Source organism: Jaculus jaculus, chromosome 2 (assembly GCF_020740685.1).
Source record: "Jaculus jaculus isolate mJacJac1 chromosome 2, mJacJac1.mat.Y.cur, whole genome shotgun sequence".
NCBI classification, from domain to species: domain Eukaryota; kingdom Metazoa; phylum Chordata; class Mammalia; order Rodentia; family Dipodidae; genus Jaculus; species Jaculus jaculus.
Genome location: NC_059103.1, coordinates 93,262,952 through 93,498,723, shown reverse-complemented (window position 1 = coordinate 93,498,723; position 235,772 = coordinate 93,262,952). Strand labels below are relative to the sequence as shown.

The 235,772-nt window shown below is 42.1% G+C and overlaps 4 protein-coding genes across 7 annotated transcripts; all 4 read left to right on the top strand.

Annotated features, from left to right (window-relative positions):
* The first annotated feature begins 20,428 nt into the window (after positions 1–20,428).
* Positions 20,429–31,536, top strand: Gar1 (GAR1 ribonucleoprotein). The gene is made up of 7 exons (XM_045143923.1): positions 20,429–20,667; positions 20,870–21,102; positions 23,181–23,335; positions 23,795–23,854; positions 26,187–26,334; positions 30,171–30,233; positions 31,232–31,536. Exons 2-7 carry the CDS (start codon positions 20,889–20,891, stop codon positions 31,243–31,245), a joined length of 654 nt encoding a protein of 217 aa, XP_044999858.1. The 5' UTR covers positions 20,429–20,667; positions 20,870–20,888; the 3' UTR covers positions 31,246–31,536.
* Positions 31,537–33,304: 1,768 nt separating this feature from the next.
* Positions 33,305–51,871, top strand: Rrh (retinal pigment epithelium-derived rhodopsin homolog). The gene is made up of 7 exons (XM_045144742.1): positions 33,305–33,481; positions 39,148–39,338; positions 41,801–41,900; positions 42,860–43,013; positions 43,681–43,849; positions 49,999–50,177; positions 51,757–51,871. Exons 1-7 carry the CDS (start codon positions 33,346–33,348, stop codon positions 51,869–51,871), a joined length of 1,044 nt encoding a protein of 347 aa, XP_045000677.1. The 5' UTR covers positions 33,305–33,345.
* A 7,585-nt stretch (positions 51,872–59,456) lies between these two features.
* Lrit3 (leucine rich repeat, Ig-like and transmembrane domains 3) lies at positions 59,457–84,805 on the top strand. Its single transcript, XM_004658514.2, has 4 exons — positions 59,457–59,572; positions 63,405–63,877; positions 81,320–81,625; positions 83,661–84,805. Exons 1-4 carry the CDS (start codon positions 59,457–59,459, stop codon positions 84,803–84,805), a joined length of 2,040 nt encoding a protein of 679 aa, XP_004658571.2.
* A 47,756-nt stretch (positions 84,806–132,561) lies between these two features.
* On the top strand, positions 132,562–235,062 carry Egf (epidermal growth factor). Of its 4 annotated transcripts, none has more exons than XM_045143574.1 (24): positions 132,562–133,123; positions 153,383–153,582; positions 156,505–156,686; positions 157,056–157,283; positions 157,905–158,107; positions 178,681–178,806; positions 179,863–179,985; positions 181,944–182,066; positions 183,147–183,272; positions 185,083–185,219; positions 188,195–188,343; positions 195,744–195,848; positions 197,861–198,084; positions 202,239–202,406; positions 203,102–203,188; positions 206,406–206,522; positions 210,352–210,468; positions 211,869–212,003; positions 215,784–215,906; positions 217,492–217,636; positions 223,354–223,521; positions 226,727–226,844; positions 230,565–230,670; positions 234,348–235,062. In XM_045143574.1, the coding sequence occupies exons 1-24, from the start codon at positions 132,997–132,999 to the stop codon at positions 234,599–234,601; spliced, it is 3,591 nt and encodes a 1,196-aa protein (XP_044999509.1). In that variant the 5' UTR covers positions 132,562–132,996; the 3' UTR covers positions 234,602–235,062. The 4 variants fall into 4 exon arrangements, with proteins under 4 accessions (XP_044999509.1, XP_044999508.1, XP_044999507.1 ...); XM_045143573.1 differs by having other exon boundaries at positions 203,102–203,251; positions 211,869–211,994; XM_045143572.1 differs by having other exon boundaries at positions 203,102–203,251.
* Positions 235,063–235,772: the final 710 nt, after the last annotated feature.

The following is a 235,772-nucleotide window of genomic DNA, read 5'->3' as shown; positions in this document are numbered from 1 at the left end:
GAGTATGAACATTAAGAGAAGTGCTTACTGGACAGTTTGATAAACATAGTATATACATTTATCCAGACAGGAGCAGACATTATACCCCTAGGGCTCACGACTGCCTCTGTTGTAGGTTTTCAGTATCAGGGATGTATTCCCTCCCATGGAATGGGCCTCTAGTCCAATTAGAGGGCAGTTAGTTTCCACCATGATAGACGTGCCACTATTGTACCCATTGGCTCATTTGGCCTGGCTGGACAATTATAAGGCTTGCAGTTGTCCACTGTTGAGTATCTTCACTGGTGTTTTCTCTTTTTCCCATTGAACTACATGCAGAATGGCTTCTTCCAGCTTTCTGTCAGCTGGTCTACATGGAGGAGGTTCTCAGCTCAGTTCCAGCAGTATTTCTCAATGGCCTTGCAGCCCAAGTATGTGGAGTCTTCAGCAATAGGGTCTTACCATCTATTCCTGGTGGGAAACCAAGGGCCTCAGCAATGGCCTATAATGTTTTGGGGGCATCAGGGACCTCCCTGGCCGACAACTCACTGGAATGTATCCCATCCTTGCCACTGAAAATTTCCCACCTCTTCTTTTGGAAATTAAGGTCTTGCTATGTAGCCTTGGCTGGCCTTGTACATGCTATGTAGTCCAGATTGGCCCCAAACCTGCACTGATCTTTCTGCCTCTGTCTCTACAGTGCTAAAATTACAGGCCTATATCAATAACTGTGTCCAGCCATGCTTAGCCCCTTTGAATATCCTTGTTAAGCTTAGTTTCTCAGTGTTAGGTCAGGACAAAATGGAGTCACTGAGGAGAGGAGGGAGACAGAGGTATAAGGAGGTGCGTCATCCACATTTCCTAGGGAACCGCCCAGCCTTCCTTCCTTGCCTAACAATGCCTCAGGTCTAGGTTTCCTGCCTCTTTATCTCCCACTTGGTCTCACAGCCTAGCTATTTCCCTTCCCCTTCCCCCAACTGAAGAGCTCTATATAGTGCACTATCTGCAGTCTCAAAGTTGACTGCTCTGCTCTTGCTTTTGAGAGTCAGCCCTGGCAACCCATATCCCCCCAATAAAAGTTCCCATCTTTGTCTCAGAGTGGTCTCCATGGTCTAAGTCACTCCTGAACCTTACACTTGTTATGTGCAGTTCTCGGCACCCCCAGTGACCACCAAGGAGAACCAAACACGTATGCAAGGGCAAGGAGCTTTTAATTCAGGCTTAAGCTCAGTCTCTTGACTTCACCAATGCAGTGGATCTATACAAGAGCCCCAAGTAGTGGGAGGGTAGGGTTTTTATAGGGATTTGAACATAGATTAAGGGGATGGGTACATGATTGGTTGATTTGAACAGTGTACTCTTCTGGTTGGCTTAGGATTTTGGCGGCCAAAGATGGCGGGCTGGAGCTAGGGGAATTGAGCTCATCTATGACTACGGGAATGACTCATGACTTCAGGAATGTATGGGATAATCAGTTTAACTGTTAAGCCTACCCTTACGGCAAGGTCGGCGGGCTGGAGCTAGGGGAATTAAAGTTATCTTATGGCATAATCAGTTTCCAGTAACTGTTAAACCCACCCTTAGATCTTGCCAGGAAACAGAAACTTAGGCCTACTGAGGACTTTGAAGCCTGTCATGGCGTCCATGTGAGAAAGTTAGGCCTATTGAGGACTCTGAAACCTGTCATGGCGTCCATCTGTTTCCTGAGTCCTTCATTCCCCCCTCTCTTTGTACCATGAGGAGCCAATCTTGGATCCCAATTGAATTACTGAGTGGAGTCTAGTGGTATATACTGTGATCTTAAAACCATAAGCTGTACTGTATTAATGCATTCCCTAACAAAAGCAACTGATCTATTAATAATGTAAGCTCCTATTGTGACTAGTAACAAAAATAAAAGTAATGGCCCTGCTAAAACAGATAGCAGAGTTGTTAACCATGGGGAATGACTGAACCATAACGCAAACCATCCTCTATAGCTTTTTTTTTCCTTTTGTTTTTCCAAATTCTCTCGTACTTTCACCATTGAGTCTCTAATTATACCTGAATGGTTGACATAAAAACAACATTCTTCCCTTAAGGCCACACATAGTCCCCCTTGCTGGAGGAATAATAAGTCCAACCCCCATCTATTCTGTAATACAACCTCAGCTAGGGAAGCTACATTTTTCTCTAAGTGAGTAATGGACATTTCCAGCCTCTGAATGTCTAAGTCTGTACTTGACGTTCTCCTGGAAGGGTGAGTGCTGCCATGCCTGTTCTTGCCCCTACCAGGCCTGCACTGGGAAACGTTGTCACCAACTGGACAGTAAGTAAGGCGCCGGGATCATACCCAGTATTGCCCAGGTCTTTCCACTATCCCAGGACACCTGTCTCCCTTTTTTCTGTAAACTCGAGAGAAACGAAATTACAGGTCTCATTTCCTTTCAAGGGAGGGAGGTAACATGGTCCATTTTGGTCCCTGGTCTGGTTCCATGTCATGGTGATAAGGTTCCCCTTAGTAGGCGGATTCCAATATACCCTTCTGGTAGACACACACTGCCAGCCAGCACAGTAGAAGGCTTCAGATCCCCCACAGCCCCCTTTGATTCTTGCTTTCCCTAAGTGCCCAGGGCAGACATAGAAATAAGAAATTTCCTGATTCACCACAGAGTCCCATGAGTCACCCACTAGTTGATGGAGGTTGAAGATCAAATTAGGAAACCAGGTTCCCTGTGGGGCAAGAATTTCCCCCGTGGAAGTGTTGATTATTAGCCAGGTCAGATTATAAACTTGGTGGGGAGTAGCTGCCATAATACATACAGTTAGGAGCACAGTCAGGATCAGGAGCATTTGAGTTGAAGCTTGAGTGGGGTGCTGCGTTTCCATTGTGGCTGATAGTCCTCAGGTTCAGCCAGTGGACTGCTGGTCGGATGTAAGTGTGATGAATCCAAGTGGCAGTTCCGTCCATCTTCACAGTGGTAGGTATGGTCAGGATGAAGACGTAGGGTCCCTTCCAGCGGGGTTCCAGTGTCTTGCAGTGATGGCGACACCCAGTCTCCCGGATTATTTATATATTTTACATATTTACATATTTTAGATTTGAAAATAACCCTTTGAACATCTCTATTTGTTTTTCTTTATTATAGAATTAAAACTATGGGAAAAAGATGTCTTAATGTTTGTTTCCCCTTTGGAAAGCTCTTGTGTTACTTAATAGGCCATTTATATATATAAGGTATTTTTTTTTTTTAATCTTTGGTTATACATTTCTCTCTGAGTGTTTAAGACCATGTAGATATCCACATTTAATTAAGGATTAGTTTTGGAGGTCACTAATGGCTCTCCAAAGAGACTTTAGGGACACAGAAGTAGCCCCATAGCTTACTGGTGTCTTTTGTCTGTTAGGACAAGTCAGGGCCATGTTGGCCAAGTAGCTTTCCCTTCTTTGGGAAGTCAGGAGGACTGATTGCTCCTCAATTGTGACTCTCCTGTTTCAGACTGTACACCAGTTTTGTTTGGGTCTCCATATCCTCCCTGCTCAGGAAGACAGGTGACTTACCAGGGGGCCAGTGTAGAAGTGTCCCATCATCTCCACTGGCCTTATGACCTGGGAGCACAGGCCAAAATATTGGCGCCTCTTGCTCTGATGATTCCAATTGGCTTTGGCTTCTACATAGGTAAGTAACACACTTAGAAAGGAAGTTACACCAGCCTGGATGTATGTGCATATAAATCACATTTGATTACTGAAATAGACTTAGTTAAAGAATGGCATAAGGGCTTCTAAAATCATTTTGTCCTATCTTTAAAATTTTAGTTGTACTGTGGCAGCATAAGCCTTATTATGAGGCATAGAAAGTAGGCACATCTCACATTTTAAATATCTGACATTTATAAATATCTCACATTTTAAATATCTAACATTTATAAATATAGGCAGAACCTGCTACCAGTCTTGAAAACAGTACCAATTGATTTACAGACTAACTAATTTAACCTAGAAATTTCCAGAAAAGGACAAGTAAGACAGTATAAAGTCTTAGCACCTGTGTTTGAAAACATCTTTGATTAGTTCAGATACCTGTGTGGGTACAAACTACCCAGAGAACATTGGAAACAGAACCACGGAGCTTGAATTTTTTTTTAAACTAAAACAGCTAGCTTAATTTTAATATAACCCTTAATAAATCTTTTTGAAGGAAAAAAACATTATTTGACAACCAATGATTTTGGCTTAAACTTGATAGCTATTGATTTTATGTACCACAGAAATTTTTATTAACATAAAACAATTTTATGTTTTACCCATGACTTAAATTTGATAAAGCTTAAGCAAGCTATCCCAACATATCCCAGGAAGATGAAAGGTATTATTACTGAAATTAAATCACTTAAACCTAAGTGATTAAACCTAGTTATGACCATTCAATAGAATTAGCATAAATAAAACAGAAGCTATCTTTAAAGTCACAATGTCTTTAGGTATGAGTACTTCACCTTTGGAAATTAACCACTTCTGTGTGAGCCTTTATCTTAAGAATAGTTAAAACCTTGATGAAAAGTGTAACCTAATGTACTTTACTGAGAGAGTCTTAAAGCCAGTTTTATAACCCTTGAATCATAACAAATTAGCATCAGTATCCTGTTAATGAGTGAAGCCTTATCATAAGACTCAGTTTCTCCACTTGGCATCAGGTAAACATTAGATTTAATCCAATTAAATGTTTCAATGAAGGGGCTCTTCCCCTGATATACACATTAGGTAAGTCTGATGCTTATCTTATGTAAGGAGTTTGTAACATGGCCAAATACCTTGACTCAGTTGACCTATTTAACATTTTGTCTAGTGAGAAATTTTACCTAACAGATGTTCAAAAGAGGTGTTCAAAAGAGAAGAACTAAAGAGAACCACAGTTATATGTTGTATCCCTTTTTTCTTGTCAGAGACAATTGGCCATTTGTCTCTAGTCAGAGTCTGGGGGACACATGGCTTAAACTTGCATGGGGTTTGAGATAAAGGGGGTTCCATCTGTTTTTTTTTAGAGTCCAGCTTTCCATGAATTTAAGTAGCATATATTGGAAAGAAAGAGCAAAATGAAATTACAGAGCAGAGAGATAAGCATCCTGACATTTTTTTCCTGTTCCGAAGTTGTTTGTTTTTACATAGCAAATTTACCCATTTGCAAAACACAAGGTGATAGACTCTTGTCTATGTTTAACCTGGTTAAACCTCTAATTACATCTGTACTTATGACTTTGTGACCCACCTAGCATAGGCATCACCTGTGTCTAATGTAAGATGAATTTAGATTAAGACTGTGTTCCTATATAAAACTTTTAGAATATTCTTAAGAGTCTGTAAACAGTTGAAAAATCTCTAACTTTAGGCATGGCATTTAGGTTTAGCCTGAAAATTCTTTCCTACATATGCACATCTTTATCCACATACTTTAACATTCTCATTTAAGTACCATTTAAAAAACATTTTTAATGAGCATTCTATGTCCCAACATTGAAAAATTCCTTCCCAGTTCCTTCAATCAATTCATCTCATCCCATTATTAAATACCACCTTTTAATAAGGCTATTATGAAAAACTACACCAAATTAATTAATCCTATTACTCACTAACAAGTGAGTAGTCTAAAGACAATTTTATGTCATTAGTACCAATAAGATACTAAGCTAAGGCAAATAGTGTTGCTATCTTGAGGCAGGCTGCCCTAGAAGTCAGGTCAGTTGCCTCCTTCTTTTAAGTATATTACAATTTTTTTTTAAATACCTGGCAAATTATAAGTTACCACTTTAGAGAGAATTCTGTTGTTTTTAATAATCCTCTATGAAAGTTGAAGTTGACCTGGAACATGCATTCAGTAATTATATTAATGATATCATGTAACAAAGTTGACACATTTTTTACGTAAAACTTTAGTTCTTTATAGGTTGTAGTTAAATGTGACCTTTTTTTCTTTCTTTCTTGCTGCTTTTTGGTGTGCTGTTGCGGCAGGGCGGGGCTTGTATACACCTTACATCAGCCCTGCCTTACGCCCGGCACTCCCCAGTCTGGTCTAGTACACGTGGAGGTAATGGCCAAGAAGACTGCAGGGAGGCCAAGGACTCTGACTACCTGAAGGGGAAATGGGGGGCTCTACTGCCAGGAAGCCTCCGAAGAAGGTGGCCCACTGGGAGGCTGCTGAAGAAGGAGTGGGCCTGCTCGGAGGCCACCAGGAGAGGAGGCGGAGACATGGCACCTGCATGGGCAGAGGCACCATTGTCTGTCTGCCACCTGACTCTGATCCAAGCCACTTTGGAACGCTTGCAAAGCTGGCTTGTAGTTTTGCTGCTTAAAGGGAGTGAGGGGAAATTTCCTTCCTGAACTTTTCATTTCCTAGCCAGATGAGCTATGCGGGTCCACGTGGATGCCCAGAAATCCAGAAATGACCTGGAGGACTTCTTCCCAAAAGGAGCCTGCCTCCCTGTGGGAGAGCTAATTCCCTTAACTTTCAGAAGAGCTCTTATTCCATGGATCTGAGATATATATCTCTCTATATATATTGGCGGGAGGCAATGTTACCCATGACAGAGAAAGATTAGAAATGCCAAGACCAGAGAGAAACATTCCCGAGGGCTGATTAGCACACGGGGGATCCCCCAAAGCTCTGGGCGTGAGGCTGTCCACAAGTTTAAGAGGCCGGCGACCTGCCCTACAGGCTTTTTGGAGGTCGTTGTATTACCAGGGCTTTTTTGTGTGTGTGTCAGAGAGAAATAGTTACAGGGTTTTTGCCAACACCCAATGGGCTGTTGGGGTCCAGGCAGAGGACAGCTGGCCTTCAGTCAATGTCAAAGAGTGGCCTCAGCCAAGAGACGTCAGTTGCCAGTTTGTCGTGTCTGGTCCCGCATGATGGCGCGAACCAAAAATAAAGGAGGAAAAAGAGAAACCCGCCAGCCCTCAAAACATGGAGGCAAGGCCACATCGGCCGATGTCTTCCAGTCCCCCTGGGAGAGCACTCTCCCACCCTGTCCAACTCATAAAGTCCCTGTTCAGGCACCAGCTGTGGATTTTTGGATTTTAGCTCGGGGGGCTCCGTGGTTCACCCTGAAGGCATCCAGGCAACGGGGGAGGGTGAGTGTGTGAAGAGAGAAAAGCACTCCTGGGAGAAGGTGGAGCAGCTCCCTCCTTACCTGCTGCTGTGCTGAGATCTTAGTCTGGTCTAGTTAAAGGGAAGAAGGTATCAATGACAGCCTGATTATTGGTGGGATTCCCATCAGTGCCCAGAACCAATTTCCCGGCTTCAGTCTGGCTTCTCTCTCTTTCCTCTGTAGTAAAGAGAATCTGTAGCAATTGTTGACAATCATCCCAAGTTGATTACCATCTTGGTCTGGGGGCCCTATAACCCGAGGAGGGAATCCGAGGAGCCCTAATTTTAACATCCTGAAAGTGGTCCATCAGTAAAGAAAGCGGGGTAGTCTGCATCTGTCCCATCTGTCCAAGCACACAAATAGTAATTCCAACAAAGAAAAGGAAGGAGAGACAATAAAAAGCACACAAATAGTAAAGTACTTCCAAGGAAGAAAAGGAAAAAAGAGACAGCAAAAAAAGTTCAGCTGGCCAGCGACTACAAAACTGAAACAACAGCCTCTCCCATTGTCTCTACAGATGGGGGGATGGAATCCCCTCCTGGCAGGCCTGGGGCACGCAGGATCCGCTGTCTGAACAGAGTGGTCTCTAGGGGCGCGTCCACCCCAACCACAATTTTCTAATGAACAGAAGAACGAAGGACAGGTTTTCAGGAAAGACAAAACACAGAAGTGCACTTATCAGCTGGCAACCTGAGCTTCATGTGTTGGTGGTCCTCAGCAGTCATTGAGGAGATCCCGGAGAGCCCCCAAATGTTATGCCCAGTTCTCGGCACCCCCAGTGACCACCAAGGAGAGCCAAACATGTATGCAAGGACAAGGAGCTTTTTTTTTTTTTTTTTTTTTTTCTGCCGAAGTAGGGTCTCACTCTAGCCCAGGCTGACCTGGAATTCACTATGGAGTCTCAGGGTGGCCTCGAACTCATGGCAATCCTCCTACCTCTGCCTCCCAAATGCTGGGATTAAAGGCGTGTGCCACCACACCTGGCGCAAGGAGTTTTTAATTCGGGCTTAAGCTCAGTCTCTTGACTTCACCAATGCAGTGGATCCGTACAAGAGCCCCAAGTAGTGGGAGGGTAGGGTTTTTATAGGGATTTGAACATAGATTAAGGGGATGGGTACATGATTGGTTGATTTGAACAGTGTACTCTTCTGGTTGGTTTAGGATTTTGGCGGCCAAAGATGGCGGGCTGGAGCTAGGGGAATTGAGCTCATCTATGACTACGGGAATGACTCATGACTTCAGGAATGTATGGGATAATCAGTTTAACTGTTAAGCCTACCCTTATGGCAAAGTCGGCGGGCTGGAGCTAGGGGAATTAAACTTATCTTATGGCATAATCAGTTTCCAGTAACTGTTAAACCCACCTTTAGATCTTTCCAGGAAACAGAAACTTAGGCCTACTAAGGACTTTGAAGCCTGTCATGGCGTCCATCTGGTTCCTAAGTCAACACTCAGCCCCTGTCAATGCTGTCAATATCCTATATCCATTCAAATGAATTTTATATTAGTTAATAAAATAAGTCAGAGCTGCTATAAAATTTTAAGTGACAAAACCATGAACAATTAATGAAATCAGTCTGAAGCTCAGGTCTACATTTCAAAGAAAATAAAATGATCTGAATTTACTCATGAAGAGGTAGAAAACTCAAGTAAATGAATAGCCAAGAAGAAATATAAAAGATAAAGATTTGAATAACCTCAATGACACCAACTAAGTTTTACCAAAAATCCTTTTTTTTTTTTTTTTTTTTGAGGCAAGGTTTCACTCTAGTCCATGCTGACCTAGAATTCACTATGTAGTCTTAGCGTGGCCTTGAACTCATGGTGATCCTCCTACCTTTGCCTTCCGAGTGCTGGGATTAAAGTGGTGTGCCACCATGCCTGGCTGTTACCAAGTTTTATTTGACCATTGCTTTGTATCATTTCTTTTTTTGGACTCTCAGTCATGGTTTGGTAATGTAAGAACTCTGTACCAGTGGCAAGTTCAATAAAAAAGAAAATATATGGAAAAAAAACAAGAAACTTTCCTCTCATCAGCTGCTTTTGTGTTATTCTAGCAGCCAGAGGGTGACAGGCACACAAAACATTCTCACTTAGGGCCTGGCATGAATGTACACGCCTTTAATCCCAGCACTCTGGAGGCAGAGGTAGAAGGATCACTGTGAGTTCAAGGCCATCCAGAGACTGCATGGTGAATTCCGGGTCAGCCTGGGCTAGAGTGAGACCCTACCTTGAGAAAAGAAAAAAGAAAAAAAAAATGTCACGTATTAATATATAAGCAGTTGTCCTAAATGAAGAATTAGTAAACTAGATACATCTTTACATTAAGAAGATTAAAGTCAGGTGTGGTGGTGCATGCTTTTAATCCAGCACTTGGGAAGCAGAGGTAGGTGGATTGCCATGAATTCAAGGCCGCCCCGAGACTACATAATGAATTTCAGGTCAGCCTGGGCTAGAGAGTAAGACCCTACCTTAACCACCCTAAAAAAAATGATTGCACATGACTAGGTAGAAATCACCTAAGCAATATAGGAATGTTTGATATTAGGATCGACATTAATAATCTATTAGGATATTAATATAGTTCAGCATGTTGAAAACTTTAATGAAAATAATAATTAGGGAAAAAATTTGGTATTGTCATATCATTAGATATGGAAAATGTTACGGTCAATTCCAATTTGCTGGGATGAACATTGTTGCAGTCCGGTTCGCATTGCTGGTAGAAATCACCCAACCAAGAGCAGCTTCTGGGAAAAAGAGATTTATTTTGGCTTACAGGCTTAAGGGGACGCTCCACAATGGCAGGGGCAAACGATGGCATGAGCAGAGGGTGGACATCACCCCCTGGCCAACGTAAGGTGGAACACAGCAACAGGAGAGTGTGCCAAACACTGGCAAGGGGAAACTGGCTTTAATACCCATAAGCCAGGCTCCAACAATACACTTCCTCCAGGAGGCATTAATTCCCAAATCTCCATCAGCTGGGAACCTAGCATTCAGAACACCTAAGTTTATGGGGGACACCTGAACCAAACCACCACAAACATCCAAACCAGGAACAGTTTATGGGAGGAAGGAGTTTACTTCAAGCTCACAGATGCAGGGGATGTTCCATCAACAACGAAAGAAGCTGCTTCCATATGTGCAGGCAGAGGGAAGCCATCACTACCCAGCAAACACCAAAAGTAACAAGTACAAATTAGGGGGCAGCAAGTAGCAGGAACTCCACCTTTGGGCTGAAAATCAGATCCACCTACAAACACACCTTAGGGCTGGATCCCAGGGTCCATCCCCAGTGACACCTCCTCCAGCCAGACAGCAGGAGACCAGGGTGACAAATTTTAATAAAACACGTGAGTCCATGGGGACCATACATTCAAACTACCATGAGAATTTTTTTTTTTTTTTTTTTTGGTTTTTCAAGGTAGGGTCTCACTCTAGCCCAGGCTGGCCTAGAATTCACTATGGAGTCTCAGGGTGGCCTTGCACTCATGGCAATCCTCCTACCTCTGCCTACCGAGTGCTGGCATTAAAAGCATGTGCCACCATGCCCAGTATACCATGGGGATTTATTTATTTTATTTTTTAATTTTGGGGGGGGGATTTAATATGTTTAATACAGTCTTAATTTAATTATTCTTACTTTTTATTGGCATATGCTTTTTAAAAGATTTATAAATTTTATTTATTTATTTATTAGAGACAGGGAGAGAGAGAGAGAATTGGTGCTCCAGGACCTCTAGGCATTGCAAACAAACTCCAGATGCATGTGCCACCATGTGCATCTGGCTTATGTAGGTCCTGGAGAATCAAACCAGGGTCTTTAGGCTTCGAAGGCAGTGCCTTAACCACTAAGCCATCTGTCAGCACACAATTATTATTTAAAAAAATTTTTTTTTATTTGTATTTATTTATTTGAGAGCAACAGAGAGAGAGAAAGGCAGAGAATGGGCACGTCAGGGCTTCCAGCCACTGCAAATGAACTCCAGATGCATGTGCCCCCTTGTGCATCTGGCTAGCATGGGTCCTGGTGAACTGAGCCTTGAACCAGGGTCCTTAGGCTTCACAGGCAAGTGCTTAACCACTAAGCCATCTCTCCAGCCCATAATTCTTCTTCTTCTTTTTTTTTAAGTCTTACACATGCTTTTTATAATTATTCTTAATTAAGAAAAAAATTCTTATTGACAGGGTTCATAAAAGTAGATAATGTTTTTTGATCATAATCTCCATCCATTACCTTCCTTTGTACCCCTTCCCTCTTCTCCCTTCCACTGAACTCCTTCTTTCCAGCTAGTCTCTATTCCACTTTGATGTCTTTTTTGTGCCCTCCTCCATCATCTGTGGTGAAATGGTGATTGATCAAATATAGGTCCTTGCAGGTAACAACAGTTGCTATGCCCCATAAATGCAATGGCCACTTCATATCTAGAAAATACTGTTTCAAGGCACTCCTGCTCATCCCCTGGCTCTTAACATTCTTTCGTGATTTGTTTTTTTAAATGATTGATGATGATGATTTAGGGTTTTTTTGAGGTAGGGTCTGGCTGTAGCTCAGGCTGACCCAGAATTCACTATGGAGTCTCAGGGTGGCCTCAAACTCATGGCGATCCTCCTACCTCTGCCTCCTGAGTGCTGGGATTAAAGGCATGCGTCACCACGCCCGGCTTAACATTCTATCCCCCTTCCACAGTGTTCCCTGACCCCTTGGAGCAACTATCAGGATGTCTCATTTAGTGCTGAGCACTTGAGTCACTTATTCTTTGCTCTTTGAGTTTGCTGTGGCAAGAGGCCCTGGTGTGCCAGCCTCCTCCCCCTCCCCCACTTCTTGCAAATAAATAATAAATATTTTAGAATAGATGAATAAATTCAAGAGGAGGAAATGGCTCAGTAATTAAAGGCACTTGCTTATAAAGTGTGACAGCCCAGTTTTGATTCCGCAGTACCCACGTACAGCCAGATGCACAAAGTGGCACATGTGTCTGGAATTCACTTGCAGTGGTAAGATGTTCTGGTATGCCAATTCTCTCTCTCTCTCTCTCTCTCTCTCTCTCTCCTTGGAAATAAATAATAAATAAAATATTTAAAAATAAATAAGTAGGGGCTGGGGAGATGGCTCAGTTGATAAAGTGCTTGCTATGAAAGCAAGAGGACCTGAGTTCAAATGCTCCAAATCCACATGAAAACTGTGGAGATGGGGCTTGCTGGCCAGTCAGGGTAGCTTAATAGATAAGTAACCTCCAGGCCAATAAGATATCCTGCTCCTTCCACCATCCTCTCCCCTCCACCCCCCCCCCCCCGCCACACACAAGGTGGACAGTGCCTGAGAAATACCACCTAGAGTTGTCCTGGTCTTCACAAGCATGTATGTGTACTTGTACCCACATACACACACTTGTACCCACATACATACACAAAATAAATAAACAGTAAGTAGAGAAAAAAGATTGGTTGAGAATGAGTAATGCACAGAGAAGTTCGTTAAATTGTTTTTTTCAACTTTTATTTACCAATATTTTTGTACTAAAGAAAAAAGAAAAAGTCCTGTGTAAACGTTAATATTTCCAATTTAATGGCACTTTGGTTGTCTAAAATTTTGTTCTACTATAAAAAAAAAAGTTCAGTCTTTTCTTCTGGCTATCAGCTATTCAGTTATTCACAGAATCTCCTTGTCAAGAATTTTAGGTTTAGCTGGGTGTGGTGGCACATGCCTTTAATCCCAGCACTCGGGAGGCAGAGGTTGGAGGATCTCCATGAGTTCGAGGCCACCCTGAGACTACATAGTGAATTCTAGGTCAGCCTGGACTATAGTGAAACCCTACCTTAAGAAAACAAACAAAGAATTTCAGGTTTCCTTTTTAGTTACATAACTGAATTGCAAGTCTTCTTAGATCTCAGATCTCATAATTAGACCTGTTTTCATTCCTGCCCATCCCTTTCAAAATCTTTATATTATAGACACCTGTTGACAAGCAGGATCTTAAGGGATAGGCAGAAAGTCAAAGCACAGGGAAGAATTCTGTTTTGTTCATCAAATAGTGGATGTCAATTTTGGTTCTCAGTTTCAGTGCTCAGAACTTGGGATGACAAAATAAGGAAGACATGGTGCCCATCTCCTAGGAGTTCGTAGTTTAGTAGGGTTTCTGCACATGAAAGTGGGTCTGTGGCATGTTACTGAGGAAGTTCAGAAGAGATCGGGATCTTTTATCTTAAACAGTTTTGTTTTATTTTATTTTTATTATTTATTTACAAGCAGAGGGGGTGGGGAGAGAGGGAGGGAGAGAGAATGTATGTGCTGGGGCCTTTAGCACTGCAAATAAACTCCAGATGCATGCACCACTTTGTGTATCTGCCTTTATGTGGGTCAAGGGGAATCGAACCCAGGTCTTGTTCGGCTTTGCAGGCAAGCACCTTAACAGCTGAGTCATCTCTCCAGCCCTCTTCAACGGTTGTGATTGTCCCTCTTAATGCATGCAACATCAGCATTCACAACAATGATGTGTGACTACTCAGCTCTGTTAGTGGTTTTTGTGAAAGGTGATTTCATCTGTGATCCTCGGGTCTCTATTAATAGCTAATATAAAGCAGGAGAGGCTGCTATTGATTGGTGTCAGAGAAAGGGATGTTAGGTTGGGTAACCTCAGGGAGGCTTGAATTGCATCTTGTAACAGCCTTTCTTACCTACAACAGCCCGAGGGTAAATGAGCTCCCTTGATGTAATGGGAAATCCAGGGGCATATGCTTCCAGGTTAGCAATTTTCTGTGCTATGGCTTGGATAACTCCCTCTTGCTTTGATGATGCAAATACTGGTGAGTATGGAGGTTGCAGATTAAAAGTGATTTTTGTTTTGAATATTCGATTTCTTTTTTGTGATTGCCTTTAATTTGCTTTTCGTGTGTTGAAGGATTTACAACATCACAGACAAAATTGAAATGACATCAGAGGATTCTTTAGCCTGGAGAAACATGAGGCGCTGAGACCATCAGTCACTTGGGTCACTATGATCTAGCAAGCCAGGTTTCTGTCAAGTTCTGTTGCCATAAACACAGTAGCTCTAGGAGAGACCTTTCCCTTCTCTTAGTCCTTCCATGGAATATATGAGTGACTGGCCACCAGCCAACCTCCTGTGCTGTCCTTATATATGAAAAGTCAGACCCTTTACATGGCATTTGGAGAAGGACTAGATGGTTAGACTTCATCCTAATTACCCTTTTATATAAAAAAATCTTTTATTTATTTGCAAGCAGAGAGAGAAAGAGAGAGAGAGAGAGAGAGAGAGAGAGACAGTGACAGAGAGAATGAGGATGTATGCACCAGGACCTCCAGCCACTGCAAATGAACTCTAGAGGCATGTGCCACCTTGTATGTCTGGCTTACATGGGTACTGGGGAATCGAACCTGGGTCCTTAGGCTTCAAGGCAAGTGCTATAACCACTAAGCAATCTCTCCAGCCCCCAATTACCCTCCTATTTGCTGGTAAACATCTCATATTTGCAGTGCATCTACTTAGCTTCTAGGCCAATGACAGCTTATTAGCTCCTGTGTTTCCCAGCAAGACTTACAGTCCAATGTGGTGATTTTTGGAAGGGAATCCTAAGCTGCATTAATTCTGATAAAGGATGAGAAATAGTAATGAAGAATCCCAACTTGTAAATGCAACAATGGCTCCAGTTAAAAAAAATTAAAAATTGCCTATTTAAATTATAGTAAAGGAGAAATTACTTTTAAATGACTTTTGGAAACCCAGAGTAAAGAACTTCTTTTTAAATCACTGTTAGTGTGATAGTTGAATCAGATGTCCCCCAGAAACTCACGTGTTCTGAATGCTAGGCCCTGGTTGGTAATAATTTTGGAGGTGGTGCCTTGTTGGAGGAGGTACATTTTGGGGGCATGGTTAGGGGTATTAGAGCCAGCTCCCCCTTGCCAGTGTTCAACTCACTCTTCTGCTGCTGTTTTCCACCTGCTGTGGCAGAGGTGATGTCCAGTCTCTGCTCATGCCATGCTTTCCCCTGCCACCATGAAACTCCCCCTCTAGACTATCAGGTAAAATAAATGTTCCACCCATCAGGTGGTTTTGGTTAGTTGCTTTGTCCCAGTAACAAGAAGGTAGCTATGACAGTCAGTAAGAAAGGTCTAGAGCCGGACATAGTGGTACATGCCTTTAATCCCAGCATTTGGGAGGCAGAGGTAGGAGTACTGCTATGTGTTCGAGTCTAGCCTGAGACTATGTAGTAAATTCCAGGTCAGCCTGGGCTAGAGCGAGACCCTACCTCAAAAAATTGAGAGAGAGAGAGAAAGAGAAACAGAGAGAGAGAACTCTGGTGTCATAAACTTTGGGTGCTAAAATGGAAAACAAAAACAAAAACACAAGTTCTGGATGATGCTTCAGAAATGTTTGTTATGGTATTAGTCCACCTCATCACTGAGACTCAATACCTGACATGCTTAAAATGGCAAGAGGTTTATTTTGACTCATAGTTTCTGAGTTTTCAGCTCATCATGGTGGGGAGAGTGTGGCTTCACAGTGGCTAGGAGTCAGGGGGAAAGGACAAGACCAGAGACCAGGAATGATCTCCAAAGGAGATTCCACTTCCTTCAGTTAGGCGCCATCTCCCAAAATTTCCACACTTCCCCAAACTGTGCCATCAGCTGGGGACCGAATGTTCACCACATGAGCCTGTGGGGAACATTACATATTCAAACCATAGAACTGATCAAACACAGGCCTGTTAACTCAAGAATGCTTTAAACATGCACTGAAAATGTAGAGAGCATCCCCTTGCACAAGCATAAGTATTGTGACTTGACAGATTATTTGTGCTGGAGGAAGCCAACTGCTATGTATGAGAATATTCAGGAATACTGTAAAGAGGCTTATGTAGCAAGGGCCTGCAGTGTCTTACCATTGGACACTATCAGGTTCCCAGGCATGTCAGTGAGCACCCTGAGAAAGGCTCCTTCTACCCTAGTCAAGATTTCAAAGGACTGCAGCCCTTGTCCATAGCTTTACTTCATGAGCGACTCTACATTACAGCCATCCAGCTAAACACTCATGAATTCCTGACCTAGAGAAATTATTCACGACAATGATTGTTGGTTTAATTCACTAAGCGTCAGCGTAATCTATTGCATACTAAGAGAAACAAATGCAGGTTTTGGTTCTTTTTAAAAATTATATTTTATTTACTTATGTGTGAGAGAGAAGGGGAGGAAGAAAAAAGAGGAGAGGAGAGGAGAGGGAGAGGGAGAGGGAGAGGGAGAGGGAGAGGGAGAGGGAGAGGGAGAGGGAGAGGGAGAGGGAGAGAGAGGGAGAGAGAGAGAGAGAGAGAGAGAGAGAGAGAGACAGACAGACAGACAGACAGACAGACAGACAGACACTGGGAATTCCAGGGCCTCTTGACACTGGAAATGTATTCCAGATGCATGTGCCACTTTGTGCATCTGCCTTTACATGGGTACTGGAAAATAAACTCTTTCCATCCATAAGGGCCACCAGGCTTTGCAAGCAAGTACTTTAACCACTAAACCATCATCTCAGCACAATGTTTCAGTTCTTAAGAGCAGGTTCAAGTTGAGAAGTGAGTTGTAGGAATATTTCCCAGAAAATAGTAGGCCACACTCTGCCAAATATATTAAGCTGAAGGGTGTCTATAGCAACAAGCCTACTCAGCAGGCAGTTTTCTTCCTTTTAAAAATATCTCTAAAGCTGGGCATGGTGGCACATGCCTTTAATCCCAGCACTCGGGAGGCAGAGGTAGGTGGATCGCCATGAGTTCAAGGCCACCCTGAGACTACATAGTGAATTCCAGGTCAGCCTGGGCTACAGTGAGACCCTGCCTCAAAAAACAAAAAAAAAAAAAAAAAAAAAAAAAAAAACCTTATAAAATTTTTAAAAAATATTAAAAATTTACAAATCTGGGCATGGAGATATGGCACTGTTAAGGCACTTGCTTGCAAAGCCTAATGACCTGGGTTTGATTCCCCAGTACCCAAGTAGAGCGAGATGCACAGGTGGTACATGCATCTAGAGTTCATTTGCAGCAGCTGGAGGCTCTAGCACACCCATTTTCTCCATTTCCCTTTTGTCTGTCTCTGCTTATAAATAAAAATTTACAAATCCCGCCCCCCCCCACTTAACCCTCACTTTTCTCCTAACACTCCCTTCTATATTCATGCCTTTTTTTCCTTTCTCCATCATCCACAATAGCCTGTTGGTGGGCCCAATATTATGCAGGTTTTGCATGTATAATGATACCAGCTGTGAGGTCATGAATACAATGGCCACTTCATGTCTGGGAGACAGCTGTTCCAAAGCACTCCTCCCCATTCCTTGGCTCTTATTCTTTCTGCCACCTCTTCCACTACAGTCCCTAAGCCACTGGATGGCTTAATAGAGCTGTCTCTTTAAGTGGTGAACACTCAATTGTTACTTCTCAGCACAAAGAGGAGTTTTTAGTCTCCCCAGTAGTCACAACAATCTCAAAAGGGAGACTTCTCTAACCAAACATCAGAGCAGCACTAATATATGTGCACGAAAAAAGTATTTAGAGGACAATTTGGTGGACAGAACACATCCATGTAGTCAAACAACAATAATATCTTTTCCTCCCAGCCATAAGCTTTTGACTAGGTTTTCAGTGTCAGGCATGAATTCCCTCCACAGAGTGGGCCTCAGATGAGATTAGAAGCACTTACCACATATTTTTCATCACAGGAACTCTTTGGACAGGTATCCTCAAGACCCTAGAGAGAATATTTTTTCTCAGTGATAAATTTCTTGGGTATAAATGGAAATGTTGGATCTTTGGAAAAGTCATATTGTAAAAAGATATACTGCAATGCTTCTGCTTGGGCTTGAGAACAAAGCAGCATCATGTTTTATTGAAAGCCACTGGAAAAAATCACAGAACAAAACCCGAAGAGCATTTTCTTTGACACAGCTCTATGAGTGGAGGAGGGTCCCTTTCCCTGAACATTCTCAGCTGGAGCCTTTGAAAGAAGTGAAGTGCCCATGGACACAAGATGATCTGTACTAATTTCTTATCAAGTTCTGGATTTCTGTGAAAGAAAACCATTCTGCTCTTCATAGGAAAGGGATTAACATTTTACTATGCTTTTCAAATTCTTGTGTAAGCTTCTTTGTTATTGAGCAAGTATTATGAGCAATGAGAAATGCCATCTTAATGCAATTGAAAACGAAATCTGTGTGTGACAATTTCCAGGACAGCTGAAAATTGAGCATGTATATAGCAAACAATATGTGAAATTTTCATCTTAAATAGGTAAATTTCATTGTTTTACAATGGGAATTTTATGCATATTAGGCCTATAAAACAAAATTAGCATTCATTCAAAATCAAACTGCAATAATTTTCACAATAGAAGTTTATTTTCCCATTTTCGCATTAAATTTTTATTCTTTGTGTGTTAATATTTTTGGGTGCATATGTATGTGGTGTGTATGAGTGTATGCTTGTTCACATGTGTTTGGTATGTGCAGGTGTGCATGCACAGGGAAGCCAGAGGTTGACTGTGGGTGTCTTCCTCAATTGCCCTGCACCTTACTTTTGAGACAGTATGGTGGTTTGATCCCCGTGTCCCCCATAAACATGTGCTCTGAATGCTTTGTCCTCAGTTGATGGCAATTTGGGAACTACAGCCATGTTGGAGGAGGTGTATTATTGGGGACAGGCTTATGGGTATTATAGCCAGCTTCCCTTTGCCAGTGTTTGACACATTATCCTGCTGCTGTTGTCCACCTTATGTTGGTCAGGAGGTGATGTCCACCTTCTACTCACGCCATTGTTTTCCCCTGCCATCATGGAGCTTCCCCTTGAGTCTGTAAGCCAAAGCAAACCTTTTCTTCCCATAACCTGTTTTTGGTGGGATGCTTTGTGTCAGTTACACAAAGGTAATGTAACAGACTGGGTCTGTCACTGCACCAAGAGCTCACTAGACTATAACTAGCCAGCATGCTCTAGGCTGTCTCCGCTTCCCAGCACTGGGGTGACAGGAGTGCCACCATTCCCTGCTTTGATGTGGGTGCTGGGGATTAAAATTCAGGCCCATTATCAACTGAGGCAAATTCCCTCTGTATGTGGAGCTGCTGTCGTGTGCTCCTTCAGGAAGCTTGTGCTTTAGAGTAGAAAACATACTGGAGTTCCTAATATTTCCATATTAAGGCTTACTAAAGTCTGAAAACCTCGTTTACAATAACACTATCAAATGGGGGTAAACCTAAAAATTTATTATCTGGGGGTCACTTTATTATGAGAGAAGTTTTGCTGGATTTGGGGGAAGCCAATGTCAGTTATCAGAGGCTTAAGGGAATCTAGTATATTCTTTTTTAATTTTTTTTCTATATATTGATTTTTGAGAGAGAGAGACAGAGACAGAGACAGAGACAGAGAGAGAGAAGGAACGAACGGCAGAGGGAAAGAATGGGCACACCAGGGCCTCCAACCACTGTGAACAAACTCCAGTCACATGCACCATCTTGTACATTTTACTTCTATGGGTCCTGGAGAATTGAACCTGGATCCTTTGACTTTGCAGGCAAAGCATCTTAAAGTGCTAAGCCATCTCCCCAGCTCGGGGATTCTAGTATTAGTTGATGTACAGTCCATGGGTGTGTTCAAAATATATTTGGCAAATGAATCAACTCCCTGGGACCAAACTTTAAAATATTTGGTCTTTGTTGTTTTCTTCTCCTTTCTTTTTTTCTTTCCTTCTCCTTTCCTTTTCTCTTCCTTCACTCGAGGGTCTCCATGTAGCCCAGGCTAGCCTCAAATTCATTACGTAGCTGAGGATAGCCTTGAAATTGTGATCTCCCCGACTCCCACCTTCCCCGTGCTGGGATTACAGGCCTGCACCACAGCACATGGTTTAAGCGGTGTGGGGGATTGAACCAAGGACTTCATGCATCGGGTTTAGTCATGACCATTAACACAGCTTTTCTCTCCATAACTGATAACAAGTAACAGTAATGAAAGAAAATAAAAATAAACAGGTCAGCACACGAAGGGTCATAACTGAAACATCAGAAAGAACCCTTCTGCTCTTGTGGGCAGCGCTCGCTCCGGCTCGTCACAGACGCGGCGGGGAAGGCGGCATGGCTCGGTCTACAGACCGTTAAGTAGCCGCAGAGCACCTAGGATGGACACGCCCACACTCCAACACGCCAGCACTCAGCGGGGGAAGGGAACCCCGGCGCCAGCATCTCCCAGGGCAACGCGGCAAGCACTTCCGGGGGGAGTCTGGAGACGGAGACGCCGTTATTTTACGTCACTTCCGCTGTCGCTCTAGAAGTTGAGTAAACTAGTGATAGGAATTGGGAGCGACAGTTTCTCTTCCCGCGCCGAGGGCTCGTTTACGAAGACATTAGACTCGCCGAGTCCGCTCGTGACAGATTCTTTTCGCAAAACACTTCTTCGAGTGCCTGGTCTTTTAAAACCAAACTAAACTAAGCCGTGCCGTTAGGGTGGCGTCAGAGGCTTGAGCGCGACGGCAGGATCCCTCGGGTGGGTGTGCGCGCCGGGACCGGGCCGGACGTGCACGTGGCGCCGGTGAGTGTCGGCAGAAGCCTGGGATCCGAGGCCGTGCGCGCGGCCGGGCACGGGGGATGGAGGGGTCGGAGGAGGGATGGAGGGACGGAGGGAGGCCTCGCCGCGTGCGTGCCGGCGCAGGTGCGGGTCCTCACCGGGGCGTGGGCTCGGGAGGACTCGGATGTGCCCGTCCACGCCGCCAGATCGCTGTCTTTCCCCCCAGGCAGGAGGGCGCATAGAGCATGTCTTTCCGAGGCGGAGGTCGCGGAGGAGGCTTTAACCGCGGTGGCGGAGGAGGCGGCTTCCACCGCGGCGGCAGTAACAACCACTTCCGAGGTGGCGGCGGCGGCGGCAATTTCCGAGGCGGCGGCGGCGGCAGAGGAGGATTTGGGCGAGGGGGTGGCCGCGGAGGCTTTAACAAAGGCCAAGACCAAGGACCTCCGGAACGTGTAGTCTGTATGTCGTCTGCAGAGGAGGAGATGAGGGGCTGGGGAGTGGGTTTGTGTGACCAGCAGGCTTGATGGATGGCAGGTCTGAAGGACGGCGCCAGCCAGCTTGTCATGGGCACTTTGGGAGGCAGGTCTGTGTGCGGCGTGCAGTACACTGACATCATCGTACTGTAGCATGTAAGAAAACCAGGAGAGCTGGAGGATACTGAAATCCATCATAGAGATGGAACTTGAGTTTGGGCCCAAAGGATGGCGATAATTGGCAATGTTGAGTGCTCATAACACATGAGAAAATGATTCCAAACTGTTTCTTTACTAGAGTCATAGAGTGGTAAGTCATCCCATGTGATATAGCCAAGTTTTCAGACTCTCTAGCTCATGTCTTTAGTTACTACAAAGTAAGAAATGAGGTGTGGGAGTACAAGCCTGTAATTCCAGCATTTGACAGACTGAGTAGGAGGATCTCAGAATTCAAGGCCACATTGGGCTACAGAATGAGTTCCAGGTCAGCCTGGGTTGGAATGAGACCCTGCCTTAAAAAGAGAGAGATTGATTGGATGTAATAAACAGTGAAAAATAATTGCTTGGGAAAAAGCAAGAAAAAGTTCTAACTAATTTGGGAGTAATTATATTCATGAGATGGGATGGAAAGTAAGAGGAGAGGGCCTGGTAAAGTGCTTGCTGGGTAAGCTGAGGGCTTGAATGCAGACCCCAAGCACCAGTGGTCCTCTAGGTGGTGAGTGGTGGTCTGTCTGTAATCTCAGTACTAGGGAGGTGGAGAGTGATGGAGGAAGACACCCTATGTCAACTGGCTTCCACATGTATCCTCACACGTACGAACATGCATATACATAGCATGCACAGCACAATCGTACAAGAGGGGACAGGAAGAACAGTGTTTAATTCAGAGTGGGTGGGTCTATATGCAGGGTACTTGCAGGGACAGTGGTTCAAGCCAAAGGGACCACCCTACAAGCTGTTGTTGTAATTCATATGTGATTATTAAGAGCCTGCTTAAGGTGACAGTGAGAAAAAGTGGAAGGGAAGCAGGGGCGTCCACACTTTGTTGTTGTTTATTTTTATTCACTTATTTGAGAGTGACGGGGGGGGGGGGGAGGGAGGAATGGCTGTGCCAGGGCCTCCAGCCACTGCAAATGAATTCCATATGCATGTGTCCCCTTGTGCATCTGGCTTACGTGGATCCTGGGGAATTGAGCCTCGAACCGGGGTCCTTAGGCTTCATTGGCAAGTGCTTAACCGCTAAGCCATCTCTAGTCAGGGTGTCCACACTTTAGACCTAGCAACAGGATGCTATCTATAAAGTTTACTCTGGAGAACCACACTACTGAGTTACAAGAAAAATTGTAAAACAAATCATGTTTAAATGAATTTAGAATTTTGTGGAAGCATTTATAGCTATTTTAGGGTAAATGTGTCTGCCAGACAAAGGTTTGATACCCTTTGGAAAGTATGTCAAAGGAAACAAGCTAAGTAGAACTTGGCTAATACTGAGAAGGTTCTACTCGTTGAACATGTGTGATATGGATGGAGAGTTAGCTTTGCAGACATATAGTAAGTATTTAGTTTGGTGAGAGAAGGAAAGGTTGTTATGTTGAAATTCCAACTTCTCTGTAAAGATAAGAATCATTGGCATAGACGTGGTAGTGGCATTGGGATCTAAAGGAGAAGGAAAACAAGGTTAGGGAAAAAGATGAATGAGAATGAAGCATGGTACTTAATGAGATTGCAAATGGCATGATGTAACTCTCATGGGTTGAATGATCTCAACATGCTGGGCATGTTCTAAGCACTTGAAATTTGCTGTTCCATGTAACCATGTATTGGGGTACAGTTGTGTGTTACAGAGGCACTGAAGCAGAGTGGGGGCAAATACCTTCTTCTAGGACCCATAGCTCAGGTGATGTGGAGTGCCACTCAGGAAGTCCACAGTGTTAATGACTGCTCTTCTGCCTGAGAGGGGATCAGATATGGGGAAATCCCAAGTGGTCAGGAAGAATGTTTTCAGAGAGGTTGCTTAGTATTTGAACTAACTATAGATCTTCATGTTCTCCTGTGTTGTTTCAGTATTGGGAGAGTTCCTGCATCCCTGTGAAGATGATATAGTTTGTAAATGTACCACAGAAGAAAACAAGGTGCCTTATTTCAATGCTCCTGTTTATTTAGAAAACAAAGAACAAATTGGAAAAATTGATGAAATCTTCGGACAACTTAGAGATTTTGTATCCTTTTTCATTGGATGGTCTAGTAATCTTATTGAAGAACTCACTGGTGTTCCCCCACCTCCTGTGGCTGTTAAGTATAGATTAAATGAATGGCTTCATTTAATTAAATAGCATTGCTGCTGATTCGATTGTAAGGATGCACTTATTCATATATAGAAATGATGAGCCCAAGAGAACCTTGCTTTCTGGAAAGTTGAGAAATTATGGCTATTTGGATAAATGCCACCTGATTGTGTTGGATAGGAGGGTGTTATGAAAATAGTATTTATTGTAGGATCAGAAGGTCTTGGTTTTGTTTTTTAAAGAAAAATTTAATTTCTTGGAAACTCATTTCTTTTTTTTTTCATTTCTTATTTTTCTTATATATACCTGTATATTATTTATCAAATTGCATATGAATTCATGAAGTTTAATCTCTTTCACATTAATGTCTTTGTTTCTTAATAAAATAAATAGTATTTTTCAGTCAAGTTGTCAGAAAACATGAAGGCAACTTCCTTTAAAAAACTACAGAAGGTGAGTCAAGTTTGTGCTACTTATGATCCTTGGAGTCAGAAGGGAATGGCACGCCTTAGGATAACTACTTGAGACTCCTTGAGTATAGCACTAATCAAGCTCTTAAGCTGACATGTTGAGTATAACATTGACTCCACAAACCCTTTGTGTGTGTATGCATGTTTGTATATATGTGAACTCATGTGCAGAGGCCATAGAACAGCTACAGGTGTCCACATTCCTCAGGTATGTCATCCACCTCTTTTTGAAACAGGGTCTCATTGGCCTGGAGCTCCCAATTTAAGCTAGATTGGCTGGCCAGTGAGCCCCAGAGATCCACTTGTCTCCACATCCACAATACCAGAATTAGAAGCACATGCTGCCATGTTTTACTGATTCTGGGGATTGACTGAAAGCAGGTCTCATACTTGCATGGCAAAGGCTGGCTTTACTGGCTGAGCAAGGAGCTCTTTTCCCAGCTACATCCTTCCTCCCTGTTTAAAGATAGTCTCAATGTCACTATTTATTGTTATGTAATGTACCTGGCTGGCCTGGAATTCTTCTGTGTAAATCAGGCTGTTCTCAAATTATTGTAGTCCCCTTGCTTCTGCCTCCTGAGTACAGATATTACCAATCTTTAAAAAGTTAGTGTTTAGACAGGTAAGCTGTTGTTGCACTATAAGACCTTGTCTCAACAAACAAATTGTGCTGGGGAGATGGCTCAGTGGTTAAAGGTGCCTGCTTACGGAGCCTGGTGGTAGGGAGTTGATTCCCAAGGATCCATGTGGAGCTAGATGTACACATTTGCAGTGGCATAAGGCGCTGGCTCATCCATTCGTGCTCTCTCCCTCTTTGCTTGCAAATAATTACATATTTTTAAAAATTTATTTTGGGGGAACTAGGTGTTAAAGGTTTCCACAGGTGCTTCAATAACATTATATATACTGTGAAGAAGAAAAAAGTTTGCCATGAGACAGTAGTGGCCCACAATTAGTCTATAGACTTCTTTGCAAACAGATTTTGAAGCTGAGGCCTGAAAGTTGATTAGGGAAGATTCATATACCTGGATGCATTTCAGAGTTACCTAGGTGCAGCTTTCAAGATGATGTCCTTTGAGGACATATCCTTAGAAATTTGACCTAGTTGCTTTCCAGTAGGGCCCAAGATTCAATCTAAAACAGGAATAGTTCTAGAAAATTTGATGAAGGTGGGCAAGCATTTGCCAACCAGTAGGCAACACGCAGAGGAAGAAGTGCATTTCACAAAGAGAAAACATTTGTGCAGCATCTCTGAGACATCAGATAACTTAAAGGACCCCAAAAAGTAAAAATATACCTTGGGCATAGACCATTGGGGGAGGGGGAATTTGTGAGCTTTATAACTTTAGGCTTTGTGTTACAAAAAAGCTAAGATTTTAGTTTTAATATTGTTTTTGAATAATGGGGTGGTGCCATTAAATTCATGCTTTGAAAGAACACTGGAGCCAGGTGTAGTGGCGCATGCCTTTAATTTCAGCACTGGGGAGGCAGAGGTAGGTGGATTGCTGAGAGTTTGAGGCCACCCTGAGACTACAGAAAATTCCAGGTCAGCCTGAGCCAGAGTGAGACCCTATCTCAGGAAAAACAAAAACAAAACAAAACAACAACAAAACAAAAAAACACTGGAAAGCACATTGGCAAGGGGTTGGTACTGTATTCAAGGACTAGTCACATAGAAGAAGTCATGTATATTCTGGATCAGTAGAAGCCATGGGGATGGGGAAGAGTAGGTCCGTATCAGAAATGTTGGAAACAAAATCAGTAGGATTGGTAATTAACCATTGAAGTTGTGGAAGCAAACAACATCATAAAAAGTTCTTACCGGGCTGGAGAGATGGCTTAGCGGTTAAGTGCTTGCCTGTGAAGCCTAAGGACCCCGGTTCGAGGCTCGGTTCCCCAGGTCCCACGTTAGCCAGATGCACAAGGGGGCGCACGCGTCTGGAGTTCGTTTGCAGAGGCTGGAAGCCCTGGCGCGCCCATTCTCTCTCTCTCCCTCTACCTGTCTTTCTCTCTGTGTCTGTCGCTCTCAAATAAATAAATAAAAAATTAAAAAAATAAATAAAAAAAAAAAGTTCTTACCATCTTTCAGAGTGATTTCAACATTTGTGGATGCTGATAGCACTTTCTGGTATGGGTAAAACAGTGGAGAACAAGGACACAGTGGGAGATAGTTTGGTTTGGATATCACGAGCTTACGGTACTTGAGAGACAGTGATCCGTAGTTCAAAGGAGGTGTCTTTTTTACTCTCAGCACAGTTTGTTACAGTGCACTATCCCTCAAGTTGTCATACTAATGACATCTATTAAACTTCCAGTTCTACATAGACCCATACAAGCTGCTACCACTGCAGAGGTTTCTACCTCGTCCTCCAGGTGAGAAAGGACCTCCTCGAGGTGGTGGCAGGGGAGGTCGAGGAGGAGGAAGAGGAGCTGGAGGAGGTGGCAGAGGTGGTGGAAGAGGAGGTAAGTTTTTGTGATTTTTGTATTGAGATTTTGAGGCTACAGTTAATTAGTGCAGTACAGTTAAATTTTGTAAATCTCCTTATATTTATTTTTCTTCAGATTGCCCAGAGTAGTAATCTTTTGTTTCAACAATTTTCTTAAATGAAAAAAAAGAAGACACATCCTAATGGTGTCCTCTTGGGGGATTTCAAACTCTCGGATTCTTCATGTTTCCTTGGGGATTTTAATGGTGTATAGTCATTTAAGCTTAATGACAGATACCTTTTGAGAGATGTGTTGCTATTAGGCTGTTTCATTGTGCGTGGATATACAAATCTTCCTGTGTGGGTCAGTGTTGCAGTCCGGTTCGCATTGCTGGTAGAAATCACCCAACCAAGAGTAGCTTCTGGGAAAAAGAGGTTTATTTGGCTTACAGGCTCGAGGGGAAGCTCCACGATGGCAGGGGAAAACGATGGCATGAGCAGAGGGTGGACATCACCCCCTGGCCAACTTAAGGTGGACCACAGCAACAGGAGGGTGTGCCAAACACTGGCATGAGGAACCTGGCTATAAAGCCCTTAAGCCCACCCCCAACAATACACTCCCTCCAGGAGGCATTAATTCCCAAATCTCCATCAGCTGGGAACCTAGCATTCAGAACACCTAAGTTTATGGGGGACACCTGAATCAAACCACCACAGTCAGTTACTCAGTGTGGCTTCTTGATGTGATTGAGAGACTGGATATGTGAGGTTAATACTGCTTTTGCCAACAGACTGTTTCATAGTTAATTTTGTGCAAGTAGCAGTATACTGTAAAATAATAGTCCAGAGCGTAGTAAGCACACACCCCAGTAACAGTTGTTTGCAGTCAGTATTATGTACTATATTTAATCATATGTGTTGTATGTTGCTATTATTGTTTATGCCAAAATTACCGTGGCCATGTGAGTAATGCGTTGCTCTACGGTGCTAGTAGACGATAGGAACTTTTCCACATCCATTATGATTTTATGAAACCAATGTCCTCTACATGGTCTTTGCTGACTGAAATGTACTGTGTGAATGTATAAGATGATCTTAACTGAACTTTAGTTTTATAGCTGTCATTGAATAATTGAAAAAAATATTGTGTGTGTGTTTGTGTGAGTGTGGAGATGCACGTGCCAGGTTGGTTCTTCTTTGTCTACCTCATGTGAGGCAGGATTTCTTTGTGGATTTTCTGTCCTTTGCTGTATTGGCTACAAGCTTCCAGGCAATTCTCTTCCCTCTGTCTCTTAATTCATAGTCAGCATGCTAAGATTACAGAAGCACACTATGGCTTCTGGCTTTTTATGCAGGGTCTGAGAATTGAACTTGGATACTCCAGTTTGAGCAGCAAGTTCTTTCTCCACTGAACCATTTCCCCATACCTTCAATGAATATTGTGGTTGTTTACTAAGAGCTGATCATAACCACGTATATTCTTTAATTTACAAAACTTTTTGAGATTAGGCAGTGTCCTCATTTTATGTATGAGGAAATGGAATCTGACAGAAATAAATTTGATACTATCAAACAACTAGCAGACCCAGAATTTAAACCCATGTCTTCTGATGTCAGTCAGGAACTTTTACCAATGCTGATGGCCCTTGACTTGTGATGGAGCTGTGGTTGACAGACCCAGTCTAAATTAAAAACTGTCATCAGTCAGAAAGAAATCCATTTAGTACAGCTGATGTACTGAACATTTTGCCTCAGCAGCACTGAACACAGTGTCTGAAGCTCAGCTGGTATCTATATTCAGTTCATTTAACAGTAAACATGATATGCCAAACATTTCCCAAGCAAACCAGCGCCTCTGCTACCATTGTTCTTAGATTAAAAAACGAAGAGCCTGGGAGATAATTTGAATTGCCCAAGCATAAGAACCTGAGTTTAATCATTTAAAAGCTATGTGTGGCCACACGTGCTTGTGACTCCAGCCTGAGGGGGGCTGAGGCAGAAGCAGCACTGGGACTCTCTGGCCAGCCAGTCTGACCGTAACATGTTAGCTCCAGGGTAAGTGAGAGACCCTGTCTCAGTAGGAAAGTGGAAGAACGATAGACAGGGCGCCAGTGCTCTACTCTGGCCTCTGTGCACTTGCGCATGTACGCACCTGCAAACACTACACACACACAGACATCCACCAAAGAAGTTAAAAAGCAAAAATTTGAGCACATGGTGGCTCATGCATTTAATTCTAGACCTTGGGAGGCTGAGATAGAGCACCACAGAATTCTTGAGTTCCAGGTCAGTCTGGGCTACAGTGAGACCCTGTCTGTTTCAAAAAACAAAACAAAACAAAACAAAAAGCAAGAGCTGGAAAGATGGCTCAGCAGTTAAGGCATTTACCTGCAAAGCCTAAGGACCCAGGTTCAGGTCCCCAGTATCCATGTAAATCCAGATGCACAAGGTGGCACATGCATCTGGAGTTTGTTTGTAGTAGTTAGAGGCCCTGACATGCACATTTTCATTCTCTATCTCTCAAATAAATTACAAACAAACAAAAAAGCCAAACCTTATTCTAACCGAACTACTAGTTCATTTAAAATTATTTCCTATGGTGCTGGAGAGATGGCTGAGCAAATAAGGCATTTGCCTGCAAAGCCAAAGGACCTTGGTTCAATTCCTCAGGACCCACATAAGCAATATATACAAGGTGGTGCATGTGTCTGGAGTTTGTTTGCAGTGGCTGGAGGCCCTGGCGAACCCAGTCTCTCTCTCTCTCTGCCTCTTGCTCTCTCTGCCTCTTTCTTTCTCGCTCTCAATTAAAGAAATAAAATAAAAAAATAAAATTATTTACTATAAGCAAAAGTTGAAGTATTTTCTGTTTTTAACAATAAGGCTGAATCGTACTTTAACAAATGATTCAAATTCATCAAAATGAGATACTGTTTAAAAAGTACTCTGGGGTTTATCCTGTGTGTACTTGGACAACTACTATTTCTCCATTTTTATCTTTTTTTTTTTTTCTTCTTTGTATCTGGGGACAGGGCAGTAGCCACTGCTACCTCTGCTTTGCATGGCCCTGCTGGCCCCTGTTTGCTCTTCCAAGGCCTGTATTTCTTTTAAAATATTTTTATTTATTTATTTATTTGCAAGCAGATAGAGTGAGTGGGCATGGGCATGCCAGGGCCTCTAGCTACTGCACATGAATTCCAGATGCTTGCACCACTTTGTGCATCTACCTTATGTGGGTACAGGGTCTTAGATGAGTGGGCTGGAGGGATGATTCACTAGGTACATGTGCTTCCTGCACAAGCATGAGGCCTAAGTTGAATTCCTTAATACCCAGGAAAACAGTTAGTCATGGCCACACACATCTATGACCCTGTCCTGTTGGGAGCAGAGACCAGAAAATTGCTGGGACTCATGGAAAAGAAATGATGGCAAACTCCAGAATCACTAAGAGTCTTCATGGGCAACCTGACTTTTGCCTGGAGCCTCCACAGGTGAAAATGGGGCATGCACATCTGCACACGCGTGTATATACTACATACATACTTCATACCACACATACTACACATAGGCAAAAAGTTAAATAGATGAATTTATGTTCTGTATGACTATAGGAATCATATAATCTATAGGCTTATGAAAATGCAAGAGACTGCGGGCTGGGGAGATGGTTCAGCAGTTAAAGGCATTTGCTTGCAAAGCCTGGAGGCCTGGGTGTGATTCTCCAACATCCATGTAAAGGCAGATGCACAAAGTGGTGCCTGTTTCTGAGTTTGTTTGCAGTAGCAAGAGACCCTGACATGGCTATTCTCTCTCTTAACTAAAAGATGAACATTTATTTTTTAAACTTGACTACTCAATAAATACTTCCTTTTTAAGGTGGTTTTAGAGGTGGAAGAGGTGGTGGCTTCAGAGGAGGAAGAGGAGGTGGTGGCTTTAGAGGTAAGTGTGAGAAAAATGTCTTAACTGATTGATCTGCTCTGTTAGTTTCTCTTTCTGAGTAAGCTTTATTTTTTCCTTTGCAAGCATGTGTGTGTGTATGTATGTGTGTGTATGTCACTGATCTTTGCTTTAGCTTAATTTATGATTTCATTTTTACATTCTTCTACTTAAAATTAAATACTTATTTTTTATTTATTTGAAAGAGAGAGAGAGAGAGAAATGGGCATGCCAGGACCTCCAGCCACTGCAAACCAACTTCAAATGCATGTGCCCCCTTGTGCATCTGGCTTACGTGGGTCCTAGAGAATTGAACCAAAGTCCTTTGGCTTTGCAGACAAGCACCTTAACTGCTAAGCCATCTCTCCAGTCCCTACTTAATTTTTTTTTTTAATCTACTTGAGGCTTTAGTAATTAGAATTTCTTTTCAACAACTACATTTTATTTGTTCAGTAAATCAGAAAATGGTTAAATAAAGTAAATGTAGCCATAAAATATATATACTTAAAATCCAAATAGCTGGGTATGGTAATGCATGCCTTTGAGCCCAGCACTTGGGATGCTGAGGTAGTGAGTTCTGAGGCCAGCCTGGAGCTACAGATGAGTTCCAGGTCAGTTTGGGCTAGAATGAGACCCTACCTCAAAACAAACAAACAAACAAACAAAACCCAAATAAACCCTGGTAAGTGATGAATAGTATAACATGTCCAATTAAAATTTAGTAGATGAGGTTAATGTCAACTTAAATGTTGGAAAGGAAAAAAAATTGTGGAGCTGGTAAGTAAATGTTCATCACTGAACTGTGGGACAAGTTAAACTAAATATGGAGTTCCTGAAGCAGAGGGGGAAAAACAATTAAGTTGTATGATTGGCAGTTGAATGTGGTAAGGTAAAGTACTAAACATAGGACGTGCTGCTGATTTTAAACTTGAGATTTGAGTAATGGTACTGTTAAACACCCTTATTTTATATGCTTACCATCTCAATTTTCTTTTTACCAGGGAGAGGACATTAGATGTGGCAGTTAACAAACTTGACCAGTTAACTTCTGCCTTAACTGCATGGTCTGCTCCATTGTGGACTGGAATTTGTGTCTGACAGTCTTGGAAGATGTCATTCTACATTGGCTCTGAAATGTCAGTGTCATGTGAAAACAAATGGAGCAGAATAGTCAGTTTGCTCTAAAAGAGCACAAACGAGCCTGTGATATTTTGTACAGTGCTGGGCACTCTGTGGGTGCTTAATAAATGGACAAGAAAATTTGAAGCGTATTTGAATTTTTAAAATAAAATGTTTTATTCCTTTATTTGACTGTATTTATTGAACCACACCTATTGAAAGTCTGAGGAACAAGGAAAGCTTAAACTCACTGGGTTACAGATAGGAAAACAAGATTTGTTTACATTATTATGATATTAAAAAATAGCAACAGAAAAACCAGATCACATATACTTAGGTCACATACATATAAGTGACACTCCCTTTCAAGGAGCTTCCTGCTATATAGCTGCAGGGCAGCAACCTTCACTGTACTTCCCTGTGGCACTTTAGTAAAGGATAGCAGTTTCTTGAATTGCAAAAGTTTTGATCTTATTTGATTGCCTACTATATGTTTAGGTTTCCAGTGTAGAGATACTACAACTGAACTTGGCAAATTTTGTGGCATCAGTGATTAGCTCTTTAGCACTCACTTGAGTAACATAATACTATGTCTCAGTGTTGGTTTTACTGCCTTTGTTGGTTCATTGCATTGCAACGGGATACATAGGATACACACACACACACACACACACACACACACACACACACACACACACGGTGAATAATTATGTTGAAAACTGGTTTTCTCATGGGAAGAGATGGCTTTGATTTAGAATCCTTGAGATGAGTCGCAGGGCTAGAGACTTTACTCTTGGTTTATCAAGGACATTGGTAGCAGAGGGGTAATGATACTGTCAAAGGACCTTATCTCCCCTCCTTGCTAGCTAGGTGAGTTAATTCTCCTACAGTTTATATTCAGCTGAGAATGGTGTCATTTGGAGTGATGAAGTAAATGAGCAAAAGTGCCCTCTAGTGGATGTGTTGCATGACTGCATTTAGTTTTGATGACATCTGTTTTTAAAGGTCTGCTAACATTGAGAATTGAGATCTTAATGACTTTACACGATGAATAAATGATTGAATCCAGATACTTTTCTGATATTACCACAGAATATTAAATCATGTACACATCAAAGTGTAGCGCACATCAACTGAAGTAAGCAGGGGAGATCAGTCTTATACATGCTGTGAACCCCACCTGAGTATTAATTTGTTAGGCTTGGCATCATTTACCTGAAATTTATTGTAAGGGGAAAAACAAGTGGGAGAAACCTCAAACTTCTGTGAATACACTTTTGTGTAGATAGATGTATAATAAAAACAAATACAGAATATACACCAAATAAAATTGGTGTCTGTATGGAAAGATTCAGAAGGATGGAAGGAGATACTCTTATTTAGATTAAGAAAGGGCTGAGGGGATGGCTCAATGGTTAAAACCACTTGTAAGGCCTGGCAGCCCTGGTTCAATTTCCCAGTATCCATGTAAAGCCAGATGTACAAACTCACGTGTGTCTGGAGTCCATTTGAAGCGACAAGCCCTGGCATGCCCATTCTCTCCCCCTCTTGCAAATAAAATATTTACTAAAAAATTTTAAAAAGGAAAAATTGTTATGAGTTAAAGGGAACAAAAATAGAGAAACTCATAGCCTATTGCTATTCAGCCCCCAGCACTTCCAGAGGATGAAGGCCTGTTCTTAATTTCAGGCAGAAACCAGTAGTCAGTTCCTGAACTGATTTTCTGAGTCATGTAGTAGGATGTGTTTGCTTGGCTTCAATATGACTGTGCCTGAATTGGTTAAAATGTGTGGCGCTTGGTATTTTGCTCTTTGTTTTACTAATAAGCTTTTCCCTTATTCTAGGAATTAAAATTGTTTGCCTCGTTAGCCCAATTGTTTGCTATGGGAAGGCCTCTATGAAAAGGCCTTTCTTTGAGATCTAGAAGCAGAAATGATTGGACCTGAAAGGGTTTTCTTCCCAGGTTATTAAAGCAGTTCACCATTATTGAAGGCTTATGAAGGTGGTGTCTGCACTTCCCCTGAAAATGCTAAGGAATGGTTTAGCTAACAGTTCAGGCTCGAGGAATGACGGCACCTCTGTCTTTTCACAGACCGAACACACCGTTGTTGCCGCGTACTTGATTGTAGCAGGTATGCTTTTTCATTCCATTGACAGTTACCTCATTTTCAAATAGCCAATGTAGAGTTGAGTGCTCATGGGACATGAAGATTGGACTGTATTTCAGGGCTGTAGAAATCAAAGAAGAAAATGTAAGTGAAAATGATAAATGCAACTGGATATTTTGACAATGTGTACAATGACGGGCTGAGAAAAGCTTTTGCAAAATGAAGTTTTTAAATAAAAATCATCCGTATATTTGGTTATTACATTTATCTGGGGAGTGTGCCCCATAGTACGATCCTATTTTTGTATCATTTAGTATTGTCACCTAATTTTCATAGTTTTCATGATGGTTGACTGTAGCTAAAGATTGAAAGATACTGGAAGGAAAACTAAAATCCTAACGAGGCAGAGTGCAGTTTTGTCTCTGAAGATAAAGAGTATGGAAATTCAGTACTATAATGAGAAACCCTGGAGCTGTAGGATTGTCTTCTGGTAACTGAATCTGGCATCAAGTTCTTTTATCATTTTGTCCTTTAATGGTCTTATCTGCAAACCAAAGATAATCTACCTGATTGTGAGAAGTAAAATGAAGTGACCCAGGCGGTCAGTGTTGGACAAATGCTGTCTCATACATGCACTCATTGATACAAATACTTGATTAAAGTAAATGCTCACTTGCGGAACAAAGGGCACGGGAATGACTGTAAAGACTTAATCTTTGTGTTGGCTTCATGTGTGATTTACACTTAATCATTTCCAGCTTTGTAGTCATCCGTGGGCTGTATAAGTAACTGCCGTGTCAAATTCATTACTGTTTGAATTGACTCGTGAGAAACCTCAAATGTTCCAAAAAGTGGGAAGTAAATCTAGTTTGCTTATAATTTCTAAAATTTTCCCTCATAGTTGACACTTTGGGTACTACTTGTTATAGAAACCATGAGTTCCTTAGCTAATTTTAGTGTTATGCCAACCCACTCATTTGAATACTTCTGTATAGTAATTAATGAAGAAAAAAATGAGACCGTCACCTCTTCAGAGTTACATGGAATTACTGTGTATACAGCTTTTGGTTCAGTTGTTGGTAAATGATCAAGGAACCTTGTTTATAGTGATCTGGCACTTTGGAGGTTGAGGCAAGAGAATTTCTGTAAGTTTGAGGATAGCCTGGTTATACAGGTAGACCATCTTGAAAAATATATCAATCTGGTCACAGGAGAAGCATGTAAATTACTATGAAAAAAATCTATCTGGTTCTTATCTCTGCAACAGACATGATAATACCAAACGTGACATCCAAACCTTCCATGTACAGAATAATTTGTCCTTATACTTATTTAGCAAACTACTTTTTAGTTTTATTTCCCCAGTTTATACAGATCAAGAGCTTAAGAAAAAAATTTAACACACATCTACTAAGTGGCTTTTGTCTTAGAGCTTTCTTTTAAAGACAAAGCTCAGTTTTATTAAGAAATATCAAGGAATATTCTTTATGTTTTTGGTAGATAAGTTGAAGGAACATATCTAAGCTCATTATACTTTTGTCCCTGTGTCAAGCATCTATTTTTCTTTCAATCCTTTCATTTTCCTTCTTTAGTAAAAACCGTATGTGTCTAAGTGAAAAATCAAAATGAAGAAAAAGGTGTACTCAAAGCATGTGATGTTAACCAAGAGCCTATTTAGATCTTGTAGATTTATTTATTTGTTTATCTAATTAAATTTTTATGAGTCCTGGTCTTGCAGTGTAAACTGTGCTACCCCTTGTACTAGCTATGTAGCCATGGCTGGCCTTGAACTCATGGTCCCCTTGCCTGTGCCTCCCATATGCTTAGATTACAGGTGTATTGACACCATGCCTGGCCTTAAAGTTGTTTTTTTTTTTTTTTTCTCGAGGTAGGGTTTTACTCTAGTCCAGTCTAGCCTGGAACTCACTATGCAGTCTCAGGGTGGCCTTCGAATTCACAGCCATCCTCCTACCTCTGCCTCCCAAGTGTTGTGATTAAAGACATGTATCACCACACCTGGCTTCTGGCCTTAATTTTTTTTTTCAATAGAAACAGGTACTTTATTATATAATAAAACTGTATATTGGTTAATATTTATCACTCTTCTAGGTCTTCCCAAATATGCATACTACATTTTTTGTACTGAAGCATAAACAAGAAATAAATTTCTGGCCTTAATTTTTAATTTAATCTTTTATTTAGGTTTTAACTTCTATAAACTTACCTAAGCTTACATTGGTAATATTGTTAATACGTTTGAGCACTCTGTCTTTCTTCGCTTATAGCTGAGAAATAAGAGACCATGATAAATTTAAGGATCTGAAACAATTTGTTATGGGTGAATTGAGAACTGAGTGAATTGTAGAATGAAAGGTGAGAGGTTGAAGATGCCTGCATCAGATGAGAACCACTTCACTAAGGAGACAGGAAGTCACTACAGGGTTTCATAGCCATGTGAGCTGACACACATTTCAGAAATATGTTGAGGTGGCAGCTAAACGAGGGAGACCATTGCAGTGACCCTGAGGGTAAAGCCAAGGAGAAGCAGAGGGATAGGGGCAGGAGGATGTGGACTCATGCCAGGACTAGTAGGCAGAATTAATAATTCCATGTGGGACTGGGCAAAAGAGAAGGAGCATCAAATATGGTGTCTAGGGGAAGTTTTTAGTGGGGGTCACTGAGAAGAAGGTACTACTCACCAAGACAGGAGCATTCCTGCTTAGCCAAGAATGAGTTTGGTATGGGTGGGGGCGCCTCTGAATTCACCTTAACGTCCCATTAGTGTGCCACCCACATGGGCGTGAGCTTGTTCTCGGGTATAATAAAACTACTTAGAATGTGTTTGACCAGGAAAGAAAGGGGTCTAGGCCAGAAAGCTGACAAATACACATTTAATGTGCTAGTGCTGAAGAAGAGAAAAAGTAAGTTAAGGCTTTGCCAAGGGGATCAAAGGGAAGCATGCAAGCTAAGGGGAAGTGCTTTCAAGAGTGGCTGCTGAGAATTTCTACTGAAGAGGAAGGAGAGCGCAGGGGAGATGCCCCAGCTGGTCAAACACTGGCCTTGCAAGCATGAGAACCTGGGCTTGGTGGCACATGCCTTTTATCCTAGCAATGGGACATAGAGACACCGATGCCTGGGGCTTGCTGGCCAGCCAGCCTAGTTCGATAGACCTAGACTGATAGACCCTGTCTTAAAAGCAAGGGTAGACAGCAGAGTGGGGCATGGTGGTGCCCGCCTATAATTCCAGCACAAGGGAGGCTGAGGTAGTAGGATAAATGTGAGTTTGAGGCCAGCCTGGGGATACAGAATAGTTTCAGATCAGCCTGGACTCGAGTGAGATCCTGCCTGGAAAAATAAATACATAAAATGGTTGTGGGAGGGGGAGGTGAACAGTGCCTAGTGGTCAGTACCCAGGGTTGTCCTGTGGCCTCCACACACATAAGTACACATATGCACCCCCTTCCCTACACACCGAGACAAACACCCACAATACCCAGAGCTGTCCTGTGGCCTCCAAGTACACATGCACCCCACACCTCACACACACACAGGCAAGCACACACAATACCCAGGGTTGTCCTGTGGCCTCCACACATGTCGCACCCTGCTCCCCATTAGGTCGGGACAAGCTCCCAAAAATAGAGTCAGTGAGGACAGCAGGATGGGACCAAGACTTATCCACATTCCTCAAGAAACTGCCCAGCCATTATCCCTTTAACAATGCCCCCCAGGTCATGATTTCCTGGCGCCTAATCTTGTAATCATCTGGTCACTGTTCTGGTGTCATACTCTGGCTATCTTAGATCTCCCCTCAAGAAACCTTTTTTAATTCAAGTTTTCCCTTCCTCACCTTCCCTCAACTGAAGAGTCCTGTAAAGCCCACTATCTAGAATCTCAGGTTGGCTGTGCGCCACTCTTGAGAGTCAGTCCTGGCAGCTCGTGTTTTTCCCAAATAAAAGCTTTCGTCTTTGCCTCATAGTGGTTTGCGTGGTCTTGGTCACTCCCGAACCTTACATTCTCCACACACAGAGACAAGCACACACATACAAGAAGTAGGAGGAGAGTACTGTGGGTAGAAGAAGGCTTTGGGACTGAATCATGCTTGTAAACTTTGAAGGATGGCTAGCATTTGAATATGTGCAGGGAAGGAACAAGGTGTTTCAAGTGGTTAAAATGTGAGTCAGAGTTTGCAACAAACTGCATTTGATAGACAGCTGGAATGGTGGATTTGTCTGACATGTGTGGAACTTAGGATAATAACAGATTTAGGCAAAGGACCTGGAATCAGGTTGGGACATTTGGCTTTTAATCCTATAGGCAGTGAGGAGAACTGGAAGTTTTGAGTAAAAGAACCATTGTTAATTCTGTATTATAGCAAGCCTGGTCTACCAGCCGGTCACAGGGGAAATAACAGGAATCTGGACGATTAGTGGAAAAGGATACTAACTCAGAAATTTTTATGGAAGTGCCAAGACACAAATGAGGGTCTTAGCTCATCCATTTGTATGTTGGCGTTTAGAATTATTTCCACTCTGTTTGACAATAGCTGGGGACGGCTAATTTCTGTTCTCGGGGAAACAATTCCCTTCCTGTATTTGCATAACCCTCCTCCTAGAAAGGGGTTCAGAAATGGTTTTAGCCTCTCCACTGAAATCTGTTTCCACTGCATCCCCACCATTGGGACTTAGGCATGGTCTACATGTGGCTTATGGAAAACATATGTTCTTTCCAGAGACCTAGGGATGGTCCACATCTGGCTTATGGAAAACTTACGTGTTTTTTTTCCAGGCTATAAGGAGTGTTGATCCAGCTAACACACACATCTAGTACACTCAATATTTCTCATTGTAAATTGTTATACTGGCTTTCTGATTAATATTGTTAGTGCTCAATGTATCTGAGCTGGTCAGCTAGGCCCACTGGAAACACTGAGTTCCTGACTGCGGGGCAAGTACTATGAGTGAGATGCTTGTGGTGATAGCACCTGTGATGTCCCAGTGGGCCAGATAGCTGGCTTGATTTGCTATCTGGATAGTCGAATCTCCTGCAGTGTGTGTTCTTCTATACGTAGGGGTGTGTATGTGTGTGTGTGTGTGTGTGTGTGTGTGTGTGTGTGTGTTTTGAATGAGGAACTTCAGCTTTGACTTGTTGAATTCCAAGGACATATTAAAATAGTTGCATAATTTTATATACAAGCAATATGCTTAACATATTTAGCAGCAATGAGTTGAACAAAAATACGTTGGATTAGAAATAGTGAAGAAATGCTTTTAGGAGAATGATAGTTGAGGCTTGAGAAAGGAAACTACAGAGAAAGAAGAGCAGAGGCGTCAGAAAAGGGGAGGAGAGGGTGAGGATGCCAAAGACAGGGTGTGGTTGGTTAGAAACACACCTTAGAAATCAGCGGTGATGGGAATCACGAAAGCCATGAATTTCAAGGACGGAATGGCCAACAGTGAGGACATCTATACCAATCTTCAGTGCTGGCTTTGCCAACGACAGATTCTTTGTTAATTCTCTTATTTCTAGTTTACAGAAGGCTGTGAAGCAGTTACAGTTTTAAGGACAGCAAGAATTCTTAAACATGCACTAAAGTGGATTTGGCTGCTTTGAAGGGACTTAAGTATTTAACTTTGATTCTACTATACACATTCAAATTTAAAAGTATATGCTTTTGTATGTGTCCTCAGGTGGGATAAGTATTCTCAGCAACCTAATAGTTCTGGGCATCTTCATTAAGTACAAGGAACTTCGGACGCCCACGAATGCAATTATTATTAACCTGGCTTTCACTGACATAGGAGTCAGTAGCATTGGCTATCCCATGTCTGCGGCTTCAGATCTGCATGGAAGTTGGAAATTCGGATATGCAGGCTGTCAGGTACTAGAAATCTGTGGAATATAGACAGAATGAAGTAGATCAAACAGATGTACACTCAAATGTCTTTAAAACGTCCCAGGAATTTAAATCAAAGAAGCTATTAAGTGATAATAGACATATTGTTTTGATAGAAAACAGCTTAAAAAATGACTGAGGATACATTCTTTTTATTTTACTTTTTTATTTTTTGGGGGGATACATTCTTTAAGAAGATCACTAATCACCACTGTATTTTTATAATTTCCCTAACCAACAGTCAAAATTAAGCTATCCAAACAGCTAGCATTCAACTACAGAAAAATATGCTGTATATTTAAAATTTTTAAAAATGTTCAAGTTTCATTTCAAACAAAATTTAGTGATAATCATAATATCTAAGGAATGTAGTTATGTTGTTATATTAATTTTCTCCTATAGAATAATTAATAACTTATTTTTACTATTTGATATTAATTGATATTTTTATGGGAAAAATTATTAATATAGGCTGGAGAGATGGCTTAGCGGTTAAGCGCTTGCCTATGAAGCCTAAGGACCCCAGTTCAAGGCTCGGTTCCCCAGGTCCCACATTAGCCAGATGCACAAGGGGGCGCACGCATCTGGAGTTCGTTTGCAGAGGCTGGAAGCCCTGGCGCGCCCATTCTCTCTCTCTCCCTCTATCAGTCTTTCTCTCTGTGTCTGTCGCTCTCAAATAAATAAATTAAAAAATAATTTAAAAAATTATTAATATTAATATTGTTTCTTAAACTTTTTATTGGCAACTCTTTACGTACACAATATACTATGATCATAATCCTTTACCACCCACCTTCCCTTTTACTCCTCCCAAGTCCCTCCTTCATTGAATCCCTTCTTTTGAACTAATCTATTTTTTTAAAATTTTATTTGAGAGAGAGAGAATGAGGAAAAGAGAGAGAGAGAGAGGGAGGGAGGGAGGGAGAGAATGAATGCTCCAGGGCCTTCAGCTTCTGCAAACAAACTCCAGACACATGTGCCACCTTGTGCATCTGGCTTACTTGTTTCTGGGAAATCAAACTGGGGTGCTTTGGCTTGGCAAGCACTTTAACCACTAAGCAATTTCTAGTTTTGATGTCATTTTTTTCCCTCTCATATTATGCAGATCATCCACTGTGAAGTCATTACTATCATGGCCACGTTGTGTCTGGAAGACAGTATTGCAAAGCACTCCTCTCCTTTTGTCTCTTACATTCTTTCTGCCATCTCTTCCACAATGGTTCCTGAGCCTTGGGTGAAAATATGTTAATAATTTGCATTGTGATGCTATGCAAATGCAACCTTTGGCCAGCAGTATTTTAATAATTTTAATGGTTTGTTATCACAGACTATAACATTATAGAAAAATGAGAGTAACAGTGAATTTTGTCTCCATAAGCCAACAAATTTCATCAAATCTTCTCATTTTTCAATCTTGGCTTCAGGCTGCTTTTCTTCAAGACATCAAACTGCAGATAGTGTTGAAGCACCTTCACACCCATCCCCAGTTTTATTTTTTCCCCTCTTGTGAAGTGATTTTCTTATGACATCGTTTGTGTGCATGAACCGGATACTCTGTGGGTGTTTCAACTTTTGTGTGTGTTACATCATACAGCTGGCACTATGTAATTCCGTTTCATTGTTAGGTATTGTGGCTCCAGGTTTATCCATGTTCATGGATTGTGGCTGAGTCATTTATTGGACTGCTATATAATATTCCATTGTGTGAGCATGGACCAACATACCTTTGCATTTTCCTGCTAATGAGCATTTATTCCTATTTGTTTTAAATTTTAGACTCAGGCTTCAGTAAATATTTCTATTCATCTTTCCATCTGTGCTTTAGGAGAAATTCTCTAGACATATTGCCCAGGGGATGAAAATTTGATTTTACTGTTAGCTTCACTACCCTGGTTAGTGGCTCTCCATGGAGCCCATTTCCATTACGAGAACTTCTGTGACTGCATGCTCTGATCACTTGGGGTTTTCAGACTTAAAGTTTCATTTTCCTTGAGTATGAAATGATATCTTATGATTGGTGTTTCCTTGAATGCTTACTATAGTTGAACATCATATAAACATCCAGATGGAACTGGGCTCGTGTGAATAAACCATTCATCATTTCCTTTCACCTCAGCGGAACTGCTTGTCTTCCAAATACTGTACTTGTGTCGGCCATACACATTCCACCCTGTGTATGGCTTTGTTTATAGAAATATGCTGTACTAAAGTTTCATCTTAAGTTTAAAAAAAATTAAAAAAAAACTAAGCAGTGAAATCTCAAGATAGTTTCCATAATGCCTTTGTTGAACAGTTACAATTGATAATGAGGGAGGAATTCTAAAAATAGTAAAAATTAAAAACTATATGTACTATATTTGAAATATATTCTACCAATGAGGCAAAAATTTGAATGTTTCTTGAAAGGATGTTTGGAATTGTTGACTGTTTCTGATTTTGGTATTCAGATTTATGCTGGATTGAATATCTTCTTTGGAATGGCAAGCATTGGCTTACTCACAGTAGTGGCCATGGATCGATACCTGACTGTCTGCCGTCCTGACATAGGTAACAGCACAGTTCTCAGTGTTCTCAGTGAAGCCATTTATTTATTTATTTGTTAGAGAGAGAGGGGTGGGGTGGGGAGAGAGAATTGGCACCCTAGAACTTCAACCACTTCAATCAAACTCCAGACATTTGCACCACCTAGAGATCATGTGCGACCTTGAGCTTGCCTCATCTTCGTATGTCTGGCTAATGTGGGATATGGAGAGTTGAACATGGGTCCTTAGGTTTCACAGGCAAGTGCCTTAGCTGCTAAGCCACCTCTCCAGTCCTCAGTGAAGCCATTTATTGCCCAATGTCATCCAACATGCACTTACTTTAAATTAATGTTTTGTAATCAGGGTTGGGGTGAGTTTTCTGGAAAGCTTTGTTCAGAAGTGTTAGTGGGGGCTGGAGGGATGATTTAGTGGTTAAAACACTTGCCTGTGAAGCCTAAGAACCCTAAGCCTAAGGTTCTATTCCCCAGAACCCACGTAAGGCAGATGCACAAAGTGGCACATGCATCTGGAGTTTGTTTTCAGTAGCTAGAGGCGCTGGTGTGCCAATTCTCTCTATCTGCCTCTTTCTCTCTCAAATAAATAATAAAATAAAATAATATATTTTATAAGAGTGTTAAAGACTTCCTATCATAGTTAAATTACAATCCAGGTTTCATGAAGTGGCCCTGTGGGATCGGCCTGGGCTGCCCTTCCAGCTTCCTCCAGGGTCTCTCTCATGCTTTGGTACTGGGCAAGCCCTTCCACCTTGTGGGACCTTCGTGTTTGCTGTCTTCTTGGGTGCAGAGCTTTCCTCCATGCTTATCCTCTGGCTGGTCCTTTTCATCATTTAGGTTTGAGATTGCTGTTTTTGTCAGAATTTTCATTTTGTGTAGGCACACTAACTATATCGCAACAGTTTTGAATGATCAGTGAATGAGTCCTTTCATTGGCAGCAATGCTAATGTTTCGTGTACTTCCTAACAGGAAGAAGAATGACCGCTAACACGTACACAGGCATGATCCTGGCGGCCTGGGTCAATGGCCTATTTTGGGCTTTGATGCCCATCATAGGGTGGGCCAGTTATGCCCCAGATCCCACTGGGGCTACCTGTACCATAAACTGGCGGAAAAATGATGTGTAAGAGATATGTTTTACTCTATAATCACGTGCTCCTGATGTAGACACACTCAGCCTTCAGCTCAGTCACGTGTGCCTTGTGCAGAGGGAGTCAAATCTTTTTCTGTAAAGGCTCATAAAGTAGATTTAGTCTTTCTAGGCCTCATGATCTTAGTGGCAACTATCCATTTCTGTCCTCTTATACTGTGAAAGCAGGCATTGGCATGTATATGCAATGTATATGACTGTGACACAATAAAACTTTATTTATAAAGATAGTTGTCTGAGCCGGGCATGGTGGCACGCCTTTAATTCCAGCACTTGCGAGGCAGAGGTAGGAGGACTGCTATGAGTTCAAGGCCACCCTAAGACTACATAGTGAATTCCAGGTCAGCCTGGTCTAGAGAGAGACCTTACCTCAGAAAATTTAAAAAAAAAAAAAAAAATATATATATACATATATATATATATATGGTTGTCTGATAAGTTCCACAGGCCATAGTTTATTGCCTTAGGCCTACTAAACTTCAAATATACTTCTAAAACTTTTTAACAATAACATGACTGTCAGCATTTTTCTACCAATTATTAATTATTAATTAACAGTTATCAACTAACAATTAATTAATAATTAGTAATTAGCAATATTTCCCTATGGAGGACATAAGCTGCCTTTTCTTACTTCCAGATCTTTTGTGTCTTTCACAATGATGGTCATTGTGATAAATTTTATCGTGCCCTTGACAGTGATGTTTTACTGCTATTACCATGTCACTCGATCCATTAACTCTCATGCCACTGGTGACTGCACTGCACACCTCAGCAGAGACTGGGTACACCAGGTTGATGTAACGAAGGTAAGAGTTTTTGGTAATCAAGCGTTTGCACATACTTAGTTGAAAGAGTCCCTGTCCTAGCCTCTTTTTCCCCCACCCTTAGCTGGCCCTCACTATCCGTCTCTTCCAGTGCTTTCCCTATACTTAAATGAAATGTGTCTACTCTTCAGACGCGCTGCGTGCCATCCTTACTGCACACACTACTGTGGACGACGAGGGTTTATTTCTCCCCTTCCACCAATCCGCCTCTCTCCTTCCCTACACCTTTCCCACTCTGTATCCTGATAGTACATTAGCAACATTTGGTTAGACTTCAAAGCTTTCTCTTTCCTCTTAGTGCCTCTGTAATGAGGCTTGCTTGGTCTTCTGCTTGGTCCTGATACCGCTGAGAACTTTGATCTTCCCTGGACCGGCTGCTTGTAAGTCTGCATCCCAGAGGGCAGCAACGCTCCTCCCTGCATCACGCATTGTCAATGCCTTCCGCCTTCTGTCAGGCCAGGTCCTTGTCTTCTGCATTCCTTGTCTTCTTTTGACTTATTGCCTCGGATTTGGTGGGGCACATTCTCCTGTGGATGCCTGATGCTAGAAGGGAGCTCACCATTTGAAGATTTTCATGACTGAAAAGTTCTTCATTCTACATATTTGAGTAACCCTAATCCTAACCTTCTAGGAGTCTCCTTGTATTATCTCTGTTCCAATATCTGTGTTCTCTTTCCCAGGAATTCCTTTTATTTGGATATCTTGTTTTCTGCATTTATTTAAGTCTCATTCTCTCTCATTTCTGGACAATTTCCTCAGTTGTATACATGTCTGGGTCAAAGGTAATAACAAAGATTAAAGTAACCCTGGGATGGAGATATGGTTCAGCAGTTAGGGTGCTTGTCTTCAAAGCCTAATGACCCAGGATTTGATTCCTCAGTACCCACATAAAGCCAGATGCACAAAGTGATGCATGCATTTAGAGTTTGTTTGTAGTGACTGGAGACCCTGACACACCCATTCTTTCTGTCTTCTGTCTGTCTGTCTGGTCTGTCTCTCGTGTCTCTATCTCTGTCTGCATGCAAACAATAAGTAAATAAAAAATCTAAGCAAGGCGTGGTGGTGCACACATTTAATCCCAGCACTCGGGAGGCAGAGGTAGGAGGATCACTGTGAGTTCGAGGTCACCCTGAGACTCCATAGTGAATTCCAGGTCAGCCTGGGCTAGAGTGAGACCCTACCTTGAAAAAAAATTTTTTTTTAAAGTAACTTAAGAGATGAACAAGAATGCAGCTTCCGGGCTGGAGAGATGGCTTAGTGGTTAAGCGCTTGCCTGTGAAGCCTAAGGACCCCGGTTCAAGGCTCGGTTCCCCAGGTCCCACGTTAGCACAAGGGGGTGCACGCGTCTGGAGTTCGTTTGCAGAGGCTGGAAGCCCTGGCGCGCCCATTCTCTCTCTCTCCCTCTATCTGTCTTTCTCTCTGTATCTGTTGCTCTCAGATAAATAAATAAAAAATGAACAAAAAAATATTTTTAAAAAACATGAACAAAAAAAAATTAAAAAAAAAAGAATGCAGCTTCCATGGTGAGCCTGACAACCAGTGCCAGCGTGAAGGAGACAGATGCTGAGAATATTCAACACATACCAAAGCAGAAACCCAGAGACTCCTAAGAGCTCATCACTGAAGTAGACTTAAAACTCACCTATCATGGCCCAGGGAATTTTGTGTAAGAGGGGGTGGAAAGATTGTAAGAACTCCAGGTTGAGACATCATGCCCAGGGGCATTGCCTCCCCCCCAAATAATTGTCTGCTGCTCCTTCAATGCATAAACCACAACCCGATGGGGAAAACCTCACTGAGGTGGGTCCCCAGTGGAATGGGGACAGGGATGAGGAAAAGAATGGTACCAACACATGATGTATCCATACTAAGTATGTCCAGTATAAAATAAAATAAAACAAGGCTGGAGAGAAGGCTTAGCAATTAAGGTGCATACCTGCGAGGCCTAAGGACTCAGGTTTGATTCTCTAGGTCCCACGTAAGCCAGATGCATACGGTGGCAAATGCATCTGGAATTTGTTTGCAGTGGCTAGAGACCCTGGTGCTTCCATTCTCTCTATATCTTTCTTTCTCTCTCTCTCTCTCTGACTCCCTCATAAATAAATGAAAATAAAATAACCCCAACAAATAAAATAAAATAAAATAAAAAGAGACCCTGGCATGGTGGTTCATGTCTTTAATCTCAGCACTCACGAGGCAGAAGTAGGAGGAATGCCATGAGTTTGAGGCCACCTTGAGACTACATAGTGAATTCCAGGTCAGCCTGGACTAGAGTGAGACCCTACCTTGAAAAATTGAAAAAAAAAAAAAAAAGTAACCCAAGACTTGGGGACAAAATTAAAGTAAACAACAAACACCAAGCAGTATAAAACCCTCAGTGATACAAAGAATAGTTTGACTCAGTAATTTCAGACTAGGCTGCAGGCAGGACCCTGATTACTGCCCAGCCTGCTGACCTCTTGCAGTGGACTCAGTATGCTATACTTTCTATTCTGGTCTTAAACAACAAAAATAAAGGCAAGATGTGACCCTGACTTACAGACTTACTTCCCTAATTTCTTTTATTCCCAGTCTGCCACTATCATACAAGCTTCTTGTGTGTTTTTAGCATTTCTACTCTTACTCTCATAGATGAGCTAACCATTTTATCTAGACAAAAAAGATAATTTATATACTATTCTCTTTTTAATAGCCGCCTCTTAATTAATGGACATGTATCTTCCCTTATTTGTATGATGATATTATGCATATATTTATATCTCTTTGCACACTAAATTGTTTTTTATAAATTCTTTTATAAGATTTTTATTTTCACTTACTTATTAGAGACAGAGAGAGGGAGCGAGTGTGTGTGTGAGAATGGGCACACCAGGGCTCTAGCCACTGCAAAAGAACTCCAGATACATGTGCCACCATGCATGCTTATGTGGGACCTGGAGAATCAAACCTGGGTCCTTAGGCCTCACAGGCATGCACCTTATCTTCTACGCCATCTCTCCAGGCCCCTATATTGTTTCTTGCTTTTCCTGTCATTGTAAGGATTTCCTCAATACCTGGTAGTCAGTGAAGGCCTCTCATATGCAAGGTAGTTCACTCAAATGATAAATGAATGGTCAGAGGTACTCAGTAGCTAGGTTGTTTCTTTTAGAGGATTTCTGGTCAGCTTACAGGGAGATGGTGCTTTCATATGCTTGGCAGAGGTTCAAGTCTGTGACTATCTAAGGTAAGTGTGGGAATTACCCTGTGAGTATTCTCAGGCTCAGGGCAAGCAACTAGTCTGTGAGTATTCTCATGTTTAGAGCAAGATTAATTCTGTAAATGTTCTCAGATAGAGGTTGGGAGTTAGCCTGTAAATGTTCTCAGGTTCAGGGAAGGTAGTAAGTTTGTGGACATTCTCAGGTTCAGGTCAGGGAGTTGGTCTGTGAGTATTCTTAGGTAGAAGGCAGGGAGTTAGTCTGTGAGTATTCACAAATAGAGGGCAGGGGTTTCTGTGAGTATTCTCAGATAGAGGACAGGAAGAGGGTCTGTGAGTATTCTCAGACAGAGGACAGGGAGAGGGTCTGTGAGTATTCTCAGATAGAGGACAGGGATGGGTCTGTGAGTATTCTCAGACAGAGGACAGGGAGAGGGTCCGTGAGTATTCTCAGATAGAGGTCAGGGATGGGTCTGTGAGTATTCTCAGATAGAGGACAGGGATGGGTCTGTGAGTATTCTCAGATAGAGGACAGGGATGGGTCTGTGAGTATTCTCAGATAGAGGACAGGAAGAGGGTCTGTGAGTATTCTCAGATAGAGGACAGGGAGAGGGTCTGTGAGTATTCTCAGACAGAGGACAGGGAGAGGGTCTGTGAGTATTCTCAGATAGAGGACAGGGAGAGGGTCTGTGAATATTCTCAGATAGAGGACAGGGATGGGTCTGTGAGTATTCTCAGATAGAGGACAGGGAGAGGGTCTGTGAGTATTCTCAGATAGAGGACAGGGAGAGGGTCTGTGAGTATTCTCAGATAGAGGACAGGGAGAGGGTCTGTGAGTATTCTCAGATAGAGGACAGGGAGAGGGTCTGTGAGTATTCTCAGATAGAGAACAGGGATGGGTCTGTGAGTATTCTCAGATAGAGGACAGGAAGAGGGTCTGTGAGTATTCTCAGACAGAGGACAGGGAGAGGGTCTGTGAGTATTCTCAGATAGAGGACAGGGATGGGTCTGTGAGTATTCTCAGATAGAGGACAGGGAGAGGGTCTGTGAGTATTCTCAGATAGAGGACAGGGAGAGGGTCTGTGAGTATTCTCAGATGGAGGACAGGGAGAGGGTCTGTGAGTATTCTCAGATAGAGGACAGGGAGAGGGTCTGTGAGTATTCTCAGATGGAGGACAGGGAGAGGGTCTGTGAGTATTCTCAGATGGAGGACAGGGAGAGGGTCTGTGAGTATTCTCAGATGGAGGACAGGGAGAGGGTCTGTGAGTATTCTCAGATGGAGGACAGGGAGAGGGTCTGTGAGTATTCTCAGATGGAGGACAGGGAGAGGGTCTGTGAGTATTCTCAGACGGAGGACAGGGAGAGGGTCTGTGAGTATTCTCAGATAGAGGACAGGGAGAGGGTCTGTGGGTATTCTCAGATAGAGGACAGGGAGAGGGTCTGTGGGTATTCTCAGATAGAGGACAGGGAGAGGGTCTGTGGGTATTCTCAGATAGAGGACAGGGAGAGGGTCTGTGGGTATTCTCAGATAGAGGACAGGGAGAGGGTCTGTGGGTATTCTCAGATAGAGGACAGGGAGTTTGTCTGAGTAATCTAAGCTTCAGGGCAGGAATTTGGATTGTTCTCTGGCTCAGTCTGATTATTTTCTGGTTCATTAAGTACTTTTCTCTGTAGCATGTTACTGTAGTGTTTGACAGAACCTTTGCTGTCCATCCTGTCTGTCCCTCCTCAGCCTTTGGTTTACATGCTGAGCCTCTGAGATTCCTCCCAAGAAGGGAAGCGACAGTGATTTTATGGAAAGAGTGCACTGGGAGAGATTCTTGGAAGGCTAATTGCTCAGTTTTGCACATCAAAATACTTGTGTTTGGCATTTCATGTTACCCTCACCTTCAGAGCTCTGTGTAAAGTCAACCCTAAGACTTTGTAGTTCTATAAAATAGATTAGTCTCTGTCTCATTTTCCATTCATGATGGCTCTTTTAAACAGCCTCTCTTTTTATTTAATTTTAAATATTTTAATTAATTAATTTATTTGAGATAGAGAGAGAGAGGGAAGAAGGGAGGGAAAGTGGAAGAAAGAGAGAGAGAGAGAGAGTTGGATACACTTGGACTTCCTGCCACAGCAACTGAACTCCAGTAGAATGTGTCACTCTGTGCATTTGGCTTTCTGTGGGTACTGCAGAATAGAACCATTAAGCTTGACAAGCAAGCATGTTTAACCACACAGCCATCTCTCCAGCCAAGTCTCATCTATTTTTCTATCATTCTCTTGTTTGGTGGGCAGTTTGTCACTTGTCCAATGATAATTGTTTCTGTTGTTCCTAATATCAGGTTCTCCATCAATAAGTTTTTGTTGTTTTGACCTCTTTTCCATCATGTAGTATGAAATGAGGGAGCAACGAAAAAAATTCTGATTTTCCACCTTATGAAGGCTCCAAAGAGCTTCTTTATGAAATCATATGCATGGTACATAAAATCCATGCTGCTCAAATGGTTATCTCCAGAATTCACTGGGCTGAAGGCAGGGCTGTGCTTACAGAGGGACTTTGGGAAGATTTTGTTGTTTTCTTTTAGATTAGCAAAAAATGAGGGAAAGGTGGTGGGGCATCCTAACTGAAGGAGGGTTGGAGAGGGTTTTAACTGCTCTTCCTTAAAGGTAGCTTTTGTGCTCTCCCTTAGCACATCCAAAGTAAAATATGTGTGAGACAGGCTTATACATGATACTATACATCCTGTCCATTTGCCAGGCTCTTGTCACCATAGGTGACTTCAGGCACTTAAACAAAGAACAAACAGTGTAGGCAAACCTTCTGATACTTCCTTTATGGCATCAGCACATAACCTTATTCAAATGCCAATCTAGATAGCGTCATGCTACTTTAGATGATTAAGCATTTAAATGTCTTGGGTGTTGGATTTGGCATTTCTCTTTCTTGCAGATGTCTGTAATAATGATACTGATGTTTCTGCTGGCATGGTCTCCTTATTCCATTGTGTGCTTATGGGCTTGTTTTGGAGACCCGAAAAAGATTCCTCCCTCAATGGCCATCATAGCGCCACTGTTCGCAAAGTCTTCGACATTCTACAACCCCTGTATTTATGTGGTTGCTAATAGAAAGTAAGTAATGCCTAACATACTTCTGAACAAAATAGTTGATACAGAATGTTAAAGGCAGTGTGGATAGTTCCAAGACTTTCCCAGAGGTAAGCCACAGAAACCCATGAGAGCCAGGTGGAAGATTATTTGGCTCATGCAACCAGAGTAGCTTTGAAGGACTTATGTGTGGGGAGCTCTACTTTTGGATAGACTCTTCCCATATGGTGGCAGAGATGTTCTTGAGCCATCTAGACCCAAGTTCTTCCAGCTAAGCTTCCTCAGAGGTAAGCATCATCTCAGAAGCCTCCCTGGCAGAAAAGTTGCTGTTTGGTCCTGATCTGCTTGGTTCAAACAGTTACCACTCCCCAAGTACATGAAACAATGGTTTCCAGAGAAGAGAGTAGACTAGGCAGAAGGGGGCTTTGTACTGAATAGAATAGGATCTTTGCATATTTATCATCAGAAAATGTATTTAAATGTATTTTAATATATTTATTTGCAGAGAGAGAGAGAGAGAGAGAGAGAGAGAGAGAGAGAGAGAGAGAGGAAAGGGAGAGGATGGGCATCCCAGGGGCCCCCAGCTGCTGCAAAGGAAGTCCAGACACACACACTCCCTTTTTGTATCTGGCTTTATGTAGGTGCTGGGGAATTGAACACCAGTCAGGTGAGTGCCATAACTGCGGAGCCATCTCTCCAGTTCAGAAAATGTAGTTAAATGCGAGAGAAAACATGCAGTGCACAATGGGCTTCAGTTGTGGTAATCACTCTAAATAACAGAGACCCCTCGCCTTCTCTTCAGGACTCCTCAGTGAGGATTAGGTGATTTCATTACCTATTACTGCTAGAAGAGGAACCAGTTGACTGCTTCATCTCGGTAGAAATCAGGTCATTTGATCCTGGAACACTTGGTGCTCACATCACATGTGTATTTATGTATATGTTGGGGAGAACAGCTTTAGCTGTACGTATGTGGAGGAACATAAACATTTTAAGACCAAACAGACCCATAAGTAGAATAAAGAACACATTTTAAGGTCACAGTGTGCTGGAAGCTTTTTTGGTGAGTTCAGTCATGGTCAAGTGCCCTCACATTCAGCTTGCCTTTGCTCAGAAGATACATGAAACAGGCACGTGTCATCTAAACATGTACAATTACTGCTTTTGTTAAATGTCCTCCGTGATTGTTATAGAAAACTACTCTTTTATTGAACCATGTGGCCTATGCATTTATCATGATTCTCAATAGCAGAGGGTTAGGTTGGAGACAGAAATATGCTTGGAGATAGCCATTGGCAGTAGTGACATCTCAGCCTGAAGTGGAAATACCTTTGCAGTTCCAGGTCATGAAAGAATTATTCTAGGGCTGGAGAGATGGCTTAGCAGTTAAGGCACTTGCCTGTGAAGCCTAAGGACCCAGGTTTGATTCCCCAGTACGCACGTAAGCCAGATGCACAAGGTAGAGCATGTGTTTGGAGTTTATTTGCGGTGACTGGAGGCACTGAAGTGCCCATTCTCATTCTCTCTCTGCTTCTATCTCTCTTTAATAGATAAAATAAAAGAAAGAATTATTCTACAATAATTTTCCATTTTTAAATCATAGGTTTCGGAGAGCAATGTTCGCCATGTTCAAATGTCAGCCTCACCAAACAGTGCCTGTGACAAGTACTTTTCTAATGGATATGCCTCAAAGCCCTTTGGCTTCTGGAAGAATCTAAAATAAGAAAACAAAATATGCCATCATGTTTTGTCTGTTTTTCTATACTTTAATTTTATTTTCAATATGAGTGCATCTAGAGCAAGTGCAGGTATAGCTTATTACCCTGTTAGACTGTAAGTTCTCACATGCATCTCCTAGCTCCTGTTTGCGTGTCAGCTGTTGTAGGGCACATTTCTCTATGTGCATTTGTGTCCTTTTGTGCTGCTTATTTCTTTGATAAATCTTAGCATATGCAATTCAAATTCCTTTTTGTCTCCTTATAAGGTAGTATAACTATAAACTGCCTGGGTCTTCAAAGAGCCAAGAGACAGCCACTAGTTCAATATTAGAATAAATTATTAATTATACAAATAACTTATAATGATCAATACATAATTTGCTGAAATGAGATGGTGGATATTCCCAAATATATAGAAAAAAATGTGTTCTATTATTTAAGAAATTTTAAATTTATACCTAGGAGTGGCAGGGCACACTTCTAATCCCAGTACTATGGAAGCAGAGGTAGGGAAACTACAGAGTGAGTTCCAGGTCAGCTTGGGCTAAAGTAAGTCCCTCAAAAAAATTAAATTTAGAGTCAACTACTAATTTATGTTATTCAACAAAATAAACATTAAATACTGCTGCTTTTAAATTATGCCAGTCACACTTATATGTTATAGTGCTATAACATATGTACAGTTTGTTGTATATCCTGAAATTTCAATTACTATTTTTCTGCATATGTATTTACATGTTTTATATGTGTAATGTATCATATATGTCATTAAGTTCAATCAGGATGGTAATTTTTGTGTATTTGTTCTTTGGTGTAGCTTTAGCACATAGGCTCAGCCTGTCTGGCACATGGTTGGTATCTAGTGAGCATCTGGTGAATGTTGAATGAATCTGAGGACTCACAGAGTTGATAATAAGCGTGCATAACTATTCATTCAAAAGTTTACTTTCAATGAATGAACACTTGAAAAAGCTTTTGTACAACTACTGTTTGAGAGGTGGGTTTGAACCTATTTGAATCTTTCTCAAGCTTAGAGTCATTGGATATGAATATGAATAAATATAAACAGAAGTATAAAAGCAGCATGTTGTTAGCTTTCTCTGTGAAAACTCTGAATGAATTCACGTTGCACTAGCAGTGTACAAGTGCACTTTTACCTCACATTCCTGCTAATGGCGCTGAATCAAATACCAAAATTATGAGTTATATTCTGTAACACAATTCATTTATTTTCTTTTGTATTAATTGGCTTTGTATTCAGCAAATACAGTCAGTTTGGCACCATTATTAGGCTCATCCGTGACCTACCCCCTCCCCTTGGCCCCTCCTTGTTGAGGTATATAGGTCATGCATTGTGCAGTTAGCCCTCAGTTATGGGTAAGATAAATGTCTCTGCATATCATGACCCAACACATGGCTCTGACATTCTTTTTTTTTTTTTCATTTTTATTAACATTTTCCATGATTATAAAATATATCCCATGGTAATTCCCTCCCTCCCCACCCCCACACTTTCCCATTTGAAATTCCATTCTCCATCATATTAACTCCCCATTACAATCATTGTAATTACATATATACAATATCAACCTATTAATTATCCTCCTCCCTTCCTTTCTCCAGGCTCTGACATTCTTTCCGCCCCCTCTTGCGCAAAATTTCCCTGAGCCATGTTGCGTTCATTTTTGGTCTGCTTCAGTGCTGAGGTGTTGGGGGCCTCTGGGGCTCTGGCTCTCTGATTTGGTAGGAGTTGATTTTCCTTTATGTTGATCTCCTTCACCCTTGTGCTGGTATCCGGGTCAGCAGGAAAATAGCACCCTTGCTTGTTTCGCCAATTTTTCTTAGTTTCAGCCGAGCCCTTTTGAGGTATGATGGGGTGGCTCTCTCCTTAGGATCTGCATCTATCTGAAAAAGAGAAGCAGATTCTCCAATGGAGAGTGAGTTAGCACCAAGACAAATAAGATAACTCTTACTTATTTTATAAAGAATTTAATAGGTGCAGGCCCTCTTGTAGCCCACGATTGTTGCTAGCTTGATAATGGAGAGTGGGCTTATGTTTGGATATGGTTCTGACTTGTTTCCCAGCTCCAGCTATGGGTCCTGTATTACTAAGGGGATCAGTTAGCCAAATCAAGAGCAGTTGGTTCCTCACCATGGCTGTGTGCCACTATTGCACTTGTGTGGGCATCATGACAGGTTATTTGCTGCTAAGTAGGTTAGACCATGAGTTGCTTGGACAGATATTGGTCATTTTCCCCCAGTTGCCCATGTAGCACCCTCTGGCACTTGACTCGCTATCTAGGGACTGACTGTCTTCCAACTTCCAGCCATGCCATTCTATTTTATGTGTCGAGCACACACAGTGTCTTCAGCAGTAGGGTCTTACCACTAACCTTTGGTGGGTCATCAAGTACTCGGACAGAAATCTGTCTTTCTTTTAGGAAAACTTGTAGGTCTCTCTGATCAAAAGCTCATTGTAGATGATAGCCACATGCTGGTACTGGGAGTTACAGGTCAGTGCCCACTAAGAAAAGGAGGAAAAAGATAACTAATATATAAGAGTTAGAGAGAAGAGATGGCGGGGAGTGGGGGAGGAGAGGGAACCTGTAGAAGATTACAGTTAGTCTTCATCATACCCTCTCCAGTGTCTTGTGGTTCAGGTGTTCCCTCTAAGGGCCTGGTGAAGGTTCAGCCATTTGGTCTGCCTTTTAGGAAGTAGAATTTTATGGTACCATTGCCATTTGGTGTTTCTCACCCCTCCATTGCCCTCCCCTCCCTTTCCTCCTTCCCTACCCATCCTATTGTCTGGTCCATGAGATGTTTGCTCAGTATGTAAGGTATCTTGGGTAGATTCAGGTTAGGTGCTGTAGATGAGTGAGAATATGTGGTGATTTTTTTTTTTTTTTTCTGTGATTGGGTAAGTTCACTGAGAATGATCTGTTCCAGGTTCAACCATTTTTCCTCAAATTTCTTTGTGTAATTTTTCTTACTGCTGTACAGAATTCCATTGTGTAAATATACCACATCTTAGTTATCCATTCTTCTAAATGGACATCTGGGTTGATTCCAGCACTTAGCTATTACAAATTGAGCTGCTACAAATATGGTTGACAAAATCTCTCTGGCCTGTGGTTTGAAGGTTTTAGGGTAGATGTCCAGTAATGGAATAACTGGGTCTGTTGGTATCTCTATAGTCAGCTTTTTCAGGAGTCTCCATATTGCTTTCCAAAGTGGTTGTACCATCTTATATTCCCACCAACAGTGGATGAGTGATCCTACTTCTCCACATCCTTGCCAGCATTTATTTTCATTTGAGTTCTTGATGTTTGCTATCCTTATCGGGGTAAGGTGGAATCTCATAGTTGTTTTAAGTTGCATTTCCATGATGATTAGGGATGATGAACATTTTCTATTTCTATGAGTATAGTGAGGTTGTGTATTTTTACATATGATATTTTCTCTTCTTTCTCTCCTTCTTTCTTTCTCTCTCTCTTTCTTTCCTTCCTTCTTTCTTTCTCTCTCTCTCTCTTCCCTCCTTCCTTCCCTCCCTTCTTTCTTTCTTTTGAAGTAAAGTACCTCTCTAGCCTAGGCTGATCTGGAATTCACTGTAGTTCCAGGCTGGCCTCCAATTCACAGTGATCCTCCTACCTCTCCTCCTGAGCACTGGGTTTAAAGGCATGCACCACCACTCCCGGCCTCATTTCTCTTTCTCTCTCCCTATTGTTTTTTTGAGATATTGTCTTACTGTAGCCCAGGATGACCTGGAATTCATCATGTACATTATGTAGTCTCAGGGTGGCCTCAAACCCACAGTGATCCTCCTACCTAGGCCTCCTGAGTGCTGGGATTAAAGGCATGAGTCACCACACCTGGCTTCACCTTTACTTTTTAAATAAATTATTTGCCTGACACCGTTATCTGCATGTCAAGAAAAGTCTGGCTATTAGAGTATGTGTGTGTTTGCTGTTTTTTTTTTAATTTTTTTTGTTTATTTTTATTTATTTATTTGAGAGCAATAGACAGAGGGAGAAAGAGGCAGAGAGAGAGAGAGAGAGAGAGAGAATGGGCACGTCAGGGCCTCCAGCCACTGTAAATGAACTCCAGATGTGTGTGCCCCCTTGTGCATCTGGCTAACGTGGGTTCTGGGGAATTGAGCCTCGAACTGGGGTCCTTAGGCTTCACAGGCAAGTGCTTAACTGCTAAGCCATCTCTCCAGCCCATGTTTGCTGCTTTTTTGAAGCAGGGCTGATCTGGAACTTTCCATGCAGTCCAAGCTGGCTTCAAACTCATGGAAATCTTCCTACTTCAGCCTCCAGAGTACTGGAATTGTGGGCATGAGCCATAGCTGGCATTAACTTTATACAGACCTTTCTCTATGTACATAGAGTGTTAACTTGCTATAACAAATCTCCTTGTTTAGCCTTCTGCCTTTCTATTGCAAACAATACATTCACTGTATAATCAATCTTTTAGGAACACTTTTCTTGGTCTGGAGAGACAGTTTAGCAATTAAGATGTTTGTCTGAAAATCCAAAGGACCTAGGTTTAATTCCCCAGGACCCACATAAGCCAGATGCACAAGGTGGAGCATGCATCTGGAGTTCATTTGCAGTGACCACAGGCCCTGGCGTGCCCATTCTCTCTCTTATCTGCCTCCTTCTCTCTCTCAAATAAATACATAATACTTTTCTTGTTCTCCTGATCTTCACCTTGAACACTTTCAATTGCCTGCTGTCCTCATCATGTTTCTTTTTTCTCTGATCAAGTACCTGACAAAAGCAACTTAAGGAAGGAAGGGTTGATTTTGGCTTACAGTTGGAGGCGGCACAATCATCACAGCAGGGAAGGCATGGAGGCAGGAGCACCAAGCAGCTGGTCCTACTGCAGCCACAGTCAGGAGAGAGAGAGAGAGAGAGAGAGAGAGAGATGAATGCTGCTACTGCTTTTTATTTCTTCTTTTTATCCAGTCCAGTACCCCTCCCCTGGAATGGTGATGCCCACATTTAGGATAGGCCTTCCTGCTTCAGTTACCCCAATCTAGAAAGTCCCTCACAGTACTAGATACAAAAAGTTTGTATCTGGGCTGGAGAGATGGCTTAGCGGTTAAGCGCTTGCCTGTGAAGCCTAAGGACCCCGGTTCGAGGCTCGATTCCCCAGGTCCCACGTTAGCCAGATGCACAAGGGGGCACACGCGTCTGGAGTTCGTTTGCAGAGGCTGGAGGCCCTGGCGTACCCATTCTCTCTCTATATATATCTGCTTCTTTCTCTCTCTCTGTCTGTCGCTTTCAAATAAATAAAAAAATTTTAAGAAGTTTGTATCTGAGGCGATTTTCAATCCTTTCAACTTTACTATCGATATTAACCTCACACTTGCAAGTAGGACTGGACCCTTCACCTAGCCCTCTTCAACGTGGCTCCAGACTGAATTTTCAGCTGCGTGTCTTTTTCCAGTGGCCAAATTAAAATGTCTAGTATGCAGTTAACTATTTTGTGCACAACTGAATTGTGTAGAATCCGAAAGCTGCCATATGTTATTTTTATTGAGTGAAGTTTTTCAGACAGTCTTGTATTGCATATGACTTCTGTTAATTTTTATAACATTTCATGCAATATTCTTATTTCTGTAGGGTTGATTTTCTTAAAAATCTTTTGTTTTGGTTTAAAGATGGATAGCATCACATAATATAAAAATTAAATCCTTTATTGCCCCTATGAATTTCTCATATTTTTGTGTATGGATATAGTTTTCTTATAAAAGGGAGAGAGAGAGAGAGAGAGAGAGAGAGAGAGAGAGAGAGAGAGAGAGAGAATGAATTTGTGCTCCAGGGCTTCCAACCTCTGCAGGTGAACTCAGATGCTTGGACCACCTTGTGCTTGTGTCACCTTGTGTGTCTGGCTTACATGGGACCTGAGGAGTCAAATGTGTTCTTTTTTAAAATTTTTTTGTTTATTTTTATTTATTTATTTGAGAGTGACAGACAGAGAAAGAGGCAGAGAGAGAGAGAGAGAATGGGCACGCCAGGGCTTCTAGCCACTGCAGACGATTTCCAGATGCATGCACCCCTTGTGCATCTGGCTAACGTGGGTCCTGGGGAATCGAGCCTCGAACTGGGGTCCTTAGGCTTCACAGGCAAGCGCTTAACCGCTAAGCCATCTCTCCAGCCCTCAGATGTGTTCTTAAGCTTCACAGGCAAGTGCCTTAGCTGATAAGCCATTTTGCAAGCTCTGGATGCACTTTTTTTCTTTTGGTTTTTCGAGGTAGGATCTCACTCTAGCCCAGGCTGACCTGGAATTCACTATGTAGTCTCCTCTGCCTCCTGAGTGCTGGGATTAAAATTAAAGGTGTGTGCCACCATGCCCGGCTTTTTAAAAAAAAATGTTTTATTTATTTATTTGCAGGGGAGACAGAGAGGAAGAGGCAGACCAAAAGAGAGTGATTATGGAGGTTCCAGGGCCTACTGCAAATGAACTCTAGACACTTGTACCATTTTGGGCATCTGGCTTTACATGGGTACTAGAGAATTGGACCATAGGTCAGCCACTTCTCTAGTCCTGGATGTAGTTTTGATTCTTTTCTTTCTTTTTCCTTTCAAGGTAGGGTCTTTCTCTAGCCCAGGCTGACCTGGAATTCACATGTAGTCATATGCTGGTCTCAAACTCATAACAATCGTCCTACCTCAGCCTCCCAAGTGCTGGGGTTAAAGGTGTGTACCACCACACCTGGTCATAGTTCTTAAATTAAATTAAAACTGGATTGGAGAGATGGCTCAGGAGTTAAAGGTGCTTGCTTGCAAAGCCTCATGGCCCACATTCAATTCCCTACTACCTGTGAAAAGCCAGATGCACAAAATGGCATATGCATCTTTGGAGTTCATGCTGGTGTGCCCATCCCCCTCTCTCCTTCTTTCCCTCCCCCCTCTCTCTTTCCCCTTGAAAATCATTATTTAAATTTTTAATTTTCTGCAAAATATTGCTGAAAGACATGTTGATTGATCTTTACATATGGTTTAGACCCTCTAATCTTGGGAGTCTAGCTTGTAATAAAATGCAGTTTTGAACAGAGATCATTTTTGCATTGGAGATAAGTACACTGGAACAATTCTTCTGTACCCTGAGATGATCTGGAAGAGACCCAGGGCATATTCTGACTGGAGTTGTCGTCCTGACACATCATGACTGAACTGAAAAGTTTTCCTAAGCATCTGTGACCTGGTCTTAGTTTGCTTTTCTTTTGGAGATAAGCAGAATGTGGTGACATCATAGCTCTGAACTAAACTGTATCTCATGTGTTTAGGAAAGGGACCCAGTGTTTCCTTATAAATCTAGACATGGGCAACAACTGACATTAGCCTCATGGGTTTGACTTGCACTTTCCTTAGGAAGTGTGCCTCTTGGGTGAACCCATATCCCCTGGCTGGGTGGATTGATCCCCTGCAAGATACACTTGAAGGTTAAGTCACAACAGATCTCAGCTAATCCCGTGTAATCTGCTGTTGCTACCTGAAGGCTTGCCTTCCTGGCGCCCCGGTGTCTGCATGCTTATGATTTGGTGTTTACCTTCTTCACACAACCCCAGAAAGGAGCCATGCGGCTCTTTGCACGCCTGTGCATCCTGCTGGGCTTTCTGGAAGGAGTGGGGTGTTCCTGCCCCTCTCAGTGTGCCTGCGATTATCTTGACAGAAACGATGGCTCAGGATCAAGGTATGCCTTCTCCTTGTTGCTAAGTATTTTCGTTTCCCAGTAAAGGACCCAGATAAATCAGCCTTATTTTGAAAGCAGCTTGTTTGTCAGAAATCAGAAAAGACTTGCATGACTTAAGTTTTAGGTGGGTTGTATTCATTCTCATTGCCTTACTACTTTAGTTTTATTTTGAACAGTTTAATTCCCCAAAACCTCACAAGTAATTTGAAATTCCCATACACTTTCAATTATAAAAATATTCATGACACTCATGTTTACAAAATGTCCCTTTCTGAGGGTCAAGCCACTTTAAGTGTGTGTGTCCTGCCCAGACCTTAGTTGTAGAATGTAGGAGAGAGCAGAGCTGAGCGGGGGCATTGGCTGTGTCCATGCCTTTGCTATTCCCTCTAAGGATTATCCTTGCCAACAACTGAACAGTAGGAAGGAAGACCACAAGAGTGAAGTTTAAGAGGTTCATAATTAGAATTTTTCATTTGAACCAAGGGAAGTTACAATGTAAAAGTGTTTGAAAAATACCTTCTACTGCAGACAGTTTAAGACCTTACTGAAATTAATTAATCTCTATATTCCTTTAACATATATCTGTGTAGTAAGCACAGTAATTCACTTATAATATGCATTATCCCTTTTAGTCATAAGTTAAACAAAACACAGAACTCTTATTAGCCAAACATGATGAACCTTGATTTTTTTTGAGAAAGTATTTAATAACAAAATCAGTTTCTTTATGACTTTGTTAGATGAGGTAAGCAGTGAATATCTTCAACAAAGTTTAACAAAGAAATAGCATAAAAATAGCATAACTATAACCAAATAATAATCATTGGGGCTGGGGGATAACAGCTCAGTGCTAGGCACATGCCTGGCATGTAAAAGACTCTGGTGTGATCCTCAACACAACAATAATAACAATGACAACAATAAGAAAACCAACCTAAACAATAGAACCAACATAAAACTTATTTGTGAATAGGTTGTCTTATTATTATATAAAACTTATTTAGCTGGTTCTTGTTATCTTTTTGAGATATTCCCTGGATGGGCTTAAGATAATGAAAAGGGGCTGGAGAGATGACTTAGATGTTAAGGTGCTTATTTGCAAAGGCTAAGGACCCAGGTTCAATTTCCTAGTACCCATGTAAGCCAGATGTACAAGGTGGTGTATGCTCTAGAATTTGTGGCTGGAGGCCATAGTGCACCCATTCTCTCTCTTTCAAATAAATAAATAAACCAAAGATTTGGAAAAAATGTTAAAAGAAAGATAATGAAAAGAACACGAGCTTACTATTTATTTGCCCAAAGATGAGCAGCAGTTAATGACCAGGCCAGGATACTTTGGAGAAACTATCAGAAATGGCTCCTTTCTGGTGGTGACCCCATGATGGATTTTCAACCCCTGCCATGTGTGAGGAATCAAAATCGTGGACAACAACTTGTCCTCAGTCACAAGGTGAGCACGCTGATCAAGATGCTGGATGTCCTAGCTTCTAGTTCAATTTCCTAAATGATCACTTGAGTGGTGACTGTGATTATTCTAGTGTAACATAGTGCTGAAGTTTGTGATAGAGAATAGAGGTAAAGAGCAAGGTGTCCCCAGAAAGGAGACTTCTTTAAAGTTATCAAAAGGAGGTGACCCAGCCAGGGCCTCAGAGCTTTAATCATAATTGTCTTGCCTCTGGTTATATTCTTGTGCTTGCTTTTAAAACTCACCGATTTACTGTGATGCTTCTTACTGGACTGGAGGGTCATTTTCCTGTTATGTAACATAATTTGAATGTCATTTTCTCAAAACTGCTTATTTATTTCTGACAATTTGGACAACCATATTGTGGGGATAAATAGGTGGTGTTTCAAGCTAAAATGAATCTAAAATTTCAGATTCCTCATATTTTTACCCACACGTGGGACAGGCTTATTTTTTTCTACACCTGCTTTACTCATGCCAACAAACAAGTTAACAATGTTACTTGTTCAAGGGCATTTCGGTTAGTGACAGCCTAAAGGAATAAATTTGGTTTCTGATCTGTTCCTTGGGTGGAAAGCAATGCACAAGTCATGCTATGAAGGTGAAGTTCAACTTTAAACATCTAATGCAAACATCTGCTTTATTTTCAGTAAAGCAATTCTGTTTTTTTTTAATTTTTAAAAATTTTTTAATTTTTATTAACATTTTCCATGATTATAAAACGTATCCCATGGTAATTCCCTCCCTCCCCGCCCCCACACTTTCCCATTTGAAATTCCATTCAATTCTGTTTTTAAAATGGTCAATTTATTTATGATTTTTAAATTTTATTTATTTATTTATTTTGGTTTTTTGAGGTAGGCTCTCACTCTAACCCAGGCTGGAATTCACTATGGAATCTCAGGGTGGCCTCGAACTCACAGCGATCCTCCTACCTCTGCCTCCCAAGTGCTGGGATTAAAGGCATGTGCCACCATGCCTGGCTGATTTTTTTTTTTTTTTTTTAAACAGAGCCCAGGTTCCCAGGTTGGCCAAAGATGACATGGAATTCCTGTTTTATTTTATTTTTTTCAAGGTAGGGTCTCACTCTGGTCCAGGCTGACCTGGAATTCACTATGTAGTTTCAGGGTGGCTTCAAACTCACAGCGATCCTCCCACCTCTGCCTCCCCAAATTCTGGGATTAAAGGCATGTGCCACCATGCCCAGCGACATTGAATCCCTGATCCTTCTGCCTCCACCTTCCAAGGGCTAGGATTCCAGGTGTGCAACATCATATCCAGTTTATATGGTGCTAGGGATTGAACCCAGGGTTTCATGCATACTAGACAAACACTCTAACGACTGAGTACATCCCCAGTCCCATTTTGTCATTTTTCATAGGAATCATTTCCTAAAGAGATGCACTGGAGTTGGACAGAAGTGAGTCTTAAAGGTAACTCTGTATGTCATTAGCTGGAGGAGTTTGGGAAACCATCTGGCGTCAGTGGGCCCACACTATTTTAGATGTAAAATAGGCTATTGGTAACAGCAGCAAGTATAGACTGAGAATTTATGCCAGGAGAGTGTAGAATTCTAATCTATTTAATTTACTTATCCTACTAGCGCCATGTGAGAAAATGTGGCTGAGTCTGGGGCAGTGGTCTTCCATGGCTTCAGAGGAGGTGGCAGAGCTTAGATGTGAGTCAGGTTCACCCTGAGCCTAGAGCTGGTGTTTTCACCTGTTACCCAATATTTGCCTTTTAGGGCTGTTGCAATGTTTAATAAAGAAACAGATCTGTGTTGAGTTGTACAAGTCTGGCATGAAAAGACCTCCATAAGTAACATTTAAACAACAGTTATCCATTTTTTTTTTTTTAGCTACAAAATGGCCATTTTGTATGGCTCAAGATTGTAGTCACTGTTGTCATGATAATGGTGAAGATGTTAGTGATGTTTAGTTAGTGATCTTTTTTATTTATTTTATTTTAATTAATTAATTTATTTGGAGAGAGAGAGAGAGAGAGAGAGAGAGGAGATAGGCAAAGAGAGAATGGGCGCACCAGGGCCTCCAACCACTGCAAATGAACTCTAGTTGCATGGGCCCCCTTGTACAACTGGCTTATGTGGGTCCTGGGGAATTGAACCTGGTTCCTTTGGCTTTACAGACAATTGCCTTCACCACTAAGCGGTCTCTCCAGCCCAGTGATGTATTCTTAATAAGCCTCACTAATAAGCCGTATTAATTCTTAATAAATAGGTTAGTCAGATTCAGCAGATATTTTGTGGAACCTGTAGGGAATGAAAAATTGGTACCTATTTCAAATAAGGATTTGTGTTTAAGTGGATTTTGGAAAGTAGATCTTCCCACATTGCTCTTGTGACACTAGGTCGGTGCTGTGTAATGACCTCGATATGAATGAAGTCCCCATGAACTTGCCTGTGGACACTGTGAAGCTTCGAATAGAGAAGACGGTCATCCGCACGATCCCGGCCGAGGCCTTCTATTACCTGGTGCAGCTGCAGTACCTCTGGCTAACTTACAACTCCGTGGCCAGCGTAGACCTCAGCAGCTTTTACAACCTCAAGCAGCTGCATGAGCTGCGCATGGATGGCAATTCTCTGACCACCTTCCCCTGGGCATCACTGCTGGACATGCCCCAGCTGAGGACCCTGGATTTGCACAATAACAAAATAACCAATGTGCCAAACGAGGCTGCCAGGTATCTGGAGCACCTCGCCTACTTGGATTTATCAAGCAATAGACTAGCCACACTGCCGCCAGATTTCCTGGAGAGCTGGTCTCACTTAGCTACGAGACCTTTCAGAAGCCCAAACCTTTCCTCAAGAAGAATTATTCTTGGTAAGCTCACAAGCTTTGAGGCTTCCCAATGGATGGATACTGTGTTGTGCATACTTTTAATCGTGTGTGTGTGTGTGTGTGTGTGTGTGTGTGTGTGTGTGATGCTGAGGACCACAACTATCTTTGCATGTACCAAGCGTAGCTACTTTTCCACACTGCTGCATCCCTGGCCTTGTATTTACACCTCTAAAGTTTATTCATTTATTTGCAAGCAGAGAAAGATAAAGAGAGGAGAGACAGACAGGTAGATAATGGGCATACCAGAGCCTCAAGCCACTGCAAATGAACTCCGGATGCATGTGTCACTTTGTGCTTTTAGCCTTACGTGGGTACTGGGGAATAAAACCCAAATCGTTAGGCTTTGCAGGCAAATGCCTTAACCCCTAAGCCCTGAATTTATACATTTAATAGTTAACTTATATCTACTTACCTGCACTTACCTGTTTCTCCTGTTATAGAATGTAATGGCTGTGCATGCGTGTGAATGTGGTATGTGTGCACATGTGGAGGAGGTGGGGAGAATTAACCTCACAAGCAGAGAGTTACACTGCTGTCAGTGGGCCTGGGGTGAGAACTCACCAATCCACCCCGCTCGTGTCAACACACCCATCTCTACACTGCTGTGTTCAGCCAGCTGCTCTGCTGGCTTTTCGGCCCTTCGCTGGGTTCTCCAGGAGTGGTATTGGCATCTTTATGGAATGTCAGGGCCTCATTAGTTGGGATGAATAGCTTCCAAATTCTCTCAGTCAAAAAATAAAAAGAGTGGAGACCTGAGGTATTCTCCTGGAGTGGTGAATACCGGCCTAAGAACAGTGAGCTGAGGCCATTCTCAGGGAGATCTGTGGGCAAGAAGGTCTTTGATACTTTTGTATGACACCAGACCAGAGCTTTCATTAATGGGCTTGATTTGCTAATATCTCAGTATATTTCTCACCCATTAAGTTGTCAGTTCCCTTCTTATGTCCTGCCACTGAACTGGTCACTTTTCTCAGAAAATTGCAAAGAACCTCTATATATTTGGCGAGGAAGATAGCATCAGTTTTAGGGAGGAGGAGGCAGGATAAATTCTGTCCTTACTTACCAATATCACATGCTCAAGTATTTGTTGAAATAAAATGCTAATTAAATAAAAAACATAGAGGAGTTCTTATTTTTCTTGTTTTTTTTTTCTTTTTCTTTCTTTTTTTTTTTTTTTTTTTGAGGTAGAGTCTCACTGTAGCCCAGGCTGACATGGAATTCACTATGGAGTCTCAGGGTGGCCTTGAACTCATGGCAATCCTCCTACCTCTGCCTCCTGAGTGCTGGGATTAAAGGCGTGCACCACCACACTTGGCTGAGAGATTTTTGATAAACAGGAAAATTCTGTAATGGCACTTATGTGACTTTAGCGCTGATTTTAGTTAAATAGAAATGTGTTTGATGCCCATAAAACTAAAAGGATGAGGAATAAGAACCAAGCAGAAAGAAAAAAAAAAAAACATGGAAGGGTTTCTTGTGAAGATGTTTCATGTGCTACTCGTTGCTTGTCTTCAAATATATATTTTTTGTTTTTTGAGGTAGGTTCTCACTCTAGTCCAGGCTGACTAGAAAGTCACTATGGAGTCTCAGGCTGGCCTCAAACTCACAGTGATCCCCCTACCTCAGCCTCCCAAGTGCTGGGATCAAAGGTGTCTTCCACCACAGCCAGTGTCTTCCAATGTTTTGATTAGAGAATTTAGGTATTGTCTAGGAAAACAAACCTTAGTTAAACATAACATATTTATAGAGTCCCTATTAAGTACTGGTAGACACCCTTTATGGTTATTGAAATTGCAGAGCCTTCCTGTTTGATCCTTGAGGTTTCTTCCAGATTTAATGAAAAAGCTAAAGTTTTTAATAAATGGTTCTTCATGGTTATATTAGTAACTAAATTAGAACATTAGTAATAGCATTTTAAATTATTTATTTATTTATTTATTTGAGAGCGACAGACACAGAGAGAAAGACAGATAGAGGGAGAGAGAGGGAATGGGCGCGCCAGGGCTTCCAGCCTCTGCAAACGAACTCCAGATGCGTGCACCCCCTTATGCATCTGGCTAACGTGGGACCTGGGGAACCGAGCCTCGAACCGGGGTCCTTAGGCTTCACAGGCAAGCGCTTAACCGCTAAGCCATCTCTCCAGCCCAGTAATAGCATTTTAGTAATGACATTTCATCTTCTACTATTTATCACACTGGACTAATAAACCCCTGGTGATACTTCTCTAGCACGTCTCTACCTCCTCCCCTCCAAAGACACCACCAGCTGGGGATTGGGTCTGTCGCACAGTCAAAAACACATGATGCCGGGGATTGGGTTTGTTGCACAGTCACAAACACATGAGGCGACAAGGGACACTTTACATGCTAACTACTATAATATGGGAAGTATGTAACTTGTTCTCCCCTTTTCAAAACATTGTCTCACTCTAGCCCAGACTGACTTGGAACTCTGTAGCTCCAAGCTGTCCTTGAACTCTTGGAGATTCTCTTACCTTAGCCTCCAGAGTGCTGGTATTAAGGACATATGCCACCACGCCCAACTGCAACTTGTTTGGTAATAAGGACTCGCATTTAAGGATTGTCTTGAATCTCAGAAGAGGTTAGTTTTTTGACTATTGCTGGAACTGTTAAAGACTATGGAAACTTCGAGATGCACTAAATGTATTGGTATTATGAGACGAAAATGAGTCTTTGGGTCAGGGGTGAATTATTATAATATAAAGTGATGTGTTTTGTTGTCACTTTGATGAGGGCAGGTGTGATGGCTAATCTTCATTGTCCATTTGACTGCATCACCATGGAGACACACCTCTGGATAAGCCTATGAGATTGTTTCCAGAAAAATTTACTGAGGAGGGAATGCCCACCCTGAATGTGGGTGGCATCATTCTATAGTGAGAGGTCCTGGGGTGAATGAAAAAGAGAAAGTGATCTGAGCTTCCATTTCTCTCAGCTTCCAAAACATTCATCTTTCTCTGCTTCCTGACTGTGGCTGCCATGTGGCCAGCTGCCCCAAGCACCTGTTGTCATGGCTTCCCTGCTGTGATGTGTACCCTCAGACAGAGCTAAAATAAGCCCTTTCTTTCTCAAGTTATTTTTGTTAGGAATTTTGTCACAGCCATGAGAAAGAAGCTAATGCACTGTGTGTTAGGGTCCAGGAACTTAAAGAACTAAGATGAAAACATTTCTGATATAATGTTAATTATTTTATAATCATTTATTTTTCCTTTTTATTTGAAAGACACACACACAGTGAATATCAGGTACTTTAGGGCCTCCTGCCACTGCAAATGGACTCCAGACACATGTGCCACTTTGTGCATCTGGCTTTAACTGGGTTCTGGGGAACTGAATCTGGATCATCAGGCTTTGCAAGCCAGTGCCTTTAACTGCTGAGCTATCTGCCTCCTGAATGATAGGATTAATGATGTGTACCACCGTGCCCAGCTCTTGCTTTTATTTTATATTTCTTTTTTATGATTATTTATTTATTTATTTGATACAGAGGGAGAAAGAAAGAGAAAGAGAGAGAGAGAGAGAGAGAGAGAGAGAGAGAGAGAGAGAGATAGACGGAGGGAGGGAGGGAGGGAGAGAGAGGTGCATGCCAGGGCTTCTAGCCACTGCAAACGAACTCCAAATGCATGTGCCACAATGTGCATCTGGCTAATGTGGGACCTGGAGAATTGAACCTGGGTCCTTAGGCTTCGCAGGCAAGCGCCTTAACCACTAAGCCAACTCTCCAGCCCTTATTTTGTATTTCTTATCCTGTGCTTTATTTTTGTTAGTAGTTGGAACTTAAACATATGTAAATTATTTTGTCCTGCGGGTGGTGTATTGAGCTTATGGCAGGAGCCATTTGATACATGAAGTCGGAGGCATAAGTTAAACCATTTCCCTAAATCCAAACACCCACAGTGGGGATCTGGGTGGGAATGCATTTCCTCTGAGTCCAGGACCCAGGCTTGTCTCCATTCCTTCATCATGCAAGGTTTAGAATAGCATCAGAGCTGTTTTTCCTCACACATGTGCCATCGGACTAACTTATTTACGTTGTCTTCAAGGCACTTGCCTGAAAAGCCAAAGGTCTCAGGTTTGATTCCCAAGGACCAAGTAAGCCAGATGCACAAAGGGGTAAATGCACCTGGAGTTTGTTTGCAGCAGCTGGAGGCCCTGGCGCACCCATTCTCTTTCTTCCTTTTTCTCTTTCTCCCTGCCTTTCTTTCAAATGAATTTTAAAAAATTGTAAAAATAAGAAAAAAAGCTCTTAGGGACAAGTTGTTCTCTCTCATCTATGAGTAAAAATACCAACCAAGCAAAATTTCATGTATCCATGAAACCATAAACTAGTGTCCTGTGGTTAAACATTTAAATTGCCCATGAAATCAAGTTTTGAATTATAATACAGGTAGCTTTCCATGGCCTCACTTTCAAGAAACAAATATTTATACAGGCATATTTGTGAGGCTGGTCAATGTTTATTTTGGAGTGAAAAGTCTGTAGTAGGAGAGGACACAAAATGCTCTAGTAGGTTTATTTTTTCTTATATCTGAATTTGCCCAGTTGTAAACATAGGGTCTTTTATTTACAGTGGAATTTGCCTGAAGGACTCAAGCAGCCTGGGTGTTCCCACAGAATTCCCAAGGTGGCATTAATTTAATTCACCAAACACTTATCAATGTCTGTCAATATGTCCTGCCCTTTTGCTAGGACTACAGGAGATAAATCAATGCAGTCAAGGCTTCCATCTTTCTGCGTCCTCATATACCCGCTCTCAGCCATCACGATGACCCCAGGAGGCAGCTCTATACTTATCCTCACCCTCTTTTACTGGTCAGCTGGTAAGGATGAAATCAAGTTTCAAACACACAGTTAGTCTTCAGAGATATCACTTTTTTTTTTTTTAGAGCTTTTTGAGATGTATTTTGCATACTATGAAATGCAAGACCTGATGTGTACAATTTGGTAAATTTTGACAAATGTGTCCCCTCTTGTAACTCAGACCCTCAAAATGCAGACTATTCCATCACCTTGATATTCCCCTTCCTAGTTAATCATAACCGCTTACCCCATACAACCATGATTTTGATTTCGATTGCCTGTGTTATTTTCACCTGCTCTGGTCTGACACGTGAATGGAGTCCTGCAACATGCACTCCGGTGCCAAACTTCTTTGACTCAGCAGCATGCTCTGAGATTGACCCATGTGGTTTCATGTATCAGTAGTTCCTGTTGCAGAATTTAATTGTCAGAAAGAACCAGTGTTCAGCCTTTCTTCTAGCGTTGGGCACATGGGCTATTATGAGTTCAGCTCTATTCACACTTTGTCTAGAGCTTTTTTTGTGGCATGTATCTTTTTTTCTTCTTGGAAAAAATCCAGGATTGATGTTGTTGTATTATAGGATGGCTACATGTGTAAGGTTTTTTTTGTTGTTTTTGTTTGTTTTGTTTTTTGAGATAGGGTCTCACTCTAGTTCAGGCTGACCTAGAATTCACTATGTAGTTTCAGGGTGGCCTCGAACTCACGGCAATCCTCCTACCTCTGCTTCTGGAGTGCTGGGATTAAAGGCATGCTCCATCACGCCTGGCCATGTGTAACTATTGAAGAAACTACTAATATATCACACTGTTTGCTCAGTGTTTCATATTCCTACTAGCACTGTGAGAGAGCTGTTGTTCTGGGCTCTTCCTGATTCTGTGTGGCTAGGCGTCTCCATGGCAGCCCAGTTCTGGGGCATCAGCAGATCAGTTGGGGAGCAGTGGCACAATGTGATTTAGCTTTGCAGTTCCCACTGACTAATCTAATGGCATTAGCCAGGGCTGCATTTGCTTTTAGGCCATTTATATACAATACTTCATGAATTATCTATTCAAATCTTTTGCCCAATCTTAAAAATATATGTTTTTGTCTTTGCTTCTTCTTTTTTAAATAGTTGGTTATTAAGTCTTTAGCGTACTACAAGCATTATGAATATTGTCTCTAAGACTTGCTTGTGGTTTTCATTTTTCCTTGGATTATAGTAATGATTGAAATTTTGATGGTATGTGGTTTATTTAGTTGTGTATAGGTGCATGTGCATGCATAGTCATGTGTGTGGAGGCCAGAGACAACCTCAAGTGTTGTTCCTCAGGCTCCATCCACTTTTTAAAAAAATTAACAAAAAAATACCTGGAGAGGGGGGAGAGAGAGAGAGAGAGAGAGAGAGAGAGAGAGAGAGAGAGAGAGAATGGGTGATGGGTGTACCAGGGCCTCTTGCCACTGCAAATGTAGCTCCAGCTGCATGCACCACATTGTGCATTTGCTTTTTGTGGGTACTGAGGAATCGAGCATGGAAACACAGGCTCTGCCAGCTATGCCTTTAACCGCTAAACCATCTTCCCAGCCCAGTGTGTCTTTAAAAAAAAACTTTTTGTCAAGAGTTTTAACACATGAACATACTGTAATTTGATGTATTCCTGGCCTATTACCATATTCTTTAACCCCTCCCTCAGAGACAGGGTCTTTTGTTAGTCTAGAGCACCATGTAGGGTATATTGGCTGGCCAGCAAGAACCAGGGATCTGCCTATATATGTTTCTCTAGCACTGGGATTACCAGCATGTCAGTTCCAGGGATTGAACTCATGTCTTTATTCTTGCACAGTAAGTCCTGTCTGAGCTATCTTCTGAATCCCAACATCTGATTTATTATTATTATTATTTTTACATTTAGCATTATCTATGTTTAATCTAAGAAATACCTGCCTACCATACAGAAGGATTTTGCTTTTTTAATTAGGTGTGGTGGTTTGAAAGAGATGTCCCCCATAAACTCAAGTGTTCTGAATGCATGGTCCCCAGCTGGTGGAAGTTTTGTAGGTGGAGTCTTGCTGAAGGAGGTGTGTTGCTGGAGGCAGGCTTTGGGGTGTTATAGCTAGCTCCCCATTGCATAGAGTAGCTTACTCTCTTGCTGCTATTTCCCATCTGCTGTGGCAGAGGGCGTGTCCAGCCTCTACCCATGCCATGCTTTCCTCCTGCCACCATGAAGTTTCCCCTCAAGACTTTAAGCCAAAATAAAACCTTTCTTCCCATCAACTGCTTTTGTCAGATGTTTTTACCCAGCAACAAGAATGCAATAGAAAATTGGTACCAGAAGAGTGTGCCCATTGCTGCTAGAAACCTGGTTGTGCTTTGATTTTTTGGAACTAATTTGTGGGAGGAATTTGGAAAGATTTGAAACCTTGCTGTAAGAGATGCCTTACAGTGCTGTAAACAGAATTTGATGGACCATTTGGTCAGAGTGTTGAAAGACCTAGATACAGACAGACCTGAGGCTAGGAATATGAGGGGAAGAAAGAGCTTCATTTGTACTGGGCTGGAGGAAGTTTGTGTGGGAAGCTACCTGAGTTCTGCCCATATCCTAAGAACTTGAACAGGGTAGAATTTAGAAGAAATGGACTGGTGAGAGCAGATGGATGTGGTACCAAGAGAAATGAAAGTTTTGGGCTACAGACTACAGCCTGGTTCATCTGTAATTGTCTGAGAGATTACTGCCATGGAGCTTGGGTCAGCTGTTCTGCATTGGGATAGCAGGAAGAATACTAACTCTTTTGGAAGTTAGGGGGTTTAAAAAAATGGTGAAGGTGTTTTTGTTCTCTTTGACATTGGCTTTATTCTCCCCTGAATTAATAGATTTGGTAGTCCACATGGAACTATGAAAATATAACATATGCAGGGAAGAAAAGATCATTGGATTTGCATTGTGGTTTGTTTTTTAGAGATTGTCATTTGGCAATGTGAGGCAGGGTCACTGGAGTCCCTGCATGAAGAGCCAATAGAGCCATAGGATAAACCATAGGTTGTAGTAGAGATCCTAGAATTTTATTTTATTATTTTAGAGAGAGAGAGAGAGGCAGATAGAGACAGATAGGGAGAAAATGGGCATGGACTCTAGCCACTGCAAACAAATGCCAGACACATGAACTACCTTGTGCATCTGGCTTTATGTGAGGATTAGGGAATTGAACCTAGGTCCTTTGGCTTTTCAGGCAAGAGCCAACTGCTAGGCAATGTCTTTAGTCCCAAATCCCAGAATTTTTGGAGATATCAGGACTATTGGATGGCTGCCAAGGAGAACTGCTGGTTTGGGATGACATTTTCACCAGGTTTTGGGAAACCTAGCTGGATGGAAGAATTGGAATGCCAGGGACTTTGTCACTTATTACAGATGTCACACTTGGAGCTGCAGGATTTGATGTTTAGTCTCTATGTTTTAGAACTTGTGTTGGTTCAACCATTCCTTGCTATGTCAAGTGCCATCTTTTGCAGTGTGAATTTTTACTCTGTACCATTACTTGTTTTTGGTTTTACAGGTTCACAGTTAAGAGATCTTGGATGATGGGGCTGTTTGAACAGTTGAGACTGATATAAACTCAATGCATTGTATTTTACATCATGGATGGTCATCAGTTTATGGGGGCCAGGGGAATAATATAATGGTTTGAATAAGATGTCCCTCATAAACTCATGTGTTCTGAATGCTTGCTGCCCAGCTGGTGGCAATTTGGGAGGTGGAGCCTCACTGAAGGAGATGTGTTGCCAGGGCGAGCTTTGAGGTGTTACAGCCAGCTGCCCCTTGCTAGAGACCTGCTCATTCTCTTGCAGCTGTTTTCTACCTGCTGTGGCAGAGGTGATGTCCAGCCTCTGCTCATGCCATCATGAAGCTTCCCACTGAGACTATAAACTAAAATAAAAACTTTCCTTCCACCAGTTGCTTTTGGTGGTGTGCTTTGCCGCATCAACGAGAAGGTAGCTATAGCAATAGGTTTAGTTTTTAAATTTACTTTTTAGCTTTTAACATAAATACCAGAAACTGAGCAAATGGGTTTAGAATTTGCATAATAAAGTTTGTTAAGAATTTATTTCTACTTTTCAAATATGCACACATAAACTGTACATTTTAATCAACTATTTTAATGTATGAAAAATATTATATTACCTTTTCTAGAAAGAATTAGGTGGGCTGGAGAGAGTGCCTAGTGGTTAAAGTATTTGCCTGAAAAGCCAAAGGAGCCAGGTTCAATTCCCCAAGACCCATGTAAGCCAGATACACAAGGTGGCACATGTGTCTGATGTTTGTTTGCAGTGGTTGGAGACCCTGGTGCACCCGTTCACTGTATCTGCCTCTTTCTCTCTCTCAAAATAAATAAATAAAAATTAAAAAAAAATAAGCTGGGCATGGTAGTGAATGCCTTTAATCCCAGCACTTGTTGGGGGGGGGCAGCAGAAGTAGGATGATCACTGTGAGTTCAAGGCCACCCTGAGACTACACAATGAATTTCAGGTCAGCCTGGACTAGAGTGAGACCCTACCTTGAAAAACCAAAACAAAAAAACTTAAAAAAATAAAAGAAAGGATAAGGCAAGTTCACTGACCCTATTCAAGAATACACATAAAGGGCTGCAAAGATGGTTTAGCAGTTAAGGCACATGCCTGTGAAGCCTAAGAACCCATTTGATTCTCCAGGTCCCACATTAGCCAGATGCACAAGGGGGTGCATGTGTCTGGAGTTTGTTTGCAGTGGCTAGAGGCCCTGGAGCACCCATTCTCTCTCTCCTTCCCTCTCTCTGTCTCTAATTAATAAATACATAAAATAAAAAAAAAAAGAATATGTATAAAATAATGAAAATTACTGTGATTGGTATGTTTCCTTGAAAGAATGCAAAACAAGTAAGAGTTTACCTTTACAGAGTTCTTGTCCCTTTGTCCTCAGAAGAAAAACACTTGAATGAATGTGATCAGTTGTTGGATTACTATTTTTATTCAGGTTTTAACAATAATAGCTTTGACTTAGTTTCATAACTGGAACAAATAGGCTTTTTGGGAGATTTAAAGATCTTTATTCTTGCTTTATATAACTTTTATATGTAATATTTAGAGGTTTTTATTTCCTAAACAACACATTTCATGATAGTCTTAGTCAATGAAACTCTTGATGGCATAACTCTTGAATCTTTTCCTAAACAGACAATGGTACTACAGGTATTCCTGCTTTGATGTTTTTTATTTATAGATAATAGCACTTGCAGCAGCCTCCCCTGGATGTAGAAGCATTTTAGATGACAGAGATGGGTGATAGCAGAAGGGGTATTAGATTAGGAGGCTGAAGAAACCTGGAGTTAATCAGGACTCTAAGCGACTTACAAAATCAATGTCATAATCTCTTTGTACTTTTGTCCCTTCTGGTATGAAATCCGAAAAATAACATGGTCTCCCCAAGGTGATAAAGAACTTTGCATGATAGTAAAAGGCATAGCAAGGTAGCATGGTGAATGCTTTAAGATCATGACACTTGAATTCAAATGCTGCTTGTCCAGTTGTGTGGCCTTGGGCAGATTCATTAATCTTCCTGAGCCCCCTGGTTTTCTTGCTGTGAAAATAAGGAAGACCACAATATCCCTTGATGCTATTGTGAGAATTGAGTTAGACAATTCTTTGGATAAGTGCTGCCGTCAGGCAATTTTCTGTGGTCGCTAGTTTCCGCCTGTCTGTGAGCACATATGAGCACCGATGCTTCCTCGTGTTCAGTCCTATCTTTGTAAAGATTGTTGTTAAAGGAAATCTTTGGAAAGTAGAGGAAATCTCCCTTCAGAACAAAGGACAGGTCTGTATACGGCCCATGTAAGAAAGATAATGACTCTCCCCAGTGCAGCAATGATCAGTCCTTCAACTCTGACCATGGGTGTGCCAGGGCCTCTTGCTAGTGCAAAGGAACTCCGAACGTGTGCACCACTTCGTGCATCTGGCTTTACGTGGGTACTGGGGAATTGAACCCAGATCAGCCGGCTTTGTATTCAAGCACCTTTAATTACTGAGCCATCTCCCTATTTTTAATTTTTTCTTTGAGACAGCATCTCACTATGTAACCCCACTGTCCTGGAACTCATGATCTTTCTGCCTTAGGTTCCAAGTGTTGGCACACAGGCTTGTGTCACATTACTATTTTTTATTTTTTGAGGAACTGCCATATTGATTTCCGTAGTGGCTAAGCTAATTTATATTACCATCAATATATATAAGGGCTCCACTTTAATGCATCCTCTCATAATTTATCATCCATTTTCTCCTTTCCTTTCATTTCCTTTCCTTTTCTCTTTCACTTCCTTTCCTCCCCTTTCCCTCTATGCCTCCTCTTGTTCTCCTCCATCTTTCATTCTTTTTCTTCCTCCCTTTCTTCCTTCATTCCTTCCCTTCTGATACTGGGAATTTGACCTAGGGCCTCATGCATGCTAGGCAAGCTAGGCCGGCCCTCTACCACCGGGGTGTATCTTCAGCCTTTTATTTTCAGCATGCTAGTCATTCTGATTGGGGTGAGATGGAATCTAGATATAATTTTGATTCACATTTCCCTGATGGCTAAAGATATCAGGCATTTTTCATTTGTTCTTCTTCATTGAAATGTATCTGCTCAGTTCACTTGCCCATTTTATTTTTATTTTTTTAAATTTTTAAATTTTTATTAACATTTTCCATGATTATAAAAAATATATCCCATGGTAATTCCCTCCCTCCCCACCCCCACACTTTCCCCTTTGAAATTCCATTCTCCATCATATTACCTCCCAATAACAATCATTGTACTTACATATATACAATATCAACCTATTAAATATCCTCCTCCCTTCCTTTCTCTTCCCTTTATGTCTCCTTTTTGACTTACTGGCCTCTGCTACCAAGTATTTTTCCTTCTCACGCAGAAGCCCAATCATTTGTAGCTAGGATCCACATATGAGAGAGAACATGTGGCACTTGGCTTTCTGGGCCTGGGTTACCTCACTTAGTATAATCCTTTCCAGGTCCATCCACTTTTCTGCAAATTTCATAACTTCATTTTTCTTTACTGCTGAGTAGAACTCCATTGTATAAATGTGCCACATCTTCATTATCCACTCATCAGTTGAGGGACATCTAGGCTGGTTCCATTTCCCAGCTATTATAAATTGAGCAGCAATAAACATGGTTGAGCATGTACTTCTAAGGAAATGAGATGAGTCCTTTGGATATATGACTAGGAGTGCTATAGCTGGGTCATATGGTAGATCAATCTCTAGCTGCTTTAGGAACCTCCACACTGATTTCCACAATGGCTGGACGAGATTGCATTCCCACCAGCAGTGAAGAAGGGTTCCTTTTTTTCCACATCCCCGCCAACATTTATGATCATTTGTTTTCATGATGGTGGCCAATCTGACAGGAGTGAGATGGAATCGCAATGTAGTTTTAATCGGCATTTCTAAATTTCATAATGCGTGTAATACATTTTGATCTTACTTATGCCCCCCTTACCCTCTCTTATCCCCTTCCCACTTCCACTAGAACCCTTCTTTCCAACTATTCTCATTCCTATACTTTTTTTTTTTTTTTTTCGAGGTAGGGTCTCACTCTATCCCAGGCTCACCTGGAATTCACTAGAAGTCTCAGGGTGGCCTTGAACTCATGGTGATCCTCCTATCTCTGCCTCCCAAGTGCTGGGATTAAAGGCGTGCGCCACCACGCCCTGCTCGTTCCTATACTTTTTTTTTCCCCACTAAATTAAACTAGGGTTGCTTGCATGAGCAAGGGTGGGAAGTATTTTACTGGCATGTGGGCAAATGACCATGGCTATGCCACTGAACAGCATGACTCCCTCTCCCCGAGAAACTGTGAGGTGCCACCACCTATCCTAGGGAGAATGGGGTCTTGCGAGCCCTTCCTCCATCCCTGATGAAATGCTGATGATCTCAGTGTTGTGCAGGAATCCACGGCTCCTGTGACTTCATGAGTATAGTGGCCATGCTGTGTCTGGCCACTATAGCAGCACTGCCCAGCACTCCTTCCTATCCTCTGGTTCTTACATTCTTCAAGCCCCCCCTTCCTCAAGGTTCCCTGAATCTTGGAAGGGGTGGCTTGCATGTTCCTGTTAGGGCTGAGCACAGACTTCTCACTTAGCCTCAGTACTTTTGCCAGCTTTGCATTAACCTCTTCCCACTGTGGAAGGAAACTTCTGTCATTGAGGCTAATCTGTGTGTATGAACACAAATATTTCGAAGATAATCTGTCCATTTAACATAGAAACAGTAGTAAGTTCCTCACTAGGCCCTATGTCCTTTCTTTTTATTAAAATTTTTTTTTTGTTCATTATTTATTTATTTATTTGAGAGTGACAGAGAGAGAGAAAGAGACAGAGAGAGAGAGATTGAGAACGGGCACGCCAGGGCTTCCAGCCACTGCAAACGAACTCCAGATGTGTGTGCCCCCTTGTGCATCTGGCTAACGTGGGTCCTGGGGAACCGAGCCTCGAACCGGGGTCCTTAGGCTTCACAGGCAAGCGCTTAACCGCTAAGCCATCTCTCTAGCCCCCTATGTCCTTTCTAGCCACTAGCTTTTTTAAAAAAATTTTTTTTTTAAATTTTATTTGTTTGAGAGCAACAGATACAGAGAGAAAGACAGATAGAGGGAGAGAGAGAGAATGGGCGCGCCAGGGCTTCCAGCCTCTGCAAATGAACTCCAGACGCGTGCGCCCCCTTGTGCATCTGGCTAACATGGGATCTGGGGAACCGAGCCTCGAACCGGGGTCCTTAGACTTCACAGGCAAGCGCTTAACCGCTAAGCCATCTCTCCAGCTCCCTATGTCCTTTCTAGCCACTAGCTTTTGAACAGGCATTTCAGTTCTAGGCATAATCCCCTCCTGTGGGGCAGGCCTCAACTCCAACCTAAACACGGTTGGCTGCTCCATGGCAGTCATTCCACAACTGCACTGGTGGGTACATATTGCCTGGCAGGTTGGTTGTGCAGCGCACACCTCTACAGCTGGGTAAGACTGTGGATGAACTTTCTTCCGCAGCAGCTTGCATAGCAACTTTTGGCACTTGTCAGCAAGGAGGGAACTTCCAGCTCAATTCTGGCTTGATTCCTCTATGTCCTCTCTCCAAAGTCTATGACGTCTCCAGCACTAAGAACTTACTGCCTAGTGTGGGTGGCAACTAAGAGCACTGTCATTTGTCAATTTATTGATTACATTATTTATGCTTATGGTAGTTAATTTTTTTGAGTTCTTTCTAAACTGTTGATCTGTGCTGGGTGAATGGCTGGCTAAGATTTTCTTCCATTCCTTGTGTCTTCTCTTCACTGTGCTTATTATTACCTTCATTGTGCAGAGCTTTATAATTTGATGCAATCCTGTTTGTTGATTCTTGCTATTATTTTCTGGTCTATTGAAGTTCTATTCAGAAATTCATTGTTTACACCTATATTTTGGGACATTTTGTCTTGTTTTTCTTTATAATAGTTTCATAATTTCAGATCTTATATTAAGGTCTTTGACCCAGCTTTATTTTGTTTGTTTGTTTTTCAAGGTAGGGTCTTACTCTGGTCCAGGCTGACCTGGAATTCACTATGGAGTCTCAGGGTGGCCTCGAACTCATGGCAATCCTCCTACCTCTGCCTCCTGTGACCCAGTTTTAAATTTTTAAAAAATTTTTTATAATTAGCAACTTCCATGGTTGTAAACAATATCCATGGCAATTCCCTCCCTCCCCTCACTTTCCCCTTTGAAACTCCACTCTCCATCATGACTCTTTTTTTTTTTTTTTAAGGTAGGGTCCTACTCTAGCCCAGGCTGATCTGGAATTCACTAGATATTCAGTCATGGCAATTCTCCTACCTCTGCCTTCCCAAGGGCTGGGATTAAAGGTGTGCACCACAACATCTGGCCTTTGACCCATCTTAAAATAGTTTTTATAAAACTGAGACATGGAGATCTGCTGTCATTCTTGTACATGTGGATACCCGGTCTTCCCAGCATCACTAGTGAAAGAGGCTGTTTTGTTCCTACTATATGATTTTGGCACCTTTGTTGAGAATTGGGTAGTTTTAGCTGCATGGGTTTCTTTCTGGGTGCCATATTCTATTCCATTAGTATAAGGTGTTTATTTTTTATGCAGCTATCATTTGTTTTTGTTACTCAGGAGCTCTCCAGAGCCATGCCAGTCTATAACGTAAAAATAATAATTACGGGAATGGTGGCGCACGCCTTTAATCCCAGCATTCAGGAGGCAGAGGTAGGAGGATCACTGAGAGCTCAAGGCCACCCTAATACTACATGGTGAATTCTAGGTTAGCCTGAGCTAGAGTAAAACCCTACCTCAAAAAATAATAATAATAATAATAATAGCCAGGTGTGGTGGCGCACGCCTTTAATCCCAGCACTCGGAAGGCAGAGGTAGGAGGATTGCCATGAGTTCGAGGCCACCCTGAGATTACAGAGTGAATTCCAGGTCAGCCTGGACTAGAGCAAGACCCTACCTTGAAAAACTTGAAAAAAAAAAAATTTACCAACTAGAAGAAATTAAAGTTGGATTAGCAAACTACCAATAACATCAGCCATCATAAGTAGGAAGCAAAATAATGTGGCAAAATGTCTAATCACTGGGCCACACTTAGTTACTAAACATGAAAACAGACTAGAGTTTGTTTATGGCATAAAACTAAGTGAAGGAGCCAACATTTAAGAGCACAGAATTTAAATTAGCACTAAACCAAGCACTAGTCACAGATTCACAGGACTGAATGTGAGAGGAAAAAGTTCGAGGTTATTCACCCATAAGAGAAAAGCAAACATCTCAAATGGAAGATTAAAAAGTAACCAAGCCTGGCATAGAGGCGAGGCAAGTGTCCATGATCTGCTATCATAACCCAGGTAAGCACAAATATTTCTGTGAACCACAGAAATCAGCAGTGAAGTGTCCACTGTGGCTAGAGCTTTTTAAATTAAAATTCTGTCTTTTCTTCTCAGTTCACATTCCACTCTATTAGTAAAAGATAGAACCACTATTTTCTGCGCCACAGCCTTTCCACCTTGGGCATTCTGTGATTTAGGACAGCAGCTTTAAGATCCTGAGAGAGAGACACTTGTCTGATAGAAAACACTCAAGTCAGGGGTACAGCTCCGTGTCAGAGCACTGAACTGCAGAGTTCTCTGAAAAGCCATCCTGGATCCTTCTGAGATGGCCAGAATCCCTGCGTTCCTTTCTGCATTTGAGAAATCTAAGAGGCTGGAAGTGGCATGCGGTTTTGTTGTTGAGACTGGCAAGTTTCAGCCCGGCATACTTAGCGGTTCCTTAGCTGTGTCTCTTAGCAAGAAGCTCCCTGCAGCAGTTCCAACGCTCCATGTGGAGGTGTGCACAGGCTTTCCACATGCCACCCTCACCTCAGGTGACTTCTGCCACTCCCTAGCAAGGGTCTTCTTCCCTCTGGTTTCCAGCAACCTTTTCCTTACCTTCCTTTAATCTCTCACTGATAGGCTGTCATGGTTTGATTCTAGTGACCCCTATATAAACTTTTGTGTTCTGAATGCTAAGTCCTCAGCTGGTGGCAATTTGGGCAGTATGTTGTTGGAGGCAGGCTTATGGGTGTACGAGCCAGCTTCCCCTTGCCAGTGACGGGCACACTGTCCTGCCACTGTTTGTCACTTGCTGTGGCAGAGGTGATGTCCAGCCTTAGCTCATGCCATCAGTTTTCCCTGCCATCACAGAGTTTCCCCTTGAGTCTATAAGCCAAAATAAACCCTTTTCTCTGACAAGCCGCTTTTGGTCAGGTACTCTCTGCCAGCAACAGGAGCTAACTACAACGAAGGATTCTGCTCACAGTTCCCAAAGCAGAGGCGAACCCTACAGGTCAGAGCAGCTAGAAGCCACTGGCCCATTCCAGGCCTCCAGAGGACCTTCTCTTGAAGGGTAGCTTGGACAAAGTTCTTCTGTGGCTGCTACACTCATGTGAATTCACTTGCTTGTCTTTTTACCAGTTTTTCTGGTCTTTCTCCACTACTGCTGGTGTCTCAGCCATGTGGTTTTTTTGTTTTGTTTTTGTTTTTTTGCTATACAAAACTCTTTTTTTTTTTTTTTAACCTTTGTATGTCTTCAAATCGCACAAAACTGTGACACCTTTCCAAGCTGAAGTGGATGGCCATCAGTTCTCTAAAATGTGATGTTTCTGAGCATCCCAGAAACATCTCTAGCACTATATTTGTAACTTTCTGTGGCATTCTGAGGAGTCAGTCTTGGCTCTAACATTGACTGGCTGTGTGACTTCGGTGTCTTTGCATCTCAACTTTGTCTTTAAGATGGCAGTAATGGTAATAATAATGTTTTCCTTACAAGATTCTGGCATTAAATGAGATAATATAGGCTCAAGCTTTAAGTAGAGCCTAGCACAGAGAAAATGCTCAGAAAATAGTAGCTCTGATTGTTAATGGATTTTGAACAGAAATGACATACAGGTGACTGTCTTTTGTCCCCCACCGAACTTAGCTTATTGTTGAGCTGGCATGGACACCTTCTTCCACAAGTGGCTATGAAGTAAATTTAATTCATCAGAATGACCCTTGTCTCCTCTTTTCTCCCTTCACTCAGGTTTGCAGGACAACCCATGGCTTTGCGATTGTCACGTTTCCAAAGTGATTGAGTTGTCAAAGGTTGCAGATCCTGCTGTGGTGCTTCTTGATCCACTGATGGTCTGTAGTGAACCTGAGCACCTCACGGGAGTTCTGTTCCAGAAGGTAGAGTTGGAGCAGTGCCTGAAGCCATCCGTGATGACCTCGGCCACCAGAATCACGTCTGCTCTGGGCAGCAATGTCCTTCTGCGGTGCGATGCCACTGGCTACCCCACCCCACAGCTAATGTGGACAAGATCCGATGGCTCACCAGTTAATCATACAGGTATTTTCTCTATTCTGTCTATGAAACAAGGGCTTTCCAACAGCCTGAACATAATCTCACATTTCTGTGCAATTTTAAAGTGGCAAATTAATTTCAGTAAACCTACCAAGATTGTTGGATGCAAGGATTTTCATGTATTGTTTCCAGGGGTGGTGATTGAACTCAGGGCATGCTAGGCAAGTGTCCTACCACCAAGCTATACCTGAAGCCCCCCCAAATTTAAAAATACAATAAGCTTTTCAGTGCTTGGAATCAAACCCAGGGCCTCCTATATGCTAGGCAAGTAAGTGTTCTGTCTCTGAACTATATTTCTAGCCCCCTGGATGCATGGGATTTGAAGAGTACATTTTATTGGCTAACATTTGCTTCAGTTTATCTAAGTACCTAGATAAAATTAGACAATCCCATCTCCTTGTTTTAGGTACAAATTACATGACCCAATAGATAGATGATTGCTCACTCATCTTGGATACAACTCACTTCGAAGTGTAAAACCAAGTTTTAAATGGAGAGCTTCCTATGAGGCAAGGCATATTTTTAGAAATATTGATTACATAGGCTTTTCAGATCATATGATGATAAATCCAGGCTTTAGCCCATTTAAGCAGACATATGCTGATCATTAGAGGGATATATTCTTAAGGCTCTTCAAAATTAAATTAAAATTGGGGTTGAGGATATTTGATGGGTAAAGGGCTTGCTGTACAAACATGAAACTTGCATCTCTAACTCCCAAGTAAAAGCCAAGCATGTGGTGCACACCTACAATCCCAGCCAGGGTTGAGGAGCTGAGACAGGGGACCCTTGGGCCTCACTGGCTGCTTAGCCTAGCCTAATTGGTGAGCTCTAGGTTCAATGGGTGACCCTGTCCTAAATAATAAGGTGGAGAGTGGTAAAGGAAGATGTCCAGGGTCAACTTCTGTTCTCAACGTGGTCATATATACATGCACACATGCACCTGCACGTGTGCCCACATATATACAAGCACACACCCACAGACACCCACCTACCCACCCCCACACACCCCACATATACATGCAGAAAACTGAGGTTGAAAAATAAAACTTGATGGAATAAAAGAAGTAAAGTCTTAATATTTAATATCTCCGTAAGTAGCTATGTAAATAGCCCACAGTTTGAGCCATTCAATTCATTTTTGGGCAATTGATATTCTACCTTGTCTAATTCTCATCCAAAAGCTTCTGAAAGCAAGACAAAACATAAATATAATCAAATTTGACTGTTTGTAAAAGCAAAATTGAAGCTGGACAAGGTGGTAATTTCAGCACTTGGGAGGTAGAAGTAGGAAAATCGGGTGTTCAGGTCATCCTTGGCTATATAGTGAGTTTGAGGCCAACTGGGGCCACGTGAAGACCATGTTAAAAAAAAAAAAAGAAAGAAAACTTATAAACATAATTTTCCATATAGTTCTCTATAGAGAAACAAAAAATATAATTTGCAAATAAAAGAATCTATAGTTTGATAGTTTGCTAAGTTTTTAGTTTATCTGAGTTAACTATAAAATGAATGATTTAGAATGTAAGCGGTGACTTCTCCGTGCCAGAGAATGATCTTCTGCACCTTCTAGCTACTGGGTAGATGCCTTTAATTACAATAAAATATTTAAATACAGTCTTTTGTTAAGTGTTTTATAGGTCCACAGTTGAAATTGGAAGCGACATTTAAGACACATAGTTTTATCCTTTTATTTACAAATGCAGACACAGAGGTCTAAAACAATGAACTTGCCAAAAATTACATACTATCTAGGAGTCAAAACTTTACTAAGACCTGAACCCTCTGCTTTCCGTTCCCACCTCCCTTTAACATACCATTCCTCATGCCAACCACACAGCGCCTGGCAGGACCTCCATGTAAACAGCTTGCAGAACCATCACCCCCCTCCCCAGCAAAGACTTAGTGCCATTCCCCCCCCCCCCCGGGGGCCCGTGTGAGAGGGACACATACGGGACAAATTGTAGTTTCCTTTCTGGGTGGCACGGTTGTCACAGCGTTTTCATCTATTCTATTCCAGTAATTCAGGAGTCTCCAATGGAAGGGGTCAGATGGTCAATAATCAGCTTGACAGGCATCTCCTACCGGGACGCTGGGGATTACAAATGCAAGGCCAAAAACCTAGCTGGGATGTCAGAAGCTGCGGTTATGGTGACCGTGGTTGGTGTTGTTACAACCACTGTGTCGTCAGATACTCCTGAAGGAGGAGCTGGACATCAGCCTGAGCAGGAGTTCCCGCCGGGACCTGGAAGATCAATGTCCCCGTCGACTTCACTGCCACCTCGCTGGTTCTCTTCCTCCTCTGCTCCTACTTCCCTCTCTCCTCTCCTGTCGCCTCCTCCTTCCACTGCTCCCTCCTCTGTGTCTCCTTTCTCCTCTGTTCCTTCCTCGGGCACAATGGGGAGAACTATCATTTCAGCCAGCACCAGCCGGGCCGGCCGCCAGGCTCTCGATCTCCCCCCAGGAGGGAAAAGAAATGCGAAGGTGGAGATGCCTGGAAGTAAGTTTCCTCCGGTCAGTGCGAGTAAGAAAGAAGAGTTGGCACAGCTGGATCAAGCTACACTCATGGAAATGAATGTCACCATTGAAGACCTCAGGGCGGTCAGTGAAACTGACGGGAGTGTGACTTTGATGTGGAATGCCATCAACACCACACGTAAGTTCGCGGTGACTGTGTTGTATTCCAAGGATGGCGACAAGGACCTGCGGCTGGTGAATGCAGACTCGAGCAAGAACCAAATAACCATAGATGGCCTAGAGCCTGGAAGGCAGTATATGGCATGTGTCTGTCCGAAAGGAGTGGCTCCCTGCAAGGATCGGTGTATCACCTTTTCTACTAACGGAGTGCAAGAAGGTGACTCACAATGGTCCCTTCTCACTGTGGTGACTGGCACTGCCTGTGCTGTTGTCCTGCCATTAATTTGTTTTTTATTGTATAAACTTTGCAAGCTGCAATGCAGGTCAGAATCTTTCTGGGAAGAAGATTTGGCTAAAGAGACATATATCCAATTTGACACTTTGTCACCTAGGTCGCAAAGTATAGGAGAGCTCTGGACACGAAGGCACAGAGATGACTCTGAGAAAGTCTTGCTCTGTTCTAGGTCAAGTGTGGAATCTCAGGTGAATTTTAAAAGTGAAGGTTCTAGACCAGAGGGTTATTGTTAAAGTCTTGCAGTCCAGGAGCACGTGAGCTACAAGGATCTAAGGATATGGTCGAGCCTCTGCTCGGATGACTTTTGGACAGATTCTCATTCCAACATGTAAATCACAAATGGAATGCTTTTGGATGTGTTTTCAAGAAGTGTCCTGAGGGGCTGAGGAGGTAGCTCAGTCAGTAAAGGGCAAGCCTGACAACCTGAATTTGAGCCTCAAACCCAGGGAAAAAAGCTGGTGTGGCAACACACACTTGTGACCCCAGCATTGGGGAGGCAGAGGCAGGCAGATCCCTGGAACCAGCTGGCCAAGCAATCTAGCCTACTTGGCAAACTCTAGGCCAAAGAGTGGTCTTGTCAAGAAGAGGTGGATGGCACCTAAGGAGCAACACCTGAGGTGGTCCTCTGGTCTCCACAAACACATGCACACTCATGTACGTATACCTTGTGTGCATGCATGCAAATATCATGGGACTTATGAACAGAAAAGACAAATGATGTTGGTTTTTAATTATGTGGAGAATTCCCATAGAGATAATTTTAGGGTAGTGCTTAATAAGTTTATGATAATTTTGGGACAATATTTTAATTGTTAGGTTCATGGGAAAAGGGTTATGACAGGTCATCTCTGCTCTTTAGAAAAAGAAATATTAGCATAACCAGCCAAGCCGGGTTGTTCCCACATGTTCATGGTGCTTTCCAGCACTTGCTGGCACTGCCTACTGTGTGAGCACAAGATGATTAAAAATTTGTGTTCACTAACAGTTGTTTCTCTTATCCTTAGAAATTAATGTCCTTACATATTAAATAAATATAAAAAGAGAAGCTTAGTAAATAGAGCATTTCTAAAAAAATATCTGCCCGTAGGTTACATGGTTTTATAATGTGCTAATATGAAAACAATCTCTTTAACATTTTAATATCTTCTCTTCTTTCTCTTTTTATATGGACTTTAAACATTTATTTATTTATTTGAGTGAGAAAGAGACAGACATAGAGAGAGAGAGAGGGAGAGAATGGGTATGCCAGGGCTTCTAGCCACGAGAAACAAACTCCAGGCACATGAGCCACCTTGTGCATCTGTCCTATGTGGGTCCTGGGGACTTGAACCTGGGTCCTTTGGCTTTACAGGAAGGTGCTGATCACTAAGCTATCTCTCCAGCCCCTTTTCTTTCTTTTTGAAAATGTTTCCTTTGTTGGAAGATCTCTACAGAAGCCACAGAACTGTAAACTAAGCTGTTTGTCTTTTGCCTCATTGTATTTCATTCTCTGGATAAAGAGAAGGCCTTTAATGTTGCTAACCACACCTTGAAAGTCTTTTTTAGTTCCCAAAAGAACAGTTTAGGATTTTTAAGGAGAAGCATGAGTGAATTCATTTGGCTAAACTTTTTTGTAGGTTAAAAGCCTCAGAGAAATTGGAGTAAGTCCATGAATACATAAGAGCAAGGTGTCCTAAATATTATTTAGTTTTTCTTCTGAGAAAAATTTTCCCAAGTATTGTATATGTGGTAAGGTCAGGGAAGGCCACAGGGATGACAATGTGTCACTTAGCAGCGTGATGTAACTTGGCTATGGGACCACCACTTCAGCAGAGGTATAATGTTCATAAACTATAGAGAAAGCTGACCCTTGCAAGATGAGCTTAAACTCCCTTTGTGAATGAAATGCCTGGTAACTGACATGGGCTGAGTGACTATAGATGTAAGAAAGGGGTAAAGAGCCATCAAAATCTGAGAAGTTGGAGATCTTGCAGCCAGTCTGTCATATCAGATCCCATGACAGAACCTGGCCATGCCACCAGTCTGTGGTCACTATCCATCTTCAAAGAGCAGCCAGAATGAACCATGCGAGCCTCAGACTGTTCTGTTCCCAAGACTCATCTCTGATGACTGATGTGAAGGAAAGAAGTTACCTTGCAGGAAGTGGCTAATCTTAGACTTAAGAAGTGCTGAGCAGGTTGGGATTTGAGGACATAAGTGAGAATGACAGTACTTTTATGGGAGAACTGAGAGAGAGAGAGGCTGGTGGCTGGATTTGGTCACATACCTGGGCACTGCCCTGTGCAATGCTCCCCACTGGGCCTGTGGGGCTCCATTTTGCTTCCTGTCCACTTCTGCCTTCTAAAAAGCACGTGCCACTGTTTGTAGAGGTTGCCACCAGGCAAAACCCGCCAAAATTATTCATGATCCTGCCTCTCTGCGAGGAGGAGGAAGGTGAGGAAGACACACTGGCTACCATATGTCTCCAGCTGCAGATGTTCAGGAGAGGCACTTACTGAGAAGCATCTGGCACCATAATGCCACCGAGCTCTAGAAGTCTCAGATGAAGCCGATTTACATAGCTCAGCTGCAGTTGCTGTCTACCAGTGGGAAAGTTAGAGGAGCGCACCCCACAGGCCACTGGTTTAACACTACCAGCAAAGTCACCTCCCGCACTCCCAGCCCCTGGGGGACCAGTGAGGCAGCATGGTCTTTTAAGAGGTGTGTCAGCCCCTGGGATGCCTGCTTAAGTCATTCTACCTGACAGAGGGATAATGATCGGAGTTTGCTGGGCAGTCAGGCCACAGGCATTGCCAGTCATCACCTGGCCCACGGTAAGCAAGCGGGTGCCGTGTCCACATGGGCCTCAGATGAAAGAGAAGACAAACCACGTACTCCAGAAACCTGTTCCTTGTTCCTTGGTCTGGGTGACAATTCAAAGTCAAAAAGTCAGAGACCTGAAGCTGAGGGACCAGGCAGAGAGATGCTGCTGGGCTGTTCTATCCATACCCCGTTCACAATCAGTGGGTCAAGAAATAGAACAGAACAGCTAGTTAATTATCTCTGTGAGTTGTGAAGCTTGCCCAGGAAGCACCACCTGACAGGGCCCGGGGCCTAGAGAATACAGACAGAAATTGCTCCTACAGACTGCTGCTGGGGCTACTCATGGCTTGTTGAATAACATTCCCAGCATATAAGCTTCCCTACATCAAGGGCTGCAGATGGCTGCCTACAATAGAGAAAGGAAGACAGCAATTGAAACATGTAGGCAAGATGCAGTGAAATCACATAGCTGGCCCCTGTCCAGAGGACAGGGGACCATGGGAGAGCCCCAAACAAGGACTTTTGTAATACTCACATAAGCCCTTGACCCCAGCTCAGCTACTCTGTGTGTAAGAATTTATTTCATGCAGGAGAGTGTTGATGACTGCATAACAGATACCACTTAGCCATGTTATGAGGGCGCCTTGCTCTGTTATGTCCATGGTGACAAGTTTATGTCCTCACACTGACTCCTTCACCTCTTGGGAGACCCTTTCCTTATTAGCTTGTTCATTTTATGTTATTTTATTTTGAGAGAGAGAGAGAGAGAGAGAGAGAGAATTGGCACGCCAGGGCCTCAACCATTGCAATAGAATGCCAGATGCTTCTGCCACCTAGTGGGCATGTGCACTCTTGCACTTGCCTCACCTTTGTGTGTCTCGCTTATGTGGCATCTGGAGAGTTGAACATGGGTCCTTGGGATTTGCAGGCAAGCGCCTTAACCACTAAGCCATCTCTCTAGCCCATTATCATTGTTTTGATGTGCCTGGGCTGGACTCACAGCCTGTTCCACCAACCTTGGCTGCATCTCTACTTTGCAAGATCTTTACTGGTGTATTTTTCCAGCAGCCTCTTGAACCATGTCCCCCATTTCCATGGTCTGTACCTCCTGGAAACACTTGGAGCCTTAGCCATGCTTGATGGCCTAGGATGCAAAGGCTCTGAGTGGTTGGCTTTTTCAGACCACTTTCAAGAATAGGCTCTTGTGTCCACTCATATCTTTCCAATGTATGCGGTGTCTCCAGAGCTATCTACATAGTGCTGAGTCCTCCATGTCTTCCTGTCTTGTTCTGACTCAACCTTGCTCTGCAATCAAGCACCTCTGAACCTGCTACCACTGTGTCCATGCAAGTCCTTTCATATCCTCATGTAAGCACTTCTCTAAGTATCTCCAGCATTCCCTCTTCCTTTACTGTTCCAGGTGGGCTGATATTCCACATCCAGTTAGAGTTATCCATGCCGGGGTCAATTAGTGCTGAGGCAGCTGAGCACATCTACCACAAGGTCATTTGGATGACTCACTGAGTGGCAACCTTCAAGCTTGCTGGGTATGCTTTCACTGTGTGTCTACTGCTAAGAGGCAAGACCTGGCTGTTCTCTGCTGGTTCCCCTATCTACCCCACAGGTGAGGCTGGCCTAGACCTACATTGTATCTCACTCTCTTTATCTATCCTAACTGCTCTGCTGGACACCGGCTACACATTCTCTGCCCAGAGGTTCAGTTCTTACCAGTTTTTTAAGAATGCCATTGATTCTTATCTTGCCATCACAGTGTACTCTCCTCCAGGACTCAGCTTGGCTGAGTGGGACCTCTCATCTGACTTCTCCAGAAGAGTATGGAAATGGAGAGAACAAGTTCTGGGGACTCTCTATTTTGTTCCATCTGTAGCCTCAACCACCTCTTTTTTGGGTTCCCTAAAGGGTAGCCTGGGACAGCTGGAAATCCTGTCAATATTCTGAAACACTATAACAGCCATTATGCTGTTTATATACTGAAAAATATGTTTATATTTGCTTTATACTGAAGATTTCGAAGAATGGAATGATTTCTACAATCACGTCAGAGGTGCTAAAGTATTACCAGAAGCAAGTTGAGACAAAATACATTTTTTGTAAGACACATGTTGACTTAACATCTCACACTCTAGAAATTATAACACTAGTAGCTGGAGAATAACAATTGTTTCTGTTGTGCCATGACCCCTGACCAGGAGCCAGGACCCCCGGTCACCCAGGAGTCACCTAGAGGACCGCCACAGAAGCCAAGACACTCGAATGTAAAAGCAACAGGTTTCTTTTAATGTCAAGCTTAAGCAGGGACTCAATCCACACAGACCGACGCAGCGGGAGTGGGAGAGAGCCCCGACCTTCTAAAAGTAGGGGTTTATAAAGGAAAAAGAGTGGGAAGGGGGCAAAAGGGTTACATCACATAGCATCTTTTAAAATGATTGGTTCCAAGAAGGCGCGCGCGCGAACATTTCTAGTTACTCATCTCTGGTCAGCAGACTGCTTGCAGATCCTATCTTTTGCAAGGGGCCGGAGGCCCCCAGAGCTAAGTATTTCTGGAATGTCCTGTTGAGCAAGCGAGCATGAGTTTCAGAAGCAAAGGTCGGCACTTTAATCAGTTAGTTCCTTATCTGAACCGAGCCCGGGATCCTCCTTTGTTCACAATGGTTTGTCCTACAATGGCAGTGTCATTGTTTAATTAGTTACGTGTTATTTCTTTCTGGTCTCTCATTTCCCCCTCTCTATGTGTCTTGGGGAGCCTATCTAGGGTCCCTATTTTAGTGTTTAAATATTTCCTGTATCTATGTTGGTTGTCACTGGTTGGTAGGAGTAATTTCTTTGTACCATCAATTGGATGGTGCCTAGCCGTTGTTTTATAAACTGTACCAGCTTATTTAAAATACAGGGGCCAAAAGTAAGCAATAGAAGTAGGATGAGTAGGGGTCCTAGGAGGGTGGATATCAAGGTAGTGAACCAGGGGGAGCGATTGAACCATGATTCAAACCATCCTTCTTGAAGTATGCGTTCACGTTGCCGCTTCTCTAATCTTTCCCTTATTTTCGTCATTGATTTTTTAATTACTCCAGAATGATCAACATAGAAGCAACATTCTTCTCCTAAAGCTTGACATAGTCCCCCTTGTTGTAGAAGGAGTAAATCTAAACCCCTTCCTTTAAGAACACCAAATCTAGCCCTCTCCGGTTTTGAAGTACAACCTCAGAGAGCGAGGACAAAGAATCTTTGAGATCTTGTATCTCCTCATGTATGAGGTTAAGATCTCTGTCCACTAAGGCACTGAGTTGTGAAAAATGCTGTTGGGAGGTTACCAGCAAGGCAATGCCTGTTCCCGCTCCCGCAATACCAAGTCCCAGGAGCACAGTCAGGGTGAGGGCAGTTAAAGGCTCTCTATTTGGTTTAATGGCAATGCCTTGATCTATAGTAGATGTAAAACTTTTAGAATCATGAATGAAAAATCGTGGCAAAACTATAACTACAACACAATAGTCCTTAGTCTGTAAAAAGTCCTTGTTGACAATAAAGGGAGTCAGCCCCATGGAACAAGCAAGATAGGAGTTACTAGGGGCTTTAGTATATATAAAGGAGTCATTGATAATAGCAGTTTGGTTGCATACCAGTTCAAGAGTCAGAGGAGGGAGCATATCAGGGCCTAATAGACACAGTCCGAGGCCGGAAATGGATGCAAGAGTAATACCCCCCTCTGGGGCAGAGTGTCAGAATAATCCCTCTGCACTGTTAGTAGACACAGGAGATGGCAATTCCCTCATAAAAGGGAGGTCCTAGAACTTTTAATCTGTATGGCATTTCAACCAAGCTCTATAATTTTATTTGAGGAACTTTAAATAAACTTATTTTAAGTAAACTTTATCTATGACAACAGGAACGTATGGTATAGACAGTCTGTTTCCCTTTTATTTCTCCCTCTCATGAGAAGACACTCTAACTGCTTTAGGGGACTGGGTCGAAGACATCAGATCATTTACTACTTCCTGCTGAACGGGACATGAAGTGGAGACTTGTTGCAGTTAGAGAATCTCTCCTAGAGAGGGGAACTATTTTAATGTACCCCAGAGTGTAGGAAGATAATCTTGAAAGATAACTTTGGAAAGAAAGAATAAAAGTAAGGAGTTACTGAGAAGTGAACACACAGCAAACTGGTCTTTTTGTAGGTCGAGGGAATCCAGGTAGACAGGCTTGAATCATCTCAGGACCATCTGAGGATGAGCTGGCTGAGATTTTCTTTCAGAACTGTTCATTAAATGGCACAGTAGTATTTAACATGGCTTGTAAAACAGATGAGATGCTAGCAGAGTTATCAGAAACATATACATAACATTTAATCTTAATAATAAAGAGCTATTTTTTATCTTTGGTTATACATTTCTCTCTGAGTGTTTAAGACCTTGTAGATAGCCAAAAGTTAATTAAGGATTAATTTTGGAGGTCATTAATGGCTCTCCAAAGAGACTTTAGGGACACAGGAGTAGCCCCATAGCTTACTGGTGTCTTTTGCCTGTTAGGATGAGTCAGCGCCATGCTGGCCAAGTAGTTTTCCCTTCTTTGGGAAGTCAGGAGGACTGATTGCTCCTCAATTATGACTCTCCTGTTTTACATTGTACACCACTTTTGTTTGGGTCTCCATATCCTCCCTGCTCAGGAAGACAGGTGACTTACCAGGGGGCCAGTGTAGAAGTGTCCCATCATCTCCAGTGGCCTCATGACATGGGAGCATAGGCCAAAATATTGACACTTTTTACTCCGATGATTCCAATTGGCTTTGGCTTCTACATAGGTGATTAACACACTTAGAAAGGAAGTTACACCAGCTTGGATGTACATACATATAGAGCACATTTAATTACTGAAATAGACTTAACTAAAGAATGGCACAGGGCTTCTAAAATCATTTTGTCCTATCTTTAAAATTTTTGTTGTACTGTGGTAGCATAAGTCATATATATATCTGAGGTATAGAAAGTAGGCACATCTCCCATTTTAAATATCCAACATTTATAAGTATAGGCAGAACCTGTTAACAGTCTTGAAAACAGTACCAGTTGATTTACAAACTTAACTTATTTAACCTAGAAAACAAGTAAGACAGTATAAGGTCTTAGCACCTGTGTGAAAACATCTTTGATTAGTTCAGATACCTGTGTGGGTACAAATTACCCAGAGAACATTGGAAACAGAACCATGGAGCTTGATTTTTTTTTTTTTTTTTTTTCATATGAGGACCATTGTTTGAGCATGAGGCTGTGCCCTAAAGTAGGGAATATGTCTTAAGGGTTAATTTTGTTATAAGCACTGGACTTAAGATGCCAAAATTGAGACAGTTACTTTACATATAACAGAGTAGAATCTGGTCTTTTCTGAGCCCAAACAGCTAGCTAAATATTAATATAACCCTTGATAAATCTTTTTGAAAGAAAAAAAACATTATTTGACAACCAATGATTTTGACTTAAACTTGATAACTATTGATTTCATGCACCACAGAAATTTATTATTAACATAAAACAATTTTATGTTTTACCCATGACTTAAATTTGATAAAGCTCAAGCAAACTATCCCAACATACTTCAGCCTGAAAATTTTTTTTTTTATCACTGTAGCCAATATCCTATTTAAGTTCCTTTCTTGTCTCCTTTTCCTCTTTATTTTTTCTCTCTTTTGCTTCCTTTTTTTTTTTTTTCTCTCTTATGATAAACCATTTTAGCTTCCTTAATTATGTCTGTCAAAGCTAGATCTTGTAAACCCTCCAGATGTTGTAATTTCTTTTTAATGTCTGGAGCGGACTGCCTTATCTATGTCATTGTTATCGCTGCCTGTTGACCCGGAGAAGTAAGGCCAAAAGGAGTATATCTCCGGGAAGCCTCCATCAAGCATTCTAAAAAAATAGAGGGAGGTTACCTTAGCCAGATTTGCGGGGCGGCGAGCAGCCCCCCTGAGACCTGCCATCAGATCCTGGCAGTAGACTGTCAGTTGCTCCATACCTTCTGCCGTATTGTAGTCCCAGGTGGGGCGGGTAGTCGGGAAACTGCCATTTATTATGGCAGGGTCGGTGGTGGGATCTCTTGTAGGCCCTGGAACGAGTTTGCGGGCACTTTCAGTGATCCTGCCTCGCTCCTCAGTGGTGAACAAAACCTGTAGGAGCTGCTGACAATCATCCCAGGTGGGCTGGTGGGTGAAGAGCACAGTTTCTAACAGATTAGTCAGTCCCCTAGGATTCTCAGAGAAGGGAGCATTCTGAGAACGCCAGTTGTACAGGTCACTGGTGGCAAAAGGCCAATAGTGAAAGGGCTGATTCCCATCCGCATCAATGGGTCCAGCAGGGCGGAGCGGTAGAGCCACTGTCTGGTCAGGGACTTGTGGGGTAGCTGCCCTCCGGCTCCGTGTAGCCTGAGCTGGTCCCTGTGGATTTGGAGGCAGGCTGGCTGGGGCTGGGGCCTCTAATGGAGGTTGGGGAGGATTAGGGTTGGGAGGAGGTACATAGGGGGGAGGGAAGATGTTGATTTCCTCGTTTCCTCCTGTGAGGATGGGGGCCGTCACCTCTGCAGTGGGTTTGGTATCTCTTTTAGGGGAGGCGGCCAGCACCTGTGAAGAAAGGGGAAGGGGAGGAAGGAAGGGCTTTATCCAAGGAAGAGGTTTTTCTATCAAATTTCTCCAGGTCGCAATATAAGGAATTTGGTCAGGGTGTCCACTCCTAGGATGAAAAACAATTTTTTCAACTTCTAATATGGTATTCAGGTGAAAAGTTCCCTCTGGTGGCCATCCTACATTAAAGGTGGGCCACTCAGAGGTACAGAGTGTGATCCATTTGCCTTTTTTAACAGCTATTCCGTTCTCTCAGGCGACACTTTTGACATCCTTCCAGTGTGCCTGACAGAGTCCTAGAGGAGAAGAAGGTGTCTGTCCCATGTTATAAACGTCCAGGAAAAAGCGTCCGTAGGATCAGGGTGAACGTAACACACAGACATACAAGTACAACACAAACACAGAGGGCCCAATAGAGAGTTATGCGCACTTCAGAGCTAAATTCAAATCCGTGATGGCCAAACGAGTCTGTGTCCTTAAGAGACAGCTCAACAATACCAAACACGATACAAATGGGAGCTGGTCTCCCCAAATCCGTGATGGCCAAACGAGTCTGTGTCCTTAAGGGACAGCTCAACAATACCAAACACGATACAAATGGGAGCTGGTCTCCCCAAATCCGTGATGGCCAAACGAGTCTGTGTCCTTAAGGGACGGCTCAACAATACCAAACACGGTACAAATGGGAGCTGGTCTCCTCAGTAGGTTGGCTCTGTCCTCCAGGACAGGGTTCCTACTCAAATGAGGGGGCAAGACGTCTCAAGCCTCCTCCAGGTCTGCCCTTACGGTGCGTCCACCAGGGACATAAGACCTGTCCAAAATTACAGGACTACAAATGCCATGAATGCGGCTTGCCAGCAAACTGAAAGTAAAAGGGAAGAAAAAGAAAAGGAAAAGGAGCGCTCAGTTACTCACCCGGCCGGTCAGAGAAGAAACCTTCGGGGTCTTGGGTTCGTTGGGGGTCTCTAGGGATCCCGGGCGAGCCCCCAAGATGTTGTGCCATGACCCCTGACCAGGAGCCAGGACCCCCGGTCACCCAGGAGTCACCTAGAGGACCGCCACAGAAGCCAAGACACTCGAATGTAAAAGCAACAGGTTTCTTTTAATGTCAAGCTTAAGCAGGGACTCAATCCACACAGACCGACGCAGCGGGAGTGGGAGAGAGCCCCGACCTTCTAAAAGTAGGGGTTTATAAAGGAAAAAGAGTGGGAAGGGGGCAAAAGGGTTACATCACATAGCATCTTTTAAAATGATTGGTTCCAAGAAGGCGCGCGCGCGAACATTTCTAGTTACTCATCTCTGGTCAGCAGACTGCTTGCAGATCCTATCTTTTGCAAGGGGCCGGAGGCCCCCAGAGCTAAGTATTTCTGGAATGTCCTGTTGAGCAAGCGAGCATGAGTTTCAGAAGCAAAGGTCGGCACTTTAATCAGTTAGTTCCTTATCTGAACCGAGCCCGGGATCCTCCTTTGTTCACAATGGTTTGTCCTACAATGGCAGTGTCATTGTTTAATTAGTTACGTGTTATTTCTTTCTGGTCTCTCAGTTTCTTCTACATGTCTCTAAGTTAAAAAGAAAAATAATTTTAGTTTAGACAGTCTCCATGTTAAAAGAATACTACAGAGAGATAGCTTGCTCATATACCCAAATTTCCCCGGATTTCAGTTTCCCATTTCCTTTCCCTTTTCCTCTCATTTTCTTCTCCCCCCTCCCTCTCATTTCTGCTTCCCCTTCTTTTCTCTCTCTTTTTTTACTTTTAATATTTATTTATTTATTTGAGAGAAAGAGAATCAGATAAAGAGAACAGGCATGCCAGGGCCTCTAAGCCACTGCAAACACACTCCAGGTGCATGCATTACTCTTGTGCATTTGGTTTTATGTGGGGCCTGGGGATATGAACCTGGGTCCTTTGACTTTACAGGCAAGCATGTTAGCTGCTCAGCCATTTCTCCAGCCTTCTTTTCTCTTTTTGCCCCCATTTCTCCCCCCGCCCCATGTATCCTTGGTGCTTTCATCACCGTGTGCATTGTCTAACGAACTAACCACTTTTGGTTCAGTATTTGTTGTTAGGATTAAAAATACTTTTCACTGATCATGTTGCTTAGCTTTAGTGTATGTTAGATCAATTTATTTTAAAAGGTTATAAAATTTGTATTTCCATACTGTACTATGGATGTTGTTGTCATATATTTTAAAAACTCAAATAAATACTGATGTGCTTAAATCACCACATTTGAATTTCTATGGGTGGGGGAGAATGCGACAGAAGTCTGAGCCAAATGGTAAACATTGGGAGGTGCCCAAATCACACAAAGGCAGTTACTTGTCAAGACAGGAGACCTGGGATATCTTGTCAAGGTATATTACTGAGTTCCTGATAGAGTGTTTGCCTCAAAAGAATGATGATCTGAGCTCTATCCTCAGTGTTCCCAACAAATATGGACATGATGGTGTGTACCTGTAACTTCAGCCCTGGAGAGATGGGACAGGTAAAATCTCAGGCTTGTTGGCTTGTTAATGAGTTCATCCTGAGCTATCTATGTTCTAAATATACTCACTTTGAGTGTGCTGCCAAGCTTATCCAAGTGATGTCACTATCCTTATGTTTGTTTGTTTTTTTTTTCCCCCAAGTTAGGTTTCTCTCTGGTCCAAGTGATCCTTCTACCTCTGTCTCCCAAATGCTGAGATTAAAGGCGTGAGCCACCACACTCCCTTAAGTTCTTAAAAGCATGCTTTCTCAAGTGGGGAAAGAAAGGCTGACATTACAGTGAGCATCACAGACTACATATAATGAATATTTTTCAGTGGGAACATTGTGGAGAGTAAGCCTAGCTGATGATATGTAGCCATTATATGTGGCAATTTAAAATGATAATAATGTTTTACTTTCAGGAGAAATGTATTTGACATTGTAACAATGTGCTATGACATGATGTAACAGACAGCTTCAGGTTCACTGAGATGAACAGGCACAGTTATGGAGGAAGGGATTTATTGAAGCTTACAGATCCAGGAGAAGTTCCATAATGGCAGAAGAAGCTGGCTTGCCTTCACCGGACCAGGCAGAGAGAGAGAAGCACAAGCCTAAAAGCCAAAAGCCACAGTACACTTCAGGAACTCCAGCTAGACACACTTTGCATATCTTTAGATTGAAATCTGAAACCCATCACCACAACTTAAGATCCACCCAGTGACATTGCCTCCAGCCAGGTAGCCAGCAGATGCAAGCTACAAACAAACAACTGAATATATTGGGGCCATCTATTCTATTCAAACCACCACACATGAACAATATTGAAATATTTGTATTCTTAAGGTTTTCAAAATAGAGTGCCCTTAATGCAGTCAGGAAAGTGTCCTGGACTTTGGAAAACATTTACAAAAAGTTTAAAATAAAAGAATATTTAAAAAATATTTTATTTTATTTATTTGAGAGAGTGAGAGGAAGAGAGAGAGAAAGAGAGAGAAAAAAAATGGGTGTGCCAGGATCTCTAGCCCCTGCAAACAAACCTGGGTCTTTAGGCTTCACAGGCAAGTGCCTTAACCAGTAAGCCATCTCACCAGCCCAAGAAGAAAGTAATTTTGCTTATGGACTTTGATCTCAAAAACAGAGTATCGTCAATGCAAAAATAAATTTTAAATAAGAAACAGTCTACCTAATTTCATTTATGTGTATTTATTCACAATAAGTTATAAATTTCAGATTTAAACACAAAAATGGTTTCTTATGGATGAGAAATATACTAATATTTTTTGCAGACAATTATAAAAGTTGGGACCATCACAAAGTATCTTCATTTCTGAACAAGTAATCACAAAAAGATTTTCTTGTTATTTATTTTTGGGGTTTGTTTTTGGAGGTAGAATTACACTAGGTAGCCCAGGCTGGTTTTGAACTCATGATCCTTCAGCTCTAGCCTCCTTAGTGCTGGGATTGCGGGTTGTTGTCCCACAGGCCGTGAAAGAATCTTTGAACACTCAGAATTTGCAAATAAATAATTATGTAATAGTGAAGAGAAAATGGGCACTGGCAACTGTGGCCCTGCAGATCAGTACGCTCACTGCTGAACTTGCTGCTGAAGCTGCCACTGCTGGATCCGCCGCTGCTGGGGCCGCTGTTGCCAGTGCAGAAGCCGCTGATGTTGCTGCCAGACTCTGCTCCTGCTTGGGTCCCGCTGTTGGCTCAAGTTGGCATGGTCCGCCCGGGACCACTGCTCTGTTCTCTGGAGCTGGGCACAGGTGGTGGGGGAGGGGAGGCTGCTGATGTTGCCCTAGTTCTCTCTCTGTTCCAAGTGTTTTTCTACCTTGTGATCTGCTCCTCTGTTGTTCACTGCTGCTCTCCCTTCATGTTTCTAGAGTTTGCGGAGAGCTCTGGTGTGAGTGGAAGCTCCCCTCACCTGGCTTTTCCTGCCGCTCAAGCCGAGCTTGGTGGCTTTCTGGTGTGCTGCCACCACTGCTGTGGTTGGAAGACCTGCCGGGCTGCTTTTGCCGGCCTGTGCGGGCTCTGGATGCTCTGGATCTCTTCTACTTCTCTGCTGCCATTTCAATTGCCTATACACCTTGCTTTTTAGTAAAAGTGTGTATTTTGCTGGGCTTTCTTTTTCTCCCCTAAGCTGCTTTGGTGTGGTACCTACACTGCCATCTTAACCAGAAGTCCCTATAATGCCAAATTTCAAATGATACGTATGCAAGGTATAAAGGATAGTAAACAAAGATTGTAAAATAGGGCTGGAGAAATGGCTTAGCAGTTAAGGTGCCTTGCCTGAGAATCCTAAAGACTCAGGTTCTACCACCCAGAACGCATGTAAACCAGACACACAAGGCGATGCATGCATACAAGGTCCACATGTGTCTGGAGTTTGGTTGCAGTGGCTAGAGGCCCTGTCATGCAAATTCTCTCTCTCTTTCTCCCCCTTTCTCTCTCACAAAAAAGTGTTAAGGGTAAGATCTCAGATGAATTGAAATTGGAAAAAAAGATAAAGTGGAAATATAATTCTTTTTACTCAAAAGAATAAGGAAGATGGTGGGATGTTCCAGGTTTTAATCTCTTTCAATAGGAAGTCCCATTAGCAACTTTCATACAAGAATGCTTTGTGAAAGGCCCAAAACATGTTAAGGAGCCTGAAACAAGCTTCATTAGAAGATGAAGGGAGCAGTCAGGCTTAGACTACATCAGCCTTCCCAGTCCTCTGAGCTGGCAGGGCACAGCACAAACAAGGTTCACTGCCGGCTCAACGAACCTAAAATTGCATTCATAAAGTGTTAGTTGTCTTAAGGGATTTCCCAAGTGTGTATTGTTTTGTTTTATATGTTTCATTTTCTGGCAAGTATGTAATGTATTTTGATCATATGCACCCCCATTACCTTTTCTTATCACCTCTCCCACTTCCACTGAACCCCTTCTTCCCAATCTAGTCCCTTCCTAGTTTTAGGTCTTTTTTTTTTTTTTTTATGACCACTGAGTTTAACTAGAGCTTCTGGCATAAGCATGGGTAGAGTTTATTTTTTGGAACATGAGCAGCTTACCAGTGGACACACACTGAGAAAAAAGACTCCCCTTCCTCCAGTAACCACTAACTGCCAGTAGTTCCTTAGGAGGGGATGGAGTCTCAGGAGCCCCTTTTCTACCCAAGGATGGTGGCAGGCTCAATCTTGTCTTATGATGTAACTACAGTTCCTGTGAGTTTATGAATACCATGGCCATGTCATGTCCAGAAGATAGTGTTTCACAACACCCCGCCCCCATAGTCTGGTTCTTCCCATGTGTTTAATATTATGACACTAGTCATACTAGAGTAAGAAATAATTTTATAGCTACCCACTGGTGCTGAGATCCTTATCATACTTTCTACTATTCCTCCTAGGAGAGAAAATATCTGAAAAAGCAAGAGAGCAGGTCTGTAGGATAATGGCAGCCACCTGCATTTCTAGTATCTTCATGCATCCTTCCAAACAAACAAATGAACGGACCCTTTAGCATTCATAGGAGTTAGAGCATACCATGTACTTCAAGTTGCATGTAAAAGAAAGAAGAATCAAATTCTACCAGATATCCTGCTGTGGTTGAAAGCTTGGGTGGCTTTCATGGGTCCTGGAGAATTGAGCCTCGAACCAGGATCCTTAGGCTTCACAGGCAAGCACTTAACCTCTAAGCCATCTCTCCAGCCTGAAAAAAACTTTTTGATAAAACCCCTTTACTGGGCTGAGAAGATGGCTCAGTGGATAAGAAACTTGCTTGTAAAGACTGCTGGTCTGGGATCAATTTCCCAGTGCCCACGTGAAAGCCAGATGCACAAAGTGCATCTGGAGATGGTTTGCAGTGGCAGGAGGCCCTGGTGCACCCATTTGTATTAAACTCTTTCTCTGAAATAAATAAAAATAGCTAAAACAACTCTTTAGAAAATAAGAATGAGTAAATTCTTCCTTTATCATGGTATTCATGCATAATAAATCAATGGTGACCTTTCCCTGATATGATTAGAATTGATACTTGCATAGACTGATATAGATACACACATATGTGCACATAACACACACAGAGACAAGCACATAAAAAGCCAACTTTTAAGCCAGGCGTGGTGGCTCACGCTTTTAATCCCAGCGCTTGGGAGGCAGAGGTAGGAGGATTGCTGAGAGTTCAAGGCCACCCTGAGGCTACAGAGTTAATTCCAGGTCAGCCTGGGCCAGAGTGAGACCCTACCTCGAAAAACCAACAAAAAAAAAAAAAAAAAATTTATCTAGTGTGAAAATGTAGAAGCCTGCCCATCAAAGTTAGGAAGAGTCAAAAATACCAAAAATACTGGCATTTCCACTACTAACATTGTGTGCGAAGTATTAGCCAACTCAACTAGACAAGAGAAAATAAAAGTATAAAACTGGGATGAAAAGAAGTAAAACTGTCTCCATTTGAAGATTAAATGAGAATAATGCTGGAAAATCTAAGAAATTAACCTGAAACAATTCTAATAATGAAAGAAACCAACAAGGTGGTAGTACATAAAAATCACTACAAAGTTAATAACCATCATATATACAAAAAATAACCAGTGGAAGATACAATGGAAAGAAAATATTCAGTATAATTGCAAACATCCTAAAATACTTAAGATTTAATGTAATGTGAAGTATTTAAAACGTTTTTAAGATGTAAAGGTAAATGTTAATAAGGAGGTCATCCTTGATTTTGGTTAGAATGCTTTACTTGTTAAGACAAAAGTTTACTTCAAGTTAATTTATTAATTTAATGTAATCATAATAAAATGCCTATAAAACAAAGAGCTACAGTAATTGTTGCCACAGTTAATAAACTCTACCAGGTATCAAAATCTGGCTTCTATATTGAAAGATTTTATTTTGAGCACATAAACAGATAGGGAAAAACAGAATAAGAAAGGACAGGAATTGGCCTAAAACATATGAAGATTTAATGCATGGCAATACCAGCATCGGAAATCAATGGAAACAATGACCAGCTTTGATAAAACGTTGTTACAAAAGTTAAGTTGAAAGGAACTTTTGTGTGTGGGGTACATGTGTGTGCATGCACATATATGCGTGGTTATATATAGAGGCCCGAGGTCCATGTCAGATGTCTTTTCCATGTTATTTTTTGAGACAGAGTCTCTCACTGAATCTGTAACTCTCTGACTTGGCTAGATTAGCTGGCCAGCAAATTCTTGGAATCCTGTCTCTGCCTCCCCAGAGTTGGGATTGCAGGCATGGACCTCCATGGCCAGCCTTACGTGAGTACTGGGGCTCCAAACTCAGATCTTCATGCTTTGTGCAGCAAGCACCTCAGCAAATGAGTCATATCCCCAGCATCAAAACAAACCTTAACATCAAAAATAGCAGCAAAAAGATAATAAGCTGGGAGAAAATATTGCAAAAATTTCATAAAGTGCTAATATATAATATAATAATATATATAATATAATATATAATAAAATAATATATATAATATAATATATTATTATAATATAATATATAATAAAATAATATATATAATATAATATAATATATAAATTTCTTTTGAAATGGAGGATAAAGACAAATTCCATCATAAAGCAGAAAAAAAAGCATGGACTGTTCATAAGTGTGTCTTAATCACAATGCATTTTGAACCATACTTACAAGAGAAAAATGTCCTGCTGAGAAAATTATACTGTGATATCACTTCTGGAAATCCTACCAGATTGGCAAAAATTCAAAATTTTGACAACACACTTTGTTGTTGAGACTGGGGATGCAGGCTCTCTTAGACACTGCTGGAGGGCATGCATAGTGGTACATTATGGTAGAGAATTGGACAATATCTAGCCAGATTTCACTTGGACATAGTCTTTTAGGAAGTCACCTTAAAATTATTTCTTTTAAAAAAATATTTTATTTATTTATTCATTTAACAGAGAAAGAAGGAGAGAGAGAGAAAAAATGGGCAAGCCAGGGCCTCCAGCCACTGCAAACAAACTCCAGACACATGTGCTCCCTTGTGCATCTGGCTCATGTGGGTCCTGGGGAACTGAACCTGGGTCCTTTGGCTTTGCAGGCAAATGCCTTAATGGCTAAGCCATCCCGCCAGCCCCCAAATTATTTCTTGAATGAAAGAAAATATGTGGACAGAATAAATTGTCATTGTAAAAAATTACACATGACCTAAATTCCCATGATAGAAGAATAGTTAAATAAAGCATGGAACATAAAAGACAATGGAATCTTCTACCACTGGAAAAATCGAGCAAGATGCTAATAAGTTGATAGTGATTTTTTTTTCAGAGTATGTTAAATGAAAAAAGTGTAAAATTTTCTACTGTTATCAATCTATGCATAATTGAGAAAGTACATGTTCTTAGAAAGAATGGGAAATAACAAAACCTAAATAGCATGTATCTGGTTGCTTTTGAAAAAAAGGACCCACAGTAAGGGTATAACAAAAAGCTGAGAAACTCCCTGCATGGTGGCACATACCTTTAATCCCAGCACTCAGGAGGCAGAGGTAGGAGGATCACTGTGAGTTCGAGGCCACCCTGAGACGCCATAGTGAATTCCAGGTCAGCCTGGGCTAGAGTGAGACCCTACCTCGAAAAACAAAAACAAAAACAAAAAGAAAAGCTGAGAAACTGGTTACTGATAAGGGATGTGTGTTGTCTACGTGGGGTAAGCTAGGAGGAGCGGCGAGCCGAGTGGGAGGAGCAGGAGAAGACAACCACTTCTCCCCCCCCCTTTTTTTTTTCTTTCTTTCTTTTTGGCTTTTTGAAGTAGGGTTTTGCCCTAGCCCCAGGCTGACCTGGAATTCACTATGGAGTCTCAGGGTGACCTTGAACTCACGGTGATCCTCCTACCGCTGCCTCCCGAGTGCTGGGATTAAAGATGTGTGCCACCACGCCCGGCGGACAACCATTTCTTTGAATATATCATTTGGTATTATTTTAGCCCTTTCGAAACATATTAATGTCTACATATTCAAAAATCGAAATTGAGTCATCAAACATGGGAAGAGCACTAAAACTACATCTAAACAGAAACAAACGAACTCCAACTTTGTTTTTAACTCAAAATTTCAAAGAAGAAAAGGAATATGAGTCACTTTGGTTTGAGTTTTGGTGCTTTGAGATAGGGTCTCATTATGTAGTCTAGGCTTTCCTGGAACTCACAATCCTCCTGCCTCAGCTTTTCTAGTGCTGTTATTATGGGCATGAATTACCAAGCAGCTTTGTTTGATGTTTTAATTAGATAATTTAAGATTCACATGAAGTTGTAGCTGGGGAGGAGGTAGGGCGCCTCACTGCATGCTGGCCAAGGTGAACGTCCCACATGCCGCCCCCCCCCCCTTGTCTTCTCAGTCAAAGGGTGGGGTGGAGCTCCACTTTTTTTCAGTGGCACATGGCTTGAGTGGTGATCGTCCAACCGCTTTCTGAGCTGCCCTCTAGCCCGTGGCTGGAGAGCAGGATATGGTCACTGTGTATCGTGTTGGCACTTCTGGACTGCCAGCTGGGTCAGCTCCAAGTCTGGAGCACTGAGGAACAGGGAAAGCTCAGGGGCTCCGCAGAGTGCGGCTCTTAGTTCCCTGGCTGCTCTCTCTTCTCCCCGTCTTTCAGTCTTGTGCTTCTTTTTATTTGAAGTCCACGGGTATTAGTTAAGCATGAGAAATCTGGAGTATGTCTATTCCGTCTCACCAGCAGATTTCTCAAATAATTTTTTTTTTTAAATTTATTTATTTATTTATTTGAGAGCGACAGACACAGAGAGAAAGACAGATAGAGGGAAAGAGAGAGAGAATGGGCACGCCAGGGCTTCCAGCCTCTGCAAACGAACTCCAGACGCGTGTGCCCCCTTGTGCATCTGGCTAACGTGGGACCTGGGAGAAGCAAGCCTCGAACCGGGGTCCTTAGGCTTCACAGGCAAGTGCTTAACCGCTAAGCTATCTCTCCAGCCCGTCAAATAATTTTTGAGTATAGTTGTTTAAACTCTTTACAGTTTAAGGAAACAAGAACCCACAAATATATCTCAGCATCTTCAGCAGGTTTGGATTTTTGGAGTGCTAGAGGGACCACACTCATCAAACTATTTCTTGTGCATTTTAGGGTTAAGCAAATGAGCCAATTTGTTGATATTCGTGCAACTAGGATTTTTTCTGGGGAAGAGGAGGAAACAAATTTGGATAAGGAAAGGCAAGAAAAAGCTTGTGGAATCAGACTGGATTTGGAAATTTGTCTATTACCTGTCTATGTGATCTGGTTCTCCCTCTCCAGTCTACTTTCAGAAGGGCCAGAAGAGAGAATAACCCTTGGTAGTAGCACCAGCACCCAGTTTGGCTCCAGGGTTACTTGGAGAAAGAGCTGGTTCCAAGGCTGGGATAGGGAAGGCAAAACATGAATCAGAAAGTAAGTAAGGGTGTGCTCAATTAAATGATGGAGCAATGTCAAAATCCCCTTGAAGCCAGCTTAAAGGGACTCTGATCAAACCAAATCTGGGATAATTTGAGCAGAAAGATAGAGAAGGCAATGGATTATAACTCACTGAATAAAATAGGAATGTGAGCATCCTTACAGATAATGGGCATGTATAGGAAGGTCAGTTAGGTAGATGGATGGATGGATAGATGATAGATCCATGATATATCTTTTTGTAATATATCTTTTTATGCCAGAAACATCATCATTTTTTAATCATCATACTGAAAGTTGGTTTGGGCAAAAATCATTGATGGAAGAAGATAAGTCCAGGGAGATGGAGGCAGAGTGGGTAATCAGGCTTGCATGATTCTCTCAACACCTCCTACCGATTGCTCATTATTAGAGAATGAAATTTAGAATAAATAAGTAAAAATAGAAATCATCCAATGTACTAGCAGATCAACCTTTTGATTGGGAAAGCAAAATTAACATCACTGATAAAAGGACAACAAATGTAACAGACCCCTGCATGTGACTTCCTGAGGTGACATAGTGTCACTTCCATGGTGTTCTGCCTGGGAAAACAATACACTGGATTTCATCATGAGGATATGGCAGGCAGACTTAAGTAATATTCTTAAAAGTCATGGCCTTTATTCTTCAGTTTTTTTTTTTTTTTTGATACAGGGTTTCGAACTTGCTATGTAATTGATGATGGCCTTGAACTTCTGCCTGCATTTCTAAGTGGTGGAGTCAGAGGCATACTCCATCATGGCTGGGTGGCTTGTAGTTTATTTTATTTATTTATTTATTTAATTGAGAAAGAAAGCAGTGGAGAGAAAGAATGGGTGCGTCTGGGCCTCCAGCCACTGTAAACAAACTCCAGATGCATGTGCCCCCTTGTGCGTCTGGCTTACATGGGGCCTGGAGAATCGAACCGGGATCCTTTGGCTTTGCAGGCAAGCCCCTTAACTGCTAAGCCATCTCTCCAGCCTGGCTTGCAGATTTTAAAAGTCTCTATGTCATTAGTGGTGAAGAAAGGTGGGAGAACTATTTCAGATTAGATTAAAGGCTAAATAAAAACTCAGTGTAACATGTTATCCTAGCCTGGAGGGAAGTATGTATGCATGCTACTATTGAGATAATTGAGAAGAGTGGGATAAGGCTGCTTGGTTAAATATGACTTCAGTGTTCAATTTCCTGCACTTAATTACAGTATGGAAATTGTATAAGAAAATAAACTCAATATTCATGCTTTAGGTGTGCACGTGATATTAGAAAGTAAATAGGTAAGATATAGTGGGAGGTGTGCAACCTAATCTCTCTCTGTATAAAACACACAAAATTAATAAAGCCAATGTAGTGACATCTTCATACCTGGTGAACCTGCTGATAAATCTTCCTTTGGAATTCACTTGCAACTTTTCTGTTTGAGATTACTCAAAATATTTAAAAAAATTATACGCTGAAGACTAAAATGAAGGTAGGCAATAACCTGGCTACTGTCCCATCTCTGAATTATAGATAAGAATCTGTTATGAGACTATTTTTTTTTTCTGATTGGCAGCGTCTATGATTACAAATGCTTTTCGCATGTGCAGCATGTGATGTGAGAATCACAAGTGCCTACTGACCACGAGTGAGGAAGCTCCCTGGCTTGTGAAAGACAGACTACCATTGAAGCAGTTGTGAAAACTGAAAAGATGAAAGTTGATGTCAATGCAGTGAAAGTGTATCTTTTTATTTATTTGTATTTATCTACTATATGAGAGAGGAAGAAAGAGGGAGAGAAAGAGGGAGAGAAAGAGGGAGAGAGAATGGGCATGCTAACAACTACAACTACAAATGAACTCCAGACCGCTCCACCTTGTGCTTATCTGGCTTATGAGGGTCCTGGGGAAGTGAACCTAGGTCCTTAGGCTTCACAGGCAGCACCTTAACCACTAAGCAACCTCTCCAGCCCCCTGAAAGCATGTCTTTACACAGGAGTCAATGCTGTATATGTACTATTAGAATATGACTACTTTGGGCAGGCATCTTTGGTACTTGTTTGAATGTGATCTGTGCCATTTGAGAGCCAATGTCCAAAATAGCAGCTGCTTCTCTTTCTCCTGGACTAATGGAATAGTTTTCTTAGCCTGGGAAAGCCTTACATACTGATCATTCAATGAATTCTCCTGTCTTAGGACTCTTCATCCTCCTTCGCATATATGTGAAAAGGATTCCAATTCTGGAATCCTTTTATCCTCAGCAGAATCTTATTTTACTCGAGCAATTTGCATACTTGTGAAATTAGACACTTAGGAATTTTGATTTCAAAGGGTTGTTTCAAGGGTGTGCTCCAGCATCTGTAAGTATGCATTGTGTGTGTGTGTGTGTGTGTGTGTGTGTGTGTGTGTGTACACTCTGACATGTATGGGTCAGTCTATTCCTTGATAACTGTCCCACCAGTCTGCTCTTGGGGTTCAAATAGGCTTCTTAACATATGACTATGTATGTTGACTAGTCCGGTTTGAGAGGCCACATTCACAGAAGGAAGTGACCATATTCATCAATTTGCCAAAATAAGATATGATTGTTTAACATGTGTTATCATGGTGACCACAGAAACTCTTTCTGAGGGGCTAGAGAGATGGCTTAGCTGTTAAGTACTTGCCTGTGAAGCCTAAGGACCCTGGCTCGAGGCTTGATTCCCCAGGATCCACATAAGACAGATGCACAAGGGGGCGCACCCATCTGGAATTCGTTTGCAGTGGCTGGAAGCCCTGGCATGCCCATTCTGTCTCTCTATATATCTGCTTCTCTCTCTCTCTGTCTCTCTCTGTCACTCTCAAATAAATAAGTAAAAATGAACAAGAAACTCTTTCTGAGAGTATAGATTTTTATGGCTTCCATATTCATGAATATATATATTTTTTGTTACTATATCCTTATTTGGTTTTGGTGTCAGGCTAACACTTCATAAAATGAGTTTGATAGCTTTCATAGATGCATCTATTTCACTTTAATTGGGATCCATTGTTATGGAATTGGTATTACTTGGAGGAGTCCTGTTGCATTGTTTTTTCGTGTTTCTTATGTTCTTACTTTGAGCCTTGTGCATGGGGGATTAGGATTTTGGGTAGATTTTTAAAAAATTATATGTTGTTTATTTATTTATTTGAGAGACAGAAGAGAGAGAGAGAGGTTGAGCATGCCAGGGCCTCCAGCCACTGCAAACCGATTCCAGATTCTTGAGCCCCATTGTGCATCTGGCTTATGTGGGTCCTGGAGAGTCTAACAGTGATCCTTTGGTTTTGCAGGCAAATGCCTTAACCTCTAAGCCATCTCTCCAGCCCCTTCTGGGTGGATTTTTTAAGTCCCTGGTGTTCTTTCATTTGAAGTACCTGCAATGTCCAAGTGGGATTAGGTGGTGATAGTGTTGAGGCGTAGTTCCTCCCGACTGGATGGCAGTGTGCTAAGCAGCTAAGCCTCATCCTATGTGCTCAAGGCACTGGAATGATGCCCAGCAGTGCTCTGAGAATCAAATCCCAGATGAGTAAGTACCTGCAACTGATGGATAAGCCTGTCATGAAAATAAAGTCATAGCCAATGAGAAATAATCTCCATTTCAATTCCAGGAATTTCTGAGGAGCAAGGACAGTACAGCACATATTAAGGTATTAGCATGGTAGGAATGAAAAGAGAATAAGAGTAGCAATTAATTTTAGATCAATAGAGAAAAATAGAAGAGGAAATGAAAAATGGGAAGGGGAACAATAATGAAAAAGGAAGGAGAGAAACCAGCTCCAGCTAAAGGTAGGGTGAGAGGAAAAAGGAAAAGAAATGCAATCAGACAACCTGACACAGACCGGGGAGGGTGAGGCAGAGGTGCCTGATCCTCTGATAAATCTGTGACCCAGGGAAGAGGGAAAAAAGAGAGATAAGAACAAGAAGAAAGAACAGGGCATGACAGGGCTGGTCCACAAAATTATATACCAAATAAGAAAGGTGTAAAACATGAAGGAAAGAGAACAAGAGAACAAATTATTTTTAGAGTACTTAAACTGTCCCGATGTACTCAATCTGACCTGAACTATCTCTATAACAGGGGTATAATTAGAGAAGAGGGTAAAAGGAAAAATGGGGGACAGAATAAAAAGAAAAAGGCTGGGGAGATAGCTCATCAGCTAAAGGGGCTTTGCAAAACCTGCCTACCTGGGTTCAATTCCTCAGTATCCACATAAAGCCCGAGGCACAAAGTGGTGCATGCATCTGAAGTTTGTCTGTAGCAGCAAGAGGCCGTGGTACACCCATACTCTCTCTTTCTCTGAAATTAATAAAACAATTTTTAAAATTTATTTTATTTTTTTGCAAGGAGAGAGGGAGGGGGGGAGGGAGGGAGGTGGTGAGGGGGAGAATGAACATGCCAGGACCTCTAGCCACTGCAAACTAACTCCAGACATATGAACCACTTTGCACATACGTGGTACTGGGAAATTGAAGCTGGTTTGTCAGGTTTTGCAGGCAAGTGCCTCAACTGATGAGCCATCTTTCTAGCCCAATAAAACAAATTTTTAAAACTAGAAATAAAAATTTAATTGAAAGATAACACCAGTCAAAAAAAAAAAAAAAACTCCACAAAACAGAACAAACAAAGAATTGCTTTCTCATCTTCTAGGGGGAAATATATATATGTTCATGATAAGATTGCACTGACTTTTCCATTTGGAGAGTTAATCCATTTGCATTCAAGGTAATTTTTTTTTTTTTTTTTTTTTTTTTGAGATACGGTCTCATTCTAGCCCAGGCTGACCTGGAATTCACTATGCTGTCTCAGATGGACCTTGAATTTGTGGCAATCCTCCTACCTCAGCTTCCTAAGTGCTGGGAATAAAGGCTTGCACCACCATGCCCTGCTCAAGGTAATTTTTTTTTGTCTTTGGAGGTAGGGTCTCACTCTGGCACAGGCTGACCTGGAATTAACTATGGAGTCTCAGGCTGGCGTCAAACTCATGGCGATCCTCCTACCTCTGCTTCCCAAGTGCTGGGATTAAAGGCATGTGCCACCATGCCCAGCTCAAGGTAATTTTTGACTGGCCAAATCTGACTACAGTTCATGCAACTTGTTTTCTATTGTTGTCTTTTTAGGGGAAGAGGAGGTTACTTTCTTCCTTTCTTACAGTTTTCATGGTTAAATGAATTACTGTAGCTGTTTGTTTTGCTCCTGTTGTTAATTTTGGTTTGTCTATTACAGATTTTCATTTTTCTGGTTAAAATGGGCTTATTAAAAACATCACAATGATAATAAGTCATTTTTGAAATGATAACATGATCATAAAGATAAGAAGACAAAAGTTTGAGAAAATACTTTAATAAGCAAACTGTACACTTTCATTCCTCCCATGATTTAGAATACTGTTTTAGATTAAAAGCATTGCTTTCTGGCTGGAGAGGTGGCTCAGCTGTTAAGGCACTTGCCTGAGAAGCCTAACGACCCAGGTTCAAATCCCTAGTACCCATGTAAAGCCAGCTGCACAAAGGGGTGCATGCATCTGGAGTTCATTTGCAGTGGCTGGAAGCCCTAGTGTGCCCATTCTGTCTGTATCTCTTCTATCTCTCTCTGCTTGCAAATAAATAAATAAAATGAAAATTAAGTATTTTTTCTAGGCTAAGGAGATTGCTTGCAAATCACTTGCTTGCAAAGCCTATTGGCCCAGGTTCAGCTTCTTAGCCACCCACATGAAGCTGGATGGACATTTGTCTCCAGCACCAAGTGACCCTAGCATGCACACATGCACACGTGCACACATATACATAAACAGACATACATAAATAAAAATAGTTTTTATTTTTTCATAATTATTTTAAGGTTTTATTTCTTTTTTCCATTAGACATTTTCTTGCATATATACAATATATTCTAATTTTCTTCAATTACCCTTTCATATTCCATCCCACTTTTATTAACCCCCCTTCCTCATTAATTCCCATCTTACTTTCATGCCTTTTTAGTCCACTGAGTTAAATTAGGGGTTCTTGCATAATTGGGGTGTAAGGTTATATACCATGGAATGGGTAACTTACCAGTGGTACATCATTGATGAACATGACTTCCCTTTCCCAGCAACCATTAGCTACTTTGGGAGGTCTGACGGCTCGTGGATTCTTCCCCTATTGATGGTGATGTATCGACAAGCTCAATCCTGTGTAGGAACAGCTGCTGTGAGTTCATGAGTGTAACAACCATAACATAGTCAAAGGATAATATTTTGCTGTCCTTTTCCCCATCCTCCTGCTCTTAAACTCTTTTTGCCTCCTCTTCCACAAGGCTCTCTGAGCCTTGCAGGCGGTGGTTTACGCTGTCCCATTTGAGGCTGAGCCCACAGCAGTCACTTGTTCTCAGCAATTTTTTTTTGCTTGGTTTTTCAAGGTAGGGTCTCACTCTAGACCAGGCTGACCTGAAATTCACTATGGAGTCTCAGGGTGGCCTCAAACTCATGGTAATCCTCCTACTTCTGCCTCCCGAGGGCTGGGATTAAAGGAGTGCGCCACCATGCCTGGCTTGTTCTTAGCAATTTTGCCAGCTGTACATCTTTGCATTGACTACAGCTCATTGTAAGAAAGCACTTCTGTAATGCAGGCTTCAAGCAATACTAAAAGAGGGAACAAATGTAATTACTTAGAAGGTAGTTTGACATGCTGCCCATTTAGCATAACCACAGTATTACATTTCTCCCTCGGGCCTATGTCCCTAGCCATAGGCTTTTGGCTGGGTTTACGGTACCTAGGATGATACTGAAATCACTCCTAGTGGAGTAGGCCTCAAGTAAAATGAGAAAGTGGCTTTACTCCTAATGCAACTATTGTACCAGTGAGTATATCTTGCCTGGAAGGTTAGTTGTGGATTCGCTTGGGTCCACAGCTGGGTAGCACGGTGGGTGGCTTTTCTCCCCTATCACAGCACCTTCTGGCAAGAAGAAAGCTAGCCAACAGGGAAGAACCTTCCAGCTTAGTTTCTCTATGATAACGCAGCTGAGATGTACGGTGATTTCAGCAATAGGGACTTATAATCTAGCTCTGGGGGACAACCAGGAATGATGATAGTAGTCTATAGTATTTTACAAGCCTCCATAGTTTTCCTTACCAACAACTCATTGAGAGGTATTTTATCCCTGTTATTGGGATTTATAATTAATAACCTATGACTTCAGGGAGCAGATTTATGCACTAGGTAGGGGATCTTTGCTCAAACACTTAAAAAAATTTTCATTTTATGGGAAAGTGTGGGGGTGGGGAGGGAGGGAATTACCATGGAATATATTTTATAATCATGGAAAATGTTAATAAAAAAATTTAATTAAAAAAATTTTCATTTTAATTGGACTTATTTAAATTCATCTTGAGTCTTTGGTATTTCCTTTTACTACATCTTATTGCCTTTCAACATATTGATGGAGTTATGATTATAGTTGTTTTTATTCCTTAGACTCAAGGTATAAGTTCATACAATACAGTTAAAGAATTCTAAATTTACTTTAAAAAATTATTTGAGGGGCTGGAAAGATGGCTTAGTGGTTAAGGTGCTTGCCTGCAAAGCCAAAGGACGCAAGTTCAACTCTCTAGGACCCACATAAGCCAGATGATCAAAGGGTGGGAGGCGCATGCATCTGGAGTTCATTCTCTCTCTCTCTCTCAAATATTTTTTTTTTCTTAGTTTATTTGAGAGAGTGAAAGAATGGGCACACCAGGGCCTCAGCTGCTGCAAGTGAACTCCAGAGACATGCGCACCCTTGGGCGCATGTGAGACATTGTACATTACGTCACTGCACATCTGTTTTATGTAGGACCTGGAGATTCAAACATGCTTTCTTAAGCTTTGCAGGGAAACGCCTTAACCACTAGCCATCTCTCCAGCCCCTGAGTTTACTTTTATAATTATTTTTACTGGGGAGGTTCATGTCTTCCCATGTTTTCTTTTCACTCACGAATGCTTCTTTGTTCCCATCCGAAGAACTTCCTTCTCTCATAGGTCAGCACTGGTGGAGATGCATCCTCTCAGTCTTCTCACTTCTTTTCTTCTAAGTGACAGCTCTTCTGGGCACAGTATTCTCAGTAGGCAGCATTTTTCTTTCAATATTGTGAAAATCTCATGCTGTTCTCCTCCTAGTTTTTAGGCTTTCTGTTAGGAAATCTGCTGTCTGGCAAAGAAGGACACGCCTAGGTGCCATTTGTTCCCTTTCTATGTCATCCTTGGGGATATTATGTTTGTCTTTCACCTCATAACCCAAGCACTGGCTCCTTTGATGGCATCTCAAGGCATTTGTTAGTTCTCTTCTTTCCTCTTCACTCTTTCTCCTCCAACTGTGGATTCAAACCCTATCTTCAAGTTTATTAGTTATTTTTCTGTTTTGTCTCTATCATGTTACTCATGCCTCCTAGAGGACGTGACTTCACTGAGCAGTCTTCTTTTTTTCATCTCAAGAATATCTGTCTATTTAAATTGATTTTGTCCCTGGGTTAAGTGTCTCTATTAGAGTATTGAACCATTTCTCTGCCTTTACAAATTTAACGAGTTTTCTTAAAAGGATGCTTTGAATCCTCTGAACATTCTTCCATGGTAATTAATGCCTGGTTAATTTCTACTTTCTTATATTGTATTAGGTGAGTATTAGGTGAGATCATGGTTTAGTTTAAGGTTTACTTTTACTATTGTTTGCTTTTGAAGTAGGGTTTCATGTAGACCAGGCTAGTCTAGAACTTGATATGTCATGGAGGCTGGCCTTGAACTCATGATTTTCCTGCCTATGTCTCCCAAGTTCTAGGTTTGCAGGTGTGAACGCCTACAACAATCTTCTGTAAGGTTTCAGTCTCGTTGGTATGGGACATCATTTAAATATTGAAGGACTTGGCATTTATTTCAGTCTTTCTGATCTGGTCTTGTCTATACCCATCTTTCCAGAGAGTCTAATTATGTTGCCTAATGTCTCTGAGTCTGTACAGATACTATTTAAGCATTGAGTAGTGCACAAATTTTGATTTGCTGGTATTCTGTTGTTGGTGTATTGTTACTGTTTCAATATTCGGTGACAACCCCAGGCCAGTTTTGGCCCAAGTATACTGTGGTGTATTGTACAGAAATAATTAGGAGAGTAATTAGAAAAAGTGGTTTATCCCCTTGAGCCTTTTTCTGTGGTCAGTACAGGCCCCGATGCCTCATTTATAGGTGCCAGCCTATGGGATTTAGCCTACTTTATGGGTAAAGTCACCAGGCTCTTGTGTCACGTTTGCGGCCAATACTACCGAGCTGTGTCACACTTTCAGCCCACAGGCTGTCAAAAGTATAACACTAGGATAGAACCGTGACGCACAAGGCTACAAGGCTATGGGCTGCGCAGGAGCTCTGATGAATCAGCCACTGGAGATGCTAGCTGGAGAAGAAGTCAGGCCCACTGGGGCCTCGCACCTTCCTCTGCCATTAGCACTGCTTTAGAGGAGCCGTCTGCCCTTGAGTGGGATGAGAGGCACTAGGCTCTGGCCAGTGTTCCATGTTACCTGCCAAAGTAAGGGTTTACTACCCTGTCCTAACCCAGAAAACAAACTCTTGTGACGTTCCATGGTGCCCAAGGGTGTAGTGGTGCTGTGGTTTGAGTATGATTGCTCTTTTATTTTTTTAATTGTTTTTGTGTACTTTTATTTATTTATTTGAGAGCAACAGAGAGAGAAAGAGGCAGATAGAGCGAGAGAATGGGCTCACAGGGCTTCCAGCCACCGCAAACGAACTCCAGACGCGTGCGCCCCCTTGTGCATCTGGCTAACGTGGGTCCTGGGGAATCGAGTCTCCAACCGGGGTCCTTAGGCTTCACAGGCAAGCGCTTAACCGCTAAGCCATCTCTCCAGCCCGTATGATTGCTCTTCATAGGCTCATCCTCGGTTCCCAGCGGGTGGCACTGTTTGGGAAGGCTGTAGAAACTTCAGGAGGTGGATCCTTGCTGGAGGCAGTGAGTCACTGAGGGTGTGCCTGGGCTTCTGCAGCCCTGCTCCACTTCCTGTTTGCCCTCTGCTTCTGAATTGTGTATGAATGTGACAAGTTGGCCTCCAGCTGCCTTATCTTCCCCTCCGGGATGGGATTCATCCCCTTGAAACTGCAAGCCGGGATAAGCTCCTTCCTTCCTTGAACAGCTTCTTCAGCTCTCTGGTTGCAGCGACAATGAATACAGTAACTAACACAGGTAGTATAGAAGGCAGCCCCTAGGTTACTGCTAAACCCGGCCACCCAGAGCTGCAGGAAATGGAATACACTGAGCGTCACACCACAGTCGGTTGACATATGGCACAAAACATTAATAGGCCCACTAAGGCAACACTGGCCTGATGCCTCCTGTCTGTGAGTGGGGTGCTGGGGAGACTTGAACTTCCCAAGATTGGGGAACTGGTGGTAGTGACAGTCTCCTGAATACCGAGGCTTATGCTGAGGGGCCTGCACTGTCTAAGAAGGGTAAGTCCTACTCCCAGGCCAGGACTGATGCAGGTGGAAGCTTGAGCCCCTATTACCACGTGCAGGCCCTGCTGAATGCCAGGGCTAGTCTAGAGGCTGATGTTGTGACCGACTGGATCTCCCTGAGCTGGCCTGATGGCTGGTGGCTAAGACTAAATTCTGTATAGCTTTAATGAGCTACTCCCCAGGGGGTGGGTTCCTGCTTCCTACCCCGCCATCCCAAAGTGGAGAAGAGATGGACGGAGTTAGTCCCTTGACTTGACACAATTCCAAAGGCTCAACCTGTGAGTCTTGGAGTAGCGGTAGAGCTTGTGGGGTTTTGTCCAGTTTTGGATTCCACTAGGGAAAGGTTGGTACTGAATTTCAAGTCTAAAGCATGGGCATAATTCTCTTTCCCTTCTCCAAGAAGGAAGCATCTCTCCATGCTGTGCTGCTTGGGCCTGGGGGAGGGATAAAATAGATAACACTTTGTGTCCTATATTCTTTTTTTAAAAAATACTATTGTTATTTATTTATTTTCATAAGAGATTGGGGGAAAGAGTATGAGCATGCAAGGGCCCTTTGCCACTGCACATAAACTGCAGATGCATGCGCCACTTTGTGTGTCTGGCTTTACTTGCATATTGGGGAATTGAACCACGAGCTGGACTGGAAGACTTTGTAAGCAAGCAATTTTAACTGCCAGGCCATCTCCCCTGCCATTTCCTGTGTTCTGTAATTTGTCTCTCTACCTTGTTATACTAAAGGTAGGTGTTTTGGTTTCTTACCTGATTTTCTTAAGTCTTGTGAAGGTAGTTTGGTCAGTGAATATTTGTTCAACTTGCTGTGCCTACTAGAAGGTATTACCACAGGATCTTAGCTTCTGTCTTTTTCTATCCATGAAAATATATTTTAAAGTCTAGCAACGTATCAGTAGTGCTGTCCCATGTCAGTGGATAGATCAAGCTTATCCTTTGTAATAAATGCATAGTTTTCTGTAATAAGAATGAACCACATTCATTTAGCCACATTCTTATTGATGAATAAGGTCGCCCTTGTATTTTTGGTACTATAAAAAATGCTCTAGTAAATGTCCTAATTTGTACATAATTATCAATGCATTCAATTATTTTCTGAAGTTAAATTTCCTCAGACAGGACTGAGTCAAGTTGCCTTTAACACGGGTGGTGCATATTTCTGAACTGTTTTCAATTGGAACACTGGACTCACGGAGTATGAGGGTTCTCTTCCCACACGCTGTTGAAAGTGCCTGGCATCACCAAATACTAGCCAGGCAATAAGTGGTTAAATATTTCTTTTATATTGCAACTTAAATTTGTTTTGTCCTTGTTGAGATTGTAGTTTCTGCTCCCTATGTCAATGGTTTACTTTTGACCTTTCCATGGGTTTCTGCTGGGTTGATGAGCTCTGCCAATCAAATTTGTAAAAACATTATTGTTGCAGTCAGCTCCTCAAATATCCATCCAAGAGCAGCTTATGGAAGGGTTTATTTCAGGCTTACTAAAGTCCAGGAGCGGATTGGAGAGGTGGCTCAGAAGTTAAGGTGCTTGCCTGCAAAGCCTAGTGACCCGGGTTAGATTCCCCAGTGACTACTAAAGCCAGATGCACAGGGTGGCATATGCATCTGGAATTCATTTACAGTGGTTAGAGGCCCTGGTGTGCCCATTCTCTCACTGCACGCCCTTAAATCTTAGCACTCAGGAGGCAGAGGTAGGAGGATTGCTGTGAGTTTGAAGCCAGCTTGAGACTACATAGTGAATTTCAGGTAAGCCTGGGCTAGAGTGAGCTCCTGCCTCAAAAAAATAATAAAATAAATAAATAAAAAAAAATAAATCCAGGAGAGCACAATCAATGGAAGAAGTTGGGTCACTTTAACAATCATCAGCAGAGCGACACTGCCAACATCCAGCTCCACAAAACTGCAAGAGCTCAAACTGCTCTGCATACTCCTTGGAGCTGGATTCAAGATCTGCCCCCAGTGACTTATCTCTTCCCCACTGGCAACTCAAGATGCAAGCCCGAGTCTATGAGGCCACACACACATTTAAACCACAACAAGCACTTAGGATATCAACCATTCATCTCATCTAGATGTCAAATGTTTTGCCTTACTTTTTAATCATTTTTCACCTTATATTTGGTGTTTTGGCTAATTTTGTACTCAAATCAGTTGACATCCACTCTTATGGTTTTGGTGTTTGAAAGGGCCTCCTTATCCCAAATTGCACATATAACCTGGAGAGAGAGAGATTGTGTTTTTGTTTGTTTTGAGGAGAGCCCAACAGACTGCAATTGTTTTAAATGTGTGAGTGAGAGAATGAGAGAGAGAGTGTGAGAGAGAATTGGCGGGCCAGGGCCTCCAGCCACTACAATCAAACTCCAGATGCATATGTTCCCTTGTGCACATGTGTGACCTTGCATGCTTGTGTAACTGTGTGTCTGGCTTACGTGGGACCTGGAGAGTCAAACATGAGTCCATAGGCTTCACAGGCAAGTGCCTTAACTGCTAAGCCATTTCTCCAGCTCATTTTGTGATTTTTATAATTGTGTTTTACTTTGGATTTCTCAATTTGTATGTGATTCTAATTTATATATGATGTGAGGGAGAGGGCAGATACAATGTCCAATTTGAGTGAAATAAAATGAACTTTTTTTAAATTCAAAAATACTTCTTACAGCCTGGACTAGAGGGAGACCCTACCTCAAAAAACCAAAAAAAAAAAACCAAAAAACAAAACTTATAACTATACAATGGATTAGGCTATTCATGTGCGAAATGCCATACATTTAATAATAAAAAGGGAGAAATTAACATAGTTACAGAAAAGTACATCTCTCTGGATATCTCAGTTACCCCCGAGGTAAATTGGTGACAAATTGTTCAGTAATCTGTGTTACAGGAAAAGCAGTCACTACATAAGACATTCTATACATTCTAAGGACTACTGAGGGTAAACAACACTGTCCCCCAGAGCAGAGTTTTCAACCTTGACTCTTCCATCAAAATCACCTGCCTTTAAAAATATGCTGATGCCAGTCTCCAGGGATTCTGATTTCATCTGTCAAGAACTGTGGGTATGGGGTTACCGAAGCTCCCAGGAGATTGCATAGCACATGGTTAACACTGAGAGGTTTTGCTTTAGGGTGTCTTAATAAATTCTATCAGATACTGTTTTATAAATCTTAATCATGATTCTTTTTAAAAAATTTTTATTTTATTTATTTGCAAGCACACAGACACACACAGAGAGAAAAAGAGACAAACAGAGAGAGAATGGGCACGCCAGGGCCTCCAGCCACTGCAACTGAACTCCAGACGCGTGCGCCCCCTTGTGCATCTGGCTTACGTGGGGCCTGGGGAATCGAGCCTTGAATCAGGGTCCTTTGGCTTCACAGGCAAATGCTTAACCGCTAAGCCATCTCTCCAGCCCCTTAATCATGATTCTTATAATGCTTCTGTAAATTTTAGCTAGAAAGCTCTCCCTTGTTTTCCTGGGCCATCATCAGTGTTTCTACAGAGACCATTGGGCCCTTGGCATTAGTTTGTGGAAATCTGCACATCCTTTAGGATGCATTGTAATCTGCACTACGGATTTAAGAAACTCAAAATACTGATATTTCCAATAAAACGTTTTAAAATAGTTTCCTATAAGAATGAACTTATTCTTTCTACTAGAAATATCCCCTTACATTATAACTCTTTACAAAGTGGAGAGAACTGTGGTAAGGGTTTTGCAAAACAGTATATTACACAGATGTATTCTCTTTCTTTTTTAAAAATATTTTTCTTTGTTTATTTAAGAGAGAGAGGGAGAGAAAGAGAGAGAGAATGGGCATGCCAGAGCCTCCAGCCACTGCAAACGAACTCCAGACACATGCACCACCTTGTGCATCTGGCTAACCTGGGTCCTGGGGAATCGAGCCTCAAACTGGGTCCTTAGGCTTCACAGGCAAGCGCTTAACTGCTAAGCCATCAATCCAGCCCTCATTTTCCTTTTTTGTAAAGCAATAGGACAATGTACCAGTTGTGGTATTACAACCTCTATTGATATACAGGCTCCCCTGGTTTCATGTAGGTGAATTACTTGAAGCCGAGTTGGAACCAGGACAACAGCATTGGCTTAAGGGTGGCAGATCTAAATGTTCAATAGAATTTTCCCTAACATAATGAACATAAAACAAATATCTGCCACCCAAGGGGATCTCAGGTGAGGCACATTCCCTTGACCATCAGCTGGACATTCTTGGCACCAGATGTAAATGTGACTGGGAAAACTGCTATAAATACCATTCTTTCTATTCCTAGGAAAGTCACCCTTTTCAGGAATGCAATTAAATAGGTGTTTGGGAACATTAAATAGCACTGAAAATAGACCATAAGGTGCTACAGAATTCTCTTTATTTGTTTCAGAAAACATGTTTACAGCCAAGTCAGTAAAAGGCCTATGACTGGGTTTTGGTGAGCTAGGTGTTCCCCATCTTGATCTGGTTGCTTTATAATCGGTAATTGTCAGGTGCACGTTAAGCTGGAAAAAGCAGCAACAAAACATGGTGCCAGTAAAGGGAGCTCCAGGTGACAATGAATTCATTTTGGCAAAGATCAATTTGGTCAGATGGTGAGCCTCCTGTTGCCAAATTTACTCCAATGACCTTAGCTGAAGTCTTCTGACTTTGCGCTCTGTTGGCCTCTTCCTTGTCCTTCCCATCCAAGAACAGCATGGGCAGCTGTGATCACACACGAGGCGGGTCTCTGGCCGCGGGACACAGAGGCCACATGCAGCATATTTCTCTCAGCATGGCATTTGAGATTGAGAGCCGCACACCGGCTTTGCTGCCCAGGCAGCTGGGAGGTTGTGTGGGGTCACAGGGCTTCTCCTTCCCTTTCCAAGTGGCCTAATTTCCTTCTAGGGTAGAAGTGGCACGCTGTTGGCCATTCTCTTTGGGTATTCCTCAGAAGTTTCTAAATAATCAGTGAGACTTCCCTGCAGATCCTAGCTGAAGGTGGGAGCTGACTTCCACAGGGCAAAGGCGTTTCATATAACCATCAGCATTATGGAAGGTTTTGCTGTTATTGGACTTGGGGAAACTATTTTTGTGCATCTATTTTTTGATAATCTTTATATTTATGTATGTACATACACTGCAAAAATATTTTTCTCCTCTTCTTTTTATTTGAATCCATTAGTTATTCATTTATTATTTGGAAAAGATTTTCCAAGGGCCTGCTGGGCTACAGGCACTGTCTGTATATTGGCAAGGCAAATGGCTGGTCACATAGCTTAGGAACTTGATAGTATTTTGGAGGAAACCTCTCTGAGATAATTAACCTGAAATAAAAATAAGCTTACATCAAGCAGTAGTATATTTTAGGAACTTGAGAAATGAAAATGAGAAGTGTTTTTTTTGTTTGTTTTTTTTTAATATCCAGGTTCTATTTCCAGCACAAGCTTTCTTGGTTATGCGATCATGAGTTAATGGAGGTGGTTGATGTTTTTCTCAGAGTGAGGGGATTTTTCTTAACTCGTGAATTAGAACCTGACTACTGCACAGCCACCACAACAACCTGAGCACACCAAACTGTTCAGGTAATGCCAAGGCTATTTTAAAGATCTTCTTAGCCCAGAAGAGCTTATAATGTTCACATGTGAATTATCAGTGATAAAATAAAATTCCTAAATTTTTAGTTAAAATGTTATGCTTTTAAAAAATCTCAACAGGGCTGGAGAGATGGCTTAGTGGTTAAGTGCTTGCCTATAAAGCCTAAGGACCCTGGTTCGAGGCTTGATTCCCCAGGACCCACATAAGCTAGATGTAATGGTGGTGCATGCATCTGGAGTTCATTTGCAGTGGCTGGAGGCCCTGGCGTGCCTATTCTCTCTCTCTCTCTCTCTGTCTCTTTCTTTGTTTGTTGCTCTCAAATAAATAAATAAAAAATAAAAGGAAAGAAAATATCTCAGCAAACATGGGAAATTAAGATGTGTTTTGCTAATATATGCACAAGGGACTATTATTCAGCTATAAAGAACAAAATTTGTTCTGACTACCTAGTTCTGGTGGGCAGATTTTTTCACTGTTATTTCTAACAAGAGCCTGGTAATGCAGACACTCAGGTGCCTGGGTCCCACTGCAGAGCCTGAGATCTCACTGATTAGGATAAAGCCAGGGCATTTTGACCTTTAATAGCAAGTGCCCCCTTCCACCATCATGGTCGTAATGTGCAGTCACAGATAGCAATCACCATCTAGCCAGACTCTTCCATATAAATACAAACTCTTGGGCTGGAGAGATGGCTTAGCGGTTAAGCGCTTGCCTGTGAAGCCTAAGGACCCCGGTTCGAGGCTCGGTTCCCCAGGTCCCACATTAGCCAGATGCACAAGGGGGCACATGCGTCTGGAGTTCGTTTGCAGAGGCTGGAAGCCCTGGCGCGCCCATTCTCTCTCTCTATCTGCCTCTTTGTCTCTCTGTCACTTTCAAATAAATGAAAATAAACAAAAAAAATTAAAAAAAAAAATACAAACTCTTTTTTACAGAGTGTTGTAGTCAAGGGATCTTTTTTTTTGGTTTTTTGAGGTAGGGTTTCACTCTAGCTCAGGCTCTCCTGGAATTCACTATGTAGTCTCAGGGTGGCCTCGAACTCACGGCAATCCTCCTACCTCTGCCCCCCTAGTGCTGGGATTAAAGGAGTGTGCCACCACGCCCGGCGGGATCTTTTAATAAGATCCCATGTAAACTGAAGGAAGACAGTGCTTGGATTGACAAGATCAGTTGCAAAGCTGTTCACCATTTTGCAAAATCTAGCTTCTGATGACAATACAAGTCAAGGAATCTGGGATACCAGTTCAGCCTACCTGTATCTGCAGCTTTGAATTCACAGCAGTTATCCCAAGCAGATATGCTTTTGATTCCTTCAGTAGTTCTCCCTGAGTACTATCATGCCCAAATATTTTTATGTTGATATGCGGATGTTGATCTAGACTTCCATTTTCTATTCATAACAAAAATCGATAATCATGTTGAACTAAAATGTGTGTAGAGAGAATATTATCTATCAACATCATGTGAGAATGTCAGTGGGGGAAGGGGATCCAACTCAGCTGAGAACTACAGAGTCAGATAATGGAGGGAAGGGGAGCATCCCGTAGAGCTGAGGACAGGATATTTAGCCTAATATAGAACTGAACAGAAGCTCTTGTCCCTGAAACGCAGTGGATGGATGAGTAAGTCTCACTGAAAGTAAAACTTTAAACACCATAAACTTAAATCAAAAAGGAAAAATTCATCATTTGTCTATGTAGTTAAAACTATTTCCATTTTTCTATTTCTTATCCATATGAATGTAACAATACTATAATCATATGATGAAAAGATTTTGTAGTTTTCTGCTGATATTGTGTTTCCCTTTTAATGGTCACATCATGTTTTATAACACTTTTTAATATTCTTCCATACTTATAAATGTAAACTTTCTAATTTTTGCTACTGTGAAAAATCCAGCACATAGTTGTATTATTAAAACATCTTTTTTCATGACCTTATGCCTTTAGAGAGAAATTACCAGTAGTGAGATTAAGTGGTTAATGCCTATAAATCTACTCATGGTTCTGAAACACTGCCATATTGCTTGCTAAAAGGGTTATAGGAAATGCAAGTTGCCTTTTAAAGGTCAGACTTATTTTGATATGAGACCAACACACGTCTTATGTTAAATTAACTATTTATTAATCAGTGAGAAGCAAAATATTTCATTTCTGGTTTTTTTTTTTTTTTTGGTTTTTTGAGGTAGGGTCTCACTCTAGTCCAGGCTGACCTGGAATTCACTATGGAGTCTTAGGGTGGCCTTGAACTCACAGCAATCCTCCTACCTCTGCCTCCCGAATGCTGGGATTAATGGCATGCACCACCACGCCCAGCTCATTTCTTAACATACAAAATAATAATATAATCTAGGTAAATTATGTCAAAGTCTGTCAAAAAGCCTAAAGCCAGGGTGGTCATGAGCCATAGGGAAGTAACACCTGCTGTTGTCTGCCTAAATGTATATATAATGCCCACTAAACTGCCCTGGAAGCACTTTGTAAACTGTTTATACCCATATAGTAATGCTACTCTCTCTTTTGGTTAGAGAAGCTTCTCTTTTCAGATGGCAGTGACCACTATGGTAATGCACAAGTCACCATGGTGTTGAGAAGCAGTGACAGTGGAGTGCTCAGCACTGAGACATCTTTATCACACCCTTTAAGGCTCAGGGTCTATTGTAGAAGAGGTGGCAGAAAGAATGTAAGAGCCAAAGGCAGGGTAGGACCACTTACAGTGCAAACTTCTGGACACATCATGACCTTGATATTCACGATCTCATGGTGCCTGGCACTACCTACATGAGACTTCCATAATAGGAGGAAAAGATGATGACCTCAAAACTAAAGAGAGGGCTGGAGAGATGGCTTAGTGGTAAGCGCTTGCCTGTGAAGTCTAAGGACCCAGGTTTGAGAATCAGTTCCCCAGGACCCACATTAGACAGATGCACAAGGGGGCGCACACATCTGGAGTTTGTTTGCAGTGGCCGGAGGCCTTGGCGCGCCCATTCTCTCTCTCTCTGCCTCCTTCTCTCTCTGTCTCTCTCAAATGAATAAATAAAAATTGAATAAAATTCAAAAAAAACTAAAGAGAGACTAATTGGAAGGGAGAGGGGATTTGAAGGAGGGTGGGGATGGATTTGTGAGGGAAGGGAATTTTCACGTTTTACTATCCATACTCACAGAAACTGTCAATAAAAGGCTTTTTTTTTTTTTTAAAGTCTGTTATGTTGTGAATGGGCCAAGCCATCACAATCCCCTGTCCTGTTCATTTTGGATGTAACTGTGAGGTCAACTGTCTCTTCTGGAAGTTCATGGTGGGAAAGCTGTGGTCGCAGGCTCAGGTATAACAATCACATTCTTCCTTTCACCATAATGCACATGTGAGGGTGGAGGCTGTGATTTTATCCATGTAGTCACGTGCTGACCTCATTTTATCATATAACCACCCCCCTGCCGCATTTGAGGACAGTAACAATGAAGGTTACAGCTAGCTGTAATTCCCTGCAAACACTCATTTCTGCCTGGTCTGAATCCAATGCAAATTTGAGAAGTGCCGCAGATAAGGCATTGCATCTGCTCAGTGTTAGATCTGCATTGTTTTATTACTGTTGCTACAGTTCAGTCAAGATATATTTCATGAGAGTGCTGTCAGGATGTCTTTTAGTCCCAGCAAAAGTGGCTAAATCCCTTCTTTCTCTAATATAGTGAAAATCATTGTGTAGAATTTGGAGTCACACCATAATTGGGTATTTCACAAACAAGACGCTCACCTGCAATCCTTTTTGGGGTTGTTTCCTTCTACTTATCTTTCATTTCCCTGTCCTGAAGACTGGCATAGGCTTCCATGAAGACTAAGACATCCATTCACTGAATTTAATAGCTAACTCTTTCTTATTATCTACAGGCACATTTTTATGGATCACTGAGAAAACCCATTTCATTTCTCCAACAAAGCAAATTAGTCATTCTCCAGCAGCCAGTGAGACATTGGGGGGTAGAATTTTAAATATAAAGAACACACAAAAGAAGTTGGAAGAAAACCAAATGAATGAACAGGGGGAATTCCCATATTTCCTGCTGGTGTCCTTGTGGCAGGAGCAGGCATAGGAGTTATATTCTAGTTTTAGCATTATTAATAACATAAAAGAATCCCAGCAAAGCATGGTGGTGTGTGCCTGTGGTCTTCAGGAGATGCGGGGCTCCTTCCCGCTCAGGTAGTGCCGAGGGAAGGACCAGGCCTGCTGATTCCTCCCTAGGGGTTGAGGGGATGATGAGCCTCGGATGACCCAGAAACCTCTCCTGGCCACCGGAGAAAAACCACACTGAGTCGGGAGTCTTTGCAATGCAGAAACAACTCGCTTTATTACTCTGAGCAATTGCCTATATCATGTTGGGGATGAAGGCGGGGATTTTAGGATGGGGGCAGAGGTAAGGGCCAATAGAAAACTTTAACTATTGAAATGGTAATTACAATTAACACACAGAAGTAGCAGGCCAGAAGCCATTAGGCATCCTGCTGAGTCATAGTTGGCCAGAGACAAGTCGCCAAACTTCAGCTAGGCTCAGGAAGTTCCACTAGACCTTACGCCTGGGCCTTTCGGGGCCCAACAAGGAGACAGAGGCAGGAGAATTACTGCTTAGAGCCCAGCCTAGGTTATGTAGCAAGATCTTGTTTCAAACTTCCCCCACGCTTCCTTTTCAAAAGCACAGGAGGAAGAGCAGTGGTGAGGATGTCGAACTGAAGCTCACATACACTGCTGGTGAGAGTGCAAAATCAGGCAGCCACCACTTTGGGAGAATGCTTGGCAGGTTTTAATGAAGTTAACCATACACCTATCCCATGAACCACCAAGTAGATATTAACTGCAGAGAAATGGAATGCGTGCATTAAGCCAATCTGGAAACCATCCAGCAGTATATCAAGAAGAGAATGGAGGGCTGGAGAGATGGCTTAGCAGTTAAGCGCTTGCCTGTGGAGCCTAAGGACCCTGGTTCGAGGCTCGGTTCCCCAGGTCCCACGTTAGCCAGATGCACAAGGGGGCGCACATTTCTGGAGTTCGTTTGCAGAGGCTGGAGGCCCTGGTGCACCCATTCTCTCTCTCCCCCTCTATCTGTCTTTCTCTCTGTGTCTGTCGCTCTCAAATAAATAAATAAATAATTTTAAAAAAAAGAGAAGAGAATGGATACGTAAATTGTGTTATATCCGCACAGAAGCAAACATCCCAGAAGCAAAGACCTGAATGAATCTCAAAGATTTATCAAACAAAACCACCTAGACACAGACTTGAACCTATCACATGAATGCATTTATATAAAAGAAGCAAATGAAATGAGATGGATGCACTTTGGTTAACAGAAATGTTTCCAAGACAATCATAATAGGAGGAAAAGATGATGATATCAAAATAAAAGAGAGACTAACTGAGAGGGTGAGGGGATGTGATGGAGAGTGGAGTTTCAAAAGGGAAAGTGAGGGGGGAGGGAATTATGGTCTATTGTCTATAATTACAGAAGTTGTCAATAAAAAAAAATAGTTAAAAAAAGAAATGGGGGGAGGGAGGGTATTACCATAGGATATTTTTTTATAATCATGGCAAATGTTAATAAAAATTGTGAAAAAAAAGAAATGGCCTGTGTTTCCATCAAGGTGTTAGTATATAATACATTGATCAAAACTTGTCGGATTGTATTCTTAAAATCCATCCATCTTGCTTAAATTTTACTATAATTAAAGCATTTTTAGAACATGGGCTTGAAAAGTGGTTCCATTAGCAAACAACTTACTGTACAAACATGAGTACCTGAGTTTGATCCCAAGTACCCATGTAAAAAATGTTGAATGTGGTAACATGCACCCATAATCTCCAGCACAGGAGAGATGGACAGAGATGGGTCCTGAGGCATGTTGACTAGCTAGAGTAACTGAATCCATAAGCTTTGGGTTCAGTAAGAGACCCTGCTTCAAAAATAAAGTGGTGGGCTGGAGAGATGTCTTAACAGTTAAGGCATTTGCCTTCAAAGACAGAGGACCCAGGTTTGATTCCCCAGATGCACAACAGGGTGCATGCATTTGGAGTTTATTTGTAGTGGCTGGAGACCCTGGCGTACCTATTCTTTCCCTCTCTTGCTCTCTCTCAAATAAATAAATAAAAATAAAGTTTAAAAAATATTTTAAATTAAACAAATCAATAAAGTGGAGAGACATTAAGAAAGATGCTTGGTATCAACCTCTGGCCTCCACATGCACATGGCCCTGCATGCATGTGCACACACATGCACACACACATATCCACATGCATAGCCACATGCATACACACCACACATATATACATATGCCCCAAAACTTAAAAATGAATGCACCTCAATTGGAAGTCAGACTGGGAAAAAAACTAAAAGCTATTAAATTAATTTTGTTGGATATATTTCAAAATATATCACTGACTCCAATATTTTCTTTCCATCCTCTATTTTATGTTTGTCCAACTTTGATTACTTTTCACCCATGCAATTTTATCATTGGAAGTAGAAGATAGAAAAAAAAGACTGAAATACATAGTTTTGGGATTTGGTAAATAATCACATGCATCAGCCATAACAACATCATCAAAGTGTCACTTCTTTAAAAATTCCTTGGGTTTTCTCTTCTCCCTGAAGCCCTAGCAACCAGCAGTCTTTGGACTGTTCCCACAGTTTACTTTCAGAACTTGTTTTAGTTTCAGTCTATAGCTTTTAAACCAGCTAGTTTTTTTTTTAACTTTTTTTTTTAATTTTTATTTTTATTTATTTGAGAGTGACAGACACAGAGAGAAAGACAGATAGAGGGAGAGAGAGAGGATGGGCGCACCAGGGCTTCCAGCCACTGCAAACGAACTCCAGACGCGTGAGCCCCCTTGTGCATCTGGCTAACGTGGGACCTGGGGAACCGAGCCTCGAACCGGGAGTCCTTAGGCTTCACAGGCAAGCGCTTAACCGCTAAGCCATCTCACCAGCCCTAAACCAGCTAGTTTTATGAGCAATATATGTCTATTGTTTCCCCAATTCTTTCCATGGCTTGCTGGCTCACTTCTTTTATTGCTGAATAATATCCAATGCATACTTATCAATTTATCTATTGGGGGAAATCTTGGTTTCTCCCAAAATGGGCAGCTATGAGTAAAGCTCCTATGAGCACTCCTACTCAGGGTTCCTCCCACCTCCTGCTTTGGAGGAGGTGGTTTCTGGGCTGTTTTTTTGTTTTTTAAATATTTTTTGTTCATTTTTTATTTTTTTTTAAGATTTTTTATTAATTTATTTGAGAGCGACAGACGCAGAGAGAAAGACAGATAGAGGGAGAGAGAGAGAGAATGGGCGCGCCAGGGCCCAGCCACTGCAAACGAACTCCAGATGCGTGCGCCCCCTTGTGCATCTGGCTAACGTGGGACCTGGGGAACCGAGCCTCGAACCGGGGTCCTTAGGCTTCACAGGCAAGCACTTAACCGCTAAGCCATCTCTCCAGCCTATCTGGGCTGTTTTTTGAGGTAGGTTCTCACTCTAGCCCAGGCTGACCTAGAATTCACTGTGTAGTCTCAGGCTGGCCTTGAACTCACGGCGATCTTCCTACCCTGGCCTCCCAAGTGCAGAGATCAAAGGCATGGGCCACCATGCACAGCTTTTGTTTGGTTAAAACATATTTTCAACTCATTTTGGTAAATGCCAACAAGCATTGCTTTCCTTTTCAGTAGGATTTTTACCTATGTGCTCACAATCTTATCGTAATAAAGTTTGAGTGTCTAACATTATTAATTCCTATGCCTATACCCCTCATGGTTTCTTTGTTTTTGTACCATTCTTGTTGCCGCCCCACCAGTGAGTTACATCAAATGCCAGACACATGCCAACCACTTTCTGAAAAAGACGAAAATGTTTGCAGCTCTTGCAACAGTTTCCCAGATGCACGAATACTCTTAAGATAGGGTCTGTGTGGTGTTTGAATCAGATGTCTGCCATGAACCCATATTCTTTGAATGCTTGGTTTCCAGCTGGTGGCCATTCAAGAGGTGGAGCTTTGCCATAGGAGGTGTGTTGTTGGGGGAGGACTTAGGTGTGTTATAGACTTGTCAGAACTGGGCTCACTCTCCTGCTGCTATTTTCCCCCTGCTGTGGCAGAGGTGATGTCCAGCCTCTGCTCATGCCATTCTTACCACTGCCATCACGAAGCTTCCCAATGAGACTGCAAGTCAAATACAAATTGTTCCTCCCATCAGCTACCTTTGGTTGGGTGCTTTGAGCCAGCCACAAGAAGGTCAGTACGACAGTCTGTGAATCAGTCTTGTACTACTTCCGCGGGAGCATGTCAAGTGCTAACAGTCATTTTTACACAAACAGACATCTTTGTCGCTTCTGACTCCTGCAGTCACAAACACCAGGGTACAGTCTAAGTTCTGTTCTGGCTTGTGGTGATTCCCCAGCCTGTGCATCCAAGTGACACATATGTCAGAGTTTCTATGCTGTACAAATGGGCGTGGCCCTACATGTCTAAGTTGGAGAAATGGAATAACATAACTCCTTGGCCAAAATGACATTGAGAATTGAGGTCACATGACTAAAGCATCTGCTCCCTATAGGCCTGGCACATGGGAAGCAGACTGTTGCTGGGTAGTGGTGATGAGTCATCCAAAAAGTAAGTACTGGGCCTGGGGAGATGGCTGAGCAGGTAAGAGTATTCACCATATGATCATGAGGGTGCGAGACAGCCCAAAAGGACTGCAGCACCCTCATAAACACCTGGGTATGGCCATGAGTGCCAGTTCTGTGGAGAGCTGGAGGGTGGTGGGCAGAGACCAGAGAATTGCAAGGGGTCTCTGGTCAACCAGTGTGACTGAAAATGAGAGACTCCACCTCAAGGAAACAATTATGGAGAAGCAGTAGAGAAGTACACCATTGTTGTACTCTGGCCTTTGTAGGTTTGCAAGTGGGGCAGGGTATCTGCACACACATGCCTATACTGTACACTCACATACCACGCACACATCCACACATGTGCATGTGTACACCCAAAACAAGTCAGAGTAATGACCAGTGCCCAGAGACACTACCCCAAATAGCCTGCCTTCTCCTAGCCATGACGGGCACCCACTCTGAAAAGCGCCAAGAGCTTGTCTTGCCATTAAAGTCTCAATCTTTTACTGACCTGCTGTCAGGGTTCCCTGCATAGAACTGTGCCCTTTGGCACCTAAGGCTCTAATAAGTGTCTATTTTCTTTTCCCATCCCTGCTGCTCATCCTGTGGTCACCATGATCCTTCTCCTTTTCCATACCCATCCAACGCTCTCTGACTGTTGCACAAAATTTCACAGCCTGTTCCAGCTCACAGTTTCTTGCTGGCCCCCCTTTTCCTGACCCATTTATCCCAGAGCGCTTGGTGAAAGACATTTACTAGCTCATACTTCTATTCACTTTACTGATACTGACAGTCAACCTCAGCAAACTCCTGAAGTTAAGCTGTTTCTTGTACTCCCTGCACTGCCTTATCACATGTAGCTGCTCAAATTATGGATTAATAAATGTTGGTTTAATTCCAGAAACTAAATTGTATTTGGTATTCTAAACCCATAAAGTTATGATGATGTATTTCCAATCAACTTTAAAATAAGCAGAGTGTCTGTTTGCTTTGGAAATGTTCAATTTAATCTGAAAGTCAGACTATGGACTCACTATGTATCTCCCAAAATCCTGTGTAGCTGGGTAGCTCAGTTTTGCTTTTTCAACTTGAACACTTGCTCACAATCTGGGAGTGGGCTAGATGGACATTTACCATCAGCCATCATTTGAGGTAACTGCTCTGACCCTGTTGATTCCACATCTCCTCACTTAAAGTTATTATGTTTGACATTAAGGACAACATTGGCCTGGGTGACAAGTACTGAGGAAAACAGACCCTTTCATAATCAAAAATGAATGATATGAGCATTTCCAAGTCCAAATGAAATGGGCGTGTGAATTATTTGACATTTGTGTTCAAATTGCTCCTTCGGTACAGGTTCAGACTGGACTGTGTTCTAATCCCCTTTGGTCGCCATTGTCATTGATGCTGGCAACAGATATTGCTAAAGAGGGAAGCTCATTAATCATATTAGTAACTTGAATATTCAGTGTGAGTTATTTGAAGGACATTCCTTTTTCCTCTTGAAACTGAATCCAGAAAGCAATGGAATATTCCGTACATTAATCCATGTGACTTCTGTTGCCCCTTCAGGGTCTATTTCTCCTTATACAGGGTCAAAGCTGCTTGGCAGAGAGTGGCTGGAATTGGAGAAAACATAACTTAACCTTTTGTCTTTGAGAAATGGATAGGATCTGGTTAAGCATGTGTGAAGGACTTAGAGGTGTTCTGTTCTCCTCTGCAATGGGTAGACGCTAGTGAGACTGTTATGTTTGTGATTATTGCTTTATCTTCTTTAAAAAATATCTTGCTTTATTTCTGAGAGAGAGAGAGAGAGAGAAAGAGAGAGAATGTGCGCCAGGGCCTCCAGCCACTACAAACAAACTTCAGATGCATGTACCACCTTATGCATCTGGCTTATGTGGATACTGGGGAATCAAACCTGGGTCCTTAGGCTTTGCAGGTAAGCACCTTAATCACTAAGCAATCTCTCCAGACCCCTTTATCTATTTTTTGACTAGAATTTGTTACACTGCCTTCAGGCATCTGAAAGAGAATTTTCCAGAATAGAATAGACTGGAAGAAACTTCCACTGTTTAGCAAAACTGGTGTAAATGGATTGTCTGAGCTGGATATTTCTGGGCACTGGGTATACTCCTGAAGAAAGAGGGGCTTGACCCAAGTAGAGAGTGGTCAAGGAGATAGCTAATGGCTAGTCAAGATTTCATTTTCTGTTACTGAAATGTGAAATGATGGCTTAAGTTATCTGAGGAGGAATTTGCATTCGGCTGTGCTGGATTTCCACAGCTTCTCAGTTTTTGCACTACTGGCTTATTTTTTTTCCAACACAGCTCTATAATAACACTCCTTTCCCTGTCCTTCCTGATATTTTTGTTATACCCCTGCTGAAAGAAAAAGTGCCTGTGCATACTGTATCTCTTCATTTGGCTTCAGGGACTTCCTTTTGATTTGGAAAGAATAATCTTTCAAATTCCGCAATAAAATATAGGAGACAGAAAAGAGCATAAACTCCGGGAATGTGCACTGGTGTTGGCATTTCATTCAAACCCTGAGCTGGTGGCGAATTATCTTCGGCATTGCTCCTGTAAATGATCAGTTATTGGAAGTCTGACTTGTCAGGAATGTTGTTCAACACTGGTTTATACTGCATGGCTTAATTGTGTCTCCATCCTTCAAGATAGTGACACACAGCCATCATTCAGCAGATACCACCAAGACACCATTCTCTACTCCACAGCCCCCTAATTGCTCTTCCCTGGGTCTGTTGGGAATATTTATGGTGAGCAGTAGTTATCTCGTCTCTGGCCAAGGCCCTGCTTTCCTGCCCAGTGGGATTGCCCACAGTTCCCATTTGCAAATGGGCTGGCCCAAGTGTCACTACCAGAGAGAGGAGGTGGAGCCAAAGGAGCTTTAAAAAGGAAAAGCGAGTCATTCTACCTTTCCAGAAGAGGAATCCCATCTGCATATTTCTTTCTTTTTTCAGCCTCATCCCAGGGTCACGGTTGGAACTTTCCATCAATTCTTTCCTTTCTCTTCAAAGTTTCTGCCTGGCTGTGCCGGTCACAAAGTGAGACAGCCTCAGGCCTCCCTTGCCTGGCTGTTAAACACTGTGAAATTCGGCATAAGGGTGTCAGGTATTTCTGACTGGCTTTCAAAAAAAGAAAAAAAAAAAAAAAGCAACTGAGATAAAGAAACCTGTCCTGGGGCATTTTCAGGCTGTACTCAGAGGCTCTAGAGAGGTAGCCAAGGAGCTGGGAAAAGCAGCAAACAATAAAAGATGCCTCGGGTACTAAGGCTGACTTGGGTGGCAGCCCTTGAGGTCCAACAAGTGCGCTCTGCCTGGGCCGTCCTCTAGCAAGATCCAGTTCTTGTCTGTGGACATTTCAGCCTTCGAATCATGCGGCTCTCACTCACCCTTCTGCTACCAGTAGCTGTATATTTTAGTTTGGTAAGTGTCTCAGCACGGCCACTGCGGAGCTGTCCTCCAGGTCTCCCCCGCGGAAATGGCACTTCCACTTGTGCAGGTAAGTAATCCAATGTGAGGAGCTCCTCCGACACACTGTCCTCCAGGACTAAGCCCTCCACCTTGAGCCGGTGGGCATGTTCCTCTGGTCTGTCTTCGGGTGTGTAAATGTGCTCAACGTTTATGTCCTTCCTGGAGGAGCTAATCTGTTACCGAGTATAAAGTGTCACCGCTCCCAGCTGTCCTGTGTGCAGTGAACTTGTCCCATTTAGAACGAGCTGAATGTTCCTCTTCATGGAAATGTCAGCCTATATTCTGAGGAGTAATTAACACATAGCTGATCAGTTCTTTGTTTTGTTTTGTTTTGTTTTGTTTTGAGGTAGGCTTGTTCTAGCGCAGGCTGACCTGGGATTCACTGTGTAGTCTCAGATTGGTCTCGAACTCACAGCAATCCACCTACCTCTGCCTCCTGAGTGTTGGGATTAAAAGCATGAGCCACGATGCCAGGCTGATCAGTTTTATATAAGAAATTGGAAGCATATGGGGTGGTTGTTCTTGGTGTCATTTTAAATATTTTTATCTTTATTTATTTACTTGACAGAGAAAGGGAGAGAGAGAGAATGGGCATGCCATGGCCTACAGCCACTGGGGACAAACTCCAGATGCATGCACCCCCTTGTGCATCTGGCTAACATGGGTCCTGGGGAATCGAACCTGGGTCCTTTGGCTTTGCAGGCAAACACTTTAACCACTAAGCCATCCCTCCAGTGCAGTTCTTGGTGTTTTTGAACCTTCCTGTAAACCATAAGGAAAAAGCCTTCTTTGTGATAGTCTGTGTGCCATTCAGAAGCTGCATAAGCAGTGAAGACTGGACAGGAACAGTGAGCAGAGGTGATTCTATCGTTATGAAATACTTACCCAACTGTCAAGTTCAGCCTCCTCCTATAGTTCCCCACTGTCCCTATTTCTGTTCTGACAGCTCCTGGTTCTTAGTAACAGCTGAGCTGTAACTTGGAGAACTGCTGACAAACACCAGGAGTAAACTATCCACCACGGAGATGGGGATTTCACTGAATACATGTTACAGTGGTGCCTAAGGCTGTTGCCTGAAAGAATCTCTCTTTGTTGATTCTCTACTCTGTGGGCAGGTCTCCAGCCTACTGCTCAGGCAAGGAAACCACTTCCATTTATTTAAGGGTACATGTTGTCTTGGCATTCTTTTCTGGTTATCTGTGCCCCCCCCCCCGCCCCTCTCCCCTGCTTTTTTTTTTTTTTTTTTTTAAGGCCAGATCTCACTTGTAAACTAGAGTGACCTGAAACTCACTCTGTGGCCCAGCTTGGCCTCAGATTTGTGGTGATTCTCATGCCTGTCCTCCCAAGGGCTAGGACTGAACCATCAAGGCTGGCTCCTTTCTTGTTATCTTGCCCCTTTAATCTCAAAGATGGAGAAAAACACAGCAATGTGTCCAGAAGAGAAACTTCTAGAAGGTAGCACAAGAATGGTGGAAATAATAACAGAACTGAGCCAAATTGTCATAATTCAGATGCTGTCCTGGCTCCAACTGGGGTCACTCATTAGAGAAATCGCACATGAGGAAATCAAATGTTCTTGCTCAGAGACCCAGGACTGTCACCAGGAAGCACTCTTGCAATAGCTGAGCAAAATTTTGAATGAAAGAATGAATGCTAATTACCTCTGTGTCCCTCAGATCCTAGAACATTTCTCTGTTTATTGCATATTTGCAATAAACTCTTGATGAGTGAATGGCTAGTCTTTCTCTTATCTGTTAATGGCACAGTCCCAGAGAATATTAGAAAGCGGTTAATAAGACAAAAATTTTTGTTATTGGCCTTCAACCAATTCCTCAGCTGTTGGAGGCAAGAGAATTGCCTCAGTAGACTGGAATATCACTGAGGAAGGAGAAGGCTCCCTAGAGTAGTTGACAAGTGACCAGAGTTAGGTAATACTACCTGCATGTGAGGGGTGAAGATGGGACATAACTCCTAGGGAAGGAAAGAAATTGCATAAATGGCTTTGGCTCCCAGGAATAGTGTGAGTCCCACGCATGTGTCCCTGGCCATAGGGACCTGGTGGCTTGGAAGTGACTTGGCTGAGGTGGACTGTACCAGGTTATCAGGAAGCTCAGGGAAGAGACAGTGACTTAGGGAGACAGTGTCACAGAGTGGAAGAATTAACTTTTGAAGCAAACTTCATTTTAAAGTCATTCTATGTTTATGCATGTATGTGTGTGCATGTGCGTATGTGGAGGCTAGAGGTCAATGTTGGGGGTCTTCCTCAGTCCCTTTCCACCTTATTGTTTGAGATAAAGTCTTTTGCTGAACTGACAGCTCACCGCTTTGGCTAGATTAGCTAGGCAGCAAGCTCTGGGGTCCTCCTGTCCCCTCTTCCTCAGTGCCAGGATTACAGCTGTGACACCAGACTAGCTTTGCTGCAAGTGTTGGGGATTCAAACTCGGATCCTCATGCTCAGACAGCAAATGCTATGCCAACGGAGCTATCTTCCTAGCCAAATCATGCTACCTTTCTAATAGTTGGGTCACCTTAAAAAAAATCCCTGTGTATAAAAATTAAATTAATAAAAATCCCTGGGAAATAATACCTCTCTCTCAGGTTCATTGTGGGGATCATATGAGGTAATATGGGAAATGTACCGAACACAATAACTAGTCCAATAAATGCTCAGTAAATGTTCTTTTGGGATCCAGGTCTTGGCTATTTTTTTTTTTTTTTTATCAAGTCATGCATGAGGTGCCTTAATTTGAACAGCACAGTGATAGGCCACAGACCTCTCGGAGTGCGATATGTCTGGATGTCACTGTGTACCTTTGTTCCCTACTTTCTCATAAGTCACTGTTTTAAATGCGTTGGTTCACACTCTCCATCTTATGTTAGCTGATAACTGCCTGGGTCACACCCCGTCACCCCTGCATTTCAGAGGATAGTATTTCTTTCTCCTCTGTAAATAGAAAATGGTGACATAGTCTATTTTTCCCCTCATTTAAACTCTACTTCTCTTATTTCTTGCCCTTGGCATCGAGACCAATCACCTCTGTAGCCAACCCAGCAAGAGGAGTGCTTTGTGCTCTAACAAGAGTCAGGCAAACCCATGTCAGGGTTTTGCTCCCATGAGGGCTAGCCAGCGAAACCAAGACAGAAGTTGGTTTTCTTTCTATTCCCCAGGATTTAAATGGAGTGGTTTCTTAGTTTCTCTTTATGCTAAGGTAGACCGGAGCAGCAGCAAAATGCACAGCGAGCAAGTGGCTTCTGAACTTTCAAACCTGTTTGTCCTGGGGGACGAGTGTCAGTTGAAAAGGGAAGTGTTCCTGCCTGGCATCTGTGCCTGCCGTTGTGTATGAATGTTCTTGGTAAACGGAGGGTGAGGAAGGCATCCAGCCTGAGAAAGCAGGCTGTGCGAGGGATCCTGGAAGGCACCAAGTTTGCAGACCGGGCAGATGACCTTAGCCCTCAGAGTGAAGTCACTGAGCTTGGTCAGCTTCGCAACCACAAGCTGAGTAGAGGGATGCCCAGACCCACAGCTCCTCCTCAGCCCGTTATGCAAATGATACTGTTACCATGCAACTGCAGAGAAACTGCAGGATGACCTGCTTTGTATATGCGATGTCTAAAACTATCTGTAAATTCTGAGTGGGTTTTGGTCTTAAATAAGTAGTAGAGACTAGTAGAAAACAAGATGAGCTTTGGAGACAGACTGGCTGCCTAGGCTCAGATCCCAGCCCCGTGTCTCACTTTCCTTACTTTGAAATAAAGTGAATTGTGCCCTATTATTGGGATTGTTATCAGTACTATGTTAAGTCTAACTGCTGGCAGCCCATTATAGTCCCAGTGGAAGCAAGGTACTTTCTTTCAAGGAATTTTTAAAGCTTTTGAAGAAATTTCATGTTTCATGAAGCAGTTGAGTGTTTAGTTTTAGCTGTTGCTACAAAGTTGAGGAGCTATGGAGCTGGAGAGTGTTAGTTGTTTTCATGTTAGAGTTAACAACAAAAGCAATTACAGAAACTTTGATTGAGGTGACTGGGATGTAACTGTCCCCACTCTGTCCACACTATCATTTGAATGCTTATATGACTCACACAAAGGAAACGTTAGGTCATTAGGAATACAGATGGTTTTGTAGAGGTCCCTAATTGGAACTGAGGTGGCTTTCAGATCACCATTCTAGTTACTCCCCAGTTAGCCCATTTACTAAGGACCATGGCACATAGGGGGCAGAGTCAAGCTTCTAAGGATAGCATGTTTGCTGAGAAAGGAGAAGGGACTTTTACAGTCCTTGACAGGCCTCAGTGTTTTTGAAAATGCATTTCATGTGTTTTACAGGTCGGTGCTCCTAACCTTCAAGGTCGGTTGTAAAATCTTGCATGTGAATATATCTTTCTTTAGGAGTAGTTCTGTTGCTTAACATTGTCATTCACAGCTTTTCTCTCAGTCATGGGAAATAGCAGATACACAGAAATTTCATTTATCCTAGCCTAATACAGGTCATTAAACTTCTATTCCCATTACTTTCTGGTTTTCCTAGGCTTGGAGTTTGAATTTGTATATCTGTTTTCACATCTTGAGTTTGGGGTTCTGCAAAGTTGGCCAAGCATGCTCATGTCTCTCAGTGTTGGGATTTCCCAAGTATTTCCTAGGATTCTGGGATTGTGTGGCTCTGAAGGCATCTGGGGCCCTGGTGACTCCTGTCATAGTGATTTCAGGCTCTCCTCTGATTGATTTGCAAAGCTTCTCCCTGTGAGAGGCTCGAGAAGGACTTTTCTAGAAAAGCTCTGCCTCTTTCTTGCCTTGGGACTGCCTGGTGGCATGCTCTGCAGCGCTGAGGGCTCAGCCAGTTTCATCCATGAGGTGGCTCCTTCTGTATGGAGATGGTTGCTAGGATACAGAGACAGGGACAACATCATGGCAGCTGCCTTGATCTTCAGCACATGGTGTGCCCCTTGAGAAGTGGTTTTAGTTCATTCACAAATTAGAAGCAGCTATGCTTTGTTTAAATTTTTCACCATCTATTTCTTCAATTTTTCCAAAAATTCAAAGTCATTTTCCTTTGATGAGCCAAGTCCTAGAAATCATGTTACCCAGGGTGTTCTTAGTGACACATTACTATCCTGGATGACAAGAGTTTTCTTCTAAATAGTTATTCTTTTAAAAAATATTTATTTATTTATTGGAGAGGAGAGAGAGAGAGAGAGAGAGCATGGGTGCACCAGGGTCTCTAGCCACTGCAAAGGAACTCCAGACACATGTGCCAACTTGTGTATCTGGCTTTATGTGGGTACTGGGGAATTGAACCTGGGTCCTTTGGCTTTGCCAGCAAGCAAGGGCCTTAACCACTAAGTCACCTCTCCAGCCCCTAAATAGTCATCATTGCTATTGGCAACATTTATCTTCAATATTTAAAAAATTATAAAAAGTATTTTTTCTTTATATTTTAGCAACTATACATAGAGCTATGGCCCCAAACATAGCTCTGGCCAGAGTAGGATTAATGAGAGCAATCAATTTAGAACTAGAGAAATAGGCTTGAACAACTTGTAACTTTCCTTCCCTCCTTCCTGTTTCTTCCCTCTCTCCCTCCTTTTTCTTCTTCCTCTCTTTCTTTTTGTTTAAGAATACTTAAGTCCTAAGAATCTATAGGCAAACATCTATATGATGAGCCTTGCAATTTGAAGAACCTTCAATAAAAATTTAAGATTTAATCACTTGATTAATCTTTAGGCACAGTATTGGACACTTATGTCACTTGGGGGCAGTTGTTTGTTTCAAGTTGTTGTGTTTTTTTTAATTCCTTTACCTAGGAATGATGGTGCACACCTTTAATCCCAGCCTTGGAAGGCAGAGGTAGGAGTACCACTATAAATTCAAGGCCAGCCTGGAACTACATAGTGAATTTTAGGTCAGCTAGAGTGACCTCTTACCTCAAAAAAACCAAAGTTTTTTTTTTCCCTTAAATAGAACTTACACAATACAATTTGGTATTTGAAGTTTAGGGAAGCAGCGAGGAGGACATATTTCATGGAAAGTAGACATTAAGAGGAATAATATTTATCTGGGAATTTACCACAGTCTTAGACCGATGTACAAAAATGTCCAAACAGGGAAACTCTGAATTTCCATAATGCAGGTGGGTAGAAAGGAATGTTAAACTAGAAAGAAGAGCTAGAGAGGCTGTTGAAGGTCATGTTGCTGACCTCTCTTGCTTCAGAGAGCGACTGAGGTTCACACATAGGCAGCAGCTCATGAGGGTCTGACAAGAGCAACACTCAGCACCCCAGGCTACTGTTTGACAAAGTTTAATGAGCATGGTTCCCAAACTGTTCAAAGTCCACTCCTCTAATGGCTTTTTTAAATATATATATATATTTTTTGTTCATTTATTTATTTATTTGAGAGCGACAGACACAGAGAGAAAGACAGATAGAGGGGGAGAGAGAGAATGGGCACGCCAGGGCTTCCAGCCTCTGCAAACGAACTCCAGACGCGTGCGCCCCCTTGTGCATCTGGCTGACGTGGGTCCTGGGGAACCGAGCCTCGAACCGGGGTCCTTAGGCTTCACAGGCAAGCGCTTAACAGCTAAGCCATCTCTCCAGCCCCTCTAATGGTTTTAATGCCTCTTCCTACCAAAAGTATTCAACAAACTGGGCGTGGTGCCACACACCTTTAATCCCAGCACTTGGGAGGCAGAGGTAGGAGGATCACTGTGAGTTCAAGGCCACCCTAAGACTACATAGTGAATTCCAGGTCAGCCTGGACTAGAGTAAGACTCTATCCTGGGTAGGTGGGAGGCGGGGAGGGAAGTATTCAACAACACAACCACGTAACCACGGACACATTTCCAATATTGATTTTCAAACTACTGCCCTCACACATAAATTTCTTACAATTAGCAGTCACTTTCTCACTCATTGTTAAAATGTCACTTGCAACTTTGGGGAATAAAGTGTCATTGTTTAGGTTCTGTTTTTTTTTTTTTTTTTTTTTGAGTGTCATCATACTGATATCCATGTGTAATCACAGAAAAAAGTTAAAAATTAAACATTTATTTGTTTTCCTTTGTTTATTTTATTTATTTATTTGCAAGGGGAGAGAGAGAGAGGGAGAGAGGGAGAGAGAGGGAAGGAGAATAGGTGCACCAGAGCTTCCAGCCACTGCAAACAAACTCCAGATGCGTGTGCTACTTTGTGCATCTGGCTTTACATGGGTACTGGGGAGTTGAACCAGGGTCGTTAGGCTTTACAGGCAAGTGCCTTAACCACCGAGCCATCTGTCCAGCCCCTTTTTTTTTTTAATAATATGCATTATTTGATTGCTCTCTTACTTGTTTCGTTTCAAGACACTGTGGAAAGCGAGCAGGACCAGTGTTTTCATGGTTACTCCCCACCCACCCAGTAGACAGGACTGGGACATCCTGGTTCATCCTGTGTTTACAGGAGTGACTGCATCAGGGACATCCCCCCCCTCCCAGCCTGTTAGCGCCCCGCAACTTTACTGCCCTGGGCCCGTCGTAAGCTATCAGCTGTCACACGGGTCTCTGTAGAATCACCCAAGCCTGTTTTTGCTGATGGTCTAGTAAATTCAGTGTCTTCATTACCCTGGATACACTTAAGTTTTTTCACAAAACGTTTCTGCTGAGAAAATTAATTCTGAGACATATTTTTTTCCTTCAGATGGTTTATTAAAAAGATGCACGTATCATTGTTGAAAGCAAGAGGCATATGAAAAGGGAGCTAACATTTCGGGCCCTGGAGATACACTGCTCATGTTAACTCTCCTGGCTCCAGTCTTACCAGCGACATGACTTTTAGCTCATTATTCACCTCTCTGTGCCTTAGTTGTTTCATCTTCAAAAATAAAATGGAGATAATAATACTTAATGGAATTCTTATGAAGATTCAGTTCATTCATGTAAAATGCGTAGATTCTAGCCTGACACATAATTCCTGGCGGATGTTGCCTATTAGTTTATACAAAATATCATAAGCTGAAGTACATCAGAAGCACCCTTACCTGACACCTCTGTGCACATGTTTCACATCTCTAGCACGTATTTCACCAAGTTTTCAGTGTCACAAGGGCACACCTTTAATGTGCTGTCGTGCAGCTTCCCACGTGACATTTTAGTGTCATTTTACCACATCCACAAGCGGAAGGAAATGTGGTCTTAGGTAGCGTAATTACGAAGAGCTGTTTTCTGGTGCTCTCTACCCATGTTTAAACTTCTCCCTTGTCCCGATGGCCACATGCTACCACTAAGCAAGATTTCAAGGCTCATTTTACACACTTTCTGGGATTCATCACCAATACTTGTGAGTATAAATCCTTTTTTCAGACTGTCTTAATTTCTCCACTAGCTGCTCCCCCCTCCACTTTTAAAATAAAATCTAAAAAGGGCATGGTGGCGCATGCCTTTAATCCCAGCACTCGGGAAGCAGAGGTAGGAGGATCGCCATGAGTTCGAGGCCACCCTGAGACTACATAGTGAATTCCAGGTCAGCCTGAGCTAGAGCAAGACCCTGCCTTGAAAAACCAAAATTAAAAAATAATTAAATAAAGGCAGAAATCTAAAGAGTGCCTGAGGAGGTAATTCAGTCTACCATATGCTTGCCTCACAACCATGAGGATCTGAGTTTGATCCCAAACCCCACATAAAAAATTCCAGGTGTAGGGCTGGAGAGATGGCTTAGCGGTTAAGCGCTTGCCTGTGAAGCCTAAGGACCCCGGTTCGAGGCTCGGTTCCCCAGGTCCCACGTTAGCCAGATGCACAAGGGGGCTCATGCATCTGGAGTTCGTTTGCAGAGGCTGGAAGCCCTGTCGTGCCCATTCTCTCTCTCTCCCTCTATCTGTCTTTCTCTCTGTCTGTCACTCTCAAATAAATAAATAAATAAAAATTAAAAAAAAAATAAAAAATTCCAGGTGTACACTTGTAATCCCAGTGCAAAGGAGGTAGGGAAAGTGGATCTCTGGATCTCACTGGCCAGTCAGGATAGCCTATTTGTCATAAAAACAGTGACATCTGAGGAAGGACACCCGAGATTGTCTTCTGGCTTCCACACACCAGCAAACAAACCCATGCACCCATACATAGACGTACACACACACATACACACAAAAGGGAAAAACAAAATGAAAGTATTCTATAGCTCAGTGAGGACCATGCAAAGCGCTAGGCCTGTGGCCTGTACTTCCGTCATTATTATTTTCTTGTGTTTGGAATATTAGTGTTGTTTGCAATCTTCAGTTTCTTGGAAAACAGATTTTAAGCTACGAGTTGAATCTGAAAAATTTAGTTTTAAGAAAAGCAAACGATGATAGTCAAACTGCAGCCCCCCTGCCTCTGGCCTCTACACTATGGAGCCCATGTTCCCCACTCACCCACCCTGTGCCAGGATGTTATAGTCAGCCACATCCACGCCGCCAGTCCAAGCACAGTGCAAACACTGAACTTATGCTTGCTAATATGACTTGAATAAAAACCTGTCAGTATAATTTACATGGAAGGAATCTCAGTCTACTTCCTATGTATTTCAGCAATGATGCTTGCATCTTTTTCACGAACCAGCTAAGGGGGAAAAAATGTGTCTTGGAAGAAATTTTCTCAGCAAAAGCATTTTGTAAATGCCTTTAAGTGGATCCAGAGTAGTGAAGCCACTGAATTTACTGGACCATCAGCAAACACATGGCTTGGGTGATTCCACGGGGACCTGTACGACAGATTACGAAAGGCTTAGGGCCCAGGGCAGTAGAGCTAGAGCACTAAGAGGCTGGGGGGCGGGGGGTCCCTGATGCAGTCACTCCTATAAACACAGGATGAACCAGGATCTCTCAGCCCTGTCTACGGGGTGGTGTGTGTGTGTGTGGGGGGGTAACCATGAAAACACTGGTCCTGCTCGCTTCCCACAGAGTGTCTTGAAATGAAACATTTAAGAGAGCAAATAGTACATATTATTTTTTAAAATATTTTTATTTATTTATTTACTGCTGTTTAGAACCCTTGGGAACAGTTTCAAAAACTATTGTAAAAAAAAAAAAAATCTTCCAGATAAAAAGAATGAAGAGGGGTTAGAGAAATGGCTCCACATTTTAGGTGTTTGCTTGAAAAGCCTAAAGGCCTGAGTTTGATTCCCCAGTACCCATGGAAAGCCAGCTGCACGGAGTGGCACATACATCTAGGGCTTGTGTGCAGTGGCAGGAGGACCTTGTGTTCCCATTCTCTCTCTCCTTGCAAATAAATAAATAAGTAAAACATTTTTTATAAAACATTATTTTAAAAATGAATGAGAAAAATATTTTCCCCTTTTATTCAATTTGTTAAAAATATAAAATGCAGCACCTTCTACGAGGTTCACATTTCCTGATTGAAACCTGGGAAAATAGACATTTGCTAATATCATTTGACAAAATTTGTAAATAATTGACAGCTATAATTAAAAAGTAAATGTTGGGTGATGGAATGGCTTAGCGGTTGAGGCGTTTGCCTGCAAAGCCAAAGGACCCAGGTTTGATTCCCCAGGACCCACATTAGCCAGATGCACAAAGGGGGCACAAGCGTCTGGAATTCATTAGCAGTGGCTGAAAGCCCTGGTGTGCCCATTCTTTCTCTCTCTCTCTTTCATTCTCCATCTCCCTCTCTCTCTGTCAAATAAATAAATAGATAAATAAATATTGAAAAAAAGTAAATGTTGTGACTGCAAATGCAGCCAATGAAGAATTTCTTTCACTTAGTAGAGATATAACTATGAGAAACATCTGGTCTATGACAGCTATTAAAATTAAATACTAAAGCATATTTTGCTGTATATGGTGACCAGTGCTTACAATGCTTACAAGAACTTCAGAGACTAAGACGGTGGGATTGTCAGTTCAGCCTTGAATGCAAAGCAGGACCCTATCTCAAAAATGAAACAGGGGCTGGAAATATGGCTTAGCGGTTAAGCGCTTGCCTGTGAAGCCTAATGACCCTGGTTCAAGGCTCGATTCTCCAGGACCCACGTTAGCCAGATGCACAAGGGGGCGCACGCGTCTGGAGTTCGTCTGCAGTGGCCAGAGGTCCTGGTGCGCCCATTCTCTCTCTGCCTCTTTCTCACTCTGTCTGTCACTTTCAAATAAACAAATAAAAATAAAAATAAATGAAACAGAAGTCATCACCTCACCTCCATTTTGAACACCAGAGGACTTGTGGCTCTGTGGGTATCTCCAATGAAGATGAACCCAGCCCAGAGGTAAAGAGATGGGGGGCCAGGCTCCACAGACAGATCACCCCAGTGATTTTGGAGTCTTGTCTTGTGTGTGTGTGTGTGTGTGTGTGTGTATGTTTAATAGCTGAAAACAATCTTTTCTTATGGTTCATGTTCATAAATCCATTTTAGTTGGGTTGTAGTTGTCTTCAGCTGAGCCTGATTTATGATGAAAAGCAGAGAGGTATTTAAACTGTTCACTTAGGCTGGGGAGATGGATTTGCAGTTAAAGGCACATGATGGCAAAACCTTGTCCTAAGTTCAGTTCCCTATCGCCCATGCATGCGCATGTATCTGGCATTTCTTTTCAGTGGCAGGATACTCTGGCATGCCACTCCACACACATGCATGTGCAAATAAATAAATAATCAATTTTTTAAAAGTCAGTTTACTTCAAACAAAAGATTTCCTACAGCATAAGAACAATACAACTTAAAAAGAGGCGAAGAACTTAACCGGAAAGAACATAGGGTTGTGTGTAAGTCCATAAAACGATGTTGAACATCATGGACAAGGCAAAATTACAACCCATTTAGTAACAGCTCTAAATGGCCTTTCTTGGAAATTTATGAATGGTGGAGCCTCCATGTTGCGTGGTAAAGCAAGCGCTCTCACTGGGAGAGGGCAGAAGTGTGGGCTTGGTAAGATGGGAAGAATGAAACAGAGCAGTCAACAGCAACTGGTGAGCATCTGTGACTTCATGCTTTCTGAAAGATTACCGATTTAGACAGTGGAATTTCCTATTTTGAGGAAAAGTGAGTCCTCTGCTGGGGATATATCTGCTTCTTTAACACTTCACTTTGAGTGGCTGGAGAGATGGCTCCGCAGTTAAGGCTTGCCTGCAAGGCCTAAGGACCCAGGTTCAATTCCCCAGTACCCATGTAAAACTAGATGCACAAAATGGCATATGCATCTGGAGTTAGTTTGCATGGCTGGAGGTCCTGGTGCACCTATTCTCTCTGTCTGTCTCTCTTCTCACTATCTGTCTCTGATTGCAAATAAATAAAGAAAAATATTTTTTAAAAAAACTACAGTTTTATTATATGGCATTTGACAGGATAGACTCCATGTTGGTCTGATGTGTTCTGGTGTGTCTAATGGACCCCGTTAGTGGCTACTGTTTTGGGGACTGCAGGAGCTCAGTCCAAAGCACTGGACTCGAATGATTTTTGTTTCACAATCATTAACTATTGGAGGCTGAATGCGGCCCCAAAATGTTCCTGTGTCTTTCTCCATGCCCCAGTCCTGAGGATTGTGCACGATAGGCAAGTGCTGTACCATGATCGACACCCAAACCTGGGGATGCTGCCTTCCATAGCACTCCCTCCCTCTTTCTGTCCCTCACTCCTTTCTGTTCTCTCTTCCTTCCTTTCTCCACGTCTTCCTTCTTTCCTTTGTTAAGAGTCTTTCTATGTGGCTCAGGCTGGTCTTGAACTCTTGACAATCCTGCTGCGTCAGACTCACAAGTGCTGGAATTACAGGCATACGCCACCATGTCTGACTGGGGATGAGGTCTTGATGTGAAAGGGCAGGCTAAGAACAGCGCAGGAGAAAGTCAGGCGATGGGAGCAGAGAACGTCTGAGGATGCTCTACTGTAGCTTTGAAGATGGAGGAAGTTCTGAGAGTCACAGGATACAAAAAAAATGCACTATAGGTGGGTTGCAATGTACTAGATGGAAAGTGTCCACGTGATGTCATCCTTTATAATTAGTTCTTGGAACATGGATATAAAGAATCCAGTGTTGTGGGGCATATGCTTAGAATAGTGGTCTGTGGAGAGGTTTCCCACACATCTGAACACAACATACCATACAGTAAATTCTTGATGCATTTAGTTTGGGGTCAGCTGTGCAGCCTGTGTATAGAAGCTACGATCTGTAATGAGAAATCACCACTTAATATCTCTGCTCAGATCTGTTTTGGCCCATGTGGCAAGGTAGTCACTTTAAATTTCAGCTTCTTCTGCACCATGGGCACAATAGGGGCACTTACCTAGAATTACTCAATGAAAAGAAATAATGCAATACTGTGTTGTTCTCCAGATAACACCAGGGTGATATTCTTTGCAGCTGGCTGCCCACCTTCCTGGGGCATTAAAATGTATCACAGCACATTACAGACTTGAGAAGTCCTACTGAAAAATAAAGATTAATTTTGCAGATGGTCACGAGGACCAGGGGCAAGCCTCTGAGCTTGAATGTAAATACAGCTGGTGGTCAGCAGGGGCTGGTTTCTGCTCTGATGAATACATTTCTCCCACTGCTCAGGTCTTCACCCACATGTTCCAGGAAACAAAATGGAACCCCTGAGTGTTCTTTACAGAGTTAAAACTTAAACTCGAATCTCTTGGGCTGGGAGCTAGCTCAGTCAGTAAACTAACTGCTTTAAAGCCAAGAACGCCTGTAAAAGGCAAAGTGTTTGCAATAGCAGCACTATGATGCTAGAGACAGGGGGATCCCTAAGGATCACTGGGCAACCAATCTAGCCTGATTCGGCTAACTCCAGGCCATTGAGAGACACTGCCTCAAGAAAAAAATAGGCGGATAGTGCTCCTGAGGAGCAACACCCCCCAACATGCAGAGCACATGTGCACCCACATATAACATTCGTTTGGCTTCTCTATTATTTCTAAGTCACCTGATTTCTGTAACTTGCCTTGAATTTTGATATTAATAGGTAAGCTGAGAGGAGAGTAGAGGTTATCCAAAAACGGAATTTGTGCGTATGACTGGAAAATGGAGATGGCAAAATCTTTCAGCAGAAAAGAAAACTTTTTCCATTTTATAAAACCAGAGGTCTCCTTCAGTCTGCTGGGATGTGGTAACAGATGACAAGCTCCTGTGGCTTAGGGACAGAGGTGGACCAAACAGCATGAGGAGATGCCTGGCCAGACCATCTGTTCAAAGCTGCATTTTTTTTCTTGGTCCCACTGACTCTTCAAAGTCCAGGAGTGAGTTCCCGGTGAGAGCTTTCAATGTGTTTTCAGGCTCGGGGGGGGGGGGGGGGGGCGGAGAACAAAACAAAACAAAACTGTGCTGGCAAGGCTTGTGGCATCATGGCCATCGCATGGGCTAGCTTTGTTGTTAATCTGGTTGAATTCTTTCCAAGGTAACCAGTAACTAGCTGCCCCTGAGCCTTTGTCCCCAAGGCCACAGAGGACAGCCAGTGGCTCTTTCTGCTTGCCTGTGTGGGCACATCCCACAGACTCCGGACAACATGAAATGTTTTCTTCCTGTCGCCCACTTCAGAGGAGATGACATGTTCTCTTCCTGTCACCCACTTCAATCCTAGTCTGCTTTTTGTCACTCCCCTGTGCCACAGTTCTTTGTAGTGACTGATGAACATCTGCAATACTCTCCAAGCCTGCTCAGAGCCTTCCAGGTCCTGAGAGCCCTCAACGCACCCCACATTCAGGAAGTCAGAGACTTGTTTGCAGTCTTTAGCTGGTGATCCCTGGAAATGTGGTTTGATTTTCTAAACACTTTCCTCCTACTGTACTGCAACTAAAATGAATGCATGTAGGGCTTCGTGTGAGTGTGTGTGTGTGTGTGTGTGTGTGTGTGTGTGTGTGCGCGTGTGTTTTGGTATTTTTTGAGAGATACCTGTCACTGAACCTTGAATCTACCAGTTGGGCTAATGAGCTTCCCAGTAAGCTCCAGAGATTCCTTGCCTTCACTTCCCCAGTGATGGGATTCCAGACGCTGTGCATGTGGCTTTTACATGGGCGCTGGGGACCCAATCTCAGGTCATATGGGTGAGGGACAAGGATTTTATCAATTAAACTGTCTCTCTAGTCCCTGCATTGGGTTTGATGTGGGAAACACTTTCACTGTTCAAACATGCACACTCTGCTGACTTTGGCCAGATTTGAGAGCAACATCCAGTTCCCATGATCTGTCTCTGGAGATGGGCTTGCAGACTCTCCCAGAAGTACAAAGTACCTCTAGTATATACTAATAATCCAATAAGGGTGTACTGGTTTGATTGGGTGTCCCCCATAACCTTAGGTGTCTGAATGCCAGGTTCACAGCTGATGGAGATTTGGGAATTAGCGCCTCCTGGAGGGAGTGTATTGTTGGGGAAACCTTGCCAGTGTTTGGCACATTCTCCTGTTGCTATGGTCCACCTATGTTGGCCAGGGGGTGATGTCTACCCTTTGCTCATACCATCATTTTCCCCTGCCATCATGGAGCTTCCCCTTGAGTCTGTAAGTCAAAATAAACCATTTTTTTCCCAAAAGCTGCTCTTGGTCAGGTGATTTCTGCCAGCAATGTGAACTTGACTATAACTGTATAGTTGGTACTGAGGAATGATGTCATTTGCTGTTAGACACCTGACTGTGTGGCTTTGGCCTTTTGGAGCTGAATTTCAAGAGGAATGTGGAAGGATGAAACCTTGGCCTAAGAGATGCCTTGCAGTGCTGTAAGTACAGCTTGATGGACTATTTTGTCAAACTTAGACCTTAATGCAGTAAGAACTATGGACTGGGAGGTTTGGCTTATAAGATTGAGGAAGAGCTTTGCTTGGACTGGGCAAGTAGCAGTTTGTGTGAGATGCTTAGTGTTATGCCCATGTCCTGAGCATTTGTGCAAGTTTTCATTGCATAGAAATGAACTAGTGTGAGCAGGGGAATATGGCACAGTAAAAGAAAGGAAATCTGTGAGTGAAGCTGCTGCCTGTTCAGCTGTAATTGAAAGATTACAACAATTGAGATTGGGCCAGCTGACCTGCACTGGGGCAACAGGAAGAATGTAGGCTCTTTTGGAGGGGCCTTAGTGCTCAAGGAGTGTCCTGTTCTTCACAGTCTGCTTTATTCCCCCCTGGATTAACAAATTGACACCCTACCTAGTATTATAGAGTATAAGAAATGCAGGAAAGAGGGAGACATTGAGTTTGCAACATGGTCTTGTGTTTTGGAAATGGCCATGAGCAGTGTGAAGCAGGTCTGCTGGATGCCTGCATGGAGACCCAATGGAGACCCATGTGAATGGGCTGTGGCTTGCAGTGGAGACCCAGTGGAGATGCCAGGACTATGAGATGGCTGCTAAGGAGAGCTGCTGGCCTGGATGAAGTCTTCCAGGACTGTGAGTAGCCTAGCTGGAGGGGGCGGAATTGGAATTCCAGAGACTTATTGCTGGTTAGAATTACCAGATTTGTAGACTTGTCACTGACTAGAGTTGTTGGACTTGAAGCTACAGTTTGATGTTTGCCCTTTTTAAATTTTGTATTGATTGAATATTTCTTTGCTATGCCTGATGCCATCTTTTTCAATGTGAATGTTTATTCTGTGCCATTATGGGATTTTTTGGCATATTTTTGGGTATTGGGGCTCAGTTAAAAGATCTTGGACTATGGGAATGCTTGGACATCATTAGGATTCATAAAAACTATGGGGAGTTAGCCAGGCGTGGTGGCACATGCCTTTAATTCCAGCACTTGGGAGGCAGAGGTAGGAGAGTCGCCGTGAGTTTGAAGCCACCCTGAGACTCCATAGTGAATTCCAGGTCCACCTGGGCTAGAGCAAGACCCTACCTCAAAAAACAAACAAAAAAACAAACAAAAAAAAATTAAAAATATAAATAAATAAATAAAACATTTTTTAAAAGAAAATCCCGGGCTGGAGAGATGGCTTAGCGGTTAAGCGCTTGCCTGTGAAGCCTAAGGACCCCGGTTCGAGGCTCGGTTCCCCAGGTCCCACGTTAGCCAGATGCACAAGGGGGCGCACGCGTCTGGAGTTCGTTTGCAGAGGCTGGAAGCCCTGGCGCGCCCATTCTCTCTCTCCCTCTATCTGTCTTTCTCTCTGTGTCTGTCACTCTCAAATAAATAAATAAAAAATTTAAAAAAAAAAGAAAATCCCTTCTCATCTGGACAGGGTCTAGTATTGACACAAGATATGGGAACAGGCATCAGTTCATCCTCTTGGACCTCTATAGTGGCACCAATGTCGCACTCTCATGCTCTGACACTTATTTCTGCCTCTTGTATCTATGCTGATGTGTCCTCTGAAGTGTAATTAATGCTTTCTGACTTCTGAGCATCACTCTTCGGGCCTGGGAAGTGGTTCAGCAGGTAACAATGTTTGGTTTGCAACTGTGAGGGCCTGAGTTCAATCCAGCACACATTTAAAAAGCTGGGTATGGCCACGCATGCCTGTCACTCCAGCACTGAGGGAGAGAGAGGCAGGAGGCTCAGCAGGGCTCATTGGTCAGCCAACCTAGACATAAAACCAGGGAACCACAGATTCAGTGAGAGACTGTCTCTGGGAATGATAGAGGACACCTGATGTTCTCTTCTGGCCTTTATACATGTGGGCAAAGGGGACACACATCTGCACACCTGTACATACACCACCTGTGCACATGTGTACACATACAACACTCAAAATAAAGAACATGACCCCTGAATAAGATGTTAACTTATGTTAACTATCTTGTTATTTGCTCCTTAGAACAATAAATGCATTATTGAGTTCCATTAAGGTACTAAGGCTTAATATTCAAATGGAATGGAACAAGGCTAGCAAGAATATATTAGGATTGTTCGTCAATACCTCCCTTACCTCTAGGGTCCCGTCATTGTCTAAAGGTAAGGTGTGGAATTCTCTTGCTTTTCGGTCAGGAGAGACTAAAGAAACCAGCTTGGCTGCAGGGGCAGAAACTACCTCCTGGATTTCTCTGGGAGCATCCAATCAAGCTCTGAGCTCAGCCAGTAATTAATGGTGAGGTTTCCAAATAAGGACTTGAGATCCCATGCAGTTGGTAAGAACTAGGGAGTCAGAGTGGGTAGGTAGTCATGGCCGCAAATAGGACAGGATTCTATGTATCACGTTAGGGTACAGAGCAAGACCCTGTAGGAACCGAGGAAGTTCACCACTCAGATTTTGCAAATAAATAGTCAAGGTGCCCATTTTCATTTGAATTTTAGGTAAACAGAAAATTATCTTTGAGTATGAGTATATCCAACATAGAGATTGATTATACCCTGTTTAAGTATTTGAGTCAGAAATGTTTTACTTTTAGATTCTGGAATATTTTCCTATACATAATGAGGTCAGAAGACAAAATTTATTTATGTTTCATTTATACCTCATTTAGCTGGAAGCTGATTTTTATACAACATTTTTAGTGACCTATGTATGGTCTATTTATGTATTATGTATTTATGTATGGTCTATTTATGGCCTATTATAAGTGATCAGATGTGAAATTTTCACCCATGGCATCATGTTGGTTCTCAAAGTTTGGATTTTGGAACATTTGGAATTTTAGATTTTTAAGTTAGAGAAGTTCAGCCAATGCATGCAATTCGCATTTAACTGGACATCCTGTATTTTATCTGGTAATGATAACCAGGTCAAAATATTTCCAGACTTTTGTAGACATAACTCCAGTTTTTAATGCTCCTACTTAAACTTCCTATCTTCTATTGTCTGATGGCTCTGGCCATGAGGCGAGGCTAGAGAGAGGGGACCTGTGGTGGTTAATATTGATTGTCAACAGGATCTGGAGTCACTTAGGAGACAGTTCTCTAGGCATGTCTGTGCGAGATTAAGTTACTCATGGTGGGAAGGCCCAGCTAACTAGAGTAGCACCGCCCCAAGGTCTGGCTTCCCACGCTGAACAGAACAGAGAAAGTGAGCTAAGCACCAGCATTTATGGTTCTCTGCTTCCCGGTGGTGGCATGAATGTGAGCAGGTGCTCCACACTGCTGGCTGTGCCTTTCCTGCCCCTTGGACTGTACGCCGAGATGAACTCTGCCTCCCTTGTGTTTCTTCTTGTCATGGTTTTGTTGCAGCAACAGAGAAGGTAACTGATATGGAGTCCTTTTCCAAAGTAATATCAAAACTATCTGGGGCTGGAGAGATGGCTTAGCGGTTAAGCGCTTGCCTGTGAAGCCTAAGGACCCCAGTTCGAGGCTCGGTTCCCCAGGTCCCACATTAGCCAGATGCACAAGGGGGCGCACATGTCTGGAGTTCGTTTGCAGTGGCTGGAAGCCCTGGCGCGCCCATTCTCTTTCTCTCCCTCTATCTGTCTTTCTCTCTGTGTCTGTCTCTCTCAAATTAAAAAAAAAAACAAAAAAAAAACTATCTGTAATTGTCGTGGTTTGAATCCAAAGTGCCCCCACACGCACATGATGTAAATGCTGGGTCCTCTGTTGGTTGTGGTATTTTGGGAGTCTGTGGAACCTTGATAGGAGGTATCTCCTAGCTGGGCAGAAGTAAGTAACTAGGGGCCAGCCCTTGCAGGCTGTATTCAGCCTGTGGTTCCTGCCACATTCTCTGCTTCCTAATCTACCATGATGTGAACAGACATTACCATAGGCTTTCACCACCACAGTCAGAGCTGTATTACCATGCCATCCCTATCATAATGGTCTAGAACCCTTGAAACTGTGATCCAGAATAGACCTTCTGGGCTAGAGCAATGGTTCAGTGGTTAAAGGTGCTTGCTTGCAAAATAGACTTTCCTCCCCCTTGTTTCTATCAGGTATTTTGTTCACAGATATTTGAAGTAAGTAATGCAATAATTTTATTTCCAATTTATATAAGTAAAATCGACATCCATACAGACTTTTCACATCAGAACATAGTACTTGTTTTCTTTTGGAGCACATGAGTAGAAGGTATCTTGTTTTTTACATAGTTCATCTTTCATAATTTGGCAAGGCTCATTTCTTATAATCAGTTTGTACAGATGATGATTTGTAGAAATCTGTAGGAGCTGTTTATGCAATATACAATAGTTTTTTAAAATTTAAAATATAAAACCAGAGCCAGCATGGTGGTGCACATCTTTAATCCCAGTACTTGGGAGGCAGAAGTAAGAGAATTGCCATGAGTTTGAGACCAACCTGGGACTACACAGTGAGTTACAGGTCAGCTAAAGTGAGATGCTTCCTTGAAAAATAAAAACAAATAAATCAATAATAAATAAAAATACAAAACCAGGAATTAAATATTAATTTTGTGTTTGTTGTCATAAAGAAGCATTTTGTCTAGATCAGATTAAATATCATTGAAAATGTACAAGTTGGTTTTTCTTTTTCCCCTCAGGTCCTGCACCCTTCCTAATTTTCTCCTATGGAAATAGTATCTTTAGGATTGACCCGGAAGGAACAAATCACAAGCAATTAGTGGTGGATGCTGGCATCTCAGTGATCATGGATTTCCATTACAAAGAGGAATGGATCTATTGGGTGGATTTAGAAAGACAGCTTTTGCAAAGAGTTTTTCTGAATGGGTCAAGACAAGAGGTAAAGTGCCACTACCCTGGTATTTGAAGAATTTATATACAAGCTGACAGATATGATAGATTGAATTCTTAATGGGTAGATAAGCTGTCTATGGTCCACCTACTCTGAATGTGCTGAATCTCAGACTCAGCGGGGTCAGGCTGGCTAGTATTTATGTGGGAGATTGATGGAAATGTATTTTGAATCAAATGGAGGTATTTAATCTGCGTCTGTGGTATGATATTATTGAATAAGCCCACAAATGGATACCCATAAGCTTCCAAAAAGAGCATGAGAAAATAAATGTAATTTTGAAAATTTCTAATTCTATTGTCCATTATGATGAAAATATTACTTGCAAGATTATCTTATGCCCCAGTGGTTCTCAGTTGAGGGGGATATCTGGAAGCATTTCAAGTTGTCACAAATGGGGGAGACAGGAGAGGAGGAGGCACTGACGACATTTAGCAGTCAGAGGGCAAGGCCAGGGTTTAGCACCCTACACCAGGGCAGCCCTGCAGTAAAGGACTGCCCAGTGCCAAGTGTCCAGAAACCCTGTTTTACTTTAAGAAAATCTTTGTCATATAGGTTAAAAAAAATGACATGATATTTAGGAAGACCTTTTTTTTCTGTTTATTCTTAAGGTGACCACACTCTGGGGGGGGGACGACAAAAAGGAGAGTACAGATATACAGTATTGTATTCCAAGCACATACAAAAGAGCTTAATCTTTCTTTTAAAGTGTTAGAGCCCTGAAATGAGCCCCAAGAGCAATGTTCTCTTGACACTGTAGAGATGGATTATAGAGAGCACATGATTAGAAGAACCCCGGGCATTTATTCTCAATACAAAGTGCTCACTGTTTTGTCTCAAAATTTTTTTTTCAAACCAAACCTTTCTCCTTCCAATTGTTCCTAAAAGCTTCAATTAGGTGCAGACCTGTTTTACTGCATTTCTAATCCTTGCTAATCTTATTTTTTAACAAGCATGGCTACTCAGTATTCTCCAGCCATCTGGTAGAATAGTTTGAAAATTTTGTGTCTGAGGCTCTGGATGTTTCTTGTCACAGAGCAAGAAAAAAAGCATGAACAGTTGTGCATTTATGTTATTAGGAAAGTACTAATCTGATACCTGAAGCTCTTTCATTATAAACTCTCTCAAGTGCCCAACCCTTAAAATGAAAAATTTAAATGGGAGAACTATCACATGGATATATTAGCAGTTGGCAAAAGCTGAATGCTTTCTTTGAGATGCAACTTAGCACCACCTCTGAGACTGGGCCATCTCTGCCCAACTCAGAGCTCAGCGGTCATACAGGGAGCTGGAAATCTGTGATGTAGGGACATTATGCCACAGGAATCTGCAGTGGAAAAAATAAAAACTTCTACCCACTTTGCACCCTCCAGCTCCAAGATGACTAGTTGACTTGCCCTTTGGCTTTTGTTTGATTGTTTCTCTCAAGATCGAGTAGTCCAAGGCATATGAAGAGAAGCCTCACTTCTCTGGTGATGTGTGAGGGAACAGATCTGCAGGAACGAAGGGGCCCTGATGGAGGAGGAAGGGCCAGATGAAAATGAGGTGCTCTGACAAGAGTATGCTTCCAGAGGTTGGGGCTGGGATTGTAGCTCAATTTGTGGGCTTCTTATCAAGTATGCATGAAGCCCTGGGTTCAACCCCTGGCACTGCATAAACCAGGCATGGTGGCACATAAGCCTATTATGCCAGCATTGGGGTGGTAGAGGCAGGAGGGTCTGAAGTTTAAGGTCATCCTGAGCTATATAACAATTTGAGGCCAGACTGGGATATATAAAATAAAGAGGGAGGGGGAGAGGGAGGAAGAGAAAGAGAGAAGATGAGAGGAGAGGGAAAAAGAGAAAGAGAAAGAGAAAGAAGGAGTAGTGAAGAAAAAGTTGCTGTATCTACAAACCCCCAGAGAATCTTGGGAGAGTTTAGTAAGGATTGGAGCGGAGTTCAGATTAAGATCTAGAAAATTCCATTAACATATAGACTTAAATAAATTGCCCTTAAGCATCAAAATCTAGCTGTTAGTACAGCTGAAATTATTAATAAATACATGGTAGCTGATTCCCTAATTTCAGTGGTATCTAGAATATTTTTTAAAAATATTTTATTTATTTATTTGCAAGGAGAGAGACACAGAGAGAGGATGGGTGTACCAGGGCCTCTAGCCACTGCAAATGAACTCCAGATGCATGTACCACGGTGTGTATCTGGCTTTACATGGGTACTGGGGAATTGAACCCAGGTTGTTAGGCTTTACAGGTAAGTGCCTTAACTGCTGAGCCATCTCTCCAGCACCCCCTTTTAAATTTTTTATTTTATTTTATTTTATTTATTTGTTTGAGAGTGACAGACAGAGAGAGAAAGAGGCAGGTAGAGAGAAAGAGAGAGAGAGAAAGAGAGAGAGAGAGAGAGGGAGCGAGAATGAGCACGCCAGGGCCTCCAGCCACTACAAACAACCTCCAGATGCGTGCGCTCCCTTGTACATCTGGCTAACGTGGGTCCTGGGGAATCGAGCCTCAAATCGGGGTCCTTAGGCTTCATAGGCAAGTGTTTAACCGCTAAGCCATCTCTACCAGCCCCTTCCTTTTTTTTATTTTTTTTATTTTTCAAGGTAGGGTCTCACTCTAGCCCAGGCTGACCTGGAATTCACTATGGAGTCTCAGGGTGGCCTCGAGCTCACAGCGATCCTCCTACCTCTGCCTCCTGAGTGCTGGGATTAAAGGTGTGTGCCACCACGCCTGGTAGCCCCCTTTTTTTTAAAGAATAATTTTTTATTCCACAGCTATGATATAAATAACTTGGTGTGCTGTTACATAAAGACTTTTTGTTTGTTTGAAGAATAGACTTTTATGCCTAACAATAAGAATAGTTTTTGTGAATTGAAAATACTAATAATAGTTTTGCAATTTTATTTTGTAGAAAGTATGCAGTATGGAGAAAAATGTTTCTGGAATGGCAATAAATTGGATAAATGAAGAAGTTATTTGGTCAAATCAACAGGAAGGACTCATCACAGTAACTGACCTGAAAGGAAACAATTCTCGCATTCTTTTAAGGACCTTACAAGATCCTGCAAAAATAGCAGTTGATCCAGTAGAAAGGTAAAATTTAATGTTTTCAGATACTGAAAGTGCCTCAGATCTAATAAGATTCCTAGAATCCTAACATTTTAAAGCCAAGGAGAGCAAGGTCCTCTCTTACAGCACACAGACCATACTTCCCAGAGCACAGGTACCTTGATTAGAACTCTTCACACCTCAACCACGGAACTTCGGCTGTAGAACATAATTGTCCTTCAACCTTGAAACTACATGGAATTTCCAACATGAAATACATATATGCTGACTTGAATTCTCCTTCACAGCAGTCAGAGTGATCCTGGGTGGGAGTCAAGGGCCGCAGAAGCACCATGAGTCCATTTCAGTGGCCGCCGGCTCAGTTGTGGCTCTGTGTGATGTGCTTGTCCCCAGGGTGATATTTTGGTCTTCCGAAGTGGCCGGCAGCCTTCACCGAGCTGATCTCAGTGGGGTGGAAGTGAAAACTCTGCTAGAGCCACCAGAGAAGATAACAGCGCTGTCAGTGGATGTGCTTGATAAACGGCTCTTCTGGGTTCAGCAGAGCGGGGAAGGAAGCAGTTCTTCCATTGGTTCCTGTGATTATGACGGAGGCTCAGTCCACATGATCCAACATCAAACACAGTAGGTTTGGCTTGTAGCGTGAAACCAAATAATCGTCATTTGAAGTTTTTGTCAGTTAATGAGTGTCGTAGTTTAGCACATCTACTTTGGAGGCTAAAACAGATTCACCAAGTCTTGGTGAGTGACATTGGGTAGGCTGTCTAACTTTCTTCTACTTGGTTTTCTTTAGTGTGGGCGTCATAGTCAGACCTATCTCTTCATGTCATTGTGAAGACCATTTAAATAAATGCAAAGGAAAAAAATTAGCAGAGAATCTAGCATACACTAAGTTCTCACATGCTGGTTCTAGCTATTCTTTTCACATGATTTTGTGAAACACCAGCTTTCCTTTGACTTGCTGTGGTGCTAGCTAGCTTTGAAGGAAACAGAAATTAGCCAACTCTGAACCTGACAGAACCAGAAAGCCACTCAGACCCTACTCCGGCTTTGTTCTCCCTTTCCTCACACTTGGGTGGTGTCTGAAAAGAATGAAAAGTGATATGAGCCCAAAATGATATCTCATTAACTCAGGTTATGATGACACATCAAAATTTAAACTTAATATACTCTTCTAACCATACATAAGAAACAGAAAGGTCTGTGACTTAAACTCAACTCAATTTTTTCCTGGCTATTGTCTAGGCACAATTTGTTTGCGATGTCCTTTTTTGGTGACCGTATCTTCTACTCAACAACAAAGAAGAAGACAATTTGGATAGCCAACAAACACACTGGGAAGAATGTGGTGAGGATTAACCTCAATCCATCCGTCTTGCCTCCCGGCCAACTCAAAGTGGTACATCCTCTTGTACAGCCCAGGGCAGAGGACAATGCTCAGAGCTCTGGTGAGTCATGATTTACTCCAAAGAGGGTCTGGATGCAGTCATTACTTGTCTACTTGCTCAAGCCATGCACTGAGGGGTTGTAGGGAGGACTATTACTGTTTTTAAGTCAACCTTCAGAAGTTCTTACCTGGAACATATTCCTATAACAAAAAGCAGATTCACCAGAGAAAAATCCAAATTTACTAGCATGAACATTTCGAATATATGAGGGAGACATCTAGAGCATGAGTAACTCACAAAGAAATGAAAATTTGGACTGGGACTAGATCTAGTTAGTTTTCATTTACCTAGCTAACATATATTGCTTAAGTTTTACTTGTTTATGAATAAACATTGTACACATGGTGGTTTAAAAAAAATAAAACACCTTTTCATCCTTGGGAGGAGGCTAAAAATATAAAACACCTTTTCATCCTTGGGAGGAGGCTTCTTTGGTTGTCCTGAATCCCAGGTTATCCAACACCAGATGCCTCCACCATGCTGCCCAAGATTGACCCCAATGAGATCCAAGTTAGGTAACTGAGATGTACTAGAGACGAGGTCAGCACCATATTCGCCTTGGCCTCCAAGATTGGTCTCCTGGGACTGTCTCCAAGGCAACTGATGATTGGAAGGGTCTGAGAATTACAGTGAAAATGACCATTCAGAACAGACAGGCTCAGATTGAAGTAATACCTTCTGCCTCTACCCTGATCATCAGAGCCCCAAAGGAGCTACCAAGATACACAAAGAAGCTGAAAAACATTAAAAACCGTGGCAATATTTCTTTTTTAAATTTTTTTATTTTGAGAGAGAGAGAGTGAGAGAGAGAATGGGTGGGCCAGGACATTAGCCACTGAGAACAAACTCCAGACACGTGTGACCCCTCGTGTGCGTGGATGACATTGTGCGCTGGCATCACTGTGCAGCTGCCTATGTTGGACCTGGAGATTTGAACATGAGTTCTTAGGCTTCTCAGGAAAGCCTCTTAACTGCTAAGCCATCTCTCCAGCCCCAATATTTCTTTTGATGAGATTGGTAACATTGCTTCACAGATGTAGCACTGGTCTTTGGCCGGAGAACTTTCTTGGACTATCAAAGAGATCTTGGGCATGGTAGTGTGTGGGGTGCAGTGTGGATGGCCAACAGCATGATATGAACAGTGATGTGGTGGAACTCCCAGCTAGTTAAGAAATATAAGAAATAAAAAGTATTTCAATAAAAGAGGAGAAAGAAAAACAAAACTGTAGGCAGACATGGTTTCATTATAAGTACCTGCATTCTACTTATAAGCAAGTGGGACAATCAAAAAGAAAGCAAACTAATGTGTCATTCTACCATGTAATGAGTTCAGTGAAGGGTGGACTGAGAGAAAATAAGGAGGTGAAGGGCTACTTTGATGAGCTGATCCAGGAACCCCTAGCTTGGCACTTGGTAACTTACAGTGCGTTTTCAAACAAAGAATGTCATAGTCTCAGAGAGGTGATAAGACAGAAAAAGTAGTTCCAGTCACTACTGGTGGTCATGGGCAGGAAGGCAAACAAATGGCAGTTGGAGCTCCTCAATGGAGATTGCTCTGAGGTTCTGAGGCTGTCTTCAGGGGTTACTGTCCTTAGGGAGATACGGGATGTGCTTGGTCCTTGTGAGTCTGTCTTGCTTTGGGGCAAACAGAAGGAGGCAGAGAGCTTTCCTGGGCCCGCTGCTGCTCAGCTACCTTCTGCTCCATTGTCCCTCATATTTCAGGGGACATGTATCCGTGTTCTTTCTCCCACCACCTTACTTGCTATGCCCATGTGCCATTAAATCCCTTCCATTCTATACCGTAAGTACATGTTGAAAGTGCACTTCTCCACGTCACTACCATAGGTCCAAACAATCAGCCTGTCTGCCTGGCTCATTATAGTGGCCACTCAACTGACCTGTCTTATCCACTTTTCTCTACATAACAAATCTGGTCCATTCATTCCTTGCTTGCAATCCTTCAAAGCTCTCCTTTGCATTGAAATTGAAACTAAACTCTGTCAATATCTATCCAACTTGCTTTAATGTTCTCTTTCTTGCTAAGGTCTAAGGAAAGACTTCCTGTAGGTCCTCAGACAGGCCAAACTACTTCTGCCTTTAGGTTTTTACAGTGGCTGCTCTCTTTTGTTCTGAGCACTAGTACCATGTTCTTAAATAGGTCTTCTCTAATCAGCCCACCTTGGGCTTTCCTCTCAGTACTCCCTTGAATTCACTATAAGGTGCATAAACTTGCTTTTTATTTTATTTTCCTTCCCACTTGTTTTTAAGTGACATACAGCTACTTATAACCAAACTATGTCTGCCTTGTTGTGTTTTAATATTTTACTTACTTGAGTGAGAAAGAAAGAGAGAGGGAGGGAGGGATGGAGAGAGAGAGAGAGAGAGAGAGAGAGAGAGAGAGAGAGAGAGAGAGAAAGAATAGGCATGCCAGGACATCTAGCCACTGCATATGAACTCCAGTCACATGTGCCACCTTATGTATCTGTCTTACATGGATACTGGGGATCTTAGGCTTTGCAGGCAAGTACCTTAACTGCTAAGCCATCTACCCAGCCCTCGTTTTGTTTTTTGTTTTTTTTTTAAACCACCACACATATATAATAGATATTCACAAACAAGTCAATGTAAAACAATGCTAGCCAAATGAATGAATAATTGAATCTAGTCATCACAGACACAAAATTCTACTTCCAAACATCTTCTCTATTTGAATTATTTAGCATATAGTTGCTTGTTTTTTTTTTAAGTGGGCTTTAAGTATTTTTTTAAATATTTTTTGTCCATTTTTTATTTATTTATTTATTTGAGAGTAACAGACACAGAGCGAAAGACAGATAGAGGGAGAGAGAGAGAGAATGGGCGCGCCAGGGCTTCCAGCCTCTGCAAGCGAACTCCAGATGCGTGCGCCCCCTTGTGCATCTGGCTAACATGGGACCTGGGGAACTGAGCCTTGAACCGGGGTCCTTAGGCTTCACAGGCAAGTGCTTAACCGCTAAGCCATCTCTCCAGCCCTTTAAGTATTTTTAATAATGGTAAGGCAGTGCAATGTGGAATACGACACATAAATGATGTTACAATGGCATCTCATCTTTATGTAAAAGTTTTAAGATATCCTAATATTCTTGCAAAATAGTCCAGTGAGTTTCCTCTGAGAGATGGAATTGTTTGTTTCCACTATTCCTCCCTACTGGGGGCTACTAGAGTTTGGTGATTGTGTAGAAATGTTGGGGACTGTGTGTCCCTGGCACACTTCTTGTGTACTTGTCTTCTTTGTCCCTGCCCTGCAGATGACTCCTAAAGAAAGCTGCAGAGCTGAACTGGTGAAAAGCACTTGTGGGAGAAAGGCTGAGATCACAGGGAAATGAATGGGTCCTGATATTTCATGTATCTTTGGGCAGGCTACTAATAGTGAGAATACTTTTAATTTGATTCTAAAATCTAGCTAGACTCTATCCTTTAGCTTGTGGGACAACTGTGTTTTCAATGTAAGAGAAGAGGAAAAATAAAATAAGCTTCATTAGATGAAAATTTTGTTCAGCTATTTTAAATTTTTATTTACTTTGAATTTATAAAGCAGAAGTTGTGGGAACCCATGGGTTGTTAGTGTATCGCAATAGCCCGACAGCAATTCCATAAAATAAAAGCTGCATGTAGTCCACAGTAAAGGTGGTGAGTCTATGATGCTGCCAGGTCCTGCCAATGGGCAAGCTGACTCATGCCTTCAACCACTACTCCTTAGAGATGACACATGACATGCTGTCACAGCTACTCTGAGTAAGTATTCCTCAGTGCTGCCTGTTATTCCAACTAAGTATTCTTGCCCATAATAGTGATAGATGCTGGTCACCCACCACCTTTTCCCACATTGACACTAGCCTCATAGTTTCCAAAGCTTTCATGAGCATTATCTTATTGGTTCACCTAGCGGCATTATGAGACAGAGCGGGTGGGGCTAATGGTACTTATTTCAGTTCAGAAACTGAAGCCATAGAGTGACTTTCCCATAACTACACAGCTAGTTAGTGATTACAAGATTTTTCTTTTTTCTGTTAACAAGTTAGATGTGGATTTTGGAAAATAAACTTTGATCACTAATTTGGTTTGCATGTTTTCTACTATAAACACATTCTGTCTTCAGAGTCCCTCACTATTACTCATATTACTTTGATATGAATTAAAAGCATGAATTTCAGGAGAAAACCTATGATGTGACATCAAAATAAAAGAGAGACTGATTGAGATGGGGAGGGAATATGATGGAGAATGGAATTTCAAAGGGGAAAGTGGAAGGGGGGGAGGGAGGGTATTACCATGGGATACTTTTTATAATCATGGAAAATGTTAATAAAAATTGTTCAAATTAAAAAAAAGAAAGCCTATGATGATTTACTAAAGAGTTGCTTCAAACAATAAGGAAGATCACAGACTGCTGGTGCAAAGATAGAGGGGCCTGGAGTCCAGGATTTAGCTGGCCCTGGAGACTGCGTTTAACAAGTTAACCACCTTGATTTTTCTCAAGTGTGATTTCCCACACAGTTAAATGCAGTGCTATTTACTCAGGGCTATTTATCCTGAGGTACCTTTCTATTTTACTTCTTATGTAGCAGTCCATATGATTCAACCTTATTATTCCTAGCCCATATATTTTTGATTTTTTTTCTATTTTTGAGACAGAAACAACAAAAAAGACTCAGACATATATTGAGCGCTAAGCTACAAAGGCCTGCTGCAGAGTAAATTGATTTAGAACACTTGGGATTTATTCACAATGTCCAGAAGGAAGGAACCCATGGTGATCACTATCTGGCTGAGGCAAAGATGCTATTCACAAAATATCCTGATACACTAGTCTTGGTTCACATGGCCTTGGTTCACAGGTTCATTTCAGAGGTGTTTCAGGCTGCTGATTGCTGAACCCAGGTCTCAGAAGGAAAGTCACAGTTTCTAATGGCCTGTCCTTACCCTGAAGAGCCACTGTAGTCTTTCCTCTGGGCCATACTTGCTTGCTGTCCTCCTCACCTTCCAAGCTCAGGGTTCTCCAGTACGGACAGCAGAGGCTCAGCTAGACATCTTAGCCAAGGCTCTATCAACTTCTTTTCTTTTTTTTTGAGGTAGGGTCTCGCCCTAGCCCAGGCTGACCTGGAATTCACTCTGTAGTCTCAGGTTGGCCGCAGACTCATAGTGATCCTCCTACCTCTGCCTCCTGAGTGCTAGGATCAAAGGCATGCACCACCACACCCAGTTTCTCCATCAATTTCTGCCTTATCGGAATTTCTACTTGGATTACCTGCAGGTGCTTTAGGCTCAGAGGTAATAACTGACCTATGAACTTTCAGCTCCATTTCTCTGGCTCCTCCTCCTCCAGTGTCCCTAGCTCAGCAAAAGACATCACTAGGTATCTCCATAGCAGAAATCTAGGAGGTGCCCATTCCTCCCTATTTCTCACGCCCCAACCTCAAAGCCTAACAATCTCATACTGCTAATCTTGTGGCTCGCCCTCCTCTCTGTCCTCCTGCCTGGCACGCTGCCCCCAGGCTGCTGAGAGAACAACCTTTCACTGATCAAGACTCAGCCATGGCCTGCCTTGGTTAAACTCTTGACAACTGGCGTGGTCTCTTCACTTCTCACAAGCTCTCTGCTCGCTTCTCAGATCCATTCTCTCACCGTGGTCTGTGCTTCATTCCCTGCCTCGGCCACCCTTAAAGATTTGACATTCTCCCCAAGGCATGCATCCTCTCTGCCAGGCTTGTCAGCGTGCTCAAGGACTCCCTACTCCCTACCTTCCAGGGCTCTAATCCCATCCTCTGAGAAACTAATTCCTCCGTACTGCTCACTTTCCGAAGACCCTCTTTTTCCCCTGATCACTGTGAGCCCAACTTAGAGCCCTTCTATCTCTGAGTTCTCAGGAAGCATATTCTTGCAGAATTTCCCCAATCACAGGGCACCCAGCAAGCATGCTTTGCTCTAGTTGTTGAGCTCCCTGAACTTCCTTAGTCCCACAAGGACAGGGAGTACAACTGTCCATTGTATTCCCTTCGCATACCTAGAGAATTTTCATAACAAATGAGAAAAACACACTTTGGCAACCTGTCCCTTACATGAAAAGAAACCGTTTTTTTAAAAATTATTTTTATTTATTTACTTATTTGACAGAAAGAGAGAGAGAGAGAGAGAGAGAGAGAGAGAGAATGGGTGCACCAGGGCTTCCAGCCATTGTAAACAAACTCCAGACATACATACCCCTTTGTGCATCTGGCTAATGTGGGTCCTGGAGAATCGGACCCGGGTCCTTTGGCTTGCAGGCAAGTGCCTTAACCGCTAAGTCATCCCTCCAGCCCCCACTTATTTTTGTTTTTTAAAGGAGCCAAGGTCTTGCTATATTGCCAAGGCTGAACTTGAACTCCTGAGTTCCAACGCATCCTTCGGCCTTGGCCTCCCTAAGAAACTGGTTTTTTAATGTGTGCATTTGCAGGACATGCATGTGTATTTGGACGCAGATGGGCACACGTGATACATTGATCACTCTCCACTGTATTTACTGAGGCAGAACTTGATCCCTGAGCTTCAGCTAGTCTTGCCAGCTTGTCCTGACTCCAGCTGCCGAGCACTGGAATTACAGATAGGTCACCATCCCTGTCCAGCATTGATGTGGACGCTGGGGACCCTAAACTCCATCCTCATGCTTGTGTGACAAGCCCTTTATGCAGTAACCATCTCTCCAGCCCCAGGAACCAGTTTTAAAATATGTAATTGCTACGAGCATGACATTCAGGGCTAAGAAATTGCCATACTCACAGGGGAATTTGCACAGGCTTTTCCCCTGAGCTTTCTTTCTCTAGATGATCTCATCTCAGTTTCATGACAACCCTATGAATTAGGTGGGATTGCTTTTCAGTTCTTTTGAGGTACGGTCTCACTCTACCCCAGACTGACCTAAGACCCACTGTGTAGTCCCAGGCTGGCCTTGAACTCACAGTAATCCTCTTATCTCTGCCTCCCAAATTCTGGGATTAAAGGTGTGCCCCGCCAAGCCATGCTAGGCGTGATTTTAGTAGTATTTTAGCTTAAGAAAGCGGAAGTTCAGATATGTCACAACGGCTTCTCACTGTTGCGGGGTTTGATTCAAAATGAGGTACACTGACAATGCGGCTCCCCCCGCCCCACGTGACTGCTACCAACTAGACCTTTAGGGCTTATGCTATTGATTGTTTTGTAGCTGTGATTTCTGCTGTTTTGTGACAAACCTGCAATTTGCCATATCATTGTCTAGCCAGGACACCTTGCTGGTTGAATATTTCAGTTTGTATGGACCATGGGAGTCTTTCTTTTCAGTCAATCTGAGAAACTCAAAAAGTTGGTCTCCTTTCTTCTTTCCTCCCACCCTTTTGGGTGCCTTAAAAGACAGAATTAAACATATATATATATATATATATATATATATATATATATATATTTTTTTTTTTTTTTTTTTTTTTTTTTTTTTTTTTTTTTGGTTTTTCGAGGTAGGGTCTCACTCTAGACCAGGCTGACCTGGAATTCACTATGGAGTCTCACGGTGGCCTTGAACTCATGGCAATCCCTCTACCTCTGCTTCTCGAGTGCTGGGATTAAAGGCGTGTGCCACCACGCCTGGCTTAAACTCATATTTTTGATGACTGATTAGGCTTGTTAGTAATTTTGCCTTTCCTCCTTGCTTCCTTTACTGTGGTGTGGAGTATTGACCCAGTAAGGGAACTGTTGTGTTCATGGCAAACTTGTAATTTTGGCTTATGGAAATTTTGTATTTACTTTGTTGCTTACAGATATTTTGTAAAAAGGATTCATTTTATGTTATTTTTATTGCTTTCTGCGGTGTTCTTCAGGTGCAGATTTTGGTTTTGAGTGCAAGGGAGTTTCAAAAGCATATTCTTTAGGAAGCAGTGGACATTGATCGGTGACACTGTGTAAAAGAGTTTACGTTCATTTCTCGCACAGAAGTATTGTTTGAGTTCTCTGACTCTGTGAGTCCATGAAGGACAATTGCCTCAACCTGGACACATGTCTGTCTCTGGAAATGGAGAGAATCTGGGAAGTTCTGATGAGTTCATTGCTGGAGAGTTTAATGCAAGATGCAGAACATCCCAGGAAAGACTCATCCAGGAAAAGAGCCCTTTTTTCATGTAATTTAAAACTATCAATTTAAACACACAGAACTCTTATTAAGATTTCACGGAAATCTTAACAAGGTATAGATTGTTGCTTTTTCCTAGCATCATTCATAGCTACTGACAGTTTCTACATCACTAGTGTCACATGCACAATATCCATGCCAGCAGGCAAGCAAACCACTGGTTTGTGTAAAGCTGGGCTTATAGCATGACTTTGCCCTGATACCAACCCACTGCCACTTGAAATGCCCTTTGAACACTTGAAATTGCTCCTTGTGACTTTACATCTCCTTTCTCGCTCTGAGTTCTCATATTCACTGGTTCCCACATGCCTGTCTAAAAGGCCTGTTTATTTTCGAATGCGGGACTTTTTCTTGGGCGGAGGGGGGCTGCCTCATTCTTTTTGTTATGCTCAAGACTACCTAGCAAGTCACGGATTGCCAGGCTGGTCCATCAACTGTCAAGTCTCCCATCAGTCTTCAGCACAATGGTTTTAGATATTATTGATTGGCATAGCCTAGGGCCAGATTTTTTAAGTTGAGGTCTCAAAATGAAGACTTTCATTGAGGATTTTAATACATAAATATACTGTTATTTGATCATATTCCCCTCTTATTTCACTCCCCAAAGTGAAAATGAATACAGAATAAGATACTGTATATGATACTCCTTATCTCCGAGTCATTACTATTCAAATTAGTTCCAAATGGGACTGGCCAAGCTTGCCAGAAATCAACATAAAATAAGACAGACTGAGTCAATCTGAAAGGCTTTTGTAAAGATCAGAAACACTAAAGGCATTTGGGGGAGGATTGAGTCTGGGTCCTTGTACAGGCCAGGCAAAGACTCTACCACCCAGTTACTTCCTCAGCCTCAAAGCACTTATTTTCAACTGCTTCAAGGATGGTGGTTGGTTTTCTTTCTGTGTTTTACAGAGGTCCAGTTGGATAAGAATGGCAAGCTGTCAAATTCTATTGAGGCAAGTGTGTGTGTGTGTGTGTGTGTGTGTGTGTGTGTGTGTGTGTGTGTAGACACACATATGCCATAGCAATGCTTGCAGGTTGATGGATAACTTTGGGTGTTGATTCTAACTTTCCACATCAAGCAGGATTTCTTGTTGTTTGTTGCTGTGTATGCCAGGCTAGCTGGCCTCCAACTTTCTGAGGATTCTATTGCTGCCTCCCATCTTGTGGTAGGAGCACTGGGGTTATAGACATGAACTTCAGCACCTGGTTTTACATGGGTTCTGGGGACCCAAATTCAGATTCATGCCTGCAGGGTAAGTGCTTTACCCACTGAGCCATATTCCCAGCCTTGGGTGTTTGTTTGTTTGTTTGTTTTTTACAAGAACATTGTCTGCCAGTTATTGTTATTATTATTAACAACATATTTTGTATGGATACATCATGTGTTGGTACCTTCTTTTCTCTCATCCCTGACATTCTGCTGGGGACCCTCCTCAGTGGGGTTGCAGATATTTCTCATGGGATTGTGGGTTATGCATTGTGGGAGCTGCAGTCAGTTTTGATGGGGCGGAAATGCCTCTGGGCATGATGTCTCAACCTGTGGCTCTTACAATCTTTCTTCCTTCTCTTCCGCAAAATTTCCTGAGCCAGGGTGGGTGAGTTTTAAATATAATTCAGTGATGAGCTCTTAGGATCCTGTGGATCTCTGCTTTGGTAAGGATAGAGTATCCTTCACCCTGGCTCTGATTGTCAGGTTTGCCATGGAAGCAGCACTCTTGCTTGTCTCCCTGATTCCTCTGTGGTGTTAGCTGTGGCTTGGCTGAAGTGTGAGGGGTAGTTGATCTCCTCTGGTCTCACTACCTGTGAAAAAGAAAAACAGATTCTCCAATGGAGAGTGAGGTCAACATAGGTTAAATGGAATAAGCATTATTAATGTAGGGAGAATTTGATGAGTGTAATCCCTCTTTTAGCCAAAGACAAGTGAGAGCTTGACACTGGAGAGAATAATCTTTGTCTTCATAGGAATCTGACCTGGTTCCCAATTCCAGATATGGTTTCCTTTACACCAAGAAGATCTCTCTTTTTTTTAAATTATTTATTTATTTATTTGAGAGCGACAGACATAGAGAGAAAGACAGATAGAGGGAAAGAGAGAGAGAATGGGTGTGCCAGGGCTTCCAGCCTCTGCAAACGAACTCCAGATGCATGTGCCCCCTTGTGCATCTGGCTAACGTGGGACCTGGGGAACCGAGCCTTGAACCAGGGTCCTTAGGCTTCACAGGCAAGCACTTAACCACTAAGCCATCTCTCCAGCCCACCAAGAAGATCTCTTAACCAATCAGAATGCTATTGGTTACCCACTAAGGCTGTGTGCCACTATTGCACTGGCATGTATATCATGACAGGGTGTCTTGTTTCTGAGTAGCTTAGATCTCTGGTTGCTCAGACCATTGTTGGCCAGTTTCCCCAGTAGCTCATGTAGCACTTTCCAGCACTAGATTGGCTGTCTTCCAGATTCCAGCCAGAACTCTCCATGCTGAGTCAGCAACATACAGTATCTTCAGCAATAGAATCTTACCTTTTGCCTCTGATGGGTAATCAAGTGCTTTGACAGAAACCTGTCTTGTTTTGGGGAACTTGTAGGTCTCTCTAATCAACAGTTCATTTTGAGTACTGATTTTTGGCATTGGGAGTTATAGGCCAGAGACCAAAAAAAAAAAAACAAAACATTTTTTTTTTTTTTTTAAGGTTAGGTTTTATCCTACCTTCTCCAGGGTCCATCTTTGCAAGTGTTCCCCCACTTCCTCCTGTTGAAGGTTTATATCTTTCAGTTTATCTTCAAGGATAAAGGTTTCTATGGTACCAGTTCATTTTGGATTTAGTTTTGTATTTGTTTTCCTCCACCCTCCTCTTCCCCTCCCCCCCTCCAAACCATTCCATCCCTATTATCTGGGCCTTGAGTTGCCTATCAGGTGTGTTAACAATTTGAGCTGATCCAGGTTAGGAACCTCAGATGAGTGACACCATGCGGCATTTGTCTTTCTGTGATTGTGTGAGTTCGCTGAGTATGATCTGTTCCAAGTCTGTTCATTTTTCTATAAATTTCATTGTATCATTTTTTTTTCTTACTGCTGAGTAGAATTCCATTGTGTAAATGTACTACAATTTCATTACCATTCATTCAAGGATGGACATCTGGGTTGATTCCAGTTCTTAGCTGTAATGAATTGAGCAGCTATAAACATGGCTGAGCAAATATCTCTGTAGTGAAGCATGGAGTATTTAGGACAAATGCCCAGTAATGGAATAACTGGGCTTGTTGGTAGCTCTGTGTTCATTCTTTTCAGGGGTCTCCATACTGATTTCCACAGTTATTGTACAAGTTCACATTCCCACCAACAGCGGATGAGAGTTCCTCTTTCCCCACATCATTGCCAACATTTGTCGTCATTTGATTTTTTTTAATGATTGCCATCCTCACTGGTGTAAGGTGGAATCTCATAGTTGTTTCAATTTGAATTTCCCTAATGATTAGGGATGTTGAACATTTTCTTAAGTGTGTGTTAGCCATTTGAGAACTCACTATTCAGTTCTGTGCCTCATTTTTGAAGTGGGTTGTTTGATTTTTCTATTGTTCAGTTTTTTGAGTTCTTTGTAGATTCTAGATATTAGGCCTTTGTCAGTGGTATAGGTAGTGAAATTTTTCTTGCATTCTGTAGGTAATCTATTGGCTCTGCTTATGATGATATTTGTTTGTGCAAAAGCTTTTTAGCTTCATAAGATCCCATTGGTTGAGTGATTATTTAATTTCCTGGGCTACTGAGGTTTTGATCAGGAAGTCTTTCCCCACTCCTATTTTTTCTTCCAGTAGAAGATTTTCAGGTCTTATATTGAGGTCTTTAGTCCATTTGGACTTGATTTTTATATATGGTGAGACGACTTGGTCTAGTTGCATTTTTCTAAATATGGTTATCTAATTTGTCCAGCATTATTTGTTGAAGATGCTGTCTTTTCTCCAGGCTACATAATTGGCACCTTTGTCAAAGGTCAAGTAGCTGTAGTTACTTGACCTAAGGCCTGGGTCTTCAATTCTGTTCCATTGGTCTATATTTCTGTTTTTATGCCAGTACCATACTGTTTTTGTTACTAAGGCTTTATAATATAGCTTTATATCAGGTATGGTTATACCTCCAGAGGGATTTCTTTTGCTGAGGATATGTTTGGATATCTGAGGCCTGCTCCATTCCATATGAATTTTAAGATCTTTTTTTTTCTATCTCTGTGAAGAGCGATGCTAGAATTTTTCTTGGTATTGCATTAAATCTGCATATTGCTTTTGGTAAAATTGCCATTGTCACATTATTAATTCTACCTATCAAGGAGCAAGGGAGGTGTTTCCATTTTCTCAAGTCCTCTTCACTTTCTTTTTTGTAGTTTTATTTTTAATGTTTTCATTATATAGGTCTTTCATATCCTTGGTTAGTGTTGTTCTAAGGTATCTAATTTTTTGTTGCTAATAAAAAATGGGACACCCTTGCTGATTTCTTTATCTGTATATTTCTCCTTTGAAAACAGAATGGCTACTGATTTTTATGTGTTAATTTTGTATCTTGCCAATTTACTGAAGGGATTAATAATGTTTATAAGTTTTGAGATGGAGACTTTTGGGTCACTTATGTACAGGATCATGTCATCTGCAAATAGAGCTAACTTGTCTTCTTCCTTTCCAATTTGTATCCTTTTTATTTCGTTCTCTCATCTTATTGCTTGGGCAAGTACTTACAGTACTATGTTGAGGAGCAGTGGTAACAGGGGGCACTACTGGCTTGTTTCTAATATCAACGGGAACTCCTTGAGTCTTTCTCCATTAAGTATTATTTGGGCTTTAGGTGCTTTATACATAACCTTTATTGTGTTGAGATATAAACCATCCATGCCTATTCTCTCTGGCATTTTGATCATGAAGAGGTGTTGTATTTTGTCAAAGGTCTTCTCTGCATCAATTGAGAAGATCATGTGGTTCTTGTGATTAATTTATTTATGTAGTGTGTTACATGGACTAATTTCCGTATGTTGAACCATCGCAGCATCCCTGGGATGAAGCCTACTTGATCAAGGTGAATAATGCTTTTGATGTGTTGTTGAATTTGGTTTGCGAGTATTGTGTTCAGGATCTAAATTCATCAGAAATATAGGCCTGTAGTTTTCTTTTCTTGCTGTATTGCTGTCTTGTTTTGGTATGAGTGATATTAGCTTCATAGAAGGAATTGGGGAGCATTTCCTGATCTCTGGTTATGTGAAACAGTTTGAGAAAAATTGGTTTCACTTCTTTTTGTTTGTTTTTTGTTTTGTTTTGTTTTTTTGAGGTAGCCTCTCACTCTGGTCCAGGCTGACCTGGAATTAACTCTGTACTCTCAGGGTGGCTTTGAACTCACGGTGATCCTCCTACCTCTGCCTCCCAAGTGCTGGGATTAAAGGCGTGCGCTACCACGCCCGGCTCTGGTTTCACTTCTTGAATGAAGATTTGATAGAATTTGGCTGAGAAGCCATCTGGTCCTGTACTTTTTCTTTTGGGGAGGATTTTGATTGCCTTTTCAACCTCAATGGATGTGATAGGTTTGTTTAGGAGATTAATCTGCTATGAGTTCAGTTTGGGTAGCTGGCATGTGGCTAGGAATTCATCCATTTCTTCCAGATTATCCAATTTTGTGGAGTAGAGGTTTTTGAAGTTGGATTCTTCTTGTTTTTCTAATACCTTTGGACTGTTAGGTTATTAATTTGGGATCTTTCCATCATTGTTATGAAGGCACTTAGCCTTCATAACAATGTAATTTCCCCTTAGGTTGGCCTTTATTGTGTCCCAAACATTTTGGTAGTTTGTGTTTTCATTATTGTTCAATTCTAGAAATGTTACAATTTCTTTTACAACCCATTTATTGTTTAATTGTGTTGCTCAGTCTCCAGAAACTGGTGGAATTCCTGATGTGTTTCTTGTTGCTAACTTCTAGCTTTAAAGCATTGTGATATGATATGATATGATGCAGGAAGTTACTTCCGTTTTCCTGAATTTATGGAGGCATGCTTTATGGCCTCATATGTGGACTATTTTGGAGAAGGTTCCATGGGCTGTTGAGAAGAATGTGCATTCTATAGAGTTGGGGTGGAAAGTTCTGTATGTCCATTAGGTCTAGTAGGTCTATAGTGTTCTTAAGCTCTATTATTTCCTTGTATTTTCTGCCTGGATTATATGATTATTGATGATAGTGGAGTATTGAAGTCTCTGACTATAATGGTGTTGGTGTTTATATATTTTTATTGTCAAGTAAGTTTTGTTTTATAAACTGTGGTGCAACTATGTTTGGTGCATATATATTTATGATTGTGATGTGCTCATGTTGGATCATTCCCCTGATGAGTAAGAAGGGGCCTTCTTTGTTCTTTCTGATTATTTTTTGTTTGAAGTCTATTTTATCAGTTATTGATATAGCAATACCTGCTTGTTATTATTCCATTTGCTTGGAATATCATTTTCCATCCTCTCACCATGAGGAGGTGTCTGTCTTTAGTGGTAAGGTGGGTTTCTTGAAGACAGAAGATGGAAGGGTCCATTTTTCTGATTCACCCTGTTAACTTTTGTCTTGTGATGGGTTGCAAGGGAGAGGGGCAGACTAGGGACTGTCACATGCACTGCTTTAGAACTGGGCCAAGGAAAATCCAGATTTACTGGGCTGGAGGGAAGCTCATGAGGGCCTGCGTGTTTGCCAGGCAGTGATTGAAGGCACAGTTGGCTGGGCACATTTACGCCATGCTTAGGAGCTTTAATTGATCTCAACGGTAATTAAGCCCCTCTGCTGAGCTCTGAGAAGGGTGTTATCTGAGGACAGCAGCAGCATTCTCAGTGTTAGCTCTGGCCTATTTCGAAGCTAAAGGGCAGCAAAGATTAAGAAGATTAAACAAAAATACAAGCCTCAATCCTCTGTTTGGCAATTTCCTGAAATGACCTTAAAGTGTTTAGTGTCTGAATTGAGGTCACGCCATTAGCAAAGCCACTCAGGGTACAGGGATCACTCTCCTGCCTGTGTTCAGTATTGAGACTATTGTATATTATTAATCATACCACCTATGGCCATAAGCAGCATGGTAGAGTAAAAAGACTTCTAGGCTAGCAGAGTCTGAGTTCTATATTTAAGGCTGACTAGAAATGCAGGGGCAAACCATACAAGGGAGTTTTGGTGCAGGTGACACGAGCACCTGCTGTCCACTTATTCTGTGAAAGGTACCATGCTTGATATTGAAGAGACTGTAAATGTTAGAATACACCACTCATTGCCAGAATCAATAGAAAATATGGACCAAAGATACAGACACATAAATATGATCATTGTGAGGATACTGGTCAGAACCCACAGAAGCCTGGGGAGAGACTTGTAGAGCAAAGGAGTCAAAGCAACCAGAGATGAACAACATTGCATCCTGCCTAAGAACCAGGGGACTTCCTGTCCTTGAACACATTGTTTATTTCATTAATCAGTATGATTTCCTGTTACCAGATATTAAACAGTAATTGAGCTTGAGAATCTTTAGATATATAAATTTGGAGGAATGAACCACAAACAAATTAGCTGTGATTAGGACCATATAACTTTTATTTTATGAGAGAGATCTGAGTGATAATTCCAGTGCTAGGAAGAATGGATGGAGGAGTGAGCATTTGAGGCTGGCCTGGGCTACATAGCAAGACTCTACTCAGGAGAAAGAAACATCTGGGAATGTGGTTCTATGGTAAGCTCTTGTCTAGCTTGCACAAAGCCCTAAGTTTGATCACCACTACTGCAAAAGTGAGTATGCAAAATTAAAAATAAGAAAGGAAGGCACTTGCTTGCAAAGCCTGCCTACCTGCGTTGAATTCCCCAGCACTCATGCAAAGCCAGATAGATACACACAGTGGTACATGTGTCTGCGTTTGCAACAAAGAGGCCCTTGGATGCTCATGCTCACTTGCTCTCACTTCTCTCTCTCGTAAGAAAATAAAATTCTTTTTTTGGGTGGGGGGATAATTTGTATTTTTGCTTTTATTCCAAAAGAATAGCAATTCAATAAAATGAGAATGCTAACTTCTATTACACTTATTATTTAATTATACGTGTACATCTTTAAGAGAAACAAAAAAATCAAGATGTGCTAAAATACAAAGTTAGGATGTAATTATTTAAACAACTATGTATTTACACTTTTTAAAAAAGAAGAGCTATGCAGGGTGTGGTGGCACACACCTTTAACCCCAGAACTCAGGAGGCAGAGGTAGGAGGATCTCCATGAGTTCAAGGCAAGACTGAGACTACATAATGAATTCCAGGTCAGCCTGAGCTACAGTGAGACCCTACCTCGAAAAACCAATAATAATAAAAATAATTTTAAAAATAAATAAAAAGAAGAGCTATCAGAGAACATCTTTCAACATGTTTTATGGATTTAGGAAATAAAGATCAAAGACATAAAGTGATTTGCTAGGAATAAAAACAGAGCTTAAGTTTTTGGGGTTCTGTTCATTTATTTTTGAGACAGAGCGTCATGTAGCTCAGACAGGCTTTGAACTTGCTATATATATAACTGAAGATGATCTTGAACTTCATTTCTTCTTGCTTCCATCTCTTGAATGTTGAGATTTAGGTAGGTGCCAGGACACCCAGCTTGGTTTTCCTGATTCTCAGTCCTGTAATTGTAACTGTATTGTAATTGTAATTATAATTGTAAAATTGTATTGTTCTGAGTTTGGAGAGGATTGGTTTTCTTTTTTGTTTTTTGTTTTTTTTTTTTTTCAAGGTAGGGTCTCACTCTATCCCAGACTGACCTGGAATTCACTATGTAGTCTCAGGGTACCCTCAAACTTGTGGTGATCCTACGTCTGCCTCCTAAATTCTGGGATTAAAGGCATGAGCTACCACACCTGGCTGGAAAGGTTTTGATGAGGAATTGTTAGAAGAGGCATAATCTTTCAACATTTTCTACTTTAATAAAGTGGTAGCATTTTGGCAGTGAGTCCAACGTAGACCCTTCTGGATTTTGTTGTGGTTGTTCACTTGTAAAGTTTAAAAACAGTTAGATGTACTTCATGCTTACAAAAAAAGAGAGAGATGACTCAGTGTTTAAAGGCACTTTTATGCAAAGCCTGATGGCCTGATTCCCCAGTACCGACATAAAGACAGATGCATGAAGTGGCACATGCATCTGGAGTTGGTTTGTAGTAGCAAGAGGCCCTGCACACCTAAACCCACTCTCTTTCTGTACCTCTTTCTGAAATAAAAAATATTTTTTAAAAAGGACAAAAATTAGAAATGGGTACATTTTGAGCCCAATAAATTTAAAAGTTGCTAGTTTTATTCATTCACTCTTAATATTTAAGCCAGTTAATATTTAAATAAAATTTTAAAAAATTTTGTTTATTTTTATTTTATTTTATTTGAGAGCAACAGAGAGAAAAAGAGTGATTGAGAGAGAGGAAGAGAATGGGCGCGCCAGGGCTTCCAGCCACTGCAAATGAACTCCAGACACATGCGCCCCCTTGTGCATCTGGCTAATGTGGGTCCTGGGGAAACCAGCTTTGAACCGAGGTCCTTAGGCTTCACAGGCGAGTGCTTAACCGCTAAGCCATCTCTCCAGCCCTAAATAAAAATTTTTAACTTTACCTAAATTTTTTGATAGTTGAAGTTTGTGGATACATGACAAATAATGTAAGTACACATGTATAATTAACATAAAAATAGAGACAAATTTTTTTTGAGGTAGGGTTTCACTCTAGCTCAGGCTGACCTGGAATTCACTCTGTGGTCTCAGGGTGGCCTCGAACTCATGGCCATCCTCCTACCTCTGCCTCCTGAGTGCTGGAATTTCAAAGGCGTGCACCACCATGTCTGGCTTGATAAAAATTTTTGAATAAGTATCCAATGCAAATCCTAACATAGTAGGGAATGTTGTGTTTTTGTTTCTAGCTGGTGAAATTGTGCATTTAGTTTTGTTAAAAAACTTGAAAAACAAATTAAGTAAACAAAATAAGTAAGGAAATAATACAGATTAGCTGAAAGTATGCTGCAACTAAGATGAAGAACACAAGGCCAGTGTTTTTGAAGTGTGGTTTGAAGACTCTGGCATCAGAATTATTCTAGATTCTGTGGGGAAAAAAACATGCAGATTTCTGGGGCTTCCTCTTTATTTACTAAACCAGAATCCCTACAGGGAAGTTTGCTTTCCCCATATGACACACACTAGGATATTTCCCCGTAATAATACACACCAGGGATATTTCCCTGTAATGATACACACTAGGGATATTTTCAAACTGGGGGGAAATATGTTTCTACTGCATCACTAAGTTACCAATTAAAAAGTCCTTACTGGTGTTGAAGTTCATGGGAGATACCAGCTTGGACTGAGCTCCTGCAACAGGTCCCAACACACAAAAGTGTAATGGAGTCACTGGTGCCAAAGCACTACATCACCAAGCCAAGTTGTTCATCTGATCTTCTCAGACATCAGGAGCAATCAGGATGGCCAGATCTCCAGACAGGTAGGTTTTCCCCTGCATGAAAAGCCAGTTCTCTGTGTTTGAGCCCTTACAAAGAGAGTGAACCCCAAGTTAACCAGTCTGCTCTAGTACTATATTGCTTTCTGTTTTGTTTTTTGTTTTTTCGAGGTAGGGTCTCACTCTAGTCCAGGTGTACCTGGAATTTACTATGGAGTCTCAGGGTGGCCTTGAACTCATGGTAATCCTCCTACCTCTGCCTCCCGAGTGCTGGGATTAAAGGCTTGTGCCACCACGCCAAGCTTTATATTGCTTTCTGTTCCTGTTCAGGCTTCCATCTCAGCCACACCTAGCATAGCTCACTCTGGACTCAGATGAAATTGTATTTGTGGATTACAAATGAAAGCCAATGATGTCAGTTAACTAAATTTGTTGAAATTTTATCTTTCTAAACAATATTTTATTTATTTGTGAGGAGAAAGACAGCAAGCGCTCTTGGGCCTCTTGCCACTGCAAATGTGCATCTGTGTGTGGTTACTAAGGAACTGAATCCAGGCCTGTGTAAACCCAGATGGAGGAGACATCTCTTTAGGTAGCAGGTTCTCACTGTTTGCTTGTGTTTACCATAGCACTGGTGTTTCTGAAAGTCCTTTGCCCAGGCTTTGGGCTCTTCTCACCCATGTCAGACTTCAGGCTCCAAGATCTCAATGTTCTTTCTTGACCCTCTTGTCTTCTCTGACCTTTGGCTCCCATATCACTTGCATTCTAAGCATCTGCCCTCACACTAACGTGTACCCCTCTATTTCCCATAGCATTTTACACAGGTCCTGCAATGAAAACTGGTAAAATATAAGAAGGAGCAAAAGAGACAATCTTTTTAATTTTTTGAAAAGGGCGTCATAAACTAGGTGTCATGATGTATGCCTTTAAGTCTAGCACTCTGAAGGCAGAAGTAGGAGGATTGCTAGGAGTTTGAGGCCAGCCTTACTACAGAGTGAATTCTAGGTCCGCCTGGACTACAGTGAGATACTATCTCAATAAATAAAATAAATAAATAAATAAAAGGGATTCGTGTTACTAGTTTAACCCTCAACAGATAAGTCTGAAAAACAAAGGCACCCAATTGACCATTTGTTAAACATAGTTAATTTAACCCAAGCATCCAGTTATACATACATAACTCAACCCAAAAGGAATTCAAACCAAGCATCTATTTCTCTGAGCAAATTTTGTACTCACCCTGTGGTATTTCATAACAAATGGGATGCTAGCAGCAACAAACCCAGAAATTTAGGAATAAGGCATGTGACAAAAATAGATATTGTCTGAAAGCTGTTCTTTATATTATAATTGTAAAACAGCTAAATATTGATATACCTGATAAAGACCTTGTTAAATTAAAATGCTTTTTAATTTCCTTTTAAAAATATTTTATTTTATTTGAGAGAGAGAGAGACAGAGAGAGAAAGAAAAAAAAGGAGGCAGATAGAGAAAGAGAATGGGCACGCCACGGCCTCCAGCCACTACAAACAAGCTTCAGACACATGTGCCACCTTGTTCATTTGGTTTTCTGTGGGTCCTGGGGAATCCAACCTGGGTCCTTTGGCTTTGCAGGCACTAAGCCATCTCTCCAGCCCCTTTTTTAAATTTCTTAAAACACCTAATTTAACTTTCACAATTTTAATGTGCGACTTTACTATGCAAAGGCAAAGCAGAATGAGAACGCTCATAAGTTATGCATATTTACAACCTGCACAATGACATCATCTAATTAGGACGCCCTATCCTGAGAGCGCCCTGACCTGCCAGGGCCTCCAACAAAAGGGCCAAGGCTGACCTGCTGCGAGCTTAGAATCTCAAGAATCCCCAGGCTTCCGGGCGAAGGCTTCGACCTCCCTGGAGCCACAGCTCCCTCACGAGCTAAACCACTTTCTCTTTTAGGCCCGAAGCTTTGCAAACGCAGTAAAGGCAACTGCCGAGGCAACGTGTGCGGGCGAGACCCTCGGTCCCACTCGTGCGCATGTGCGGAGGGCTATACGTTACGCCGAGACCGGAAGTACTGTGAAGGTACGTGCGCGCGCGGCTGGAGGAAAGGAAGCCCAGGTGAGCCATGGCCTTGCCCTCAGGGGCCACCCACCCAGGGCCTCCGAGGAACACCAGCCTTTAAACCCGCTCCTCCTTCTTCTCCCTTCTCAGGACGGTTCCCAAGACACATGTAATCCCAGTCACCAGGGGAGAGAGACTTTGACCCTGTCCCCAGTCATTATCATCACCACAATAACAGTCATTTACAGGGCTCCGGAGATGGCTAAGTGGAGAAAGTGCTTGCCCCTGAGTTCAGCGTTCCTGGGTTCGAATCTCCAAACCCCAAGTAAAAGCTACAACTAATAGTGGCTGCACATTGACTGCTAGATGGGTCCCAGCAGCAGCTAGCCTGACTCAAAAACGTGGAAAGCAAGAAGGGACTCCCTCCCAAAAGAAAGCTGTCCTTTGTCCTCTGGTCTCAGCACGTGACCCCCTCCAAAGGGCTGGGATATAGCTGAGTGTTTGCCTAGTACACCTAAGGCCCTGGGTTCTATTCCCATCATGACAAAAAAGGCCTTGGCTTCAATGACACACCTTTTCTTTTTTTTTTTCTTTTATTTATGCCGGGCGTGGTGGTGCACGCCTTTTTTTTAAATTAAAAAATTTTTTTTTGTTGTTGTTCATTTTTATTTATTTTACTTGAGAGTGACAGAGAGAAAGAGGCAGATAAACAGAGAGAGAGAGAGAGAGAGAGGACGGGTGCGCCCCCTTGTGCATCTGGCTAACGTGGGTCCTGGGGAATCGAGCCTCGAACCGGGGTCCTTAGGATTCACAGGCAAGCACTTAACTGCTAAGCCATCTCTGCAGCCCGACACACCTTTTCTTTAAAGGGTAATTCTAACATGAAAATCTGTGAAGTGCTGAGCTGGTGGGTTAGTCATGGCTTTCACCTCACTTAACTGAGGCTTCTCTCTGAGAACTGGAGGAACAGCACATGAGTTACAGCACATGCAAACACAGCCGCCTGCTTTGAGCTAGTTTGAGATCTCACAGGTTATACTTATTAACCACCTGTGCATTACTGTTGCCATTGTGCAGATGTCAACGAATGTGCCTCTTCAAATCACGGCTGTTCTCTTGGGTGTGAAAACATCCCGGGGTCCTACTATTGCACATGCCCAGCAGGATTTGTTCTGCTTCCGGATGGGAAACGATGTCATGGTAGGTCATAGCAAGCATTCATTACATGAATTTTCTTTATTTTCAGTAATGTTTCGAAGCTGACAATGCTCTGAGTCGGTGATCTTTAGTTAATGTGCAACAAAATTGCCTTGGAGTTTAGTTTTTGTTTTTTTAAAATATATATAACTGAAACCAGGCATGGTGGCACAAATCTATAAAGACCTAGTGCTCCAGAGGCAGAGAAAGAACAATCACAAGTGTAATGCCAGCCTGGGCCATTAGTGGGACTTCGTATCAAACATAAACATGGGGGGCTCGAGAGATGGCTTAGTGGTTAAGGCGTTTGCCTGCAAAGCCAAAGGACACAGGTTCCATTTCCCAGGACCCACTTAAGCCAGATGCACAAGTTGGAGCATGCGTCTGGAGTTTGTTTGCAGCCGCTGGAGGCCCTGGTACACCCTTATCTCTTTCTCTCTCTCTACCTGCCTGGTTATGTCGCTCTCAGATAAATAGATAAAACTTAAAAAATAAACATGGGGGCTGGAGAGATGGCTTAGCGGTTAAGCACTTGCCTGTGAAGCCTAAGGACCCCGGTTCGAGGCTCGGTTCCCCAGGTCCCACGTTAGCCAGATGCACAAGGGGGCGCACGCGTCTGGAGTTTGTTTGCAGAGGCTGGAAGCCCTGGCGTGCCCATTCTCTCTCTCTCCCTCTATCTGTCTTTCTCTCTGTGTCTGTCGCTCTCAAATAAATAAATAAATAAATAATTAAAAAAAAATAAACATGGGAGATTGGTGAGATGGCTTAGTAGTCAAAGCACTTGCCTACAAAGCCAAAGGACCCAGGTTCAATTCCCTAGGACCCATGTAAAGCTAGATTCACAAGGTGAAGCATGTGTCTGGAGTTTGCAGTGGCTGGAGGCCCTGGTGCACCCCATCTCTCTCTCTCTCTCTCTACTTCTTTCTCTCAAATAAGTAAATTTTTAAAAATATAATAAGGTTTATAAAAACGTGGGAACACTGGAGAGATGGTTCAGTGGTTGAAGATTCTTGCTTACAAAGCCTCACAGTTAGAGTGTGATTCCCCAGTGTCCATGTAGAGCTAGAGGCACAAGGTGGCCCATGTGTCTGGAGTTTGTTTGCAGCATCACTAGTCCCTGGTATGTCATCCCTCTCTATCTTATTCCTTGCAAATAAATTTATATATATATATAAAATCACGGGGGCTGGAGAGATGGGTTAATGGTTAAGGCGTTTACCTGCAAAGCCAAAGGATCTGGTTCAACTCTCCAGGAACCCCGTAAGCCAGATACACAAGGGGGCACATGTGTCTGGAGTTCAGTTGCAGCTTCTGGAGGCCCTGACATGCCCATTCTCTTTCTGCCTCTTTCTCTCTCTCAAATAAATAAATAAATAAATAAAGTATATTTTTTAAAATGTGGGGTTGCATGTCTTTAATCCCAGAACTTAAAAGGAGAGGTAGGAGGATCACTGTGGGTTCCAGGTCAGGCTGAGACTACATAGTGAATTCCAAGTCAGCTAGCGGTAGAGCGAGACCTTACCTTGAAAAACAATAGTAGTAAATAATAATAAATTAATGATTCCTTAAAAACATCAAATAGCTTGTAAGTTTTCAAATTTCTTCTATTATCTTAAAATTTTTTAAGTAATTGATTTGTTTGAATAAATATTTAAGTACCATGAGGTCTTATTTCTTATTTTATGTTCCCCCTCCCCCTTACTGTAAATGAATGTTTGTTAACTATTTTTCCCTACAGCGCTTCTTACTTTGTGGATCTTGCTAATCACACCTTTTAATGTCCCTTGCAGTTATACTTATAGGATTAATTCGATTTTGATATTTACACAATTGTAGCATTTTGTAAACATTTGAATTTTTAAGTTTCTTTTTTTTAGAGTAGCAGTTTTTATCAGCTGATTGTAAGAAATTTTCACAAACCCAATTTCATGCCACTCTTGACTCTGTTTTTTCTTAACTAGAATTTGTTTCCTGCCCAAACAATGCCTCTGGCTGCAGTTATGGCTGTGTTCTGACATCAGAGGGTCCCTTGTGTTTCTGTCCCGAAGGCTCTGTGCTTGCGGCAGATGGAAAAACGTGTAGCGGTGAGTCTATCTACCTTTTTTTATTTGAAAATACACATATTCGAAGTTACACCTAAAATTTAATCTTATTGCTAAGGTAGATATCCAGTATCACATGTTACAAGACATTTATGCAACAATTTAACATATAAACAAGATTTATTTATTTATTTATTTATTTATTTATTTATTTATTTATTTATTTGAGAAGGGGAGGGAGGGAGAGAGAGAGAAAAAATGAGCATGCCAGGACTCCAGCTACTGCAAATGAACTCCAGATGCATGTGCCATCTTCTGCATCTGGTTTATGTGGGTACTGGGAATTGAACTTGGGTCCTTAGGCTTTGTAGGCACTGAGCCGTCTCTACAGCCCGAGTTTTTTTTTTTTTTTAAGACAGCAGAGTGCAGCAGTTTTGAGCAAAGGCTTTGAGCTTAGATTGACCCCGGGGTAGCATGTTCACACCTGGCACTGTGATCTGAACTACGTGCTTACCGGCAGAGGTGGCCAATGCAGTGATTAGCCTGCTGTTGGCACCTAATGAGCACCTCTCTCCTTTCATCTTCCTTGAGCATTTAGAAGTCTAGATGTCATTCACAATTAGCAGAGGAGTTTTGTGTAGTAGTTTTTTTTTTTTCTAAATCACATTTATTTTATCCAATAAAGTGTTGCCCAAATCTAGAATTGAAAACAAAGTAGTTAAGATCATACAAAACCAAACAAAAAGTAAAAGATGTGGTCAGAACTGTATATATGAGGGAATAATATATTACTCACTAGGAAGAGTTAGAACAACTGCCAAGCTCAGCAAAATGTGTCTTACTCCGGCCATCTGTCCGTGCACTTGTTCTTGAACTTGGTGGTAGAACTTGAGGGCAGGAGCCCCCGGACTGCCAAGGAATGCCATCTGAAATGCTGGGTTACAGGGAAGAGGGTGCTATGACATTTTGCTCTGATCAACGAAAATGAACGTGACTGTAGCCCTATGACTGTTGGAGAAAATGATTTTAAAGGCAAATTATAGTTGTCTTCCCTCAGGGTTTGATGAGAACTTGTTATATTCTGAAGGTCATCACTCATTACCACGCAGATGTTTTTTGTAGGCTGTTCGTCGCCTGATAACGGCGGGTGCAGCCAGCTCTGCACCCCCCTCAGCCCAGTGTCCTGGGAATGTGGTTGTTTTCCTGGGTATGACCTTCAACAGGACCAGAAACACTGTGTTGCCTCAGGTCAGTACTCTGCTTGGTTGTTTGAAACTGTATCCCTGAGATGGCTCAAGAAGACACTTGCTTGCAAAGCCTGATGGTCCAGGGTTCAATTCCCCAGTACCCACATAAAGCCAGATGCACAAAGTGATGTATGTATCTGGAGTTCATTTGCAGTGGCAGTCCCTGGCATGTCCATTCTCTTCTGCTCACTCTCTCATAAATTAAATAAATAAAAAATTTTAAATATATATATTTATTTATTCATTTATTTGAGAGAGAGAAAGAGGCAGAGATATAAAGAGAGAGAGTGAGAGAGAATGGGTACACCAGGGCCTCCAGCCCCTACAAATGAACTCCAGACACATGTGCCCCCTTGTGCATCTGGCTTACTTGGGTCCTGAAGAATAGAACCAGGATCCTTTGGCTTTACAGGCAAATGCTTTAACCACTAGTCATCTCTCCAGCCCCAAATGTTTTTTAAAAATATTCAGAGACAAGAGTTGGGTGTGGTGGTACATGCCTTTAATCCCAGCACATGGAGGCAGAGGTAGGAGGATCACTATGAGTTCAAGGCCACCCTGAGACTATATAGTGAATTCCAGGTCAGCCTAGACTAGAGTAAGACTCTACCTCAAAAAAACAAAACAAAAAAAAAAAATCAGTCTAATTTTTTTGGAAATAGAAAATAAAGCCTGTGACTATAGGTAAATAATTACATTAAAAATAATATTTTAAAAGAATATTTCTTAGCTACCTGACACCCAGTAAAGGTTTACCTCAGGTCAGGTGTGCTCGTTACTCGAACAGTCTTACAACACTTCATAGTTAAGAGATTTAATAAAAAATTGTTGATTGATTTGGTTCTGATTTCTCTGGTTAATGGAATAGTCATGGTATTTTGACAAATTCTGTCCTTTTCTTGTCAACATTTAATATGAAGTTTTATGCTTCACTTGCTTTCTTCATCTGATATTACATCTCTTGTGTCTTTCAACGGCCTTAGACAGCTTAGATTTATGACAAATTGATTTTTGTCTGCCCTGAAGCTTCATTCTGATGACAATCTGGGATAATATAATAGAGATCTTGCATGGCTTGCCTGAGTCAGACCCTGATACTCTTAACTTCTGAAAGGTCTCAGTTAATAATGCACTGTTTGAGTCCTAGAAAGACTGGCAAAAGTTATAAATAGTAAATTCAAGTAACTGTGCCTCCCTTCCCAGGACAGGGAAAGTGAATTCCATCATGAATTCCATGTGTGAGATTTGTATCGTTTGGTTATAGTGTTGCTTTCTTTTTTTTTTTTTTTTTAAATTTTTGTTTGTTTATTTTTCTTTATTTGAGAGTGACAGAAAGAGAGAGAGAGAGAGAGAGAGGCAGAGAGTGAGAGAGAGAGAGAATGGGTGCGCCAGGGAGGGCTTCCAGCCACTGCAAACGAACTCCAGACGCATTCACACCCTTGTGCATCTGGCTAACGTGGGTCCTGGGGAATCAAGCCTCGACTGGGGTCCTTAGGCTTCATAGACAAGCACTTAACCACTAAGCCATCTCTCCTGCCCAGTGTTGCTTTCTTAATGTGGCTCTTTCTGTAAGTAATTTATATTATAAAAGTAGATGCCTACAGATAGAGGGTCTGGCATGAAATTTTAGCAGTGACACTTCATGGAAGAGGAAATCGTGTCTGACTTTGTCTACACCACACTAGGGGGAAATTAAGCAAGCCAGTACTGCAGAAATTAAACAAGAGAGTGCAACAAGAGGGAAGTCATGAAAGCCTTCTGTGTTCTAAAGCATGTTTTAAATATAGCCATATTTGAAATTTGGTCAACAGGACCACAGCCATTTATACTGTTTGCGAATTCTCAAGATATTCGACATGTACACTTTGATGGATCGGATTACAGAACTCTGATTAGCCAGCAGATGGGAATGGTTCTTGCCCTAGATTATGACCCTGTGGAAAACAAGGTATGCTTTTGTTGCCTGAACAGATATGGATATGCTGTTAAGGACATAATAGAGGGTTTTAGCTTCACTGGTGACCTAGGCTATGTGAAAAATCCTCTGCCAAGCATGTAATGATTACAACCAGAACAAGTTAAATATGAACAGCAGAGCATCACTTGAGAAATTTTAAAGACTCTCCTGCTATCATGACTGCCCTGGTCCTTGCTGTGATTCATACACTGTACAGGAGAGGGCTAGGCTAGACTAACATGGTGTTGTGAACATAGAGGTCGGTTTGAGAATATGCTTTTGATTATTTGCTGGGAGTTGATGGAGTGTAATGTAGGAATTGGAGCATATGAATATGGTCTAGTAATTAGCATTTAATATGCATCATTGACAGAGGGCCTACATTACCTCTTAGCCATGAAAGTTAGGAAGCTTATGGTCATGTGTGAATAGCATTCCAACATGTAACATTATTTAAATAAATGTTCATTTTAAATGAGTTTTAAAAAATATAACTTAGAATTATTATATTATCAATCCAGTTAAATAGCCAGTTGGTCCTCCATTTCTTCCATAATAATAAATTTACATAGTTATTTAGCACATTCCTCAATTATTTAGTTATTACCAAATGGTACATTAATTTGTACAATCTTAAACCTTCTGCTTTTGCTTGCTTCTAATCCAAAGTAATCTGGTAACTAATCAAGAGCCCGAGAGAGGGTTGGAGAGATGGCTTAGCAGTTAAGGCACTTGCCTATGAAATCTAAGGACCCAGGTTTGACTCCCCAGTATCCATGTAAGCCAGTTGCCCAAGGTGGCACATGCATCTGGAGTTTGTGTGCAGTGGCCAGCAACCCTGGTGCACCCATTCTCTCTCTCTCTCAAATGAATAAATGTTTAAAAGAGAGCGAGAGAAAGGGAAGCAAATTGATTTTGTGGCTAATAGCTATAGATTGATTGCTAAGTATAATTATTTTTTGCAAATAAAAGTTTTGTGATTAAGTGCTGGCAAACAACTCTTTCTTTTCCTTGAATTGAATGTATATGGCTTCATAAAATGCTTGCACTGATAGAAACAAGTAGATAATGGAAAAATATCAATTCAAAATGCATTTATTTCCAAGCTGTTTGTTCCTGTCACATCACATGACATTATAGCCAGGCTAATAAGGTGGTACAGAACTAGCTTCAAGTCAGGTGGAGGTGGCTATTTTCCATCCTCTGATTAATGCTATCATTCTCTTGCTACTCAAGCTATAGTATTTGGACCAGCAGCATTAACATCACCTGGAGCTCCTTGGAACTGCACAATCCTGGGCTCCACCCTGCCACTGAGTTGGAGTCTGTATGTTAACAAGATCCCTAGGTGATTCCTATACTCATTAGACTTGGAAAAGCAGGTCCCTGGTGAGATGTTGTTTTCATAAGAAGGAACCATACTTGTATTTATGCAATAGAACCTTCTTGATTACATATAGAAATAATATCCTAAACTGTGTATGGTGGCACACACCTTTAATCCCAGCAATTGGAAAAGAGATGTAGGAGAATCACTGTGAGTTTGAGGCAAGCCTGGGACTACAGAGTGAGTTTCAGGTCAGCCTGGGTAGAGTGAGACCCTACCTTGAAAAAACTGAAATAAATAAAATAATAATCTATTATTTAACAAGTTAGCACTTTGTGAATGAATACTGACATTATTAATTATAGGCTTATGTACATATACATACTTAGAGTTAAAATTCCCCCAAATGTGGCTGGAGGGATGATTAGAAGTTAAAGTGCTTGCCTGCAAAACCAAAAAACCCAGGTTCATTTCCCAAGGACTCATATAAAGCCAGATGTACAAGGTGGCACATGTGTCTGGAATTCATTTGCAGTGGCTAAAGACCGTGGCATGCCCATTCTCTGTCTGCCTCTCTCTCAAATAAATAAATACATAACTAAATAAAATATTATTTAAAATTCCCCTGAATGTTCTCAGTCAGTTGTCAGCTGACTCACAGCATTTCTTAACCTCCCGACAAGTCTATATCTCTTTAATAGCCTGCATAGTAGACTGGAAAAGAAGCTTGTACCTGAAAAGTTGAACAAGATGGATGAAATGATGTAAGGTTTGAGATGAAAGGAATTTTAATGAATATCTGATCTAATGCCCTTATCTTCATAGCTTAGAAAATTAAGATTAAATGACTTGGATAAGACAGTCAAACAAGTAAGTGGTAAGATTGAGAGAGCAGCCTGTGACTCACTTGCTCTGAGGTTGAGTGCTGGGACTGAGCCATGGAAGAAGATACAGCCCAGCACGTAGCCTTTGTTGACTTGCAGATCATGGTGTCCTTTCAGGCTAAAAAAAACTCTTACAGTGACTATGACATTGACCAATAGTAAAGATTAATAATTTATCAGGCAGGCACGAAGGATACACACACACACACATTTTATCCCCTTTGCTAAGGAGGAAACTAAAACTTGAAGGTATTGAGTGCTTTAATTATTGTTACACACATCTGCAAGCAGCATGGAGTTTATTACAGATATAAGCCAAGTTCTTTATGTATTTATTTGAGGGGGCAGAGAGATAGAGATAGAGATAGAGAGAGATAGAGATAGATAGAGAGAGAGAGAGAGAAGGAGAATGGGTGTGCCAAGGCCTCTAGTCACTGCAAATGAACTTCAGATGCATGCACCACCTTGTACATCTGGCTTTACATGGGGACTGGGGAAATGAACTGGGGTCCTTAGGCTTTGCTGGCAAGTGCCTTAACTACTGAGCCATCTCTACAGCCCCATAAAGCCAGTTCTTAATTATATTAGATGACCTTCAGAGTTATTACTCTCTTTTCTGCATATTGCACATTGAAGTTTAAAAGCAGCTAGAGGTCCTAACATGCCCATTCTCTCCCTATCTGTCTCTGCTTGCAAATAAATAAAAATAGTAGTTTTTAAAAAGCAAGTTAGAAATACCTGATTTTCTTTTGCAGATATATTTTGCCCAAACAGCCCTGAAGTGGATAGAGAGAGCGAATCTGGATGGTTCTCAGAGAGAAAGGCTTATTGAAGAAGGAGTAAACATGCCAGAAGGTCTTGCTGTGGACTGGACTGGCCGTAGAATCTACTGGACAGATAGAGGGTATGTTTCTTGCTTCAGTTTTATGCCACAAAAGACAGAAATAAGGAAATAGCTAGTATTACTGGCTTTATCCTCCACTCTGAACACAGAAAAGTATGGCTGGACCTTTGGCAAGTGTAGCAGTCACTTTCTTGTTGTTGGGACACAACACCCAACCAGAAGCAGCTTATGGAAGGCAAGTTTATTTCTGACTTACAGTTTTGAGGGGAAAGCATGGCAGGAGCAGATGGGAGTCACATCTCCTCAGCAGGGAGAAAGGAGAGAGTGAACTAAGAGTGGCAAGCAGTGTTGGGCTATAACAGCTCGAGGCCCACTCCCCAGTATCTCACTTTCTCCAGCAAGGCTCTGCCTTCTCAGGGTTCTACAACCTTCCCAAACAGTGCCAGCAGGTGGAGATTAAGCAAACTCATGATGTTACGATAGCCATGTCATATTCAAACTACCAAAGCTGGGATAGGATGAGGGAAGGCTACATTGCTGTCCACACTCACCCCCACCCCCAGCACCACCAATACCAAGCACAGCACTCCCCTGTAGAACAGGACTTTAGGAAGCATAAAGGTAATGTGCTTTTATAGCATGGGCTATTAGCAGCACACCCTGCAACCTGTCTAAACAAACACCTTCAGGAAGCATCTGGTTTTGTCACAGCTTTCTCACTTCCTCCCGGGAGAAGGAAGGGAACAGGAGACATGGTCCCTCTTTGAAGTTACTTAGCTGAGCTGAGGAGACAGGGCGCAGTTCCCCAGGAAACATTTAATACAAATGCTTGATCTAAATATAGGCACAAGGAGTGTCCAAAGGCCACGCATAAGCAGCTGCCACAGGAAGGACAGTCACTGCCAAAGGGAACAGCCAGCCGAATCCCATCATTTTGTATTTTTGGGTGTGTGTGTGTTATGAACTCATGTGTGTGTCCATGCATGTCCATATGTGTGTGTAAAAGTGCTCCTCAAGAATGTGTGTGTGGTAGCGGCACACACCTTCAATCCCAGCGCTCAGGAGACAGAGGTAGGAGGAGCACTGTGAGTTCGAGGCCACCCTGAGACTACATAGTGAATTCCAGGTCAGCCTGAATTAGAGAGAGACCCTACCTTGAAAAACACAAAAAATCAAAATAAAATACAAGACTGAATCCTGACAGGTGCCCTACCTTCCCACACTTCAGACCAGTTTGAGCTGGCTCTGAACTTATACCAAAGTTGCTCCTCCAGGCTGCTAGGGATGGGCCTTCTCCCACATCCTTTCACCAGCTTCTCAGACACCCCGGCCTCATGGACGGCTGCTGTTTTACAGAGTAGAGTTCGCCAGCTCAAGTTCTTGCTTGACACACGGCTCATCATCCAGATAGCTCACTTGAGGAGGGGAGACATGAAAGGGACCAGTGTGAGTAAAAGAGGACACAGCCATTGCCACAGTGCCCGCACCAGACAGTGTTCCAGTTCTCTTTGCAGCTCAGGGAAGCAGAGGTGGCCGACAACGAAGTTTTACTCAGGGCTGGGGTGTTCCCATTGTGACAGGCAACCCCTGTGACTGATAGCTGAGCCTCACAGGGAGGAGTGTGTCAGCCAGAGACTCCTTCTCTAACTGTTTCCTCTTCTCAGGGTTAGAGCCTCATGCCCTCTCTCCCAGCTTGCTATGGACTTTGGATGGTAGGAAATAGTCCTGAGAGCCTTTAGGTCCAGCCTGAAGTGTTGTCCTTCCCCACTGTCCCCAGCTTGTCCTTCTCACTCTCTTCTCTTGTTGGATACTCTACCGAAGGGGTTCCTCGAGCGCTTTCCTCTTAGTTCCTAATTGTTGCAGTTAGGGTCGCATTGCTGGTAGAAATCACCCAACTAAGAGCAGCTTGTGGGGAAAAAGAGGTTTATTTTGGCTTATAGGCTCGAGGGGAAGCTCCACGCTGGCAGGGGAAAACGATGGCATGAGCAGAGGGTGGACATCACCCCCTGGCCAACATCAGGTGGACAATAGCAACAGGAGAGTGTGCCAAACACTGGCAAGGGGAAACTGGCTATAACACCCATAAGCCCTCCTCCAACAATACACTGCCTCCAGGAGGTGTTAATTCCCAAATCACCATAAGCTGGGAACCTGGCATTCAGGACACCTAAGTTTATGGGGGACACCTGAATCAAAGCACCACATTAGTCTTCAGATATAATCACATGTTATTGCTGTAGATTCTCAGAAGTAGGTGTAGAGTGTTTCTTTGAGCTGCTTAATGAGCAAATTCAGCAGCAAAGTGGCAGGAAAACACTTCTTCAGCCAGAAGTGGTTTTGTTTATCCTCTGATTGCCCAGATTCGCTGAGGCTCATAATGAAGTGGTCAGTGAGGTGCTGCTGGTGTCCAGTAGCACCCTGGGGACACAGCATTTTGCGGTGTGTCACAGTCTTCATTTTTTTTTAAGTGAAATCATTTTGCGCAGATAAAGCAAAGGGCCCACAAATGTCATCTTTTTATCTTTCTTTTTTAGTTGGTTGGTGTTGGGATTTTTGTTTGTGACATGCACTTGTAAACCAATCTTTCCAAGATACGGGTTGTGTTAAATTGTTACTACGGTTACCTGTCACCTCTTCTGTCTTGACTGCTGATGTTCCTCAGTGATTCTAATGTCTATTTTATGGGAAGCAGCCTTCCTGTGGGTTTTCTATTGCAGGGCTATTTTATACTTAACAAAAAGGAATAAAAACTCACTAACCTCATGGGGATTTGGAGAAAACCATTTAGCCCACTTGGAGCAAAAGACAGATTCCTCATTGTTGGGTTTTTTGTTTTTTGAGGCTCATTTTAATAACCTAATTCAGCATTATTGTGCTACCTCAAAGGTAATATATTTTAAGATTATCTTTTGATCCTGAGTTCTATACATGGTGTTTGAGTTGTCCTTCTATTGGAATTATTTTTTTTTTAATCATTAAAGTGAGTCTTATTTTAACCAGTTTTACAATTGTATTTTAATCTTAAAAGTATATGTCATTGGAAAGAAAGAAGTTTTTGCTCTGTGGTATTGAACATATAATTAAAAGTCATTAAAAAATTATTGCTTGCCATAAATAAGGATGAGTTTCTTTAAAAGGAAACTCTAGGGCTTGGCTTCACTCTTAGTTAATTAAGGCTGACAAATCATACATGAAAAAAAAATATGTGTGCGGAGGTTGTGTGTGGGGGGGTAAGCCAGAGATGTTCTTTTTGTTTGAGGTAGGGTCCCATTCTGGTCCAGGCTGTCCTGGAATTAACTATGTAATCTCAGGGTGGCCTTGAACTCATGGCAATCCTCCTACCTCTGCCTCCTGAGTGGTGGGATTAAAGTCGTGTGCCACTATGCCTGGCCTTAGAGATGTTTTTTTTCATAACTTATATTTTTATTTTTTTACTTGCAAGCTGTGGTCATTAGGCTTTTCAGGTAAGTACCTCAACCGCTAAGCCATCTCTCCAGTCCCAGAGATGTTCTTCTTTTTTAAAATATATTTTATTTATTTATTTGAAAGAGAGAGAGAGAGAGAGAGAGAGAGAGAGGGAGAGAGAGAAAGAATGGGCCCTTCAGGGCATCCAGCCACTGCAAACAAACTCTGAATGCATATGCCCCCTTGTGTATCTGGCTTACATGAGTCCTGGAGAATTGAACCAGGATCCTTTGGCTTTGCAGGCAAATGCCTTAACCACTAAGCCATCTCTCCAGTCCCAGAGATGTTCTTTTAAGTTTTTATTTTTTGAGAGAGGGTCTTCCACTGAACATAAAGTTCATCATTTTGGCTACACTAGCTAACAATTAAGCCCAAAATCTCCATCTCTCCAGTGCTAGGACTACAGGTGTACACTTCTAACATTTTATGTGCGTTCTGGGTATCTGAACTCAGGTCCTCATGCTTGCATGGCAAGCACTGACTCACCGAGCTGTCTCCCCAGACCTCCCCCAGTCCCTTCGTTTTCCAGGTGAATAACATAAGGCTCAGGGAGTTGTTACTCCAGGTGACACAGCATATGAGTGACACGCCTTGTACTAGAATCCTCGTGCTGGGTCCAGCTGAGCAAGTGTGAAGGAGAGCTTCCCTGGGGGTGGGAGAACACTTCCTGAGGTGGGAGAGATTGGCTTTTCCCCCTTTAGTGGGAAACAAGACAAACAGAATGAAGTTGGGATATTTCTGTCCTCTGGGAACCCCAATCTCAGGGCTACAGAAAAAAACTTCTGTCCCTTATATGTGGCAGCCTGTTTGAGCCTGGGAGCAGAAGGACATGAGAAAAGGGGCTGCCTCCTGCATGATGCTAAAGAGGGCCCACATTCTTGCTTCTATGAGAGAAGCCATGAACCAGGTCCCTCCCAAGATAATCTGAGATGTGTCACGTGCTCTAGTCTAGGGTATTCCTCAGAGTAGCTGAAAACTGAACTGTGATGTGAAAGGTGGGCATCCTGGAAACCTATAAAACTATATAAAGTAAAAGGAGAGAACTAATTAGGATTTCAACTGACCCAGAAAGAAAAGTCCCAGGGAATGTGCTCATGTGTTCTATGTCCAGAAAAACTCTTTTGGTTATGGAAACCAAGCAAGTTCTTAACACTGGGTCAGATATATGATGTGTGCAGTTATCAATAAAATGTCACATTGTAGCAGTTTTTCACTCATTCATTCATTCTCTTATTTAACCATACTTTCTTTTTTTGTTTATTTTTATTTATTTGTTTGACAGCGACAGACAGAGAGAGAAAGAGACGGGGGGGGGGGGGGAGAGAGAGAGAGAGAGAGAGAACAGGCGTGCCAGGGCCTCCAGCCACTGCAAATGAACTCCAGACGTGTGCTCCCCTTTGTGCATCTGGCTAATGTGGGTACTGGGCAATCAAGCCTTGAACCAGGGTCCTTAGGCTTCACAGCAAGCACTTAACTGCTAAGCCATCTCTCCAGCCCTTAACCATACTTTCATTCCCATATTATTTGGGAATTTATTTATTAAATGACTGTAGTGCAGCAGGTACTGCACTAAGTTTAGATCCATGATACCATTAAATCCCCAAGTTGTGTTTTATTTTTTATGATTTTTATTTATTGCTTGCATGTAGAGAAAGAGAGAGAGAGAGAATGGCCAAGTGCCAGGGGCTCTTGACACTACAGATTCTAAATGCATGCTCTGCTTTGCGCATCTGGCTTCACATCAATATTGGGGAATTGGACCCAGGCTGTCAGACTTTGCAAGCAAGCACCATATTTCTAGCCCTGTTTTCTTATCTCTAATTGAAAGATTAAGAAAATTTCTAATCAGAGATAAAATGACTTTCCCAGGGTCAAGCTGTCAACAGATAGTAGAATTGGAGCTTCCAGAACCATGTTCAAACTTTGTTGTGAATAATCACAGAGATGAGCTGGGGGCATGGCTCTGTGGTACAGCATGTGCTCAGCATGTGCAAGGCCCTGGGTTCAATCCTCAGTAGCACAAAACAATCAGAGAGGTGTGGTTCTTTCAGCCAGAATTAAAATGGGTCAAGGCTGCAGAAATGGCTCAATGGTTAAAGTACTTACCTGCAAAGCCTAAGGACCCAACTTCCATTCCCCAGAACCCATGTAGGCCAGATGCCAAAGGTGGTGCATGCATGTGGACTTTGTTTGCAGTGGCTAGAGATTCTGGCACATCCATTTTCTCTTTCTCTCCCCCCCCCTCTCTCTCCCTCCCTCTCCATGTACATATACATACATATGTGTGTGTGTGTGTGTGTGTGTGTGTGTGTACACACACACACACACACACACACAAACATACATATGCCTCTTTCTCTCTCTCAAATATATAAAAATAAGTAAAAGATTTTTTAAAAATGGGTAGGACCCAGAGTCATATAGCAAATTCAAAGTAACTTCAATTGTAATAAGTACAACAATCATAATAACAGCCTTCTCCATTTTGAACCTACTTAAAAGGATATTTTCATGGGCAGCTGTGCATAATAACAGAGCTTACATGTGGTCATTTTCAGAAGTGTAAACGTTGATCAGGACAACACATGTCAACAGCTCTCAGGTCCTGTAAGGGTGCTGCATCTTCTCATTTCCCCACATTTGCAAGGCACCTCTAATTTTCACAGTGCTTGATTAGTAGCATCATGGTGCCCATAGCCAAGGCCATGCCTTCAGGAGTTAGATGGGCATAGCCATATCCTGCAGAACCTGACCTCAAGCTCCCAGTGCATCGACTTCAGTTATAACAGGCCCTCCTTAACTGCTCTCTACTGTAAAGACAGCTGCTAAACAAGAGTCTTTAATTTGTCTGGAAATGAGTAGTTTGTAGTTTGAAAACCTTGAGGTTATCTAGAAATCTTATCTGGATCTGACTCACTGAAGTTCCAGTCTTATGGTATAAGGTTATATGGTAACTCTTTTCCAATGAAGAGCCAGAGAGAGCTGACTACAGTCTGCACTGGCCAAGGAAAAGACAGAGTCAACTGAACATCTAAGGTCTAGGAAGTTCCCACTGATAATTTTACCAGCAATACTATTAGTTAATATTAAGAAATCATGATTCTTAAAGCCATTTGAACCCAAAAGGTAAAAGTACATGTTCTCTTTTTCTTTTTTGGAGCTCCTGGTAGATTGTGCTTATCCTCAAGGAGGGTAAGAATTGCCTATGGAGGGCACCAATGAATGTAATGAGAAGGATGCTGCATTCAGGGTACATTTGAGCAGAGGTGAACCCATTGTCCCTTGGTCTTCTCTTTCTCAATACCTATCCCAGAGTAGACTTGAACAGCATTACATGATTAGGTGAACACTGTGAGCTGCTCAATTTTCATAGTCTAACTTGTGCTCCAAACAGCAGAACTGATGGTTTTATTACTCCATTCAAGTGGCCTCAGATCAGAATCCTTTCTTCGCACCAGGGTAGAGTAGAACGCAGATGCAAAGGTTACTGAAACCAAGGAAGTAGAGCCATGGATAAGTTGTGACTGCTGTTTGTTCCTCCATCTGTCCAAGAGTTGTGTGGGGAAAAAAATGAAGCCACATGAATCTCTGCTTGCTATGCTTATGATGTCCTGTCCCTTCTTCCTCGTGATGGCTAACCCCTATACCTGGCACCTCCCTTGCCTCTGGCTTCCATTAATCCCAGCAGGATATTGGCATTATGAAGAGAAAGAACAGGGATGGGGATGGCTTTTATCCTGCCAGACCACTGATAGAGCTTTTTTATACCTTTCCCTGTGTCTGGGATCAATATTTAGGATGCTGAACACTGCATTTTAAATCAAGGGCAGCAGGTGGCTTGCTGGTGCTGGTGAGAGAGAGAAAGACAGACAGACAGAGAGAAAGAGAGAGACAGGGAAAGAAAGACTATCAAGATGAAAGAAGAGAAACAGTTCTTCTTGAGTTGTAATGTTCATATTACACCCTTCCCCTCACTTATATTACATATATTTTAGGAAATCTCTCATTGAAGGAAGTGATTTAAGTGGAAAGCATCGTCAAATAATCATTAAAGAGGACATCTCTCGGCCACGTGGAATTGCTGTTCATCCAATGGCCAAGTAAGTATTTGAATAAATCAGGTTCTTTTCTCCAGAGGTCATGTGTCAGTCCACACTTGCTATTTGGGTGGCCAGAGTTCATCCTAAAACTTCAGATTGTCATTGCATTTGGAGGCCAAGAACATCTGTGAGATTTTCTCAGATCCTCAGAACTGAGGTGACAGCATACACTCCTTAGTTATTTGCACATGCATATGTGTGTGGTATGTCTGCATGCATGTATTCCATATGTGTGCAGGTATGTTGGACTTCTGTACACATATATATATGAAGGTCAGAGGTTGACATTGGCTGTCTTTCTCCAAGTCTCTGCCTTAATATTTGAGATAGAACCTCTCTCCCTGAACCTGGAGCTCACTGATTCCACTGGTCTAGGTGAGCTAACAACAAGCCCCAGGGATCTTCCTGTGTCCTCAGCACTGGGATTGTAGGCATGCACCTCCACAGCCAACTTTTGTGGCTGTTGAGAATCAAAGTTCAAGCACTTTACCAGCTAAGCTATCACTCCAGCCCCACATTCCTCATCTTTTTAACGACTTTTGATTTTCTGTTTTTGTTAATAATTTTGTTACCATGATTTACTTTAAGCAAATTTAATTTCATTTTGGGATGAAGCTGACTATAATTTATTAACCAATTAGATTTAAGCCCATTAATCTACTTTTGATAAATGTCCCTCTAATTTATTTAGCAAAAAAAAAAAAATTCTGGATTGTAAGACTTACAATTTCTATTTAAAAAAGCCAAAGATGACATCAGATGATATGTCATTTATAGATTCAGGCAGAAAGAAATATAAATCGTGAAAGAGTATAATGTTTCATATTATTAATTATGAATTAGCATCACATTTTGGCTTGGGGTAGAGAATTAAAATTAAGACTAACAAATGATTCCTTCACCATTCTTAAAAAGAAAAGACATAAAATTAACTGTATATTTTTTATGATGCAAATTTCACAATGGTCTTTGGGAGGTATATGTCAGTAGCAATTGACAATTGATCCAAAGCCAATCCAATGGTTAAAACAGTGAGAATGTAGCCATCTCTAAACAGATCAAATTAATATTGAGCATTAGTAACTTCAAAAAAAGTAGAAGAGGGACTGGTTGGGAAGAGGCAAAAGGGCACAGGGTGAGGAAGAATGGAAGGCAATGGGAGGGGATTATAATCAAAATATATTACATACATGGATAAAAATTGTCCATAAATAAAATAAAATTTAACAAATGTGCCTTGCTTGTGGAACTTAAAATGAACTAAGTAAATGCAGTGCACTGCACAAGGCTAGGTAACAGGTAAACATGCTGCTTCTTTATGCTGTCATTTCACAGGTGCATGATACAACAGCTAGCAGGTCCATTGTATTTTATAGCTAATGCTTTTATAGTGTATGGTATGTGGTGTGGATGCGTGTGCATGCATGCATGTGAATGGAGGCCTGTGCGTTACCTGGCGTAGACGTGGATGTCAGAGGACAACTTTCTGGTGGTGTTCCTCACCTTTCCCCTCCATTGAGGTGGGATCTCACAGCACTCACTGCTGTTTTACAGGCTGGCTGGACCCTGAACCTCCAGGGAATCCTCTTGTCTTTTTTCTTCCTCCTTCCCTGCACCCCAGATGTGGCTGGTGTTACAAAGTTCTGCTTTTAAGATGGGAGCTGAGGTTCACAAAGGGTACTCATACTTGTGAGGCAAACACTTCGGAGCTAATTTAACACTATTTACTCAAAAAATGATTAATATTATTATACTGCACGTTTTTAAAACAAATTTCTTTTCCTTCTAATCATTTAAGCCTTAGTTCATTATTTCTTGTCCAAGATGCTTTATAGCTCAGATTATTTTCTCTTGAGAATTTGATCAGTATGCTGTGTTGGTTTTCCCTTCTATATTCCTCAGCGTGACACTCCAGTACACCCTAAAGTAATTTACATTGATATTTTCAGATGAAAGAATGGAAGAATTTTTTCATGTAGCTTTTGATCTGTTGTGTGCTTTCTTGACTCAAGGAGAATATTCTGGACTGATACAGGGATTAATCCTCGGATTGAAAGCTCTTCCCTTCAAGGCTCTGACCGGCTGCTGATCGCCAGCTCTGATCTGGTGGAGCCCAGTGGAATCACCATCGACTACCTCACCGACACTTTGTATTGGTGTGATGCCCAGCAGTCTGTGGTAGAAATGGCCAATCTGGATGGTTCCAAACGCCAGAGACTTGCTCAGAACGATGTAGGTGAGGCTTTGGGTTGGATAGTTTCTTCCTCTTATTTGAGTGCTGATGAGGGTTACCTTCATAGTGTGCTGACACATGCACTTACACTTAACCAAATTGAGAAAGGATAGGAGAGAGAGTTCTTCAAGAATCATGAGCATGCAAGGATTACCTTGTCATTGGAATACTGAGTAAAAAGGTGTGTTGAACAATCATTTCTCTTCCAAGTTTTCCCCAAATGAAAATGAAAACATTAGGTTTGTTTTTTTGGTGTTTTGAGGTAGGGTCTCACTCTTACCCAGGATGACTTGGGATTCACTCTGTAGTCCCAGACTGGCCTCAAACTCATGGTGATCCTCTTAGCTGTGTCTCCTAAGTGCTGGGATTAAAGGCATGCTCCACCACACCCAGGCAACATAATTTTTTTTTCTATGAACTAGATTAAGATTTAAAATGTTGATTCAGCTGTTATCATTTTTATGGCTTTAAATGTCATTCCACAAAACAGATAATTTCATTTTTAGGCATTAATCAATGTCAACTGATAATGTGTACAAAAATTACTAAATGTAGCCTTCTCTGCTATTGTATGTTTTGAATATCTTTAAAATACTGTGGCCTGTAAAAGAGAAATACAAATGAGTATGAGATTGTGTATCAGTGGGAAATTGATATTGATTTAGGGAAGATGCAAAGGCATCTTTTGAATGGGGCTATGTGGTAAATAGATGGTCAAAAATTGACCCTTGTTTGTTAGAGCTGCCAGGACAGAGTGACTGAAGTTAATTCTAAATTTTCTAGGGGACATCGAATGTTCTTGAGAAAGACCTACGTATGACTATGACAAGATTGGCTTTTCAAGACCACTGCTTAGGCAACAGAGTAATGGTCAGATGGGAATTTAGAGAGAAGGAAGCCAGTTAGGAGGCTGAGTGGCTGTCTATGCAACAGTTTATGGTGGCCTGAGCTGGAACATTGTCATTTAAAGTGAAATGACAGATTAGGGTCTTACAAATCATTGTGGATAAAAACTGAGAGCACCTCATGTCAGGTAGGTATAGAAAGCAAGAGCCAGGAATGTATTGAAAATGTTTTTGTAATTTAGAAACTGATTGGGGAAATGAAAACCATGTTCTCAATTTAGGAAGAAATGAACAGAATAGATATAGACTAATTATTTTAGCTGGGTGTGGTGTCACACAGTTTAATCCCAGCACTAATGAGGCTGAGGTAAAAGGAGTACTGTGAGTCTGAGGCCAGACTGGGACTACATAGTGAATTCCACGTCAGCCTGGGCTAGAGTGAGACCCTATCTCAAAACAACAACAAGACCCACAAACAACAACAACAAAAACAAAGCCAAAAGAACCTACATAGTTATTTTGCCAATTTTCTTCAGTTTCAGAGGCAATAAGTTTTCAGATAACATAAGATGAAATAGAGCAAGGTAAATGCAATTTAAGTTTTATTTCTTTCTAAGATTCTTTAAAACATATATGCTTCATTAAAAAAATGATATGCTTGCATGCATTGTCCGACCCTGTCCCTCCGTGCACTTAACAGGTAGTCATCGATTCATTATAGGGAGTGTAGAGACAGTGGTGAGTAGAATCATGGAATCTAGTTGAAGAAATATAATTTAAAAAACATCAAACAACACCAACACCAGCAACAGGAACAACATTTATAAAAAAAACTAACAAAAGTCAGCACTTGGGAAGCAGAGGTGGGAGGATCGCTGTCGCTGAGTTAGTTCTAGGCCACCTGAGACCACATAGTGAATTTCGGGTCAGCCTGGGCTAGAGCGACACTCTACCTCAAAAAAAAAAAAAAAAAAAAAAAAAAGAAAGAAAAAAAGAAAAGAAAATATCACCCCACTAAATAAAATTATGCCTTTATTATGAGAGAGTAGAAAGAGTTTTGAACATTTCTTACCAAAATTTTAAAAAAATCATACTTGGGATTTAAAAAAACACACACACACAAAATTTTTTTTTTTTGAGACAAGGTCTACTGTCGCCCTGGCTGGCCTCAAACTCACTATGTAGTCAAGGATGACCCGAGCTTTGTTCATACTAGGCAAGCATCCTACCAACTGAGCTGCATTCCCAACACCTTCGCATATATTTGTAATTTGAATTGCTACTATAACCTGACCAAAGCTCCTTCCTACTGATGACCAATATCAAATATTTTTTTAATTTGTCTAACCATTCCTGTCGCTACAGCGCCATCTACTGCAATATGTGTAGTATCTTCTCCACCGATAGCAGGATTTTGAATGTAAAGATTAAATAAATTCATTCTTAATTAAAACTGCAATTAATTGTGGCCCTTTGACTTAAAATAAGGAAGATTCTGTATGGTGTAGGGTATTTGTTGAACCATTATCGCTAACTCTAACACATGCTTCTAATGAACAAACTTTGAGGATATTATGCTATGTGAATAAGCCAGTCACAAGAAGAAAAATGTTGGACAGTTCCACTTGCTTGAGGTATCCGGAGTAGTCAAACTCATGCAAACAGAAAGTTGAATAATATTTCTTAGGGGTGGAGAGCGGGGAGAACTGAGGTGCTGTTGAGTTGGTATAAAGTCTACTTAACACTGATAAGTTGGACACTGAAGTTAAGATAGTAAATTTTGTGTTGTGTGTTTTCCCACAATAAAAAGAATGATAGCCATATAAGAAGTTGCCATGCTGTATGATTTTTCCTTTGAGATGACAGTTAGACTGCAATGAATGTTAATGACCCTGGTCAGTAATGACCAGTGAGACCCACTGTGGCCAGAACCAATCATTAGAGTTTTCCACCACAAGAGGGCAACATTCATTTTCATCAACCAAATCTATTGCTTGTTTGCCAAACAGTCGACCTGGCCAGTGAGTAGACATTAAATATTATAAACGTGTGCCTCCTTCGCTGAAGTGTCTGCTTGAGATGGTGGTTCACTACATTGCCCTGCAGCGTAATACTTGAAGACCTTCTTGAGGCCGTTCCAGGCCTGGAGTGGTGGCCTCAGTTATGAAGGGCAGAGACATTGGGGTGCCAATAAGATCTTGCAAAGGACAGCATGTACTGCATGATGCTTTCAAAACACCCTTTGCAGGGAAAGAAAGAGACAAAGAGAAGCTAGAAGAGAAAGGGAGGAGGAAATTAAGACAGGAGACAGGATAGTAATGGGAAGAATCTTTGTGTGTCGAGGGAGTGAATATGTAGAAAATGGGGTAATTGCCAGTTGAACAGGCTTGGGAGAAGGTAGGAAGCATGACACCAGGGCCACAGCCACTGGGCTAATGATGGATAAGAGGATGAGGAAAGGAGAAGAGGCTAATTCAGGAAACATGGCAGAGGAAATGGGAATTTGGAGACTTATTAGTCATCCGGAGATTGAATAAATGTTTCTAACTATCTGTGAGCTTTTTCCACTGTTCACAACAACTATTTAAAATCAGGGAAGCCATGTCAAAGAGGAGTAAGATCTTCACTTGACTTTAGCCTAGAAGTTTTGGCCAGTGAGTCCAGATCATGTCTGCCTCGGCCTCCTTGTTCTTGGTGCTTTTAAGAAATATATTTTTATTTTTATGTATTTATTTGACAGAGAAAGAGGGAGAGAGAGAGAGAGAATGGGTGCCTCAGGAACCTCCAGCCACTGCAAACGAACTCTAGACACATGCACCCCCTTGTGCATCTGGCTAACGTGGGTCCTGGGGGATTGAACCTGGATCCTTTGTCTTTGCAGTGAAGTGCCTTAGCCGCTAAGCCATCCCTCCAGCCCCCTTGGTGCTTTTAATATAGGTGTAGCAGGCCTGGTGAGACTGCTCAGGGGTTAAAGGCACTTATTTGTAAAGTTGGACAGCCTGCATTCAATTCCTCAGTACCCATATAAGGCCAGCCACACAAAGTGGCCATGAACCTGGAATTTGTTTGTAGAGGCAAGAGGCCCTGGCACGCCCATGCATGTATTCGCCTTCTCTCTCTGTGTGTGTCCAAACAAACAAACAAACAAACAAACAAACAAACAAGAATGTAGGTCAGCTGCTATCTGTGGCTGGGCAGCTATAATAGAGAGTGATGGCATATAGGAACTGTGCTGGTTTCAAGCCTTGCCCTCCTGTAAATTTCACTGTGAAGACAACCAATCAGTTTTTAATGGATTTCAATTGCTTCCAGGTCACCCATTTGCTGTAGCTGTGTTTGAGGATCATGTATGGCTCTCAGATTGGGCTATCCCATCGGTAATAAGGGTGGACAAGCGGACTGGCAAAAATCGGGTACGTCTCCGAGGCAGCATGCTGAAGCCCTCGTCACTGGTTGTGGTCCATCCCATGGCAAAACCAGGTACACTGGAGAGTTCCACAGGCCTTCCTGGGCTGGAGACCGCGGCTCTTTTAACTGATGGCAGCAGGCAAGGGGGTGGAGGGGCTCTGTGATTCTCATCCAGCTGCGTAGATATTAAGATTCTCTAAGATTTGGATGGTGTTTGAACTAAAAGTAAGACTGGGAGTTTGGTAGTTTAGACTTTACCAGTAATTGGGTGATTTTGATAATTTGGGCTTTATCCCATTAGCCACATCCTTCCAGGTGCCCCTAACAGCTTTTACTTATTTATATCACTATATTTCAAAGACCCTTGGGTTACAGGCATGAAGGGTAAGCAACTTAGAAACTTGCTGTGTTTGTTTTTTTAATCCCAATTTGGGTTCCATGTACCCCCATATGCCAACGAGTGAGCCGGTGCCCATCAGTCAGGAGTGGGCAAACAAAGAGGCATTGAGCTCTCCAGTTGCCTGTTTGACAAAATCGTGAGGCTGGTAATAGGAATGGCATCTGATTAGAGAGCTTTATAAGCTGAAGTTGGTCATATCCGCCAGAAAGTGGGAGGTGGCAGCGATCCGAGCTTATCTTACAATCAGTGGCTCCTGGTGAGGACTCCTCTGAGAGAGCTCTGCACACACCCTCTGTGGAGAGTCTCTCCCTAAGGCTGTAGACTACCATTTCCAACCCCACCTGAGGATTCATCTTTTCTCTCCTAGGTGCAGATCCTTGTCGACATCAGAATGGAGGCTGTGAACATATCTGCCAAGAGAGATTTGGAACTGCTCAGTGCTCCTGTCACGAAGGTTTTGTGAAAGCTCCGAATGGGAAAATGTGTCTTACTCAGAAGGGCCATCAGAATCTGGCTGGTAACATAGCACATGAGGCAGTTAACCCTGTCGTACCTGGGCTGCAGAGTGTACTCACACACCCATATCTCTGCTTTTGTTGATGTTTTAAGTTTGGTTTTTCAAACACTCTCATGCCTTTTGGAATGTTGTGTGGGTTTCCATGCACCCTCTGGTGAGTTATGGGCTCCTTACTACAGACTAAATTCAATTGCCTTCTCATTCTAAAAGTCTGCTGCTGCAATTCCTTTACCCCAGCCTTTCTTCATTTTATAGTGGAGTGAGTGGGCCCATACTTAGAAATAAATGCCATCATTTTACAATCTCACACAAATGTTTAGAGACATTTTGTTTAGATGTTTTATCTCCTCAGGTTTTTTCAATGTAATGTCTCACTATAGCCCAGACTTACTTTCAATTCACTTTGTAATTCCAGGCTGGCCTTGAACTCACAGTGATCCTGTTTTTCCTGCCTCTTGAGTGCTAGGATTAAAGGTGTGTGTCACCACACCCTGTTCCTGTCATTTTAAAAAATATATATTTCTTTATTAGAAAGGGGAGGCAGAGACAGGCAAATAGAGAGAGGGGATGGGCTTGCTAGGGCCTCTAGCCACTGCAAACAAACTCCAGATGCATATGCCACCTTCTGCATCTGGCTTTTGTGACTATTAGGGAATCGAACCTGGGTCCTTAGACTTCACAGGCAAGTGCCTTAATTGCTAAGCCATCTCTCCAGCCCTCCTCTCAGTTTTAGATTTAGTAAAATATAACGTCCCTCCCATACAATAGGTCTCAATAGAGAAAGCAAAGTCCCTTACAAAAATAATTTTAGCTGGACGTGGCAGCACACACCTTTAATCTCAGCCCTCAGGAGGCAGAGGTAGTAGAATTGCCATTAGTTTGAGGCCATCCTGAGATTACATAGTGAATTACAGGTTAGCCTGGGCTAGAGTGAAATCCTACCTGGAAAAACAGAAAAACAAATAAACAAACAAAGAAATAATTTTAGAAGAACAAACCTGTGAGGCAACTCAAACCTGAGAAGGTTTGTGATCCCCTTTATTACAGTGTGGCTGAGAAGAGGCAGGGAGAGTAAACCGTGTGTGACGGGTAACCAGCATCACTGGCAGCCTTTCATGTGCATTTCTCATGTTATTATACATCAGGTTAAGAAGCCACAGAGTCAATAGCCAAGAGTTAACAACCCTTGTAGCATCACCCTGAGCTCCTTAAGAAACGATTTTTTCTTTCTTTCTTTTTCAATGTGCTTGCACCATGGTATGGGCAGGTGATGGAGTTTGGTATCATTGCCTTGATTTGTGTTATGGCACTACAATCATACCACTATTGGCTTGCCATATCATTATTCATGTGAACAAGGAGAAAAGAAGCCAACAACAGCTGGCTATTGTGAAGAAAGTAGCCCTGGTCTTGTACACACACTCCGTGTAGTGGGATGCAAGGGCCCACGGAACACAATTTAGAAAAATGCTGCTTGAGCGACCCTACTTCTCCCTCTTCAGGGGTGGTAGTATCAGTGCATTAAAATATGCCTCCTTAAACCAGGTATGTTGCCATACACCTTTATTCCCAGCACTTGGGAGCCAGAAGCAAAAAGATATGTGAGTTCAAGGCCAGCCTGACACTACGTAGTCTTGCCATAATCAAAGAGAATAGATAGCCTACAGGGTGGGAGAAAATCTTTGCTGCCTATTCTTCAGACAGGGGTGCTAATAACCAGAATTTACAGAGGACTGAAAAAGTTAACTCCTCCCAAAAGTTAATTTGCCAATCAGCAAATAAGCTAGTAAAATGAAAAGACATTTCATAGAAAGAAAGAAAGAAAGAAAGAAAGAAAGAAAGAAAGAAAGAAAGAAAGAAAGAAAGAGGACTGAATACTTAAGAAATTGCTCTACATCCCTAGCCATCAGGGCAATGCAAATCAAAACGACTTTGAGATATCATCTTACCCAGTCAAAATGGCTGTCATCAACAAAACCAACACGAATACTGGTGAGAATTCAGGGAACCCCCATCTACTGTTGGTGGAAGTGCAAACTAGTGTGATTTCTGTTATAGAAATCAGTATGGAGGTTCTCAGAAAGTTAGAAGTAGATCTCCAGTACAACCCAGTCATAGTACTCCTGGGCATCTACCCTCGAGACTCCATATTGTCCCACAGAAGTGCTCATCTGTCTTTATCATGGCTCTCTTTACAATACTAAGAATTGAAATAGGCTTAGATACCCACCAACAGATGAATGAATAGTGAAAATATTATACACACACACACACACACACACACACACACGCAAAGGCATTCTTTTCAGCAGTATGGAAAAATGAAATTTGGAGGAAAATGGATGGCTCTGGGGAAAAAAATCATTAAGTTAAAGTGACTGAAACTCAGAAAGACCAAAACTGCATGTGCTCCCTGATATGTAGTAATAGTTATAAGTATGTACATATAGGGCGCAATTGTGGATAAAATCTATAAAGCTAGAACTGTAACTAAAAATGGTTATAAAAAGATGAGCTCGGAGAGAAAGGAGAGATGGATATATATGTCATGTAAACAGGAGAGAAAATGCAGCTAGAGGGAGTTTGGGGGAAGAAGGGGAGAGAGGTAAGGGTGGCGAGAGGAACCTATAAAAACAACCTGGACTTGAAAATGCTGTGATAAATAAAAAAGAAAGAGCCAAAACCAAAAGATTAAACCCCTCCCAAAACAAACAAAAAATAGAATCCTTATGTTCTTTTACATTTTAAAATACAGTTAAAATCAGGCTAAAATTGATGTGAGAGCAGACCAAAGAAGAAGTTGCTATGGGAGACAGGTTGGGGAGAATAATACTCTTAGTTTCTTAGGTATGGTGGTCTGGGCTTATGAGCAGATTCTAAGGAGTATAGTGTTTTTTTCTCTTGGTATTTCGTTACGAAAGAGAGCTCCATCTTTCTTCTCTACTGACACCACCAAAGGCACCGAGTGAAACTGGGAGGTATAGGATAGCGGGTAAGGTTTTCCAAGTCACCAACTGGGCTCATTCTCCATAAGTCTTCTTAGTAGAAGAATGAGGCTGAGATCATAACTAGTTAGTAGCTATAAACATAAATTAAATTCAACTTCCCTTGATCTAGAAAAACTCAATTAATTTGAGTCTATTGGCCTCAACAGATGGCGCCTCTGATCTAAGGAAACAGGTGACAGCATTGAACAACCTGATGGAGACCGGAGCAGCAGATAACATTACAGAGTCCCAGCGCAAGCTGGTGGCTGAAATCATGCTGTCAGGTATGAATCATGAGCTCTACAGCAGAGCTTCCATTCTTAACAATCTCCACTCAATGAAAAAAACCTGTATTATCTCTGTAACTTAATATTGGCCAAATGTACACAAGGTTGATGAAACCACACCCTGGGCTCAATCTGCCTTGAATGGTAGGCTCCATTCTGCATTAGACACGAACTATATCTGCTGAGAGGCTCTGGGATGAACTTAGAAACATAGGCAATGGTTAGAGAAGAGATCTGAGCATGTTCCCCTCCATACTGAGTATGGTTGCTATGTGGTTTGTTGAGCTACAACTAGCATGAAAAGTTGATAGCAATTAATGAACAAATTACTTCAACTGCTGCAGAAATTCCCTAAACTGAAGATATTTTTCTCTTCTCATATGTTACATATTTATCACCCAAATGTGAAATGGTTGCTCAAGGTGTAACACTTTAAGGGAACCCAAGTCTATTATGCTCCATGTTCACTCATTGGCCAGTAGTTTTCAAATGAACAACCGAGCTTCTTCAAATTCACTGTCTCCCGGCAGTTCAATGCCCCTCACTCGGTGTAGCTTACCCTGACTGACTTTGTATATATTATTAATAGTTTGTTTAACAAAATGTGGCTTTAAAAACATTGAAGCTGGATGTGGTGGTGCACATCTTTAATTCCAGCATTTAGGAGGCAGAGGTAGGAAGATCACTGTGAGTTTGAGGCCACCCTGAGACTACATAGTTAATTCCAGAACAGCCTGAGCCAGAGTGAGACCCTACCTCAAAAAACCAACATATGTATATAATTTATTTAGTTATTTGTGTGTATTTGTGTTCATGAGAGAGTGGCGGGGAGCAGATACACAGAGAAAGAATGGGCATGCCAGGGCCTCCAGCCACTGCAAATGCACTCCAGATGCAAGTGCTACTTTGTGCATCTGGCTTTACGTGGGTACTGGGGAATTGAACTTGGGTCCTTAGGCTTTACAGGCAAGCACCATAACTTCTGAGCCATTTCTCCAGCCCCAAGTTAATTTTATTTTTATTTATAAGGTTTCAGAATTTCTTCTAGAATTTGAGAGATTTTGTTGTTGTTGCTGGTTCTGAAGCCCAGGGCTTTGCTTATACTAACTAGGTGGGTACTCTCCCTCTGAGCTACATTCTCATCTTTGATGAAGATAATTCTTTTTTTAAATGTGTGTTCATCTATATAGAGGTGTGCATACATATGGGTGTGCATGTATATATACGTGCATGTGCATGTGTGTGGAGACCAGAGGACAACATTGGTGTTATTCCTCAGCAACACTGCCCATGTTTTTTTTTTTTTTTTTTTTTTTTTTTGAGACAGGGTCTCTCATTGCCCTGGAACTTACAACTTAGGCTAAACTGGCTGGCCCAAGAATCTGCTTGTCTCATACTTCCTAGTTCTTGAGGCACCATCACACCTGGATTTTACATGTATGTTCTAGGGATCAAACTCAGATCCTCATACTTGCAAGGCAAGCATTTTACCAACTGAGTTTTCTCCCCATTCCTGATAAAGATAATTCTTATACGGGTATCACAGTATTTTTCTTTGCCACCTCTTTATTTAAATATGTATAGTATTTTTATATTTGCTGAGGACTTTTTTAAATAGTTGCTTTTTCTCGTGGTTTCTACAACAGTCATGGAAAGTAGAATTACCACCCGTAATTTAGAGAAGGTGAGCATAGGTCTTGTGTCCAGAAGTCCTTTTGATAGAAAAAGCTTTGGTGTTAGCCTCTTCCTCCCTCTGCCTATCTCTTCTTTTTCATTATGCAAAGCTGACTTGAGGTTTGCAAGTTAACAAATAAATCCCGAATCATATTCTAATTTAGGATAATTCTACAAGTGATTTTAAATGTCTCGTGTAATTGGATATTGTCCACCTTGCATTCAGCAGCCTTGTGATTTGGGAACTAATCTTGTATACAAATAATGAATCAAATGGATAATTTATTTAATTTGAATTTACCCATTCTGAGTTGTTGAGTGGCAGGAAGTGACCAAGCAAACATGAAAGGCATTATGCTCCCACCAGAGAAATCTTCTTGCTCAAGGAGTTAAGCAAATGGAACACGATTACCCTGTGTCAGCAATTACATGGGACCCGAATCCTGCTTACAGCATTTCACCTTTGATTGATAAGCAAGTTGGCAGATTTCTTTCATCTATTCTGTACTCTATGAACAAACTCTCCAGCGACTAGATGGCTGACAGGTCATACCCTGCCGTGGTGGACCTAGTGCTCCAGCTTAAGAAAGGAGGTGGTGGGTGGCATTTGAGGAATGCTTATATGCACAAGCAGCTAAAGCGGAAAGGCAAAAAAAAATAATGATAACAACAACAAAAGGAAAAAGCAAAGGAAAGCTTGTTCATGTCTATGGCTCAACAGGTAACTCTGTTCCCTGCGGCATTTGCATTTCAATGGAGTATGAAATGAAATGATCCATTTACAGCATTTGACTTGGATGCCTCATGACTTTGCAAAAGTGCCAGGAGTTTTGCAAGCTATTGCATAAATCTTGATAATAAACACACATTGTGACATATATTCTATTCGATATGAAACATGAGATTAGTAAATTGATAATAAATCTAAAGGATTCACTCTCCCACAAGCAGATCTACTTGCTACATGTAAGTCTGTGTGTTTTAGGGGAGAAAAATAATCACAGTATATGTCACAGTGGTTGGGATTTTTTAAGTAAGTAAGAAACCTTTTGAAATTTGAATCTATTTATTCCTACCAGTGTTATTAGGTCAAATGTGCACACAATTTTTTCAGCTTTTTTTTTGTGGTGGTTGTTGTTTTTGGAGGTAGGGTTTCACTCTAGTCCAGGATGACCTAGAATTCACTATGTAGTCTCAGGGTGGCCTCAAACTCATGGTGATCCTCCTACCTCTGCCTCCCAAGTACTGGGATTAAAGGTGTGCGCCACGATACCTGGCTTAGTTGTTGTTTTTCTTTTAAACATAAACAAGTTTACACAGTGCCTTTTGAACACCAATTAGTTCCTTAAGACTAAAATTTAGCTATGTATAAGAACAGAAACAGGACTGGGGAAATGGCCTAGGCAGTTAAGGCATTTGCCTGTGAAGCCTAAGGACCTCGGTTTGGTCCCCCAAGACCCACGTAAGCCAGATGCACAAGGGGGCACATGTGTCTTGAGCTTGTTTGCAGTGGCTGGAGGCCCTGGCATGCTCATTCTGTTTTTTTCTCTATGTACCTCTTTCTTTCCCTCTCCTTCTCTCAAATAAATATTTTTTAAAAAAGAACAGATGCATATACCATCTAGCATTTGAGAGAATGAGGCAGAAGGATTCAAATTAGAAGCCAGCCTTGGCTACATAGTAAGATCTTGTCTCAAAAAAATCAACAACAAAAAACAAACAAATAAGCAAATCAAAAACACATCTGAAGTTTATTCCAAGCATGTGAGCAAATATGTGTAGTGCATGGATCTAATGGCATAGATTCAGCTTACAGGTCAACCACATGTTTTTATTTGGAAGTTAGCCTGTGCCAAAGCTTCAGGAAGGAAGTTCTGGAATGTTATATGCAACATGGCATTGCTTTCAAAAGTGTTTAGTTTATTATTTCTTTATTTACATGCAAAGGTATTTTTTCATGCCAGGGATTCTTGCCATTGCAAACAAATATCAAATGCATGTACCACTTTGTGTGTCTTGATTTTAGTGGGTATTGGGGTGTTGAGCAAGAGTCCATTTAACCACCTCGCTAGCCTAACAACCTGGGATATTAAAGTCCCTTTTCTCCTCAAAGGTCTGGAAATAATTTCATGGGGGTTCTTCCTGTTTGCAGATTATGATGACTGTGCCCCAGTGGGATGTGGCAGAAATGCTCAGTGCGTTTCAGAGGAAGAGAATGCTACATGTCAGTGTTTGACAGGATTTTCTGGGGATGGCACATTATGTTCAGGTAAGAGCAAAGATCAAATACATACATTTGAAAAACTGAACCAGAACCATTCCTTTGCTTTTACTGACTAAAATTTCCAGAAGGATTTATGCAATAAGCAGTTTTAAATAAACTGCTTAATGTTAGCTTTACACAAGGATAGTATACACAGGAAATATGAGCTATATAAATCTACTTATATATAACATTACATTGTGTTTATATTAAAGTTATGCAGTAGGGCTAGAGAGGTGGCTTAGCAGTTAAGGTGCTTACCTACAAAGCTTAAGGACCCAGGTTCAATTCCACAGTACCCACATAAGCACATGATGGTCCATGCATCTGGAGTTTATTTGCAGCGGCTATCAGCACTGGTGTGGCCATTCTTTCTTTCTCTCTATCTGCCTCTTTCTCTCTTTCAAATAAATAAACATTTTTAAATTAAAAAAGTTAAATTATACAACTAATGCAGTTGATATTAATAGGAAGAACTTATTCCCCTTAATGAATATCAATAACCCCACCAAAAACCCTCAGCTGAATTAGGGCAGGGAAAATATGGTCTAGGTGTGCAACCTTTTTATTTTTAATTTTTTTTTAATTTTATTTATTTATTTATTTATTTGAGAGCGACAGACACAGAGAGAAAGACAGATAGAGGGAGAAAGAGAATGGGCGTACCAGGGCTTCCGGCCACTGCAAATGAACTACAGACGCATGTGCCCTCTTGTGCATCTGGCTAACATGGGTCCTGGGGAACCGAACCTCGAACCGGGGTCCTTAGGCTTCACAGGCAAGCACTTATCCACTAAGCCATCTCTCCAGCCCTGCAACCTTTTTATTTAAAAAAATCAACAAAATTTTTTGAAAGACTGGGGGTGGTGGCACATGCCTTTGATCCTAGCACTTGTGGGGCAGAGGCAGAATTGCCATGAGGTTACCCTGAGACTACATAGTGAATTTCAGATCAGCCTGGGCTAGAGCAAGACCCTACCTTGAAAATTTAAAAAAAAAAAAAAAATTTCACTAATAACTTCAGAAGCATGAATTTGAGTTCAAGTCAAATTTATGAACTCATTTAATGAGAACAGAACATCTCCCCACCCCTGTCAAGAAGCTTTAGTGGAATAACTAGATTGTGATAGATTTCTCTTTTATAGTAATAGCCTTAAAATAATCTTAGCATTACTGGGAATATGTCAGTTTTTATGATCTGAAACAAAGTAATTTATTTATCTATACATAGCTGTTTGGATAGGTGGAAACTAAAAAATTAATTCTGAAGTGATGTTTGGATTACATTCATAAACAGTACCTGCTAACAGCTGAATGACTGAATATAAGACTGCATAACCTTTTATGCTGTTCCCATTTATGCCAGGAGTGTTGGAATATTTGACTAGCTCATAATCTCCCCACAGATATAGATGAATGTGAGCGGGATAGCATGGTGTGCCCTGCCGCCTCGTCTCAGTGCATCAATACAGAAGGTGGCTATGTCTGCAGATGCTCAGAAGGCTACCAAGGAGATGGACTCCACTGTGTTGGTGAGAGAGGCAGGTGCTGGTGGAAGAGGGATGGAGGAGGCAAGAGTCATGAAAAGTGTGGGTGCCTTGAGCTAAGAGAAGGCACGATATAATTGGGGTGACACACGTGTCAAGACTGAAAGAGAAGTTGTGCAATCTGCTTAGACATACATAATTCGGCTCTTGGTAAACAGCCACATGTGTGGCCTTGGTCCTAGCTGCCCTCTTCAAGCCTCTGGGAAGGTTGTCCATTCCTCTGTCTTTTTAGTGCTTTCGCTGGGGCTTGAGGGACAGTGGCTCGTCAATGTCTCGGGCCATCAGTGGAAAACTGGACAGCATTTCTTTGTCACTGTGTTAGACACGTGGAATGCCATGAACCACAGAGCTGGTGTGGGTTTGTTGGAAGTCACTTCTGTGCACGTAAAGAAAAGGAGGTGTGACTTCGTGACAGAGCTCATCGCAACTTGTTAGTTGGTAGCTGAATAGATGAGAGATTCCAGCACTAACATTTCGCTACCAGCACAGAATGATTGAAGCCCCTTTCATAATCACCCTCCTCTGCCAAGGGCCGGGTGGAGCCTGTGGGTTGGGAGTTCACTCTGGGGATGGCTTCTGCTGTCCCAGGTGTTTGAAGTCAGCATCACTGCACAAGTGGAGGCCTGCCCTGAGCCACCCTGGCCCAGCGTGGCAGTGAGCTGGTTTCCCAGGGATTTCTAGCTTCCCTTCCAGTGTTTTCTTTTTCTTCTGAAAACCAACATCTTTTCACAGTGAGGGCAGATGCCCTGATAAGGAACTCAAGGGATGGCGCTTTCTCCCACATGTGAAGGTTCAAGACAAAACACTAGTCATAACTATCCATTTTGTGGATCTGGTTGGCTTAAACCAGACCTTTATCAGATTAGTTCTGTGGAATCTACAGACATCTGAAAACACTCTTTTAAGCACATATTTGGCAGTCAGTCAGGAAAATGTCACTGCTCTAATTAAGCAGGCTCATAGATAATTTAGGCAAACAGACTTCATATTTCATTGTCTTTGAAGAGAAAAGAAGCTATACTTTTTCAGATATTTAAACTCTTTAGACTCTGGGTTCTCACTCAGGGACTAACCCACCTCCTAGTTCCCAACATGCCACAGGGTGTGACAGCCCTGCCTGCCTGGTCCCAAGGTCCTCAGGCCCATTGCAACCATGGGCAAGTTCATATTCTCTGCTCATCTCTCTTTCTTTCTCCTGCATATGCATGAAGTTTTGAAGGTAACTGGCTTTGAACCATGCCTCACACATAAGTGCTGTAGATAAGTATTAATGTTCTTATTACCAAGAACTCTTGTGTTTCTTGGCCAGTAATGTATCTTTGTACATTTGCTTTTTGGAAGAGTTAGTTTTCTCAAGGTGAGAGATCTATAACTTGAGATTATAACAGGAATCTTATTTTTTAAGTCAGTTTTCAACATTCAGGATAGGGATTCAAAGTGATAAATTGCTCACTCATCCCTATGAGGGGCAAAGGCACAGTACTAGGAACTGTGAGGAATGCCACAGTTAAGAAGCCAGTCCTTGGGCTGGAAAGATGGCTTAGAGGTTAGGCACTTGCCTGTGAAGCCTAAGGACCCCAGTTCAAGGCTCAATCCCCCCAGGACCCACGTTATCCAGATGCACAGGGGGTGCACGCGTCTGGAGTTCATCTGCAGTGGTTGGAGGCCCTGGTGTGCCTATTCTCTCTCTCTCTCTGTCTCTTTCTCTTTCTGTGTCTGCCACTCTCAAATAAATAAATAAAAATAAACAAAGAAATTTAAAAAAAAGAAGCCAGTCCTTGCTTGCAAAGAGACTATGATCTGAAAAAAAAAAATTAAAAATGCAGTCGTAAATGGTGAGGAGAGGCATCTTAAGTGAAGCACAAAACACAATGGAAGCTTAGGCCTGGATAAGTGTACACTTGAGGAATTGGCCAAAATATTTCATGAAGTATCATTTTGGAAGGGAAACTGGGAAGGAGTGACTATTAATTAGGCAGAAATATGAAGTGGTAGGGGGATCTTCTAGGCATGAACAAATCGTTTGTCTGGTTGGGAGACTAGGGCCTAATGCTAAGTATGGGTTCTGTGTATGTATTGTGGTTCGGCAACACAGTGCATAGGCAGGCTGGCTTCAACCACAGGAACTTGTTTTCTCACAGTTCTGGGTGCCGGGACCCCCCAGGTGAGGGTGCTGGCTGGCTTGGTTCTGGCGTAGGATCTCTTTCTAATGTGGATGGTTCCCGTCTCACTGTGTCCGCACACAGTCTTTTTTTCTGCGTGGTGTGCAGAGAACTCTGCTGCCTTTCTTCTCCTTGAAGGACACCTCCCATGTGACCTCATTAAGCCTTAATTAGCTCCTTATAAACCCTGTCTCCAGATACAGTCCCATTGAAAGCTATAGCATCAGTGTATAAGTTTGTGGGGAGACATTTCTGTTCCTAGTAGGTGCACTGTGTCACACTTACAGAAGATTAGAATCTGAGGGTCAGGTAATGGCGTATGGAGTTTTACTGCTCTGGGCCAGCCCTGTTCTAAAGTTTCTAGTAGCTACTTTATGAAAACGAAAAAGAAACAGCTGAAGTTAATTTTGACTTTTTTTGTTGTTGTTGTTACTGTTTTTAGGTAGAGTTTCATTTTAGTTCACATTAACCTGGAATTCACTATGTAGCCTCAGGGTGGCCTTGAAGTCATGGTGATCCTCCTACCTCTGCCTCCCAAGTGCTGGGATTAAAGGTGTGCACCACCATGCCTGGGTCAATTTTGAAACATTTTATGTTTCTAAAACATGATATATATATATATATATATATATATATATATATATATAGTATTATTAGAGATTTTGTATTTTAATTCTAGTACTCAAAAATCTATGGTGTATTTCAAATTCACAGTACAGTATAAATTAGAGGACAAGATATATTTGGGGAGCCCACCACTCCCCCATCTCAAAGCCAGCCCCATTGGATAGTGCAGGTGTGGACAACAGAGAGCCTCTGATGGCATTTCTGTGGAGTGGCATGGTAGCTGGTCTAGGGAGCTGGTGTGGTGCAGGTGTTCAGGAACAGCCTGGAGGGGACACGTGATGCCAGAATGCAGTGAGGCCATTCTTGCTGTGATTCAGAACAGTGGACTGATGGAAAGACATGAGGGTCAGGGTGCCAGTAGCCAAGAAAGGAAAAGATTAGTCATCAGATGGCTTAGTTACACAGTTCATGTACTCAGTAAAGAAAGGAAAGCAATAGGTTGATATTGTATATATGTAATTACAATGATTGTAATGGGGAGGTAATATGATGGAGAATGGAATTTCAAATGGGAAAGTGTGGGGGTGGGGAGGGAGGGAGTTACCATGGGATATATTTTATAATCATGGAAAATGTTAATAAAAATTTTTAATTAAAAAAAAAAGAAAGGAAAGCAAAAATATGGTATGTAATATGCTACCCATTCCATAGCTGAGTGCCTGTCTGCAAAACTAAGCATGAACTTTAGGATCTGACATACTAAATATTTGTCTGGAGGTAGTTTATCAGTCTCCAATTTAGAGAAGTCCACGTCCTTCCAAGCAGAAGGACAGGCTTCGCAGGCTCCGTCAGAAGCCTAGGATACCTGAATGGGTTTTAGGCAAGGCCCGGCTGATGGTCCTTCACCGTGTTCATGACAGCACCCCTAAAACCGCATAGGGCCCTGGATCATGCAACGCGGCAGGGGCGGTGACTGGGGTTGCGTAACCTCAGTCCTCCTCTGATCTCCCACCACCTCTCTCTTCCGCCTCCTGCTTTCCTGCAGACGTTGATGAGTGCGAGCTGGGGCTGCATGGCTGTGGAGAGAATGCCAGCTGCACAAACACACAGGGAGGCTACAGCTGCACGTGTGCCGGCCACCTATCTGAACCCGGACTGACTTGCCCAGGTAACGGGTGGGTGGCGTGGATGGAATGGGACCTACTTCAGGGAAATGCTGGGCACTGTGCAGTTGCCTTAGAGAGTCTGAAAATCATTTGGGTCAATCAGGCTGGGGAGCTGGCTGTCCTCAGCAGTCTCAGATGTAGCACTGAGAACTTGAAATGATCTAGACTTTCGTATTTAACAGCATCTGCAATAAATCCTTCTCGTTACCTTCAATTCGATATTGGTGGGTGCATGGGTGGTTCTCTAACTCTGTGACTAATCTCCTATTGCTTAGATTGACTTCATGGCTGGTGGAGAAACTTCATAGGGCTAGGCAGCTCATGACTGTATCTGGACTTGGAATCATTTTTATTTTTATGTTTTATTTTTTGGTTTTTCAAGGTAGGGTCTCACTCTAGCCCAGGCTGACCTGGAATTCACTACATAGTCTCAGGGTGGCCTCGAACTCTCGGTGATCCTCCTACCTCTGCCTCCCGAGTGCTGGGATTAAAGGTGTGTGCCACCACGCGTGGCTTGGACTTGGAATCATATACTTTATTTATTTGAATATATCTGACTATTAATACTTTCAACGGTAATCCATATAAAATTTACATTCACTTGAATTTTGGCGTGCCTCAATATGGAATGCACGCATTGCAGGAGGCAACGGCCACCTCATTGCACAGTGGGGGCAACAGGCAGGCTCTCGTGGCATGGCAGTACAGTGATGGGAGAAGACACACATTCAAGGACTTTAAAACTGCTTTTAAAAGTCTGTATGAGAGCCGGGCATGGTGGCACACACCTTTAATCCCAGCACTCGGGAGGCAGAGGTAGGAGGATCGCCGAGAGTTCGAGGCCACCCTGAAACTCCATAGTGAATTCCAGGTCAGCCTGGGCTAGAGTGAGACCCTACCTCAAAAAAAAAAAAAAGTCTGTATGAGAGCCAGGATGCGGTGGTGCACACCTTTAATCCCAGCACTCGGGAGGCAGAGGTAGGGGGATCACTGTGAGTTCAAGGCCAGCCTGAGATGGCATAGCAAATTCCAGGTCAGCCTGGGCTAAAGTGAGACTCTACTTCAGAAATTTAAAAAAAAGTCTATATGAGACTTGAATTAGCACTCCAGCTATCTTTGTTTCATTTAAGATGTCATCACAGTCATTTTTGTCTGTATTGTAGCAGTTTTTCCTGACAGTTGCTACTGTCTTGTCTCTGAGGGTTCCCCAGAAAGTTAAATGGGTTTTAGAAGAAAGCATGATATGGGAGAACTGTTTGAGACTCCCCATATTGTGTGGGCAGTGGCCTAGGTGTTGGTGAGAGTTTGTAAGGCATACAAAGACACTGGGCGTTCGTTTCTCATGGGTCCTTGGTGTTTCTGGAAAGTGCATTTGCTGTTATATGAGACCTGTGACAGGGTTGATGTGTGATTGAGGGAATGTAGGGCTGTCCTCTCCCACTTCCTCCAACGTGCTTTCTATCTAAGAATCGAAGCCAGGTTTGACTAGAGAGGTGCAGCGGTTGTTATTCCCGACAAGTTCACAGAAGTAACTTTAAAGAGCTTAACCACTTTAAGAAATAAAAGTAGTGTCCTTGATTGTTTCAGAATCTACCTCGCCCCCTTCCATTGGGGAAGATGGCCACCGTCTGGTCAGAAATGGTTCCCCAGGCTGTCCCTCATCGCATGACGGCTACTGTCTGCACGGTGGCGTGTGCATGTATGTGGAAGCGGTGGACACCTACGCATGCAAGTAAGTCAGGTATCTTTCCGATGGCACGGGTGACACTGTACTCCATGACTTTCAGCCAAATTGTAAAATTTATCCAGAGAAGATTTTTATATAGGAATTGGTAGTGTTTCATGTACTTAAGCAATTTTATGTTGTTGTGATAATATAGTCAGGAGGCTAAATTTCTCATTTCTTAGGCTAAGAAAAAACTCAGGTGTATGGAAAATTTCTTAAAATCAGTTATTTTTTGCCAACTATGTAGAGTATATCCATGATACATTTCTAGATCTACAAAAAGGTATAAAAAAACGTATTTTTTCTTTGCCTGTAACAATTTTTTTTAATTTATTTATTTGAGAGCGACAGACACAGAGAGAAAGACAGATAGAGGGAGAGAGAGAGAATGGGCGCACCAGGGCTTCCAGCCTCTGCAAACGAACTCCAGACGCGTGCACCCCCTTGTGCATCTGGCTAACGTGAGGCCTGGGCAACCGAGCCTCGAACCGGGGTCCTTAGGCTTCACAGGCAAGTGCTTAACTGCTAAGCCATCTCTCCAGCCCCCTTGTAACAATTTTTAATTTTCATTTTCATTTCAGTACAGTTGTTGAGGGATGGAAGCTGCTTTGTATTTCCTTTTTGGTGCTGTGAGATTCCATAGTACACAAAATGTTGACTTGTGGGCTGGAGAGATGGCGTAGAGGTTAAGACACTTGCTGGCTGGCCAAGGTTTGATTCCCTGGGACCCACATAAGCCGGGTGCACAAGGTGGTGCATACATCTGGAGTTCCTTTGCAGTGGCTCGAGACTCTGGTGTGCCTGTTCTCTGTCTGTTTCTCTCCTCCCGCCCCATAACTAACTAACTAATTAATTATATAAGTAAATAAATAAGCTGGGCGTGGTGGTGCATGCCTTTAATCCTAGCATTTGAGAGGCAGAAGTAGGATTGCCATGAGTTCGAGGCCACCCTGAGACTACAGGGTGAATTCCAGGTCAGCCTGAGCTAGAGTGAGACCCTGCCTCAGAAAACAAAGACAATAAATTAAATATATAAATTAAAAAAATTTTTAAATGTTGACCTGAACAAGATTTGAGGAAGACCATGCTAGGACAATGAAGGACCCCTGTGTAGCTCACTCAGACAACCTTTCCTGTAAGCCTTTAGTAAAAACCCAAATGCACAGTGTCTATTTCTGCATGTAATTTTACTTTTGATTACTTTTGTATTTTTAAATAGGTCTCCCACAGCTAGACTTCTGAAACACAGATAACTTTCTCTATGGCCAAGGAAGTGGTGATAAAGTACTGTGACCCTCCTGAAGAGATGCGATTGCCTTAAACTTTGCCGTTTATTATTTGCAACAATAATGAGCAAAAACAGTCTACCTTAGTAGAGGAAGAAGTTGTATTCTTTTACAAAATGCATTAGCAATCATTTGTGGAAATGTTCAGGAACATTAGTAGAAATTACTATATTTTAATAGACTTTAGCCTTCATGTTCATATTTGCATAATTTTCTACTCAAAATGCATCTATAATTTACAGTAATTAACCTTTCAATTGATACTCTTTAATGTTAAGATTAATTTTTGTTTTTAGCTGTTTATTTTATCTTATTCTAACAAATATGAAATTATGACAGTAAATGCCTTAATTATTTAGGCTGTAGTTTTCCTCCATGATAGTTAACTTCACATCAGGGAGTCATTATGACAAGATGAAAGGCTGCTGAAGGACTGTGGCATCTGGCACCAGGAGCAGTATCTTCATTTGATTCTGACTTGTCAATCCTTTATAAATTTTTATATATTTATTTATTTATTTATTTGAGAGTGACAGAGAGAGAGAGGGAGAGACACAGATAGAGAGAATGAGCGTGCCAGGGCTTCCAGCCACTGCAAACGAACTCCAGATGCGTGCGCCCCCTTGTGCATCTGGCTAACGTGGGTCCTGGGGAATCGAGCCTCGAACTGGGGTCCTTAGGCTTCACAGGCAAGCGCTTAACCGCTAAGCCATCTCTCCAGCCCTTGTCAATCCTTTAAATGATTAGTGAGCTCTTCAACACACTGCTTTTCTTCCTGTCATTAAATCCCTATGAAAGCATCCTCTTTCTTGTGTAATGTTTTCTGCACAAGTTGCTACAAAATTATAACTTAGCTGAAGATAGGATCATGTGTGGTAGCACACTGCTATCTTCCCAGCATTTGGGAGGTAGAGGCAGGAGAATCAAGAATTCAAAGTCAAGGAGCTGGAGAGATGGCTTAGCAGGACCCACGTTAGCCAGATGCACAAGGGGGCGCACGCATCTGGAGTTCGTTTGCAGTGGCTGGAGGCCCTGGCGTGCCCATTCTCTCTCTATCTGCCTCTTTCTCTCTGTCTGTCGCTCTCAAACAAACAAATAAAAATAAACAATTTTTTTAAAAAAGAATTCAAAGACAAGCCAGGCGTGGTGGCGCATGCTTTTAATCCCAGCACTTGGGAGGCAGAGGTAGGAGGATCGCCATGAGTTCGAGACCACCCTGAGACTACATAGTGAATTCCAGGTCAGCCTGTGCTAGGGCGAGACCCTACCTCAAAAAAACAAAAAGAATTCAAAGTCATCTTCCACTAAGTTCAATCAAGGCTCATCTAGGCCACACAGAGACCTTGTCTCAGACAAACAAACAGGAGTTAGAGATAACAACTTTAACTACCTTTGATGCAAAACCATTCTAAAGTGAGCAGTTAGTCATCTGGACCTTAACTTTGTGCATCTAATGACAATATGGTTTAATCAAACATTCAGCTTTTCCTTCCTCTGGTCTGGCCAACTTTGCCTTGTGTTGTATTAATTCCATAGTGACAAGGGAGTGTGTGCCGGTGCAGCTTTATCAGCAACATGACAGGCATCTTTGCACACAGAGCAGGCTTCTAAGGTGCTGGCTCTTCCTTCCTTCACAGCAACGGAGGGTCCCCTCAGAGCCATGAGCCCCAAGCTGTCCCCATGATGCAGGGAAAGTGAGCCCCACAGTGTCTACACCCACAGGCTCCCTAAAGCTTTCCTGGCCTGGGGAGTCTCCAGAGGACCATTCATTCACGTTGGCTTTGGCTAAACATCTTTCCAGAGTGTCTTTCAAACCATTGCACTAGGGCAGTGAGGTTTCTTGAAAGCAGGATTGTGTGGGCCAGTTAGTTTAGTATGTGATTCAGCAAGCCTTCCAATCTGGATTTATAACATTCCACATAACAACCCACTGGAGAGTCTAGTTTACTCTTATTTAGTCTAAAATGACTATATTATTTGACCATGGGAACTCAAAATTATTTGGCCAGGGAACCTTTTGTTTGGCTTAGCCAAACTAATTAATACTCCAAGTGACTAATGACTTGTGCCCTTGTAAACTGCTGACCATGCTACAGAGGCTCTTCCATTCCAGACTATAGGCTCTTAGCCAAAACCTCTGATGTTCAGATTTGTATCCCATTAGCAACTAACAGCTTAAAAGTGGCTGTGAGGCATGGACAGCAACTAGCTATAACCCAAATTAGCTAGAATTAAAACAGTATCTGGGAGGCCGGGAGCCCTCTCTGTGCTTGCACACCAGATCCCACTGTCTTTTGCAAGGTCAGTTCTGGAATAGGTTTTCAGACATAAAGCTCTGTCAGGGTCATAGGAAGAACACAGGCATGGAATCTGAGAATCGTGTCAATCAAGTCTGTCATTTATTAGCTGTGAGACCTAATACGAATTATTAATGCTGAGTCTTCATTTCCTCACCTGTGAAATGGAGAAAATGCCGCCAAATATAATGAGTAAAAAGTAGCCAGTCAAAGTGACATGAGTCACATAAGGTGATTTACAAATTCTAGTTCTTTTCCTTCCTTCCTTTGAGAGTGACTTTCTACTCTTGACAGGTCAAAGGTAGAATTAGGGCAAGATCCCAGATCTTCTGGACCTTTCTACAATGTTTTTCTAGAAGCTGAAATAATTTCTTTGTATTAATTTCTTAAGTCATTTTGTAATAAGTGGGGACATAAACGGTAGGTATTAGATCTGGGCTTGAGGAATTCATAGGTTGATGCTGATGCTCTTGTGAAAAGAAAGAAAATACACTTGTTCCTCAGAGATCTCGTTTCTAGAAATGGCATTTCCAACATGGGCGTGGTGGTCTACGCCTTTAATCCCAGCATTTGGGAGGCAGAGTTAGGATTGCTGTGAGTTCGAGGCCACCCTGAGACTATATAGTGAATTCCAGGTCAGCCTGGGCTAGAAGAGACCCTACCTTGAGAAAAAAAAAGGCATTTCCAGTAGATGGCAGCATTGCTTTACTTACTTTATTCTAAAATTGCATATAAATCGATCACTGATAATTCTAGTGAAATGCCATTAGATAGTATGTGTTTGTAGGTGAATATCTCTTTTTCTCCAAACACTTTTTTCTTCCTCTTGTACCACTGAGACATTTTATCTTGGACTAGCAGTGATTTTCTTTTATCAAAGTAGGGGGGGGTCTCACTCTAGCCTAGGTTGACCTGGAATTCATTATGTAGTTTCAAGCTAGCCTCAAACTCACAGTGATCCTCCTACCTCTGCCTCCTGAGTGTTAGGAATAAAAGTGTGCATCACCACACCTAGTGAGAATTTTTTTTTTTTTTTTTTTGAGGTAGCGTCTCACTTTAGTCTAGGCTGACCTGGAATTCACTATGTAGTCTCAGGCTGGCCTTGAACTCACGGGGATCCTCTTACCTCTGCCTCCCAAGTGCTAGGATTAAAAATGTGCAACAGGGCTGGAGAGATGGCTTAGTGGTTAAGCACTTGTCTGTGAAGCCTGAGGACCCCGGTTCAAGGCTCGATTCCCCAGGACCCACGTTAGCCAGATGCACAAGGGGGTGCACGTGTCTGGAGTTCATTTGCAGTGGCTGGAGGCCCCTGGCACACCCATTCTCTCTCTCTCTCTCTCTCTCTCCTCCCTCTCCCTCTCTCCCTCTTTCTCTGTCGCTCTCAAATAAATAAAAATAAAAACAAAAAAAATTTTTTAAATGTGCACCACCATACCTGGTGAGAATTTTTTTTCTTTAAGGAAACAATATCCCCTCCAGAGCTGAGGTTGTCCTCATTAGAGTGCTCAGGTGCATTTTTTAAAAGTTATTTATTTCAAGGAGAGAGAGAATGAGAATGAGAATGAGAATGGGCATGCCAGGGCCTAGTGACAACACAAATGGACTCCAGACACATGTGCCACTTTGTGTATCTGGCTTTATGTGGGTACAAGAGAATTGAACCCAGGCCTTTGGGCTTGAAAGTGAGTGCCTTTAACCTCTGAGCCATCTCTGTGGCCCCAGGCACATTCTGTTACAGCCTGGTTTTGGTGAGAGACTTTGCCTTCTGACCCTCCTTCCTGACCTGATCGCTTTGCAGCTGAGCCAAACATTTGTTTCCAGAATTTCCTTGGCTCTTAGGACAGAATTGCTTTGTGTTGGTTTTAAAATGCTGGCTCCTCCTCAGGATTTTTGCCTGAAACTTCAGCCTTAATCAGTGTTCTATAATGTCTTATAGAGGCAATAGTTAAATACCCTTCCAGCAACCTGAGGGCAGACGCTGCTTCAGCCTATAAACCATAGTGCTTTCAGCTAATTCTCGTGGATTTTCCATGGACCTGCAGAGAACAGAACCTGGAAAAGCAGAGGTTGTGGGACCTGGACAGTCCCAGGCGCTTTGGGCCAGGGGTCTCTGATGACTGCTGCTTTTGTGTTGTCACAGTTGTGTGGTTGGCTATGTCGGCGAGCGGTGTCAACACCGAGACCTGCGATGGTGGGAACTGCGCCACGCCGGCCATGGACGGGATCGGGACATCACCGTGGTGGCTGTCTGTGTGGTTGTGCTGGTCCTGCTACTCGTACTGGGGCTGTGGGGAGCTCACTATTACAGGTGACCCTTTCATTCTATTGGTCCTTTAAGCCTTCCTGTGGAAATGCCTACTTCTGATGAACTTGCACACTATACCTATTTCATTTGAAACATAGAATAACTGGTTCATTTTTTGGCAAAGAATTTCCTGTTTTGAAACAGGGTGCTTTTCCTCGTTCATGTCCTGTCTTTGTACATCATGCATAATAGACATGGCTATTGATTTGTTCTTGTGGTGCTGAAGATCAAACCCAGCACTTTGCACTTTGCACGTGTTGAATTGAAGGACACCCCCATATTATATATAGTTATTTAACATTGCCACATTCCACTTTCTTTTAGCATCACATGGCTGCCCCAACCAGCATAACATATATCTTTATAGCTGCCTTCCACTGAGTTAATTACCCACAAAATATCACTTTTTATTAAGGCAGTCATTATCTTGGAAGGAAATTTCTGGTCATTGGATTTTGTTTTCAATAATTTAAGATTACTAGTTAAAAGCTGGGAACAATAGCATGTATGCCACTTTTTAAAAATATTTTATTTATTATTTACTACAGAGAGAGAGAGAGAGAGAGAAAGAAAGAGAATGGGCATACCAGAGCCTCTAACCATTGCAAACAAACTCCAGGCACATGCGCCATCATATGCATCTGGCTTACGTGGGTTCTGGGGAATCGTACAGGGGTTCTTAGGCTTCAGGCAAACACCTTAACTGCTTAGCCACTTCTCCAGCCCATGTCACGTTTTAAAAATTTTTTTTTTATTTATTTGAGGGGGTGAGAGAGAGAAAGAGGCAGACAGAGAGAGAAAGAATGGGCGCTCCAGGGCCTCTAGCCACTGCAAACAAACTCCAGATGCGTGCACTCCCTTGTGCATCTGGCTTTACATGGGTCCTGGGGAATCAAACCTGGGTCCTTTGGCTTTGCAGGCAAATGCATTAATTGCTAAGCCATCTCTCCAGCCCCCATGTCACTTGTTTTTTTTTTTTTTTTTTTTTTTTTTTTTTGAGGTAGGGTCTCACTCTAGCCCAGGCTGACCTGGAATTCACTATGTAATCTCAGGGTGGCCTTGAACTCACAGCAGTCCTTCTACCTCTGCCTCCCAAGTGCTGGGATTAAAGGCATGCACCACCATGTCACTTTGTAATAGTAAATAACAACACTACATTAGGGTGAAGGTATAGTTGTCTCACTGCTCACTTTTTTGTTTCCTTCAAAAGTAAGCTAGCATGCTCCCATCACCAATTTTGGAAACATTTTAGGTGCTGTTTTATAGTTCATGCTGTTCAATAGTGAGCCACAAACTCTTAGGCTGAAGGGGACTTACACAGTTAAATAGTTCTGTGACTTTTTCCATTGTTATGACCATATTCTTGATAAGAGGCTACTTAGGAGAGGGAAGATTTATCTTGCAGCTCGCCAGGGTAGGGCAGGCAGGGCAGTAAGAGCAGAAGGTGCTGTTCACATGGCATCCATAGTCTGGAAGCAGACAGCGGTGCATGTTCACTCACGCTCAGACAGATTTCTGTTTTATTCCGTCCAGGGCCGCAGCCATGGAAGGATGCCGCCCATAGCCTGATGGGTCCTCTCACCTCAACTCACCTAATGTCAACACTCCTTTTTACACATAGCACAGATTTGTCTTCTGGATGATTCCACATCCAGTCAACTTGACAATCGAGACTAACCATCACACCTTTTATCATTTTATGGTTGTGATGCACTTAACTCGCAAGTCTCAATGTTCTGGAAATTTACTGTCTTCTGCAGGTAAACATGGAACCACATTTACCAGAACTATACAACCACTCAAGTTATAACTGCTTTGTAGTCTGGAAAATTCAGTAGATTCAGCCAAGACCCCCTTGCCTGAGATCCTAGAGTAGTACTCAAGAACATGGGCTCTAGAATGAAATTACATGTCTCAAATCCAAAATTGTTTCTAGATAGCATGAGTCATACATCCTGGCATTTGTGTTTACTGATTTCCTTTGCAATGAATTTGGGGAAAATAGTACTCAAAGGTCATTGTGAATTTGAGCTAATCATAATTCACTGTATAATAGCATTTTGGGTTTGATAAATTCTGTTTGATGTTACTGGGGTTCTCCATGAACACTAATCTTTCTAATAAGAAGGACATGCTCTACAAGACCTTTCCTATCACCTCCTGAGAGACAGGATTCTCAGACCGAAAACTTAAAATTCAAAGTCAGTGGCCTATCAGCATCATTGCACTTTTTAGCTTGTTAGTCAATATTTTTGATGTTTCTGAAAATGCATATAAATAATCAATGGCCAGTAGAATGCCAAAAGACAGGGAGATGCTTGACAAATGTCAAAATGGAAGCAAGAAACTTAAGTTCATGATAAAAGGTATGATGGTTAGTCTTGATTGTCAAGTTGATTGGATTTAGAATCACCCAGAAGACAAATCTGGGCTATGTATAAAAAGGAGTCTCCAGATTAGGTGAACTGAGGTGGGAGGACCCACACATGAACTTAAGTTATGGCATTTGACATGCCCTACCCATATTTTTCAAGAATCTGGTTTTTTTGTTGTTGTTGTTTTTTTTTTTAAACAAGGGCTTGGTATATGTTGCAGGCAGGCCTCGAACTCATGATGCCCCTGCCTCAACCTCCAAGTGCTGTGATTTTAGGCATGTGCCACCATATCTGGCCTCAGATAACTGTGTATTGAAAATCAATGGCAAATAAATGGCCTTTTTTGTCTTGAAATTTTGGGATGTTGGAGGCTAAGAATCAAACGCTGGACCTCATGCACACCAGGCCAGTTCTACAACTGAACCACATCCACAGCCTATTGACTTGGAATTCTATGATCGATCAGCTCAGCTGAAAGGTGACTAGAGACATATAAATAAGAGTATCTTTAGCTTCTGGTTCCTGTATTCCTATAATCAAAAGAAATAAGGACTATTTGTTGAAAAAGAAAGCTCCTGGACAAAATCCTTTCTTTTTCTTGTCATTGAAACACGTGGAAGAGTTGTGACAGTCCTGGTAAGCAGACCTCTGGCCATTTACTTAACCATGCAGATCACTGGAGCTGGTCACCCCCTGTGGATTTTCAGCTGTATGCCTGGCTATGCATATATACTAACCGTGGATCTTATTTGGCAAGATAGTTGCTTCAAACCATCATGGAGTAGGGCAAATGTTTTGTTTTGATATTGTCTCGAATTTTGGCTTTATCTCAGGACTCAGAAGTTGCTATTGAAAAACCCAAAGAACCCTTATGAAGAGTCAAACAGAGATGTGGCCAATAGCAGGACTGAAAACAGTGAGGCTGGTGTGTCTTCTTGCCCCCAACCTTGGGTAAGATAATCAAAATAGATAAAGCTTGTCTGAAGCTTGTCTAAAGATTGGCTTGTCTGAATCCCTTCATTTGTTCTCAATCTTCAGAGTTCAGAGCTACTAGAATTTGTTCCAGCTGTCAGCTGATGTCAGTATTAATGTCACTATAATAGTGCCAATATTAGCCAACACAACATCATCTGGGAAGGTCCTGGGTGGGAAGGTGACAGAATTGCATCCTAAATAAGGGAATCAGATATGTTAAAGTCACACTGTAATTCAATGCCATGAGGACTTTTTCTGCTGTGTACCTCTATATAGTTTATAGTTCTTGGTGTTATGTGAAGTTTGTGGAAAAAATTTTGGACCGTTTCCACATGGATATCTTATGCTCCTAGTTTTCTCACTATTTCTTTTCCCACACACCCTAAACTTGCCATATTTAACAAATAAGAGTCCAGGGTATTTAAAATAGAAGTCCAAGTTTAATTTTAAGTTAGATTTGAGTTTGTCATTGAGTGTCCTGTATTTTACCTGCCAATCCTTCATATTTTCCAGAAAGCATAGTGGGATGTTGAAGTTCACTAATCACCCACGGCAGTGATAGATATCAGGCCACAAGGGGGCAGACAAGCTAAATTTTCTTGATCTACCCCACCCCACTGCCATCCCCCAGTGAAGGGAATTTCTTCCAGAAATTTACCAGAGAATTTGACCGATTGGATGTGTCCTGTACCTGGTGTATATTGTCAAGAGGCTGGGAAAGGTAGCAGGCCTGTGGGAGATTGGACCTTACTACTGAGGAACTGGTAGGGAAGGTTACGGAAGAGCAAAAGTAGTGTCGCACAAAAAGCTTCACATAACACAAGAATATCTACAATCATTTTTCCCACTCCCAGGACCCCACCTCACCATGCATTCCCAACGAATAGCTTTCCTGTAGCTATGTTCTGACTAACAGATGGTCATCTGTCCCTGTCTTTTATGGGTGCTATTTTTAGTTGGATTTGAGGACAGAAATAAAATAAGAAATGTGTAGAGCTCAAAGCTTGGAGTAGATGCTGTCTTTAAAGAAATGCCATGAGGGGCCTGGGGAGATGGCTCATGGTTAAAGGCACTAGCTTGTAAAGCCTGCCAGCTCAGTTTGGATTCACCAGTACCCTCATCAATCCTCCTACCTCTGCCTCCTGAGTGCTGGGAATTAAAAAAAAAAAAAATGCCATGAGTATCTGGAGTAACTGATTCTGGGAGGACTTGGCTACAGAATATGCTAATTCTTTTTTGGTTTTGGTTTTGGGTCCCCCCCACCGCCACCCCATCCCGAGGTAGGGTCTCCCTTTAGCCCAGGCTGACTTGGAATTCACTACGTAGTCTCAGCCTGTCCTCAAACTCACAGTGATCCTTCTACCTCTGCCTCCGGAGTGCTGGGATTGAAGGTGTGTGCCACCACTCCTGGCACAGAATGTGCTAATTCTTAAAGGCCTCATGATTTTGAGGACTTCTAGGTGATTCACATTGTGCTTGATGGGTTTTGTGGTGTTATTTCACTCAGGTTTCAGAACGTGTGTTTAATGCTTCTCATTGAAATCATGGGAAAGAAAGAGTTGGATGGACTGTGGGAGCTTCTTTTTTAAAGAAAAAAATGATCAAATATAATTTTAAAAAATGATTAAAAATGATCGAAAGTGCTGGCTGCTGTGTGATCATCTTGTTGGCTGAGAACTGTGTTAGGAAGCTGAGCTGGTCCTCGGTAGTTATCCTAAGTGTTGTCCTTACAACTGCCACTGTAACACCGAGGGAGAGGGAGAGAGTTGAGCATCGAAACAGAAGTAGCAGAAACAAATCTGGTTCCTTCAGCTGTCTTCCCCGGCAGCCCAGCGCCGTGGGCCCCATGCGTGTGGCCGAGAGGCACGTGGTTGGCAACTTTGCAGGGTGCATTTTGACTGGAGCCAGAAATGATGGGCCTGTGTCCTCCCTCCAACAGCAGGTCCTTGTATTGACTTGGCAATACCTTGCCACGGGAGGGCCATTAATGAGGAGGAGACAAAGGGTGGGTGGTGGAGTGGAAAATAAGAAAATGAAAACACGTGTTCATGAGATTGCCCCGTGCTTTACCACCATTTCCCTCCCTTGTGGCGGGTCCCTCTTGAACCAGTGAGCACAGTCCAGCAGAATCTTGAGGTGGTTCTTCCACTGGGTTATTCATTGACAAGGAATGCTTTCAGCCACCTGCATGTTTTTTCCCCGAGCATGGGTCACCTCTGTTTGCCCTGCTCTGTGTGATTTCCTTTAATATCTAACCTGTCCAGCCTCAGTGTGCAGTCCTGAGCTCTGCTTGGTCTGCACTGCCCATCAGTGTGTGAAGGAGCAAGGAATGGCAAAAATAGTTTTTTGTTGACTAAAGAGAAATGTAATTGTGGTTACCCGGGCTTCCCATTTACCATTCTGATTCTTAAGCTGTCCAATCATGAGAAAATATCTGATGGGTCCATGGCCGTACCACCCTGAAGGTGCTTGATCTTGTCAAAAACAAAAAAAACAAAAAAAAAAAAACTTGTGCCTTAATCCTAGCACTGACTTGGGAGGCTGAAGTAGGAGGATCACTGTGAGTTTGAAGCCAGCCTGAGACGAGTTCCAGGTCAGCCTGGGCTAGATAAGACTCTACTTTGGAAAGAACAAAAACAGGGCTGGAAGGATGGCTTAGCAGTTAAGGCATTTGCTTGTAAAGCCAAAGGACCCAGGTTCAATTCCCCAGGACTCATGTTAGCCAGATGCATAAGGGGCATACACATCTGGAGTTTGTTTTCAGTGGCTGGAGGCCCTGGTGCACCCCTTTTCTCTCTTTTTCTCTGTCAAAAAAAAAAAAGAACAAAAACACAAACAAAAAATGCTGGATGAGTCTTTGCAAAATAATAGTTACACTATTAATTATTAATACCTACTAGTGACCCTAAATTAGTTGGAATTTTATAGCATACTTAAATGAACATATTTTCACTCACACACATAGTTATAGCACATGTGGCATTATTTTGTCTGGCCAGTGGTCAATGCTTAGATGACTTAGGGATTTCTATATTACTTGCAGCAAAATATTAGCCCCCAGGAGTCAATTAACCCAAACTCTGGATTCCCGAATTAGAACAGATTCTTCAATAAAGATATTGGTAGGGCTCTTAATAAAAAGGCACACGAAATTTCCAGTTAAAAATGAAGTCTTTCAGGGCTGAGGAGTTGGCTCAGGGGGAAGGAGTGTTTGCAATGAAAGCATGAGGACCTGCATTCCGTCCCCAGCACCCATGTGAAAAGCTGGGCATGGATACCCGTGCCTGCCTGGAACCCCAGAGTCGAGAAGGATGGAGACATGAAGATCACTGGGACTCCCCCATCAGATGATAACTGAAAACATGGAGCTCTGTGTTCAGGGGGAAACTCTATCCCAAGGAAATAAGATGGAAGACAACCTGATGTCCTCCTCTGGCTCCACACGTGTGTGCATTTGGTGCATGCATCTGCATATACCACATGGCATACATACAATACCTGCATACAAATGTTTTTCAAAGAGTGAAAATAAAGTGGAGTTTTTAATTAGTCAAAGAGATGACTTGGCGAGGCCTTCTTCCAACTTTCACCTTCCATGGGGTGAATGGGATAGAGCCTCAGACGTTGATTAATATATGTGAAGTTTAGGTGGCTGTGAATTACATCAGTGTCCTCTCTTCCTTTTCTCTCCTGCAGTTTGTGGTGCTAGAGGAACAACAAGACCTCAGGAATGAGAGTGACCTGGTGGCTAGCAAGAATGGCCAGGCAGCGGATGCTGGCCCGTCTTCTTCCCCGAAGCTTGGTGAATGGTTATGTTTTATGTGTATGCTAAGTTTTTCAGAGGAAAGTCTCATCTGTTCACAAAAACCATAATTAAATTTGTATAGGCTGTGTGAATAGTTGGGAGGTATTGCCATGCCATGGAAATTTAGAGAAAACACATTTGACAGAGTTTCTGTCTTAGATGAGGTTACCATGTTCATTCAGAAGTGTAGTTGCACTGGCGTCTGCTTGGTTGCTTTGAGCAACACAGTAACTCTTTACTTTGAATTAGGTAGAACTCAAGGTAATTCTTGGGGTTGAATTCTGTATGCATAGGTTCAGTTCCAGTGAAATTGTAACTGACTCTCACATGCTCCATGTGCTTGTGGGAGGCATTCCTGTGGATATAAGTTGATCTGGAGATTGTTCTGGGGATTTCAGAGTATTCAGGTCTTATCAAGGGCTAGACCTATGCCAGACCTCTGACTGTCTGTGAAATCCAGCCAGGCCATGGAGGGGCAAGTGAATCAACCCAGGTTCTCAAAATCTCCTGGAACAGTCTGCTGTAGGTAAAAGTAGAGTCAAATATCCTTTGACATAACATGTTTGCCAGGAGTTGTATTTGGATAATAAACCTCTTGGGCTTTGGTCTCACATATTATGTTTTTTGTTTATTAATGACCCAGAGGGCATTGTTGAACATAGTTTTTTGTCATAAGCCTTCTGTTTTTGAGCCAACGAAAACAGCAATTTTTCTGCTAATGAAAGGAGCCAGTTAGACCTTAAGTCTACTTATATTTCTTGATATTTCTCACCATGTTTACCATCACACCTCCCTCTTGAGACTTTAAATTTTTTAAAAAATTCTTATTTATTTGAGAGAGAGAGATAGAAAGAGGCAGATATATATATAGAGAGAGACAGATGAAGAGAGAGAAGGAGAGAAAGGGTACACTAGGACATCCAGCCACCTCAGACAAACTCCAGATGCATGTGCCACCATGTGCATCTGGCTTTCGTGGGTACTGGGGAACAGGCAAGTACCTTAACTGCTAAGCCATCTCTCTAGTCCCTCTTTAGACTTTTAAAAATATATTTAAAAAGTTTTTAAATTTACTTTTGTTTGAGACATAGAAAAAAGGAGAGGGACAGAGAGAGAGAAAGGTAGAGAGAGAAGGAGAGAATGAGTGTGCCAGGGCCATTAGCCACCATAAATGAACTCTAGATGCATGCACCACCTTGTGCATCTGGTTTACACGAGACCTGGAGAATAGAACCTGGGTCCTTAGGCTTCGCAGGCAAGTGCCTTAACCATCTCTCCAACCTTCTTTAGACTTTTTACTAAGGAGAATAAGGCTTATTTTTCCCCAAGAAATATGTTCTTACTAGTTTATTTTATTTATTTATTTAAGAGAGAAAGAAAGAAGCAGAGAAAGGGGGCATACTAGGGCCTCTAGCCTCCTGCAAACAAACTCTAGATGCATGTGTCACCTTGTGCATCTGGCGTATGTTGGTACTGGGGAATCAAAGCTGGGTCCTTAGGCTTCTTGGGCTAATGCCCTAACCACTAAGCAATCTCTCTAGGCCCAGACTTCTTATTTTGGAAAGCTCATTCTAAATTTCTCTCTTATGCTGTGTTTTATTACCCACAATATTAAATTCAATAAAACTTTATTGCTTAATTTGAGCAAAACAAGCACACTAAGACACACTTAAAAACTAAATAATGGGCTGGAGAGATTGCTCAGAATTGCAAAACCTAACTACTGGAGCTCAATTCATCAGTACCCATGTAAAGCCAGATTCACAAAATGGGTGCATGCATCTGGAGTGTGTATGCAGTGCTGGAGGCCCTGGCATGCCCATTCTCTCTATGTCTCTCTCTCCCTCTCTCTCTCTCTCCCCCTCTCTCTCTGCTTGCAAATAAATAAAGATATTTGAAAAAGAACTAAATAAAAACTGCAATAAGTAATTCAGTGTTATATATAGTACCTATTGCCTGATAATTAGAAATTTAAGTATTTTCAGTGGTTTCTTGGGTTTTAATCAGTAGCACTACTAAAAATAAAGGGTATCTTGCAGTTACTACTTTTCCTTGACTAGCTCAGAGCACATAACTCTTCTTTTTACAAAGATACCTTAGAGGTACATATATTTTGCAAGATAACTGACAGAATGATAAGTTGGCAGAAATGTGGTTATACTCAGAAAAAAAAAAAAGTCTCAGGAGTCATTCTGGTTAGGCAAGAAGGCCAGGGTAGGTCAGAATGTCTTCATTTGTATGGACTCTTCTGCAAACACGTCGACACATTTTCTTTAAGTCACTCATCCGTCTCCTATGTATGTCTCCCACCACATTTATTGTCTCATAGATATTTGCAATGAAAGTGGTCGGGTGGGAAGGGGTGGGGGAAGGAGGGGACTCTGCCCTAGAAAATCATCAAAGCACTGTGCCCATGGTTGACCCACAGAGCCATCGTCACTGACCTCCAGCATCAGCTGCTGGGGATTACATTCAGAGCTCCTCGTTAAGAGCAGAGGACCATGCTGAGAGAGAGGATCAAAGTGCATTTGAATCTGGATGTTGTTCCCAGGTCATTTATGATCCTAATGCGGAGTGAAAGATCAGTGACAGTCCTTTGAATCATCACAACCAACAAAGACTATCCTCATTTTAAAAAATGTAAAAGGGCTGGAGAGATAGGCCAGTAGTTAAGAGTCCTTCCTGTGCATGAAGGCAAGAAGAAGTTCATAGACCACTTGAGTTTATATCCCAGGACCCACATAAACAGTCAGGGATGTCCATGTGCTTGTGTTACCCTAGTCCCATAATGAACAGAGACTGAGAATTGCTGGAGCTTGGGGGTAAAAAAGATGGAGATGGGTGTTGTGGCGCACGCCTTTAACCCCAGCACTCAGGAGGCAGAGGTAGGAGGATCGCTGTGAGTCCGAGGCCACCCTGAGACTCCATAGTGAATTCCAGGTCAGCCTGGGCAAGAGTGAGACCCTACCTTGAAAAAAAAAAAAAAAAAAAAAACAATAACAAAAAAAGGCAAGCTCCAGGATCAGTAAGAGACTCCAGAAGGGGAAAGTGGGTGGGTTGGGGAGGGAATTAGCATGGTTTATTGTCTATATGGAAGTTGTCAATTAAAAAAATAAAAAAAATAAAAGAGCCGGGCGTGGTGGCACACGCCTTTAATCCCAGCACTCGGGAGGCAGAGGTAGGAGGATCACCGTGAGTTCAAGGCCACCCTGAGACTACAGAGTTAATTCCAGGTCAGCCTGGACCAGAGTGAGACCCTACCTCGAAAAACCAAAAAAAAAATAAAAGAAAAGAAAAATAAAAGCAAAACAAACAAACAAAAAAAGAATGGGCAGAAGAGCAATAGAGCAGTCTACCCAGGCACTGCTCTGACCACTATAGGTGAACACTGCAGGCAAGCACATGGGGCACTCATGGGCATACACGTGTGCGTACACTACACACACACACGCACACACACACACACACACAAAGGAAGATAAAATACTTTGAAACTGAGTTCCCTTTATGGCTTATGTTTTAGACTATTCTCCAGCCACTATTATAAGCGTCTCTTTTACTGGACATTGTGAGTGATATGAATACTGAAATCTCGTCCTCCTTTTCCCTTTATCCTTCCCCCTCCCTCATCCTTCTCCCTTGTATCCCCTTCCTCTTCCACCTTCTTTGCACAGGGTCAGTGTATCCAAGTTCATGGAGACAGGAGCCCCACATACATGGAATGGGAACAGAGCAGGGTTCCTGGATCCCATCATACAGAGGGAAAGACTCTGGGCCCCAAGCAGCAGAGAGAAACTTGCGTCTTCCCTGCTACAGGGAATGGCCTCTGGCTGTGGGGCTTGAGAAGCTGCGTTCTCTCCAGCCAGCCAACCAGCCATGCGAACAAAGGGCCCCAGATCTACCATGCCAAACGGAGCCGAGTCAGTGAAAACTGGACCTACAAGGAAGGTGTAGAGGAAGGAACCAAGTTGCTGGACAGTATATTTTCTTTCAAAGAGTGGAATACCACAGTTTGGCTAATGGTAACAGTGTCCTGGAGACCCGACACATGTGTGGCTTCCTTCAAGCAGCCTTCTGGGCAGATTTTCAAGTGGCAAATCAGGAAAATCATTAGAAACCAAAGTTGAGATGTTCATGCTTTGTAAGCTGTGTTGTCTTCAATAGATTTTCCTTCTTTCTCTCTCCCTCCCTCTCTCTCTCTCTCTTTCTTTCTTTCCTAGTAGCCTCAGAAGAAATGGGTTGAAGCAGGTAATCATATTTGTTTGGTCAATTTCAAAGTAATTTCTCTTTAATCTATGTACATTTCAGCTCAGTCTTTTGAAATCCTTGGAATGTTGCAATAACTGTTAAAATGAATTGTAGACATTTAATTTACAATTGATGTGGCCCATTCTGGCAGCTTTATATTATGAATTGTGATAAATTAATGAAAATAATAGTAACTTAGAGCTGATTCCTTCAGAACTAGATCTTATATATATGTATGTATTTTAAAGTATTTGAATGAAAATATATGATTTAAGAAACATTTTTCCAAATGATTTTAGTGTTTCTTAATCATTATTGGGTTTTTCTCTTTGTGATTTTTTTCCCAATGAAAATGATAAATTCTCCCTTAATGTTTTCGCATAAAAATTTTACTTATTTTCAAATGTGAGATTATAAGGAAATTGATTTATTTTCATTACGAATAGGATTTTGTTCTAATTATTTAAATAAACTCACTATAAACCATGAACATTTTTTTGTATACTTGCCTATAGTTTGACTAGAACCAAAGTGATTTCTTAAACTTGTTTCTGAAACTTAAAAAAAAACAAACATAAAAAACATTTGAACTTTAACTATATAAGCAAAGTTTCAGGTTATTCCAAATAAATTTCATTGAAGGTAAGACATTGCTACAATAGACAGTACACCATGCTGAATACTAGTTCATTTGGAGCTTTTGGTTATTCAGATTATACATGAAATAGTCCCATTGCTTGTCTTTACAATTCATTTCTCCTTAACTTCTCATTACACTAGAAACCAGAATAGAAGTAACAATGTATTCTCAGGGCTGGGGAAATGGCTTAGCAGTTAAGGCATTTGCCTGA

Excerpts from the sequence above, each read along its gene's own strand:
- Egf (XM_045143572.1), top strand. The coding sequence starts at position 132,997 with ATGCGGCTCTCACTCACCCTTCTGCTACCAGTAGCTGTATATTTTAGT. Across the intron at positions 153,583-156,504 it reads TGAATGGGTCAAGACAAGAG|AAAGTATGCAGTATGGAGAA; the intron begins GTAAAGTGCCAC and ends TTTATTTTGTAG. Across the intron at positions 195,849-197,860 it reads GCTGTTCATCCAATGGCCAA|GAGAATATTCTGGACTGATA; the intron begins GTAAGTATTTGA and ends TCTTGACTCAAG.
- Gar1 (XM_045143923.1), top strand. The coding sequence starts at position 20,889 with ATGTCTTTCCGAGGCGGAGGTCGCGGAGGAGGCTTTAACCGCGGTGGC. Across the intron at positions 21,103-23,180 it reads ACCTCCGGAACGTGTAGTCT|TATTGGGAGAGTTCCTGCAT; the intron begins GTATGTCGTCTG and ends GTGTTGTTTCAG. Across the intron at positions 26,335-30,170 it reads CAGAGGTGGTGGAAGAGGAG|GTGGTTTTAGAGGTGGAAGA; the intron begins GTAAGTTTTTGT and ends TTCCTTTTTAAG.
- Lrit3 (XM_004658514.2), top strand. The coding sequence starts at position 59,457 with ATGCGGCTCTTTGCACGCCTGTGCATCCTGCTGGGCTTTCTGGAAGGA. Across the intron at positions 63,878-81,319 it reads CTCAAGAAGAATTATTCTTG|GTTTGCAGGACAACCCATGG; the intron begins GTAAGCTCACAA and ends CCCTTCACTCAG. Across the intron at positions 81,626-83,660 it reads CTCACCAGTTAATCATACAG|TAATTCAGGAGTCTCCAATG; the intron begins GTATTTTCTCTA and ends ATTCTATTCCAG.
- Rrh (XM_045144742.1), top strand. The coding sequence starts at position 33,346 with ATGAAGGTGGTGTCTGCACTTCCCCTGAAAATGCTAAGGAATGGTTTA. Across the intron at positions 41,901-42,859 it reads TGTCTGCCGTCCTGACATAG|GAAGAAGAATGACCGCTAAC; the intron begins GTAACAGCACAG and ends ACTTCCTAACAG. Across the intron at positions 43,850-49,998 it reads ACCAGGTTGATGTAACGAAG|ATGTCTGTAATAATGATACT; the intron begins GTAAGAGTTTTT and ends TCTTTCTTGCAG.